The 288,358-nt window shown below is 41.7% G+C and overlaps 4 protein-coding genes across 11 annotated transcripts in view; 3 read left to right on the top strand and 1 right to left on the bottom strand.

The window, feature by feature from the left end:
- Window positions 1-99,456, top strand: part of Bach2 (BACH transcriptional regulator 2) — a 336,474-nt gene extending 237,018 nt beyond the window's left edge. For all 6 annotated transcript variants that reach the window (XM_076924034.1, XM_076924037.1, XM_076924036.1 and 3 more), the window contains 4 exons: window positions 18,479-18,733; window positions 76,261-77,850; window positions 89,001-89,207; window positions 93,223-99,456. In XM_076924034.1, coding sequence (XP_076780149.1) covers window positions 18,479-18,733; window positions 76,261-77,850; window positions 89,001-89,207; window positions 93,223-93,702 — 2,532 coding nt within the window. In that variant the 3' untranslated portion in view covers window positions 93,703-99,456. The remainder of the gene's footprint in view (window positions 1-18,478; window positions 18,734-76,260; window positions 77,851-89,000; window positions 89,208-93,222) is intronic.
- Window positions 99,457-112,760: 13,304 nt separating this feature from the next.
- Gja10 (gap junction protein alpha 10) lies at window positions 112,761-119,698 on the bottom strand. Its single transcript, XM_076924033.1, has 2 exons — window positions 119,618-119,698; window positions 112,761-114,297 (listed from the first exon to the last, which is right to left on the bottom strand). Exon 2 carries the CDS (start codon window positions 114,279-114,281, stop codon window positions 112,761-112,763), a length of 1,521 nt encoding a protein of 506 aa, XP_076780148.1. The 5' UTR covers window positions 114,282-114,297; window positions 119,618-119,698.
- A 9,753-nt stretch (window positions 119,699-129,451) lies between these two features.
- On the top strand, window positions 129,452-165,247 carry Casp8ap2 (caspase 8 associated protein 2). 2 transcript variants are annotated; one of them, XM_076924031.1, is made up of 11 exons: window positions 129,452-129,507; window positions 138,556-138,638; window positions 141,516-141,584; window positions 142,352-142,452; window positions 143,103-143,177; window positions 146,363-146,478; window positions 151,171-153,359; window positions 155,344-158,527; window positions 159,856-159,955; window positions 160,987-161,072; window positions 164,619-165,247. In XM_076924031.1, exons 2-10 carry the CDS (start codon window positions 138,584-138,586, stop codon window positions 161,041-161,043), a joined length of 5,946 nt encoding a protein of 1,981 aa, XP_076780146.1. In that variant the 5' UTR covers window positions 129,452-129,507; window positions 138,556-138,583; the 3' UTR covers window positions 161,044-161,072; window positions 164,619-165,247. The 2 variants fall into 2 exon arrangements, with proteins under 2 accessions (XP_076780146.1, XP_076780147.1); XM_076924032.1 differs by lacking the exon at window positions 129,452-129,507 and adding an exon at window positions 129,524-129,754.
- A 2,652-nt stretch (window positions 165,248-167,899) lies between these two features.
- On the top strand, window positions 167,900-286,833 carry Mdn1 (midasin AAA ATPase 1). 2 transcript variants are annotated; one of them, XM_076924022.1, is made up of 102 exons: window positions 167,900-168,099; window positions 172,953-173,179; window positions 176,242-176,466; window positions 176,940-177,047; window positions 177,127-177,319; window positions 178,677-178,919; window positions 179,146-179,277; window positions 180,531-180,634; window positions 181,332-181,446; window positions 182,693-182,877; window positions 183,822-183,903; window positions 184,509-184,604; window positions 186,362-186,474; window positions 187,636-187,784; window positions 188,394-188,454; window positions 191,554-191,765; window positions 192,683-192,786; window positions 193,693-193,837; window positions 194,347-194,443; window positions 197,233-197,346; window positions 198,709-198,856; window positions 199,532-199,642; window positions 201,871-202,022; window positions 202,917-203,095; window positions 203,582-203,790; window positions 204,558-204,704; window positions 206,385-206,526; window positions 208,038-208,172; window positions 208,251-208,389; window positions 208,906-209,044; window positions 209,253-209,380; window positions 210,578-210,722; window positions 213,033-213,162; window positions 215,813-216,031; window positions 216,639-216,836; window positions 217,630-217,838; window positions 218,518-218,640; window positions 220,180-220,377; window positions 221,649-221,756; window positions 222,091-222,279; window positions 224,095-224,184; window positions 224,270-224,533; window positions 224,678-224,939; window positions 226,741-226,900; window positions 227,570-227,686; window positions 229,724-229,932; window positions 231,168-231,316; window positions 231,633-231,844; window positions 232,280-232,500; window positions 233,770-233,883; window positions 234,338-234,470; window positions 235,348-235,463; window positions 236,577-236,710; window positions 238,155-238,312; window positions 238,477-238,597; window positions 238,841-239,051; window positions 239,330-239,558; window positions 239,891-240,011; window positions 240,606-240,776; window positions 243,140-243,354; window positions 243,706-244,093; window positions 244,763-244,872; window positions 245,527-246,229; window positions 249,034-249,195; window positions 249,331-249,604; window positions 250,172-250,407; window positions 250,815-250,910; window positions 251,390-251,484; window positions 251,728-251,849; window positions 252,189-252,335; window positions 252,855-252,964; window positions 253,490-253,563; window positions 254,101-254,299; window positions 254,892-255,054; window positions 255,927-256,073; window positions 256,834-256,960; window positions 258,057-258,162; window positions 258,764-258,879; window positions 260,019-260,501; window positions 261,164-261,390; window positions 261,813-261,968; window positions 262,113-262,291; window positions 263,159-263,320; window positions 265,456-265,593; window positions 266,906-267,047; window positions 268,380-268,549; window positions 269,035-269,178; window positions 269,711-269,858; window positions 270,848-271,146; window positions 271,407-271,571; window positions 272,819-272,920; window positions 273,909-274,110; window positions 275,462-275,629; window positions 276,020-276,183; window positions 277,010-277,099; window positions 278,122-278,237; window positions 278,844-279,018; window positions 281,598-281,671; window positions 282,194-282,308; window positions 282,975-283,038; window positions 284,808-284,950; window positions 285,552-286,833. In XM_076924022.1, the coding sequence occupies exons 1-102, from the start codon at window positions 167,998-168,000 to the stop codon at window positions 285,738-285,740; spliced, it is 16,752 nt and encodes a 5,583-aa protein (XP_076780137.1). In that variant the 5' UTR covers window positions 167,900-167,997; the 3' UTR covers window positions 285,741-286,833. The 2 variants fall into 2 exon arrangements, with proteins under 2 accessions (XP_076780137.1, XP_076780136.1); XM_076924021.1 differs by having other exon boundaries at window positions 270,845-271,146.
- Window positions 286,834-288,358: the final 1,525 nt, after the last annotated feature.

Raw genomic sequence — 288,358 nt, 5'->3', positions numbered from 1 at the left:
GAATAATAATGTATAATTAAATTTCATTATTCCTATTTTTGTGTTAATGTTTTATGATGTTGTAATTGATAATTAATTGGCCAAAACTCATACAATACTTGGAAGTTTCAGGTGGCTGGAAAATGTTCAGTGTGCTGAGTTCATTAACTAAGCAGTCATCATTCTGTAAAGACCAAGGGGTCTTGTCCGATCTCCATCAGAGAGCTCTTAATAGTGGTGTCTTGATCTTAAGCTTTTCACGGTTTCTTTAAAAAAAAAAAAAGGCAGTAACTGTGAGCATGTACAAATGATGAAGACATCTTGATAGCTTTCAGATTGGGTCAATTTTAAGTAATCAAACATAGGTTGAGAATGTCAGACTAATACAATTGGTAATTTGGTATGCCTCTCTATATATCAGTTTCCATTCTAATTAAACCATCCTTCTCCATATAACTATACCGTGAGGAGAAGTGCCACAGCCGTAGACATAAGAGCTCTTTCCTTCTGTTCTTGGTGAGCATAGCCCATCATGTAGCACACCCTTATAAGGAAAGTCTAGTCTAATCTTTTCCTATTGTTCAAAACACTATATGGCTCTCCTCCTCACAGACACATAGATTTAGAATCTGAGGGGATTATGAACTTCTCCTTGACTGGCATTCTAAGTGAGAATTCCTGGAGTGAGTTTCTTTTAGAATCCTTTGCAACCTAGGTAACCAGGAAAAGCTAAGAATCTAAGAATGCCTTTCGCCCAGCCTGATTTCCTATTGAAAAGATGCATTGTTGGGCATTTTATGTGCTGTGCTCTTTGATTTGATTTTTTAAGAGGCCATGATTCTTTTTGGTTTTCAAAGTATCTGCTTTAGAAACATACAATTTTTCCTCTTAAGCAGGTGAGCCTATTTTTACATTCTGGGGAATTCTGAAACATTGTATTAGAGAATTTGACAGTGCATGCATATTTTTTTTTTTTTGGTCTTTTTCTGAGCAGATTAGAAAGCCATGGCGGGGAGGAGCAAAGGAGGTGGGGGATTGTTTCTGGGATTGCTGTACAAATTCGACTCCACACTCCCAAGAAGATCTCAACTGGATTATTTTTACGTTAGTTGCATTTGGTTCTGATGCCTTACATTCCCGTTTATTCAACAGGAATCTGTCATGAGATCACAGGAAAAACACACTGGCTAGGTGGTCTTTGTGCTTATTGATCTTGGAATGAAGATCAGAAGCAATCCTCAAATCATCTCCCCTCCACAGGTACTCCACAGCTATGTTGATCCCAGGGTATCAGCATTCCATTATGACCCCACTAAGCTTGATCACACTAACCTCCATCTGAGCTCACAGCCGAGGACCTGTGCAACTGTCATCTTCTAAAAGCTGGTGCTGTTAAGGGAAAGCCTCTTGGCAGCCTGAGGTGTACGTCTGTGTTTGTAAACAGGTGAGGTCAGAGTTATCTTTCATATGCAGGAATAAGGAAAGTATTGGCAGAATGGAATAGTTGAACTATATTCTACAAGGATCCACCCTGTGTGCAAACAACGGATAAAATGCTCTGTGGTTCATGAGTAGTTGAGTCCTTCCTTTTATGTGACTTTGTAAGACTTCACAGTAGGAAGAAATCTGGAGTATGCAAGCCAGAGCCTGGAGATGTATAACTCTGTGAGATGCTAGGACAACTCACTGAGCAGCAGTACATAAACAAAGACCTGAAGGTGCTTGGAGACTGAGCAACCACTTTCCATCCCAAGGTAGTCTCTCAGTAGATAAGCATTCTCTTTATGTCACAGATGAGGAGACTCAGAATGTACACAAGCTGCTCCAATGGCCCAGCTCTAGGAGTTCCCACCAGTTTATTTGGGGGAGAGGGGGGAGGGTGGCCACTTTGGATCAACTGCCAATGTGGGTAAAATGCAGGTTTCTAGCCACCGTAGTTACAATGTGTATGTGTAATTTGAGAACTATTGTCATTCAAAGAGACAGGAAATTATCTAGGGAACCTGAGGTGGGAAGGAGGCAGTGCTACAAGTAAGCACTACAGGTTACAAAAGTATAAGCCACAGCTAATCTGGGAATGAAGGGTGGATTTTAAAAGTTGGCACGGTAGAAAACCTAACTTTATTGACTACTTACTAGGTACTGAATGAGTCAACTCATGAACTAATGAACAAATGTACAGTTCTTTGATCCTCAGAACCCTAGCAAACAGACGTTCTTTATCACACCGTTTTTAAAGAGTTGGGGGAAAGAGGCCGAGAAAAGCTAAGGGGCCTGTCTGAGGTTCTGCAGCAAGTGAGAGACAGAACTGAAGTCCGAGCAGTCTGGTTCCAGCCTATGCCCATAACCACTCCGTCCGTCTACAGTGTGCACAAGCTGTACTTAGTGAGTGCTGTACTGCTCCCCAGGTACATGTCCAGGTGCTGTGCATGCTTGTGGTTTAAGTCACTCACTCTGAATGGCATCTGAATGCTGATGAGACACCCTTACCCAGAGTTGCCATGGTTTTCTGAGATGGCAGCCTGAACAGCATTCAGATTCAGGTAGGCGGGCCCCAGGGAAAGCACACACTTCTCTACTCATGAGAGAAGAGTCAGATCTGTATAAATGCAGTGGAGGGAAAGCAGGGGAAGTCTGTCCGGGAGAGGAATATTCAAGGCACGTGCGTGTAACAAATAGGAAGGGGTGAATGTATTAGGAAACGTTATTAGATAAACATCTGTGCAAGTTTCCCAACTGCCAGGCACTCCTTTTAACATCAGAGAGAAGTAGATCAGGAGTAAGTGTCCATAAGAGAAGACTTTCTTGATATAACTGTAGATTTAGTCAGTCGGTGATGAGGTTGGTTCCTGATGTAAGCCAAGTGGTTCATTCTATCCAGAGCGCTCTTAGATCCATTGCCTTCTGTGACCTTCATGGTCCCTGCGGGACGTTGTGGAAGGCAGGCTACAGTGATGTCATGGCCACAGCTGCCAAAAAGCATGGGAGCCCACACTTTGCGCCATCCTTGCAGCCTTGAATGGAAATTAAGCAAATTGGTCTTTACCCAAGTTAAAGAGAAAATGCATGCAAGTGAAACAAACACCGCTCATTCTTCATATGATCCCCATGGACCTCCATATGAGAAGTCTTCCATGTGTACAGAATTACAAATGTATGTATTGTGAAAATAATTGTTTCTCATGATGATAGTTTGGGACTGAAGATGTAGCTGAGTGATGGGGCAGTTGCCTTGCATCGGATCCCAGTACCACAAAGAAAAAAAAAATACTTATTGGAGCACTTACTACAAAAGTAAGTAGCATCCTAAATACTCTATGGTTAGAACAAGTGTTGTGGAAGCTAATTAATGTGCCAACATCTGTCATCTAGGAAGGACACAAGCAGGAATCAAATGGTAACCCTCTGTTTAGCAAATGGGTGCTGTATGGATTCAAGAAATTAAGCTGCCTCTTACTGCCGGCCCACCCAAATGGCTTGGGGTTACTCGTTCCTGACCATTCAGGAAAAGAGTATTTTCTGCTTCTGGAACAGTGCAAATTTTGACTTTTTGTAAAGCATAAGAAAATGGAGCTAGGAAGATGGCTCACTGCTTCAGAGCAGTCATGACTCTTGCAGAGGGTCTTGGGTTTGAGTCCCAGTGCCCACCTCAGGTAGCTCATAAATGGTTGTAACTACAGTTCCAGGGGGATCTGATGACCTCTTTTGTCTCAAAAGTTGCCTCCGTGAGCAAGGTGCACATACATTCATGTAGGCAAACACATAAACATAAATATTTTTAAAGGGTCCTTTCTTTGATACATTTTACCTTACCCAGAAGATACTCTAAGACAAAACCATGTGTGTGGTGTGGCAGGGCAGTTTTATTTAATAGCGTGCTCTGGGTCGTGAAGCATCTGTGTCACGTTTGGTAATAATAATCCCTACTCTAAGATGCTGCCGAGGGTAAGACAGACACCTGGAAAGCTCTACGTGCATGGTTTCCCCCAACCCCCTTTTGCTGACCTCTGCTTTTCCCGTGCTCTCCGAAGAGATTTTCACCTGTGCTAATCTTCTACTTCCGTTTGACCACCTGTACAGTGGCAGATGGTCCATGTCCTTGTATTGATGGATGTGAGATTTAATCAACTTCTGGCTCATCTTTACCTTGGGAGTTTAATCACTTTTAAGTGGAACAGAAAAAGGAAGTAAGGGAGACAGACATCAGTGGAAATCCACAAGCCTTTCTCAGAATACCACCAGAATGAGCTTTGATTAGATGCTGCCTGGTTTGGTATGCTGTGCTTTTATTTCCTTAGTTACCAGGTAAGTCAGGTGCAATCTGAGACTCCTCCATTCTGCTTACATTCCTGCAGAGAAGATGTTTCAGAACAATATATATCCACAAGACCCAACGCACGCGTAGGGCAGTGCAGGGAAACAAGTTCTCATTAGTTCAGAACCTCTTCATGGACCAGAGGGATGGCTCAGCAGGAAACATGCTTGCCTTGCAAGCCTGGGGACCCGTTAAACCCTCAGGTCCCACAAAGGAAGGAAGGAACTGATTCTGGAAGGTTGTCCATTGACTTCCACATGCTTACACACATGCTCACATGCCATACACACTAATAATATTGATCCATTACATCAAAACAAAAAGTGTAAAGACCCTTCTCTGTGAAGGCTGTATTTCTGCAGCCTTTGCAACTGTAACTCTGTTTTTTTGGCCCTATAAGCTATGTGCCCTCTTGGGAGCCTGGGAGAGCATCAGCAGAAATCACAAGAGTGAATTATCACCTTAGTCCCAGACACTCTTTATGTACAGGCAGACCTTTCTCCTTACTGTGTGTCTAGAGATGGCCCAGCACATAAAGGACTTGGCTTCAATGATGCAGTCCCTAGCATCCTAATCATAGTCAGTTGGTAAGTTTTCACATATTAGCACATGTAGGCAATAACTGATCTGTGCTAGCCATGGTGACATTGCTGGTACTGCCTCTGAAATTCGCATGCAAACTCCAGTCTCTTGCCTGATGCCTAAACTTTTGGCACTAATTATCGTAGTCAATCACTTAAAATGGACTCAATAAAAACATTAATTATAGCATCTGTGTGTTCTGCTCTCGACTCTATCCTGTTCTATCCCTTGTTTTCTCTCCTCTTCTTCCGTGTCTGCCTCCCCAACACACCTAAAGCTCTCTTAGGACTGAGTTCGGTTTCTCTCTTCTGTCTTAGTGCTGACAGTCATGATGAAGCTAGAATTAGGCAGGCTTACAGTCCCCTTTTTCCACATTTGACTATCTGTTGTCTTTTCTTAATCTTTGATTCTGTTGTGAGTTTTTTGACTCAGTTCTTTTTTGAGACAGAATAATTTCTGCCAGATTCTGGGAACTCCCCTCCCACCCGATGGAGCCGCCTTGGGGAGGAGAAGCTAGCCGAGCCCCTGTTGAAGTGAGCACTCAGTACAGGTCTGCAGCGCCTTCTATTAAAATGTAAAGTGATCCGTTGAGTCACCCTCCCTCTGGTTTGACTCAGACGCTTTATGGTGCACTTTGCATGTCATTTCTCCGTAATGATTTCCCCATGGAGAAGGGTGTCTGATAGAATCCAGGCAGACTGAAGATTGCTCTGAGTCAAATGGATCTTTTATTCTTTTAGTATTAACCCTTATCTCTCAGTTTCCCATCCTCAAATTTTCCCTGAAGGAACCTTAATGAAGTAAACAGGCTCCACCACCCTCATTTAGCTTCCTAATCGCTGTTCACAGATTCTTCTCACGTTAACAGCGTGAAGCTCTAGGGGAATATTCTGCTGGATACAAGGGGACATTGAGAGAGAATATTTCACACAGATGCCCTGATAAAGAAAAATGCAGAAAAGAGATGACATTTCTCTGTCCTCTAAGAGGCAGCTGCTAATGGGAAGCAGAAATTGAGGTATGAGAAATGAATATAAATGGGGAGGATAGAAAAGTGACACCAGAGACAAACCAAATGTGACAATTTGGAAAAGTGACCAATAGCAGAAAATGGTCTGACCCAGAAGAGTAGATAAGAGTGTCACCTGCACCCTCAGATAGGGGGCTGCCACAAAAGAACAACAAAGGAGACAGACAGACAGACAGACATCAGAGCTGAAGAACAAGGTAGACAGCTGCTTGTCCTGTTGTGTTCCTTCCCAGGTCCATAGCCCTCTACCTCCACTGTCCTCTGTTGCTCATGCCAGCACTATCCCCCAGCCATCACTGACCGAGACCACTCATGTTGGACTTCCTGGCATAAAGACTCTTTCACATGACAGTGTCTATGCCTACATTCATTTGAGAGTAATAGTCTCATCTTACTGTTCAGTTCAGGCTGTGACCTTCTCCCTGCCTCCTAACAGTACCATTTCACCTGGTATCACTAGCAGAGTTGAAGAAGGAAGAGAGCAGCAGCATCCTCTTAGATGATGCCACAGAGACTGCCCTGCCTCCCAGATCATGGATTGAGGTGGGAAGAGAACATGTTCCTCAGTCCCACTGGGCATTGTGCTTTCTAGATGTGAAATTGGCTTCTGATTCATCTTTTCTTTGGACTGGCTTGTTTATAGAGAGGTTCACAACTTCACTGAGAATGTCTTTCTTCCGCTCGCTCCAGATACATAATAGCATTTTCCATCCAACCAGTTACATTGTTTTTGATATATCTAACTTTCTTTTAAGAACTGAGCTTAGAAGTGCTTGTTTCAAGACTTTTTCAAAGCCATTATACTTTTATAGAAACACAGATAATCTAACTAGGAATACTTTGAGTTCACCTAGTTCCTCATGCTACAAATAAGAAAATGGAGCTGCACAAACTGAGCTTTTGTGAGAGAAGAGAGCATGGGATCTCTGAACATAACTTACGGGGGAACAGATGCTGGGGATCCTGTGGACTTCTACTTGGGGAGAGACTTCGTTTTTGTAAAATTCATTGTAGAAACAAAAAAAGGAAGGAAGCTCCATGCTAGTTTGCTCAAATAACAAGCATTTATTTCTCAGTGGTGTGCGTAGGAAATTTGGAATCAGGGTACCAGCAGGTTCTTGAAGGAGCTCTTGCCAGTTTAGACAACCATCATCTGACTGTGTTCTTGTGTGGTAGTAAAGTGAGTGAGAAATCCCTTGTAGTGCCGCTACCCCTGTTCCTGAAGACTCCATCCTCATCAACATGATCTAGTTGCCTCCCAAAGTCCTACCTCTAAGATCATCATGCTGAGAGTTAGGACTTCAATATGTGAATCTATTGGGAATACAGATTGTATTCTCTGTAATACTGTGTATCACTAGGTGTTTAAGATTGGTTTATTTTTAACACAATAATAGAATTATATTGTTATATTTTGTGTATATTATAATTATATATATTATATTATAATTTTTACGTTGCTTCAGTAGCTAACATTCAGTGTTAGGTTTGTGACATTAATCTGCATGCTACATGTGGCTCTAATTCACGGTGATTCCATGATATAAATATGTAAATACTGTACACCTCAGTGCTACTGACAGACATTACATTGTTTCTAGTAGGCAATTGTTATGAGTAATGCTGCCATGAATGTTCTTATACAGTGTTCCACTTAGGAACCTGGGAGAATCTCTACTGTAACCTAGGAATGGCATTGTGGGTAATAACCCATGCATGCCTTCAACTTCACTGACAATGCCAGTTGTTTCCAGAGATACTAAGACAACAGGAATCAACAAGCAGGAACTCCTGCTGTTTCACAGCGTCTTAAACTTACTATTGTCAAACTTTCTACTTCTTTCCTAGCTGGTGGCTATGGACTATCTGTAATTCTTCATTATCTTTAGCTTGATTCATTACAGTCTGCCTTAGCATTGTAGTGTATTTTCCAGATCAGCATCTTTGTCAGGTTCTGCTTCTTCACTCAGATCATTTTACATATGAAAAATCAGAATGAGTTGCCACTTTCTCATTGTATACTTTGGAGTTTAGAACGATTTTTATTTTCATCTACGCAAAAGAACGAATGAAACAACCACCAAAGATACAGATCTTCTCGTGATTGCGCAGTGTTCAAATCTAGGTGGACTTCTCAACTGTGCAATTAAAAAAATAAAAATAAAAACATTGTCACAAAGGTGGTAGTGTATCCAAGTTCCTCCAGAAAGGTCAAGGAAAATGGGCTTTTATACTGAACTAGGGAACCTTTGAGAACTATGAAGGACTTCATGATACAATTGCAATATCTCCAGTCTTAACCAGTCTTAACAGTGCCCTGAAATTTCAGTTCCCTTGGCACTAAGCAGAAGGCAGGCAGATGGGGGCTTTGAGGAAATAAAGCAGAGGAGCATTTTAGCTGTTCCACGCCAGGCCCTCCCTTTAGCTGTCTGAGGCACTAGCAACATTAAGTGACAAGCACTCACTTTTGCATTAGGAAAGACTGAAGTTGAACTGAACTGCTTTCCACTTTCAGTGGGAAGCTCGATATGCTTGGAAAGTATTTCCAGTCCAACAGTAACACCGACGACGCCATTTCAATAGCTCTCTGCACTCGTGAGTCTCTATAGACTTGCTAACTTTCTCCTCTAAAAACTAACTCTTATGGATCCATAGTAAATAACTTTTTAAATGCTTGATAAAAGCAGAAATTCACTCAGCAATTACTAAATAATTTAGCATCGGATTCACAGAAGTATTTACTTAATGCACTGTTTCTGGGAGAGATGTGGAGGAGCACCGAGTGAAATGGTTTATAATTTACTCCTTCTCTTCACCCGCAAGGCACATCATTAATTTTTTTTTCATCCCAAGCATTCTAGACATGACAGGTTGTCTGTAAAATTTAACATTCTACTTTTTTTTTTTTGTGAATTGCAGCTTTTTCGATTTCCCACTGTGGATTTTTTAACTTTGTGAATTACACTTTTAACACAAGAACTGTTAGACACTTCACTATCTGAATATGATTCAGTAATGAATGAAGAGTGGGGAAGCTCATAAGTGAGTCTGCATTCATTAATACGGCATGCTTGACTGAGAAGAGTGTGGCCTCCGTAGCTTCTTTTGAGGGGATGAACTCGCTATGATAATACAGTAGTAATTAGCTTCTCCTGCCGAACCATATGAGGAAATGATTGGGGTGTGTGGTGCACATGTGCAGCTGGGGTTTTTGGCATGCAAGAAGAATGAGATCAGCCAAAACCCAAACCAGAGCCTTTGGAAAGCTTCCTCACAATCTGACTTCAGCTAATGTCTACATACTTTAACACATTGTCTACTGCTCAGAGTAAAGACTGGCTGTCAGACTCCTGCGTGCTATTCTGGGATCCTTGCTCCCGCACTGTGAAGTATTTCCTTCTTGGATCTTGTGATCCCTGCTGATTTGTTGCATTAGGCAGCAAGTGTTGCTTAATTAACATTAGGGACGAGGGTGAAACAGAAAGCAGCCTGCTCAGTGCCACGAGGAAGGGAGAGCACAACGTGGTGATGACGAAGGATGAAAGGGCTGCAGAAACAGGGTCCATTGTGCTGGAAGAGACTTGGAGGGGGGGGTGGATACAGTCAGAGATGTAAAGAAGAAGAGGAAGACAATGGGACAACTATAGCAGAACTATCCAAGAATCAGGTAACAACATCCAGAAAAATCACTAAATAAAGGTCCAGCAATCATTTCATGATAATGGGTTTCAGTGTTTACCGAGTGTGCTGGCTAGCTTTTATGTCAGCCTGACACCGGCTAGAGTCATTTTTGAAAGAAAATACCTCAATTGAGAAAATGTCCCCATCAGACTGCCCTGTGAGCGAGCCTATGAGGCATTTTCTTGATTGATGAGATGTGGGTGGGCCCATCCCTCAGAGGTAGAGAGACCACTGAGTGGGTAATCCTGGGTGCTATAAGAAACCAGGCTTGCAAGCCATGAGGACCAAGCCTGTAAGCAGCTCTCCTTCATGGCCTCTGCTTCAGCTCCTGCTTCCAGGTTCCTGCCCTGACTTTTCTCAGCAATAAACTTTCTTCCTTGAGCTGCTTTGGTCACGGTGTTTTATCTGTGGATGTGGACAAACTGCTTCACTTTCACTTTTTGATCACAAGTCCAGCTGTGAAACCTAAGACAATTGAAACCTAACTAAGACATCTAGCATGTGGAAGACCCTGGGTTCATTTCCCAGAGCCACCCCAAAATAGATTTCAGTTTATACTGTTTGCTGAACAGAATTAATATTATTTAAATGTCTTCAAACCTTACTTGATGGTTTAGCCAGAAGAACAGATATCCTTGTGACTGTGTCTTTTATAACATTCTTTGCCAACTGGGACTCCATATATGGTTGTATCCTTTCTTTTCAAAAGCCAGTTCTCTTAGGAAAAGGCTGGGTCCTCGATACTCTTCCCCTTCCCCCAGCTGTCTGGGAGCTCTGCAGCCTTGCTTGAATCCTGGAATATGGTAATCCATTCTCTGCCTTGTTTTGCCACTATTAATGGCTGCAACTTCCTCTCAGGACATGATTTTGTCCTCCTCCCCAAAGTGATTAGGACCTCAGTCAGGCCTCAGTGGAATCCCAGCTGAATTTCCCAGGTGACATATCTTCAGTTCATATTTGCCTGCTCAGGTGATGTTCCCAGAACAAACCCCCAGGTAAAGGGCTGAAGCCACCAATAGCATTGCTTCTCCTTGTTGCTCCCAGAGGCTCTCTGCACTTGAGTTCCCATTTCCTAAAGGAAACTTTTGTTTCAAGAAAGTTGTTGTCCTCTCTAGGAATTCCTGCATCCTGACAGGGATTCCTAATTTGGGATCTGCAGAGCAGGAGACCAGAGCCCTGCTTTCTCCCCATCCCTGCAGAAACCTCGTATACTGCCTACCTTATTTCGTAGAACCACCTCTTCAGAGACAAGTTTTTATTTGATGCAACTTCTACGACAATTAAACTGCACTCATAAATTGTCTTCAAAGGGCCTAATTAAGATAGTTTCTGTCAACTAGAAGGTAACATCCCACCCTCTAAATCACTTAGGTCTGTTTCCCTCACAGCCTCCTGGGCTGCCATAGGATTTTATAGCTGCAAGATCACAGCTGGACTTGTGATCAAAAAGTGACAAAGTGAAGCAGTTTGTCCACATCCACAGATCGGGTCAGTGCCACGGCTGAAGCAGAGGCCAGTGCTCTCTCCGCCGAACCTCATTTCCATTGCTCTCTGAATTCCTGTCCCTTCCATATTTCACTTCATTTATGGCCTTGACTTCTGTAAAGCAAAACTCTGTCTTGGTGCAGTTACAATGATAATAGATTACCCGTAAGAAAATTTGAAAAATGACATACCCTTTATTAATCCCTTCTTCTGGTGACTTTGGTGTGTGTCAGTCATCCGTTTCCTAAAACATCAGTTGCTCAACCAGGTTTTCAGTGTTGCCTGCTACATACAACCTATGATAATTTTTTAACTCGATGTATTGTGTAGACTAATAGAAAAACCAAAGGTGATAGGACCAAATAATTTGAAGTAATTTGAGGATGGAGAAGTCAGGATTGAGACTATATGGTAGATAAGAAAATTCTGGAAACATTCCAAGGAAATGAAGGCAAATTAGAAGACAATAGAGAAGCTGGATAGGTGGCTCAGCAGCTAAGAGCACTTGCTGCCCTTAAGAGAGGACCTGAGTTTGGGTCCTGGCACCCATAACAGTGGTTCATAACTGCCTGTTACTCTAATTCCAGGAGAGCCAATGCCCTTTCCTGGCCTCTGTAGGTACCTGCATTTCTATACACATAACTACATGTCTTAGTTAGGGTTTCAGTTGATGCAACAGAAACACCATGACCAAAAAGCAAGTTGGGGAGGAAAAGGATTATTTAGTTCACACTTCCACATTATAGTCCATCATCAAAGGAAGTCAGGACAGGAACTCAAATAGGATGGGTACCTGGAGACAGGACCTGATACAGAGACCATGAAGGGGTGCTGCTTACTGGCTTACTGCCTGTGGCTTGCTCAACCTGCTTTCTTATAGAACCCAGAACCACCAGCACAGGAATGACTCCACCACAGTGGAGGATGGGCTGACCCTCCCCCATCAGTTACTAAAGAAAATGCCCTACATCTGGTTCTTATGGAGGCATCTTCTCAATCGAGGTTCTCTCCTTTCAGATGACTCTAGCTTGTGTTGAGTTGACATAAAACTAGCCAGGGCACCATATGCAGACAGACACTCATAAACATAATTTAAAATAAAATAAATCTTTTTCAAAGGTAGAAAAAAAAAAAAACCTACTTGTGTTCTTTACTCAGTAATAAAGAATTTACTAGCAATTTCCAGTGTTAAACAGACACCAAGAGACCTTGATTTCATTCCATGTCTTAGGACTGCTTTTATTGAATTGTGTCAGTTATAATGTTATTTTTTTTTTATTTCAGTGATCGTGGATAAACAACTTTACAAATACTTCATTTGTTTTATTTGAATGCCAGAGAACTAATGTGCTTTCCTCACAAAGACTTTTTGTAATTAGGTTTTGAAACATCCCACTTAGAGCAGAGCACAGTGTACACTATGTTGTTAGCAGTGTGGTAAGTCACTGCTTGTAAAGTACTAGGGAAATTATAGCTAAGAGATGGACTGGGGAGGTCAGGGTGCTTCCCTCGGCCACCCTGGAGAGGACAGACACCTGTAAGTTGTCCTCTGACCTCCAATGTATGCAATGGCACATTCTCACACGCACATGCACACACGCAATAAACAAATGTTTAAAACCTTTTTTAAAACTTAAATTCAGAAAGTTGGCTTCTAGCCAGAATTGAACAATGGGTACTTTATTTACACTTTCACCTAAATAGCTATTAAGATAAAATACATGAACTAAGGCTTTTGAATACATTGAAGGCCTGAGCATATAGCTCAGTTGGCATAGCAAATGGCGTGCAAGTGATAAGACCTGAGTTTGATCTGCAGAACCTTTGTCTACAAGCTCTGTGATGGCTGAAGATGTGGTTCAGCTGGGAAAAGTACTGCTGACTAAGCGTGCACAGAACATTAAGTTTGGTTCCCAGCACTATGTAAGATTAGGTGTGGTATTGCATGCCTGTAATCCAAGCACTTGGCAGGCCAAAGCAGGAGCAAAAGCCTGTTATACAAAAGAGAATTAACAACACAAAAGGCAACCAAGGTAGCATGTGCTTGTAATCTCAGTGCTGGGTATACAGAAACAAGCAAACACTGGGGCTCGCTGGCCTGACAAATCAGTGATCCCTAGGCCAATGAGACACTCTGTGTACACACACACACGTATGACTTCTTAAGAACAACACTTGAGGTTATCTTCTGGCTTCTTCATAAACATGAACACACACACACATGAGCGTGCACACACATATTAATGACATTTCACATTAGATATTAGGTGGCAAAGAATAACAGTTCCCCAAAGACAGTAACCCCAGAACACTGCTTTGAGAATCTCCAGACCATGGAGCAAAAGAAAGCAAGGCATTTTGACTCTAACGTCAAGTGAACAGAGCTCAGCATTTGGATACATGGTTGTAGCCAGACAGAAAACAGAGGAGCAGGGAACAGAGCTGCACAGAGAATCCCAGAGGTTGCAGAAAATTTCCCTTCAGTGTTCTTCAGAGGACTGATGAGCACATGTATGCCAAGAGACATCTCAAGCATCTCCAAGGCTTGCTCAGAACAATCGGAAGGAACTTAGTGTTCAGAAGGTCTGGGATTAATGCCTGTTCTTCATTACCAGACCAGAAGACCCAGATTTAAGCGGACGTGAAGTCCAGTGCTCACAAACATTATTGGTACATAGAGAGGAATAAGGAACCCCAGGCTACATGTTCTTCTTCATACAATCTCGAATGCAGAATCGGAAATGATCAAACTGCTTTCCAGAACCTTATCTCTATCTTGCAACAAAGCTTAGAACTAATCTGTCATAACCGAAAATAGCCATCATCATAAAAATTGAGTCTAAAATGTAACTGACAATGGCCGGCATCCAGCCAAGTGTGTTCATGCGAAGAAAGGATTATAGTGGGGGGATCTGAACCAGAACCCATACACATACCAAATATCATGCAGTAGTGATTGTGATTTTGTTTCATGTTAAGTCAGAAGGTTAAAAATCTTAAGCAGAGACATGAACGATACTGTAAAACACCCATGTTAGACTTTTTTTTTATCAGTCTCTGAGGTCACAATAATGTGATAAAAAATCACATTGCCTTTGAAAAAGATGAATGACAGAGTAGACATTGCAGAAGAAAAGACAGCCAAAATCAAGACCATTCAGGCTGTAATGTAAGAAAAAGAGAAAAAAGAACAGAGCCGTGTTTGAATGTTCAGGGCGGTTTTTAACTGTAGACAATTCCTAATTGACAAGTCTTGGGCCATCCTAAGGAAAAGAGTAAATGAGACAGCAAAAGTATTTAGCAAAAACACTTGAAAAAAAGGATGGCTGCCATGCCGTCAGATGTGAAAGCTGCCACAGACTCAGGACACGGGAAGGAGAGGACAGCAGTGCTCACCACAGTCACACTGCTTAGAAGGGAGATACACAATAGAGAAAGTCTTAAGCAGAGGGGACAGGAAGAACAGAACTAGAGGTGCCAGATCGCTCCCTCTCCTCTCTTCTGCCCTCTCCCCTCCCTTCTCTCTCTCCCTTCTCTCTTCTCCTGGCCACTCCCCTCCTTTCTCTCTGACAGGTTCATGCTGCATAGCCTAGGCTAGCCGCAGGTTTATGGTGTTGCCTTAGCCTCACCAAGGCTGGGATTGGTTCTGAGGACAGGATCTTAATTAAGGCAATGCAAGTGAAAAGATGTGGAATTGATAGAAACTTCACCAGCTCAGGAAGGGCATCCGGAAAACACCTGTGCTACCATCATACACCCTGGTGAAATGCAAAATGTCTTCCGCTTAACATCAGCAAGGCAAGGGTTCTGATTCCTGTCCCCTCCGTTCAGTGTTACACTGGAGGTGCTGGCAACAAAGTCAGGAACAGAAACACACAAAGCATCCAGATTAAAAGGGAGAAATATTTTTATTTACAGACAGCATTATCTTCACTGTAGAAAGTTTTATAGAAGCCTCAACAAAAGGCTATGAGAACTTATAAGCAAGTTAGGCAAGGTTTCAAGACACAAAAATCATTGCACAAAATTGTTCCTTGGCGCTAGGGATGTAACTCAGTAGTAGAATACTTGCCCAGAATTCCAACAGGAGGCCCTGAGTCTGATCTCCAGCACTGGAAAAGAAAGTATATATTAACAATGAATAAACAACAGTTGTTGCTGTAAAATAATATTTAAATGCTTAAGTGTAAATCTGTGAAAATGTATCAATATTCATACAGCACTAAAATTGTATTTTAGTGGATTTTATCAAGTGAAAACTTTGAAAATGCCTCTTAGGAGAAGAAGGCAAGCAATGGACAACTGGAGAAAATATTAACCTGTCACATAAAGCCCTGTTGGAAATATCCATCAGTAGATGCAAATGGCTTAAAACTTGACCTAGATCCATATGGTAAATACAATTCAGCAACAATGTAACAAACTTTGCTTTTTTATTAATTTTTAATTAGCATACAAAATAATGGATTTCTGCCTATGGTATTTACTTTTTTAATATTTTTATTAAATTGATACAATGTATTTTTATCATACTCACTCCCACTCTTACCCCAAACTCCTCCCAGATCTTCCTCCATCCCTACCAAACTAAGTGCCCCCTTTTCCTCTTCTTTTTTATAACTAGCCCATCAGATTCAATTTGTGCTGCACATTTACTCATGCTGTATGGCCATCTACTGGAACTTCCAGTAAACTTACCGGAGGCCACACCCTTAAAGAAAACTGACTTTTTTCCTACCTAAGAAGTGACCAACTGCCCACAGCTCCTTATTTATGGGTGGAGATCCCTTCTCCCTCCATGCTAGAATTTTGACTAGCTTGATCTTGTACAGGCAATTACGGCTGCTGTGAGTTCATTAGTATACCAGTCCTGCCATGTCCAGAAGATACTGTTTTGCTCTGATTCTCCCCAACTCTGTCACTTAGAATCTTTCTGTCCCCCTTCCACCATCATCCCAGGCCTTTCAGGGATGTAACAAAGCTGTCTCACTTGTTCTGAGCACCCCATGACTCTTAAGTCTCTATACTACGACCAGTTGTAATCTTTTGCATTTAGCCACCATTTGCTGCACAAAGAAACTTTTCTGAAGAGGTATGAGAGCTACCCTAGTCTATGCGTAGAGAGATAGATAGACTCAGAAGGCAGTCCAGTTAGCACAGTAATGGTAGTAGGTTCAGTCTGAGGCCTATGAGTTCTTAGCCAGATTTACGGTACCCCGAATCTGTTTCCTCCTGAACAAAAGGACTTCAATTCCATCAGAAGTGGTGGGCTACCCTCATAACCTTTGTGCCACTGTTGCACCCATGAGTGTACCTTGCCATGCCAGTTATTAATGTAATTGACAGGGTTCACAGATTGTTGATGGCATTTTCTTCCAGCCTACCATAGCACCTTCCAGTAACTGTGAATGCTAGCCAGCTGGGAGAAAACCTCCTGGTCAGTACCAATTTGATTTCTTCGTGCCCTGTGACAAAAATCTGCGTGGTATCTTCACAATAAGGCTTTCCCATCAAGTTTTGGTGGGCAGTCAAAGGATTTTTGCCATCAAGTTCTGGTGAGCATTCAAGACCAATAACAATATCCTGTGTTGTTTTAAGGGTGTCTGGGACATCTCTGTTCAAGGTCTTGAGGAGAGGTATCCCACAGATGATACTGGACTTTTTATTTGGCATCTTATGGCTTCTGAGAGGAGCATAGTCTCCTCTGTGGGGTACCTCCAGTTAAACATGTTTTTATACTTAGGAAGCTTATAAAACAGTAGATTTCCAGATGACCTTCAAACATCCTTAGTGTTAGTTATCCCCACCTTGTCTCTCCGCGCACTTTAACCCCCCTCCCTAATACAATGGTATTTTCATTTACGTTGCACATATTTGGTCCTACTGCCTTCACCTGCCCATCTTTCCCCACCACTTGATAATCCTCTTCTGTTTTCATTGTAGGTAGGTAAGTATGTGTGTATTATGTATCATGTGTGTGTGTTTAATTCTAGGTCCTGCCTATGAAAAAAAATGAGATGCTTTATATCTTCCTCTATCATTTTCCTTGTTCTCTTTTAATATAGACCCCTTCTAACTCCGTACTTCCATCTAGATTCTGCATATGAGAGAACACATGCAACATTTGTCTTTCCAAGTCTGAGCAGTTTCACTTTGCAGTCCCACACATCTTCCTGCTAATCATATGACATTCTTCTTTAAAGTTGAATAGCACTCTATTGTGTATGTGCAACACGTTTTCTTTATTAGTCTGCATTGTTGTCCGTATGTTGGCATCTAGGCTCTTCCTACTTCCTGGCTATTTCAATAGTTCTACAGTGAGCACAGATGTGCAAGCCAAGATAGACTTCTTCAGGTGTATGCCCAAGAGTTGTACATCTGGATCATAAGAGTAGTCTGGTTTTAGCTTTTTGATACACCTCTGTGCTAGTTTTCATGATGGCTGTACTAGATTATATTTCATTTTCATGTAACTATAGAAGAGGCAAACATGGTGTCTGAAAGCCAAGCAGTGGATGCAGGGCTACTAAGAGGTATAAGGGCTGCAGCAGACTTTGGATGGTGATGGGATGTTCATCTTGATTGCATTGATGCCTTCCCATCAAAATAACAATTGCATACTCCAAATATTGCAGTATCATGTACTAAAGCTGTTTTCAGAAGCTAGAAGAAAGATGGACTTCCTACTGGGATTTGTGCTGGTAATAAGTATTACTGAAAACCCAGCCTTTGATTCAGTTATAGGCAGTGCATTGTAAAATTACTCCCAGGGTACTTTTTAAAGCAAATAAGTCTTTGTAAAAATATTACTTTAAATATATTTTTCTCGTGGTTCCTATTATTTCCTTAAAGATGCGGCACAATTCCATATCTGAGTCCAGAGTGACCACTGTGTTGTATTGCTCACACTCTACCATGACGGGTAGAGAGATGGAATAGCAGACTACATAGAGTTTAGTGCATTCATTAAATCAGATCTCATGATTAAATATTTAGTCTACTTAACATCCTTGCCAAATTTCAGCTTAGGAACTTGCATGTACTTTGTCAAAACAGCATTTCAAATACTTCAAAATGATTTGTTCCCTTTTAACACAAATCTCAGGTTGTAATTAGACTATACACACAAGCTCCATTTTAGCCTCCTAACGAAATCAAAGCTGCAAAGTCTTAAGGTGCTTCATTAAATGATGCAGGGTCAAGACATGCAGTGAGTGGAAAGGAAGCAATAGGTTGCAGCCTCCCAGACATCCCTGACACTGTTATGGCAACTCAGAATGACTGTGGCCCTTAGCAATCCTACTCCCCTCTGCCAGGCTCATGGCAGGGGAGCCTGGGAGCTGTGGTGGCCTTTTCCCTTTCTCTGTCACTCTAAGGAACACTGACCCAGCCTTTCTTTCTTCCAGGGTTTGAACGGCATGTCTGTGGATGAGAAGCCTGACTCCCCCATGTATGTGTATGAGTCCACAGTCCACTGTGCCAACATCCTCCTGGGCCTCAATGACCAACGGAAGAAGGACATTCTCTGTGACGTGACGCTGATTGTGGAGAGGAAGGAGTTCCGAGCCCACCGGGCTGTGCTGGCCGCATGCAGTGAATACTTCTGGCAAGCACTGGTTGGACAGACAAAAGATGACTTGGTGGTCAGCTTGCCTGAGGAGGTACAGTGATTTGGTGTGTTTGTGGGGTTGTTACAGGAGGTTTATTGACTTTTTTTTAAAGCTGGCAAAGAAGGAGGTAGAAGTTACACATGCAAAGTGCCACATTGATGTCCATGTCACATCACCCACATGTGGGCTTGTAGCATAATTAGTTTCTATTTGATACACTTGAAGCCTTAGAGGCATGAATACAAAGTGAGCATGCTTCTTTAAGGGAACTGAGCCTCACCTGGGGCCCAGGCCTTCAGTTTCTAGTTCACTTAAACTTCGGGTTTTGAATAGTTCAGCCTCAGTCTGATGCAGACCTCTGTGTAGGATTTGAATCACCGCCATGTCTTCTCTCTTTCAAATGGATCATTAGATTTCCCCTAAGAATAAAATAGCGAAAGAATTCACAGGACCTTCCTTCCTTGCTTAGGAGAAAAACAAAGCAACCAGCAATTCTCACCATTACTGCAGTGAGATTCTAAGAAGTGTAAATTTGCTTTTCTCATCAGGATTGAAAATATCCCCTTCTCAGGTTTCTTAACTTGCTTCGGTGAGAACAGTCATTTTGCTACTTTGGGGACATGAATAGGGAGGCGTGTTCTGTGCAGAGATGACAGGTGCTTTGAGAGGCAGGGACCCAGAAGATGGGCTTCACCATGGTGAACCATTTAACTGGTCACTCTTCAAACTGCTTATGATTCCTCAGTCATTCTGAGTCTCCATATTTTCCGAAGAACGGGGTTAATGTGAGCATCCTTGAGCTTTGTGTGCAGTGCAGTCCAACTCTGCGTAACACCAACTTATGATACCACTGCAGAGCCTCCAGCAGCCATTTGCGAGCCGTGTACTGTACAACCCACAGGGGCACAGCTCACGTCCACATCCTTGTGTATGAGACCCTGGTCACCTTTGCAGCTTCTCCACAGCAGTCGTAGGATAAGTCAAAAACGAAATCTGTAAGGAGTTAAAGACTACAACTACCACTAAGTCCTAGGATCACAAACCCAGATGCCTTCAGAGACACAGCAAATAATATTAATGACCCAATAGTTCTTTGTAAAAAGTAGAGGGTGATAGAGTGAGCAGCTATACCCCCTAAACACATTCAAATCTAACCTGAGAGAAACAAAAGGGGCTGCAGATGCAGCTCAGTAATAGAGCACTTGCCTAGCGTGTTCAGTCCCCAGCAATAAAAACAAGACGCATGGGGTAGAAGAGACACCAGATTTCAGTCCCTTGCTAGACAGCAAGGGACTACCCCCCCCACACACACACACACACACCAGATCAGAAGAATAGACTGACCAGCTGATGAACGGCTAAAGTTTGAAACATCTTCACATAGGTTCCCTTTCATAGTCACCTGCTCAGTTCACATGTCCTATACAGCAGCGTGAGAAGAAAAAGAATAAGTCATTCCAAGATTAGGTAACCAAGATCAAGTCAGGGAGCAGATTGTTCAAGCTAGTAACAAGAGAAGCCAGAGCAATGGCAGCTGGGGTGTGGTCCTGAGCAGGGTGGGCATTCCCCATCTGCACTAAATGGAGGCACAGCGATCAGTAAACTGTTCCTGGGATTCGCTAAGGTAATAATGTAAAGCTTCGAGCCCAGCCCGTCCTGCAGCAGGTATTGGTCAGACACATGTCTTTCTTCTCTAGATGGGAACAAAAACATTTTCCTTACTTAGTCCAACTCTAGGATTCTCTGGAAATAGTTACAAGACTTGTAGCTATTCAAAGTAGTCTTGGAGGGGGTGACACGCGTTGTCTACTTGTAATTGTTGTGTCTTTGGGAGCCATTTCATATGTGTATATGTATTACTAATTTCCAAAACTTAGATATTAAAGTATGTACATGAATGAAGTCATACTTTATGTAGTAAGTCTTTCCTCAGGGACTGTGTTAGCCCCGCTTCATACTCCCTAGGATATAAGACCCTAAGCCCAAGCCTGTTCTCAATTATAACAGATTTGGATCCAGGTCTACTTAATCTCTCTGAGTGTACATGCGTGTGTGTGTGTGTGTGTGTGTGTGTGTGTGTGTGTGTGCGCGCACGCGCGCACGTGCATGCATACATGCGTGCATGTGTGTTTTCTGATGGTTTTTTCCCTACACCAGGTTTCTCTGTGTAGCCCTGGCTGTCCTAAATCAGACTGCCCTCAAACTCACAGAGATCTGCCTGCCTCTGCCTCCTAAGTGCTAAGGCTGATTCTTACTTTTATGAATCCCTAAAATTCTAGTGCCCTTAACCTATGTATCAAAATCCAGTAAAATGTAAAGGAAACCAGGGTATAAATCAATGTTACAAAGCCTGAAGTTTCTTCTCAAATCAAACCCTTGATACAAATGCTTCATTCCATGCATTGCTCTTGTCTATACAGAGTAAGAGTACACTGACTGCCATCGTGGACGCCCAGTAAAAGTCTACTTTAATTTTTCAGTCTGGTTATGTTAGTTAAGTGTGAGTTGGCTGTGTATTGGTCTTGTTGCTTCTAGCCCTATAAACTGACTGCTGTTTAGACAGTGCCAGTGTCATCTGCATCTGTGTTATACAGTTTACTGTCACTGGGAAAAATACCTGGGGGGAAAAATAAATAGCAACTACCATCCAGCCCTAAAAAGCCCTGACTCAGGACTGCCAGCAAGTAAGAGCCCTTAACAGTCTCCACACTAGACACACACAGATCATCTATCAATGTGACTGTGCTTTGTGCTGAAAGAGGAGGCAGTGGCTGGTGTTCTGGGCATCTCAGATCAGGTCTCCCACCACTCGTTACACTAAAGAGAGCTCTGCAAACAGCTCCTTAACTGTGCTCATGGAAAACATTTTGGGCTTGGTGCTCACCATCCAGAAGTGGCCTCAAAGTCCTGAAGTTCAGTCCATGGTCTGTGGAGTACAGAGGGTAGGAACGGGCTGCTGTCCTAAGAGGGGCTGTGTGTACAGCGCCCTTTTTCAGAAGTCTGCTGGGTTCCCAGGAAATGGAAATGAGTTGCTGCCTGCTGATAACTCTCTTAATGCCACCACCTTTCTTTGTCTTGTTTCTTCTGTCGTTCTGTCCTTCCAAGCAGTGGGGACAGTTGTGGGTAGAACTGAAGATAGCTTTACAGGTAGCCTGACATTCTTCTCAAAGATTTGTTAATTTTTACCTATGTGTATGTATGTGCATCTGCGTGAGTTTCCATGGACCACATGCTGACACTCACAGACACCAGATGGTGCCGGGCTCCCTATAGCTGTAGTTGTAGGCAGTTGTGAGCCTCCTGTTGAGGGTACTAAGAACTGATCCCAGGTCCTTTGGGAGAGTAGTCAATGCTCTTAACTGCTGAGCCATCTCTCTATATAACTATATGGTTTTAGCTGTTATAAATATTTTAGACTTATGCTAGTCTATTAACTCCTATCCCTCAACAATTTGGGATAATTTTCTCTCAAAAAAGTGGGGTGGATCTGGGCATTGTAGCACACACCTTTAATTTCAACACACTTTAATTTCAGAAAGCAAAGGCAACCAGATCTCTGTGAGTTCAAAGCTAAGACAGATAGGCCTAAATAGTGAGACCCTGTTATCAAAATTTCCCCCTCAAAAGGGTGGTAGATCTGACCCAAAAGAACTATGAGGGGAAAAAGGTGCCTACTGAGTCCTGTCCCCAGGGTATGGTGAGGCTCATTAATGGTGGTGCCACCAAGCACAGAGGCCACAGCAAGATCATGATACCTTCTCTTCCTAAAGCTTTTATAGAACTCTAAAAGCGTAGTTTAGAACCCTCAAAGAAGCAGTAAGACAGCCATGGTTATCTTTGGATGAGCCCTGTCATGTGTAATGCAATGAAAAGTACTTAATGTTAAAAGCACAGGGTGCCTTCAGCCTGCAGCCTGCATGAGCCTACAGAGGAAGAGGATGTTCTCATGGGACACAATAAGAAAGGTGAAGCACTCACCCACCGATGAGCACAGAGCCAGCCCTTCCAGCTCCCCAATTCACCAGCACTCGCCTGAAAACCATAAAGGCAAGTTTAACAGACTGGGAGCCATTGGATGGAGCACAGTCGGGACCTCTGTGCCCTCTGGTGTGACGGCTCAAGCAGTTAACCTCCTTGGACTGTTTCCTCAAACATTTACCCATTTATTAAACAAACATTTATCCAGGACCTATTATGCACCAGGAAGGATCATTCTAAGATCTGGGTAAACGTCACTTACAATCCAGCAGGGAGAAAATTAATAGATATTAAATGTGCCTGTTAGATGCAGAGAAAGTGAAACAGGGGGAGCCATGGAGTGTCCCACCATGGGTATTGAGATCTCAAACTGGAAAGTCAAGAAAGACCTGTTTCAAGGGTGACTTCAGAGAACAGATAGGCAGGAGATAAAGGATCACCCATATTGACAGCTGGAGAGTAAGTGGGCGAGCGAGGGAGTGAGGCAGAGGAGTAACAGGGAAGGGTCCAGTGGCTGAAAGTCCCAAATGCCTGACACAGTACCAGAGGAAGGGTGGGATGACGCCACATTACATTCTTTCAGAGAGGTGATGAGGCCAGACTGTGACCCTGCTAAACACTTGACCTTTGCACAGAATAAACAGAGAAGCCACTGAAGAGTTTCACAAGAGATTATTCTGGTGACTGTGCTGTGTACATAGATGGAGGCCCAAGGGAGAACCAGAGTAGACCCTGGCATAGTTAAGACATAGCATGAGAACCCTGACGATGGCAGGGAGGGATGTCAGGGCCAGATTCTGGTGCTGCTCTGAAGATGGTTGGATGTAAGATGAAAGAGAAAGAAAGAAGAAACAGATAAGTCCAGAGACAATGAAAGGATAGTGGTACCATTAGCTGAGATCAATCAAGACGAGTGAGTACGTTTGTGGGTACAGAGGGCTGATCAGGATTGGGAGTCCTGTGTATATGAATGAAGTTTGAGGTGCCTGTTGACATCCAAGTAGAAGCGTTTAGTTTTATATGCCCATTAAATTCATGAGCAGAATCTAACCGAGAGTTAGGAATTTGAACGTCCGAGGATTGAGGCCATTCCGCAGGTAGATGCCAATGCTGCCTGTGGCTGCACTGAGCACTTGGTAGGCAGATGCAGTAGACTCGGAAAACAGACCTACCTGTGTCCACAGAAAAGAACGCCTCATTTCAGCTGACTGTACAGCCTGCTCTAATTAAAGCAAGCAGTTGGAGAACTGGGCCAGGAGCTGAGGGGGAATAGCTTATCTGTCAGAAAGGGAAAGACTCCAGCAAGCTTGCACACCACGGCCAACAGTGCTAGTGTTTGCCACACCCACTTTCCCTTCCTTTCTCAGACACAGAAAGAAAAGCTATGCTGGTAACCAAGTAAGCCGAGTGGTTAAGTGCAGCCAGTGGTATGATGATGGTCTAACTTGTCATTCCTAGTCTGAGACTGCTAAAAGTAGGTCTGGATCCTTTTTCCCATCAATGAAGCTGCTGTCCAAGAACTTAGTGAAGCTGAAGCCTGAATCCCTGAGTCACTGTTGGAGGATAACCATCTGGCTCAAACCACTATTTTTTTTTTTACAATTTCATATATATATATATATATATATATATATATATATATATATATTCATTCTATTTATATTCAGCTTCCATAACCCTCTTCTCATCCCTCTTCTCTCTGAGCATAAGATGCTACTTACCCACTCCACCCCAGCAGCAATCTTTAAGAGTTTTTATCTCCTTAGGAAGAGCGGGGCCTCATAAAACCTCCTTAAGCCACGAGGAAACATTGGAGGGCCCACCCTTGTGCAGGTCCCCGTTGTATCTCCGTTGTGCCGCCTTGTATCTGGATGGTAATGTCTCTCAACATGCTTCCTCATCATCTATCACTTACATTCTTTCTGCTCCGTCTTCTCCTGGGTTCCTTGAGCCTTGAGGGGTTGGTTTAGGTGTCCTAGGCAATGCACTCATTTGTCACTTAATGCCCAGCACTGTGACCAGATGGGAGTACTGTATTAACAGTTGCCTTCTCAAACAGGAGCCTCTCTGTTTCACTAAAACACATTCTGACATGAGTAAGAAACGGGCTTAATGTGCTAAGCCATTAAAATGGAGTGTTCTAGTTAGGCAAGGTGGAGCAGACCTGTACCCACTTGTAAAAGTGAAGCAGTAGGATCGTTTGAGCCCAGCTAGGAGATAGTAAGAACTCCACGTTCGATTTGTAACTACAATAGAGATAAACAATCCCAATACTCAAGCTAATGGAAAATTTCCAGAAGAGAAAGAAATCTTCATTGATTATGTAGGAAACAAAACGAATGTTCCACAGGAAAGGATGGACTCTACTGACCAAGGGGCAGACTCAACTCTGCCAAGTGTAGCCTTCTCTGAGTGGGGAGGTGGACCTGCGTGATCCATCTGTGAATCTAACCTTATGGTACAGGTTTCTGGTCCTTGAAATTTTCTAGGTTCATGCTGGAGAGAGACAAAAATAGTGTTGCTGGCCAGGAATTCAGGGAGACGCTTGGGAAACAGGAAAAGATTGTGGAACTGGGAGGCAAGCCTATCAGGAAAGGAAAGAACCATAAGACCCCAGAAACGGCACCAGTGCAAGTGTGTGGCTCATTTTTGTCAGCACCCCTAGTTCTAAGAAGATGTCTTACATGTTCACTGGAGACAGAGCAAAGGAGCCTAGAGGAGACTGGGTAGGTACACAATAACCAGAGCATAGGCAGAGTAGGCAGAACATAGATGCAGACAGATCACAACTCCTTAACTGTTTCGGGGTTTATAGTCCTGAGAAAATCATTTCATTTAATGACCTCGATTTCAATATGAGCATGCAGAGAGTAGCAACGCTAGATCCCAGCTTGACAGGCAGGTTGCCTTTCAGATTAATGAAACATGATATGCTCAAGTTCTTGGAAGGCTGGTGCTATAGAAACAGTAGGTGTTATTATTCCCATAAAAGGAAAGAGCAGCCCTCTCTGGTGAAATGGCTCTTAGCACAGAATCCTCATTAAAAGCTGTGGTGCAATTTTCCAGGTTGCATTAGTGAGACTTGGCAGTGGATGAAAAAAAAAAAAAAAAGCAAATAAATAAGTAGGCAAAATATTCCAAGCAACGAGTTACAGGCAAGGGGGAAGTTTCTGAGTGTTAGAATCAAGCAATGGTAATTCTGAAATGCCTGAAGGGAGGATTTATTTATATTAAGGCAAAGGTGACTTCCAGCCCTGAAATTGGTCTCTCTCTCTCTCTCTCTCTCTCTCTCTCTCTCTCTCTCTCTCTCTCTCTTTCTCTGCTGGCAACAACAGGGAGGGAAGGCCAGTGTGGACAGACACAGCAGCAGCTAATTTTGAATGAGACACATAAGCTGTCTTCAAACTTACTGCTTTTTTTTTTTTTTTTTTTTTTTTAATCCTGAGGCTACTGCATCCTATTTAAAGAAAGTTTCAGAAACATGTTCCTCTTTTGGCATGGTGGCAGAACTTGAATATACCAAAAAGCAAGACCCATATAAAGAGTATTTTTAAGTGACCTGATTTCAAAGTCATTTTTAAAGATTCTTTGCATTATACATGTTTATCCTTGATATAAAGTGACCACAGTGATCAGCATTTGATATGGATTTGTAACATGGCCACGGCCTTGAACCATATCGTCGTTCAAATTAAATTTTGTAAAATAATCTGTGTATTAGTTCACTTTTAAACCTCTCTTTATATACGAACAAAATATCCCTTACATTTCTTTCTTTCTCCTATAATGGAGACTCTTAGCTGTTTCAATTAAAGATAATAATAGCCTTTAAGACAAAGTTCAGAGCTATAAAGTTCCTCGCTTGATCAGTAATCATAACTATTATTTTGTCATATTTAATCATAGGACCCAGGCCTCTAACAGAGTATTTAATTAAACTTTTAATTCGTGATAAGAAGTTAAATAGCACTTGAGAGAGTTTTTGAAAAATTATTTCACTTCCCAACCAGATTACAAAAAAAAAAAAAAAAAAAAAAAAAAAAAAAAAAAAAAGGCGTGATCGGGAGATGGTGGCTGGCAGCCAGGGAATTGTAGGTCATGTCAACATGAGCTGGCAATAAGCCACTGTCCAATTAGCGTGGCTTCGTGGCTGCCGACTAATCACTCCTGAGTGGATGGGTGAGTCACTTGTGATGTAGTGGCTCTCTGATCCAGTGCTTGGAATAGCTTTCCTATCCCTCTTACTGCCTGCCCCACCTTGCCAATGGAAGTGCAGGCTGTGTAGGCTAAACGCCAAATGGACAAGAGACTCAGATTATGTATCGTATTTCTCTTTGCTTCCTGAGAGCATGGATTGTAATTAAACCAGGAAAGCATGGTGTGATTTCTTTAAGTGAGTCACAAAAACACAATTTCCACCCCAAACCACTCAGAAGTTGGAGTCCCGGAGACATTGTTGTTCTGTCTTTCCTTTGGCAGTTTTAACATCTGGCACAGGTTCGAGGATATCAATAAAGTTACCTAATAATCTTAATGGATTCACATTCCGCTCAAAACTTGGAATGTCACCAGACTGCTGCAGGTTTTGGCTGTATTGTAAGGAGGTTCACAGTGTTTCTACAAGGTGAACAGTCGTAAATGCAGAAAGCCTTTGAAGGATATCCTCATGGTATGAACACCTGGAATGTTGGTAGGACAGACGTGCTGTGACCCAGGAAATTAATTCGGGGATTTTTAAATAAAATATATCATATCCAAGCATGGAGTGATGAGGGGTTGTCAGGTTAAAAAGAAAGGGATTTCAGTTCTCGGGAGCACAGGAGGAAAACTTATGTGTACGGATTGGTTAGTGCCATCTATTTGAGTTACTTGTTTTAGTTCCTAACCAAATATCCAGACTGTGTAGGCCACATAAAGGATTGGTTTGGTTTGCTTTGAAAGTTGGAGCAATTATGTATTGGCACTCTTGGTTCCCTTTTACCTCAGACGTGATCCTTTTGTCCCCATTAACTTGGTGCACATAGTAAAATTCATCACTTTGCCATAGGCTTCTGAAATTTGTTGAACGTCTCTCTAACTGACATTGGGCCACTTTCAAACTAGTTAGTGATACTGTGTGCTTTACTGACTGAGATGGACTTCCATGCACAGTCTGGGGAAACCTGGGTGTGGAAACATTATTGCATTCAGCACCCTAGGTGGGTCAGAGCCAAGCCTCCAACATGAGCACATTTTTTTTTTTTTTTGACTGACTGGCAGCAAAGAGAAATACTGACAGCTTGCCCAACTGAGCTAGAACGTTGGCCCGAGAATGAAGAGAAATGTTGGGCTGTGGCCATGTTTAGAGAGGTGCCCAAGTTTAGAGAGGATCTGAAAAGGGTGGAGGTCAGTCGCAGGCTTCTAACTCATTAAAGTCGCCTCTCTTAAATTCTATATTTTCTTTATAAAAGATGGTACTGAATGTCACTGCTGTTAGCGTTCCCTTTTTATTTCTAAGCCATCTTTTTGTTCCATTGGTTTGTTACAATTCTTTGTATACAAAACCAAACGATAGATTACACTTTCTAAAAGTGAGAGAGATGACATCATGATGACATCATTCCTGAAAGCAGCATCAGCAGCCAGAGCTAAATGGAGCAGAGCAGATTTCGTATGCACAGTGGCTGCACTTGTGTGACAAGCCATGCTGAGTGGCACAAGACAGAGTGGGTGTATATGGGTCACTTCAGTGAGCTGAAGTAGAGCATGCGCCTAGTAGGCACACAGCCTGAGTTCAGGCCTCAGTGACACTGAAAGGCATGAGTGGTTCTCAAGAGCTCCCTCTCATGTCTTATAAATTATAGTTGTTTTGCTGATTTCTGAAAGAGAAGGGTAGAGAAGGAATATTGTTACAAGGAAAGAAATGAGCTACCAGCTGTCCTCAAGGGCCTCACTGTGTAAAGGTGGACACTGTGTGACCATGTGAAGGGATTTAACATTTGTGCTGTCTGTCATTCCTTCTCACTTAGTTCTTTGGACCATGTGAAGGTGATCTTTGTGTCTCCTGCAAGTAGACCTGCAGACTGAACCATGCCTGAAAACAGGATGACAGAAAGATGACAAGCATATCCTGAAATATTTGAGATGAAGTAGAATCTTATCTTCTAAAATACACACATGCTTGGACTCTTTCCTTTGTTGTGTGTATCCTCTTTATCTCCTTCAGTTGTCTTCAAGTAGAACAAATATTAGGACGCAAAGAATGTGGAGAGAGAGAGAGAAAGTGGAAATCCATGTTTACTCCTGATTTTACTGGAAATGCTTGAGTTTTTCTGTTTAGGATGATGTTGGCGATGTGTTTCCTGTGTATTATATGTATTACGGTGGGACATGTCCCCTGTACCACATTCTCTCTGAGACTTTTACCATGAAGGGGTGTTGGATTTTGCCCAAGGCTTTCTCTGCATCTAATGAGATGATCATGTGGTTTAAGTCCTTTAGTCTGTTTACGAGCTGGATTATGTTAGTTTATTTGCATACTTGAACATCTCTGCATCTCTGGGATGAATGCTACTTGATCATGATTGATGATCTTTTTGATGTGTTCTTGAACTCAGTTCGAAAGTATTTTTTAAGAGTTTTTTCATCTGTGTTCATCAGAGATATTGACCTATAGTTTTCTTCTTTTTTGGAGTTTTGTCAGTTTTGGTATCAGGGGAATGATGGCATTGTAAAAGGAATTTGAGATGTTCCTTCCTTTTCTATCTTATGGAACATTTTAAGGAGTATATGAAGGTCTGGTAGAATTCTCCACTGACTTCCTCTGGGCTTAGAATTGTTTTAGTTGGGAGATTCTTAATTACTTCAATATCATTGAGCATTATGCATCTATTTAAAGCAGTGGTTCTCAACCTTCCTAATGCTTTGTCCTTTTAATACAAGTTCCTTATGTTGGGGTGCCCCAACCTTAAGATTACTTTTTATTACTACTTCATAACTTATATTTTATATAAGTATATATAAGTATAACTTATATACTTCAAAACTTGTATTTTCCAGCTTAATACAAGATAGATTTTTAAAGTATGTTTTTATGATTTTCTGAATTTCTTCCATGTCTGTCATAATGTCTCCCTTTATCCTCTCTGTCTCTCTCTCTCTCTCTCTGTCTCTCTCTCTCTCTCTCTCTCTCTCTCTCTCTCTCTCTCTCTCTCTTTTGGTTTAGCCAGAAGTTTATCAATCTCATTAATCTTTCAAAATACCAACTCTTTGTTTCATTGATTTTTTTTATTGTTTCTTCATTTTTGTATTAATTTCAACCATAATTTTGATTATCTCTTCCTACCTATTCTTTTTTAATGTTGGTTGTTCTTGTTTTTCTAGGGCCTTCAGGTACATCATTAAGGTATTACTTTAAAATCTCTGAATTTTTTTTTCATGTAGGCATGTAGTGCTAAAGTTTTCCCTCTCATTGTGTCCTATAGATTTTGGTACATTTTGTTTTAATTTCATAACTTAAAAATTACAGGAGTGTTTTTTAATTCATTCTTGATTTCCTCCTTCATCCAATTTTGGTTCTGTTTTATGTTGTTCAGTTTCTGTGAATTTGTGTTCTTTCTGATTTCCTTTTGTTACTGATACCTGGCTCTAATCCATGGTGGTCAGATAGAATATAGGGTGTGACTTCAATCTTCTTGAATTTGTTGAGGCTTATTTTGTGTCCTAATATTTGGTCTACTTTGGAGAAAGGCCCATGGGTGCTGAGCAAAACATATTCTGTATGCATTGGGTGGGATGTTCTGTGGGAGTCTGTTAGGCCCATTTGATATGATGTCATTGAACTCTAAAGTCTCTCTAACTTTTTTCCAAATGACCTGTCTACTGATGAGAGTGGCTTATGGAAATCACCCACTATCACTGTGTTGAGGTAGGCCAGTCTTCAATTTTAAGTCTTAAAAGTGTTTCTTTTATGAAACTGGGTGCTCCTGTGTTTGGTACATATGTTTAGGATTTGGATTGGATTTTTCATTTAATGAGTTATTAAATGTCCCTCCTCATCTCTTCTGACTAGTTTTTGGGTTGAATTCAATTTTGTCAGATATTAGAATGGCTACACCCGTTTGCTTCTTGGTTTCATTTGCTTAGAATACCCTTTTCCACCCTTGTTATTCTCAGGTAGTGTCCATTGTGGATCATGAGGTGTGTTTCTTAGAGGCAACTAAAATATGGATCCAGTTTTCTGACCCATTCCGTTAGCTTGTCTCTCTTTATTGGGTAGTTGAAGGCACTAATATTAAGAGTTATTGTTAAACAATGTTAATTAATTCTCAATACAGGCATGAGAAACATATACACACAAATTTTAAAATTCAATACCATTATGGCAAATTATTAGTGAACACTAGTGTAATACCAAGGTGCACATCCTCCCTCTGTCTCCCTTCCTCGCTTCTTCCTTGACCCCTCAGTCACAAGGGAAAAGCCGGAACTGTACACTGAAGCATTAGAGTCAGACGTGATGGTGGTCTGGCTTCTGCTGCCCCACTGACCATCAGGGTTGATTCAGCTGATCTGGCTGGCTAGATGTTGTCCCCCTTTCTGGTCCACATGTGTCCTTCCCAAAGCTGCATACTCATTCTAAGAGGACTCCTTTACCTGATAGAGGACCATTCTTCTGTAAAGGGTTCGTGAGTAGCTGCCCTCCCCTGCTAGAACGTCCAAAGAAGCTCCGAGGACCTGACAGTCTTCATGCTAATCAGACATGGATTGATTTGTGCTTCTTTCCTGGTGGATTAGCTGGTGTCGAGTGTCTTGTGGTACAGATGTCCATGAAATGTGCACCATCTCCAATATATAACTTGATCTCTTAACACCATTAGATGTAATTTCCAATTGAAAGAATATTGAGGATTAGAAGAAGAAACTTAACACCATGAAAAAGCAACAAGACAAATCTAGAGACATTCTACAAAACAAACAGCTAGATCTCCCCAGGAAATGAATGGCCTGGGAATGGGTCCAGCCAGATTAAACAGACTGTAAGGGCCTCAGACAGTAGAGGCAGTAACTCGTGCTGTGGTGACGGCTGGGTTGGACAACACAGTGATAAAAGACTTCATTGGAGAACTGGAAGAACTCAACTATGATCTGCATATTCGATGAGAGGTGATGAAGGGGCGGGTTCATTGAGGAGCAATTACATGTTGCATGTGAGCTCGGTCTGATTAGGAACTAGGGATCTGAGTGTGTGCACGAGTACTTGGTGGAGGGGGGGGGGGATCCAGAAGGGCATGCTGCAGTATAAAGTGCTACGGTGGTGAAATGATGAATGGTGGGAAAACAATGGATGTTTTGATTGTCTGCATTTTCTAACACTCTACCATTCCCACAGTTTATTTGTGTAGTAGTAACACAGGCTAATTAGAAGAAAAAAGAAGACCAGGTGAAGTGTGATTCACTTTATTTGACAGATTCTCAGTGGCAGAGCACTGGAAACAGAAATGTAGCCTGGCTTCCTGTGTGCTTTCAAAGGCTCTCCCGCTCATGGGTTTTGTTTCAAAGGTGTGTGCCACCATCTTTCCTCAATCCTTCTTGCTGCTCAGGGCTCTCAAGGTGCCTAAACACTTAAGCTTTGAATCATAGCTGAATATGCTTGTGTTCGCAGTTTCAGTAGTTAAATGAAAATCGACCCAAGAGGCTAAGCTAAATTTCTTCTGCCCCTGCTGACACGCAGGTGTAAGAGGTGCTGTAGCTCACCTACTACACCAAAGATCTTGGGCTTAATTATTGATCACCTTCTAAACCTGTGGTGATGGCACACAAGTGTGCTACCCAGCCTCTGCATAAGTAGGACAGGAGCATCAGCGGTTCAAGGTCATCCTGGACCTCAGCCAGCACCCAGCTCACCTGTGCTACATAAGACCCTCTCTCAAAACCACTCCCACAGCAGAAGAAGGCAGATCATTGCTCTTTCTTGGTGTACGAGAGGGCTCAGCATCTGTGAGATGTCTTGGTGGATAGACGTGCTTGCTGCCAAGCCTGATGGCTTGAGTTCAGTCCCCGGGTGGAGTAGTTCACCCACGTGGTGAAGACAACTCCTGCAAACTGTCTTCCAATGTACAGACATGAACACAAATAAATAAATGTGAAAAAAAACTTAAATGCAAGACCTTGTTTTCCCTTTAACTTCACCTGCAGCATTGAAACCTTTGCGCCCTTGTATTTCTTCTGAGCTCTCGCTCTATCTTGCTCACGCTTGCTCTCTCTCCCTCTCTCTCTTTCTCTCTCTTCCTCCCTCCATCCCTCCCTCTCTCCCTCTCTCTGTAAATAATGAAGGCTCTGACCCAGGGAAGGAAATCATGGCCTTCAGGCAAAAGGTTTTGTGACTGTGAAGAGGGCAGGAGGGTGTGAGGAGCAACCCCTACCCCCCACTGCCTTCCTGGTATACCCATCCTAAGATTAAAAGAAAGTTCTTTGTGGATATTTTCAAACACACATGAGTATCTGTAAGTGTATACACTTTCAGATGAACCTCCATAGGCTCACTTCAGGCTCTGGATGTGTATGAAACATCTCCAATAGCTGCTGCTTCAAGGACGTGTCAGTTTCTACAGTAATCACTTGAAAGATGGCATTTCCATAAAGAAGCCCCTCCCATCCATAGCTGTGCTTTGTTGAACAAAGATAACATAAAGATGCCACAGGTCGTGGAAGCCTAGACCACAGAGTCCTTGAGGTTCACACACTGCCTTCCTTGTGCCTGATCCAATCTGGGAAGCATTCACTGTGGATCATAGAATCATGAAGGGGGTTTCCTTTCATGTTTCCTCCTTCCTTTTGCAAGAAACAAGGAACAGTAATATGCATTTCCAATATAAAAATGCATTTATGAATATAATCATGCATGTATGTATGGGTTATAAATAGACACTTATATGTGCACAGGCACCTTTTATTAAAAAATAAAATAGCTAGTAGGAAAGGCCACTGCAAAGAGTGATTAGATACAGCGAGCTTGCTGTCACGAGAGAAACTGACTACACCTTTGAATTTGCTGTTGACCTGAACATTTTAAAATACTCTACAAAGTAGAGCCTTTGAAATGCATTTTAACAGTCAATAATCAACAAACCTGAAATTTTAAAACAAATAGAAAAATTGACTCACTTCTTTATTAATTGACAACAGAGAAAGAAAATGGATTAGCTTTTTGAATTCAGAGCTATTAGCATATATCATCTGTGGAGCATTCATTAAGAAAACTAGAATGAACTTTTAAAAATTATCATTGTCACAAAGACAAGATGATGGGAAGTGTCCTAGATTAGAGAAGGCTAGCAAAACCAAATGCAGTGTGTCTTCTGACCTACACTGAGACCCTGGAGGGTGTCCAGACCAGGTAGAAGCCACATGTAAGCTGTCATAGCTTTGACAATGGTTCCAACACTGGTTGTTGGGTTTTTTTTGTTTTGTTTTGTTTTTTTTGATAATGTTCTTGTTCTCAGATGTGTGGCGAAGTATTTGGAGGTAAAATGACATGGTGCAGGATTTTACTCTCAGATGGTTGAGGAAGAAGGGGGTGAGATTTCTACGTGATCTTACATGTATAGATAGATATTTATAAAGAAAGGAGGGCATGAAACTTGGCAAAAATTAGCAATTTTAGCATAAATCCATCTCCTTCCAGAATTCCAGATTCACCTCAGATAAATATAGATGGTGGTGCTTCTCTTTCATCTTTTCTGTGAATTAGAAATTTCCAATTTAACAAAAAAAGAATGGGAAAAACAAATAATGGATTTAGGTTGTGTTTCTTTGCTTGGTTTTTTGTTTGTTTGTTTGTTTGTTTGTTTGTTTTCTATAAAGTGTCCTGTTCTTTCAAGAAGTTTTTACTGAGCCAAGTCATCAACTCATGGCTGTTGCCTCCACTGTTTGAGAAGCTAAGACACAAAGACCTCTTAAGCCTAGGAATTTGAGGTTAGCCTAAGCACCAAAGTGAGATTTCCAGCATGAAGGGGTGAGAGGAAGGCAGGAAGGGGAGGAGAAGGAGAAAGGGAGGGAGGGGAAATGTAAGGAGGGGAGGAGGGAACTGAAAGGGGGGAGAGGTTAACAGAAAAGAGAGGAAGAGAGAAGAGAAATTTCTACTGAGTAGCCGTACCATGCTCAGTTGCGTTTTAAGGCTCAGTATTTAGCCATGGGGAAACACTGTCAACAGCCAGCCTCATGGGCATACATTTAGCATGTAAGACAAATAAGAAACTGTAATAATTTAAATTACAATAAGTGCTAGAAGCAAAATAAAAACAGAATCATGTTGCAGAGAGTAATTGAGGGGGTGTGACATTATCTTGTATATCTAAGGAAAGCAGCCTCTTCAGCATGGGGTTGGGGAAACTGGACAGTGCATGTGTAGAAGAATGGAACCAGATCCCTGTCTCTCATTCTGTACAAAACAAAACACCCTGCAAATCTGCAAGTGGGCCAAAGGCCTTATTACAGTACCTGAAACTCTGAGAGAAAAAAAAAAATAGGGAAAAACCTTCGAAATACAGACATAGACAAGGGCTTTCTGAAAAGGGCCCTAGATGCTCAGAAAACAAGGCCAACAGTGGACAAATGGAACCTCATGAAACTTAAGGGGCTTCTGTGCACTAAGGGAACCAGTTGACTGACTGAAGGACAGTGAATACCTAGAGCATACAAGAACCCAGCCACAAGAAAGCAAATGGCACCACCAATAAATGACCTGGTGAAGGAGTTCTCAAAAGATGAACTACAAATGGCCACTTAAAATGACAAAAATGTTGAAGCTCACTAGCATTAGAGAAAAGCAAATCTAAACTAAGCCAGGATTCCATGTCACCTACTCAGAATGACAGTCATTAAGTAAACAAATGACAGGGACTCTGGTGAGCTCATGAGTAAAGCACTTGCCAAGTCCTATTACTGTTCTGTTGCTGTGCAGAGACATGATGACCGAGGCAGCTTATCAAAGAGAAACATTTAACTGGGGGCTCACATACAGTTTCAGAGAGCTGGTAAATGACCAGCATGGCAGTAGGCAAGCAGACAGGCAGGCAGGCATACAAAGAGAAGGGAGAGGGAAAAGAGAGGGAAAGATGGAGGAGAAAGAGAGAGACTGGGCATGGCATGGGCTTTCTGAAAGTTCAAAGCCCACACCCAGTAACACACCTCCTCCAACAAGGCCATACCTCCTAGCTCATCTTAAACCAACTGGGTTCCAAACATTCAAATAGATGAGCCTTTGACTGGGGGTGGGGATTCTCATTCAAACTATCACAGCATGCAAACATGAAGTCCTAAGTCTGAATCCCCAGAACCCACATAGGTGCATGTGTCTGCAGTCCTAGTGCTCCTACAAGGAGGTAAAAGGCAGTGATGAGAGAATTCCCAGAAGTTTACAGGCAGGCTAACATGGCAGCAAGGAGCAAGAAACTATCTCAAACAAAATAAAAGGCAAGGGCTGACACCCGAGATTCGCCTCTGACCTCCACATATGCAAGGTGAGATGCATGTGCCCATGTGCATGTGCGTACACGCCACACACACACACAGACACACAAGAAGGAAGGAAGGAAGGAAGGAAGGAAGGAAGGAAGGAAGGAAGGAAGGAAGGAAGGAAGGAAGGGGAAGGGAAGGGAGGAAGGAAGGAAGGAAGGAAGGAAGGAAGGAAGGAAGGAAAGAAAGAAAGAAAGAAGGAAGATAGATACATACTACATACTCTTACCCTCTCCTTTAAGTGGAAGCTTTAAATGCAGAGTTTTGCCTGCCAAGGGCCAAGGACAGAATAGGATACAAGTAGTGTCTACTGTGATGGTCCAGGAAAAAGGTAGTTTGCACAAAGGAAGACTGCAAAGAGAGAGAGAAAAGCATCCAGGATAACTGTTGATTAGACAGTAAGATGCTACTTGCCAGTAACCGAGATGGGAAAATCTATACAAGAAGAGGGTGGGCGAAGAGACAGACAGTTGGGTGGACTTTCTGAAAAGGACTCCAGTTGCTTAGGACCTAAGGCCAACAAGTGACAGAGTCGTGGCAACATAAGTGACTCGTGGCAAACAGAAGTGGCAAACTAAGCCATCATCTAGCAGAGGGACCAGGCAGGTCCAGGTTCTGCTGGGTATCTCATAATAGGACAATTAGAGTGCCTTATAAAGATCTTGTCATGGAATTTTTCAGTTTACAAATTAACTCATTGAAAGTTAGTATCCGCCAGCTCAGATGAAAAATGTTGACTTCCAAGCTGCACTGACTTTTGCCTCAGGCTCCTGCTCCCCACACAGAGCTATTGAGGGGCTCGCCCTGATGGGAGTTTGGTGCTGATGGGAGTTTCAGCAGGAGAAAGAGAAGAGTGATACTGAGGATGTGGCCGTGTTCACGGTGACACGTGACACGGAGTTAGTGGGTGCAGCCCTGCAAGGTTCAGCCAGAGTGTAACAGTGGTTCCCAGACATTTTTTTGCCAGTGACCTCTGGCCTGTCACTAAGTTTCACAGGCTGCCTTTCATTTTTTCAAGCCAATTTTCTCTCTATTCTTTGCCCTGAAAATGGCTCCATGAGAGACGTACATTCTAAGCATATTTTGCTCCTCGAGAGCACGCCCCGGCAGCTTTCACACTATTCGTTAGCATTCCTTTCCCTCTCTGCTCACCCTCCAGAATTCCTGCAGTCTGCTCTTAAAATAATGACGACCTATTTATTCAGATCCCTGTTCCCCTCCCCACCCCACCCCCAAAAAAAGAAATGCCGAAGGCTTTTCATGTGAATTCTTCAGGAATAGCTAAAGTTCTTTGGACGGGAGCGTGTGCTTAGAATAGAGACTTGACAACAAGGACCGGTGGGAGTGTTCATGACAGACATGGTGGCCTTTGAACCCTCTAACTGGAGAGCCTTGTTTCTGCAGCTGTGTTTTATTAGGTACAGTGTCAGGCTGCTGCAAGGTTCTAGAAATCTGAACATCTTGAAGTCAAAGTAAAGGCTTCTGAAACCAAGTGTGGTAGTAAACACAAGTAATACCAACACTTAGAAGACTGAAATAGTGGCCTTACAAGTTCTGGCTCAGCTAAAAAGAAGAAGGGCCTTTTGTTGGCGTGGGGGTGTTATTTGTTGTTGTTTGTTGTTGCTGCTGCTGATGATGATGCTGATGCTAATGCTGATGCTGCTGATGCTACTGTTGTTGCTGCTGTTATCTTAGGAAAGCATGATGTCTGGCCATCCCAGCATTTTTCCATGCCCTATCTTACAGAACTGATAGCCAGCCTCAGTACAAATGTGACCACTTATGATCAAAGGCCGGCGTCAAAATAAGGTCCTTCCTCTGCCAACTGAAGTATGAGGCCTTGGCTGATGAAGGCTGCTTCAATTTTGTGTTTGGAGTTTGCATTCAAATCCATACTTTAGACCTGGAAGAACTACCTAGAAATACCAATCCAGGTCAAGCCCAAACTGTTAGCCCAGAACAAATAACTAAACAGAAGCCTAGAGTAGGACACATCCAGAAAGGAGATCTTAGGCTCCAGAAACATTCCTGTAATCGTTACCTCATATAGAGCTATGTTCTCGTAAGCCCTGCCCTTTTTCATTGGAGTTACAGTTAGATCTGGTTTCTTTTCCTGTTGCTACCAAAGATTTCAGTATCGCCTGGCTCCATCCTCAGATGTGTCCAGATTATTGACATGGGTAAGGTGACTGGGTGGTTAAGGTGAAGGACTGCCAAGAGATTATTAAAAAGGAAAGGCTTTGGGCCTTTTCCTCCTATCACTTCAAGGACTATAGAATCTCAGGGTGTGTACAGCATTTACCATATTTTTAAATGGCTCAGTCATTATGTCAAGCCCAGGAAAATACAAGATAGGGCCTGCTGCTAACTACGGCCTGTGTGACTGACTACACTTGCTCACCCAGCAGGTCTAAATAGAAGCTTTGTTCAGGGAGGGAAACTAATGCCTGAAAATAATGCCTTACAAATGTCTTGAGACTGAGACAACTCAGCCTGGGTTATTTGATTTTAAGGCTCTGCAGTCAAACAATTGAATTTCTATCGACTGGCACCGGCCTTTGAAGACTAGGAAATCACTGCTGCCTTCGCTTTCTCCATGCTGCCTGGCCATAGCTCCTGTCAAGGCTCCCTGTGTTCTCTGCAGCTGCATCATTTCTGATCTTAGCAGACTGGTTGGACGGGGACAGCATTCCAGCCTAAAGTAGCTTGGTAGAGGTATCTTTCCTATGCTTGTTGGAAAAATTAGGGAAGTTTGTTTTGTCAGCTCACTAGCTGATATCTTTACCAGTGGTATCCAGAGTAAATGAAAATATTATCAAGTATTCCTTCTTTGGATCCCTTTGTGTGCAAATGGTTTAAGAAGTATTAGGACTACAACTGAGTTCTGATTCTTGAGTAATTGAGCTGAGGAACATTTAAGGAACATTTGAGGGTAAATGTTGAGGGTAACTCAAATTTTATGTTGAGTTAGCAACACAAGATGAACTCCCTAGTTTTGTGTGTGTGGATTTTGTGTTCCTTTTGGCATTTTTTTTTTTTGTCTGATTGGTTTTTTTTGTTGTTGGTGGTGGTTGGTTGGTTCAATTTTTCCCTTTTGTGGTTTTGTTGTTGTTGTTTGAAAGATAGAAAAGAAATATAAAATTGTGTGGGTAGAGAGGTAGAGAAGATTTGGGAGGAGTTGGAGGAGGGAGAAACACCATCAAAATACACTGTATAATACGTTTTAAAGGGGCTGGAGAGATGGCTCAGTGGTTAAAAGCACTGGCTGTTCTTCCAGAAGTCCAGAGTTCAATTCCCAGCAACTACATGGTAGCTCACAACCATCTGTAATGGAATCTGATGCCCTCTTCTGGTGTGTCTGAAGACAGCTACACACATAAATACATCAATAATTCTTTTAAATTTTTTTTAATTTAAAAACTGGAAGGGAATCCTCTGTACATTTAAATAAAATAAATAAGGCATGCCAGGAGCTGCAGCTCCATAGTGGAGTGCCTGCCTAAGGTGTGCAGGGCTCTGGACTTAATCACCTTTACTGCAATGAGAACATGAAGCACATTAGTGAGTGACCTCCCAGCCAGTTTGGAATTGGAATAATGACCTAGGTGACCCTCCAGACCTTGCACCAACTCTTGCAGAAGTGAGTGCTCACCAGCCTTCAAAGAACACCTTCCATCTCCTCTGTCATCACTAGAGATGCCTTCCCTGGTTTGTAGCAGAGAGAGCCTCCTCCATTTTCAGTTGCTCTTATGTTTATGGCCCCTGGGTTTGAAGAGAACGAATCAAACCTCATCTTTGCATCATAGCCCGTTAGATCCCTGAAGAGAGCTTCCATAAATCCCTACCTCTTGGGTCCCTGCCCCAAGGACATGTGGATTCAGTGATTGTCGTGATTCTTGTGAGTCTGGATGGCTCCTCCCATGCAGTTCTGGGACCAAATGCTCTGAGGTCTGAATGTCCCTGTGCTCTGAGTGAGGACCTTGCCTTTCACTCCCCGCCTCAAGTCATGCTTCTCTCAGTGCAGCCTAGGACTGCGATGTGCCTCCTGGAAACTGCCAGAGCTAAGACTCTCCTGCCCTGCCCTTCTATGTCATGTTCTCATCCCACTACAGGATTTTACATCAGTTTTTGTTAAGTTCAGTCTATTCATTTGGCTAATAACATCAGCCTGTGGTCCTCGTTGGGGATCTCCACTCTGCCTGCCTGAGGAGCTCACCCAGTCACGCTAAGCGTGTTTTCTAAGTCCAAGATAGAAGCTAAGCAAAACAAGGTAGACGGGAAATCTGGCTCATAGGGATGACACTCCTCCCAAGTTGGAGTTGACCCCAGTCCACCATCCAGTGGCTGACTGATTCTCCTGTCACTCGGGCCTTGTTCAGCAGGTGTTAGTTGCCAGGCTGGATTCCCAGGGTGCTGTTTCCACTGCATTCTCTCCACTGTACTGCCTCCAAAACCAAAAATGCAGTCATCCGGGCGTGGCTTGTTCCCAGTGGAGCTTGAGTGACGACTTGAGTTCCTACTCGGCTGTCTGGGTTCTGGGCTGTTGACACTAAGCTCCAAAAAGTCAAACACAATCCAGATGAACTTGCTGCTAAAGGCTTGGCTTTTCCCTCATTGAGAGCATCATGAGAATGTTTGGGTGTTGTGTGTACCCAATGGAACGGCAGGAAAAGGCTTCTTCTGTCATGTATGTCACTATAAAAAGTTAAAGACAGCAAAAAGAAACCACTTCATGGAGTCCTGAGGTTAATGCATGGAAAGACTAAAGATAATTTAACAGCATAAATGGAAGCTGTATGTTAGGGCACACTGAATGAAAAATAAATAAATAACTGAGTTTCAGAATCCCACAGAAAGCAAATTGATCAAAAACTTCTCTGTAGGCAGTCCTCCTCAGGCCGGCTGCAGTGCCCTAGGAGAAGCAGCCCTACCCCGGCTCCTTTGTCCTGGAATGGGATCAGCATTCCACAGAAGGAAAGCAGATTGAAAACACACCAGAAATACCCATTCTCATACAACTCCCCCGGTACACAGTCCAGCACCCCACAGGCAGAGAACCAGGGTCTTTTCACCCCCAACATCAGTCTCCCCAACTCTGACCCATCTTCTTTCTTATTCAGGGAATGTTCTGAGAGTCAGCATCCATAGCCTTCATCCCTCGGGCTCCTCTACTGTTTTCAAATAGTCATGCTTTGCTTCTTCAGGTCCCCCTCCAACATCACAAATGACCGAATACTGGAAGACACTGCTGTGAGTTCTTCTTGGCTCTCTTCCTGCCGGCCCCAGTGTCTGCCTGCACATTACAACCATTAACAGCTGTTGAGCGGTCTTTCAACTGCCTGGCTTCTTGCTGAAGTGTTTCAACACTGGTTTTCTAGGGCTTAGCTATACAAAAGGAGGAAGAGAAAAATGGCAAAAGAACTACATAAAATCCCCCATCGTTTCAAGAGTCAGATTTTACTCCCTTTTTTCAAAAATTAAAAAAAAAGGCTGCAGAGATACTGGCAGCTCATCCCTCAGATGACCTCATATGCTGGCCCCAAGGTGGCCCTGGGTTGCTCTCTGGGACTCAGCAGGGACTGATGGATGTTGGATCTCTGTTTATTGCTGATAAGAAAACATTAGCATCCTCCTTTACCTAACTGCTGCCATACAACATCTAGAGCTCTGAACTAGACAGAGGGGACATGGGCTGTTACCACTGAGCCTAGAAGCCAGGGCCCACCCCCTAATGCCACCCACCAACCAGACTCCCATCCACTTCTGCAAGGAAAGGGTCCTTGGGAAGCAGTGGTTTCTCAGTTGGATGCTTCCTTCCAAAACTATGGGACACAGTAGACATTCAGGGAGTCCCCCACTCCTCGTCAGCATTGCTGCATCCACCCTCACTGCCCCAGGAATACTGCAGCAGCAATTGCTAAACTCTCAGCACCTCATGCCCAACGCTCTGCTACCTTTTACTGCTTCTCTCTCCAGAGTGCCCATTCCCTGCTACAGGGGAGTCCTACACATTCCTCTTTTATGATTCACAGGGGAAAGGGAGAAATCCTTCAAACTCAGGGTTCAGTAAGTGCACTTGTCCAGGCTCCTAATCCAAGGATTTCCAAAACATGAATATGATTACCACAATTTCAGTTTGTCTGTAAGGACATTTTTAAAAAGCATTGTGGCCAATCGATGGTGCCACATGTTAATCCCAGCACTTGAGGGGCAGAAGCAGGAGGATCTTTGTGAGTTCAAGGCCAGCTTGGTCTACAGAGCAAGCTCTAGGGTACCCAAGGCTACACAGAGAAACTGTGTCTCTGAAACCCACCCTTCAAGGAAATTATGTTTATTTACACATAACTGAAAACTATATAACTCAAGGCTAAGTGTAGTAGTGCACACCTAAATTCCAGCACTTGGGAGAGTGAGGCAGGAGGATTGCTGTGAGCTCAGAATGAGCCTGGGCTACATAATGAATCCCATCCTGAATCACAGAATAAATGACCCTTTCCCAGAAAACAAAACCAAGCAAGTGTAATTCCTGTGTTAAACCTGAGTTTGCAGCTCTTTTTCCTTGCAAGTTAGATGTTCTCCCACAGAAGGGATAGGGAAGGCAGTGGGGTGTTTGTAGCATGTTTCTGCTGCTCAGGCATAGGGTAGAGAAAGGCAGGACAGGTCAATAGAGCCTGGCCCAAAGAACCTTCAATGCCAGGCTGAGAGATGGGCAGTATTGTAGAGAAGCCTCGAGCTTCTTTAAGGACTAATTGGACAGAAACCATAGAAAGTTCTAGAGGAAAACAAGACAATGGCAGTGATGTCACAGGCATCAAGGAAACCACCATGAAATGACATGTCCAAGAAGAGAAGAACAGAGTTGTCGTTAAAGATGGGAAGGAGATAGAAAAGACCTAAAGTTGATCGTGTGTCTTCAGTCGACCTTCCAGGCTGTGCTCACTGTCCCCCTCTGCTGCAGCTCAGCCCAGAGCGGGAGCCACCTCTGGAAAGATAGGAACACACAGTCCAGGATGGTAGACATCTGCCCATGGAGCTGCCGAGCACTCGAAACACAGCTAGTATGACTGAGAGACCACACTTTTGACACTCATAGCTCGTGACTACCATATCAGACTAGAGTGTGAGCTCAGACTTTATCCCTGATTTGCAGACCATTCGGTCGTAGAGTCTAAAGCAATGCCTAGCACATAGTAGGTACTCAATATTTGTTGCACAAGTAAATTTTAAAAACACTGTGAAATCTAGGCAAGGGTTGAGCCCCATTCCTATCAGTTTATTGTTTTTGCAGAGACGTTTCAAAGGATGAGGAAAAGGGGGTTTCCCAGTCATATGTGGGATATTCCCCGAATGTATAAACCCTCAGAAACCTCGGGCAGACAAAATGAAGCCAAAGGGGATGGATGAAAACTGCAAAATGAAGCCAAAGGGGATGGATGAAAACTGGCTGTGATAGCCAGAGTCTGTTCCGCAGTCCCTGCTTGTCGGGCTCTTCATTTCTGACCTTAAATGCCCGCCCACCCCACCCCCACCCAAACATGCAAGAGGAATAACCAAAACAGGAATACACATTCAGAAGGAATTGGGGGAAGAGAACATGTTAGGACCGCTTCGTTACACCAAACAATGAAAAATTAGAATGTAAACTCAGGTAGACAGGCATTGCACTTGCCAAAATGGCAGCCTCCAAAATGAGACTAAGAATCTTCGTACATCAGTCTCTACTGAGAGAAGCAGTAGAGTAACAGCACAGATAATAGCTCTGCAATCTGCCAGATGATTGTCAGGTACGCATTATAATCTGTACAAGCCAGAGTACATCTAAACATATACCTGAAAAGCCTGGTTATTAAGGTATAATTCTGTTATCTGTCTGAGGCTGGGGGTGGGAAATGGTGCTAGATTCTATCTGCATCCAAACACAGAACCTCACCAGTCTCGGGGGGAAAAAAGGACTTTTTATCTCTTAAAAAGGACAGAAAGAAAAAAAGAAAAGGCCTCTGGGAAATCTGATTCTACCCTCTCCCTGGTCTTAGTGTGTGGGCTCTGTGCTTGCTGCCAGGGGGTCCCGGTGCCTTCCCAGTGATTGCTGAGCTTTGAGAGTCATGGGCTTCCTCTTCCCATCTCCATTAGCCAAGCACCATCTCCCGGTGCGCTACAGTCTCTCCCCGGTGCACTACAGTCCCCTGCTTAACTTCTTACCTGTACTCCCTCTGGTCACCATCTTATACACTGACTCTCCTCCATGAGCTGACTTCCTTAGACTCCCAATTTCCCCTGCAACACCCATCACCCTCCACTGAGAAACTTTCCCATAAGCCATCACTTTCCTTCCAGCCTGGTTCTACACCTTTCTTCATGCCAACAGCAGTGGAGTTGATTACGGGCACTCTGCTTACTAACTGCCCATATGCAGAGCTCTGTCTCACCCTGTCAGGCCAGAGCAGAAAACTCCACTTTATCCCTGTGTGATAACTGTCGCCTGATGCAGGTGACAGGGACTTCAGGAAAGGAAGTGTGGAAGACTCACACTGCTCCCCCAACCTATTTCTTATTCACCTATCTATCTATCTATCTATCTATCTATCTATCTATCTAGATACAGTATTTCTCTTTTTCTTTTATTTTCACTTTTTATTTAGGCTTTGAAATATTTTGATATTTGTGTACCATATGTACACTGGTTATATCCTCTATCCCACCCCCCATTCTAACTCCCCACCTACACATGACACACCAAACCTCATGTTTGTGTTGCTTGTAGCACATGGATGTAGAGTCACAAACTGGAACACAGACAATGTACCAGTGGGCTCTCTGCCCCCATGGAAGCGTGACTTTCCCTTTCCCCAATAGCCATCAACTGCCAAAAGCTCTTTAGCCAAGGCTGGGGCCTTAGGAGCTCCTCTTCCTTCTGTACTGAAATTTTTAACTGGCTAGATCTTGTACAGTCTTAGATAGGTAACCGTAGTTGCTAGGAGCTCCTGTCATTTCCAGGGGACAGCATTTCATATTACCCCTCCTTCTCCTCCAGTTCTTACATTTCTTACAGCTCCTTGTCCACAATGTTCCCAAGGCTTGGGGAAGGAGCGTTGGTTGGCATGCCCCCTTCTACAGTTGAGCACTCGGAGTTGCTACTGGCCTCTTATTAGCCACTACCCACTTGGGTGCGGGAACTTTTTATGTAACCGTGGCTGGCCTCAAACTCACATCCTGCCTCAGTGTCCCCAGTGCTGACCACCACACCCACTCCAACCCATGTTTGTTTGGTTTTTAAAGGAATTAAGAGGAAAAATAATAAACTGCCACTAAGATTGTTTTCTCACTTATAACCACATTTCTTCAACTCTTTCTGGTGCCCCTGTAATTTAATTTAATTTCTTGAGAGTTTAACATAGCCACTGAGGGAAAGCGTCTGGCTGTAAATGCTCCCCATGAATGTTCGTCAGTCAGGGAACTCTTAACACTCATGTGTCACAGTCAGGTTCAGTGCTCTCCCCCCAGCAAGAGCGTGTTTCCTCTCAATGTAAGATGTCGTCTCAACGTGGATCCGGCTGATTACTGTCATATTTAGTCTTAATTGGTTGTCTTTTATCTTGCCTTTTTGTTATAGTCTTCTCTTTCCACGTATCAACAACCAAGCCTAGAACAAATGAGACTGTTTCCATCTTCAAATTTTATTCAGATTAAAATATGTCTTTGCAAACAATACATTAAAAAACAGGCTTCCTCTGAATTCATTCATTGGCTCTAAAACATGCTGAAAGTTGATGGCCATCTACCCCGTCATGTGACACCCGACAGTGATCCAAGCAAAGGGTGAGATCCAGTGAAATGCATACAGTGAAACTGTACAAAGGATACGCAGGATGGGAGTGGTGTACTGTAAGATCTGCTAATTAGAGCAGCAGTGGCCTGGTCCCTGAGGAAACTAAGCCAGGCACCTGCACACAGCACTCGTGAGGGGACACAGCTCCACATTCATCTGTGCATCCAGGTGTGCTTTTCAGTTTTCATTTTAGCCAGGCTGTGGGTGGGGTAGGAAACCTCTGAAATAGTCAGATATAAGAAGATTCCAGTTACGTGACTGTGGGAAGAATCTTCACTTTCTGTCCGAAGTGCCTGAGACTTTCCCGTGATCTCGTGACTTGGGTTTAGACAAATGCAGCCTGTGGTTTTCATGACCTGGTATCTGAGGAATGAAAGGCAGGATGGACAGTATGGATAAATTTCCATTCTGGAAGTCCAAAGTTGGCTGTCTGAACACAGACTGTGTTGTTTTTTTGGGTTTTTTTTTTTTTGTTTTTTTTTCTTAGAGATAGGTTATGAATAATTCTTGGTTTTCAAAATAAGCCCCCAAGTCTTGGCATCAGTGTGGATGGATGGATAGATGGATGGATGGATGGTTGGATGGATGATCAGACAGTTAGTTTTGTCTTCTAGCTTGCAGTAAAGAAATACTTATCACCATGTAAACAGGAGGGAATGGAGTCCATAGTCTGTTGTAGAGTGAAAGGCCACGAAAGTACAAGGGAGAAGTAGATGCTGCCCATGAGAGAATGAGACAACACTCTGAGAGCAAAGTTTAGGTAAGACTTCAACAAAGGAGAAAAGGCTACTTGGGGTCAAGTGCCCTTCACTACTGTAGCGCCCTCTCTGTTCTGTCATTACAGCAGCTATGGCGTTAGCTTACAAGTGAACCATCCACGACTGCCTTGTCTTCCCATATAGACTATTCAGTCACCATGCATGATTTCTCTGTGGTGGCTGCAGTGGTTTCTAGTCAGCCAAACGATTACCTAAAATAAGTAACACGATAGCCATTTGGTTAAAACATCAAATGCGTGGACATTATAGCAGTATTCTAGAGAAAGGAAAAGGTATCATGTACACTAAATGAGAATGAGAGGGGGAAAAAACCAAAACCAGATCACTAAGACTAGAGACCTAGAATGCCGACAACCGGTCGCTGCAAGCTCCAACACGCTTTTGCAGCCACGCTGACTTCTGTGGACATAGTTATTTTGTATGGAGAAATATCTTTGGCATTCTAGGTAAACAGCCTGTCTATTCTGTGTATCAGGGACACGCAAGCTCCCCCTGGGGAGAGATGGGGTATGGGGCAGCAGTGCTTTATCTCTGTAGATTGGTATAAATGAGCTAGGAGAACCCCCACCAACCACCCACCCGGAGTTCACAATTGGAGAACAAAGGGTAGTGGTTCCCAGGAGCTTTCCTGGGCACTCGCCTGCCATTCACTTTCAAGCGAGCTTATTCTCACACTGGGAGTTGTTTCTAAGTCAGGAACAGCGTGTATTTTATAAAAATGTATTCAGTCTCTGGTGCTTTTTCCCTGTGCCACCCACACAAGCATACAGAGAAAAGTCTGCTCACCTTTTTTATTTGCACTACCCTTTTATTCCCTTCCTTCCTCCTATTATAGTCTTATGTTAATACTTTTGTGTTTACATTATGTGTTTTTTAAAGCCATCGCAAATCCGGCCCGTTAATTTAGGTCATAGTGAGGCTTGCTCTGGCGGAGGGTGGATAGCCTTGGGCGCAGCCTGGGCAGCCTTCACTGGTTCAAGGCAGACTTTGCTCTGCAGGCTTCAGTTTCCCCACTATAATTATGAGCAAGAAGCCTATGGTTAATTGCAGTGCATGAATGGGAGATGTTCCCCAACTTATCTGCAGTCATTGCTTGCTGGTGGTTTCTCTGTCGAGGTCTCCATCCATCCGCCTTGCAACCGAGCTTTTGGCAGTGCTGCTGCAGTTGCTGGTGAATCTTTATGATCTGTTGCATGCTGCTCCTGCAGTTTCCTGCCCTGTAATGGTATCAGTTTTCCTGACACAAGGGGCTACAGACTGAAACCCAGGAGCCTGCATTAGCATAAAACGTCCCAATTCTGTCAGTTTGATTAATTTGTCTCTTTGTCTCCACTCTATATGATAAGTGCTATTAATGGCTGCCGCACTTCATATGTCAAAGTCTTTCTTCCTAATGACTTGAAAATGTGGTTTATTTCCCCCCCTTCTGTACTATTTCTCTCATTTAGCATTCCACTCAGTATAGATTTCTGCCATGCTCTTTCATTGTCTTCCCGGCTGCAGAGCTGCAGTGATTACATATGGTGTAGAGTGCGTAGAGATGTGATCCCAGGGGCGGCAGCTGCTGATGCAAGCTGAAAATAGACCCAGCGTATGCTCAGCACTTTTCCCAGAGGCCTTTTATTTATTAGTAACAGCCCTGGTACAGGACAGCTTGGATCCTCATTTAGCGAGATGACTTTTTTTTTTTTTTTTTTTTTTTTTTTTGCCTCTTCAGATACGGCGGTGACTTTGCTCTATTTACCGACACTGCTGTGTAATATTTTTAACCACCTTGTATCTCACCAGCGACTTAGCCTAACGTAAATTGTGATCTAACCTCAATATATAATGAACTCAAGAAAAGACGGGCTCCATTTGAAGTAATGGGAGCCTGACAGCTCTACGGTTTAAATTAAATAACCCTATTTGTAAGACAGCATTTTTACATGCTACACTGCTTTACCATGAGTCTCTCTATTCTTCTTCCGGGGATTCTCACACTCTCTCTAGTACTTGTTCTCTGATGAGGAAAGGGCAAAGGGACTGCATGACAGCCTCAGCACTTTCATAAGAGGGAAGGTGAAGCTGTAGGGGCTGTGCAGAGGTCAGTCACTGGACCTGAACCAGCATCATTAGTGATTGAAATGGGCACTTATCAACCCAAGCCAGCCAATCAGCGTGCTCAGACTCTACTGTGAGCACAGCACATCTGTGATGCAAATGTGACGGCAGAATTTACGTTCGGAGGAGCAGCTGTCCTACACATGTTTGTAAACTCATATGCTTGGAAAACGCTAGTAAAATATATTTTTCACAAGAATTCTTCGTTTGCAATGTCAGTCTTCTCTGTGAGAAACAATCCTTGAGCAGAATAAGGGGCTGGCTCATTTTCTGTGCTATCAGAAAGCGTCGATACAGTAATTCCTTTGTGCATGAGCAACTGTTCTAAGTTGTAAAAGTGAAAAGATATAACATTAAGGTTTACAGACAAATAGTGAACTGAGAGTGTTACTTCTGGACAGGGCCTGTAACATTGAGAAAGCCTTGAGGAAAAGCAGGCTTATAAATAGGAAGCAGACCTCTTTGTGATGAAGAAGTGGAAAATGAAAACCAAAATCCCAAGCGAGTTAATACTGTTTTTTTTTTTTTTTTCTATTTTATGTGATTTTTTTTTTAGCTACGCTAGAGCCAATGGGCAGAGAGCAGGCTGACTCACTGCCTAAATCTGTTCTTACCTGCGGTAGGACCGTGCGTTTATTTCTTTAGTAACAGATTTTATTAATGCCATGATCAAACAGAGCTAAACACACGATTCCCTGCTCGGTTGGCATAAAAAATTAAAATAGTGACTCAGTATAAATAGAATGTGATCATCTCATTTGAGCAGGTGTGGAATCTGTAATGTTGAAAGAACATCATCCATACCATTCACACAAGGATCGAACCAGCAGGTGCTGGACTAGAAGACAAGCCCCCTTTTGCTATCCACACACATGCAGTTACACAAGTGTAAGATTGTAGCACTTTATCTGGTTTATTTCTGGTCTTACACTGGTAATAGCTTAGGCCACTGTAGTGAGAACAGCATCCAGTGCCCTGCTGTGAAGATCCCCTACAAGACAACAAGAATATGTCAGGAAGAGACACAGCGAGGTCCTGGCCTGTGTCTCATGCGCCCCCTCTTACTCTTTATTCTTGCTTTCTTTCTTCACTCTAGTCCTGCTTCACAAAGAGCTCACAACCTTGTTCTCCTGCCTCGTCCCTGTCTGTGACAGTGGCATTGTAGCAGATCTCACTCTCTGCCTGGTGGCCTCAGAACAGTGGGTGATCTTGCTTACTGTAGGAGAAGTGACATTCAGGCATGACAACATGAATTAAGGATGGAATTTACCAATCGACTTTTAATTTCCTAGCTTTTGTGATTCTAAAATAGATTCATCATGTTCTGGCTGGGAGAGAGAGCATGAGCCTTTGTTTACATGTGTATCTGTTGCTAACACTGCGTTGGATCAATTAAATTGGTCTTGTTTTTCTCCTGTAGTATAGACACTGTATTATAAAGAAAAGGCTTTCACGTCTTGTCAGTTTTTTTTTCACTAGGATTTCTGAAAGCTGGTGTTTCTTTCTGCTGTTAGATCTGAAATGGGGATAAAAGCCCTTCGTTTTGATAAGTGGGAGTTTTCCCTCATCTGAAACCTCATTTCCACGACATCTTAAGAGAGAGATCTCCATATGCACAAAGGTAAATGACACAGACTCTGAAGGAGGTTCTCGGAGCCAATTATTTAGCAAGTGGATGCTGAACCAAAGACAGAAGGGAGATGTGTACTTGCAGGCAGGAGCCAAGCCCAGAAAGAAGGAACAAATTAATCTTAACATACGCCTCCTGTACGCCAGGCCAACCGAGAATAGTGTAAGTGAAGTCAGAAAGACTTTGGTAACAAAGGAACAGTAGAAGAATGAGAGACTTGGCTTTTTTTTTAAATAAATAAATAAATAAATAAATAAATACTATGTTTTGCAGAAATATTTTAGTAAAAGAGAGAAAAGGTAAAAAAAAATGTAAGAAAAAATGAAGTTGTAACTGTCTATCATGACAAGGGATGGCAGTTATTAGAAACAGTCTCAGTCCGGTTTAATTCCAGGATAGTTACCAGCAAGTAGAAAATGACCGGCCCTGGTCAGTTTTGTCCCTGTATTCCATTGGCAATCTCTGCCTTTTCAAATTCCTTTGAAAATGTGAAGAAAAAAAAAATCTGCATCTGAAGCTTTGGTTGGCTCTTTGTGTAAGATAAGGTCTGCCTTTCCCCAGAAACATCATCGTAAAGGTGCAAACTATCATAAACTCCTTTTCGGTGGTACCCGGAGCCAGTATTGACTCTGGTCAGAAATCACTGTAAGCTTATCCTGGCTTGCTACAGCTGTGCCTACACTCTGTGTTTTATTACTAACTCTCACAGTAAAACACACATCCACTCTTCCACACTTCAGATTCCAAGTGGAGGAGAGCCACTTGAAGACCGGCTCTCAACTATCACAGGCTGGCACAGTAACGTGTCCCCGAAGTCCTAGCTTCTTGGGAGACAGAGACAGGAAGATCACTTGAATCTAGGAATTTGACAGTAACCTGGGCACCATAGCATGAATGCGTATGCCTGAAAATTACTGAAAATTATTTTTAAACCCCCCCCAAAGTGATGACATTTACATCACTTGGATGCAATTAAGCACTAAGCATTCATTTTTAAGATTTTTATTTTAGTTGTATGCATTCATGTATATGTGTGTGTCCACGTTGTGTATCTGTGTTCATTCATGTATGTGTGTGTGTTCATGTGCATTCCTCTCTCTCTCTCTCTCTCTCTCTCTCTCTCTCTCTCTCTCTCTCTCTCTCTCTCTCTGTGTGTGTGTGTGTGTGTGTGTGTGTGTGTCCATGGAGACCAAGAGAGAAATATGTATGCCCTGCTGCTGGAATTACAGGCAATTGTAAGCTGCCTGGTATGGGTGCTAGGAACTAAACTTGAATCTTCTGTAGGATCCACGCACTCTAACTGTTGAGCCATCTTGACAGTCCCTAAGCATTCCTAAAATACTTTTGGACAAGCTGGTACCCATACACCTCAAGTTTTGGTCCCACCATGTTCCATTAAAAAAAAAAAAAGAGTCACATGTGCTTAGGTAGCTTTATTGGCTAGGTCAGTGATAATATAGTAGTCATAGCAACCTTGACTCAGCACCTTTCAGTTGGCAGCAGGAATGATGTTGCTTGAGAGTACAGCACGGTGCATGGGAAGTAAGGAAGTAAAGTAAGCTTTCCTCCTGTGACATACTGAGAACCACAGAGTCTTAGTCTTAAAGACATGTGACCAAACACTAAGTAAAAAGGCTATTGTTTGTCTTTCATATGTCCAATGTGTCTAATACAGAGATGATGATGGTGGTGATGGTGGTGGTGATGGTGGTGGTGGTGGTGGTGATGATGATGATGATGATGATGATGATGGCAGCCTTTATTGAACGTGCACTTTATTGTGTGTTGATGCTCCTACACATAGTTAGCACATGGACTCTATAGGATTGTGATACTAAATTGTCACATGCCAAATGAGAAAACTGAGGCAGAAAAGGTTCGTTAACTTGCTACAGCGTCAGCTCCTCGACAGAGGACATTGGATATCATCTCAGACAGCCTGGCTCCATGGCCCAGGTTCTGAATCCTCACATCAGAGATGAAAACAGAAATACTCAATAAGAAAATAAAATCGCCTGTGCTTTTAACAGCTGGGGAAATGAAGTCCGGGATCTCCAGCCTGGCAGCTGCACATTTGGAGGCTAGGGGAATGGCATTCCCTGTAGCTCAGGGATTCCAAGAACCACACAGAAGGCATCATGAACCTGAACCAGGGATTTAGTTTTATATAAGGAATAACATGGAAAAAAGTTGAAGCCGGGCAGTGGTGGCGCACACCTTTGATCCCAGCACTTGGGAGGCAGAGGCAGGCGGATTTCTGAGTTTGAGGCCAGCCTGGTCTACAGAGTGAGTTCCAGGACAGGCAGGGCTACACAGAGAAACCCTGTCTCAAAAAAACAAAAAAGAAAAAAAAATGTTGAAGAGGTGCAATTTTCAGCAAGAGAAAACACCTGAAATTGGAATAAATCATCTTTTTTTTTTTTTTTTTTTTTTTTTTTTTTTTTTGGTTTTATCCACTAATGCCTCTCTTCAATTCAAACCACCTCGCTGAAGAGATTTTTGTGTGACTAAGCTTAGATGAACCTACTTTCGTCTGGGTCCTCAGAAGACACCTGAAACCTCAGGAATGTTACAGTAACCATGGTGATAAACAGGACAACCACCTCCAGAGCTACCTGTGTGCTAGTCCCTAAAATGTGGCACCCTGCATGGCTAGGGATCTCCAGCTATTAGGAGAGTGTCCTGAGATGAGCGATTGTCCTGGTTGACCTATTGGATTCAGTATACCTCCCTTGGAGAGGGGGGCATGAGACAGAGTCAGAAAGCCCAGTTTGAAGCTCGAAGTCTACACAGCAGCTGGTGGAAGAATCTTCCAGAGGCAGAGATTGCCCCAGAATTACAAAGATTCACAAATGGGGCCCCAGAGGAGAGCTGCGCCTCCCCTGCCTTTTTCTCAACCCCGAAGATGGCTACCTTTAACATATCATCATCACACTGTGCTAGTTCACCTAAATTCCATTCATCTGTATAATGTTTTAGTTTAAGAACAGGTTCGTGACACATGGCTTTAATCCTATCACCGGGGTGGCAGAGGCGAGTGGATCTCCCTGAGTTTTCGGTCAGCCTGGTTTACATAGCATCCCCGTCCCAGGAGAGCTAGACAATAAAACCCTGTGTCAGAATGAGAGAGAAAGAAAGAGGGAGAGAGAGAGAGAGAGAGAGAGAGAGAGAGAGAGAGAGAGAGAGAGAGAGAGAGACTGAGAATATCATCAAGTTCCATAGAAGCTTTTGTTTCCTTTGTTTTTTACAATTCCTGTATCCAACAGTAACTGTAGCGTAAAATGAATGATGACTGGTCTCAATGACTGGTCCTTCAAGAAATCTGTGGGCTACAGGACTACGCCCTGTCTTCCATCACTTGCCTGCCTTGACTGCGAATCTCTGTCTGTTTCCTGTTATAGCAAGCAACTACATGGTAAAATAGCCTATATGGTTCCCAGCTGGAGCTTGTTTCTATAAGCGTGATGTCCAGGCTGTGACTCGGGTTAATGGGAATCGATGTGGAGTTGTGTTAGCCATCCAAGGTCTTGAACTGACTGACTGGTAGGTTGTTCTTACGATTGCCAACGCTTCCTCCTCATGGCCTCCTTAAGCTCTGTGCTCTTCCAGTGCTGCCTGTGTTCTAGCCACGGTGGGAGCACTCCTGGACATCTGTGACTGGTTTATCCTGGCCTATGCTGGTCCCCAAGTGCAGTCAGTATGATCTCTCCTTAATGCACACCCCCCCCCCCGCGCTTGGCACACTGCAGTGTCTCCCCATGGCCTGCCAACCTCTTCTGTGGTGTTCCAGTCCGGCGTCTGCTCCCACCTCTCCAGTGCATAGCTCCTCCTCCCCTACTGATGATGCTGTCCTGCCCCACAAACCCTGTACCCTAGTCTCTCCTGTGTCTTTGCACATTGCTTTCTGCCAGCACCAACAGCCTATATGTCACTCCCTCGGGGTTAAATGGCCTTCCACCAGCAGCTTTATATCCTGACTACATCCTACCTGCAATTTGCTTGTTATTTCTGCTGACTTGTCCTGGCTTGTTAGTCCAGAACCTCACTAGCCAGGTACTCTTTCCATTGATATCTATCTCTATCTCTATCTCTCTCTCTATCTCTCTCTCTCTCTCTCTGTGTGTGTGTGTGTGTGTGTGTGTGTGCGTGCGCGCGTGTGCTCACTCATGGGTGCATGTGTGTGAGACACACACACACACCGCCCCCCACACACACACACACACACCAAGCATCTAACTTCTTTGGAACCACAGAGGATGGCAGGGATGAATTTGTTAAAGGAAGTTATCTGTATTCTACTTTGTAAAGTTGATCGTCACCAACATTGTCCCCACAAGGGGATACATAGCCTTCCCTGGGTGAGTGACAACTCAGCCTATGAACCTAATCCAGACACATCTTCCTTTGGCACATTCACTCACTGTACCCTGTGGTGACAGTGAGCCAGGAGAACTACAGAGTGTCTGTCTTAAGGTGTTAGAAGTTGGTCAAGTTGGCAACTCATAAAGTTTCCCTCCAGTACAAGCCAGTCAACCATTAAAGAGCAGCATTTCAATAGTCAGCTAAAAGAATATCTGCTAGGTGATGGGCAGACAGCACGCTCAGAATCCCCTCCCCACCTCAGAAAAGTAGCGCATTTGGATCTCACATGTATGTTTGAGGCAGTTTGCCTCTCCAACCTCATCCTCTGACTTTTCCTTGTGACCCAGATATAGGAATATCTTGTGTTCTCTTGCTCCCTCTCCTGGCCTGCCTTTAGCAAGAGCACGCTCTTGGAATTTGCATGGCTGGGTGGTGGGGGCTGAGCAGCTGAACAAAGCCACCATCCAGCTCAGCACCATTTATTAGAAGATCCACCGGGAAACCAGAAACAAAATCTTTTCTTCTCTTTGCAGTGTAGCCTGACTAAGTGAGGAGGGGCGGTTCCGGCACTGGAAAGAAATGAGCCAGGCATCCTTTCTAAGGAATGAAATGCTTCCCAGAAAAGGGGGTGGAGGGGGAGGCATTGCCCCAAAAAGCGCTTGATACTATATTTTTTAAAATGTTTCCCTGAGGACATGTAGAAGCATGTATGAATGTGCTGGTCTATTAATAGTGCTAGTTACGGCATTATCCCATCTAGTGCAGGAATAACCCCTCTGATATCCTATTCCTAATGTGTACCAGACAAAGTCTTGTAATATCTGCCCTATGTCATGGTGAAGAGCAGATTATACCCCTTTCCCACCAAAAGCCAGAGTGTGAGTGCTCTTCAGAGCCTGGCCACATTGTGCTTTCTTTCAGGCATACAGGCCTGGGACAGGACACAGGGCTTTCCCTGGTGATGGCTGGACAGCATTATGTCCCATGCTCTACGTGAGGAAAGTCATGACTTCGCCGGTCTCCCAAAGGCTGACCCTGCTCCCTTCTATCTTGAATAAATGGCTTCTTAGGCACCTCATAATCCTGCCGGCTCATCGTGTGTAGCTTTTCCCCATTAAGACTTCCAAAACGTCTTGCCTGCTAACCACTCTGTCCTTTCTACTTTACTGTAGAAAAACACTTTACTTTTTCATGCTGACCTGGAGTGGCTTACCCAGATCTGAAAAGTACAGTTCAGTTTACACAATTCACTGTCCACACCTCCGCTTTCTCACCAGCTCGCAGGCCGGTGCCCTCCAACCTCAGCTATGACGGAGTGTGTCCTCTCTGAGCACCCATCTGCTCTGCTCTGTGGCTTCATGCGCACTGCCAGGCTTTCCCAAGGTGTCATATCCTTTGTGCTCTGTTGCCCCTTTCAAGACAGAAGGATATTCATTCTGGGTGTTTACAGAAGGTCTTTTCCTAGAAAGCCACGAGGTTATTCTTTTGCATTTACCAAGGTCAGGATCACTGTGTGAGCAGAGCAGTGACTGATGTGTGTTAGTTCTGTGCTCCCTCATCACGCAGCCTGCATCCATTTCAGCTTAACATGTTAGACAACACACACTCCCGCTCTTTCTCTCGTCTATTTTACCAGGAACTTTAACAATGGATAGTGAGCAATTCTATACCTGTTTCATGTGCCGTCTGCACAGTCTAAGTTCCTCCACAATAGAACTGGGGGGTTTTTTTGGGGTTTTTTTTTTTTTTTTTTTTTTTTTTTTTTGCTTCTGTCAAGTTTACATTATGACCCAATATAATAAATGTTCAAGTAATGTTTTGTGCTGGTTAATTAGTAACATCTTATTTATGCAAGTTACCTAATTTATTCAGAATTCATGCACAAAAAATACAAAGTGAGCACTTCCTTATGACCTAGTGGTTTCCCGTCATTTAACCTTTGTCCAATATAGTAGTATTTGATTCAATATGAAAATGTGACCTTTTACTGATGTGTAGTGTTATCTTCTTCTAAAAATTACAGAATCATCTTCAGCGTGCATATTTTTAACAAACTTTTATTATAGTCCGTGCAGAAGGCACATGAAAACTTTACGTTGGAGAACTCATTATCTGGAGAGATATTGTGGAATGTTCAGATGATACGAAAGAACACTGGGAAGCAGCATGTATATGACAGTCTGCAAGCTCCATCTGTTGCCCAGGTCTAAAAAGGAAGGCACCAACTGAATCGATGCCCCCTTTATAGAGGTTTCTCCTGGCCCCTTCATTCCCTACTGATGGAGACCCCATTCTATCCCCTACAGTTTCCATAGGTGCTATTGTCATAGGACTATTGGAGAATTAAAGTCCAGAGTGCACCTAAGCAGTTGGTACAGCTTCAGTAAATGCTAAAAGTCGAAGGCAAGGCTGGATGTGAGAAGACAACTAGAAACAAACACCAAAATGGGAAGGTTGGGGGGATTTTGGAAGTCATGCAAAGAAGGTAGAAAGAAGGGAGCCCCCTCTCAAGCAGACTGTGTCAGGAGCATTCACTCAGAGATTCTCCAGCCTTCCTCTGATTGACACTCCAGAGAGATCATGGAGGTTCAGCTAGAGAGAAGATCAGGCATCAGCAGGAAAGAGCGCACATGAGCAGGGAACCGGCCATGACTTACATTTTCCCTACAGTGGTAACCCAACCTAGAATTGTTAAGCCCTGGTCTTCCACACTGATTCCATTCTGACTACAGAATGAAATAGCAATGCTGTTTCTAGCTTAGTTGAGGTTTTCAAAGCTGTTACACTAAGACTGCTGCTTTTAAAACGTATTGAATGAGCCCGGTAGCTCCTGCTATCCATGAACCAGATGCTTGCTGCAGAAACGTGCATCCTGTCCAGCATGGTGTTCATTGTTCTTCCTTAGGTTCCTGGTTTTCACCTTCAGTAACTACAGTTCCATCAGAATACTGGAACACCCCTGAGTACAGTGGGAACCGCAATCTGCGTCTTTAACAACATGTTCAGAAATGGTTTGAATCACCCAAAGTGAGACCACCTGGTGTTCTTGAGGTTTGACATTTCTAAAAAAAAAAAAAAAAAAAAAAAAAAAAAAAAAAAAAAAAAAAAAAAAAAAAAAGTGTTCATTTTCAGGATATTTGGATATCCTTATTTAAAGTTGGGGTTTTTTTAAAGGTATTTTCCCAGTTGGGAGTTATGAGTAACGTGCTCTTGCATAATAATTCCCAGTATGTCCAAAATAGATGGCCCCAGAGCAACCTCCCAGGTACATTCTGGATGCACCTGTAGTCATTTCCCCTTCTCAGCATCTCTGAAGATACTGTGAAGAGTATGTTTCAGCCCCACAGAAACTGGATATGACAACCACAGTCATTGTTGGAAATGTCTGCCTCTCATGCCTCAGCTCTGCTGCTACCAGAGATGACACAGTTGATAAAAAAACAAGGCCCTGTCTTCATGCCCCAGCAACATGAGGTCCTGAGTTGCTACACTTCCCAGTAAAGACTTTGCCCCAGTTTCTGCTATTGGTATTTGCAAGCTTATCGTCCTGGCATCCCAGAGCCCCCACTCCGTTCTCACACACAAAATGTAGAGCCCAACTAGGCAGAAACGGAGAGGGGTGTCTGGGTGGCAGGCCTGACCTGTGTTCTGATCCAAACATGTGGCTGTTGTGTCATCAGAACTTCTCCAGCCCAGCAAAGTTTTAACCTCTGTCTGCCTGGCCTTTGGCTTTAGGACAACCATTGACTTGTGACTTTACTTAAGTCCTCTCAGAACACAGATGGTGCCTGCACCAGTGTTAACTGCCAATCATTGACATAGACCATGGTGGAAACAGAACAGAAATCAATTCCTTTGGAGAGAAAAAATAATAATAATTTTTATACATGATTTTTTTTTACCAACTTTGTTGTATGGCCTTGTTACAGCCTCAAGTAATGCAATCAGCTTGCCTCTCCTACTTTTATGTGGTGGTCAAAAAAGGACTTAAATGAAGGAAAACAAAGAGTGCTGACTACTACAATCACTGTCTAGGACTCACACCATGCCTTTGTTCTTCCTGCAAGCCCCAACTTGCATTGCAAAGGCAAGGGCTGTGCTTGTCTCTCACCCTTTCAAGCAGATTATCTGCATTCCCTCCTCCTGTTCATGGTCAGTCCTATTTTGCAAACAAAGGGAGAAACTGGAAGAAGATGAGTAGCTTAGGGATACCTTCCCCATTGGACTAGTGATCCTTCCTTGGTGCGCTAAGCCCTTGTGGCTAACTGGAGGAAGGGTGACGTATAAACTCTCTTGCTTCCAGAGGTCAAGAAGGAAAATAAGACTTTTCATAAGAGACATGTGATCTGCCAAATTTTTTACATTTATTTCAGATGAAAAAAATATGACTTCAGTTCTTTCAGGAATCTAGGAAAGACATATGTCTTCAAATATGTGGTGGATAAACATGAGAGGAGTCAGGCTGCTTGCCACAGTAGCCCTTGCTAGAGCGAGCTCAGTTCAATTCAGCCCATTGTTACTGAGAACCTATGATGAATGCTTTACATTGAAAACAGTGAGGAAGAACAGAGATGAGTTTCCTGCTAAATTCATAGATTTAGTGGTGACTGATGCTCACAAGCTTGGCATTGATAGGGACAGACAGTGAATGACCAGAGAAACCCAGGAAGGAGAAAAGGTGGTGATAGTCCTAATTCTCTATCTATGCGTAAAGTAAAAGAATTTTTTAAGTTATGTATTTTGATGTATGCATGTATGTAGGCATGAGTACCTACAGAGACCGTGTGTGTGTGTGTGTGTGTGTGTGTGTGTGTGTGTGTGTGTACAGGTGCCTACAGAGACCAGAGGGTATGGAGTCTCTTAGAGCTGAAGGCTGGGTGCTAGAGACTGAACTCAGGTCCTCTGGAAGATCAGCAAGCACTCAGTCTCTGGGCCATCTCACCAACTCCAACAGGACTAACTTTTAAATTTTGAGTCCAGTGGGGAAGGGGGGTGATCATTGGAAAGAGAAGAGCAGCTTAGTGGATTTGAGGGCTAAGTGAGTCCAGAAACCTGAGGATAAGGGCCTCTGGGGAGCACGAAGAGATGAGAAGGCACAGAGTTAACACAATGTAGTTCATGGTGGGTCACATGGTTGGGTTGATTGTGGGTGTCATGTTCTCGTCCCCATTTACAAAACTAAACCAAAGGAGAGGTATGCTCCTGAATGTCACCTGTATGAACAGCCACCAGAATTCCCTTCAGTCAGTAGAACACTGGAGAACATGGTCATTGGTCCGTGTTGGCATGTGGAAGGGGTTCACTGTATAACTGTATGTACCTCATGATTGAGCCTTTCATCTGTCCATGGACATTTGAGTTGCTTCCACATCTTGGCTTGTGCAGCTAATGTCTCTGCGACATACGTGTGCAGAGTCTGTTCACTGCTCTAGTTTGCCTCTTCTAGATGCTTACCCAGAAGAGTAACTGCTGAATCAGACAGCAGCTCTCCTTGGTTTTCTCTTTATGGGAATTTTCCTGTCACTTTCCTTTTTGGTTCATTTTACAATTTACTGTTTACAAGGATTCAGTTTCTCCATATATTGTCAGCCCATGACTATCAAGAATAGTCATCCTAATGGGTTAATACTTCATATGGTTTTGATTTGCGCCTTTCTAGTGGTTAGTAATGAGCGTTTTCCATATGCTTGTTGGGTATTTGTCTATCTTTGAAGAAGTGCCAATTTGAAGTCTTCATTTTAAATCAGATTACTGAGGGATTGTTGTTGTTGTTGTTGTTGTTGACTTCTAGGAACTCCTTCATAGTGTGAACAACCCCATCTCAGGTAAATGATTTTCATAGATTTTCCCCTACTCTTTACATCAACTTGCACTTTGTCAGTTGTGCGTTTTAATGGACAGTGTTCTTAAGGCAGTCTCCCTTGAATAGGGACTATTTTGCTTTGCTTTCTCTGCTCTGATGTCATGTCCAAGAAATTCTTACCAAACCCAGTGTCCTGAAGGATCCCTTACATATTTAAGTTTTATAGTTTAGGATTCAAGACATTTTGAAAGTGTTTTTAAAGAACATAATGGTATTATACATATATAAGGAAATAAGGTTCTGGAGGGCTAGGAACACCCACAACAAAGTTCAGACAAATAAATATCTTGTTTCTACAAAGAATGGTAATTATTTCTGTTTAATTCAGACTGTGGTGCTTAGAGTAGCAGAGAGTCCAGAATTAACTTCTCATATCTGTTAAGGAAAGTAACCATTAGACCAAAAAGTAAGGGAAGGATACGGCCTAGAAACCCTAGATCCACAGACAATAAGAAAGCTCCTACACCCCCAATCTAGATGAATTAAACACCAAACTACAGAAAGGAACTAGACATGACTGTCTTACAACATGTCTTTGTCTAAATCTTTGAGGAATTATAGAGCCTAGAATATCATCTGAAAACTTGAAATCAGAAATTTTGGTAGTTTTTTAAGGGTGGGGGTGAATCTTCAAAAACCTGTTTCTGTAATAGGAATGTTTCTGGAATATCTAGACAAATGTATCATATACTCTTAGGTCAAAATTTTTCTTGTGAGAGGTTATGATGAGCACATGGTTGAGCAGCAACACACACCGAGAAGCACAAGACTGAGAGATGTTAATTGTGGGTAATAAATCTTCACCCATATTTCTCAAAAAAAAAAAAAAAAAAAAAAAAAAGATTGACAGTGGGCAAGATGCCAGTCTACGCTCTACAGCAGATGGTGGCCATCCTGGCTCAGGCCACAGTTCCTGATAAGAAGACAATGGAGGAGGTAGCAGAAGACTCAGAACTGGGTCAATTTCAGGGGTGGTGTTTCCAGCCTAATGTAAAGGACTCTAATGAGGAACTCTGCCCATCCTCACTGGGGCTGCTCAACGTGTTTAGTATTTTCTGAGCAATGATCAAGTGATTGACAGTTTGAAATGATTAGAGGGGTTGATGGGTAAAAACAGCCCTTGATTCCAGAAAGTTCTAGTCTATGGAGAACACTAGGTTTCTGAGTGGGGAGAAGGTCAGTCAGCATGGAAATGAGATAATTTTTTTAAAAATATCTTTTAAAAAATAGATCCTTGGGGGTGGTTTTTTCAAATGAAACTATAAACCCTCGTGCACGTTTTACTACTTCATTTCCTAGTGAGTGGGAGCTTCTCGTTTTCATTTTACACTGCAAAGTGTAAAATGCTACTATTTTATTTCTATTTTAGGCTGGGTACTTATACTGAAATCGCATTCTAAAAATTGTTCCATGAACTCCCTTGCATAATCGTTCAGAAGGGAGAGCTTCTATTTTCATTGTATGCTGTTAGGGTAAATATGAATATATTTATAGCTGATAAAACTTTTGCTAGTCACTTACTTGGGGAAATGAAACTGTCTTTACCTGAAAGAGAAAATAGCAAGTGCCTTACGTGAGGGGTGAGCTAAGGAGTAAAGTTGCCCAGTTGAGGTGAAGGATCCTCAGCCCAAGACATTGACAGTTGTCAGGAAAGATGACAATGCATGCTTGCTTCCCTAGCCATGAAATGCCCAAAGAAATACAGAAATTGATGAAACCCTGTGATGGTGCTGAGCCAACCAACACTGACAGAGGATGCACTTAAAGCTCCCTCTGGACACCAGCTTTTGCAGGCTGCTTTTCTAACCTGGAGCAAAGCACTGATAACAGACCTCTCTACCAAAACGCCATGTGTTCTTTGACATTGTCTTTGTTACTTTTCCTGCTGCTGTGATATAGCGCCCTGACAAAGGTAGCTCAAGGGAGAAAAAGTTTGATTGATTTGATGCACAGTTCAAAGGTACAGTCCATAATGGCAGAGAGGTCCTGGTAGTCAGGGCCTGAGGATGCAGCTGGTCATGTTGCATCTTCAGTAAAGAACCACAGAGAGGGGAATGCTTGCACTCAGTTCACTTTCCCTTTTTATGCATTTCTGGGCACCCAGCTTATAGAATGGTATTTCTACCTTTAGGGTGGGTCACAACCTAAGAGAATCCTTCACAGGCATGCCCTTGTTTCTTTGGTAATTTTAGATCCTATCAAGTTAATTATAACAAACATCTTCCAGATTCTAAAGTCTGGTGTTGAACTGAACCTGCAGATTTCCTATAGGCTCTCTGGGTGAGAAGAGGGCATCTAACTGTGCTCCCGTAAATAACCCACCCATTCAGCATCCAAGCACACCTATTAAACCCAGTAGGTCCCAGAGAGACATGAAAATGAAAAGGTACTCACTGGAAAGAGGAAGGAAGGGGCTCAGTCAGTTAAGAAGAGGATAAGAAAGGGTAATGAGTATGGATTTGATCAAAACATATGCATGCATGAAATTGTCAAAGAGTAATTCTGTAAAAAAAATTTAAGAGTTTCATTGGGCAAGAGAGAAGCATAGCAGTTACCTCCAGTCTAGGAAACAGGTCCAAAATCTGAATCATGAAAATAACAATAAAACCAAGTATGAAATTTACCCTTGTTCATACCCAAAGAGGTACCACATCCAGTTGGCCAAACATCTTTTAAATAGACCTAAATACAACTGAATGCTGTGGAGAATATAAGGATACTTACAATAACATGTTTCCACATTAAATAAGATTTCTAGTCCATCTCATTTCAGTGTTTTTTAAAAAAGTAAAAAAAAAAAAAAAAAAAAAAAAGAGCTTGGAAGTTGAGCTCTACAGTCAGAAAGCTTAAATTAAGCCATGTGGCCTTAGTAGCAAGGTGACTTTAGTAGTCATGTGACTTTAGTAAGTCCCTGCTGGCCTCAGTCTTCTTACCAGAAAAAATGGAAGATTGAGTCAGGAAAATTGAAAATAATAACAAGGTTTTTTTTTCTTTAAACTGAGGGTCTAAGAAATTGTTTGCACATGTGTTGGAAAATAAGAATAAAAAAGAGAGATTGTTGGTCCAGTTATTATTATTGTTGATTTCCAGTTATGGTGTTGACAGAGGAGATTTCAACACAACCTATGATTGACTGTGTCTACAGTGAAAAGTAGCAAGAAGGGCAAAAATACAAAATACACAGTTTGAGGAGAAAAAGAACACAAGGGAATGAAAAGCATCTACTTCAGAAAGCATCTACCAGTCCTACATCTAGAGGAGAGGAAAGGCACCCATGAGCAGAGATGGGGGGCTCAGGAATAAACCTGGGGGGAAAACAGCTCCCTTCAGACAGCTCATCAGTGAGCTCCTCCAGAACACATCAACAGAGTGAAGGAGAGAACAGGAGACAAGGAACCATGCCTTTCATGCTTCCTTATTGGCAGGATCCAGAAGTCAGGCAGTAAAAAACATGTAATGAACTTATAGTACCCAGCCTTGGCACCATAAAGATAAAAGTTACTTGTGGTGAGAGTCTGTATCAGCTGTTTCCAAGTTCTTGGCTTATTAATCAGAAGTGAAGTAAAGGTCCACAAAAGTTACAGAAGTAGCAAGTTAACTGCAAAAGAACAGATCAGATAGGATGTCCAGAGTGACAGTGGGACTGAAGGGAAAGCTCAGTGGTTAAGAGTACTGGCTTCTCTTCCAGAGACCTGTGTTACCATCCCAGCACCTACATTGTAGCTTATACCTGTTTTTAACATTCCCTTCCCATAATGCACAATTATGCTTAGGCATAAGATTGTAAGTAGAGGTGTCTCCCTAAAAATTCACTTAGAAGATACTGCATACCTTATTGCCCATGCACCCCAAACCAGTTCAGACAAGAACAGCCTCCCTACCTTCATACATGGATATAACTGGACATGTGGTTAGGACACTTTGAATACTAACACTCAGGAGTTGGGGACAGGAAGATCAGGTTATTCTTAGCTACATAGAAAGTTTGAGCCCAGCCTGGGATATATGAGACCTTGTCTTAAAATTAAAATAGTTTAGTTAAGTCTTAGTGGCACACATCTGTAGTCCCAGCTACTTGGGGGGTGGGGATGGGGGGCTAAGACAAATGTATCACTTGAGTCCAGGAATGTGAGGCCAACTCAGGAAGCCAGGCTCCAAGTCAGGCTTTTCTTTAAGTTTCTCATCTCTTTGAGCATAAGATGTGGCTCCAACATTACATTCATTTCCTTGTGTTCTTTTTCTCCTCAAACTGTATATTTTGTATTTTTGCCCTTCTTGCTATTTTTTACTACAGACACAATCAATCATAGGTTGTGTTGAAATCTCTTCTGCCAACACCATTAATCCAAAATTCTTATAATTAGCCTCAGGTAGATTCTTAGGACAGAAATAAAAGGCAGCCACATTCTTTACCAAACTGCCACAAGAATAGTCTCTAGCCTGGTTGCTAATATTGTCTCTGCCACATTGCTCTCAGCATTACTATCTTCCAAGCTCCTATGAGGATGGTCCATTAAGCCCCACTTACAGCATTTAAATGCTTTTCCAGTCTAAAGCCTCAGAATCTTACACATTCCCCAAAACAGTATCACCAGGCTTGTCACAGCAATGCCCTAGTCCCTGGTACCAGTTCTATCTTAGTTATTTTTCTGTTCCTGTGAAAAGAATGACTAAAGCAACTTATTAAAAAAAAAAAAAAAAAAAAAACATTTTAGGGCTTTGCTTACAGTTTCAAAGGGCAAGTCCATGACTATAGCAGCAGGAAGCATGACAGCAGACAGGCAGGCATGATGCTATGGCAGTAGCTGACAGCTTGTATCCTGACCCTCAAGTTAGAATCAGAAAGAAAGAAGAGGGAGAGGGAGAGAAAGAAAAGGTGTGGGCTTTTAAAACCTAAATGCCATCCCCAGACAGAGTTATTAATTTAACAGGCTGACAAGCCAAGGACGGGTAAAATTCTGCATAAAGTCATAAGACAGAATACATTGCTTTTGATAATGCATGTTTCCTGACGGGTGAGGAAGGCATTCTTGTCAGAACGACCTAAGACAGACTCAGTCTTGTTTATGAAATAAAAAAGGGGGAAATGTGGAGAGCTTTTTGGGGCTGCTTGGCAGGAATCTGACATTGGCCAAGGATAAGGAAATGGGCTTCAGGCAGGAATCTGACATTAGTAATTATAGGTGGGAATATAAATCTTAAGCTAGAACAAGGAAGTAGGCTTCAGACATGAAAATGACTTTGGGCTAGGACAGGGAAGAAGGCTCAGATACTTTGGCCATCCTGATAAGCCCTTAGAAATAGTGATCACAGGAGTGTTTATGGAATTTTGTTTATTGCCTTGCTTGTTCTTTGATTATTTGTGTTTATTGTCTTGCTTGTTCCTTGACTTTTTGCATCTATTGTATTGCTAGTTCCTCAACCTAGAACTGACCTTTATATTTGCATGTAATTAAAATGGTATAAAAGCAGATTGGGAAAAAATAAAAACCTAAATGCCAACCACACCTTCTCCAGTAAGGCCACACCTTGTAATTCTTTTGAAAATAGTTCTGCCAATTAGGGACCAAGCATTCATATACAGAAGCCTATGGGGGACATTTTCATTCAAGCCACTATACTTTGCCTAAATTAAACTAAAATGATCAGAAGGTTGATTGCCTTAATAAATTCATTCTGGTAGCAAGGTTAATTAGTCTAACACATACAACCTCAGTGTTTTGTACTTGTATAGCATAATGTGTTAGGGAGAAAATGTGACAAGTATTAACAGAAAATTAAGATTAGGTGTGACAAATGACAGGAAATGTTGTTGAGGCCATAGACGTGTAACTTGGTGCAGCCACCATGGACATCAACATGAACACATCTTTAAAAACCTGAAAAAATAGAACTGCCATATGACCCAGCTAAACCACTCTTGGAATATTCCTTAAAGACAATGTGTCCTGTCATTTTATACCCTACCACATCCATGTTTGTTGCTGCATGAATCACCATAGCAGTGAAATGGAACCAGCCAACATGCCCATCAACAGATGAATGGATAAAGAGGTGGTATATATAAACAATGGAATGTGATGCAGCCATAAAAAAATGAAGTTTACAGGAAAGCAGATAGAACTTGGAATTGTTACAGTAAGGTGACCCAAATTCAGAAATGCAAACACCACATGCTATCTCATTTGCCAAATCTTATTTTAATTGTGTGGGGGGGGGGGGGTAAGTAGATAAGATCATGAAACACGTGTGACATGTAGAAAAGAAAGGCACAAGCAGGAGGGGTATGGGAACAGGAGTGGAAGAAGAGAATTAATTAATAAAGACAAAGGAGGGCTGGTGAGATGGCTCAGTGGTTAAGAGCACTGACTACTCTTTAGAGGTCCTGAGTTCAAATCCCAGCAACCATATGGTGGCTCACAACCATCTATAATGAGATATGATTCCCTCTTAGTGAGTGTCTGAAGACAGCTACAGTGTACTCACATATAATAAATAAATAAACCTTTGGGCTGGAGCAAGCAGTGCTGGAACAAGCAGGAGAAGGGAAGGGGGGGGGGAGAAAAGAAAGAAAGACAAAAGAGTCGGGTATGGTGGTGCATGCCTTTAATCCCAGCACTCCACAGGTTCAGGCAGAAAGGTGTCTATGAGTTCAAGGCCAGCCTAGTCTACAAAGTGTGTTCCATGACAGCCAAGGGCTAACAAAGAAATGCTGTCAGACAGACAGACAGACAGACAGACAGACAGACAGACAAAGGAGCTAGAGAGATGGAACAACAGATAAGAGTCCTGGATGCTCTTCCAGAAGATCCAAATCTGATTCCCAGCACCTGTGCCCGCCCCACATCCCAGTGGATCAGATGCCCTCTTCTGGCCTCCATAGGTATTACAGGTGAATGGAGCGCAAATTTACATGCAGGCAAAATACCCATATTATGTAAAATGAATAAATAAACTTTTAAAAAAGAAAGAATATATGAAGGTATGACAACTAAACCCATTATATACAACTAAACCCATTAGTTTAGGCACTAATGTTTTAATAAAATAAAAAATGATACTATCATTTGTAGAAAATTGATGCGTTATCTCTTTTTGTTTTGTGGTGTCAGGGGTAATTATACATAGTGAGCAAATGCTCTGTCACTGAGCTGAGCCCCAGCCCTGAATGAGTGGTCTTAAAAGAGGAACTTAGTCTGCTTTTAAACTAACGGAAAATAATTAAGATTACACTTCATTTTTCATGATTTTCTAGAGACTTTTTTAAACGTATATACTTCTTTTACATTTTTGTCTAGGCAAGTTAGTTTTAACTGAGTAAATAGGTATTAGAGACAAAAAAAAGTCAAGACAGACATTAGCAATAAACAACCCAGACCACAAAGATGGCAGTTATGCCTGGGGTAAAACAGCTTTTGTCTTGCAGAATAGAAAGTTGTACTATGGCGATAGAAAGTGAGTAGTCACCAGCCTTGCTTTACTTGACAAGGGTTTTGCTAAGAAAATACATCCTACAGGAGTGGTCAGCATCCTGAGTTTAAGAAGTCCAGAAGCATATCTATGCTGTGGATATGGAGTCTGCCCACATCCACAGGAGCATGAGAATCATACTAATGGCCACACCTCCAAAAAAGTGACTCCCCTTTTCCCAGCAGACATCAGTTACCAATGACTCCCCCACTGTGGGTGGAGCCTCATGACCCCTACCTCCATCCATACTAGAATTTCTGACCCACTTGATCTCCTATAGGTCTTGTGTAAATCCACCTTCTGTGAGTTCATGAGTGCAGTGGCCATCTCGTGACCAGAAGACAGCATTTTACAGGATTCCTCACCATTTTTTTCTCCCTCTCCAATGATGCTCGCTGAGCCTTGGGATGGGTTGATGTGAATATCTCGTTGAGGGCTAAGTACTCATACTTACTACAATCAGTTATGAGTCTTTACTTTGCTGCTCACTGATAAAAGATACTTCTCTGACGATAAACATTTAGAAGGCAGTCTGATAATATGTCCACTTAGTAAAACAACAGTAGTAGATTACACACATACACACACACTTATCACAGTCCCAGCAAAGGCTTATGATACCAGACATGAAAAATTATCTCCTATGGAAGACACCTTAAATACAATCTGAAAACAGTTACTTATCCTCATAAATGGGGATCATCGGACCCCCATTTTTACATATGTTTAAGGCCAACTGTGTTTCTTATCATATGCTTCACCAATAGCAAAATGGGTTCCTTGAGAAGAAATGAACTCACCATCCTTCAAATTGCACCAACTCCATGTTCTGTTAGTTGAATTTTTATTAGCCTTTTAGTAGCCTTCCTTTTGTTAACTGAATAGAAATAATAAGTCAGAACCCCAAGGAATAAAGGGTTAAGGGTCAGTATTCTAATATGTCATTGTCAGTGTGTTGGTTCATGTCACTATGAGTTTGGTGGCCTGGTCATACAACTTTGAGAGCTAATATTTACAGGTTGGTGCTACTGCCTCATGTGTACCAATTACTGGCTAAGGTCAGTAGTCAGCAGGATACAGAAAGCAGGAAAATATTAGTTCCTACAACCTTCCTGGTCTCAGTCCCACACAGAACGCCCTATCTGCTCCTAGTACCATCGGCATAGTATGTGCTGTGTATTCCAGGGCCAGATAGCAACGTAGTTAAGCCTGATGAAAAGGTGCTCTTCAAAGGCATCCGTTCAGAGTATGCCATTCAAAGGCAGGCCTGTTATTCCAAGTTCTTCCTAATATTGTACTTACCTAGTACTGTTTACCATGCCTTTAGGACATTCCTAAATGGCCAGTGGGCTTTAACCTAGATATGTCCACTTCCTTCACAGCGATGGCACAGGGCTTATTAACAGCAGTGGAACGGGACTAGTTCTCTATTTCTGACCACTTCGTTCTACTTGATGATCATTACTATTTTAAATATAATTTTATGGGTCATTGGTGTGGTGGATGATTCTCTGCCTCCCTCCCTTTTCCCCCCCATTGTCAGAGACTTGCTCCTTAAGAACAAAGAGTAAATATCAGTGTAGATGTGCTCACAGCTTTATGATGTATGGCTTCACCTTGCTACCTGGATAGTTGCCATCTGATACAATGAATGGATTTAAGTGGTTCCCCAAAAGAGGCAGATTGTGTAGGCATCTTTGGAGACACGGAGGCTAATCCAGTATGTAGACAATCCAGTAATTGCTGGGTTTAGCATTATCCAAAATGTGTGATGGACACTTGGGTGAGTGGGGGGGGTGTAGTATACATTTGGACCTGTTACCATTGTCTGGGGTTTCTCCATTGGCAGTTGTAAATGTGTACATCGTATGAATGCAACCTAGACCCACAGCACAAACAGACTAACAGCATCCTAGTGTCCCAGTGCATGTGTTCCAGGGACCAGCAGACCAGCTGTGTCTTGTCACGCGTATGTCTGGATTTCTCAGCTGACAGCTGTTCACGTACCCTCACGATGGCACTTCTGGAGTTGACTTGCATACACTCTTACTCAGTAATTAACTTTTCATCCTTTGTACCTCCTCTACACATCTCAACTAAAGGTCACAGCCATGTGCTTGTCCATCGCTCTCAGCCCTGAGTGCATCCTGCCTGGGTTTACATCCTGCCTGCTTACCTACTGGATTGTACAACTTTGCATGAGTTCCTTTACCTCCCTGCTTCTCAGTTTCCCTGGGTACGAGGTTTACAAGCCAGCACAGAACTGGTCCATTAGTTGCTTCACAGCAGTGGCTGTGACCCCTTAGACAAAGCCTTGCATATAGGAGTACAGTTGTATGTGGCAAAGCGGGATTCATCTGCATGTGGAAGAAAAGTTAGATGTTGGCTCTTGTGAAATTTTCTGGTGCAGACAGACTTTCCTCTGTCTTGGCCTTGGATTATAATTTATAAGCCAATCTCTGTTCAGTCTTTTTTATTTTAATAGGCACATTAATTTGTATGGCTGTCTCGTGTATAAAATACTGTTTTGAAGCATGGCCACACTTGGATGGATAAGTCAAGCTATCTAACAAATACATTAGTTATCAGACTGTGATAAGAACACGTATGCTTTCTTGTCAGTTTTCAGGAATATTCCATATTGTCACTAACTACTCACTGTGTGGTGGCTCTCAGATGAACTTTTTTTTTAATAGTTGTGGGTTCTTTGACCACCGTGTTCCAATTCCTTATATCCTCCTAGCCTCCTCATCCACATTTTCTTTTCTGTGCCTATGAAATCTATGATTGACTGTACATATGAGTAAACTAATGCAATCATGTCTCTCCATGCCTTCCTTATTTTACTTGTAAAATGTCCTATGTGACCATTTATGTAGTTACAAATAATAGGTTTTGTGCATTTTATGCTATACTGTCTTCAACTGTGTACATAGCCTATGCTTCCTTTATTATAGAGAGTTAGCTACTGAGAATTATGCTGCATTAAGTACATGGGTACAGATATACCATATTTATTTCCTTTGGAAATACGCCCAGCAGTGGGGTTTCGTTTTTAATTTTATAGGGAATTCTCAATGGTTCCTCTTCTCTGCGACCTCACCAACACATACTAAGCTTTACTCTTCTAATAACAGCAATCCTATTGGGTTTTTTATAATTTTTTGAGACAGGCTCTCACTATGTAGCCCTAGCTAGCATAGAGCTCCTTATGGAGACCAAGCTGGCCTCAAGTCACATAGATCTGCCTGCCCCTGGAGTGCTGAGGTTAAAGGTCATAGCTGCCCTCTCATCATTATCTTTCCCATTTGACTCTTAGTAAATGTAGGACTTGCAGATATATTCCCAAATCTCTCTGCACTCCGTAATTTCTTTGCTAAGTAGAACCTGTTTTTATTCTGATATAAGCCCCTTTGTCTAGTTTTGTTTTTGTTTCTTCATACCTCAAAATGAGGTATAAATCCAATATCCAGAACCTTCATAGTCCAGACCAGCATGATGGAATTCCATGCTTACTCCCGTGCTTCCGTTGTACTCTGAGATCCCACGTTTGAGTCTTTCATACACTTTGAGTGGATATTTGTATCTGGAGAGAGACAAGATCTGTTTTCATGCTGTAAAGTCAGACAGTTTTCCCAGTAGCATTTACAGAAGTGATTTCTTTCCCTGTTGTATGTTCTTAGCACCTTTGTCAGACCCACTGTCTGTAAATGTATGGGTTTATTTCTGGGCTCTCTATTCCACTCTCCTGGTCTGGGTTCTATATAATACCATGACAATGCTGCTTGGGTTAATGCAGCTTACGTTATATCTGTAAAGGGGGTAGTACAATGCTTCTTGCTTTGTTACTTTTCTTATAGATTTCTTTAGTTATTTGGGATCTTTTGTGGTTCCATACTGTTGCCCAGGGAGAGACATAAAGCAACATGTAGTCCTCTTCCCAGAGTCCTAATGACCAACTGAAACATGATTCCCCTGAAGTTCCCTCTAAAGAACCAATGAGTTTATGGCTTCCTTACAGAGTATAAGTGAGAGGAGTGAGGGGATCCCCACAAGCTGTACCTGAAAAGCCTTATCCAGCAGTGGTGTGGGCTTCCTGTAGCCCTATCTAGTCTTTCTTGATTGATATATAATAAGTATATATACATGTAGTCAGAGATACAGAGAATATACATGCTTTTTATATAATATATATATATATATATATATATATATATATATATATATATACACTTTCTACTTCTATATATACTATACACACACTCACACAAACACACACTCTAACCCTTCCCCAAAGCCACATGCAGAGTCACCAGATGGGAGGAAGCAGTTGGATGTAGCAAGAATCTCCTTGCTATGCTGGGGTATAAACCACCAACAAGCTTAGCTGAAATGAAATCTTTCAAGGGAACACATCTGAATGCCCCAAGATGGCAGTTGCTTGTCACTCACAACACATTCCAAAAGAAAAATAATAATTAAGAGGCATAGCCAGATTTTAAAAAGCCATCTATTGCCATAGGAGCTCCTTAAAATATATAAATATGCATACATTAAAAGTTTAAATGGAGTTACCCTATGTTCCAGTTAGGTTTCTATTGCTGTGATTAAAACCATGACCAAAAGCAACCTGGTGAGGAAAACCTTACAACTTCCAGGGATTAAGGATCTTCATGGAACATGGGGTGGGAAGAGCCCCCAGGTAATAGATGACTTCAAGGAGATAGTGTTTTCCTGACACAAGAGAGGATATTGCACATATGAACTCACAGCATTTATAACAGCATGAACAAAACCTGGGCAAGATGAAACCAGACAATGTCCAAGAATGGGAGGGGAAGGTGGGCACAAAGTTCTACCTCAGTGAGGAGTAGAACTGTTGGTATTTGATGGCTACTCAGAGAAAGAGAGTTAGGCTTCTTTAATGGTCACTAACAGGTCAGCCATACTTCATAGCAGGCTCTGCATTGAAGGCAACAAAAATTGGACATTGTTGTTGTGGTGGTGGTGGTGGTGGTTGTGGTGGTGGTTGTTATCGTTGTCGTCGTCGTTGTTGTTAGTGGTGGTGATGGTGGAGAAGGAGGAAGTAGTGGTGGTGCAGTTTAAGAGTAGGGTGGAGAAGAACAAGAAATTGAGTCGGTAGAAAGTTAGTAGGGGAGGATCTAGGATAGTAGTCTCAGCCTGTGGGTCACAGTCCTTTTGGGGTCACATATCAGGTATCCTGCATATCAGATATTTACATTACAATTCATACCAACAGCAAAATTACAGTTATGAAGTAGCAATGAAGTAAGGTTATGGATGGGGTCAGCACAATGTGAGGAGCTGAAGGAAAGGGCCGCAGCGTCAGGAAGGTTGAGAAGCACTGCTCTAGGAGGAGTTGGTGGAGGAGGTGAATATGATCAGAATACATTGTATGCAATTCTCAAAGAACTGATAAAAATACTGCTTTTGTAAAAAGAAGCAGAGCCAGGCCATGTTCTGTGACATACTGATATAATTCTAGAACCTGGGAGGCAGAAGCAGAAGAATTAAGAGTTGAAAGACAGCCTGGGCTATATAGTGAGAACACCCATCTTGAAAGAGAGGGAGGGTGAGGGGGAAAGGAAGAGGAAGAGAGAGAGAGAGAGAGAGAGAGAGAGAGAGAGAGAGAGAGAGAGAGAGAGAAGAGAGAAGAGAGAAGAGAGAAGAGAGAAGAGAGAAGAAGAGAGAAGAGAGAAGAGAGAAGAGAGAAGAAGAGAGAAGAGAGAAGAGAGAAGAGAGAAGAAGAGAGAGAATGAGAATGAATATGAGAATATTGCCCAGGCTGACCTCTGTCTAATTTTAAACCCTCTTAGCTCTTCAAGTAACTAGAACTGTAAGGCATATATCACCAAAACTGTAAGGTATTCTTTGACTCCTATAAATAATATTCATATTTCAGTATGGGTTACATTGGATTGCATGTAGATTTGCTTGGACAATAAGAACATCTTAACGATATTAATTCTTCTAGCCCACAAACACATAATATCCTTCTGTTTGTCTATATGTCTCCAATTTCTTTCCTCAATGTTTTATCATTTTTCACTGTAGAGATCTTTAGCATCATTGGTTAGATTTATTTCTACGTGTTTTGTGTCCCTATGGTAAATGGGGTTTCCACTTTAGGACAATTCACTGCTAGTACATAGAAGTGCTGCTCGCTTGTCTGTGTTGATTTTTGTGTCTTATAACTTTATTTTTAGTTCATGATCATAAATGATGGACTCTTCAGGGTTACCTATTGTTAAAAACCATGTCATCTGAAAGTAGTAACCATTTAGCTTCTCCCTTCCTTGCCTTTTATCCAAACCCTTTGTCTTTATTCCAAATCTGCTTGTTACTGATGGCTGAATTCCTCTGAATTCATTATCTGACAGATTATTTCTATTTGCGTTTTTATCAAGTACTTCCACAATATCAAATTTAAGATCCCATTCAGTGGAGAATCCAGGACCTTTGCTCTCTCTGGCTGCAAGAGTTTCGGAGACACAATGGGTTGAATCTTGAGCAGTGGAGACAGGTGTTTTAATGAGCTTGGGCTTCCTGTGCTGCAGGAAGTTTAAGGCATGCAGAAGTCAACCAGTCAGCTTTCCGCTCCGTCTTCCTCCCACTCACTCCCCCGCCGGAACTTTTTGATCACTCCCACTGTAGCTGAAGCAGGCACCCAGGTCTGCTGCTCTTGTTTGATGTGTTCACATGATTTGTAGATCTGTCTCCCTTTCCCCTGGGATCAGCAGCAGCAGTGTTCATAAAGATCTATGGGAAATCGCATAGTATATGCAGGGAAGGAAGCCCACCCTGAGTCCCACAGTTTAGATATTTCAAACTTTAAAAAAAAATAAATAAATAAAAGTGCATCTAGCCATAGGCAACAAACATACTTTTAATTATCTAAGTCGTTGTCATTCTGTGTGCCCGTGTACACATGTGTGTGGAGGCTGTACGTAAGTACCTTCTCATGCAATAAAATACACTGGAGAAGCAGCAAGACAGTAGGCTGAGCTGCAGAAGATTGTAGACATTTACATGGCAAAGCTGCTGCTAATAATTAGGGAAGGAATACCTGTATCCTTTGTACTTGGAGGCTACAGCTATCAAAGTGCCAGCAGACTGTGTAGATCTGTACACTCTCACCCTTACTCTTTCTGAACCAAGAGTTAATTTCTTGTTAACAGTCGTCATCATCTTTGGTGTCATTATAAGAGCAGGTATAGCATGCTGATTAAAAATCCCAAGTAGGCCAGGCACAGTGGTGCATGCCTTTAATCCCAGCACTTGGGAGATAGAGACAGGTGGATCTCTGTTGCGTTTAAGGACAGTCTGGTCTACATAGTGAGTTTCAGGACAGCCAGGGCTACATAATGAGACACTTTTCTCAAAAAAAAAGAAAAAGAAAAAGAAAGAAAGAAAGAAAGAAGAAAAAACAAAAGAAAAAGAAGAGGAGGAAGAGGAGGAGGAAGGGGAGGAGGAGGAGGAGGAAGAGAAGTAGACAATCCCAAATCAAAGCTGTGATGGTTGAGCTGAGCAAAAGAGGGATTTTTCAATGTTTCTTTTAACAGTGTATTAAAAAACCCCACAGACACTGAGTTTTGACAGGGCCTTCCTACCATCTTTGTGGTTGACAAGAAAATGATAATGCTTTCTCTGGCTCGAGAGCTGCAAGAAGATCCACAGCACCCCCTCTTGTGTAGAATGGCTCTCGACAGGACTGACGGGGACAGAAATTAATAGGCTTCCCATTGTTCTCGGCATCTTTGCCAGGATATTTCATTAGTGTGAACAGTGAACCCTTTGTCATCTTGCCTCACCACTTGACCTTGGCGATTCTCAATTCTACTGGTGCCATGAAGGACGGAGGTGGCAGGCACGAGACAGCCACCGGTTATTGGAAGCAGAAGCCTTGCTGACCCAGTATGAGATTAACTGCTCCTTTGCAGTTTTTATTCTAGGGCATTAGCACTGTCTGGTTATCTTGCTTTGGTTGAGAAATTCAGGACAATAGCAGTGCTGATGGTAATGTTGGCAATCTCCCTGTTTGTTTTGCAGGTCACGGCCAGGGGCTTTGGGCCACTGCTACAGTTTGCCTACACTGCCAAGCTGTTACTCAGCAGAGAGAACATCCGTGAGGTCATCCGCTGTGCCGAGTTCCTGCGCATGCACAATCTGGAGGACTCCTGCTTCAGCTTCCTGCAGACTCAGCTCCTGAACAGGGAGGATGGCCTGTTTGTGTGCAGAAAGGACAGTGCGTGCCAGCGCCCCCAAGAGGACCATGGGAACTCTGCCGGAGAAGAGGAGGAAGAAGAAGAGACGATGGACTCAGAGACAGCTAGGATGGCTTGCACCACAGACCAGATGCTCCCAGACCCCATCAGCTTTGAGGCCACTGCCATCCCAGTAGCAGAGAAAGAAGAAGCCTTGCTCCCTGAGTCTGAGGTACCCACAGACACCAAGGAAAACTCAGAAAAGGGTGCACTGACACAATACCCTAGATATAAGAAGTACCAGCTTGCATGTACCAAGAATGTCTACAGTGCACCCTCACACGGTACCTCGGGGTTTGCAAGCACATTCAGTGAAGACAGTCCTGGCAATAGTCTCAAGCCGGGCCTCTCCATGGGACAGATCAAAAGTGAGCCACCCAATGAGGAGACCGAGGAGGAGAGCATCACACTCTGCCTGTCAGGAGATGAAACTGACATCAAAGACAGACCAAGAGATGTCGAGATGGACCGAAAACAGCCTAGCCCTGCCCCTACCCCCGGTACCCCTACTGGAGCCACCTGCCTGGACAGATCCAGGAGTGTGGCCTCGCCTTCCTGTCTGCGGTCTCTATTCGGTATAACAAAAGGTGTGGAGTCAACTGGCCTGCCCAGTACATCTCAGCAACACTTTGTCAGGAGTTCAGCATGCCCTTTTAACAAGAGCATCTCTCAGGGTGACCTTAAAACTGATTACACCCCTTTGGCAGGGAATTACGGACAGCCCCATGTGGGCCAGAAGGATGTATCCAACTTTGCAATGGGGTCGCCACTCAGGGGGCCTGGGCCGGAGACTCTCTGTAAACAGGAGGGAGAGCTGGACCGCAGGAGTGTCATCTTCTCCGCAAGCACGTGTGACCAACCGAACACTCCAGTGCATTCATATTCTGTGGTGAGCAGTTTGGACAAAGACCTTTCGGAGCCGGTGCCAAAAAGTCTATGGGTGGGAGCTGGCCAGTCCCTCCCCAGCTCCCAGGCCTACACCCACAGCGGACTGGTGGCTGACCACTTGCCAGGAAGGATACGGCCCAACACCAGCTGCCCGGTGCCAATCAAAGTCTGTCCTCGCTCACCTCCGCTAGAGACCAGAACCAGGACCTCCAGCTCCTGCTCCTCCTATTCCTATGCAGAGGACGGGAGCGGGGGCTCCCCCTGCAGCCTCCCTCTCTGCGAGTTTTCCTCTTCACCCTGTTCCCAGGGAGCCAGATTCCTTGCCGCGGAACATCAGGAACCAGGCCTGATGGGAGATGGAATGTACAACCAAGTCCGACCCCAAATTAAATGTGAGCAGTCTTACGGAACCAATTCCAGCGACGAATCTGGATCATTCTCGGAAGCAGACAGTGAGTCGTGTCCTGTGCAGGACAGGGGCCAGGAGGTAGGGAATTTACATAAGTTCAAGCGTATGACCTGCTCTCCCAGTCCTTTACCTGAATTTTTTGTCTCCCCAAGCATTACTCTCAGATCATTCTTATATGTTGTCATAGTTAGGGTTTTATTGCTGTGACTAAACACCATGACCAAAAAGCAACTTGAGGAGGAAGGAGTTTGTTTCATTTACACATCCATGTTTCTGTTTATCATCAAAGAAAATCAGGACAGGAAATTCAAACAGGACAGGACCCTGGAGGCAGGAGCTGATGCAGAGCCGTGGAAGGGCGCTGCTGACTGGCTTGCTCCTCCTCGTGGTTTGCTCATCCTGCTTTCTTTTAGAACCCAGGACCACCTCCCTGAGGGTGACACCACCCACAATGGGATGGGCCCTCCTCCATCAATAACTAATTTAAGAAAATACCATCCAGCCAGATCTTCTGGAGGCATTTCCTCAATTAAGGGTCCCTCCTTCCAGATAGCTCTAGTTTGTGTGTCCAGCTGACATGAGACCAGCCAGCCCAGGTGTCAAGTTTAAAGGTGACCATAAATGATCTGGTGACATTTCTTCTGTCTCTTCCTTGGAGGCAGGATGCTGCAGTGTGATTCAGAATCAGCCACTTCAGTCTTAGAAAGCCCTTTATATCTGACCTGGATTCCAGTGCTCAGTGCGCAGGGGCTGGCTGAGTGCAGTGCACACGTAGGGTTCAGATACTTTCGGTCTCCGCCCCTTTTCCTCTGCTGCCGCCACACCCCTCTCTTCCACCTGCTTTGGAAGACCGACCTCGTCTTTGCTCTTTATGCCTTCAGTGCAAAGGAAAATGAAGAAGCTCTTTCAAATTGATTAATTGGGAGTGAGTAGGTCCTCACAAACGTTCTTTTCCTGCATCTTAGAAGTATTTCTTGTCGATAGAAGACTCGGGGGGGGGGGGGGGGACCCTGTGTCTGTCACAGTGCACGACAGAATGCTCATCACCCATCTTAGATGTGGGATCCATCCAGAAGTGCCTTGTTGGCACACAGAACTATGTCAGGGCTTGTTTCTTTCCCAGGGTCCAACAAATGGGAAGAAGACATAGATGTGGTGGTGAGGTTTTGTCCAGCCTGAAAGCATTGTGCTTTGTGGGTAAAAGGCATCTAATGGCCTCATCTGTGGCTCACTGTCTCTGGGAGTGGACGTGGGGACAGCACTGGCTACAGCAGAAGCAAGACTCACATGACTATGAGAAAGAGGAATGGGAGTCCCAGAGGTCCCTAGCTCACTAGTAATTTGAATGTTCCCTAGACAAACCTAAGCATGTCTAGGTCATGACCTGGTACCCACTGCAGCGTCTTACTGACTGACAAAGAACCAGCTCAAAACTGAGACTGTGTCTCACACCCATCTCAGGAGCAGAAGCGAGCAAACCCGGTGGCAGGTCTTGCCCCTGTGTTTGAAGAACACAGAAAAGAGAAACACATGTTGGGAATATGACTTCATGATATGATGCCAGCCTACTAGGACCTGGCTCTGGAAATCCATTTTAAAAATGAAAAGGAGGGGAAGAAAGAGAGGAAGGACAGGAAGGAGGTGGCTGCCCATGAGACCAGCATGCTCAGTGTTGGTCTGCTCTTCAGATATCAACCTCTTACTCAGCAAAGATTAGCTCTACAGATGGCAGTGATGCCTCAAGGGGTAAGGTGAGGTAGCCACAGAGCCGAGTGCGATGTATTCAGCATCCACAAGCTGGTGGGAAGAACACACATGAGCTTCAGCTTCAGACACCAAAAATGAACTCCAGAGTTGCCTCGAGCTAGCTTGCGGACACACCCTGGGTTCACTTCCTCTTCTTTGCTAGTCAGCCTGGTCCCTGCTTTCCTGTTACTGTCTGGCAGAAATAGAGAGACAGGAAAACCCCCTGAAAAGGGTTTAATTTAGGAAATAGAAATTATGAAGGAAATCTGAATGGGCACTGTTCCTATTCGAATATTACCTGTTCAAGTTCGGGATTGGGTTGCTATCAATGCCCAAGACGTGGCAGCCCTGGTCCTAACCTTTAGGAGCAAGGCTTCCTAAAACCAAGGATAGGTGTATGTTCTGTCCTCATGGGTTCTTCCTTCCCACAGCCTTCGTGAGGTCTGCTGCTTGTCCCTAACCGTCCTTAAGTGTGCCTTATGCAGAAAGCTAGTCACTGAGTCGTGCTCATCCCACAGCTGATCTTACCAAGGACTGGTAGAGGAAGCACAGATGCCTGAGTCTTCATTGTGTCTCAAAAAAGAGGTTACGCATCTTAGGAACTGTCAGTTTCAGATACCCAGTGCCCATCCACAAGAGCACACGTCTGTTGTTGTTTGGTTTGGTTTTGTTTTTTTGTTTTATTTTGTTTTCTGATTGGGCTCTATCCATCTCCACCTTAGAACTACAGGGTGAGGATTCAGTCAGGCTGTGTGATAGCCATGAATTGCATTTAATTTTTGTCTTTACTTTTCAAAACGAACGTGTTGTTCATTCATAAGCAGTGAAAGACGCCTTTGCCAAAATTCGATGGCGTTTCATGAGTCACACTTCAACCCTCTTGTTAGCTCGTGTTAGGCAAGAGGGTGATGGCAAAGCTGAAGGGTGTGTGTGTGGTCCCAGTCCCCCAACCTCCCCCCACTCCCCAATAAAGGGATTTATTTTCTCATAACCACCCACACCCTCAGCACAATGACCCCCATGGGAGTCAGTGACTTGCTTCAGGAGTTACTTGGCCTAGGTAGACGGTCTACCCCAAAAGTACACTGAAATCCCATGAGTTTTAACTTGTTTTCTTGAACTGATCCGTTAAAAAACACCAGCATCTATGTAGAATTCTGTGCATAGTGCTCTTAAATGAGGTTTAGGTGTTTTCTTCCAAGTTAAACCAGGAGAGACAACTGAGTCTGGAACAGCCTGGGTCCCCTCTCTGAAGCAGCTACCACCAAAGTGCTGCTGCTTCTGTAAGGAGCCTGGACGTTGGACCAGAAGAGAAACGTTAGCATATCTTACCGTCTGTAGAATCAATCTACCGCCATGTTAAATGACTCTCCTAGTTCATGAAACACGGACTTCCCCCCATCCTTTTCACCTTACCGTAGCTTTGAAAAGGCTTAAATTATTGGGTTGGAAAATTGGCTCAGTAGTTACAAGTGCTGGCTGCCATTTCAGAGGACCCAGGTTCAATTCCCAGCGCCCACACGCATGGGTGGCTCACAGTCTTCTGTAACTCTGGCCTCAGCAAAACGCTGCACATACATGGTGCACAGACCAGACACACAAAGCAGGCAAAACACCTATACACACACACAAAAAAAACAAATTTTAAATGAAATATAATTTCCATACTATAAAATGTACCCTATTAGAATAAAAATCCCAGTGTTTTTAATATTTTCACAGTGTTATGCAGCTGTCTTCAGTTTCTTTGGCTCCAGCATGTCTCCTTTGTCCCAGGAGGAGCCCTGTCCCCAGTAGCAGGCCCTCCTCATGGCTTCTTTCTCTCCATCCCAGGCAACCACTAACCGCCTCTGTCCTGCACTAGATGTTTTGTATAAATGATATTTGAGTTTCTTCTTTTGTATTTCAGATAGGATATTATTTTTAAACTATATCCCTTCCATAGATAACATACACCATTGTGTTTAGCTCCACATTCTGGTTGCCGAGACATTGTGTTAAGCCCTGCAGCATTTTATTGATCTGTCATTGTTTGAGGGGGTTTGGTGGGTTCCACTTTCTGGATGTTTCTGAGGAATGGTGTTATGAACGTTTTCATGCAAGGGTTTTGAGGACAAGCTTCCAGTTCCTTCATTAGGCACCTCTGAGTGGAACTGCTATGTCACATGATGACTCTGTATGTAACCTTTGAGGAACTATTCAGCCACTGGCCAAGGCAGCCCTACCAGTGTTGCATTCCCTCCATCGGGCTAGCTTTTCTTCTCACTGCTAACACTTAACTCTTCTCCGTGTGTCTGTCTAATGGATGTGACATGGCATCTCCTTAGGTTTACAAGTTTGTTTTTAGATTTTGAAAACTGTACAGGAGTCACAATCCTTTTCTGAGCAGTGCATGCCCTAGTAAGGACCCCAAGCGTCTCTATTGTGGGTTTAATAACGAAACACTGGGAAGATGGTTTATTTCCCTATCCAAAGATACTGATTGGTTGGACTTGCTTTGTTGGCATGCTTCATTTGGAGAGGAATAAATATATAAAAGTGCCCAGCTAGAGTGGCATATAGTTTATAATCCCAGCATTTAGGAGGGTCACAAGTTCAAGGCCAGACTGAACTATAAGGACCTGTGTTAAACAAAACAAAATGAAAACAGTTGTGTGTGTGTGTGTGTGTGTAGGGGGGGGAGGAGGGGAACAGGGGAGCAACCAGTGAAATAGTACAGAGAAGCCATGAGTAATTCTCACCAGGGTGATAACTTGGATAGTCTGTTTGGTTGTCTTTTTTCTTCTTCTTTTTTTATTTAAATATATTTTTAAATCATTGTTCTATTATTCTTTGACAATTTCATACACAAATTTAATGTACTTTTAGTTTTTGGGGTTTTTTGTTGTTGTTGTTGTTGTTGTTGTTTTGGTTTGTTTGGTTGGTTTTTTGGTTTTTGGTTTTTTTGTTTTTTGTTTTTTTTGTTTTTTTTTTGTTTTTGTTTTTGTTTTTTTTTTTTTTTTTTTTTTTTGAGGGAGACAAAGTCTCTTTGCATAGCCCTGGCTATTCTATAACTGAATCTATAGACCAGGCTGGCCTCTAACTCACAGAAACCTGCCTATACCTCCCACATGCTGGGATTAGAGGTGCACCACCATACCATAAATTTTTTTTATCATTTTCAACCCCAATTACCATCTCTCAACCCCCTTCCCTCTGAACCCCTTCTTCTTCTCAACTGACTTGATAGCCGTCTGTGCGAGAGTTTTACAATTATTTCTGTAGTTCAGTAAATGAAGCATGTTTTTACAAGTGTCTGTAATTGGTCTGCTTAATAAAAAGATGACTTTGAATGGCAGCATAGGGCTGTATTCATGATTAAAACAGTGTTTTCATGTTGTCTAGAACATGCTCAGTGTTTGGAATTCCTAATGTTAGATGCCTGGAAGAGGAAACCATTTGACACTCACCACACTCACAAGGCAATTCCTTTCTATTACCTGGTTTTATTCTTCATAGCTAGCCCAGAAGCTGCACAGGGCAAGTATTATCTCTGACTCACAGAACCTCAAGAGGTCTGGGACAGAGAGAATGGGTTCCCTGGGACCACAGCGTTAATTCCTTGTGGTCTTAGGAGAGAATCCCAGGTATCCTGGGAATAACAAGCAGAAAGACGGTGGTGCAGAAATATCTCTTGGTCTTGGAGAGCCAGTACATTGCCATGGTCTCCAGGGTACCCACTCAGCCTGGCCCTGTGTACCTATGGCTTCCGCTCATGTCTGATAAGGGCAAAATATAGAAGCAGGAATGGTTTCACAGGCCACTCTTCTTCTGGGACTCCAAGAGAAAACAGATTCTTGTTTTTGGCTTATGCTTCAAAATCTACTTCTTCTCCCTTCTTCAGTAGTCTCTGTCCAGCAAACCAGAGGCAATGGGCAAGCAAAATGTGTGTTTATAAGCTATACAAAATGGGCAGAGTGTCACTGTCACAATTCCATAAAACCTGTGCAGAGCAAATGTGAAGAAATGCACCACAGCAGTATTGGCATTGTTTAAGAGTGGGAACCTTTCCTCTTTTGTCTCAGATTTGAATTCTTTATAGGAAATTAGGTTTTCAATTATATTTTAATGGAAATGGTGAGAATAGCATAGGCTACAGAATATGAGCAGCTGTTAGCAACCAGTTTTCCGTTTGATGCACTGCATCCCAGCCTCCCTGCAGCCTGCCCAGCCTCCCTGGTCCATGCTTTCTCTCTGGCCATGTAGATATGCTGAGACAGCAGATTTAGGTCTCATGCACCGTTCAGAAGGTCCTCTTCCCTTTGCCATCTCTGGGTCAGAGGTCCCTGGTGACACTGCAGGAATCTATTTCACAGACTGCTAAAAAGCTGGGACTCCCACCAAGTCTAAGCTTCCTCTGGGCATTGCTGACAAGCAGTGGAGGTCGCATACTGGGAAATGACCTCTAATCCTGCACTTCCTGTGGGTTCCAGAGGCAGGGAAAGAGCACTTTGTCAAGACTGGTACGACCAACAAGAATATATTATGCAAACCACAGCAGTGGCCTGTAATGCCCTCTTTCATGTTTGGCCTGCTCAGTGGCTATTCCTCAGTCTCCGAGCCTTAACCAAGAGCCAAAGCAGTTCACACCTAAAGAGATTCATCACCTACAAATCCCACAGGCACATCTACTGTGCAACCTCCCTGACCAGAGAGTCCACTGGATGTAACTACAGGCCATTCTGACAGGTGGTGGTGAGGGTTGGCAGAATGTTTCATTGTGTCATATTGTCTATTCTGTGCTGTCTCTGGGAACCTGGAGAGTAAACACCTCTGATGAGAAGTACAGTCTGGAAGGATATGTTATGCAGGAGCATTGACTAAAACATCAAGCCGTATGAGCCTTGTGTAGGTTGTGTTAATCTCTGAGGAAAGGGCAGAGGCGTGAGCCTTCTCAGAGCTGTTCAGCTTTTCAAGGCCCTGTCACATTACCTGGTTTTCAACCCTGTGTGGGGGAACATTTGTGCACACAAAAGCTTGTGAGAATATTCCTCCGCCAAGGCCTGGGGCTGCTTCTCATCTCTAGGAATGCCCCTTGGCTTGGAAACAGCAAAGGGTTGTGGTTAAGCCTCTGTGCCCCTTGCAGAACAAGCCAGGTGCTCCCACCTGCTGGTCAGTGTAAGTTCTTCCTTGCTGTAAGGCTAGCAGATCCACCACAAGAGTGAGGGATCCTTTCCCCCTGACAGAACAGAAAGTGTACGGTTGACTATTTTCTTCTCCACTCACCCTCTTTAGAAACGCAGCCTGATTACAACAGCCCTGATGAAATTTCATGTGGAGTTTGCTTTTGTTCCAAGGACTTTGACACTGCCGTTGTTGATTTTCCCTTTCCCCCTGCCAACCTTCCATCCTACCTACCTGGTCTGTGTTTGCTGTCTAGATGGCTTTAAATACAGTAGCGCTTACTGCGGAAGCCCTTTAGTCTTTCCTTGTGATCTGCACCGTTGCATGTTTTCTTTCTGAAAGTAAGCAAATACAGTCTGGGGCTCAAGTAGCATGGCTCTGCTGTCAGTGAAAATGGAAATCCCCTGAGCCCCAAGAGTGCACAGCTTTTGTGAAGCCCAAATGCTATGTCTCCAGCTGATGACCTCTGTGCTGCTGAGGCACTGTGTAGGATCTGAGTGTCTATTATCCAAAGCTTATAGAAGGGAAGTAAACCGTCCTCTGTATCATTCGAAGCCTAGTAGGAACACAGCCCCACAGGCAAAGGCCTCTCCAAGAGCCTGAAAAGGAGCCATTTGTCCTGGAGGCTCGTGTTCAACACTCAGAGCGGCGCTGAAGCCACAGTGGTATATCGTTTCATGGTCTTGGGTCAGAGTTTTACAGGTGTCATGGAGCCACATTTACCACGTGGGATTCACATCAGCGCACCCTTTGGGCGCCTTCAACAGTGCCACATGGAGTGAGCTTACGGCTAGGAAGTAATCCAACCAAGAATGTTCACCCGGCCCTAGGAAAGGCAAATGATTCTTTAGTGTGCTTGCCCTTGTGCATGGTGATCAACTGGCACAAATACCAGGACTGGGCCTCGTGACTGTCTGATGCAACCGACAAATAATTCCTGAGTTCAGGGTAGACTAGCCATATCCTTGACCTCTTGAAGAACACAGACTCAGCGCCTCTGAATACTAACAGGAAGTTGCTTTCTTCACTAATAAGTCCAGGCCCACATGCTTTTTCTGGTGCCTCTTTTTCCTGAGAGCTCTGTGAGATCAATGGACACATCCTACATGTCTGCCAAGCCTCTTGTGAGGGTTCGTCTGAATTGCAGTGTACTAGAACAACAAAATAAGCTTTGGAGTTTAAGTTTTCATTATTGTAGTCTTTATAAATAACTTGTATAAATTACATTAGAAATATTTTATATATCGGGATAAATGACATGTTCTTAAAATTAAACTCATTGGGATTGTTTTGTTTTGTTTTTACTTTATTTAATGTGGCCGCTGTCAGTTTTTTGGTTTCTTGCAGGGGTGGGTGTTGGTTTGAGTTTTCTTGAAACAAGTTCTCACTATTTAGCCTTGGCTGGGCTCACACTCATAGAGAGCCACCTCCTTCTGATGCAAGTGCTGGGATTAAAGGTGTAACACACCACACCTGACTGACATACACTTGCAAATTTAGCCTACCTGACTGACTTTAGTATTAAAGGTTAGCCTAGCACATGACATTCAGACTTACAGTGCCATCTGCTGGCCAAGCCAAAAAATTGAATATGAGAAAAAAAATGAAGCAATCTGAATTGGTGTAATAGCTTGGGCTGGCCTCTAACTCCACATGCATCTGAGGATGGCCTTAAGCCTCCTGCCTCCACCTCCTCCTGAGTGCTAAGACTGCTGAGGCTGTAGCTTTACAGGAGTTGCAGAAACAGATCTAACTGCAGAAGTTCCCAAACCATCAGCACTGCCTTGGCAAGGGCAGGAAGAAGCTGTTAAAAATCACAGAGCTGAACCGCAAACCCCATAGAGACTGACGAGGCCCTAGAGATAAAGAGCCTGAGTTCGCTCTCACCTTCTGTATCAGACACAAATTAATTATTCTTTTATTTAAAAGAAAAATAGGGTCTCCTGTAGTCCAGGCTGGCCTCAAACTCAATTTGTTGGTTTGTAGGTAAGGATGACCTTGAATTCCTAATTTTTATGCCTCCACTTCTGGGTTTATAGACAAGTACCACTGCCTGCATCAGATCAGATCCATAGTTGCCGTTCTTAGGAAATAATAGATACCAAAATTAAACAACAAAAGACATCCCCAAAGTCATGTCATTCTTTCTTTATTGTTGTGGAGTTTATTTATTTATTTTTTATTTTTATGTGTATGGTTGTTTGCCTGTGTGTCTGTCTGTGTACCAACCATATGTGTATCTGGGGCCAACAGAGGTCAGAAGAGGGTATTGGATTCCCTGAAACTGGAGACACAGATGATTGTGAACTGCCGTGTGTGTGTGTGCGCGTGTGTGTGTGTGTGTGTGTGTGTGTGTGTGTGTGTGTGTGTGTGCTAGAAATCAAATCTGGGTCCTCTGGAAGAACAGTGGGTGCTCTTAACTACCAAGCTGTTTCTCCAGCTCCTGCCATCCTCTCTTTAAAAAATATTTACTATGACTTGTCAAGGACTTAAAAGTAGGAATCGTGCCTAACCCTTAATGGTTTGCAGTAGCAGTAATCTCTCAACAGCTCTTACAATTTCTGTGTGTCAGGAGCTGAGCTGGCCCTTCTGAGCATTTCTGGCTGAAGTCAGGTGTTGGCTGGAGTTACAGTTCTCTGCAGGCCTCAATAGCTTTAAGAATTCACTTCTGGGCTGGCGAGGTGGTTCACTGGATAAAAGGTGCTGGCCACTAAGCATGCAACCTGAGTCTGATTCCCAGGACCTGTCTAGCTAGAGGAGAGAACTAAGCTCAAAATAAATAAATAAAACCTAATAAACAATGAGTGTACTTCCATTCACGGAACTGGCAAGATACTGCTGAGAACTGGAGACGCCAGGTCTGCCCTACCGAGCAGCCAGTGAACCGGGACTAAATAGAAGTCCCAGTGCCCTTCAAGGCTTAGCCTCAAGAACACATAATGCCATCCACTGAGATATGTTTATCAGAACAAAGGAATGTACACCCTGACAGAGGAATAACAGAATTATGCTGTAAAAGGAAACTTAATTTTAAAAAACATATTGACTTAAGTGCCTAGCATAACACTAACCTAAGAATCATACCTTGTTTTGCGTGAGGAAACTGAGGTTCAGAGGGGTGATGTCACCTCCCTGAATTCTCCTGCAGTGTGAGGACTGAAGCCCAGCTCTGACTCCTCCTGTACAGGATGTTGTCATTGTGTTCTGTGTAAGTCAAAAAGTCTCTCGCTGACTAGTGAATCTTTCCAGTGTCTACAAGGTGTGCTGGGCTCCATCTTCCAGGTCTTTATATCAGTCCTTAGAAGATCACGTTGGCCATGTTGGTGAATCCCGGTTGTGTGTCTTGTACATAAACCATAGTCTTCCTTACAAAAGTTCTACAACATTGAAAGAACTAACACAGTTTCCAATATTTTCAATGCCATTTGCTTCAAGAACCTCGGGAATAATAACATTGACATTATAATCTGTGTGTGCTGCTTTGTGTGTTTTGTGGTGTGTGTGTGTGTGTGTGTGTTGAGACAAGGTCTCACTATGTAGGCCAGACTGGCTTCCTACTTACTATGTAGCCCATGCTATGCCCAGACTCGTGGCAATCCTTCTCCTGAATGTTGGGATTAGAGTTATACACCAACAGGCTGGCTTACTTGTGTTTATTTGTACTGTTTGATTTTACGAATATTTCATCTTACTTGTATTTAAAACAAGACAGTATTAGTCACTACTTGCTTTCACTAGTTCCCATATGATTTGCTCATCTTAAAAAGAGGCTTGGAGACTGGAGAGATGGCTCAGCAGTTAAGAGCACTAGCTACTCTTCCAGAGGACTCAAATTCAACTCCCAGCTCCTGCATGACTCACAACCAGCTATATAATTCCCATTAAAAGGGATCCAACGCCATCTTCTGGCCTCCAAGGGCACCACACAAACATCCACATAAAATTAAAAATAAAATGGAAAAACAAACAAGAAAATGTTTGACTGGGCAGGTGGCTCTGTGGTTGACAGTGTGTGCTGCTCCTGCAGAGGACCCAAGTTCAATTCCCAGTACCCTCTGTAGGCATCTCACAATTCCCATAACTCCAGCTCCAGGGCCTCTTATACCTTCTTGTGGCCTCAGTGGGCACCTGCACTTATGTGCGTGCACATATCAACATACGCACATAAACACACACAAAATTTTAAAAATTCATTTATTTAAATTATTTTATTATTAAAATGTATTTATTAAAATTTTATTTTGCAGTTTCGGTGATGTTTCACTTGCCAGAATTTCACTCCAGCTGCTGTAACCCTACTCTGCTGTTCTTGGTTTCAGGTTAAACTTCCTTTTCCTGTGGATCAGATCACAGACCTTCCCAGGAACGACTTCCAGATGATGATTAAAATGCACAAGCTAACCTCAGAACAGTTGGAGTTCATTCACGACATCCGGAGGCGTAGTAAGAACCGCATTGCAGCCCAGCGCTGTCGAAAAAGGAAACTGGACTGTATTCAGAATTTGGAGTGTGAAATACGAAAACTGGTGAGTTGGTGGGCAGGTATTCAGCAACCTCAAGTGACCAAGACTGATGTGAAGTTATATCAGTTACAGCTGGAGAAACAGAGGGATAAGCACCCTTCAGGAAAAAACTTGGGATTATTCCCAACAGGGGTCATAAATTTGCATCTGAAACGTATGTGGATGTACACATATCTCTCAGGTGCCCCGTAGAATTGTATCCTTTTTATTTTTCCATTTGTATATCATAATAGTGGGTGTCTAGTGCATGCATATACAAATCAAGTATTCTTATAAACTAACTACCCACACAACTGGTTTTAATAACTAGCATTCTGGTTTGTGTAATTGCTGTACGCCAGGCAAACATCTAAAACACTATACTGATTTGTTCCTTTGAAAAAGCAAGACAACGCTGTTTATTCTCCAAACCTTAAATAATACACCGTGTGGTTTGTTTTGCTTTCTAACACAATGACCAAAAGTAGCACGAGGTAGGAAAGGTTGCTTTGGCTTATACATCCCAAGCACAGTTCATCATCAGAGGAAGTCAGGGCAGGAGCCAGAGATGCGAGCTGATGCCAAGGCCATGCAAGGACTCTTCTTGCCAGCTTGTTCTCTATGGCTCGCTTGGCCTTCCTTATACACCCTGGGACCACCAACCCAGAGCTGGTACCATACACAGCAGTCTGGGCCCTCCTGCATTAATTACTAATCAATCAAACACCCACAAGGACTTGTCTACAGGCCAGTCTGATGGAAGCAATTACTCTAGCTTTTGTATCAAGTTAAAAAAAAAAAAAAAAAGGCAGCACACTGCATCTCAGTGCTGAACAAGAGTTTCACTCAGTCATTGCACACATCTGTGACCTCGAGATTCACAGGTCTTTGGCTTCAGTTATGGTTTATTATCAGAGTCGTCCTCTGTACACCAGGTCTGCCTCAAATGAATTCCTCTCCCCTGCCTCCAGGTGCTGGAGTTACGGCCACGTGCTACCAGAGGTCCGTGCTCTTAACCAAGATATCACCAATATATTCTTCCTTTTCTAAGAGAAGCCAGAACCATGTCACTTGTGGCCTCTCGTCTCCTTCCCCTGCGAAGCGTACAGAAACACTTTTTAGCTGAGTGGGCCCACAGGGGGGTAGTGCCTAGACAAGGAGCTGTGGCAAAGGGACGGGAAGTTCCTTTCCTAGAACACACTGGCCTTCACTTTTAGACCTCAAGGTTCAGTGGAGAGAGGGCCATGTTTGCTGTGTCTCAGTGGAGGGCACGGCTTGAGTCGTCAGAGCCAACCAGCCTGGTCTACTGCTGCAGAGTTCCCAGCATTCCCTCTTCCGTGATGTCTCCCGCATGCTCGCCACCCTCATTTGCAGATGCACATAATGTATTTCTCTCAAGCTGCGCTTGTACATCTGTTTATTTTTCATTTTTAAAACATGTTTTCTAGCTAAATTTATAAATATTTTAGCAGGTGTCCTTTCCGAATGTAAATCTCTCTCTAACGCACATACCCACGCTGCCTGCCAGATTGCGCTCACGTTAGGCCCTGCGTAGCTCCTGTGTCAGAGACCTGCCTCCTCTCTCCCTCCTCTTCAATTTTACCCCCATCCTTGCCTCGGCTTGCCTACAAGGTTTGCAGAGGGCTGGCTACCACTCTCCCCACGCTGCTTAGACACCCAATCTCTTTGGCTGCTTTGTCGTGAGAGCCTCATGAACCCTCCCCACAGCTCCTCACACAAATTCTGACAATAAAACTTCAGTTACTCTCCTCTCTGAGACTAAACTCATCTCTCAAAGGGTGACAAACTTAAGAAATACAAAAGCCTATGTAGGATTTTGCTTAATGGGAAAAGCATCTTAGAACCGTGGGCTAGTGTGTTAAGGCATAGGCTCCACGTTTCTGTCTCGAGCCCCTCCATCCAGTGCCCAGAGATGGTACCTGCTCCAGATTCAGTGCACGGCTCCCACGGCCCTGCAAAGGATGCGTTGTGTTCAGTCTGTTGTGCTGTATAAGCTGGAGACTATGGTAGTTAGGTCTAATTGTATGAAGTTGCTCGTTTTTTTGTGTGTGTGAATGGACTTTCTTCTTTATAGTCATTTTAGATTTCTAGCAAAATTAAATGAACTATCTAAAGTTCCCAGATATCCCATGCCAAGGACCAGCCTCAGCTTGGAGAGAGGTTCTGAGAGAAGGGGTGTCTGGGAGCTTCGAAAACAAACAACTCAAAAGAAGTCAAATTGTGGGTCAAAGCTGGCGGCCTATCGAGACAGCCCTCCAGCTTGCTTCTCTCTGTTCTGCTTTCTTTCTCTCTGCTCTGCTTTCTCTGGAGATCTCCAGACAGCTCTCTCTATCATATTCTGCTCCTGCTAGTTCTCCAAGCAGCTCTCTCTTGCTATTCTAAAAACTCTCTCTGCATAGCTCATCTTCTGCAGATCATATGCCCAGTCTTTTCTTTTACATAGCAATCCAGTCATTGACTTCAGGTTCCCTTTTGATTATCCAGCATCCCATGACCCCAGCCCCTTAATTTTCAGGAGACAGCAAGCACACATTTTCTTTTAACAGTGCAAAAGAATTCAGAGATCTGCCTGCCTCTGTTAAACGCAGACGTTAAGCTAGCTGTGTGGGACCCTGACCTGAAATTACCTTTTCTGACTCGCCTGGGCCTAACCTTGCTCTGTCCCAGGCTGATCCTGAACTCAGGCATGTCTACCTTTGTATCTCACTGCCTTTGTGTCTTTCTGACAAGCTGGTTCATTGATGCAGCTGCCCTTGTTCCATTAGATTCGTGAAGCTTCTCACAATTCATATTGCATCCTTATTTTTTTTTGCTCAATTGAGAAACTACATTTTTTGAACTCATATGTTTTTGGAGTTCTTTCCCACAGCCTTAAGGGCTGTCCTGAAGGTCCCTTGGTTTAACATTTTTCTGAGACATTAGGCACATCTTCTCCTCCTGGACTCAGATTATCATGGAGTCATTAACATTAACAGGGAGGACATTCTTTGGAGGAGGAACATGAAATATGTACATTATTATACAAACAAGCCTTATGCCCATGGCAGCCATGGACACTCTGGGAGGCAAAGGAGTGTCTGCTGACCCTGTCCCAGGGGCAGGAACCATGCCATTCTGTCTCCACCAAGGCCATGGCAGACCCAGCCGTCCCAGACTCTGGACACTCCTGACAAGAGCGGTACATTTATTATTACAGACAGGCATATGCTGACATTTCATTTTCATCCAACACCCCTGCTTTACCTTAGAGTTCACATTCATTATTGAGTATTGTGTGGATTTTATATGGTTTTATATGGATTATATGGATCAAAGGGTGCTGTCAGTGCTATTGTATACAGGGTAGACTCACTGACCCAAAGCCTACTGTAGTGGCTCAGCCATGCCTGCTTCCCTCAACCCCTGGCAATGCAGACTTTTTTTTTTTAACGTTACTCAGTTTTTTGTCTTTTTCAAAATATCAGCTAGTTGACTTTTACCCCTCAAAAATAATAACCAAGCGGGGGAGGGGGGCGAATCTCTGAGTTCAAGGCCAGCCAGGTCTACAGAGTAACTTCTAGGACATCCAGGGCTATATAGAGAAACCCTGGCTCAAAAAAAAAAAAAAAAAAAAGGAAAGAAAAAGAAGTAACTTAGTGCATTAGGGGAAGATTTTTCAGCTATTGGGTTTGAAATAAAACATTTCCAGTCAGTTCTCTCCAAACCCCAAACTCAGAAAGCAGAGTGTCATTTGACTCTAGAGCTTTGCAGTTGGGGGTACCTTGTTTCCTGGGCCTCAGAGGAAGGGATACCACACTGGGAAAGCTGTGAGTGACAGTGCCCAAGTGGTAAGGTAGGTGCTCGGGGCAGAGTATGTGTGTTAGCACTCCCTGGACAATGTGTCTTTCAACTTTCTAGATTCTGGCGTACTCTTTCCTGAGTTAGGTTACAGTGTAAGATCTCAAAACAAAGGTTTGAGAACCTTCAGAAATGAGGCTTTCACACAGGCTTCATTAAACCGTCTCGTCTTTTCTCACAGGTGTGCGAGAAAGAAAAACTGTTGTCTGAGAGGAATCAACTGAAAGCATGCATGGGGGAGCTACTGGACAACTTCTCCTGCCTCTCACAGGAGGTCTGTCGAGACATCCAGAGTCCAGAGCAGATCCAGGCACTGCACCGGTACTGCCCTGTCCTCATACCCATGGATCTTCCCGGAGCCAGTGTTAACCCTCCTCCTTTGGGGGTTGAGCAGAGCCTTGCACCCTCCCAATGTGCTGTCGGAGGAAGTGTACCCTGCTGCCTGGAGCCAGGGGCAGCTCCCCCTGGGCTCCCCTGGGTGCCCAGCAACACCTCTGAGAATTGTACCTCTGGGAGGAGGTTGGAAGGCAGTGACCCTGGAACCTTCTCAGAAAGAGGACCTCCTCTGGAAGCCAGGAGCCAGTCAGTGACGGTGGACTTCTGCCAGGAAATGACTGAGAAGTGTACAACAGACGAACAGCCCAGGAAAGATTACGCCTAGCCAGCGTGATCAGCTCCGCCCCCCGGATCTTCACACCTCTCTCATCTGGGTGTCCTTCTGCCAGCCAGTGGCGCTGTTCATCTGTGTCTTGAAGAACCAAGAACGAATTTGGTGCACACTACAGCAGTCTTAGCAGCAATACTGTTCTGAAGTATTCCCTCCTCTCTCGTAAGCAGGAGTGCTAGTTACCTTCATAATGGTGCTACCCCTTGCCCTGGCAAGGAAGACAACAGTGCCGACACTGTCTGTCTGTGGGTTAATTGCAAACTTCACAGGGATAGACTCCACCTCTAGGACCCAACCACGGATTTTTTTTCTCAGTGGCCCATGTCACAAACCCTATCTCAGGAATTTCTTCTGAATGTTCAATTTTTTTCATTGAAGACAGCTTCTATACACATCAAAGTTTTATAGCTATACTGTGTACATAGTATATATAATATATATGAGATATATATCCATATGCAAAGGTCCTGCATGCCTCAATTTTCTCATCCTAAAACTGGAAACTTCACTTATCATTTACAAACAGGTTCCAACATTCCTCTTTTTTGTGTCTGATGCCAGAACTGGTTTTGTAACTGTTAACATGGTTAACATGGTTGTTTTTCTTGCTGCACAATTCAGTTTCAATCTGTACTTACTTGCAGACAAAATTCAATGTTGGAAGTTTCTTCTCAAGGCTCAGTCTCAGACCTTTTACTTTTGTTAGTTTGGTTTCGGCACCGCCGAATGGTGTCACGTGAGCATCGTGGGTCTGTTCTTTTCTCCTTGTGTTTCCCCCTTGTCTCTGCGGATACTGTATAGCAATGGTCAACTTTGCCACTTGCACTGAGTTTTGAGTCAAACCTATTTTCTTAAATGAAGTCGTAACTTCAGTATAACTCAAGTATATTGTATATTCTTTGCTTTTAGTTAAAAAGTAAAACATTTTAGCTAATTAAAAAAAGCACTCAGGTGATAATTATGTAGGAAAAAGAAAACAATCTTGCCAAATAATGAACCCATCCTAGGATGTGTAGACAATAATCTGCTTGAATATTTTTGTAGCTCACTCCCTCCCCACCTTTCCCCAAGTACAGCTGAAGTGCAGATAATTCAGAGCTGACACTGGATGTTCAATTCCTACGCTGGGGAAAGAGTTTGGATGACTTGGAGGACTGCATATCAAAAGGACAGGAGCGGCGGTGGTGGGGTTAAAACTCCACAGGCACTGGTGAAGAGAAAGCAAGGGAGAACCGGTTCCTTACCTGGGGTGGAATCCCCTTCATTTCAGCATTTCTTTCTGTCCCCCCTCCGCCCCCCCCCTACACTTGTGCTCAGAAATGTCATGTGGTAGGACCTGCTTCTTTGAAGGGCACAGCTAACCAACCACCCAGCTTTCTGCCCAGGCCTGGCCTCCAGCACATCTTAAGGCCTGAGGGGATTTGAATGGCAGCCCCAGCTTTCAGTGGGAGCCCCCTGGATTAATTGAGCTCACTGAGAGTAGGAAAGAACATGGCAGAATGGCACCTGGGATCCATGGGGACAGAGGCTAAAGCATTCTTCCTTCCTTTCATTCTTCAAATGCCCGCTGTACTCTGAGATTTTGTTCTGCCCTCCCCCCTTCCCCACATCTCTTGTCTGAAAGCTGCTTCATTCAAGGCATTGGACAGATAACCCTAGGAGCCCTCTACCTTCTTCCCAAGCCCTCCACCCCTCACTCCTACCCTCCCTCCCCAGGTAATAACTGCTTTCCTTGCTAAAAAAAAAAAAAAAAAACAAGCTGGTTTGCAAATCTGGAGAGCAGCTTCCTTGGCCCTAGGGTATCCTGGTCCCAAGCCACGTTTACAGGAAGGCATGCCTCGGGAGGAGTCAGCTCCCTCCTCCCGAATGGTCTCTAATCTCCTTTTGCTCAGCAGCCTGGAGAGAACTCCAGCTGTGCAAGATTGTCCAGAAAAGTCTGATGTTGGGATAGGGTAGAGGGTGATGGGGACTAGATGGATGGTTGACCTTGTTTCTTCATCTTGTGCCATTGTTTTTGGACAATATTAAAGCTGCATGTGAAAGGGAAAGAAATGTATGACTAGTAGGCAAACGTGAAACCCTAGTAACATACGTTCTAGTAGTATTAACTTCTTTCTGTACCTGTAGTAGCGCTAAATGGTTAAGTATGTACGGATGCCAGAAGCTGTCGATTCATGCAGTAGAATTTAAGGGGAAATTTACTTCTTTTAAAATAGGTCCATTTTTAAAACCTGCCTCTGGGTTTTGTGTGTGTGTGTGTGTGTGTGTGTGTGTGTGTACAGATTTTGATACAGCTGTGTTGGAGCCGCCATCTTTGTTACACTGTTGGTATTTCCTGGTCTAGTCTAACAGTTCCCAACCCAGGAGGTGTGTCTTCATGAAAAACTGGCAACGCTAGCATTTAGCTCCTTGTGACTCATGGGATGCTCACAGCTACAGATTATGGTGCAGGAGTCAGCAGACAGTATTTCTTTTTTTTTTTTTTTTAACTCTCTCATTGCCTTTTTAAGTGACCTCCTCTAAAGATACAAAAAGGCTTGTTTTCTGCTCAGGCCACCACCGCCAGTGTGGAGAAGGAAGCCTCTCTGCCTGTTTTATGCTGCCCCAGCTCACCTGCAGATGGAAGTCTTGCCACATTCCACAGTTTACCCAATAAGTTACTGTTGCCAGTAGCTCCGACCCGTGGCAGCCAGCCATTTCCCCGGTGGGATCAGCGGTCTCCTCATTTCTCTCTGCCCTAACTCAGCCCTGTCTTTCTCATTTTCTTTTCCTCTTCCTGCACCCAATCTGTGCCATGGGAACTAGTATTTTCCAATGACTCTTAAAACTTCTATTTCTTGGGTTATTTTTAACAAGTTAATTTCATTCAGTACCTACCAGGAACAGCAACTGGCTTTGTGTAATTACTCATGGGACATGTCTGTGTCTTTTACTGTTCCAAACCATTGCTTATCAAAATTGTTTCTGAGTTGATTCAAAGGGAGGGCTCACTGGGGACCAGGATCTAAATTCTTCGAGTGGAATTCAGATGTCCCCCATCTCCTTCCCTGGGATCCCCTACTCAACCTCATCCCCTCTATAGAAAAGAGAAGGGGCAAGGGAAGAGGACAGTGTTTGCATTTTAAGGAGACATTTAGTTGTGTGTTTGAAGGTCTTTTCTTTCAAAGATACAGGACACTCCAATCATAGGGCCAATGTGACAGCTTGGTTGGGTCTCCCAGAGGCTGGGGTCTGAATAGGTCATGGTCCAGGGCTAGTACAGGTGACTCTAAGACTCATAACATCCTATCTAAACCCAGGCCTCTCCCTGGAGCAGCCTCCATCCTCCTGTGTCTCTGAAGAGCCGCCTCCTGCTGGCCCAAGCAGTAGTCAGGTGTGTGCTTTGTTGTGTGTGTTTGTTGTGTCTCTGCCGCTGTCTGGGGGTGCCTTGAATAAAGTCGAACTTCATGACTTACTGATTCTGGAACAAAGCAGTTTCAAAAATCTTTTCCTAACGTTGGCAAAGTTACTAAGCCATCCTGCCACTTCTCTTCCAGGTTCCCTACCAGTGACTCAGGCATCAGGGCTGATGCTGCAGTAGAAAATGTTATTTTTATGTCATACAAGTAATTTATTTACTGTCTTTCTCGAGGTATGCTGCTTTTTAACATGCACTATAATTTTGGATGTAATCCTTGCATTGCTTTTTCCAAGGGAGTTTAAAAACGGCTAGTAACTAGTGTGCTAACTGCCTCTTCTCCTTAAAGGAGCTCCAGAGCAACCACAGCACCGGCATGGAGGTCTGGCTAAAGCTTACACTTTTCTCTTCTTTTACTATATGATTGCCACTGAAGAAGCAAAAGACAAAGCAGACAATGGTTTGAAAGTATAAACCTTTTCAGAAATCGCCCAGTCTTGCCCCAGGAGCTGCTCTGCATCTGGTAGAACATATAGTCCTCCAAAATGAGTCGGTCTGTAAAGCTCCTTAGGGTCTGTATTGCACTGCATATTCCTGCACACTGAAGCCCTGTTTAAAGTAGGAGCTGGTGCTGATGACATCATACTGCTCCGCTAGTGCTTACAGTGTAGGGGGAATCTCAGATCTAGAAGAGAGCAAGAATCAAGGTTTACCCTCAGATCTCTCCCTCTATCCTCCCCCTCCCCACCTCCCTTCCTTCCCCCCCCCCCACACACACCAGACTAAAGAGAAGGATTATTTTAAAAGAATAAAACTCTTTGTTGTATCATTAATATTTACTTGAGGATTTTGTTGCAGATTCCATTTCTGGCAAGTCAGTCCACAATGCCTCGTGGGGTTGGTATTCATAAAGGAAGTCTGTGCATGGAGATATTTTGTGTTCAAAATGTATAATACTGCCCGAGCCATCTCACGACCCAAGTGTCAAAGAGACTGATGCTGTAGCATAGGATATATTTGTGCATAAATAGTGTGTACAAATAGTACTTGTACATTGAAGAGACTCGTCGTAGCAGATCAAAGGTAAATTATTCAAATGATGGTGCAAAAACATTACTTGCAAAGTAATTGTATAGTATTTTCCTACACTCCACCCTGGGAGATCATATTTATAACAAGTGAATTACTAGTGCATTTTAATTGTGATATGAAATGATGCTGCCATTTCGTGGAGAGTATCCCACTTGGTTGCAGAGGCCCAACTTTTATAGCTTTGATTTAATGTTGTGGCATGGTGTGTGCGTTTCTCTCTCAAGCAATGGATGAACTCTTGGCTGTCATTTTCATTCCAGTTTATTGACCTCAGATAAAACAATGGCTATTCATGGAAGTGTATCCAAGACCACTCATTTCAGGTAGACTCACACTCAGTGCCAAACGCTCCCGTGGGAATGAGCAGACACCTGTATCAGGAAAGAGTGAAGGGACTTGTACAAAATAAAAAAAAAAATGGGTTTTCCTAAAGATGGGTGCTAAACTTCTACCAAACATGTCTCTGGGGACAAAGAGTTGGCCTCCACTTGGGTCCTAACAATGTATTTTGGCTGTGGCAACGCTGGGATGCCCATTCACACTCTGACAAAAGAGCCTGGCACTTGTAACGAATTATCAGGAAGATATTGCAGATGCGTTTGGGAGCTTCGGGTACACGTTAGACACGGTGAGCCAGTCAAGGCAAGAGGGCCTGTGAGAATTTGTTCCAGAACCAGTCTGATGCAAGTGCACCTCTAATATATGCCTTACAAACTCCAGAGGCCATATGCAAAACAGGGTCTTCTCAGTGTATGCAAGGGGCTGCGGCCCCTCTTCTCCTCCTCCCCAGCTCGAACAATACGGACAGTTTTCACACATATCTACCTGTATAACCCTCCGTACCTCTCATAACTGGTCAACGACTGTAACAGGTTACATCAGGTGTTTTTCTACATACTTTTTACACAGATTCTATGCGATTAATGTAACTTAATTCAGCGCATCATTTTATCGTACAAGTTCTTACGCTTGGCCTTATTTTTTCCTAAGTGATTGTGGTTTTTTCTTGTGGTTTTTTCTTGTGGTTTTTTTCTTGTAAAGATATTGAGATGGCTGTTGATGCTTATTCTCTGTAACTAAGAATTTTTACCTTTTTGGGAAAAAAGCGTTGCTATGGATTAATGAATTGAGACTTCATTTACTCGTTGTAAATACACTATTGTGCAAAAAAAAAAAAAATCACTCAATTGAATTGCTAGTGTTAACTGAATTTTGTCTAGACGCCATTTCTGTTAATGAAATAAAGACATATCATTCTACATTGTCAAAGCTTCTGATCCCTGTGTTACATTCTGCAGAGCAGACAGCCTCAAGAAATGTGGTGGCCTCCACCGCCTGGCAAAAGATTTATTTATTTATATGAGTACACTATCACTGTCTTCAACACACCAGAAGAGTACGTCGAATCCCATTACAGATGGTATTAACCACCATGTGGTAGCTGGAAATTGAACTCAGGTCCTCTGGAAGAGCAGTCAGTGCTCTGAACCACTGAGCCATCTCTCCAGCTCCTGGAAATAAAGTTCTTTGAAATCCCTTTAGAATTTAGGTCTGACCCAAGACCCTGCCTTTCAGAAAGGATGCATAACCAAGGTTCTAGTTGAGCTTTTTTTTAAACAGCAGCTGGTGGTGGTGTCCTATGAGGGGATGAGCTGCTATAACCCTCCATCACATGAGCCCCTTTGCCTTCCTGTTACAAGTAAGCATGATACAGTCAAGCCCTAGAGAGAAAGAGAAAGCCATACACCTCTATAAACAAGTATCCTTCCCTTCAGTTTCCACTATAGCATTTCACTTCCTGTCCTCATGCACCTCATACTCTGCAGATCCTGATACAAAAGTACTGTGGACCAGCCTGGTCACCCAGGAAGATGCATTGCTTGTTCCCATGGCTAGTTTTGACTCTTACCACCAAAAGACACGTGCCCTCCTGACACCAGTGCAGGGAGTCACTGGACGTACTGTTTCCTCCTACTGGATACTTAATCTTTGTCTTTAATTTTTATTCACGCTGCACAGTGAAAACCCTGTAAAGGAGGTCTCCTAATCAACCTGCTAACAATAGAAAAAGGAATATGGGATGGAAAGTGGTAGGTAAGGTATTGTCAGTGCCTTAGGGTTCCTGCTGTTTTGATCAAACACCATGACCAAAGAAACCTGGGAGGGAGAGGGTTCGTTTTGTTGACACTTCCAATCACAGTCCGTCATCCCAGGAACTCAAGGCGGGAACCTGAAGGCAGCAACTCCTGCAGAAGTAAAGGAGTGCTGCTTCCTGGCTTGCTCCTCATGACTTGCTCAGCCTGCTTCCCTATAGCACTCAGAAGCACCAAGCCCAAGGGTGACACAGCCCACAGTAAGCTGGGCCCCTCCCACATCAATCTTTTATCAAGAAAATATGCCACAAGCTTACCCACAGGCCAATCTGGTAGAGGCATTTTCTCAACTGGGGTTTCCTCTTTCAGTTTGACTCTAGCTTGTGTCAAACTGATGTGAAACTAATCAGCACTGTATCGCTGTATAAACATGTTAGTTCAACCCACACTATGCAGCACACCGTGCATCCGGTATTAAGAGTACATAAACCTTATCCTTAAAGCGTTCCCAAGCTATTGAGCAGGGCTGTATACAAAAAAAATCATCATTTTTTTTTAGGGCTTCTAACTCTCACACAGAACACAGCATGGCTTCCTGAGGGATCCTGGCCTTTAGATAGCTTAGTCTATGTTCGAACCAATTAACATTTCCCCTTGGGGGACCTTTAGCCATGAAAGACATTTCTTAATCTTTTTGAACCCTTTAATCTGATCTAAAAAATGGAGATGAACCATGACTTTACACAGTTATATGAGGGAATACGCCTTGAGGACCAGGAATGGAATATATTCCTTAAAAGATTGGGTGGGCTAGGGAGAATGCTCAGTGGTTTAAAGCACTGGCTGCTTTTTCTAAGGACCCTGGTTCTATTCTTGAATCCATATGGTGACTCACAGCCATCTCTAACTAGAGCCCCAAGTAATCCAACACAGTCTTCAGGCCTCAGGCACTGCATGCATGTGGTGCACAGACATACAGACAGGCAAAACACTCATACCTTCAATCAAAAATAAAAGTTTGGGCTTGGCCCTTTCATCTTTCTGGTCTTCGCTGGCTCTCCTACAAGCTCACTGTCTCTAGAAGCCTAGATCTTGAACCAATGAGATGGCTCTGTGATAAGGGCACCTGCCACCAAAAATGACACCTTGATTTTGATCCCTGGAACTCACATGGTAAAAGGAGAGAACCAATGCTTCCAAGTTGTCCTCTGACCTCCACACAGGTTGCGGCATGTGCACACACATACACACATACAAATACACACATACACACATACACACATAGAGAATTTCTTATGTATTGTATGGCAGCATCACCTGTCAAAAAGCCTATGGCCTGTGGCTTTGGCAGAAAGTAGAGGTCAAATATCTGGGAGGAGAAAGAATTCTGGGATAGAGCCAGAGGTGGGAGAACCGCCCAGGAAGATGTGGGGAGCTGGATGCATGGTACCCAAGCACAGGTAAGCAGCCAGGTGGCGAAATGTAGGTTAAACTAATTGGGTTATTTTAGTTATGATCTAGTCAGAGTAGAGCCGAGCTATATGGCCAAGGCATTTGTAAATATATTTTAGGTCTGAGTCTTATTTAAGAGCATGGGACTGAGAGGAAGAACCAGGGCCTGACTGCAACACACACACACACACACACACACACACATACACACACACACACACACACACACAGGTAATTCTTTTAAAAGACTGGCTCTTTACATTGTACCTCATTTCCACCCCTATTATACTAGATGGAGTCGAAGAGTCTTGCTACTGTTTGAACTAGAACACAGAATAACTGTAGCCAGTGACGGGCTACCCTTTGCAACCTTCCAGAAGCTGCTTAGCCTCTGTCCATAGAATACTTTCTATGGAAAACCCATGCCTGATGGTCACAAAAGTTTTCTGGGACTAGAATGTAACAGAGTGTAGCTGGTACAACACTTCCTTACCATGCACAAAGCCTTGAATTCAATTTCCGTCACTATAATGAAAGAAAAAAAAAAAAAGATGGAGTATTCCAGTTTTCTTTATATTGCTGTGATAAAACACTGACCAAAAGCAACTTGGAAAAGAAGGTTTTTTTTTTTCATCTTAGATTTCTAGGTAATCGTCCATTATTAAGTGAAACCAGAGTAGGATGCAAGGTAGGAAGTGAAGCAGAAATCATGGAGGAATACTATTCACTGGCTCAGTTCTTCTGGCCTGCTCAGCTATCTTCCTTATACAAGCCCGAACCACCTGCCCAGTGGTAACACTGCCCACCGTGGGCTGGACTTTCCAGCATCAGTCAGTAATCAAGAAAATGATCCACAGACTTGCCCAGTCTGATGCACACAATCCCTGAGTGGGGTTCCCTCTTCCCACCTGACTCTAGTTTGTGTCAAGTTTACAAAAACTAACCAGAATAGGAAGGGACAAAGAAGGTTGGCTCCCCGAATGGATGATGCATCTAGCATGCACCTCTCTTACAAACCTGAGTGAAAGTCAATGCGAGGTACAGTGGGGCACGCTTGTACTTGGGAGACTGAGTAGGCGTCTGAGGCTGGCCTGAATGAAGGGTGAGCAGCCAGCCTTAGTGGTAGGTGCCCTCACCTGCTGAGACTCTGTTTCAAGAAACACTGCTTTTAAGGGCTGAAGCAAATAAAAGCGATTTCTGTGCCAATGTGAGGACCAGAGCTAAAATCCCATCACCACATAACCAACATAACAATGTGGTCCCTATGCAAACTGTAACCTCAGCACTGAGAGGGGCAGAGACAGGGGGATCACTGAGGCTTGCTGGCTGCTGACCTACCTGCAAAACACAAGTTCTGAGTTCAGTAAAAGGCCCTGCCTGGAAGGGATGTGGTGGAGAATCATAACAGTGGTATGTATCTACTATGATGGTAAAAGGCCCACTCTGGCCTCTGCACATGTGCACATGCAGATGCCCACCCGCCTACCCCACACACAATTTAAACAGATCACCCAATCATTAAATGGGCAAAGAATTATAAATCAATGACCAATAGATTTGTTTAGAATGTTCAACATCCTTAGGCATTGGGAAAATGGAAATCAGAACTACACTGAGACTTCATCTCACCACAGTCAAGAAAACAAGCAGCAAATGCTGATCACGATGGGCGGAGAACTCTTGAATACTACCAGTGGGAATTTAAATGAGTCAACCCACTGTGGAAATCAGTATGGATGTGCCTCAGAAAACTACTGTAAGATCCACCATGCTGCTTCCAGGTCCTATGTCCAGAGGACCCAAGTCAGAACACCAGAGATACTTGCATATTCATACTTATTTCTGAACACTCTCCACAATACCCAAGATGCACGACAGCCTAGATACCCAACAGAAGAATTGATGCAAAAATGTGGTCTGTGTACACAATGAAGTTTTATTCTGTCATAGGGAACAAAATTATGTTATTTACAGAAAAATGATTAGAGCATTGTTTTAAACAAGATAAGCCAGAGTCAAAAAGAAAAACAAGTACCACGTTTTTGCTCATTTTCAGAATCTAGCGTTAAATACACACATAGAGAGAGAAAGAGAGAGAGAGAGAGAGAGAGAGAGAGAGAGAAGAGGAAGGAGGAGAAAGAGGAGGAGGAGGAGGAGGAAGAGGAGAGAAGGAGGAAGAGAGACCACACACACACAGAGGGGAAGGGAGGAGGGAGAGAGAGAGAGGGAGAGAGGGAGAGACCACACACACACACACACACACACACACACACACGGAGGAGCATATGGTGGAAGAGGAGGACCAGAGGGAGGGAGAGAGGGTGATAGGGAAGCAGGAGGGAGAGGGTAATTGTTGGTGGCTATGAGCTAAGCACTCAATATGTGAAGTTTTATATGAAAATGTCATGTAGAAACTTTTCTTTTGTACTCTCACAAAAAAAAGTTTGTTAAAAACTACAAAATAAACAATAATCTACCCAAACCGATATTAGCAGCTATTTTAACTACAGGATGGAAACAAATGAAGGTGTGGCATGGGGAAGGGTTGACGGGGAAGTCTATGCTGAAATCACTTCCATGAGAAGTAATGAATCCCCAAACCAGATGCCAAGGACCTGTGGTATTTCCAAGTACTCGGGACACTGAGGCAGGGAGACCATTTGAGGCCAAGAGTTGAAGACGAGCCTGGTCAATGCCCTGAAATCATGTTGGAAGGGAGAAAGAAAGGGAAAGAGGGAGGAGAAGGAAGGAAGGAAGGAAGGAAGGAAGGAAGGAAGGAAGGAAGGAAGGAAGGGAAATGAAGGACATGGGTGCTATACTAACTTTTCATTGTTATGACAAAACCCTGATCAAAGCCACTTGGGAGGAAGGGGTTTAGTTTAGCTTACAGGTTACAGTCTGATACATCCCAGGTCCACATGCACAAGAGTGGCTCTCTCCGCAGTGGGCTTGGCCCTCTCATATCATTCATTAATTAAGAAAATCCCCCAAAGATGTGCCTGGGTCAATCTGATGGAGACGGTTTCTCAGTTGAGATTCTTCTCTGATATGTCTATATTTGTGTCAAGTTAACAAAAACTGACAAGATATGAGCATGGTGGTTCATACCATATATCCCAGAATGTTGGAGATTAAAGAGTGAGTTCAAGGCCACCCTGGACTATCTAGAAAGATCCGGGCCAGCCAGGACTATATAGTGAGAACCTGTCTTAAAAACAAACTGCCGGGCGGTCGTGGCGCACACCTTTAATCCCAGCACTTGGGAGGCAGAGGCAGGTGGATTTCTGAGTTCGAGGCCAGCCTGGTCTACAGAGTGAGTTCCAGGACAGCCAGGACTACACAGAGAAACCCTGTCTCGAAAAACCAAAAACAAACAAACAAACAGGGGCTGGAGAGATAGCTCAGCAGTTAAGAGCACTTGCTGCTCTTTCAAATAACCTGTGTTCAATTCCCAGCACCTACATGTGAAGTGGAAACTTAAAAGAGTGTTTTGGAAAGTCAGTTGGATGATGTTTTGCTGGGGCAAACACATGAAGGAACATTTCATTAAAGTGGACACAGGTGTGAAAGGCTAAGGCCGACTCATGAAGAAATGTTTCAGTGAGGCAGACACAGGAGAGAAGATGTTCTGCTAAAGCAAGCACGTAAAAGGACACGTGATGAAAGATTCTTTGCTAAGGACACACATGCACTGGTCCGCCTTACATTGCATAGTTGAGCTGCATTTGTCAGGATGCCACAGAGAGAAATGCACCAAAAACCTTCTGGTGGTGCACTGCAGTTTGTTGTTGCTTCCAAAGACTTGGGCTGATTGGATGCACGTGCTGAGGCAAGGCACGCAGAGGACACGTGATGTCTGGAGGGTATAAATAGGACTCCACGGCGTGACAGAGACAGAGCTTGGCTTGCTGGTACAGCTAGGTGTGCAACGCTTGTGGGTCTCACATCTTCACTGATCTTCTCTTCCCTGAGAAAGGCACAGCTGAGAGCTTCTCTTGGTGTCCCTCCAGGTCCCTCCTGCTGACTCGAGCCAAGGCTGAGGCCTGGCTGTCTCTACTAGGTGTGTCACCGCTGTTGCTAACCAGACTCTACAGAACTGAACTGCTGGTGTATCCGTGAGGGGTTTACGAGTGCATCAAGCTGCTGCCTGCTAACCTGTGAACTGAACTGCTCATTTCCGGATGACACAGATGGGAGTTGCTCCAAAGAACCTTTCTAAACAGGTCCACTTCCCCTGTGTCCTTTCTTTTCTATTACCTCTGGTGGGTGGTGGGTTACAAGGAAGGTTAAAGCATTTAAGAACCATCAATAAAAATAGGATTGAAAAAAATGAAAGTTACACACATGGCAGCTCAAAACTGTCTGTAACTCATACCCGCACACAGACAAAATACCGATGCACATAAAATAAAAATAAGTTATAAACAAGCAAAAACTAACAAGCACAGAATGAAGAAAGTGAAGGAGGAAGGGATAGGAAAACTGTGTGTGGTGAAATACTAAAGATGGGAGGAGAAGAAGAAAGGGAGACTGGGAAGGACGGGGGGGGGGAGGGGAGGGGAGGTGGGGGGCGGGGAGGGAGAGGAGAGGAGAGGCGAGGAGACAGGAGAGGAGAGAGGAGGAGAGAGGAGGAGAGAGGAGGAGACCAGGAGACCAGGCATTTGCAAGGCAGGTACAGGGTTAGTGGAACTTTGTGTGAGCCATGTGCCACATTAACACATTGTGAGCATTTACCTCACCGGATGTTTTAGTTAGGGTTTCTATCACTGTGATAAAACACCATGACCAGCAGGCAGCTTGCAGAAGAAAAGGTTTATTTGGCTTACACTTCCATATGACTATTCATCATGAAGGAAATCAGGACAGGAACTCATAGAGAGCAGGGATCTGGAGGCAGGAGCTGATGCTGATGCAGAGGCCATGGAGGAGTGCTGCTCACTGGCTTACTCCTCGTGACTTGCTCAGCCTGCTTTCTTATAGAACCCAGGACCACCAGCCCAGGATGGTACCACCCACAATGGGATGGACCTTCCCACATCAATCACTACGTAGGAAAATGCCTTCCTTACAGGATTGCCTTCAGCCCGATATAATGGGGGCATTTTCCTAATTGAGGTTCCCAATGACTTTGGCTTGTATCAAGTTAACATAAAACTATCCAGCACACAGCACACGAACGATACAGAGCTTCATGATTCTGAACCAAATTGGTTCTTCTTACTACGTGAAGTCTTTGTTACAGGATATGTGGCCAGTGGTTCATGGCAATCTGGTCATGTGATACAAGATGAAGGAGCTAAATAACTCCTTCTACAACCTACATGCCTCTCTGCACTGTGGGGCCCACCTGCCCTTTGAAGCTCCTCTCCTGGGTGGGTCCTGACCACCGGGAGGGTAAAGACAAGGTAATGCCTCTTGGTAACCCGTGGAAACAGTATTTGGACCACAGTCAACATTTATTATCACTGACAATGAATAGTGTCGGTAGGGGTATGAGCAGATTGTGGGCACATTTGCTCCTGTTTGAGTCATTGCTCAATTTCTACAAACTCATAAGATGAACTGATGTAAGAAATCACATGGGAAGTTTCTCTTTTTTTAGCTTTTATATAATTTTTTAATGTTAACCAAATGTTTTATAAGTATGGTAATGCTCAATATCAATCAGAAGTGTAACCCAATACCCAACCTAGATATATCAACTATCTTTGACTGGCAGAGACATGTGAACATCCACTTCCATGTCCCCCCCTTTCTCTCTCTCATCACCTAGATCCTCCTTCTCCTCCTCCTCTCCTTACTCCTCCTTTTCCTCTCCGTACTCCTCCCACCTTAGCTCCTCCTACATATCACCCTTCCTGTTAAACTAAAACTTTTCTCTCAAAATACAATTAGAGCATAACTATACCAATTTGTGTCAGTAAGGTGCAAGATAGACCTAATACCCAGTTCATCATTTTGTTGAGTAACCAGAGCCTCTGTCATCTCTCCTAACTAAAAGACTTAGTTCTGAACCTGGCTTTTTTTCTTGGCTTTAGAATGAATGTCAGCTGAAAACCATCCTCTCAAATCTTTTCTCACATGAGAAGTTTCTCATCAGCCGTTCCCTTACAAATGTGAAGTATGCTCAAGGCCAGGTTGAGTTCAGAGCCTCCAGCTTACTCTGGATCTGTTAGAAAGACCTCTGCCTGCTGCTGCAGATCTGCTGTTCTCTTTGGGTGTTGTCTTTGTTAGGGTATCTATTGCCATGAAGAGTTGCCATGACCAAGGCAACTCTTATAAAAGAAAACATTTTATTGGGGCTGGCTTACAGTTTAAATACATTATCATCATTGTGGAAAACATGGCAGCATCCAGGCAGAAATGGTGATGGAGAAGGAGCTGAGAGTTCTACATCTTGATCCACAGACAGCAGAAGGGGACTAGGTTCCACACTGGGCAGAGCTTGAGCATAGGAGACCTCAAAGCCTGCCCTCACAGTGACACACTTCCTCCAACAAGGCCACACCTACTCCAACAAGGTCACACCTCCTAATAGTGCCACTCCCTATGGACCAAACATTCAAACACATGAGTCTATGGGGGCCATACCTATTTAAACCACCACGGGTGTCTCACTGGGATGCTGAGATTAGGAAAGGAAAATGGCATTCTAATCCTCAGGGCAGGAACTATGAGCAATTGTCTCTAGAATTTTTCTCTCACAATTCCTCCCCAGTGGGTCTTCAGACCTGCCACAAATGACATGACCAGGCAGAGTTGTAAGAGGCTGCCTCCCGTAAGAGTCTCCAGCAGAGGTGAACCCTGCCTGCCAGTTGTGTTAGTCACTTGCTGTAACTGTAACAAATACCCAAGAGAATTAACTTACAAAGTAGAAATGGTTGCTTTGGCTGGTGGGTTTAGTGGCCTCAGCCCATGGTCAGTTGGACTCATGGCTTTGGGGACTGTGGCTCACCAGCACATTATGGCAGGAGTACATGACAAGACTTACCGTGTAGCAAGTATGCAAAAGAAAAGAGGGGAGCTGAGCTTGGTGGCCATGTATTTAGTCCCAGCAGTGGAGAGGCAAAGGCAAGTAGATCTGTGTGAACTTGAGGGCAGACTGCTCTACAGAGTTCCAGGACAGCCAGGGCTAAGTAGAGAGGGCTCAAAGGAAAAAGGAAGGAGAAAGGGCTGCAGTTTCACATTTCCTTCAAGGGCACATCTCTAGTAACCTAAGAGTTCTCACTAGTACCTCCTAAAGGTTTTACAATCTCCAAGGAAGAATTCTGAAACATTTAACCTGGACCTTGGAAGACACTCCAGATCCAAACACACACCCTGGTGGATAGTGTAGAGTTCTTCCAATTTGAGATGACAAAGGCATCTTGTAGATGGCAACTGCTCTTGGTGCATTATTTTTTCATAATGGATGAAAGTTCTAGAAGCATATTCTGAAAGAGATTTCAAAAATAGACTCAAAAGGGCTTGTGAAATCAATTCTGCCCATCTACTTTGAGCTCTGTGGAAGCTCAAACAGCAGGGATCCAAAGTCTGCTGCACAGAGTAGCTCTGTGCGGTTCCCCAGATGTGTGTCATGAAGATGGTTCTGTCCATTAACTTATTAGGAAAGCTTTGAATCCTACGTGCAACTGCCTCATCGTTTCCCACTGTAGTCTGTCCAAATTCCAGCCCTAAAACAAAGGTCAGCCTTTTCTTAAACCCCATTATGACTGTTCTTCAACAAGCCAGATCTTCACAGGGGAATGTGTCAGGTCTAAAAGAAACTCAGGACAAACGGCTATGTTGCCTGTTAGCCATGCTGGCTTCCAGGCTTTCTAGGTATCACAAATACTGGTTGCTCTTCTGTTTTTCTTACCCCATCCCTACACTAAACTTCTTCAGCTCATGGGTTTCCTTCCCTTTCTCATCTTCTCATTCTGTTGTAACTGTCACGCCAGCTATGTGCTTTCTCACCCCCCCCTTCTATCTTTCCCCACTTGGCCTCCTCTCTCTTGCTCCTGTCTCATAGTCTCCTTAGCCTGTACTCTCTTTGTTGTCCTCTCTCACTCTTCCTGTCTCTCTCCTCTCAAGGCCCAGTTCAGTCTGCAGTCATACTTCCCTCTCTCCACTCTGAACTGTTCTAGATGCATCTGGTGGCACCATCCCAACTCTTCCCCTCAGTCATATCTTGGAGTGGTTATATCCCCAGTTTATACATCTGGTGACAAAACCTCAGTATATACAGAAAGTAATTCAAATATAGAGCGTTCCATTTGGGGCTGGAAAGATGACTCAGTGTAAACGGTACTTGCTGTTCTTGCAGAGGACCAGAATTCAGTTCCCAGCACCTATGATGGGTGGCTCACTAACATCTATAACTACAGCTTAGGGGGAGGAGAAAGTGGAGGAGGGGTCCAGAGCTGTCTTCTGGCCTCTGCAGGATGAACAGGGAACAGCAATGGATCATAGGAGGTTGGGCTTGGGTTGAAGCAGATAGCCTTAAGACAAAATTCAAGCCTATTCACAAGCCAATAAATATAGACTTAGACCTAGCTGTGCCCGGAGAACTGTGAGTCTCCAAACCTAATAGTACCTCCTGGTACAAGTAACTCACTTCCTTTTCCCAAAAATTGACTTTATTATGGACCAATAGCAAGGAATTCCATCCAGACCAGAACCAGGCCCTTGCTAGAGTGGAAGACCTGTCTCCACTTTTTAAAAAGAAATTATCTCCTTTTCCTTCTTTTTCTTTCTCTTCTTCATTAGCAATTGGTAAGTAATAAAATTTTCTAGGCCAAAGGTTTAATAAATCATAACAAATCTCCCTTCAAATGCCCTTGTTAATACTATTGAGGTAGCAGGGCATAGTGGTATAGCCTTTGATCCCCACACTTGGGAGAGAGAAACAAGTGGATTTCTGAGAGTTCAAGGCTAGCCTGGTCTACATATTGAGTTCCAGAAAAGCCAGGGCTTTGTAGAGAAGCCTTGACTTGAGAAGAAGAAAAGAAGCATTGAGGCAAAAGTTCCCTTCTGTGTTGACTAGTTTTATTTCAACTTGACACAAGCCAAAGTCACCTGAGTGGAGGGAACCACAATTAAGAAGATGCCTCCATTAGGTTGGGCTGCCAGCAAGTCTGTAGAGCATTTTCTTAATTAGTGATTGATGTGGAAGGACCCAACCATTGTGAGATGTGAGTTCAACCAAGTGAGCTCAACTCGGGGTCCCCCCAGACTTGGGAGAGTTTCATTTTAGTGGAAACAAAAGCAAACCCTGGCTGTTCAGAGCAATCATTAAAACAAAGAAGTCACCCTTTGTTTCTGAATTACAAAGAAACAAAAATAGTTAGTTGTTCACTGTGCTTTATGAGGACTATGGAAATATTACTCTCGTGGTGAAACAAAATTAAACCAATGCAATGCTAGTCTTAGTCTTTGGGAAATATATCACTAGATATTTGTGTTGCCTTTACTGCCCGAGGTATTAAATCAACAGTGTATGGCCTCCTTAGTTAGATGAGAGCAACTCAAGCTTGCAAATAGTATCTGTTCTAAGTCATTCTCTGTACCTTGATGGATTCAGCTTTCTCTTCGTGTATGTGTGTGAGTGTGTGTTTGTGAGTGTGTGGGGGGACGAGTGTATGTTCATGCACAGCGTGGAGGCTAGAGATTGATATAGACTGTCTTTATCTATCACTCTCCATCTTTTTGTTGAGGCAGGTTCTCTCACCAAACCTAGAGCTCTCTGATTTGGCAGGACTAGCTGGCCAGCAGCTCCCAAAGAGCCTACTGTCTCCGCCTCACCAAAGCTGGGATTGCTCGTGTGTTTTGCCATTACAGCTTTTTATGTGTGTATTAAGGATTGGAACTCTGAGTACTTTACCAACTGACCCATCTTCCCAGCACTCCACTAACACATACATGAGCATATGCACATGCATGCACATACACACACTTTTTATTTTATAGTTGCTTAGTTAGCTGATCTTTGACAGAACCTATCTGGTGATAAGGAAAGACATTAGCTGGTAAAAACAAATCTGATATGGTGTAGCTACTGGTAACCACAGCATATTATGAACACACAGGTAGTCAGGAGAATATTGATTGTTATGTATCCAGTTCCCCAGTAAAACCTGTCTTTAATGAAGGTCATATTAATACTGCATGATTTAATGCTCTTAGAGCCATCTCTTAAGTAATATGCATCATCCTGTCTAAAGGGCACATGGATTGCTACCATAATGCATGTTTTTGCCAAGTGGGCCATCTCTTCAGCTCTGTTTCTGGTCTTCTGTTGGTTCTGTAGTCCCTCACTGCAGGGCCTTCATGTGCATTGCTCTGGCCATCCCTGTCTCTACATCTCTCATCCTACTCTGTATCCTGGCACCCACAGCTAGATAGCCTGGAAGTTAGGGCTTGTGTGTTACCCTGCATTTCTAATGGTACAACCTTTTCCTGTGTGCTGTAGCCCTCACAACTCTGAAGAAACATCTTTCAAAGTGACTTCACCTTTAAGTGTCCCTGAGCCACTATTGTAGAATCACCTGCTCCTTCCTCAGCCATTGGGTCCCTTGGTATTGCCCCTTCCACTAACGCAGAGCTTTCCCCTGCCTCACTTCCACAGCTATGCTTTGAGACTTTGCATGGAAGAGATGGTATTTTTACCGCACCATATATCACTTATAATCATGATTAGTGTAATTTTTCTTTTTAGAGCATATTTATTTTTATTTTATGTGCATTGGTGTTCTGCTTGAGTGCATGTCTATGTGAGGGTGTCAGATCTTAGAATTACAGACAGCTGTGAGCTGCCATATGGATTTGAACCCAGGTCCTCTGGGAGAGCAGTTCAGTTCTCTTTATTAAGCGAGACATCCCTCCAGCCCCATTTTTCTATAAATTTATTTTATTAATTGAATGATTATTATTTATTGTTATTCACTTCAGTTATTTGATATTCAATTATTATTAAGTTTAACTGAATATAATAAATGAATTGAATTTTTCATAAATTAATTTTTCTCTCAACCTCTTTTTTAATACACATATACGTATGTCCCATGTATGATGAAAGGAGAAGAATGAGAAGGTGTGTCACCATGGCTGCTTTTACTTACCATCGAGGCTCTGTGCCCAGCGGTTGACGGCAGAGGTGATGGGCTGTTTTCCCCGTGTGGAAAATTCAAGCAGGAGCTATTCAGAGACCTTGAGCTTCCTGAGTCACTATGTGGTTGTCCCTTTTCTGACAGCAACCTCGATAGAAAGCTGGCCTTGCGACTACCTGGGCCTAATCTGTCTGTCCAAACCCCACTCTCTCTAGCACTGCCATCACTGCCTTGTAAGTGACTCTGACGATCTGTGAGAGGTTTCCCTGAAACTTCTGGGCCCTGGGATCGCTCCCAGGTTTCTAACGCAGATGATGGACAGTGTTGAGAAGCCGTCATTGTACCGAACCAGGACTGAGACATTGCATTCTTGGGGCCAAAGACAGAGTGGCATGATTGCTGTCCGGGGTGCTGAATTCTGGCACTGCGGTCATGTGGACATGGGCTATGGACATGGAGCTGTCCACTGTTGTCAACTTTCTCAGCCCAGTCTCTTTTGCCACAGGAAACATCTACCTCCAGTTGCCTGGGATGTGGAATTTGCCACATACTTTTAGACCTTGGTATATTGACTCGGATGACTTGCTGTTTATTGTTGGCTTGAAGCAGTGAGGTTCTTTCAGGTAAAGAAGAACAAACCATACACTGCTGGGCCCCTGAGTAGTTTGTTGAATGGAATGGAGGGTCTCTCTCACTCTCAGTGTTCCCACTGCTGGATTTGCCATCGAGTGCCCTCATGATTTTCCTGATGCCGAGGTGAAATATCTCCAGGATATTGAGTAACAAGGAGATGGCTGCAATGCTGTGCATGAAGAGCATGAAAATGGTCTTCTCTGTGGGCCTGGATACAAAGCAGTCCACTGCATTGGGGCAAGGGGGCTGGGTGCACTTGTAAACGGGATGCATTTGAAACCCATAGAGAATATATTGGCCTACCATGAACCCCACTTCAAGCACAGATCTGGTCAAGATGTGTAAGACATACGTGCGCAGCAGACATCCTTTCAGAGGGACTTTATGAATCCTCTTCTGCTCCTCGAGTCTCCTCAGCTCCCTCTCTACCCTTTGTTGCTCCTCCAAGTCAAGCTCTGGATTCTCCATCTGGGCTCTGAGGTATAACTTCTTCTTCTGCCTTTGCTTCTCAAAGTCCCTGAGTCTATAAAGTGCATGGCCCATATACACCAAAGAAGGGGAAGACACAAAGATGATCTGCAAAACCCAGAATCTGATCAAAGAGATGGGGAAAGCATCATCATAACAGATATTGTTGCAACCAGGCTGCTGGGTGTTGCAGGCAAAGGAGGACTGTTCGTCATCCCAGACATCCTCAGCAGCAACACCCAGGACCAGCATTCGGAAGATGAAGAGGATAGTCAGCCAGATTTTCCCCACTATAGTGGAGTGGGAATGGACTTCCTCTAGGATGCCACCCAATAAATTCCAATCTCCCATGGTTAGGAATTCACATCTGAAATATACAGACAACAAGGAGGTTAATAAAACTGAGGGATGTCACTTTAAAAGGTGCATGCTCATAAATAGCACAGATCCTTTGCTTAAGTCCACAACACAACTGTGGGGAGCCGACAGAAGGCGGCTATCATCCTTGCAGCCATCTTGAGCCGCCATATACCCTGACAAGAGGCTTGATTACAGTAGCCTACAACAGCTGAGCACACTCTGATAACATCTTGTTTTAGATACCCAGGATTTTCCCTTGGGTGTGTGAGACTTAAAGGTGTGTGACTTAGAGATCAGATTTAGAGACAAGACCTAAGGGCATAATTTAAAGGCGTGACTTAGAGGTGTGGTTTAGAAGTGAGACATATAAAAGGTGAGAGGCAGACAGAAGAAAGTATTACTATTAAGTATTAGGCACAAGACAGTAGGCACTTGAGACAGACAACTTGGATTAGACACTTGGATTAGGCACTTAGCACTTGGAGAAAAAACTTGGAACTGGGAAAGAGACTAGCAACTGGAACTAGGATTAGGTGCTAGGAACTAGGGACTTGGAGAGAAGAGACTGAAGAATAAACGGGATTGAATCACACTCTGGTCTCCATTCTTCGCGTCCGTCCTCACTCTCTCTCTTGCTGAACCCTGACCCTCGGACTGGAGCAGCTTGGGGCAGTGCAGGCTCTAACAATTTAGCCCCCAATGCTTCTGGCAGTGCGGGTTCCAACATTGACAGAGCAGTCCGTGACATTTTGGCCCCCAATGTGGGGCAGCTCTGGCCACAACACACAACAACTCCTGATACAGACTTCATACTTGAAGAAACTGAAGGCCAGGCGGTGGTGGCACACGCCTTTAATCCCAGCACTTGGGAGGCAGAGGCAGGCGGATTTCTGAGTTTGAGGCCAGCCTGGTCTACAGAGTGAGTTCCAGGACAGCCAGGCCTATACAGAGAAACCCTGTCTCGAAAAACAAAAAAAACAAAAAAAACAAAAAAAAAAGAAACTGAAATTTTCCAATTTTGTTCAGTTTCTGAACAAAACACTAACCGCCTATCATCTGACTCAGTTTACTTCTTATCCTTTTCTCTGCCACATGCAGTTAGTTCTCTTTCATGCTAGGATACCCATTAGTTTCTATATTTGTAAAATGTATTCAATGGTCTTGCTTACTTTTCTATTCATTTGAGAGGCCCATTTATCTCACATCTAGAATGATCTTAAGATTCAAATACTCTAGATCTTCTCTACGCAGGCCAACCGCCACTTACTTTCCCCTTTCCTAAGCTTCCACAATCATACATGCAGCATTCAGCCTAGAAGAATTTTATGATGTTTTCATTTTCTGTCTCACTTCCTGAAAAGGTGCACCCCCTGCAAGTAGAGTCTCTCCATGGTATCTGGGTCTACACAGAAAGAATCAATATGTTCCCTTGAGTCTTTCACTGAATTAATTATCAACAGGGAAAACAAAGTAGGGTCTCCTCATATACCACACATGGCTATCATTGTAAGATAAAGTACACATAAAGAGAAATCAACCAAGGAAATCCTTGGAAATTGTTTCAGGTCAAGGTATTGGTAATGTTTAGGCAGACACAAAAACAGTGCCACTAAGACACATCTGGAAAGCAAGTCTTCATGGAATTTTTTCTTGGTTTTTCAAGACAGAGTTTCTCTGCATAACAGCCCCAGCTGTCCTGGAATTCACTTTGTATAGCAGACTGGTCTCAAACTCATAGAGATTTGCCTGCCTCTGTGACCCAAGTGCTAGAATTAAAGGGCTATGCCACCATGTCTTGTGTCTTTATGGAATTCTTGCAAACTTGGAAAAGTTAATATAAACTGTTTCTCTAGAAAGCTTGGAGTCTAGGAAAGAATCAAGGCATAAGTGTCATACACAAGTTACTTTGTTTATCCCAGAAGAATTGTTTTTTGAGGTTCAGTTAGGTCAAAACACTCTTAGGGTTTCTGTGGCTGCTATGAAAACACCACGACCAAGAAGCAAGTTGGGAAGGAAAGGGTTTGTTTACTCAGCTTATACTTCCAGATCATAGCTCATCATTGGAAAATGTCAGGACCGGAACGCAACCAGAAATGGAACCTGGAGGCAGGAGCTGATGCAAAAGCCATGGAGCGTGCTGCTTACTGGCCTGTTATTCATGGCTTGCCCAGCCTGCTTTCTTATAGAACGGAGAACTACCAGCCCTGGAATGAAACCATCCACAGTGGACTGGGCCCTCCCCCATATCAATCACTAACCAAACGCCTTACAACCAAATCTCTTTTTTTTTTGTTTGTTCGTTTGTTTTTGAGACAGGGTTTCTCTGTATAACCTTGGCTATCCTGGAACTCACTCTGTAGACCAGGCTGGCCTTGAACTCAGAAATCCACCTGCCTCTGCCTCCCAAGTGCTGGGATTAAAGGCGTGCACCACCACTGCCTGGCCTTAGAACCAAATCTTATGGAGGAATTTTTACAATTAAGTTTCCCTCCCTTCAGAGAGCTCTAGTTCGTGTGTCAAATTGACACAAGACTAGCCAGCACAGTAGTCTCAAGATTTCTAATATGTGGAGGGCTTTCAGATATGAAAATCATAGGAGAAATAGAATTAACTTAAAGTAGACAATTGTAAGGAACAAACAAAAGAAATGTATTCTAAGTACTACCAATTTACTTTCAGACTCCATTTAGTCATAAGAAGAAACTAAATTCAAGGTCCCAAGCCTTAGGGGAGCTAGGGACTGCCCAATAGCAAAACAGCATGTTGTAAACAGTTGTCTGAATCCACCCATCTCAAGGACAACTTCTCCATCTTGCTGGCAGGATCAAACAAGTTCAAGTTCCCAGGCCTAGGAATGAACATCTATTCCACTTCTCCAAGTGTTTTCTTAAACAAAGTAAAGAATATAGAAATTGCTGTTATCTAAACCAAGGTACATAGATTATCAAAATATATATCCAGTTGCCTGTTATGCCCTAATTGACTATGCACAGCTTGCCCACTCCTTTGCCCCCTTATCATTCTAAAATTCCAGCCCAGGGTCCAGGAGGGAACCTGGCTGCAAAAGCAGAATTAAAGACCCAGAAGCCAGGTGCCCTGGATACAGCCCAGTCTCTAACAGAAACTGCCTTGCTTAACCCAGCTTAACCTGTAATGTCAAACTACAACTGGATAACACAGCAGCTCCCCCTTGCTTTGTGTTCCCATCCTTTAAACATGTGCAATCTCCCTTCTGGGAAGCAGTTTAGATCCTGAACTGGCCACCTCCCTGACCCCTTAGAAAACAAAGCTTTCATTTTCAAGTCTCTGTCTCTGAAGTGAGCTTTCTCAGCTTCCACCCTGAAGTCAGCAACAATGGCATAATTTTTAACTTTTACATTCATTTCTCCAATAATTTCTGAAGTTTCACCTCTACCTAGGCATTATCTCAGAAGCCACAAACTCAACCACAGTCATGGTGTATCTGAGGTGTGGGACACACACACATTGGAGTTTCACCTGAAAACCCAACAGGAGTTGGAAACTCATTATTATTCCTCATGTAAATTAATCCATAGGTCATCATAAGACTTTGAATCTCCAAATAAAATTAAAATGCCATAAATATACACATATATGCATGAGTACGTAAGAGATATATGATATATGATATGAGTATACATATGTGTATATATGAGTGTATATATATGTGCCCATATATATATATACATATATGTATATATATGTGTGTGTGTATATATGTATATTGTGTGTATGAACATGGGAAGGAGTATAGATACAGGAAGAATTATAAGGAAGAAGAGGCAGAAAATAGGTAAAACAGATTTCTAAGAAATTGTGACTGGGGCTGGAAAGATGGCTTTGGTTATGGTTATGATTGGAATGGTTATGATTTCCGCACCCACATGGTAGATCACAAGCATCCATAACTCCAGCTTCAAGAGATCCAACTCTCTCTTCTGACCACTGCATGTACCAAGCATGGAAGCGATGCACAGACATACATCCAAGCAAAACATTAATACGCATAAAATAAACCTTTTTTAATAAAAGAAAATACGATTTTATAAAAACATTTATGTAGACTGTTTCATACATACCTATGAAGAAAATTTTAAATAAAATTGTCTTGGTTAGGGTTTCTATTGCTGCAATAAAACACCATGATCAAAGCACAAGTTGAGGAAAAAAGGTATCATCTGGCTCACACTTCCATTGCCACTGTCCATCATCAAAGGAAGTCAGAACTCAGACAGGGTAGGAACCTGGAGGCAGGAGCTGGTATAGAGGCCATGGAGGGGTGCTGCTTAGTGGCTTTCTTCCCATGCCTTGCTCAGTCTGCTCTCTTATAGAACCCAAGACCACCAGTCCAGTGATGGCCCCACTCATAATAAGCTGTGCCCTCTCCATCCAATCACTAATTAAGAAAATGCCTTACAGGCCTGCCTACAACCTGATCTTATGGAGGGACTCTCTTACTTAAGGTTCCCTTCTCTCAGATGACCCCAGCTTGGGTCAAGTTGACATAAAATTATTCAGCTCAAGAACTGAGAAAGTAGATGTTTCTCATAATTTGAGGATCTTTGTTTTGAGACATAGTCTCACTATACAGCTCAGACCGGCCACAAAAAATCTCTCCAGCCTTAACTTCCCAAGGCTAGGCTTTCAGGCGTGAGCCGCAGCACAAAGCCTACCTCACAAAACTTGGAAAAAATAATGAGGACTTTAAATATTTTTATTCTATATATTCATGAGTTATTTGAAATGTAAAAAAGAGTGTAGAAAAATTTAAATGTATTTATATTAATTTAAATATAATTTAAGATATATATATATCAGTCATTCAAGTAATAATTTCTTAAGCTTGATCCTATCTAAGTCAAGGTGCTTTTTGCATAATTATTCTTCTAAAAATGTATAAAATATTCGGTTTTATTTTTAGTCTCTATTTTGGCATCCTAAAATATATATGCTTAATTTTGTCCCTGTTTATTTTAAGTGTGGAAATTGTTTTTAAATAGCAAAGAAAATTTTTCTGAAGTTCCTAAGAAATCACGATAAACTGACAGCAGTGTGGAAAAACAAGGTCACGTACAAAAGTTGTTCTAAGAAGTTGTTCTAAGTTCCCTAAAAAGAACTTTTTAGTGACTACGGCTGACTACAGACCCTTCAACCATTCGGGCTTGTTTTATTAACAGATGCTAACTTAGCATCTCCCGTTTAATAAGTTAACAGCAGAACTTGATTTTAGATTGTTTCTTTCTATCGCAAGAGGGATCTCTTACACATTTCTCATAATCGGCACAGCCTGCCCATTTATCACTTACCTTACAGTTAGACCAGAAAAGTCCACTTGAATTTGCAGAACCTTCAAGTCGCACCATGTGTGGCTGATTAACAGCACAGCTGCTTCCGCTGCCGATTGCTGGTATAAAGGCTCTGGTCAGGTGGCTGTGGGGCTTTAATTCAAAATGAACACAGCAGTCTCGATCAATGTAGCCTAACCTAGTTGCCACTCCCATCCCCCAGTTATAACTGTCCATTGCTAATTTGCCATTTTCTTGTAGTATTTGTTTAGTTGATACCATGTTAGGACACCTTCTGGTAGAACCCATTTGAAAACAAAGAGTTAAACAATAGTTGTCTCTTTTTGTTTGTGAATAATTTAATTTGAGTTGGGTACATTTCTGTAGTCCATTGATTGATTGCTCTTGAAATCAGCACTCACAGATCAATACACCATGTCCAGTTTCACAAACAGCTGCCTGGGTTGAATCTGGCCTCATCAAATGTTCGCAAAAGAGAGCAGAATGACAGTCAAACCTAACGTGTTCTTGCAAACTATGCCATGCTAAAACAAGAAACATCTCCATAGCAGGATCAACACTTGTACACCAGAGGGGAGCTGAGCCTGTGTGTACACTGCATTCTAGTGAGAGTCCATTAGACTACAATCTATGGCTCAGGAAATACTTTTCTCTATACAGAGAGAACTGGAAAGCTAAGAGTATCCTCAGAACCCATGTCTGGTTTTAGAAGTCAAATAATTTGCAGAAAACCAGGGACTAGTTTCTCTAATTTGTAATTTACAACATCTTTAATAGTCATATTATAAGACTGTATCATCTTACTGTAACATTAAAGGGACTAACAGTACTGTTTAGGTCTCGAAGAAACCTGAGACAAAAGGTTGAGGTACCTATTTAACAGATCAAAGCAGATGCTGGCGACCAGTGAGTAACTATTACACAGTCCCTGTAGTGATCTGAATATGCTTGGCTCAGGAAGTGGCACTATTTGAAGGCGTGGCCTTGTTGGAGTAGGTGTGGCCTGTTAGAGGAAGTGTGTCACTGTGGGGGTGGGCTTTAGACCCTTTTCCTGGCTGCCTGGAAACCAGTCCTCTCATCTTTGAATTGGGAACAAGTTTGATACTGAACTCTTGGTTCCTCCTGTGTCACGCCTTCCTGGGTGCTGCCATGTTCCACCTTGATGATAATGGACTGATCCCCTGAACCTGTAAGCCAGCTCCAATTAAATGTTGTCCTTCTCCAGCTCTTGACCTTGGCTTCCCTCCCATATTAATTGGGGTTCTCTAGAGTAACAAATTTTATAGAATTAATCTATCTATCTCTCTATCTCCACCTACCAACCTACCTATTCATCTATATATTTGTGTGTATATATATATGATATATTCATCTAAATCTATGTCTATATATAGTCATCTATATATCTATATGTATCTACATTCATTTATATGTATCTATATGTCTATCTATAGATATATTTATCTATTTATATAGGGATTACATTTATATGAATATTCAGAGAGACAGAAAGAGAGAAAGAGAGAGAGAGAGAAAGAAAGAAAGAGGGGCTACTGTCTGCAGGCTGCAGTCCAGATAATCCAACAATGGCTGGCTGTGAACAGAAAGTCTAAAAATCCAGCAATTGCTCAGTCCAAAGGCTAGATGTCTTGGATGGTCTTCAGTATATGCTGGTAACTGAAATAAGAAGGTTCTCATGTCAATAAAGGAACGGATGTGCTTGCAAGGCAACAACCAAATGCTTCCTTCTTTTATATCCTTATATAGGCTTCTGGCTGAAGGTGTAGTCCAGTTCTTCCTGCCTCAAGAGCCAGATCAAAGGTCCAGACTAGAAGTGGATTCCCCCACTTCAAACCAAGCAGAAAAATCTCTTATAGGTGTGTTCTCTGGATTTTAATTCATCTCAGATATAGTCAAGTTGGCAACCAAGACTAGCCATCACACCTCTCCCTGACCCCCAGCTTCTCTTCTGCTATAAAACTCAGCCATTTTGAATACATTTTTTTGGCCTCTTGGTCCTGTCTCCTCTCTTAATCCATTTGGTTTCTCCTCTTCCCTTTCTCTTCTCCCCTCTCATGGTCTGGCTTATTCTGCCGGCCACGTTCAGTCTGGACCCTTCCAGATGCCTCTGACTGTGCTCTCCCTCATATCTACAATAAAAACCTTCTCCTCGACCGTACCTAGGAGTGGTCATGTCCTCATTTTCATTCAAATACTAAGACCCAATGGCTCTGAACAATAGCTCTGGGGCATATTTCTGAGCATGGACTTTTCCATGTAAAATGTAGAAGTAAATGTGAAAACACTGATATTTCTTAAGTATATCCTATTTTTAGACAGGTTTTGTTTTGTTTACATAAAAGATGACAATGAAATACAAATGGTAAGGAGTCGAGTTGTTTTTTATTTTTTGAAAATAGTTTTTCACAAAATATAGCCTGATTATGTTTTCCCCTGCTTCTACTCTTTCCAATTTTTCCTGTCTCCCTCCCGTCCAGATCCACTCCCTTTCTGTGTCTCCTTAGGAAAAAAAAAATGGGCTTCTAAGGAATAAATATAATATAATATGGTAAAACAAACAAATCCAAATAGGAAAAAACAAACAAATAGAAAGCAAACAGCCCAAGAAAAGGCACAAGGAGCAGATTTAGAGGCAGACTCATCATCTTATGACAACCTGTGCACGCTGCCTCAGTCTCTGAGTTCATATGTGCACCAATACCGCTGTATTTTGAAAGCTTTGTTTTCTTGATACTGTCCATCCCTTCTGCCTCTCAGACTATTTCTGTCTTCTCTTCTACAGGGTTTTCTGAGCTGTGAGGAGAAGAATTTGATAGAGACATCCCATTTAGGGCTGAGTGTTCCAAGGTCTCTCACTCTCCGCATAGTGTCTGCTTGTAGGTCTCTGTGTTTGTTCCCATCTCTGAGGAGGAAGCTTTGAGGAGTCAAACTTATCTGGCCTCAAGAACAGTCTGACTGTCAGGAGGACTGAGTGAAAACATACTATATATGCGTACACATATTTAAGTAGTTAATTGGTCACTTTCCAAAGAGCCTTTAATACTTAATCATAAAATTTACAAGCAAAATAATGAACTCCATACATTCAGTGAATATATTCAGTATTGAAACATAAAAATTGTGGTGGCACATGCTTTTAAACTCAACAATAGAGCAGCAGATACAGGCCAGACTCTGAGTTTATTGCCAGCCTAGTCTGTATAGTGAGTTCCAGGTCAACTAGAGTGACATAGTGAGACCATAACTTAGTAATAAATAAGTAAATAAATAAAATTGTTCATTCATGCATAAGTTAATTTGCAAAGAGCACAAGAAGCTCCCAGTATGAACAGTCTCAGGGTGAGATCACTGTATCAATAAGGAGGCAGGAAGGGTACTTGTGCAATACAACTCTTGTGTATATATTCAAGAAAATAAATGCTCAAATTAGAAGACAAAATGAAGATTAACTATATATCTGTTTACTTAATTCAAGCTTTTATTATGATCATAAAGCATCATTAAATTTCTTTGACCCTCACAGGTAAATAAATCTGACCAGTTCATCCTTGAAGGCTTTTAGCCATGGAAACAGAACAAAGGCTGACAGGAGACTACATCCTCATAACCTCACAGCAATATTAAGAAATAACATCCTGAGAAGGGTACTGTGCTGGTTTAAATGAGAATGGCCCCCATCAACTCAGATATTTGAATACTTAGTCCCTAGTTACTGGAACTGTTTGGGAAGGATTAGGAGGTGTGGCCTTGGTAGAGAAGATGTATCAGTGGGGTTGGCTTTGAGGTTGGTTTTTTTTTTTTTTTTTTTTTTTTTTTTTTTTTTTTTTTAAGCCACAGCCATTCCCAGTGACTCTGTCTTGTCTCAAGACGTGAACTCTCAGCAACTGCTCCAGAGGCATGCTTGCCCACCTGCTGCCATGCTGTCTGCCATGATGGTCATAGATGTTAAGCCTCTGAAACTAGGAGCCCCAAATAAATTCTTTCTTCTGTAAGTTGCATTGGTCATGGCATCTTATCAAAGCAATAAAAAAGTAACCAAGACAGCTGGTGAAGAGACACTAGCTCTGAGAAGGAGGAGCACAGCTGGATGTAGGGCACTGATGATTGAGAACTACTGCCACAGAGCAGTGCGTTTCAAATTTCCTGCTTCAATTCCACCAAAAGTGGGGCCAAGTCTATGAGAACTTCAGGCAAGCAAGCTCCAGAAAGTGAAAAGGGGGAACAGAAAGATTAGAGACCACATATATCTAAAGATGGGGGCGGGGGAAGGCAAAAGATTAAGAGAGACAGAGAGATTCATCAGTGGGTTAAAGCTCTTGGAGAGGAAGCCTGAGTTTTGATCCCACACATGGTGGAAGGAAAGAACCAGCTCCTGCATCCTCTGACATCTGCACACACTATGGAATAGATGTGCTCGCATCCATATACATAGTGGTAGAGCAGATGCACAGGAAGAAGAAATTTACACAATGTCAAGACAAGGAATGCTTCTAAGCTAGTTCATGGCACCAATATTTGGGTCTGGCTGTGACCTAGTAGTAGAAGGCATGCGTAGGATGTGAGGGTCTGGGTTCAAGGTAAAACGAATAAAAAAATAAAATAAGAAAACCAAGATTTACCCACAACTGAGACAGAAACTCCTTGAGAACAGAAGGGGATGTGTGCTCTCTGTGCACAGCTGTTTAACATTTATGGTGGTGGAAGATGACATTAGAAGATATACAAGATATACAAGTATATCACTGGGTCACGTTAATGTAGTGGAGGGCGGGGACAGCAGTAATAGGAAAGCATAGCTACAAAACTTCTTGCTGACCAAGACTCACGCTTTTCAAAATATTTTTTGCAACAGCATCTCAATTTCAAAATGGTGGTTTGAATAATAATTTTCTCCCATAGTCTCTGGTATTTGAATACCATGGTGTTTGGATAGGTTTGAAAGGTGTGGCCCTGGCGATGGAAGTATATCACTAGGTCAGACATTGAGAGCTGAATGCCTACCCTACTCCCCATTTGCTCACTGTGCTTCACACTTGCCATTGAAGATGTAAGCTCTCAGCTTTGTGAGCCCTCCACCATGTCTGCCTGCTGCCATGCCTCCCAGCCGCAACGGACTTCTATGTCTCTGGAATTGTAAGTCCAAAAACCTCTTCCTTCTATAATTCACTTCCAGCCATAGAGTTTTGTCACAGCAATAGAAAGCTAACACAAAGCATTAGTGTGTTAAGATTTTTAACTTAGGACATGGAACTGTGATTGAGCAGGTAAGAGCACTCAGCAGTTGGCTGAGTTTGGGCTCAGGATTCGGCTCTGGTTTCCAGCACCTACCTTGCAGCTCACGAACGTGCTGAAATTCAGTTTGGGGAAATTAGTCATTTTGGGTCTTCATAGCACTGCACTGAACATGCAGTGCAATTACATGCATGCAAGCAAAACACTTATACACATAAAATAAAAAATAAATACATATTTTTAAAGAGTTTCCATTTGCCAGGCGACGGTGGTGCGTGCCTTTAATCCCAGCACTCAGGAGGCAGAGGCAGGCAGATTTTGGTGAGTTCAAGGCCAGTCTGTTCTACAAAGGGAGTTTCAGGACAGCCAGGGCTATAAAGTGAAACTCTGTTTTGAAAAAAAAAAAATCCAATCTAAGTGCCTCTTGTGATGGCACAACCTCTTATCCCTGCACTCGGGAAGCTAGGGAGCCATGAATCAGCCCAGCTTGGTCTGTGAAGCATGAGTATATCAAAAACATTTCTAACTTAGCAACTTGCAGTCTCAGGGGCAGTAAGACTCCACTGCCCCAGTCTGCACACCAGGGTTCTGCATTCTAGACAGATGCCATGATGCTGAGGGCCTTGGTTGTTACTCATTCACTTTGATCTTTGAGAGACCAAATCTTTTGGGTTCAGACACCATCTTAGAGAACCTGACCTAAGGTTGAACTCAAGTAAACTAACAGGCCAGTACCTAACACCAGTTTCCAGGTTACCCCTGAACAAGACCTATATCTAACACCAGTTTCCAGGCTACCCCCCAACAAAACCTACATCAAGCACCAGTTTCCAAGGTGTTCCCCAACAAATCTGCACCCCCAGCTTACAAGCCCGCCCCTGACACTTCACTTCCTAACAACCACCAATCAGGAGGAAAACAGAAGTTAAGTTTATGGTTTGGCTCCCAGCACAAGCCAATTATGTTAAAGGCCACCGTGGCTCCCCAGTCAGAAGTGTATCAAGCTAAATGCCCCTTTCTTGCCTCTATGAATGCTTGCCTCAAACTAGGCTCAGGGCTCCACCTTCCCGCTGTGTCAGGGTTGGCAGGGAGCCCACGCTCGAGTTTAAATAAAGAGACCCTAATGCAATTACATTGAAATCAGCTTCTTGGTGGTCTTTTGGAGTCCATGAACTTTTCCTGGCACAGCATTGTCCTATGACAGGTGGTCCCTGATTGAGAAGCAGCCTAGGAGGAAGTTGCCGTGGCCCCTGTGTTTCCTGGCCTTAAAAAGTATCCTGAACCTGGAAGAAAGCAGCTCCTTGCAGAAACCCCTCCAGTGGGTTCTAGGGTGTTCAGGTGCAGCCTTAGATTCTCTGTTCCATTGTCCTCAAGGGCTCATCAAACAGTAGCATCCGGAGAAAAGGGAAGAGGAGGCAGAAATTGGAGCTGAAGAGACACTAGACTTGGGACAAAGGGAAACTTGAAGGTTCCACAAATGACAACATACTTGAGGTTACAGAAAGAAGACTCATATTCTCTCAGGATTCATGTTTCCTGGATTTATCCTGAGAGATTCATGGTTGCAGATTTCATGGCTGTGGGATTTACGGCTCCTAGATTCAGGGTTCCTGGATTCATGGTTATAAAATTCATGATTTCCAGACTTATGATGTGTAGATTCATGACTACCAAACTCAGGGTTGCCAAATCCATGGTTTCTAGGTTCACAGTTCCCAGATTCACAGCTGACAGATGTCCTCCAGATGGAGTCTCAGCACCTGGCACTCCTCTCTCTGGATGGAGTTTGATGTTGCCAAGAGGAAGCAGCCAGGCTAGTGCGTGCTGGATTCCAAGCTCCAGAGTCGCTGGGAAGAAGAAAAAAATGAGGAAGGGAGAGAGAGAGAGAGAGAGAGAGAGAGAGAGAGAGAGAGAGAGAGCACTAATACAGAATATTCTCCAAGGATCAGGAGTTGAAGAGCATCTTCAACTACAGACTGGAGAGAAGGGTCAACAATTAAGAGCACTTGGTGCTTTGGTGCAGCGTTTGAGTTCATTTTCCAGCACCCACACGACAGCTAATAACCATCCATAATACCATTTCTGGGGAGTAGGGGAGGAATAACATGCATGCAGGTACATATGCATGTGTGCATGTAGAGGCCAGTGATGGACATTAACTGACTTCTTTGATGGCTCTCGACCTTATACCTTATATATTGAAGCAGAGTCTCTCACTTGAATTCAGAGCTCTAGCTAGCCACCTTGCTCCAGGGATCCCCTGTCTCTTCCTCTTGAGCACTGAAATTTCAGATGAGCCACGATACCCAGCATTTACATGGGTTCTGGAAATCTATATTTTACACTTATATGGAAAGCACTTTACTTGCAAAAGCCATCACCCTAGTCATTATTAAATGAAATAGTCAAATTTATACTTTTATCTAAGGAATATGAATACATTTTTATTTGCATAAGTACTGAGCTGGGTGTAGCTCAGTGGTAGATCACTTGCTTAGCATGTACCATGAACTCATTCTCTACCACTATGAAGTGAAAATACAAGATAGGTATTTAAGAACTAGAAGCTTCACCTCTACTGACTAGTATTCATGGTGATGGAAAGGTGATCATCAATATTATTCAGCTATAGACCCCTCCACTTACAACAAGAATGCCTGTAAAACGTACTTGTATGTTCCCGTGTTTACTTACCTGGCTAAGGTAGAAATGGCCATCAAAAATTAAATTAGGCAAGTTGGAGAGTCCACAGTAAAACTTAAGCTGTAGCAATTTTGAGAGCAATTACACATTTTATACCTTTATCAGAAGCAGAATTTAATGGCAATGGCCAGGATCAATACAGTTGTTGTTGCCAGGATACAATGATGTTTGCAAACTATGAAGGGTACACAAAATTAGTATCTAAGACCGATTGTACTGTCAAGCTTCTTTCCATGTTTCCTTGACTTCTGAGGGACCAGAAGCATTTGGTTTCTCAGGAACTGGAAGGCACATTGTGCTTCACGAGCCATGGACTCTAAACTGAGAAACCTATGATGCATGACTCTCAAGGCATCTAGGCCAGGTCAAGGCCATGAGTCCCTGCACATAAAGGTGCAACAGCGGCATGTATACTATGTATACTATAGGAATAACAAACTACTTTTTGAGTGGATTTAAGGTCTGCTCCATGAGACGGTATCTGATACTGCTCAAATGGCCAAGAACCTGAGACTAGATAGTTCATATGCCTAGGGGGAAAACTACTACTATGATTCTGCTAAGGGCAATAAAATACTCATGATGACATAATGCTATACCTAAATCACTTCATTATTCAAGCCTCATCAGAGAAACTTCTTACAGTAGGAAGCAACTAACAATGGGCAGAGAGTGAATCTTCGGAGCATTTAGCCCTAAATGGGATGTCTTCATCAAACCCTTTGCCTCAAGGATCAGGGATCCATTACCCAAGAGGAGGCAGAGAATCTCTCAACAGCCAGAGGTGGCAGATGACTCCAAGGAACAGTGTCATGCAGACACAACAGTACTAACACATATATGAATCTAGAGACTGATAACCCACATAAGATCTGTTGGGGTTCAAGCCAGCGGAGGTATTTGCAATTGAAACTTGTGCCGGGCGGGCGGTGGTGGCGCACGCCTTTAATCCCAGCACTTGGGAGGCAGAGGCAGGAGGATTTCTGAGTTCGAGGCCAGCCTGGTCTACCGAGTGAGTTCTAGGACAGCCAAAGGCTATACAGAGAAACCCTGTCTCGACCCCCCCCCCCCCCCAAAAAAGAAAGAAACCTGTGGGAGGGAGGGGTTGTGACAGCAGTTTTCCTTAATAGAGCGTCACTGGTGTATTAGCCATATTTTGGGGAAGGCTCCATGTCCAGGAGTAGTTGGCCAATATAAAACGAATTCCATGTTTTTGTGTCTGGGCTTTTTGTTTCGTTTTGTATTGCCTTGGCTTTGTTTGTTTCTTTTGTTTGTTTGTTTGTTTTTTTCAGAGAGAAAGAAAGAACATGAAGTTCGGTGGGTAGGGAGATGGGATCTAAGATGAGTTGGGGTAGGAGAAAAATGATAAAAAAAAAAAACAATTTAGAATTTACTGTATAAAAAATTTGAATTAAAAAAAAACCCTCTTCTATCCCGCTAAATTAGTAATTCTACGCTACGTTCACCATCCAAGATGGCATCTTCAAGGCCAGATCTCAGCGCTGTCTTAGCGCGCAGCTGACACAATCTACAGACTAAAGAACTAAATAATCAAGGCTTCTCCACTGCTCTCAGCCAAAACAGCTAACAGCCTTCACTTTCCCTTTCATTAGCGTCTCCCAGATCCGCCCCACTTCCGCTCTGGTGACGTCTTTTCCGCGGAGAAATCCCGCCCCGTTGTCACTGAGGTCACCGCCCGCCCATTTCCCTTACGAGCCACAGAAGAGTATATCAGAGTTTGGCGCCAACTGGAAATTTTTTTCCGCCTTCAATGGCGGGAACTGGCTGTGTGCGCCGAGACGTGCTTTGCGTCTTATCTAATTGGTTGTCGGCGCTCGGTCCCGCCCTAGCGTCCTTCCTGCGGGCTGGGATTGGTGGAGACGGCAGAGCGCCTGGCGTCGGACAGCGGCCGCTGTGCGGGGCCGGCCGGCCGGGTAAGTTCCTGAGGGCCTGTCGCGGGGCCGCTGGGGAGAGGCAGCGGGGTGCCGCCTGGGATGGCTTGCGCAGTGGGCGAAGGGTTGTGCCTGGCTGGGCCTCAAGGAGCCAGCTGCTGTCCTCGGGGGCCGCCCTTCGGAGCGTCTCGGTGGGCGCCGGGGCGAGCACACGGAGCATCGCCTGGTCTACGGTGCGCCCCTCCCCTCCCCCACCCGTGTCTTCTAGGTCCCTACTTCCGAGCTTTCGGTGAGTGTGGAGAAAGGGCTGTCCCGAGTGTCAGGCGCTCGCCGACGTGGGCGGTTTCCCAAGCTGATACCTTGAGAGAAGAAGTTGTTTGTGTTTGGTCTCAGCAGCGCCTAGAACCATCCCTGACATGGGAGCGAGGATGTGAATGTAGAATTCTCAGGGAGCATTTGTGCTTCAGGATCTTCTTGGCGGTCTTTTCTGGTTTCTCCACACCACCACCACCAAACCTTTTGCTTAAGGCCTTTCTCTTGTGAGCTTCAACTCCTCTTTGGAAGGGAATAGGCCATTAGGCAAGACTTCTTGGCTCTGTTACCATAGCCCAAATTATTTCTTCATAGTATTTCCTGCCATGTTACAGGAGATGCCCAGAGATTTATATTTTAAGGGATGTTTTTGATTTTTGACATCTGACTGGACTTTACCCCAGCTCTCTACTTTCTGTCTGTTGGCTGCAGCAAATTTTCTAATTGTCTCTGTTAGTTTCCTCATCTATATAAATGGGATAAGGAATAATATAGACTTAATGTGATAATTTAGACATAATATAGACGTCAGGACAATTTAAAGTGAATCAGTACTTTAACGCATTTATATCAATACTTGACTCACAGTAAATATATGCTGCTTTTCATGTCTTTCTCATCCTCAGAACCTAGAATGAGATTTGCCTCTTAGCTTTTGGGTGTTTTTTTTTCCCCTCTACAAACGTATAGTTTTCTGTAGTGAAAAATTTGAACTTCATACTGCTTTCAGCAAAGACTAGATGACCCCTGTCTCTGTGTGTTTGCTTATGAATCTGTTGGAGCTGTTTATCCCTCCAGATAAATGGGTATCAAGCTGTAACCTTTTTAAAGAACATTTTTGGTGCTAGGGACTGGCATGTTCAAAGCCTGTGAGGACTGCACACTAGTGAGCAACATTCCTAGCCCAGCAGCTCTTAATTAATCATTAGCTTCTCGTTTTTTAAAACTTGACCTCTGCATGTTTCAAAGATGTACCATTCTCAGTAGTAAACTCAGATGGGAGATGAGAAGAAGCATAGAAAGATATCTATCTTTCATCTATCTATCTATCTATCTATCTATCATCTATCTCTTCTGCTTCTCCCTCCTTTCTTCCCACCCTGGGAGACTCACTGACTTGTAATTCTTTTTTAATGTACCTGTCACCATGATGTGAATGAGTCTCAAATCATAATACCGATCATGTTAACTCACTTTTTTCTTTTAAGAAAAATCTGTTAGGTATCCAACTTTATTTCCAACCCGGTCAGACATTTTCATCTGATTGTTGTACAAGTGATTCACTGGATCTTCTTTATTTCTCCATTACCATTAAAAGAATGCCTTCCACCTTATCAGAGGTAGAAATTTTGGAGTCATCTTTAATTAATTTGGTATTTCATTAGCAAAACAAATGATTATTTTATTACCACTATGCCAGACTGTACTAAGAGCCGATAATGGTGGGGAACCAAACAGATGACCCTTTTCCACCTAGGCCTGTATTGTGGACAGGGTGGATATTTTTTTCCCCAAGTCCCACAGGAATGTAGAGTTGAATTTAAATGTAACTTTATTCACCTGATGTCATTGTCATTTCCAAGACTTACTGCCTCAGTCTGCTAAACTAGGCCTGGTCCTGAGAGCTAGGATTAGACTGCTGTACAGTCTAATCTAGGCCTGGAGTGTTTTCAGCCTCTGAGACTTACTGCTGAATGAACTCACCTTTTCTTATTCTTTCTGAACTTTGGCTGACTTGTTCTGTCTTCCTGTGTCTAACTAGTCCTCTCTCTGCAACCTGTCTCTGTACAAGTGTCCCAGTAAAACTGCTGCTTCTCTTTTCTTTTTTCTCTCTTTGCACTGCTCTCTTAAGTAGCTTTCCTTTTCTCTCTCTTCTTGTGAGAGTTGAGCATATTCTGTTCTGTCAAATCTTTCTCTGATACAGTACTTGGCCACTCAATTAGGCGTCACTTTCAAACATGGGTGCTTCCTTCTACAAACTACCTTCATTGTTTGGAATTAAAGGTGTGTACTGAGGGCATGTATTCCAGCCAGAGGAATTAAGGTGTGTGTGCTAAGGGCTGAGCCACACAATTAGAAACAGGGCTTTTCCGTAAATAACAAGATCCTGGGATTCACAATGTGATAAATATCCTGTAACAGACCGTGAAAAGAAGTCCTATAGGGAAAGGACATGGTGGTATAAGGATATATAACAGTGTGAGGAGAAGTGGCCCACACCCTTGGTCCCAGTACTCAGGAGGCAGAGTCAAGCGGACCTCTGAGTTTGATGACTGCCTTGTGTGCAGATTGAATTCCTGTATGGCCAGGGCTACATGGAGAGCCCTCTCTGAATGCCCTCACCCATATGCTCCCTAAAAAACAAAAAAGAATATATCAGAGGTCCACACCTATTGGGGTGAGAGTAATACCTAGGGGACATTACTTAGGCCAAAATATCAGTTAAATAATGGTAGAGTATTGAGCAGACAGCACTTTTCAGAATTGCTGACTGGGAGAGAACAAGTACGTTGGTAGAGCTACTTGTGTGATCTGCATAGACTGCTGGGGGATGGAGAAGAATCGTGTGTAGAATAACACTGGTTTAGTGGTACAGGTCTGGTATGCAAGGCTTCTGCAGAACTGTTAACAAAGTGTATTCATTGTCCTAAGATCAGCAAGAAGCATCCAAAGGTTGTTAAACACAGCAAGACCATGATCAAATTGCTATTTTGAAGGCAGCTCAGGGTGGGTGGGCTAGTTTAGCTAGTAGAAATGGCTGATGCCAAACCTGACAAGCTGACTGAGGTTGACACACACACAGTAGAAGGAGAAAATAAATTCCCCCAAGTTTTCCTCTGACGTCCATTTGTGTACAAACACAATACATACATACATACATACATACATATAACATAGCATTATAGATTTATTATATATAAAGTTTTATGTTTATCATGCATAATATATATTATGCATGATAAATATAAGGACAACTCAGGTTTTGATATAAAGGAAATTTCAAATCTGAAAGAGTGGACATTTGAATAGGTTTGCATGAAATACAGGTTTCATTTACCATGGAAATCTCTCAGAGCTAGACTTTGTATTTTCTAAGTCCTTGACTCCTTATTTGTCTTGCACAGTTTTCTTATGCCTGTTTTGAGATAGGATCTCACCATTGTTCCTGATTCAGCCTTCCAGCTGCTGAGACTAGATGTGTATGCCACTGTTAGATAGTCTTTTCTGTCTAGTTCCTGGCCACTAGCATCTGCAATGTGAATTTAATTATGTTAGCCTCTGCTTTAGAATTTTAGTGATCCCTCCAGTCGCTACTGAAGATGGTTCAAATATCTTAAACATAAAAATTGTTTCTTGGTTCTCTAAAACCTCACATCCTAATCTTGCTTTCACACATTCTAAACTGTGAACATTCATATCTGGACTTATTTGTGTGTAAGCTCATAGGTAGACTTGGTATAGAATAGATCTGGTGAAATGGTATCAGAAAATAGGTATATAAACAGAATCTTCAGAATTTTAGAATTTGGAAATAGTAAATAATGAAGGTGGCTAGAAAGGTACCAGTTTAAATCAAAATAAGGAATTTGGGCAAAATTCACTAGATGTTGCCAAGTTATGGGAAGGTTTTGAGCAAGGATTGCTACAGGTAGTGCTTCTATAAAAGAATTAGAATTGTTTGTAGCATGTATTTAGCAAACTAGGTAGCAACAATAGGGTCTAAAAGCACATTGAAACAGCCGTGAGTGAGGGCAGGTAGATGGCTGTTACTGAGGTGATGTCAGTAGTCTAGAGTGTGAGTGTTATTCATAAAAATTAAGATGTCAGGTAATCAGATACTGATAGGTAGTATTCTTTTGGTCTGTACTTGGTAAATGTGTAGTTTTGGAGGAATGTATTTGTTTTATTTTTTTGTCATATTACTGACTATGCTCTATATCTTAGTGTAAGCAATTTTTAACTCTCAAATACTCTGTAGAGGCAACAGGGCAGTCTGTTACTCTTACCAGTCTTTTCCTCTTGTATCCTGTGCTCCTCCTACCCCTATCAGCAGTTAATCTAAGGAGAAAGTTTATGTTAGTGTAATTAATTAAAGGTAAGATAGTAATATCTAAATTTATAGCCTTTAGAAATTACTCATATATTTGTAGTTTGTTATTGATGTTGTAATAGCCATAGCTCTGAAATTCTTTATATGGAACTCTTCTGTGGTAGATGAGACTACCTAGGCCATAAGTGAGACCAATGGAGTCATGATAAAAAATAAACTATGAACTATAAACTATGAACTTAAAATGTTTCTGGCTTTTTAAGTCTATTTTTGGGGGGAGGTTACCTTGTTTTTTAGTAAATATTTGTGTTTATATGTATATATTGAGTATATGAAACTCAATCTCTGTCTTTAGGTCATCTGTGGTCTAATCAATATCTATTGGTTACAGTGTTTTTATTTAAATTATTATTATTAAATTATTTAAAATTTAGCTGGGCAGTGGTGGCATATACCTTTAATCCCAACACTCAGGAGGCAGAGTCAGGAGGATCTCAAGTTCTAGGAACGCCTGGTCTACAGAGTGAATTCTAGAACAGCCAGGGCTACATAAAAAAACCATGTCTTGAACACTGCTGCCGCCCTCCCTCCACTCCCCACCCCCAAAAAAGGATTGAGAAATCAGTTCATTATGGCCCTGAAAGATAGCCGTTTTCATACCTGCCATCTGTAAGTTTAGAAGCAAATGTAACAAAAGAGGTTTTAGAGATAAATTTAGGGATTTTGCTTTGAGGCAGTGTCATGTATCCAGGCTGGCCTTGAAGTAGCTGAGCATCTGCCTCTGAGTGCTGGGATTATAGGTAGGCTTTGTGCATGATAGGCAAGCACACTACTGATTGGGCTATATTTCCTCTCATGACTAAGAATTTTGAAGTGGGGAGAATTATCCGGAATTCAAGTGATCACAGAATCTGTCACCCAGGTTCTAATGGAAGAGGAATAGGAAGAGAGGTCTGTTTGATGACACTGGTTTAAAGTATTTTATTATTATTTTGAAACTGTATATGTGGAGGGTAAGAGTATGTGTATGTGAGTGCCTCTGCCTAAGGAGTCTAGAAGAGGGTGTCAGATCCCCTAGAGCTGGAGTTCCAGGGGCTTATGAGCCACTTGTTGTAGGTGCTGGGAACAGAACTCTGGTCCTCTGTAAGAGCAGCAAGTATTTAGATACTGAGCCATCTCTATCCCTAGTAACACTGGTTTAAAGATAGTCTAAGCATCCAAAATAAAAATGATTAATTCTAAGCCTAGAATTACTAAATCAAAAACTTTGAGGAAGGAACCTGTATCGGTCTTGTATTTTAGTTCTTCCAGGTGTTTCTGATGTAGGCTGTCATCTATGAGAGCAAATTAGGTAGCCTGGGGAGATAGCTCAGTTGATAAATTGCTGATTAAACATGTGGATGTACATTCAGATCACAAGAATCCATGTGAACAGCCAGGCATCACATTCCTATAATATTAGTGCTGCCAAGGCCAGCACTGATGGAGACAGGGAGAAACCCTGTCAAAAAAAATATGGTGAAGAGAGGTTAAGAAAGACACCCAACGTGACCCTCTGGTCACACGTGAACGTGCATACATACATGCACTATCCTTACAGGTACACGTATACACTAAAGCAAATTGTAGTAGTTGTTGCTGAATGTAATAAGTTTATTGTGTTGATGGATAAGATTAACTCTTCTGTACACAAAGGTCTTTTCCTCTGTGGTTGCCCTTTAGGATCACCATTTCATGAGGAAACAAAATGATCAAAGAAAGATGCTATGGAGTCATGAGACTGACTTGCTGCCTGCGTTCTAAGAGGGTGACAACATAGAATACTTTAGAAATTGCGCGTACCGCCATTTCTGCTCTGGTGTGATATGTTAAAGTTCTCTTAATTTTTTTCTTTTTGTTTGTTTGCTTTGATTTGGTTTTGGTAGTAAGGATTGAAACCAGAGCATTGTGCTTGCTGAGTATGTTGTACCACCGAGTCACTTTCCCCAACCCCTAATACACACACACACACACACACACACACACACACACACACACACGCGTGCGCTCGCACTCTCAATACAGATACAATTCTTTTAAAAATTTGTAGTTAATTAAATTTTTGGATCCTAATTTAATGGTTAGAGAAGGCAAAATATACTTTTTTGGGATCTTCATTTATTAGGAAATCTAACATGTCTTTAAAATTATTTTTATTACTTTGTATGTATTGGTGTATGTACGGCTGTGCACTGCATGATGTCTGGTGTCCATGGAGGCCAAGAGAGGGTTTTAGACCTCTGAAAGTGGAGTCACAGATGGTTGTGAGCTGCCATATGGGTAGATGTTATCCTGACTGATTTAATGGCTCTGGCTTGTTTATGTTTGTTTAATTTTGCACAGAATGTGAAGAAAACCAGACTTAAGCTCTTGTGAAACAAAGTGACTGTATTGAGGTAAAAGATAGGATGGAGAGAGTAAAGATCTACATGCAAGTTCAGAGTCTCTCTCAGGGTTGCTGCGTGTGGCTGTGCTGTGTGCTTTGGCCAGTGCTATTGTGTGGATTCTTCTGTAAGTGCCCCTCTCCCCTCCCTCCTCTCAGGCGGTGGTCCTCACTGTGTAGCTCTGGCTGACCTGTAACTGACAAAGATCTACCTGCTTCCAAGCCTGGCTTCTCTAGACACATAACACCTTTTTTCTTCATTTGCCTTTCCTTCATTACCACTGAATTTAAACTTTCTAAAAATAATTTTAAAAGCTTATTTATTACTGAACAATGATGGCACATGTCTTTAATCCCAGCATACAGGAAACAGAGGCAGGCAGATATCTGAGTTCCAGGTGACCTGGTCTACAGAGTGAGTTCCAGGACAGCCAGAGCTATACAATAAAAAACTATGTCTTGAAAAAAACAAAGGGGGAAGAGGGGGCTTGCTTTATTTATGTATTTATTTATTTTGTTTGTTTGTTTGTTTATCTTGAGATAGAGTCTTGTTATGTAGCCCAGACTGACCTGGAACTTTCTATGTGGACAAAAATGGCTTCAAACTCTTAATCCTTCTGCCTCTCTGCCTCTCTGCCTCTCTCTGCCTCTCTGCCTCTCTCTGCCTCTCTGCCTCTCTCTGCCTCTCTCTGCCTCTCTCTGCCTCTCTCTGCCTCTCTCTGCCTCTCTGCCTCTCTCTGCCTCTCTCTGCCTCTCTCTGCCTCTCTCTGCCTCTCTGCCTCTCTCTGCCTCTCTCTGCCTCTCTCTGCCTCTCTCTGCCTCTCTGCCTCTCTCTGCCTCTCTCTGCCTCTCTCTGCCTCTCTGCCTCTCTCTCTCCCTTTCTCTCTGCCTCTCTGCCTCTCTGCCTCTCTCTCTCCCTTTCTCTCTGCCTCTCTGTCTCTCTCTGCCTCTCTGCCTCTCTGCCTCTCTGCCTCTGCAGTACTCAAGTTACAGGTTCATGGCATAGGTCTAAATGCAGTGCATACACCTATGTATTGTGGAGTGGTCTTTCTTTGTACCATGTGGGTCCTGGAGGGTTAAATGTAGGTCATGAGGTTTGATAGGAAACATCTTTACTGAGACAACTCACTGGCCTTCTAAAAGCAATTAAAAAAAAAAGTCTGAGTTTGTTTGTTGCTTGATGACTTGAATTCTTGAATTCAGCCCTCAGGACCCACATGGTATAAAGAGAGAATAGACTCATAAAAGCTGTTGTTCGACCTCCGTATCTGTACACCATGGCACATATATACAACTTTCTAATCAATAGATAAAAGTTTTTAAAAAGTACCTTTTGCCCATTTTCCTATGCACATATACATGGGTATTTGTGTCTTTTTAAAAAAATGATATATTCGTATGTGTGTGTGCGTGTGTATGTGCGCTCTGAGTGCAAGCATGTGTGTGCCATATTAATGAGAGCCCATACAGGATAGAACAGCTTGATGGAGTTCATTCTCTCTTGCCTTTACATGGGTTTCCAGGATTGAACTTGAGTCATCAGGCTTATATGACAAGCACTTTACCTGCTGAGAGTCTTTCTAGCTTTGTGTGTTTCTCTCATATTTATTTATTTATATTTGTGGTACTAATTATAATAGAGTCTAATGCTTCACACATGTTTGCAAGTATTCTACTGTTGAGCCATACCTCAGCTTGAATGCATCTTTTTTTTATTTTCAAAGTTTTATTTACTGGTGGTGTGTTTGTGTATATGGTGTTTGTGTGAGGGCAGACGTGCATTTATCATACACTCAGGTTGGTGAGAGGGCAGCTTGCTGGAGTTGGTTTTCTCCTTCCATCATGGATTCTAAGAATCGATGGATCTTAGGCTGTCAGGCTTCTTCCTATGAGCCATGGGGGATAGGATAGCATTTTGTATTTCTTGTTATGTGAATATGTATTTGTTTTTAGTGCTGATGGTTCTTATTTTAGTGCAAAAGTTAATTTGTATTTTGAGATTCTTTTTCCCCCCTGTGATGATGGGGGCCTATTTTATAAAATTAGTGTGATCTACTTTGATCATGGCCTATCTATCTATACTAACGGCTTTCAGAGTGTCATTTTATAGTTTAGACTTTTGCTCAGAAAATGTTAGGCTGGCTTGCATTTATTTATTTATTTATTTATTTATGTCTTTATTTTTAATGTATAGGTCTGTTTATTTTAGAATGAGAATGGAGTTATTCAGTGTGCTCAAATTAGAAGGTTGCTTTGTAAGTTGAAGCTATTCTAATGGTGGGACTCTCTATGCTTAATACCGTAGATGGCACCTATGAAAAGGACATAGGACCATGGCAGCAGATGATGACAATGGTGATGGAACGGGTTTGTTTGATGTCTGTCCTGGTAAGAACTCTCAGTTGTCTCTCTGAATTTTCTTACTCTTTGTTTCGTTCTAAGCTTTGGTGCTGGGAGTTTAGAACCAGGACCTTTCAAATGCTAGGCACACACTCTGTCACAGTGATAGCCCTGACCTCACTTGATCTCAGTTATAAAAGCATTTACTTATTCTTAGGGAAAATGCTCCTCAACTTTTCTTCCTGTACATGAGTGACTTAACATATATGTGGAACATAAAGAGTACTTAGTAAATGTGAACCTTTTTCTTGTTTTTTTGCTTTTTTTTTTAATAAGTGTTTTGCCTGCATGTATGTATATGCATCATGTGCATGTCTGGTGACCAAGGAGGCCAGAGGGTGTTGGATCCCCTGGAACTGGAAATACAGATGATTGCCAACCACTGTGTAGGTGCTGGAAATCAAACCCAGATCATCTCATCTGTAAGAGCAGCCAGTGTTCTTCCCTACTGAGGCATCACCAGTCCCCTATAAGACTTCTAAAGGCTTTCTCCCTCTTTCCCTCTATTTTACAGATTTTATTAAAAAAAAAATATTGAGTAATTTGTACTAATCAGTATAGTTCACAGTTAAGCATATCCAGGGATGATGATGATGATATTATAATTATTATATGTAGCTTTGTGTTTTAGAGTTTTCAGTTGATTCTTTTTGTTTGTTTGGTTGGTTGATTTTGGTTTTCAGGACAGGGTTTCTTGTGTAGACCTGGTTGTCCTGGAACTCACTTTGTAGAACTGGCTGGCCTGAAGCTTGCTGTGTATACCAGGCTAGCCTTCAAGTGCTAGGATTAAAAGTATGCACCACTATGCTCAGGCAATTTGTTCTTTTGTTGTTATTTTGAGACAGGGTCTTGCTATGTAGCTCTGATTGTCCTGAAACTCACTGTGTATACCAACTGCTCCTGAGTGTTGGGATTAAAGGTGTGTGCCACCATGCCTGGCCCCAGTTGGTTCTTTTAATTGTCTGTTTCTCTGATTACATTTGGATTTCATTAGTTACAGTATAACTGATACTGTGTTGGGGACTCAGGATTCTGTTCCCATTCTGTATTTATTTTAAGGGGAATTTGATTTGGCTGACATTTCCCTTGTAGTTGGAGGAACTAACATCTCTGTCTAGGTATTTTAGCTTTTGGTGTCTTTTTGGAGTTTGGAGGTTACACAGCTGTCGGAGGCACAATTTGGGAGTCCTGTCCTTGGCTATCTGAATTTGCTCTTTCATGTGTAGTTGCTATTTCCTGAGAGCCTTTCTTCTGGTTTTCAAGCCTGTAGGGCTAGAAAGGTTGTCTAACCTATTGATGTTTCAACATGATGATGCCACCTACAGATGTGTCAGGCTGCATTCTTGGCTATCCCAGGATGCATGTGACCCATGGGCCTTAGGTTGAACATTCTTGACAGAGATGTGCTTCCGTAGTTACTGCTGTAGAGCTGTAGTACAGATCTTTCTTTGAACAAACAACAGTGATAAAGGGGAGAAGGAGCTTAGATCTATCTTCTTACATTTATCTATCTTATGAGTATTTTGTCTGAATATGTGTCTATGTACCATGTACCTGCCTGGTGTCTGTAGGCTACAAAACAGTATCTAATCCCCTGGTAATAGATTTATAAATGGTTCTAAGCCTCCATGTAGGTGCTGAGAATCAGACCTGGATCCTTTGGGGTTTTTTTGTTTGTTTGTTTGTTTGTTTGGGGGTTTTTTTGTTTTGTTTTTTTTGTTTGTTTGTTTTTTGTTTTTTGTTTTTCCGAGACAGGGTTTCTCTGTGTAGCCCTGGCTGTCCTGGAACTCACTCTGTAAACCAGGCTGGCCTCGAACTCAGAAATCCGCCTGCCTCTACCTCCCAAGTGCTGGGATTAAAGGCGTGCGCCACCACCGCCCGGCACCTGGATCCTTTGGAAGAGCATCTAATTCCTTGGGTAGCTTTAATATTTAGTTTAGCATTTTTAGTGTTATGAAGGTAGAAATTAGTTTATTATTATTGGGATTAAAAAAAACCTCATTACACATTTTTTAAAGATTTGTGTATGTTTGTGCATGTGCTTGCACATGTGCTCCTGAGTGCAGGTGCCCATGAAGGCCTGAAGGTGTTAAATACTATGGAACTAGAGTTATCAGCGGTTGTGACCCATCTGATGTGGGTGCTGGGAACTGAATTTGGATCCTTTGGAAAAGTATGCGTGCTTTTAACTGCTAAGCTTCTCTTTAGCCCCAGCACTGGTAGATTTTTATTTTACAAGAGATTTTTTAAAAAGTTTAATTAGGTGTAAATGAATGTGTTCGTGAAGGTATGTGTATAGATAGTGTGCCGGTACCCACAGAAGTCAGAAAAGGGCATCTGATTCCCTGGTGCTACAGTGGTTGTGAGTCCCCTAACATGGGTGATGGGAACCAAACTCAGTTCCTTTCCAAGCACTCTTAAGAACCATCTCTCCCAACTCCATACATTTTTTGAGTGAATTTTTTAAGTTTGAATTTGAAGTCATCAGTTTATAAATCTCGGCATCAAAATTTTTCTATTGATAAGCACATATAAATCTTGACTTTTTCTCCTCTTCCTCTTTTTTTTTTTTTCTTCTTTTTTGTTTGTTTGTTGTGTGTTTGTTTTTTGAGACAGGTTTCTCTATGTGGCCTTGGCTATCCTAGAAGTAGCTCTTTAGACCAGGCTAGCCTCCGCCTCCCAAGTGCTGGGATTAAAGGTGTGTGCCACCACCACCGCTGCCACCAGGACGCTTGCCTTCATGCTTTAAAGAAGAAATAATATATTCCTTTCCTTGTCCTTCCAAGTAGGAATTAAAACAAACAAACAAACAAAAAACCCCTCAGCCGATAAGCCAGTTTTAACTAGTCTTTGCTATTTTTGCAGCCTCTCCTCTTAAAAATAATGATGAAGGCTCATTGGACATATATGCTGGGTTGGACAGTGCTGTTTCTGGTATGTAAATTTTATTAAAAAAGTCTCATTTTGTTTGGTTGATTTGCTGTATTTGTTTTATTGTTAATGGTGCTTGGTAACTTCACAGCTCGAAATGTCTTTGAAATGGTTCCACTGAGGTAATTACTTTTTGGCTCAAAGCTTGATCAGAACATATTAACACAGAGATTATTAATAATTAATATTATTAATGTTATTAATCTGTGACTCAGGTTTAATTAGGTTTTGTACAAGAATATTTCATACCATTGAAATGGCAGCTGGTGCTATAGGTTATGCATCCCTGTCTATACTATTACAGAAAGACTATTTCTGTGCGTGTCTTCAAATGAATCAGTAAGAAGGACACTGGTGCTGTTGGGTATGCATCTCTGCCTGTGTTTTCACAGAGAGTACTGTCACTGTGTCTTCAAATGCATCAGTAAGAATGATAATGGACTGTCTCACCACCTGTCCATTTAAGAGTTTTTCCACAGTCAGGTATATCAGTGTTTTGTAACAGAGATAATTATCACACTGGATTCATTGGAACAGCTACTTTATACAATGTGACATTCTTGCCATCATCTGTAAATCAGTATAGGCTTTCGGAAATGTTGGTGAGGAGAAATGTAATAACCTTTTGAAGTAGACATAACATCAAGAATCCTAACAAAAAATAATGGTATACATGTAGAAAATAAAAAATAACAAACTGTTCTTTGTACTTATTAAATGTTTTCATAAATCTAATTTACAAGTATTTTAATGTTTTTGTTTGTTTTCAGACAGTACTGCTAGATCCTGTGTGTCATTCAGGAACTGTTTAGATTTGTATGAAGAGATCCTGACTGAAGAAGGAACTGCAAAGGAGGCAACATACAATGATGTATGAGTTGTCTCTTTTATTAACGACATTTATTTGTTTTTGTTGCTCCTGAAGAGATGGCTACAACTTACTATTGAATAGTCTGTGTTTAGGGATGAGTGCTTAAATTAAGAATATTTAAGGCAGTTTCTACCCTTGATTTGTTTTTCCAAGAAATACTTTCTAAATACATGTCTAAATTTAGTTACAATTTTATTTGACTGAACTTAAGTATCTGAATATATATAAAACTATAGTAGACTGTCAGTGAAATAAACATTTTATTTTTTTTCACAATTTATAATAAGGTGTATGTTACATAATGTGTACTGAAACTTACATGCCACAAATTTCTTTTAATTATATTTGAACATAATAAGGTTCAGAGTTACACTGTAAAGCTTATCAAAATATACCATGAATGGGCTGAAATTTAAAAACCAATAATCTAGGCAGGCACAGTGGTACTGGCCTATAATCTCAGTGCTAGGGAGGCTGAGACAGCAATAGTGAAGCAACCTGACCTACATCTGGAGACACTGTCTAGGAAACAATAGCAACAACACAATACAACATAATCTGACTAACCTATGAGTACATTGGACTCCCCCAATTTTAAATGTCATTTAAGCTATGAAAGTACAATAATTTAATCCCTTTGTGTTTTACAGTTGCAGATAGAATATGGGAAATGTCAGCAGCAAATGAAAGATCTGATGAAAAGGTTTAAGGAAATACAGACACAGGTATGGTTATTTCTTCCTCATTAACATTTATGTGTGAGTGGATACACATAGGAGTGAATAGGTCTGTGTGCACTTGATTGCACATGCATCTAGAAGCCAGGGATCATCCTTGGGTGTTGTTCCTCAGGCACCATCTGCTTTGTCTTTTGAGGCATAGTTTCTAACTGGCCTGCACCTCCAAAATAGGCTAGGCTGCATACTAGGCAACCCGCAGGAATCCACCCATCTCCATTTTTCCAGTGCTGAAGTGATTAGCATGTACAACCGAAGATAGCTTTTCGTGTGAGTTCTGAGGAATCAAACTTACATTCTCACACTGTGTGCCTGGCTCTTTACTGAGTTATCTTCCCAGGCGCCCCTTTGTTTTCTATTGCTAAGGCCTGTCCCCCTATCATAGCTGTAGCCATTTTGTTCCATGACTACCAGCTATTTCATATTGTTACTGTAATATGCCTTCCAGTCACTGATGCAGAAAAATAACTTGACTCAGAGAAGTGTCATGCTGACCACATACCTTGTTATGTTATTCTCTGTATGTTATGAGGTTTGTTAATCTTAAGACAGTCTACAACCATAAGCTTCATTTAGAATCCATCAAATTAAAAGTCAATATGAACTGTTACATCTAAAATGCCTTGAGTCAGGGCTGACCACCCTGCAGTACTTCCTGCACTTGCTTATGAGTTCATTGTGTTTTTTGCAGTTTTAGTCTTTATATGTTGACCCTGAGAAATATCCAATGTGCAGCTTTCAGCCCAATTGTGAAACTGTTTTTCTGGTTGATCATTCTTTAGGTGTGTGTTCAATAAACCATTCCTGTCTGATTGAGATCATTGTTTGTGGGGGCAACTCCTGAACCTCAACAATATAAGAACATAAAACTTGGGCTTGATCTCTAAGACAGACAGACATAAGAATCTTTTAAAGCACAGGACCTGTAGTCCAAGCTACTTAAGAGACTAAGATGGGAGGATCACTTAACTGTGGGGTTCAGGGCCAGCTTGGTTAACATAGTAAGAGTACCTCCTTTTATTTATTTATTTTTTTTCCTTTGAGACAGGGTTATTCTGTATAGCCCTGGCTGTCCTGGAACTCCCTCTGTAGACCAGGCTGGCCTCAAACTCAGAGGTTTGCCTGCTTCTGCCTCCACAGTGCTGGGATTAAAGGTGTGCACCACCACTGCCCGGTGAGACTCTCTTTTTAAAAGAAAAAGAAAAGTTATAATTAAAGTTAAAATATTAAAATCTTGGCAGTTTAAAAGTGTAATACTGGGGATAGAGAGATGTTTTAGATGTTAGGAGCATTGGCTGTCCTTCCAGAGGACCCTGGTTCAATTCCCTGTGCCCATGTAGCAGCACATAACTGTTTGTAACTCCAGTTCCAACACCCCTCACACAGACATTGGCAAGCAAAACACCAATGCACATTTAAAAAAAAATCTTAACACTCAGGTTTTGTGCATGTGAAGGTCTACCACTGAAGTGTATGTACCCCCAGCCCTATTTTGGGGAGCATTAGCAATTAAGGTGTTAAAGTATTAGCAGCTTATGAAGTTTTCTTCTGTTTGCTAGGGATTGAACCCAAGGCCTGGGTCTCTATCATGTGAGCTAAGCGTGCAGCATCTGACATTTCTTTGTATATGTAAAAATTCCACTTACTCTTTGACAATTTCTTACATGCATTTGATATGCCGTGGTCATGTCTATACCTCTCTACTTTAAAAAATGTTTTGTGTCATTTTACCATTTTAATTTTTCTTGATTAGTGAAAGGATTATAGAAAAGTTAAAATGACATTGACATAAATGATCTGTTGGATGAATTGATAATTGGGTGGTAAGTTTAGTTTAGGTGGGTGTCTTAAAAGAAGGTAGTTCTCTTTTGTTTGAAATGGTCCTACTGTGCAGTCCTGGCTGGCCTGGACCTTCCTGTGTAGACCACTCTGGCCTTGAATTCAGAAATCTGCCTACCTCTGCCTCCCAAGTGCTTGTACTTGGCATGTGATACCACACACAGCTAAAAGAAGATAGTTTTGATGAACAAAGATTAAAGTTTTGTTTTGTTCTGTTTTTTTTTTTTTTTTTTAGGGAAAAATGGGGATTCACAGTTGTCAGATGGTTCTTTTTGTGATTGTGCTACAAAAATAATGTGACAGTGTTTTGTCTGATTGTTTGTTTGTTTGTTTGTTTTTCGAGACAGGGTTTCTCTGTATAACCTTGGTTGTCCTGGAACTTCACTTTGTAGACCAGGCTGGCTTCGAACTCAGAAATCCAGGTGCCTCTGCCTCCCAAGTGCTAGAATTAAAAGCATGCGCCACCACTGCCCGCCTTTTTGCTCTTGTCTTGTCTTGTCTGTCTGTCTGTCTGTCTGTCTTTCCTTCCTTCCTTCCTTCCTTCCTTCCTTCCTTCCTTCCTTCCTTCCTTCTTTCTTTCTTTCTTGGTTTTTCTTGTCTACTTTTTTGTGAACTTGTTTCTCTTGATTCTCCTTTCCCTGAAAGAACCAGCTCTAGATTCTGTCTTTATTTGAAAACCAACATATCTTTGCGTGTTTAGTTTTTTAAATAGGTAATGCTTAGCATTTCTTAGTGGTTTTTTGTTTTAAGACATGGTCTGACTATGCAGCTCTGACTGGCCTGGAGCTTTCTACATGGATCCGGCTGGCTCTAACTTTCAGAGACTGCCTGCCTCTGCCCACTGAGTGCTGGGCCTGAGGTGTGCACCTCCACGCCTGGCAGGCAGATCATGTCTTAGTTATTGAAACTAAAACTTCAGTATAATGGTACAGGCAGAACTTGTTGTTTGTGTTACTGCTTTTACAATGTTTCTCTGAAGTATGTCCTATCAAGTGGTTCTTTTCTGTCTGGTATTGGTCATTGTCTCAGAATCTCAGCTTCTGCATCTAAGCTGTAGGAAAACTAATTCTTAGAGAGCTGCTTCTCAGAATTACATAAGATAAAATGTATAATGCCTAACATTAGTTAGTATTCAACAATTAGTAGAAAGCTGGGTGTGGTGGCATGTACCAGTAGTCCCCACATTGGAGGCTGAGGCAGGAGGATCAAGTCTATCGTGGATTGTTTAGCCAAGCTTTATCTTTATAAACCTCACAACAACTGGCAACCACAAGTAGTACTATTGAGAGTTGTGTACATTTTGGGTCTGTTAATGTGTCTTATCTGTGTTTTAGAACTTGAACTTAAAAAATGAAAACCAGTCTCTTAAGAAGAATATCTCAGCACTTATCAAAACTGCCAGAGTGGAGATAAACCGTAAGGATGAAGAGATAAATCATCTTCACCAAAGGTGTGTGGATGTCATCTTTTACCAGTCACATAAAATATGGTTTTACTTTCAAAGGACAAAATACATATTTCATTAAAGAGTTATGGTCCTAGTGTAAATGGCAACTAGTCTGCTAATGATTTGTAGTGATATTTATGGTTACTGATGGAACATTGCCACACAATTCCTAAAATAGCTAGTTTTCTAAATCACTGGGGTCTTGCTCTAGTACTGCTTACCAGAGAAAGTCATTGTGCATGTGTTGAGTTCTGCTGGTCACGTCAGAAACTGAGACACCAGGAGAGCAGGGCTGGGGAAGTAGCTCAGTGAAGCATGAGCCCAGAGAGAGAGAGAGAGAGAGAGAGAGAGAGAGAGAGAGAGAGAGAGACAGGGAGAAAGAAGGAGAAAGCAAGCAAGCTAAGCAAGTGAAGGTACTTGGAGCCAAGCCTGCTGACCTGAGATCAACCCTTGGAATCCTGATTCTAGGAGAGAACCAACTCCCACAAGTGTACTGTGACCTCTACACGTGTGCTATGGCATGCTTGCGCTCCCTTCCTTCCCAAATAGGTAAACAAATTAATGCAATTTTTAAATGACAATAAAGGAAAAATATGCACTTACCCTTTTTAATAAATAACTCTCTTAAGTGAATTTTCTTTGTTAATTTTTCTCACTCTTTTTAATTCAGGGTGACATTCTGGTCCAGGGAAGTTTGTATCTATAGCTACCCCATTTTCCCCATAGTCAGAGTGAAAGAATTATTGTTTAAATCTGCTGCTACCATTTCCTCCCTTTCAGTTGTGTTTTGTTTCGCATTTAAGAATAAGATAAAGATTTTGTTTTGTTTTTAAGGATAGGGTATCTAAGGCTCAAAGAGTTTTCTGTTTATCCCCCTGTCTCATCTTGTAGCATCCATCATCGCACCCTGCTTTAAATTCTGTAATGTTTTTTGTTGTAGTTTTGATTTTGAGTGGTGTGGAAATTTGAAAACTGTATATGGGTTATGCAAGTGCTTTACCACTGAGAGCCTTTGGCACTTTTTTGTAAAGAGTGTGTGGAGCTCCATGGTGGAGCTTTGTAAAGAGTGTGTGGAGCTCCATGGTGGAGCTTTCTTTCTATCATGTGGTTTCCAGGTATTAAATTCAGGTCAGCAAGTGCCTTTACCCACTGAACTATCCTGCCAGCCCCCGTTGTACTTACTCTTTTTTTTTTTTTTTTTTTTTTTTTTTTTGGTTTTTTGAGACAGGGTTTCTCTGTGTAGGCCTGGCTGTCACTCCCAAGTGACTCCCATGCCTGCCTCTGCCTCCCAAGTGCTGGGATTATAGGCGTGCGCCACCACCGCCCGGCTGTTGTACTTACTCTTGAGCCAGATCCCACGGTGACTTTTGATCATCAGCCACTGTCATAAGTCTGTCAAATAGTTTCTGACCTTCCATTTAGATTATCTTCATGTGGGTTGTTTCACTCCATTACTCTCCTTTGAAACGATCTCCTCCTATAATTACATTTGTAATGTGGTGCTTTTTAATTATTTTCCTGGGATCCATTTTTCTGTCTTGGCTGTTATTTTGAGTTTTTCAGAGATCAAGCCTTTGTCCTTTTTTCTCTCTCTTTTAGATTTATTTTATTTTATATGTGCTTGCCAGTGTCCATGGAGGTTGGAAAGGGGCATCAGATCCCCTTGGAGTGGGGGTTGTGAGCTGCCCAATCTTGGAACTGGGATTTGAACTCTAGTCCTCAAATAGAGCAGTAGGGTGTTCTTAACCAAGGAGCCATCTCTCCAGTCTCTCTGCTTCATTCTTTTTTTCTTTCAGTTTCTTCATATGAACAATCAATCTCATGCATGCTAGGCCAATTTAATTTGTATTGTGTATACATACTTTATACCCACATGAGTGTCTTTAAAGGGCTTTCAAAATTTATCCAAAATGTTTGACACAAAGCCTTTCCTGTTGTTCTGTAGCTTAGTAGAGAACAATGTCATTTATTCAGTTGGTGTAAGCCAGACTTGTAGGAAGTGGGTGGCATTTAACTTACTGCAGACACTAGAGTACTTGGGAGAAGTTGCTGTTAATAACAACAAGACTCTTAGCACACTATAACACATCATCACTGCCTATGAAGCCTCAATCTCGGCCACTTCTCAAACCCACCACTTGATGCTTATGTCCCTGTGATTTGGCAGTGTATTTATTTCTCTTCATTTATTCACATGCCTACCTCGTCCATGCACACCAGCAATAATCCATTGTGCTATTGTTTCTACATCTGCTTTGCTTTCTTTTGCCTCTGTTTTTTCCTGAAGCAAAAGTCATCTTACCCTCTTCTCTTGATTAAAATGTGTTAGGAGCTTTTGACTATTCTTGGGATGAAAGGTCAAGTATCTTTAACTTGTCCCTCTGGTCCTTTGAGTATAGGCCCAACCATTTCTTAGCCCCGCCTGTGCTTACCTCTGCATGAATACCATGGCTCTGGTTCTTTCAGGTACTCCAAGTTCGGCCTTTCTTCTGCGTGTGTCCTTTCTCTACCTTAATGACTGTCCCTTCATCCTGTGCTTTTGGTATAGCCATCTTGTTGTTTTTGTTGTTGTTGTTTTTAATGTGTATAGGTGTTTTATCTGCATATATGTGTGTACACCGTATGTGTGCCTGGTATTTGCAAAGGCCAGGATAGGGTGTCATATTCCCTTGGGACTGGAGTTACAGTTGGTTGTGATTGTCATCCTCAATCCTGAGGAATTGAGCCCAGATCCTTTAAACGAGTAGTAGCCAGTGTTCTTCACTACTGAGCACCCCGCCAGCCCCTAATTAACCGTCTTTCTGGCTGGAGATACTTATCTGTTCTCTGTGTCCAAGTCAGATTTCTTTTGTGGGTTTATGAACTTGTAGTTCAACTGAATGTGATTCCTTGCCTAGTATCTTCTGCTTTTATTGCAGTATAAGTTTCATGAAGCTGAGATGTGTTTGCTTGGACTCAGCATGTTCTAGTTACTTGCCACAGAATCTGGCATATTGTAGATCACTGTTGAATGTGTAAAGACTACCATTGTATGGACTATTTTGTCTTATTTAGGCTTTTACTAATATAAGTCATTCCCAGTGCACCTTATATTAATCTTGGTTCCTGAATGGAGAAGTTGTTTGGTTTGTTGTTGTTTGTTTGTATGTAGCCTTGACTTGGAATTCTGTTTTCAACCAGATTATTCTGGAATTCACAGAAATCCTCTGCCTCTAATTCCAGAGGGCTGGGATTAAAGACATGTACCACTATACCTAGCTTGAAAAGTTGTGTGCCTGCGTGTGTAACCTTAGTATTAGTTTGTTTAATGTGGCTATGTATTATTTAATAAATATTCTACCAAATATTTACACTGTGAGCTAACTAGTATTATATAGTAACCAATTAGCATTTAGTAGAAATTTAACATTTACTGAAACAAAATTGAAATTTTAAGATATAGCAAAAATAAACAGAAAAATTAAGCACGTGGATACTGGGAAATATACAATGTGAAGGTATATTTAAAGGTAAAACTTGGAAGGCTGGTAAGATGGCTTATCTGATAAAGGTGCTTACAGTCAAGCCAGATGTGTGAATTCATCCCTGAAATCCTCATGGTGCAGAGAACCAACTCCCATATGTTATACACACACACACACACACACACACACACACACACACACACACGAACAAACAAACTCAGAAAAATAAGTAAATATGATTAAAGTAAAACTTTGGTAGTACTTTGTAGACTGTACCAGAAGCTGTGGAAGCTGTGACCTGACACTGTCTTTTAGGAGTTTGTAGGTTGATAACTGGGGTGCATTACACATAGACAGCATGTTTTAGGTAAATGAATTGGACACGTCTTTCATTCTGTACCTTGCCTGTTACTCTTTTTGTTTGTTTGTTTGTTTTTAATGTCTATTGAGGAACAGAAGGTTTTATCTCTTTGCAAAGATTAGTTATATTTTCCTTTTATGGTTACAGCTTTTTGTCACATTTTCTCAGTTGTCTCAGAGGTGTCTTCTAGTAATTGGTTGTTTTTCTGATGCCAGAGATTGAACCCAGGGTCTCATACATGTTAGGCAAAGGCTGTATCATCGAGCTACTACTCTAACCCCTAATTGAGTTGGGATCTGTGTTGGTTCACAATTTATTGTGTTCAAATGAGGTTATATTCTGAGATTCTGTGTGTAAGACTTCAGCGTGTAAACTTACTTGGGGTAGATGGGAACAGTACAATTCATACATAACAGTACATAACAGAATTCATATAAGGTGTATATGTAACATACATAACAGTACATAACAGAATTCATATAAGGTGTATATGTAGGTATGGGTTGTGTATCTCCTAAGTGTGCTGTGCTGACTTGGGAGTTGTGTACCTGTCCTGAGTCCATAGAGAACTGGCAGGTGCTGGGGTAGAGTTTCTTTGAAGCAAAAGCAAATGAGAGAATTCCTTGCATTGAGAATGGGTCTGTTTAGTTGGAAATGTATACATTCTGTGTTTTTAGTCCAGTGTTTCCTGCATGCTAAGTAAATGCTTTCTCACTGAGCTACACCCTAGCCCAAATCACTTGCTCCTACTGGTTTTACCAGTATGTAGGCCCTTAAAGGTATGAAAGGTATGTCATATGTGAGTAAAATCTAGAATGCTATTAAATATCAATTAACATTGCTTTTTTGTTAATTCCTATATCTTAATAGATTGTCTGAGTTTCCACATTTTCGAAATAACCATAAAACTACAAGAACAAAAGATTCACAATCCAAATCTCCCCATTTGGACAATTGTTCAAAGACTGATCACGGAGTTAAAAGTGATGTTCAGAAAGATGTACATCCTAACACTTCACAGCCAAACTTGGAAAAGGAAGGAAAATCACATTCTGAAGCACAGACTTCTTTGCACTTACCTACGGGTATTGAGAAGCATTGTACCAACAATGTCTGGTCACGTTCTCCTTACCAGGTTGGAGAAGGTAACTCAACGGAGGATACTAGGAGAGGAAGGAATGGCGTTAGACATAGCCAATGTAGCAGAGGAACTGATAGAACACAGAAAGACTTGAATAGCAGCTGTAGTGATGGTGAGCCAAGGGACAAAGAGGCTAATTCCAGACTACAAGGAAACCCTGAGAAACATGGAAGCGGTGAAGCCAGGGCTGAGAGCAAAATTTCAGAGATTAAAAGTAGCACTGGTTTGGGATATAAAAGTGAACGCAGTGCCTCTTCTTGGGAAAAAGACACTTCCAGAGAAAGGCCACACACTCGAGTGGAACCTCAAAATGACAAAAATCTAGAGAGACAAAATGAAAGATTACAAAATATGCACAGAAAAGAGCTGCAGTCTCAGGACAAAGCAGAAAGAAAAGGTGATGTGAAGTTTAAACCAGCAGGAGAGGAACATCGGGGAAGAGTGGACCGGGCGTTACCTCCTCATTCCAAGAATGACATGAAATATTACAGCTTCAATAAGTATCATCCAGAAGAGAGAAGGGGAAGGGAAGATTGTAAAAGAGACAGAGGGATGAGCAGTCATGGCTTTCAAGATAGAAGATGTTCATCTTCTCTTTCAAGCAACAGAAATAGCAAGTACTCGCACTCCAAGGAAGTCAGTGTTGCACACCAGTGGGAAAATACACCTTTCAAAGCAGAAAGACATAGAACTGAGGACAGGAGGAAAAGAGAACGAGAAAACAAGGAAGAAAGTAGACATGTGAAAAGTGACAAAAAATCACCTCCAGAACACTTGCAAAGGACCCATAAAGACACTAAGAAAAGCACTGCTGATGGGAAGAGACAGACTGAACCGAAGCACGGTAAAGATGCAGTTTCTAACAACGAGCTTTCTAAAGGGACAGATAATAAAGAATGTGCAATGAAAGTGGAGAATGGGCCAAATGAAGCAAAAGGCAAGGACTTAAAGTTAAGCTTCATGGAAAAACTGAACTTAACTCTTTCTCCTGCTAAAAAGCAGCCTGCTTGTCAAGATAACCCACATCAAATAACTGGTGTTGCCAAGCCCAATGGCATGTGTGACTCACAGTCTTTGGAGAAGACTGAAACAGTGGCATGTCTTCCTTCTGTCAGTGAACATAATAGAGAGGAAAACAAATCAGAGTTACCAGAGCCAAAGGAGGCTCTTTCAGCAACATCTCATCTCAGGATCAGCATTCCAGAAAACAAAATGAAGGAAGAAAATAGGTTGTTATTTAAATCTGTTGAGAATACTGTGCCTTGTGAACTGCTTGCTTGTGGCACAGAAATTTCTTTCCCAGCACCTGTAGAAATTGAAGAAGCAAGATGCTTGTTCCAATCAATGGAAATGGAAGAGACGGGTGGTGGTGCAAGGACAGCTGCTTCTGTGGTGATGCATGTATTACCAGAACATGCTTCTGAAGACTTCAGCCAAGAATTGGCCACCAAAAGACATGATGATATAAATTCTTGTGATATTTCTGAAGGTGTAAAAACAAAGGTGGTTCTTTCACCAAAAGCAGCTGCAGCCAGTGAGAGACATCTGGAGCCTTTGGTTGAAGAATCTAGCATTTCACTAGTAAACTGTTCAGGGGACAATAATCCTAAACTTGAGTCTTCTCTCGAAGAGAGACCTATGGTTGAGAATAAATCTTGTTCTTTGGGGCCTTGTTTACCTAAAGAGACGTTTGTACCTTCACCACAGAAGACTGAGTTGATTGACCACAAAATAGAAACTGGAGAATCAAACTCAGTATATCAAGATGATGATAACTCAGTTTTGAGTATTGACTTTAATAATCTGAGACCTATTCCAGAACCCATCAGCCCTCTGAATAGTCCAGTGAGACCAGTATCCAAAGTTCTTAGCATGGAGAGCTCATGTGCAATTCCACTGTATGATAGCAGTCATAAAGGTAATAGTTTATGTTATCTTCTATAAGTTGTCCTTTTGTTACCTATATAAACAAAATAAGTGCTTTGAGGAATTACAAAATTATTCATTTACATCGTGTGTATATGTGATGTGTGCACTGAGGAATGCTTGTGGAAGGAAACCAGAAGACAGTCATGGAGTTGGTACTCTAGTACACCTTTACATGGGGTCTAGGGATTGAATTCAGGCCAGTAGCCTCTTTGTGGCAAGCTCCTTTACTTAGTCTTCCCTGATTTTTAGATTTATTTTATGTGTATGTATAAATGCCTGTGTGTGTGTCTGTCAATCAAGTGTGTGCCTGGTCCCCCTGGGGCCCAGAGGAAGGCACTGGATCTCCTGGAACTGGAATTAGAGGAAGATGTGAGTTGTCATAGAAGTGCTGAGAAGTAAATCCTGGTCTTCTGGAGCATTAAGTGCCCCTAACCACAAAGCTACCTCTCCAGCTTCTGAACCATCTTTTTTGATATAAAAAAATTCAGATATTAACTAGAAGTAGACTTTGAGCCTTTAATCTAAGTTTAAACAACTTAATTTTTTTATATAACATGTTTTGATCCTGTGTTCTACTCCCTAACTCTTTAGGTCTTCCTCACATCACCCACCCAACTTTATACTTTTCTTTTTACAAAACCCCCTACAAAACTGCAAAAACACAATTTTTTTAAAAAAAGTAACAAAAAAAAAATCATAAAACAAATTGAAACAAAAAGCTTCCCCCATACACCCCCGACTCCCCCCTCCCCCCCCCCAAAAAAAAAAAAAGCCAAAGAGTTTGTCTTGTGTTAGCCAACTACTTCTGGACATGGTCCCTGCCCTGGAGTATGGTTGATATACCAGTGAACTTCACTAAAGAAAATTGATTTCCCCTTGTCAATGCATATCAATTACAAATAGCTTGATGGATGACTCTATCTTCCAGATACATTTTATAGACATTTCTTAGTTGTTGCTGGGAATTGAGCTCACGGCCTCTTGTGCTAGATATGCATTTCTTCCGAGCTCTACCCCAGCTCTGTAATGTGTAAAGGTTTTTTATTACATGTATACATGTTGGTAGTGTCCAAATGTACACATGTTCATATTTATATGCATTAGTGTGGAGGCCAGAGGCTGATGTGGTATGTCTTTCTCAATCTTTCTCTTCTCTTACTATATCTGATCAAACCCAGAGCTCAACAATTTGGCTAGTCTAGCTGAGTGAATTGCCAGAGATCCCTATCTCTGCCTCCCATACACTGAAATTGTGGATGGGTTACCACCCCTTTGTGTCAGTGCTGGGGATGGAACTCCAGTCCTTACATTTGAGTGGTAAGCACTTTATTCACTAAGCCATTTCTCTAACCCCTCTTTACTCCTCTCGACAAGTTTTTTTCTATCTAGCCTAGGTTGGCCTTAGCTTCCTAGGTGTTAAAATTGAAAGGGGAGTGATTGGACAAATTATTTCAAATCATCTTTATTTCACACATTACATACATACATACATACGTACATATGTACATATGAACATATATACATAATTCATTTATATTGTGGTTGAATATTAGGCCCAGGGCCTTGAGTATTGAAAGCCTGTATTCTACTAATACTGAGCTATAGTCTTAGATTTCATTCTTCAGAAGCAGTCATCAAATGGCGTAGGAGAGGTGATGCTGGTAAAATGAAATAAAAATTATGCAGTTAGCTGACCTTTTGAGACTTTTATTTTCTCAATGCTAAGAATCAACTTCAGAACTTCAGTACACACTAGGCAAGTGCTCTATCGCTGAATCACAGCCCTGGCACCTTTTGCATTCTTTGTAAGACAAGAAATAAAGGTCAGTGGACATGATTTAAGTATTAAATCACTAACATTTTGCCTTAAAAGGGGGAAGGTTATTAAAATAATATTTTGTTGTGTTTAGGATGCAAATGTCAAATGACTAAGACTCAGTGATCATGTGATTTTAATATATTCTTCTCCACAGATGAGTTTCCATCCAATTCAACTCTTTCTACCTTCAAGAGTCAGTCTGATATAAATAAGGAAAATGAAAAACCAGTTCTCAAATCTGACAAATGTTCAGAAGCAGATTCTTGTAAGAATTTGTCTTTAGATGAATTAGAAGAAGGTGAAATTAGAAGTGATGATGAAGAATCTGTAGCACAAAAACGCTTAGAAAACAGTGCAAGACCTAGAGCTTCTACTGAAGTGCAGCCAGGTAAAAGCAGCCCAGGAGGCAGGAGGAGTACTGCGCATGTGCATAAGGACAACGGGAGGACCGTTGTAAAACTCCCTCGGGACAAAATCACATGGAGTAAAAGATCAAATGAATCGAGACCCTCAAACACCGAAAGGAAAAGTAAAACAATGAGCATCTCCAGCTTGGAAAAAATACTTCCACTTATTCTTGCACCCTCCTCCGTGTGGGAGGTTATGCATATGTTACGGTTGCTAGGAAAACATGTAAGGAAAAATTATATGAAATTCAAGATAAAATTTTCATTGACACAATTTCATAGAATTATTGAATCCGCAATTTTGAGTTTCACATCACTAATTAAAAACCTTGATTTGTCTAAGATCTGTAAGTCAGTAAGTACTTTACAGAAGAGTCTTTGTGAAGTTATAGAATCTAACCTTAAACAAGTGAAAAAGAATGGCATAGTTGACCGCTTATTTGAGCAGCAACAAACAGATATGAAAAAAAAATTGTGGAAGTTTGTAGATGAACAACTTGATTATTTGTTTGAAAAGCTTAAGAAAATCCTACTAAAGTTTTGTGATTCTGTAAACTTGGAAAATGACAATAGTGAAGGAAAACTTGGAAAAAAATATAAAGAGAGAAGCCAACATTCGAATTGCCAGAAGAAAAAAATGGACAACAAAGAAATACGGAGAGAAAAAGTGCTAAAGTCAGAAAATACTGTGAACTTTAAATCTTCACTGGGATGTGAAAAATTTGAAGAAAAACATCAAGACCAAAATAAAACCAATACTAGTACAGTAAAGTATGATGGAAAAAGAGCTTTTAGCACGTGCACTGATAATACAAAAAGCTCTGAATGTAAAGAGCAGTTTCTGGAAGTGAACTGCCCGAGCACCTCCAGGCCAGGAAAAAACGAAGGAAATACTGAGGAGGAGACACAGGCGGCACAGCATGCAGGCGCTAAGTCAGAGCGGAGCTTTGAGATCCTTACTGAGCAACAGGCATCCAGCCTTACTTTTAACTTAGTGAGTGATGCACAGATGGGTGAAATATTTAAAAGTTTGCTACAAGGTTCTGATCTGTTGGACACAAGTGGCACTGAAAAAGCAGAGTGGGAATTAAAGACTCCAGAGAAACAGCTGCTAGAGAGCCTCAAGTGTGAATCTGCACCAGCTTGTACAACAGAAGAGCTAGTTTCAGAGGGGGCTTCTCTTTGTCCAAAAGTGATCAGTGATGATAATTGGTCTTTATTATCATCTGAAAAGGGTCCATCTCTATCTTCAGGGCTTTCACTGCCAGTTCATCCTGATGTGTTAGATGAAAATTGTATGTTTGAGGTGTCTTCTAACCTTGCTTTAGGTAAAGATAATGTGTACAGCTCAGAGAAGAGTAAGCCCTGCATCTCTTCCATACTCTTAGAAGATCTTGCAGTCTCTTTAACAGTACCCTCACCTCTGAAGTCAGATGGCCATTTGAGTTTTTTAAAGCCTGAAGTTTTGTCAACTTCAACTCCTGAAGAGGTTATTAGTGCACATTTTAGTGAGGATGCTTTGCTTGAGGAGGAGGATGCATCTGAACAGGACATTCATCTAGCTCTGGAGTCTGATAACTCAAGCAGTAAGTCAAGCTGTTCATCATGGACAAGCAGGTCTGTTGCTTCAGGCTTTCAGTATCATCCTAATCTTCCCATGCATGCTGTCATAATGGAAAAGTCCAATGATCATTTCATCGTGAAAATACGGCGTGCAACACCCTCTACCTCCCCTGGCCTTAAACATAGTATGGTAGCTGAGGAGTCATTGACATCTTTGTCTAGAACTGGAAATGAAGCTGATGTGGCAACAGAGAAAGAACCTATCCTGTTTCAGAGTACAGTTTTAAAACCTGTCAAGGACTTGGAAAATTCTGACAAAAATATTGATAAAAGCAAACCAACTCATGAAGAACAGAACTCTATAATACAAACACAGGTTCCAGATATATATGAATTTCTTAAAGATACCTCAAATAAGGTGGTTCATTGTGATCAAGTGGTTGACGATTCTTTCAAATTGCATCAAGTGTGGGAACCAAAAGTTTCTGAGAACCTTCAAGAATTGTCTTCAGTGGAAAAAATCTCAGACTCTGTTGATAATCATCTTCCACACATAGATCTAACAAAAGATCCAGCCACTGAGACTAAAAGCTTGGGGGAGCTGATGGAACCTGATACACACATAGATCTAACAAAAGATCCAGCCACTGAGACTAAAAGCTTGGGGGAGCTGATGGAAGTAACAGTTTTAAATATTGATCACTTGGAATGTTCTAAAACCAACTTAGATCAAGATGCAGAGATAACAGGTAGTTCTTTACAGCCTGATACTATAGATGCTTTTATTGATTTGACACATGATGCCTCAAGTGAGAGTAAAAACGAAGGTAGTGAACCTGTGTTAGCTGTTGAAGGTATGGGATGCCAGGTAATATGTATAGATGAGGATAACCACAAAGAAGCAAAAATGGGAAGGGCAAACAGTCCTTTAGAATGTATTGTTGAAGAAACTTGTATTGATTTGACCTCAGAGTCTCCTGGCTCCTGTGAAATCAAGAGACATCCTTTAAAATCAGAGCCTCCATCAAAGTTGGATTGTTTAGAGTTGCCTGAAACTCTGGGTAATGGTCACAAGAAGAGAAAAAACAGTCCTGGTGTGAATCACTCTTCTCAGAAAAAACAAAGGAAGGACATAGATTTAAGTAGTGAAAAGACCCAGAGACTTAGTCCTAATTCTGATAGAAATGGTGATGCTCACAGAAAGCAAGGCAGCAAGAAAAGGGAACCTGCAGTAAATGACTCGTACGTGTCGTCAGAGGGCAACCCAGAGGTGAAGGGTTCAACAGCAGCACTTGCTACTTTTCCAGCAAGCCTTTCTGCAAAAAATGTTATCAAAAAGAAGGGAGAAATTATAGTTTCATGGACAAGGTAAGACTCTTCTGAAATGTTTTAAATCAGAAAAAGATGAGAAGCGGGCAGTCTAATCCAACATTTCCTCAGAATTCTATTGCATCCTAAATAAGAGACACAATGGATTGATTGCTTTAGTAATGGCCAAAGTGGGGCTGGAGAGATGGTTCAGTGGTTAAGAACACTTGCTCTTGTGTAGAACAGGACTTTGATTCCTAGTGCCCACACCAGCTGGCTCACAACTCCAGGTCCAGTAGAACCAATGTCTCTGGCTTCTGAGAACATTTGAACTTCTTTTCGATTTCTCCCCCCAACCCCACCCCACCTCCCACACACAATTTAAAAAAGAATTGGCTAAAGTTAGTTGGTGGTGGGTTTTCTTGTTTTGTTTTTTAGTACAATCTATCTATGGTATAGAATAGTCTAGAATTACAGCTTTTATTCAGTGGTGTGAATGACTGGTCTTAATCAAGCTATTTATTATTATTTATTTGGTTTTGAGATATGATTTCAGTGTGTAGCCCTGACTAGAACTCACAGATCCAGTTGCCTCTGCTTCCTGAGTGCTGTGATTAAAGGTGTGGGCTACCACATGCTGGCTGGTTTGCTTTGAGAGTTGGTCTCACTGTATCATATGCTGGCCTCACATTCAGAATCTCCCTACCTCCGCTTAAATCTTCACACTGGGTTGCATTACTTTTACTTGGCTTTTTCTTTTTTTCTTTTTAAGAAAAAACTTTCATTTGGGAAGAGATCCTTATAAATGCAGTAGTTTAGTAGGAATGTGCATAATTGGTGTTTCTGACCTTTCTCATAAATAGAATGCACTTTTAGTTTTATGTGAAGTTTTAAAGAAAAGTAGATTTTGCCAGGTGCATGGTTGCAGATCTTTAATCCTAGCACTCAGGTGTAAAGTCTTAGTCTACATAGAAAATTTTAGGGCTACATAGAGAAGACCCTGTCTCACAAAAGAAAGGAGGGAAGGAAGAAAAGAAAGGGAAGAAAGGAAAGAAAAGAAAGAAAGAAGTGTATCTTCTCTGTAGAAAAGTAGGCTGGGTAGAAGCATGGTGGAGGCAGAAGTTCTCTGACACAGTCACCAAGACCTAGCTCATTTCTTGACTTGACCTAAAGAGCAAGGAGGAGGGGAGATTAAAAATTATTTGGTATCTTTACTATAGAAAATTTGGGAAAATATGGGTCACTGATAGCGCTGTTGGTTCTGGCATACATTTACATTTACTATACGTTTTACTGAAAGTGGTATACCTGTTAAAAGACAAGAAAGCAGTGGAAGTTATCACCTTTTTATATCAACATAAAGCTAAATACCAATCTTTCCTCCTCAGAAACGATGACCGGGAAATTTTACTGGAATGTCAGAAAAGAATGCCGTCCCTGAAAACATTTACTTATTTAGCTGTCAAGCTGAATAAAAATCCAAATCAGGTAATTACCCAGTTTTTATATTTTTATTAGATCACAGATGATTGCTGCCTAATTTACTTAGATTTATTGATTTACTTAGTTTTATGCTGGGGATTGAACCCTGAGCCACAGGCATTGCCACCATTGATCTTGATTTTGATCACTATACCTGAGTGCTGGGATTGAAGATGTGCAAAATCCATGCCTGACAAAATCGACTTTTCTTTAAAAGTTCATATAAAACTCAAAAGTATATTCTATTTATGAAACGGTTTAAAAACGTCAGTTATATCCCCAGCCCCATGTTTAATTTTTAAGCTACCAAAAGATGTCTGTTGGCTAACTTGCTTAAAAATACTGCTTCCTGTAGTAGTATTTAGTTTTGTGATTGTATAAGAAATGACAAAAATGATCCTGATCCCCCATTCATTTTTATTCATATTTCATTTTTATTCATTCATATTTCATTTCAAGGAACTTGATAGTGGTGTTTCCTTATTAATTAAATAAGATTTTGTATTGAGAATTAAAAGGAGTGTGCCTGAGAGAGTGTGTGTGTGTGTGAGAGAGAGAGTGTGTGTGTGTGTGTGGTGTGTGTGTGTGTGTGTGGTGTGTGTGTGGTGTGTGTGTGTGTGTGTGTGTGTGTGTGTGTGTGTGTGGTGTGTGTGTGTGGTGTGTGTGTGTGTGTGTGGTGTGTGTGGTGTGTGTGGTGTGTGTGTGTGTGTGTATAAAGACTAACTCTGACGAGCCTTGAATAGCCCTTGAATTTACTTCGGAGCCAAAGATAACCTTGAGTTTTAGATCCTTCTATCTCCCTCAAGATACCAGGGATTACAGACATGCACAACCATGCCTAGTCTATGTGGTACTAGGATTAAACTCCAGCCTTGTACATGCTAGGCACCACTCTGTCAAATGAGATATGTCCTCAACCCCAAAGATGTTTTATTTTACTTCTTTAGCATTTAAGATAGTTCTGTTTGTATATGTTTTATGAAAGTATTCATCAAAATCTTAAAAATGAATGTATTTGTAATCTTTTTATTTTTTAGGTTTCAGAGAGGTTCCAGCAGCTGAAAAAGCTCTTTGAGAAGTCAAAATGTAGGTAGTAGTGGGTCCATCACAGGAGGCTGATGACGTAAGTACTAGGTCCTGCCCTTGTACATGTAACAGCCTTCGTCATTAGAGATCACAGTAGTGGTGTGAAGATGATTACAGTAGCTAATGTCTCCTTATCTGCAGGGCTTTGTAGTGAGCACCAGTGAAGATCAGATGAGTAGGGCTGGCCCCTCAGCTTAGCTGTTATGGATAAGTCATTAATTGCTGAAATCCATTATAATAACTAATGAGTTATCAGGAGTGCTGGAGATCAATCTCAGTGCCTTGTGCTTACTAGGCAACTATTCTACCACTAAACTATACCCCATCACAAGACATTTTTTATAGACAAAGAATAAAAAACAGCAATGTTTTATAACCACTGGGATTATTATGTAATCTGGTCTCCACCCCCAAACCCCGCTCCCCCAGGGTCTCACTATGTAGCACCATCTGCCCTGGGTCTAGCTGTGCAGACCAGCCATCCTGTCCTTGAACACAAGAGCTTTGCCTGCTTCCAGTTCCTGAGTTGGGGATTAAAGATGTGTGACACCATGTCCGGCCTCACTTTTTTTTTTCTTCTTAAATGTATGTTTTGCCTAAGTGTGTGTATATGTACCGTGTGTATGCCTGGAGCTCGAGGAGGCCAGAAGAGGGTGTTAAATTCCCTAGAACTGGAGATGTGATCTACCTTGTTGGTTCTAGAAATCTAATCTGTGTCTTATAAAAGAGCAAAAAAATGTTTTTGTTTTTTGGGGTTTTTTTGTTTGTTTGTTTTTGTTGTTGTTGGGTTTTTTTTTTTTTTTTTTTTTTTTTTAGACAAGCTCTCTCTTTGTAGCCCTGCTGTCCTGGAACTCACTATGTAGACCAGGCTGGCCCGCATCTCACTGAGATTCTCTATACTCTTGGAGAACTGGGAGTAAGGGTGTATACCAGCACCTCTGATGCAGCAAATACCCACTTTAACCACTCAGCCAGCTCTCCAGCTCTCAAGCCTCACATATTTCTTTTTAAATATAGAAAATGTGTTCCTAGACATCTATTGTCATCTACATACATGACAAGATTAACTTTAATAAACTGTTGTAGTGTTAGGAGTCATGTTTCCTTGGTTTCTTTAGTTTAAGCTATGTAATGTGGGTTAATTAAAGCAATGACATTTAAATTATCAGCAATTTTTTTTCTGCAACATCTCAGATAGTTAAGTATTTTGTGTTTTGTGGGGTTGGTTTGTTTGTTTAGATTCATTTTATTTTAATTATATGTATGCTTGTGTGTCTGTGTTGGGGTTTGCACATGAGTGCTAGTGTCCTTGGAGGCCAGAAATTTCGTAATCACCTGGAGTCAGAGTTATAGGTGCTTTTAAGCCACTCAGTGTTGGTGCTAGGAAATGAACTTGAGTCCTCTGCCAGAGCAGTAAATGCTCTTAACTAGTGAGCCATCTCTCTAGTTTTTATAGAAGGAAAAGAACTATTATAGTATTTAATGTATCATTGTATTTTTTCACTTTGTCATCAAAATAATTGAATGCAAACATCAAATTTTAAAACTTGACGTGGTGACACATCCATGTGATGCCTGCACTTGGGAAGCTGAAGCAGGAGGATCTGCTCAAGTTTGAGGCCCCCTTGAACTTCATAGTTCAAGGCTCGTTTGGGCTATAGTGTAAGACTCTGTCTCAAAGAAACAAAACAAAATTACCTCAAACAAAATTTAATTTTTAATTAAGCTTGATTTAAGTCTAAATGGGAATTTTATTGGGTGCTTTTAAGATGGCTCAGTAGATAAAGGCACTTGCTGCCAGGCCTGATGACCTGAGTTTGATCCCCAGAGCCCACTTGGCAGAAAGAGAAAACTAACTCCTACACATTGTTCTCTGAGCCTGACTGTGCTGTGGTACACATTCTCCCACTGCCTGCTCACAATAAATACATGCAGCGAGTTTAAGAAAGAAGTCATATTTGAATATTGGTCTTATATGAAGGGCTCTAAATATTTTTGAGTTATTAGTCTCCATTTCTAGCTTATTATTTTTGAGTTACTAATCATCTAGTCCCTATGTCTTATTCATGTCCTTGTAAAGCAATTGATTTGCCAGTGAGATCTTCAAAAGATACTTAGTAGTTTATTGTAAAATTTAATTTCTATTGGTATAATTCAGAATATAAGACTTAAAAATAATAAACAATTTGAAGGACTAACTTACTCTGAAGAACTTTTAAACAGTAGTATAAGTAATGCAGTGAATGGCTTTTTTATCTTTAAGAAATGAACCTCAGGGACTGAAGAGATGGCTCAGCGGTTAAGAGCACTGGTTGCTCTTTCAAAGGACCCGGGTTCAAATTCCAGCACTTACAGGGCAGTGCATAACTGTCTGTAATTCTAGTTCTGTGGGGAATCTGACACCCTCACACAGACATATGTAGAGGCAGAACACAACACCAATGTAAATAAAGTTGATTTTTTTCAAAAAGGAATTAACCTCAGCTGGGCTTGTACTGCTTATCTTTAACACCAATACTCAGGATCTTTTGAATCCAGGCCAGCCAGAGTTGCATGATGAGATCCTCTCTAAAAGAAATAGAAAGAAAGAAAGAAAGAAAGAAAGAAAGAAAGAAAGAAAGAAAGAAGGGAGGGAGGGAGGGAGGGAGGGAGGGAGGGAGGGAGGGAGGGAGGGAGGGAGGGAAGGAAGGAAGGAAGGAAGGAAGGAAGGAAGGAAGGAAGGAAGGAAAGAACTACATCTTATAGCACATGCTGTAGTCCCAACACTCTGGGAAATCAGAGGTAGGAAGGTTAGGTGATAGATTTAGCTACATAACAAGTTTAAGGCCAACCTGTATGTGCTACAGAAGACTTATCTCCAGAAAGTTCAAAAACAAACAAACAAAAGGAAACCTATCTATCTATTTTAGGTTAGTGTTCTTTGAAAATATGATTCCTATTCTCTGTGAAGAGAATGTAAATTTGGGGAATGATTTACTTGAAGGGCCACATAGGAACATCTAATATCCCAGCACTCAGAAGGCAGAGACAGTAGGATGGCTACAAATTTGAGGCCAGCCTGGTTTATGTGATGAATTCCAGGCCAGCATAGGCCAGAACCCTGACTCAAAAAGGAAATATATATATAATTTATTATATATTTATATTAAATATTATAATTTTTATATATGTATTTTTTTCCTTTAGTCACTCCCCTGGCCAGCTTAATAGCACATATTGTGGGTTATTTCATTTTTAGCTATGTCTGATTTCCACTCCCCTTCTAACCCATACCATTACAGCTTCATTTAATTCTTGGGGGCAAAACCCGGTATATTAGTAATTAGCAAATTGATTCTGTATAAACCAGTGTTACAAGTTTAGCTGATTTAGAAGGTAACAGGATGAAAGTTGGTGTGTGTCAGAAACCCCCAGGCATGGTAGCACACACCTTTGCCCCCAACAGCACTTTGGAGGCAAATGTGTGAATTTGAGGCCAGCCTGGTCTACAAAATGAGTTCCAGGACAGCCAGTGCTGTTGCACAGAGAAACCCTGTCTCAAAAAAAATTACAATTATAATATCAGTATTTTCTTCCATTACAGATGAGTTGCTGGATTTCATGGTGCCTCACTGATAATTCTTCTACACAGAAGCTTCGATTCCTCGTGTTTTAAATGGGGAACTAGGTGGAGGTTTTGTCTCCGTTTTGACGACTAGATGATCATCTATGTTTTTTTGTTTGTTTGTTTGTTTCTTTTTACTTTTCTGGTCATTGTGCTTGGCTTATTCAGATCAACAGTCTGATTCACTTACCAATTATTGGTCAGAATATTTATTTTTAATCATTAAAAGTTGTTATCAAATGAAAGAATAAAAGCAACCTTGATGTAATACTGAAACCTTAGTTTTGATATTGGATGAAATAACTTCTTTAGATTTTAAAAAACAATTTTGTAGCATTTTAAATGTAATGACTATTTAGTTCACCTTTCTATTCATTTTTGTTTTTATAATTGCCTCATTTTGGAAAATTGTGAAATAATTTAAATAGTATATTTGTATATATATATAATTATTATGATGTAAAATATTATAAGTGTATGTGTCTGTGTGCATGTATGCACATGAATGGTTTTGCTAGCCAAGGAATTTTTTTATCTATAAAATATTTTGTATAAACTTTCAGTTAGTCATGTATAATAAAAACATGTAAAGTCCTGTTTTATTTTTATTAGTATGCTTCTTTTATTGTGTTTAGATGATTTCTAAAGAGGTAATATTTCAAGGGAGAGTGGGGAACTCTTTAAAGTATTTCAAGATGAGAGTGTAACCAGCTCAGGTACTAAGGGTGGCTTCATTAAATTCTGTTGCCATTGCCTGCTCTCTCACACCATGTTTTGATATAGTGAACCCTGCCTCTTCTGCAGATATCTTCACAAATACAACTAAGTCATCACAAAAAGTAATGATTTAGAGAAAACTAGTCTAAGTATTGATTCAGCCTGGATACTTCTTTCTAGTCTCATGAAAGTACTGGGTTATAATCTGGTCCCTAGACTTCAAACCGGAGGTCTGGCTTTGTATCATCTTCCAGGTACTGTGTCATCCCTACCACTAGGTAAATGAATTTACAGAGTAAAATGATGAGAAAGATGTTACTGGTTCAAAAGAAAACAAACCAGACTAATGAAGACCTTTGGAATTTAGATGAAGGTAATAAGCATTGAAAGAAAAGATTTTAAAGCAAGAATGATACATAGGATAATCCTACATTTAAAGTATTTTTAAAATGGGGGCTGGAGAGACAAGAGAGTTAAAAGCTTGTCTTAGAGTTACTATTATCAGACATCATGGCCAGAGCAAACTGGGGAGGAAAGGGTTATTTCACTCAAAGCCATCATCAAAAGCAGGTAGGGCAGGAACTAAAACTGCATTAGCAGAAGCTAATGCAGAGGTCATGAAGACTACTGGTTTGTTCCTCATGTCTTCTTCAGTCTGGTTTGGGCTGGAATCATAATTGGCTGGGCCCACCAATATCAGTCACTAATTTTAAAAATGTACAGGTTTATTAACAGCCCAATTACGAGGCAATTTCTCAATTCAGGTTCCTTCCTCTCAGCTATTTTAGCATGTTTCAAGTTGACCTAAAACTAGCCAGACCACTGCTCTTGAAGAGGACCCAGGTATGGGTTTCAGAAAGTAGATGGTTGCTTAGGAACCAAGCAGTGGTGTTGCATGCTTTTAATCCCATTACCTGGGAGGCAGAGCCAGTGCAAATCTCTGAGTTGAAGGACAGTCTGGTCTACAGAGTTAGTTTCAAGACAGCAAGGCTACACAAAGAAACCCTGTCTCAAGAATCCAAAAGACCAAAAACATGGCTACTTGTGATTGCCTGTAATTGCAGTTCCAGGGGATCTAGGCCTCTTTCTGGTATCTATGGGACTGTGCATGCACGTGGTGCACCTAAAAATGCAGGTCCACACATCTACATTGTGATGGACACTTTGAATTCTAGTATTTGGGAGGCAAAGGCAGTCTAAATTTGGGCCCAATGTCTTGTATATATCAGGTTCCAGGACAGTCAGGGATATATAGTGAGATGATGTCTCAAAAAAAAAAAAAAAAAAAAAATATATATATATATATATATATATATATATATATATATATATATATATATATATATCAATCATTGGCTGCTGCTTTGGGGTTTGAACGCCTTTCTGGGTGTCCATTGCTAGTGCCACAACTGGAAGAAGTGTCCCTTCTCTATATCTACTTATGTTCTTTGTGTGGGTTTTAGAGATTGAAATCAGTTTGCCAAATCTGTGGGAAAGCATCTTTTACCTGCTGAGCCATCTAGACGGTTCTTCCTGCCACACACACAGACACACACAAAAAGCCAGGCATTAAAGCCAAACTTTTAATCGCACTCCTGGGGAGGCAGAGGCAGGCAGGCACATCTCTTGAGTTCAGAGGCCAGCTTGGTCTACAGAGCGAGTAACAGGACAGCCAGGGCTACAAAGAAACCCTCTTTCGAAAAACTAGTTGTGTGTGTGTATTGTACGCTACACGTGCAACATATATATACATGCCACAGAGGCCAGAAGAGGGCGTTTTATCTCTTGGAGATGGAGTTACAGATGATTGTAAGCTGCACTATGTTGGTATTGGGCTTCTTTACTATAAATGCCCTCTCAATATGTTTTGACATCATTATAGGTTTGTTTGTGACTTTCATATTAACAATTGTAATTTTGAAAGTAAAGAAACAAACAAACTGCACTCTACAGTTTTTTCCTGAACCATTATTACTACTGGGTGTGTGTGGGGGGGGTGTGTGTGGGGGGTGTGTGTGTGTGGTGTGAGTGTGAAGACCCACATGTGGCATGGTGAACAAGTAGACGTTACAAATCAACTCTGGGGGTTGGTATATGAAACTCTGGGTATCAGGCTTGCATCACAAGAGCTTTTAGCCAACTAAGCCATCTCACCGGCCCCTACTCTCCTTTTTAATTAGGCAATTATTTCCTTTATTTGTAAGACTACATCAAGGGCCAGTTTCTCACAATGTCACTTTTCTATGGGCAACAATCTTGGACAGTGAATGCACTTATCGTTCACATAGGACCTGTGTTGATACAGAGTAAGTCACTGTGCGCTTAGGTCTCACGCGCCTGCAGCTTCTCTTTTGGGGACGTCTGTTTCATTCACCGTAGGAGGACTCCCGCCCCCGCACCCCAACACCAGTCAGCCGGCAACCTTCAAAAGCTATTTCCGCTCCCCTTCCTATTTGTAGTGGCGAGGCAGTGACGTATTTCCGCTGATGTGGGCGTGGCAGTGGCCGCGCCGCCGCTGGCTGATGACGCAAATGTAGACTCCTTCACCACGTGTGTGTCCGCTTGCCGGCTCTAGCAGGTCTCCTTGCCGTTGTGGGTTTTCCGTGGTCACCCCACGGCCCTGTGGCCGCGGCCGGAGGCTATGGAACACCTTTCTGTGGAGCTGGTAGCCGGGCCGCTGCGCCTAATCGCCACCAAGAACGAGAAGAGCAGCGGCGAGCTGAACAGGTTCCTGGCCAAGTCGGTGAGCATGGGAGAAGGGAGGCGGGCCCGGGTCGGTGGGCACGGAATCCCGAGAAAGGGCCTTTGTTTTTCGGGGTCAGTTTCCGTTTCCTCGCCCCCTGCCCGGCGCTCAGGTGGTGGTGGAGAGCATGCCCTTACGGAATAAAAGCAGTTGACTTTTCTGCGAGGCTGCTTCTGTCCTCCTCTCCACCCCCGAAAACACGTGCATTGCCTAAGCCAACACTTATCTTCCCCACCCCTCGTTTGCTTGCAGGTATGTTTTTCTTTTTTACTTTGTTCCTTCTGTTTGGCTCATTGACGAACATCGGTAGTATTTCTTCTGGGTGTCTCAATACACCACTGAGGAGACAAAAAAATCTTGTCTCTACACCAGGGGAGTTCGGATCTCCTTCGGAGTCGGTTCATAACAAACAACTGAAGGTCAACACAAGACAGTTAACATTAGGAATTGAGAGGTGAAAGATATATAGATATACATATATGTCTATATATCTATCTCCAAATAGGTCTTGCGTTTTAAAGAGCCTTTCCTTATTGACTACTGCCTGAGTTGAACATCCTTACTAGACAACTTTTCACTCTGTGTTTTAATTTCCTTTTAAATTTCCCTACCTGCTCTGTCTGTAAGCTTGAGTCCAGAGAAACGTGCTTTTAATTTTGTAAAATTCATTCGGTCAGGAGCGCATTAAGTACATATACACTCCAGTTGTAATCAACATCAGTGTATCATATCCATCGGTTGTCAACCTGTGGGTCACCATAGACGGTCAGAAGACACGTATTTACATTACAATTCATAAGAGTAGCGAAACTACAGCTTTGCAAAAACAAAACTACAGTTGCAACGAAAATAATTTTATGATTTGGGGTTACCACAAAATGAGGAACTCTATCAAAGGGTTGTAGCATTAGGAAAGTTGGGAATCACTGGTGTAGACTACAGAACCTGAGCCATTTGGAGCATCATAGAATTCGCCTGAGAAAATTCTGAGAGTTTTTTCTGAGGTGTTGAACCTATGTTCTGTCACTGAGCCAAAAGGTGTTGGGGGCCGACTTTTAGCAGAAAGCGGCTATCAGCTTTGCAGCCATCTTGAGCCATATACCCTGACATGAGACTTGGATTACAATAGCCTACAACAGCTGAGCACACTCTGATAATCTTGGTTTAGATACCTTCCGTGTGTGAGATTAAAGGTGCGTGAGATTAAAGGTGTGTAACTTAAGAGTATGACTTTGAAGTGTAGAGATCAGATTTAGAGACAAGACCTAAGGACATGATTAAAGGTGTGACCAAAAGTCAAGTGGCTTAGAAGTGAGACATATAAAAGGCAGAGGCAGACGGTAGAGAATCAGACACTTCAGAGAGTACAACTTGGAGTACAACTTGGAGTAGGAATTAGGCATCAGGTAGCAGGCACTTGGAAGAGAACTTGGAAGAAGTAACTTGGAACTTGGAGGCACTAGGGACTAGGAACTAGGGACTAGGAACTTAGGACTTGGGACTTGGAGAGAAGAAGAGAGACTGAAGAATAAATGGGATTGAATCACACTCTGTCTGGTCTCCATTCTTGGAGTCCGTCCTCACTCTCTCTCTTGCTGAACCCCGACCCGTGGACCGGAGCGGCAGCTTGGGCCGAGTTACAGTGGCTGCCAAACTCGAGGCAACCCGGGCCTCAACATTTTGCTCGGGCCGGGACACTCTGCCTCCCAAGTACTGGGGCTAAAGGTGTGCGCCACCACTGCCCGGCCCATCTCCTGGATTTCTGGCCAGTGGCTCCCTTATCAAAGTGGCTGTAGGTGGACTCAGCATGAGTAGGCAGTCTAGAGAGAAAACAGTCTTGGTGGATTGTGTGAAAGAAAGGGACAATTGGTTTAGATGCACTGACCTTGTGAAAGGCTCTTGGATTATGGATTGTTTGGATAGGATTGTGTCTTGTTTAGAGCGTAGATAGTCTAGAGGTCTTGTAGTGGGAGAGCATTTGCTTAGTGGACAGGACCTCCTAGGGTCAACTCTTAGCATCTAAGGGGATTCATGTTTATGTTTTGGGTGTGGGGTTGTAGTATTTGGGGGGGGGGTGTAATATTTTAGGGACACTAACACATACATATAAGAACCATACATCGTAAATTCTGAAAATAGTGTACTAATGCCACAAAACTAGAACACTTCCTTGCCTTAAGGAGTTGAATTCTAGCCAGGCTCAGGAATCTTTCAGATTTGTCTGTTTCTCTGTTGGATAATAGCTTACATATTTTCATCCACGGTCATTTATGTTTATACTGTAGTTATTTTTGTTTTGAATTTGGCAGTCCCAGTGCTGAGAGTACAGGTACATACTGCCATGTTCATATGCACCCCTAGTTTTGGAAACAAAATACTTCATTACAGAGTAATACAGATGGGAAAATATTGCCTCACCTTGGAATTTGAGATCTGAAGAAAGAAGTTTTTTAGGAGTGTTTTCTTTTTTTTCTCCAGTGACTATATCCTGGATTCCAAGAACTGGGTGCCAGCTGTTGGTGGGAGGGTTGGGTGCATCATTCTGGGTATTGAATTCAGGGCCTCACATTGTACCACTGAGTGAGTTTGTTTTTTCAGGCAGCATCTCTCGACTCTTCCCGTATCAGTTAACATAACCAAGGTAATCCCTCACTGGCACTCTGAGAGGCTAACCTTGTAGACACAAGTATGCTCAAAAGATGAGTCTAGATTTGGTAGTTTGACCATACTAACCATCCTTCACAAAAGTAAAAAAAAGATCATTAAAGTCTTAATTCAGCGTGGCTTATATTTTGTGAAAGGATGGAGAAATGGCATTGGTGATTCTGACAGAAACTGAGATTGGAGTGGTGTAGCTGAAAGCCCGGGAACATGCAGGATTGATAGCCACTGCCAGAAGCTATGGAGAGCAATGCTCTTGTAAACTTTTGGGGGGAAATGTGTCCCTGCCACCACCTTGACTTCAGACTCCAGAAATAAATGAGACAGTACTATTTGTTATTTTAAACACTAGAAAACTAATTTATTTTTCATAAAGATTCGTTTTAAGAGCTTTTTTTCTTTAAGTCCCTCCAACCAAGATCACCAGCATATACTCTTTGGCTTACAATGGGATATATGTGATATTCCCATTGTAAGCTAAAAATAGTCAAAATAAAAGGATATATTTAATCTGCCAGATAATCTGAGTTTACTGGAAACACACTCAGAGCATTTATTCACTAATAGATGGATGAAATTATCCAGCATAAATCCTTAGAATAGTGTTGAAAGTAAAGAACAGTATTTTATGGATATACTTTACAGCATTATAAATACTAAAAGCTTGTTAATCAAACCATTGCAACTTTTATATCCTTTTATATATCCTATGTATCTAGGCTGAAAAGAAATATATGATTTATTTGTTTCTGGTACTGGGAATTAAGCCCATCCTCATGTGTGATAGGCCAAGTGTCTACCACTGGGCATGCCTCTAAATATATAGCTTTTTAGTGCTGTAAGGTATGTATGTATGTACGTATGTATGTATGTATGTATGTATTCTTTTGATTAGCCCCATTCTCTTACATAACTAGAAAAAGATTAGATAAAATTAGTAAGATTATTCTAAATACAGTATTTACTGGAGCTTAGACATCACTCCCTGACAACAGAAGCTGGGCTTACTATATGTACGTATGATAACATTACTTGGTGGTGCAGGGCTGGATGCGGTGGTGAAAAATTTAGGATTGCTTCGAGTTTATGGCCAGCTTGGGATACATACCTCAAACCAAACAAAACCTAACAAACAAAAATCCCCAGAGTGGACTCCCTTTTTTGATTCAGGGTCTTGTTATGTAGCCATGTAGCCCAGGGTGACCTCAAACTATAGATCTTCCATCTCAGACTCCTGAGTGCCAGGACACAGGTGTGTGACATCATACCCCTCTTTAAAATGGTCTCTGAGGAACACTTGCATATAGTAAAAAAGTGCAGTTACCTCTCTATGTCCTGGCCAAGTCTGTTAAATTTCTTTCCCTTTGAGTGGTAGTTGTGGAGACTGTTGTTTGCTGTCTTAGATGACGTTTCTGTTGCTGTGATAAAATACTATGACCAACAGCAATTTGAGAAGGATGAAGTCATGCTTTGGGTCAGAGGGAAAACCTTTGGCAACGTAAATGTAATGTTCCACAGTGCTGAATAGCAAGTTGTGCTAACTGGTCTACATAGTAGCAGTGTGACAACTAACCCCCCTCCCTTCTCAATTGTCTTTTGTTTGCTTATGGATTTTTTGAGACCACAGACTAGAATTTTGTGGTTTACCTTCTCGTGTTTCTTTAGGTGTGGTTGTTCATTTTTGCTAAATTTTAGGTTGTTTTTATCTCTAGAAATTAATTTTATCTTTATTGGTTTTGTGAATTGAGCACAGAGCCCACTGCATGCTAGGTACCAACTCTGTAACTGAGCTGTATTTGTGCTGCACCCAGGCCTTACCTTCAGATGTAATTCTTAAAGATGTGTTCCTTCATGTCTGGAAGTAACCACACAATTAATGTTTTCATTTATGAGGAGCAAAGGAGGTGAGAACACTGGACAGTGTTAAGGCCCTGCAACATTTACTGTTGAGTTGAAGTTGCATATCATTTAAAATAGAATCCCAAGTATTGGTTTTCTTGTGTATAACCTCTGTAGACTGGAGCTTTCAGTAATAAACTCTAATCTTTTATTGTAACAAAACCATAATTTGTTGTATTATAAAGTCACTTAAGAAATTGAGAAATTAGTGTTTTGATTCTAAACTAGTGTTCTGATCTTTCTGGTACTAAAAAATATGGTTTACATAGACATTTGTCTTGCTTCTCACTCAGGTATGGACACCTCAAGATCGCCAGTGCATCCTGAATGCCTTGGCACAGTTGCTCCTAGATAAAGATTATACCCTTTTGCTTGGTCGCCAGTTGCGCCCTATCCTTTTGGATTTGCTGGAAAGAAATGCTAAAGCCATTAAAACTGGAGGCCAAGTTAACCACGATCTGCATGAACGGCTCAGTGTGTCAATGAGCAAACTCATTGGTAGCCATCCTGACGTTCTTCCGTGAGTAGCCATTTGATTCATATTTCTCTGTAAGATGATGACCTCTTTTCTCAAGTCTAGTGGGGTGGCTCTTGCTGTAACCAAAGCACTTGGGAGGTTGAGGTGAAAGGCTTCTGAGCTTGTGGCCAGCCTCCAGTATTACCTCCAGCAATACCCCTGTATTTTTTTTTAAAGAGTCTTTAAAAAATTTTATTTATTTATATATTTTTTAATGTAGGAGTCATGCCAGAACAAGGCATCAGCGCCCTTTAGAGATGGTCATGATCCACCATGTGGTTGCTGGGAATTGAACTCAGAACCTCTGGAAGAGCAGCCAGTGCTCTTAAATGCTGAACCATCTCTTTAGACCCAGTTTTTGTTGTTTTGCTATGTTTTAAGTTTTGTTGCTTTTGTTGTTTTACATTCATTTATTCATAGAGGATGGCATAGAGGTCAGAGAACAGATTGGGGCAGTTCTCTCCTTCCACCATGTGTTTCCTGGAAGTTGAATTCATGTGTTCAGGCTTGTTGGCAAATACTTAACCCCTGAGCCATCTTCTCACCAACTTTTACTGGTTATCTAGTCTGACCTCAATCTGGTCCTTTCCTAGTGTATCAAGTACTGGGTCTACAGGTATGTACCAGTATTCCTGGCTTAGCTGTCATGACATGTTTGAGAGAACAGCCGTGATGTCCCAGTCTTCTCAGAATCTGGCAAGATGTGCCGATGAGGTAGATCTGAAGCGATATGCTATTGGAGAAGCAGAAGGAAGCCGCCTTAGAATTATGGCAACTTGGAAGTCTCATCTCTAGAGAATGTGTTAGGACTATGTTAGAGATTCGTTAAGCTAATGAGTTAATTTTCTGTTTTTCCACCAGCATCAAATTTGTCTTATTTTGTTGTTGTTTGGTTTTGGCCTCAAACTCCACCAGCCTCCACTGCCCTAGTGCTAATATTAAAGGCTAAAGGCATGTGCCATCCAACTCTCTCAGCCACCCCTGGTACATCCTCTTCTCTGCTTCCCGTCTTAGTCTTCTGTTTTTGTTTTTTTATTTGTTTGTTTTTGTAATCTATTAAATTCAATTAGTACAACCTGTTGTAATGCTGAGTGATCTTTTGGCTTAGTACTGTCCAGGTAAATTCATGACAGCAATAGCAATGGCATGTCCAGAAAGCAGCATTACATAGCACCCTTCCATTTTCTGGTTCAAAGAAAAGGTTGCTTATCTGACACTAATGTGAAAACTCGTGCCCAGGGCTCTTACCTCTCTTATGCTATGGCTTTTCTTTCAGTCATGGGTATATTTTAGCGATGTTCATAGCAGTCCATCATTAGAGAGCACCCCAGATCCTTCAAGATTCCAGAATGGACACAAAAAGCATGTTTAACAGTATAATAGGGACTCCAAATAATTAAAAATTTATGCTTGGGGATATGAATAGTTTGGGTCCCCAAGGCCAGAGGAGGCGTGTCTTTCAGAACTAAGATTTCTGTAAATTGTAGTGGTGCTGCAAGTAAGACAGAAAATGAGGACACCCCCACCCCCAGCTCTGGTTTAAACTGTGAATTAACTCATTTGATCTTAAGCAACAAATCTAAAACCCCTGGTAACATTTTCTCACACATATTTATTTTGTGAACATATTAGTGATTGTGTACACTCATGTATTAATGGATGTACAATTAAAAAAATGACTGCCTAGTTCGTATATATAGATAAAAGCAATTCATGTTATATGCAACTATCAACACAGTCACTTTAGAGTTTTTGTGTGTTTTTTTTTTCTCTTGTGTTTTGATGCTGGCAATTTAACTTGAGGCCCTGTGCATGCTAGGTAAGTGTTCTGACACTTTAGTCTTCTCTAGTCCTTTAAATCTATTTACAAAATTGCTGACTTTGAACTTAATGATTTTCTTTCCTTAACCTCTGAAGTTCTGGGAGTATAAGACACCTGATACTAATTCTTTGAATCCTCTCTCTTCTTCCCCCACACAAATCTGAAAGTTTGCAATTTTGTTGCTGTCCTTGGAAAACCAGCTTTTAGTTACATTGGCTTTTATTATTGAACTCAGGTTTGTTTTTTGTTTTTTTTTTTTTTCCCTGTCAATGTGGTGTTTACTTTCTTCTAATTTGAGATTTCATTTAAGATAAAACTTAAGTTTTGTTAGGTTGCAGTTTTAGTTTGCTGTTTAATTTGTTTTTAAATGCATTCACGTGTGTGTGTGTGTGTGTGTGTGTGTGTGTGTGTGTGCGTGTGTGCGCGCGCGCGCTGGAGGAGGAGGAGAGATGTGTGATGTGGGGGTTGCATGTATGTGTGCCCATGTGTCTGTACCCGTATTTCTCATAGACTTTTCCCATAGACAAGTGTATCTGCAGAAACCATTTCAGCAGAGTGGAGCCCCAGCATGTCTCCCATAACCTCTCACTATGGAAATTAGTCTGGCCCTGTCCTCTTCTATACTGTATTTCCTTTTATTTTTTTTTTCTTTTTTCGAGACAGGGTTTCTCTATGTAGCCCTGGCTGTCCTGGAACTCACTCTGTAGACCAGGCTGGCCTTGAACTCAGAAATCCCCCTGCCTCTGCCTCCCAAGTGCTGGGATTAAAGGCATGTGCCACCACCGCCTGGCTCCTCTTCTGTTTCTGTATGCAGTTCTCTTACTCAACAGCATGTCAGGAAGAATTATAACATGGTTTTTGTATCTCTAGGTAGTAACTATGTTCCTCATAGTGAGAATTCAGTAATTGTTCATTGAGTACATTTAGTAATTACCACTCAGTGTGCACTGCTTTGTGCGTAAAGCCTTTGGTGATTTGCAGGTTCTCAACTGGTATCTCATGCCAGGGCCTGAGTTCTCAACTTGAAATGGTTTCCATCTTTAGGATTGTATAGCTTCAGCATTGTTCTCCCCACATTCTAAAGTACCAAAAATCCTGTTAAGTTCTGCATTCCTGTCCCTGAGGATAGTTGGGCACTTGGCTGCTGCTACAGCCAATGAAGATGTTCATTTCCAGTCTTGAGTACAGATGGGCACTTGACTGCTCATACTAATGAATGTTGATACTGTCTTCCCTCCTGAAGGTTTGCTCTGCGATATTTCAAGGACACCTATCCAGTGTTTCAGAGACTCTTCCTTGAGAGTTCTGATGCAAACCCAGTGCGCTATGGACGCAGACGGATGAAGCTCCGGGACCTGATGGAAGCAGCCCATATATTTCTGCAGCACAGGCAGCCTGTTTTTCGGGAGCTCTGGGACTGGAGTGTGTGTGTACCTCTCCTCAGGAGCCATGATGCTTTGGTGCGCTGGTACGTGGCTTAGTTTGTGCTAACTTAGGGATGGGAGTAAGGAAGACAAAAGCCCTTTAGATATGGGTGTTGGGCTTATGGTGTTGGCTGTATGTTTGTTGGATCCTGGGAATTGCAGTTATGGATGGTTGTGATCTGTCATATGGATGTTTGGAATTGACTCCAGTCCTTTGGAAGAGCAGTCAATGCTCTCAACTGCTGATCCATTTCTCCAGCCCTAGATCTTTTTGGTCTGTTTTGTTCTTACCCCCTTTTCTTAATCAGCCAGTTTTGCTTTAGAAAAAGATTATGCACATGGAGTGTCACCCTTCTTTGTGTTTCACCAAAGGAATTCATTGTGTTTCCTTTGTAGTTTATACTCATAAGTGTGTGTTGTGATGGTTAACATTTTATTTTCTAGTGTTTAGCTGATAAGTACGTTTTTTAATCAACTGGAGGTCAGGAGAATTGATATTCTTCTTTTCTTTCCTCAGGTATACAGCTAACTGTCTTGCTTTGGTGACCTGTATGAATGAAGAACACAAGTTATCCTTCCTAAGGAAGATTTTCAGTAGTGATGAGTTGGTGCATTTCAGGTTGAGGTAAGTAGGGACCTACTTGGAGGTCCTGCTGTGTCTTTTCTGTGGCAATTCATGGACCTTTTTTTTTTTTTTTTTGTAGGTTGTTAGAAGAGGCTCAGCTACAGGATTTGGAGAAGGCCTTGGTTTTAGCCAACCCTGAAGCCTCCCTTTGGCATAAGGGAAAGGAACCGCAGTTCATTCATGGACACCTAGTTTCAGCTGACCTCTCTTCCAGTGTGGCAGCTGTCTGTGGTGTGGTGCTACCTAAGCAGTCCCCCAGTCCTGGAGAGCAGGTATTGTGGCCTCACTAGAGGCTGTGTTCCATAAACCATGACTGCAGTTTCTTTGGTCAGCATCCACAAATCATGTGTGATCCACATTGAGTTTGCTAAAGTGATGTTCCGTTTTAGAAGTGTTTAATGAGAAATGAAGATAAATTTGTCTCTGAGTTTGTCCTGGGTATTCTCTTCATCTCTTTTAAATCTGAAAGTAGAAATATAATGTCACCTGTGTGATGCTTTGAACTTAAGCAAAATTTGAAGGTGGTCATAGTTACATAGGCAGGCCTATGGTCTCAGGAATAATAAAGAACAAGACAGTAAGCCAGGGCTGATGGTGAAAGAGAATTAAAGACTGAGGCTATAGCTCAGTACAAAAGCACATACATTGGCTATGCTAGGATCACTTGACAAAAGACTGCAGTTCTTCCTGTACCTGAAAACATCAGATGCATTGAAACGTATTCTTTCTATGCCCAGATTTTCCCAGCTATCTCACAGGCTGTGCACTCGTTAGTATGTGTGTGTTCTACTTCTGTGCAAGAGGTGCATGCTTAACATATAACTAGACTGCTAGTTCCTGCACTGTTGATCTTTAAAGTTTTTACAAATTTTCTTTTTAATTTTTATGTGTAGCTGTGTGTACCTAATTGTGTGTTTTGTGCATCACATGAGTGCAGAAGCCCTTAGAGTTTAGAGTTTGTGTTGAATATCCTGGAACTGTAGTTATAACCCTTGCACTGCTAATGTTAAGTATAAAATGTTAGCATATGGAAAGTGGAATGAAAATAAAAAGCCAATAAAAAGGCTCTTACATTTATTTAGAAATTGTCCTTGGATTGGAGAGATAACTCCAGTATTAAGAGCAGTTAGTAGGCCAAGTATGGTGGTCTTTACTCCTAGCACTCAGAAAGCAGGGGCAGCCTTTATGCTTGAGGTCAGCCAGGGCTACAGAGTGAGACCCTGTCTCAAACGAACAAAGAGCATTTACTGCTCTTCCAGAGGAACCACACGCAGTTCAGTTTCCAGCATCTACAGCAGACAGCACACAAAACTGTGAGTGATGCCAGTTCCAGGGAATCTGATGCCCTCTTCTAGACTCCATAGGCAGCAAGTACACATGTGGTGTGCAGACATACATATACAGAATGCCTGTACCCATAAAATGATCTAAGTTTTTAAAAAATAGAAAGGGTACCTCACACTTTTGCTCTATACAAAAATAATTTTTAAAACATGAAGAGCTTATCCTTCTGAGTTTGGCCCACACACTTGTTATAATGTAAGGTCAGTGGAAGCATTGTTGAAGAAACTAACTGTCATTTGGGGGAAGGGCTGTCTTAATAATCTTTCCATTTCTCACTTTTCTTAGGCAAGTGACAGGAGTTCTTCACGGGAACAGGAGCTGGCTCTTAAGTCCTTTGTTTTGGTTGAGTCTGTGTGCAAAAATCTTCAGACACTAGCTGTTGCAGTGGCTTCTCAGAATGCTGTGTTGTTGGAAGGACCAATAGGAAGTGGCAAAACTTCCTTAGTTGAATATTTAGCTGCAGTGACTGGTAGAACGAAACCTCCTCAGCTTCTCAAAGTCCAGCTTGGAGATCAGACAGACAGCAAGGTAATTAAGATGTGCCAAGTGTTGCTGGGTTGGCTTGTTTGCAGATATCAGCATTCTAATGTTTTTGCTAAGGGAACATAGAAATAGTTATTGCCCTTGCTTCTGACTTATGCAGCAAGCTTTGTAAACCTCACACGCCTCCTTTTCTCGTTACAGTTTCGTACATCTTTTCAAAGGAAATAGCCTTGCTATCTCAGGTGTTTGATTTCTCTACCTCTTCCCACAGATGCTACTGGGCATGTATCGTTGTACAGATGTCCCTGGAGAGTTTGTATGGCAACCTGGCACCCTGACTCAGGCGGCCACAAAAGGTCACTGGATCCTTCTGGAGGATATTGACTACGCTCCCTTGGATGTGGTATGTCATGAAGCCTTTACTCTGCACACTTTGTCTTGGAAGAGCAGTTTGTCCACAGTGCCTGGGGATAGTTTTGTGTTCTGAGTTTTATATGATACATTGTAAGAAGCTCATTCATAGTTACCTGCGTAATCAGACTTGAGAACTTGGGTTCTTCACTTGTCTTCTGTCTCATAGAGTATTTATTGAATGTTTCGTGCTATTTTTTGTAGTGATTGAGTACAGTGAGCTGTCTTACTGCCTTACTGCCTGGTAGGAAAAGTTAGAGATGCATTGGGAACTTTGAGATGAACTTTCCAGGTGTGGCAGCTATAGACTAGGATGACAAATGGTTGGTTGTTTTTTTGTTTTTTTTTTGTTTGTTTGTTTGTTTGTTTGTTTTCGAGACAGGGTTTCTCTGTGTGGCCTTGGCTGTCCTAGATAGAACTCACTCTGTAGACCAGGCTGGCCTAAAAAATCTGCCTGCCTCTGCCTCTCAAGTGCTGAGATTAAAGGCGTGCGCCACCACTGCCCAGCTGTAAATGGTTTTTTGAGATGCTTTTTATTAAACAGCTGTGAAATTTTATATATATATACATATATATGTATATATATGTATATATATATATAAAATCTCCCCATCCCATGTTGATCTTGGGATGACATTGCTCTTGCATCTGCAGTGATTATAGGAACATGTCACACAGTGGCCTGTTTTGGGTTTCAGAAAGATTACTTCTGCAGTAAAGTAGCAGTTTCTGTTTCCTCTGAAATTCTTAAATTATGACCAAAAAGATGTTCTAAGGTTAAGGTGTCTCTACATAGGTTCTGTAATGTGAATCTTCACATTAAGTGCATATTGAATTGTACATACTGGAGAAGACAAATAATGGTTATGTGTTGGGAGAGGCATTTCTCTTCTACCGAATCTAGCTGGTTCTGGCCATTCTTTATGATTTAGTGAATCTTTTTATGTTTGGAACAGGTTCAGTGAATTAAGCTTATCATGCTGTTTGTTCATTTGCATCTCTTGATTTTAAAAGTCCCAAGTCCTATTTCCATCCTACTGTCTTGCGTTTTTCTGGCCTACAGTAGCACTCAGTGAATAGTGAGTAAATAAGGTGTTGTACTAGAGTGCAGCTTCAAAAACACAGATGCACTTGATTGCAGTTTGCACTGTAAAACTGGATTGTTTTCTTTAGGGATATGTCCATCATTTGGAGACAGGTGGTGTTCTGTCCCAATAGCTTTATCAATGCCGTTTTGTGACTTAGGTTTCTGTGTTGATCCCTCTACTGGAAAATGGAGAACTTCTGATTCCTGGCCAAGGTGACTGCTTGAAAGTAGCTCCTACATTTCAGTTGTTTGCAACCAGAAGGTATGTGTGACTCTTTCTGTCCCAATTCTCAAACCATTTTTGGTTTTTGTTTTGCTGAAGCCGGTTATACTTTACAGAAACATCTTATCATTGATATCTGAATACACCATGACATTATTCCAGTGATTTAAAAACAATTTGATAAAAAGTCTATCAGTCTCTTTTTTAAAAAAGATTGTGGGTCAAGTATCATCCATTAAATTTTCACCTGCCCTAATTTACCTGTATCTAACAGTAAAATGGCAGCTTTTATTTATGAATAAGGAATTGCATAGCAGTCACTCTGTGATTTCACTTACCGTGGTTTTAGTTGCTCAGTCAGTAGAATTTGAAATTTTTAATGGAAAATTATAGAAATAAAAATAAACTTTTATAATGTTCTAATTGATTGTTTTAGAGTTTCATAGACTTGTTGTAGAGACTTGCTGCATAACAAGCTGTTATCAAACTCAATAAGCTTTGGTTTCTCCAAGGAGTGGGGATATTATACTTTATTCTTGTTTGTTATCTCTTGTTTTGCCTAATTAATAAAACTTAACCATTGGTATTTATGTGTAGATTTTGTACTGTCTGGTTTCAGTCATCCATCATAGATTTTTAGAGGACTGCCCTTCATATGAAGCAGGTTGACTGTAACTCAGCATAAAATCTGAACCTTTTATGTGCCACTGTTTGAATTCTCTCCTTTACAATGCAGGCTCTTGAGCTGTGGAGGAAGTTGGTACCGACCACTGAATAGTCATGCTACTATGCTAGACAAATACTGGACCAAAATTCACCTACATAATCTGGACAAGAAAGACCTGAATGAGGTATGCAGCTTTGGATAACAAGAGTACTTTTCATTTCTATTTTTCATCATGAAAATTCCAGAAGCTCCACTTAGGTAGAAATACAGAAGCATGCCTAAATGAAATGGATTGGAAGCCTAGTTCAGAAAGAGATGCCATCGCTCTGAACTAGAGCTGCTGCACTTTAAAGCAGAATGGTGATCTCAGCACACCTAACATTTGTTTAACCCTCACTCTTTTTTTTTTTTTTTCTCATGGATTTTTTTTTTTTTTTTGAGACAGAATTTCTCTTTGTAGACCTGGCTGTCTTAAAATTCACTCTGTATACCAGGCTGGTCTTGAATTCACAGATATTCACCTGTCTCTGCCTCCCAAACACTGGGATTAAAGGTGTGTGTCACCACTGCTCTGCCATTTTCTCAAACTTTGTGTCCCAATTATATCTTGAGTAGGGCCTGTATTCTCTGCTGGCAGTGTCTGCTCAGCCACCTGTGACTGACAGGCTCCTTTTCTACTCTTGAAATCTTCCTTGTCTCCCAAGTATCCCTGACCATATTGTTGTTCATTTGCCAAGGTGATACCCTCCTCAGACAAGACAGATGAACTTAGGGTTCCTGTTTTATGTTAATTTGCCTGTCAAACAGAAGTGAGTAAGCACATTTTATAAAAGTGTTGGCTTGAGTATGTGATGCTCTCCACTGCAGTGCTGTGTACCTGTTGGAATGATTAGCACTGGACCTGGGGCTTCAAAATTCTACTTTTATCTTTCAGAATTTAACTGCTTTTTATCAGTGACTCTTCTTTTGTGCTCTGCTTTAATTTTCTTTCCTATACACCTTTTTATTTATTTAGGGTTACATAGTGAAACTTACACAAAGTAGTTCTTAAGAAATTATTTAGTGAATGAATTCCTTGTACTTGGGTACCTATGGGTTGTTATTCGAGTATCTTTGTTTTGTTTTCTAAACTATTGTAGATGGCAAGTTTGTCAACAGTATGAGGAGGGGGATAAGTCATGGAATTTAAGTATGGTGAATGGGTGGGAGCAAAGGGAGAGTACAAAGTCCTGTGCTTGGTAAAGATTTCAAATTGAACAAGAACTCTCTGGTTGACTAGTGTCAGTAGTTGGTGTATATTTCCCCATCCCTGTGCTAGGGCTGGGACTCAGGTCCTTGGCCAGATTAGGACAGCGTTCTTCTGCTAAGTTGCTAAGATACTTTTAAGAGTCTCTCTAGCTGTTAAATTTTTTTTTCTCTCCCTGAGTCAGGTTCTTCAGAGCAGATACCCAAGCCTCTTAGCTGCAACTGATCACTTACTTGACATTTATATGGAGCTTACTGGAGAAAAACATTGCTGTCCAAGTGTTGGCTACGACAAGGCACCACAGGAAGTTTCAGAAGCTGAGAGAGAAAATAGAAGAGTGGTCCTTGAGGGAAGAGAATTATCTTTGAGGTACTAGACTACACATTGCTTTCAGTTGATATTTTAAAACTGCCTTTGCTAGAAAGTTCGTAGTTAGAAGCACATGGTCTCGACGGGTCAGGTTACGGATTAAGCATGTGGGTTGCATGGGAGATCAGATCCCTTTGGGAAAGATAGGATGAGGGTACCTCGAATGTTGTAATTCTAGCATCCTAAGTGTCTACGGCAGGAAGATCCTCCAGGCCTGGCCTGGCTATGGACCCAAACTGGGATACAGAGCCTGCATAGCTCAAAACCAAAGCTTTAAAAATTAAATTAAATAGTTGCTTGGTTGCTTATTTGTTTGTTCATTTGTATTTTTATATGGTAGGGGTGGGGATTGAGACTGAGTCTGTGTAGCCCCAGCTGTCTTGGAACTCTATGTAGACTAGGCTTGCCTCTAACTTAATACAACCTGCAGCTGCCTCCCAAATGTTGGGATTACAAATATGTGTCACCATACCTGGCCTTTCTTAAATCCTTTCTGGATTTGCTCTATAAAATGAGGTCTATGGCCAGGCGTTGGTGGCACACGCCTTTAATCCCAGCACTTGGGAGGCAGAGGCAGGTGGATTTCTGAGTTCGAGGCCAGCCTGGTCTACAGAGTGAGTTCCAGGACAGCCAGGGCTACACGGAGAAACCCTGTCTCGAAAAATCAAAACCAAAAAAAAAAAAAAAAAAAAAAAAAAAAAAAAAAATGAGGTCTATGTCTCAGCTCTCCATTCTCGGTAGGGATTAGGAATGAGTGGGTCCCCTGAGTTTAGTCTCTTTCTTGTTACCTTTTCTGGTGTGGGTTGGGAAGACATTGGTATGGTTATAGTACTTTTTTCTTCACATTGGTAGAAAAAAAGGGGAGACTTAGTCATCACATAATCTTAGATTTACGAGGGCTAAATCGATTGTCATCTTTAGCCTGTGTTTTGTTTCTTTTTAAGGGATCTGCTGAATTGGTGTAATAGAGTTGCTCATGGCTTTGACAGTACATCTTCAACAGCATTGTTGAATGTTTTTCAGGAGGTAAGATGATGTTGGTGTCTTCAGTGGCTGCCAGCTTCTCTAGCTACTGTTACCCTCTTGCTACATAAAACTGAGCTGCCTTCAAGCTAATCAGATATGCTTTCATCTTTTGGCAGTTGTGATGTATGCATCTATGAATATTTCTATACAAGTACTTTAGTAGTAAATAAACAGTATTTATGTTGAAAATAGGAAAGGATTTGTATTGGTTTCTTCCATCATGATGGGAAAATTATGATGGCAGGAGCTTTTAGTTGCGCGAATGCACCGACAGTCGGGAAGCAGAATATAATGATATTCTATAATTTAACTAATGAATTACTAATGAATTACTGAAAAGATTTTAAGTGTGTGTGTGTGTGTGTGTGTGTGTCTGTCTGTCTGTCTGTCTGTCTGTCTGTGGGTTCCTAGATATGAATGTAGATGCCCATAAAGGTCAGAAGATGGCATTGAATGCTCTGGCACTAGAGTTACAGACAGTTGAGAGCTGTCCAACATTTAGTGCTAGGAACTGAATTTGGGTCCTCTGTTAGAGCAGTGCATGCTATTAAGCCTTCCTTCTTGCCCAGTGTACTACTCTTGTTTCCCCTTGGTTGTTTTAATAGGCTATGGACTGTTTCACCGCCATGCTTTCTGAGCAGACAAAAAAACTGAAAATGGCAGAAATTATTGGAAGCAAACTGAACATTTCTAAGAAAAAGGTATGTGCCTTCATGTTGAAAGAAGGCTAGGCTGCTTATTTCTCTTTAATCATTAATGGTCCGTTACTCCCTGTCAGGGATAGTACATTCTTAAAGTGACTTTATTCCTGTCGTCCGTGTATCGTATAGACCTTGTTTTCTAGCATTTCAGTGAGCATCTCCTTTTCAGAGTAGAAATACTCTCATGAACATTGTAGTCTACTTCAGTGTACACATTTTTTTCTAAGTGTTTTAGTTTTATGTGTTTATTATTTTCTATGCAGTGCCTCACTGTGTAGCTCTTTCTGGCCTGGAACACATGATCTACCTGCGTCTGCTCCAGAGTACTGAGATTAAAGACTTGTGCCACAACCCTAGCTTATCGTTTTCATTAACAATGAAAAGAATTATTTCAGTGAATGGAACTAAGTAGGTTCATTAGGTTCAACACTGAGATTGTAGGGAGATCTTACCTTTTATTGTTTAAATCAAGATGTGTGTTTTTGATGAGTGAAAATTGTAACCCAGTGATACTATGTGTGCTCAACATTCATGAGATCCTGGATTTGATGTACAGAGGGGAGATATATGTACAGTTTTTAAAGTGGAAAGCCTTTGAGCAGTGGTATTGGTGGTGGTGAACCCTGAAGAAAGGCTGAGTTAATTGAGGCCTTCTTACTTGAAATATTAGACCAGTAATTGTGATAGTAAAGTTGTTTGTTAAACTTTTGCAGTAGTAGGGATGGTTTGGGCTCAGACTGTAGTCCTGAAAACAGCTGGTGTGTTCCTCACAATAAGCAAAGGATGTTAAATACCACTGTGATTGGCTTCGATGAGTCAATGTTCCCTTTACTGATTCAGAGGTGAGGGCTCCCTTTAAACATTTTGCCCATTTATTTTAGTCTCAAACCTGAGCTTTTATCTGTGTTCTTTGTGAGTGAGAAAGTAAGAGATGAATGGCTACTCTTTAGACTTCTGCTGACGTCTGCTTCAGGTTTTCTTTCTCTAGAGACAGACCATGGAGTCTTACTTGATTATTAGGAACACAAAGCTGCCAAAAACACAGTTAAAGAACAATTGACTTTTTATGTTAGGAAAGGATTTGTTTTCTTCTAAGCGCTTGGTAAATGTCAGTGTGTTCACTTTTATCTAGGCAGTAGATGAGTGAAGGATACTGTTAGAGTTTCTTTCCTGTTGCTATGATAGAATCCCCTACCAAAGTTACTTAGGGAATGGGTTTATTTTGGTCACAGTTCGAAGTGAAAGCCCCATCACTGCAGGAAAATCGCAGAGGTGGGAGCTTGAGAGAGCTGGCCAGATTTTATCTACAGTCAGCGGACAGAAAGCAAGGAATGCTCTAGTGCTGGTGCTCAGCTTGCCTGCCTTCCTTTCTACAGTTCAGGGCACCTGCCCAGAGTCAAGGTGGATCTTCCCCCATCAGTCAGCATCCTCATGACAGTCCTGCCTAGGCATGGCCCAGAGACTATGTCTTCTGGGTAATAGTGAATTCAAACTGACAGTTAACACTAGCTGTCTTTGGTACCACTCCTTGGATGTGTGTGAAGTGTTAAGCATTTAAAACACTTGGAAAGTAAAATAAGAACACAGAAACCCTTGATATAATGCTAACTTGGGTGTCTTGGAAGTAGACACTATTTTCATGGTAGAGTGTTGGTGAGAAGGGTTCATTTAGATACTTTGGCTAAAGAAATGTTTATTTTTAACTTAATTGATTTAGGTAGATTTTTAACTTAATTGAAATCTTTCTTTCTCAACAGGCTGAATTTTTCTGTAAACTTTATAAACCAGAAATTGTCATTAACGAGCTAGATGTCCAAGTAGGTCGGGTGCGGCTTTTGCGGAAACAAAGTGAAGTTGTTCACATACAGAAGTAAGTAGAGTTCACTGGCTGCAGATTGTGTCTGAACAGAGCATGCCTGGGCTGGACCTCAAGTTTGGTGCACATTGGAGGAACAGTAATTTTCCAAAATAGGTTCTAGGAACGAGATATTGATGGCTTTTAGCAGCTTGGAGCTGATAGAGGTCCTTGATCTGACTTTATTCCAATTTACTTAGTGAAATACTCTCAAGTGTGTATCAGGCTGCCCTAGCATGTAAATTACTTGATGGCTAGGATCATATAAAATTATGGCTAGGATCATATAGAATTCTAAATAATGTATATAGGAAATGTGGTTTTGGCATCTCATGGTGTTTGAGTTACAATCAATCATACCAGCCAGTGAAGTGAAGCAAGCATACACCCCCGCCTACCTCCCTACCTATCTGAAGACAAGTCATAGTCACAGGTTCTGTTTAGACTCAATTTTGGGGGAAGACATTTTAACACATAATTATATACTTTAAATACTTCTTTAAATACTTCAAGATGTGTGTGTATCTGTATGATGTTTATGTGTTTATATGTATGGTTGTATGTGCTATGTCATGCGATGTAAACATCACAGGGCAACTATGGTTGTCAGGCTTTTGTCATGGGTGATGAGCGCCTTTACCTGCTGAGCCATTTTCCAGTCCCCATGTAAATGAGAAATTGAAGCTGATACAGATGAAATGAGTTGTTCAGGAATATGCTATACAGGTCTTGTCGTACATTTTGTGTTTCCAGAACATAGCATCTTAACCACAGGTGTTATCTTGATATATGTGACACTTAACAGCTGAATGGATGTTCAGTATTTGTAGAGCACAGAAAATTTGTAGCCTGTGTGTTCTAAGAATATGTTACAATATGAAGATAATTACTCTGGGTTATTTTCTCATTTTTCTTTGGATTTGGTATATATATATATATATATATATATATATATATATATAACACTAAGAAAAGCTTGAAGCCTAGATGTTTGTTTTTCTCTTTTATTCTTCTTCTGGGACTTGGTACAAAACTATACCTCTGAGCTACATTCATAGTTAGTAAGTTTGAAGCAGGATGTTAGTAGATTTTCTGGGCTGCCCTAATTCCTATCATTCTGCCCAAGCCATCATGCCTGCCCTAACTGGCTTGTAAATCCCCCTTTTCTTTTCCTAGAGAGAAGCACACTTTTGCTGCTACCCGCCCATCCTCTGTTCTTCTTGAGCAGCTCGCAGTGTGCGTCAGTCAAGGGGAACCTGTATTGTTAGTGGGAGAGACAGGAACTGGTAAAACCTCCGCTGTCCAGCACTTGGCTCACGCCACAGGTAATCTTGTGCTAAATTAAGTTTATTAGACAACTTTTAAAAATGTCTTACTTCTTTTGATGGCCAAATAATAATATGTACTTTGGATATTTATTTAGTCCTAATTTATAGGCATCAACTTATTGACGGATCTTTTTATTTATTATTATTATTTTTTTTTATTTTCAATACAATCTCACTATGTAGATCTGGCTATCCTGGATCTCACTATGTAGACCAGACTAGCCTTGAATTCATAGAGATCTTTCTGCCTCTGCCTCTGTCTGCACTGCCACCACCCGACTGAAGAATCTTTTTATTGGTTACAATTTTTAGATGTTAAGGAATTCTAAGGCTTTTGAAATAAATAGAGGAGGTCAAAGAAAACACATGTGTGGAAACTTGCCTTGCCTTCTTAAGGAACACATTGTGATTTTCCAGTGAGCTTTTGTTTGGTTGTTTATGTTTTTTGAAACAAGTTCTGCTTGTATTTCTAGCTGTTCTGGAACTTGCTTTTCAGACCAGGCTAGACTGTAACTCATAGAGGTCTGCTTGGGATTAAAGACATGCACCATCAAAGCCTGACACCTTTAAATGTTTGAAATAACTCTTTTCCTTTGTTTCTTAAAGGCCAGTATCTGAGAGTTGTCAATATGAACCAACAAAGTGACACTGCCGACTTGCTTGGAGGGTAAGTGTGATTCAGACACTATTAAAATTTTATGTTGTGTTTACTGCTAGAGTTGGGAAATGCTGTTTGCTTGTCAAATCTATTCTGATTGGACATTATGCAAAGACCTATTCCCCTTCTCCCATCGCAGTATAGTTTGTTCTTCTAAATAGTAAATCTAAGGATATTAAAGTTTAAAATGGCATCATTCCATATATAGTCAGTTTCCCTGGAAATAACCTCTAGTTACAGATTGGCATTAATTTTTTACAGTCTCTACATACACACAAAGATAGGCATGGATATGTATTGTTTCATAACAAATGAAATTATGCTCTGTATATATGTCATACATACTGCTTTTCTTTTCTTCTAGCATAGCCCAGGTTTGCCTCCTGGTTATGAACCTGGTGATCCTTCTGCCTCAGCCTTCTTGGATAACATTACAAGAGAATGGCAAGACTCTTACGTTTGTGCTTAATTAAATTTCATGTTCATCTGAGCTGTGTCTCATTTACATTAAGTTTCTGTGCACACGCACACACACATCTTTATATTATTTGGGAGGAGAGAAAACCAATTTCCAGGAGGGTGATGAGCACATAAAGGCAGTGCGCCCTCAAGAGGGAAGTGACTAGCACAAAGCAGTGAAACACAAAGCACATGCCCATTTATCACTGAGACTTGGGAATCATTTATAATTCAAGTAACTAAAGAGGGAAAGTTTCTTTTTGGAGAATGAAGAAAAGACTGAAGAAAATTAAACATAGATAAAATGGCCACTCTTTAAGTTCTTTGCAATGCTCAAACCATTCTTAAAAGAAATAACACTGAAAAGGGATGAGTGAATGCTGAGTTCACTCAGCCCAGTCGTAAATGAAGATGTAGTGTTTCTTTCTGCATCATTCATTCTTATAATTTAGCATGAACTGTTTTCTGTCTTCTTTTTCCGTTGTTTCATACATCAGTGTGCAAAGTCTTTTTTCCTTTGTTGTAGCTATTTTAAGATGAGTTCTTAAATGTAGCCCCAGTTTATGTCGTATGTAGTTGGTATCTTTGATAGGGGCAGATGTTTTGGTCCCATATTCTGTTTGGCAGAAATTTTTTGAAGTTGCCCCTAAAATACCATTTCCAAAAGATACATTGAGTACTTTGTTGTACAGTTGTAGGTCTGTTTCCGTATTCCTCCTTTAGCTGCATTCCTTTGAGTATCTGTGCTGCATTCAATGAATTGCTTCTCTTTTCTAAGATGTATATATAGTTTTTCTTTTATTTTGGGGAGTGGAGTGAGGGACTTGCTGAAGGTGATCTTCAGGCTTAGGGTAGTAAGTGCCCTTGAGCTACACTTGTCGTGTTTCCTTTCCTTCATCAGTTGATGTCTGCAGAGCCTTAACTGAGCTTCTGGTACTAAGCTCAGCCTTTAACAAGCCTTTTTTTTTTTTTTTTTTTTTTTTTTTTTCCCAGGAAATGAACTCATTTGAAACACTGAAACACTGAATTAATCTTTTATAGCTTCTATAGATGGACAGTAGCAGAGGCAGTTTTTAGTAATAATTACAGTGACTAAGTCTGTGCAGTCCTTATGTCCCACTCTTTGAGTCCTTTATCTGTGCAGCTTCCCTAACAAGCCTGGTGCACAGACTCCTCACCATGCACTTGAGAGAACTGTGAGCGCTGGAGTGGTGCTGTCCTTGTTTGAGGTAGTAGCTGGGCCAGAATTGAAAGGTGGTCTTGTCTTGATGTTCTGTGTTCTCAACTAGTATAGTGCTGCCTTAGTTTGGGCCAACCCCTAGTTCTTTTGACCAGCACCGTTCTTTAGATGGCATACTTTTTCTTTAGTCTCTTTGGTCTGGCCAGTGCTTGGTCTTGTCACCTGGCTTCTTCTGACTTCCTAAATCTTTTTCCTTCTCATAGTTATAACAGTAGTCCTGCTCAAGCAGTGGGTGTCAGCCTTCCTAATGCTGTGATCCTTTAATACAGTTCCTCATGGTTTGGTGACCCCCAAACATAAAGTTATTTCATTTCTACTTCATTACTGTAATTTTGTTTCTATTATGAATTTTAATTTTTGTTATGAATTGTAATGTAAATAACTGATGTTACTCACAAATTGAGAACAGCTGCTTTACAATCTTAGCAGATCACATCACTGTCTTCCTCAAATTTTCTACTCCTCAGAACATCTAGAACATATCAGCTATATTTTTGCCAGCAAGGCATTCATAATGAACTCTGGCACTTCTCCAACATCTCCCTGGTGGAGCTGAGTGAGCTTCTGCCACAGTTTCTTTTCTTTTTTATTCAGCTGAAACCTGTGTTGACTTAAATGTTCTCAGGCATTAGGTTCAACCACATATTAATTATGCATTATCTTTGAGTAGCATCATCTGCATCTCACAGACATGTACTTACTTCACTTCCTTGTTTAAGTCTCTTTCAAATGTCCCTTCTTGAGGAAATCTTCTATTGCTGCTGTATACATTGCCAGTGCCCCTATTGCTGAACCTTTACCACAATTAGTATAATTCATAATACCTACACCACTGTCTGATGGTTTATAGAAATGTGTTCTGTGTTATCTCTGATTGGGTTATAAACTACCTAAGGCCAGGACCTGTGGGTGTTGCTGATTCACAGCTTAGCACTGAAATATGTTCCATACATTTTTTTTTTTTTGAAAAGATGAGGGTAAAAACTGCTTGTCAATGTGATAGTGAGAGGAAACTTGAAGTTCTTTCTTTTATTCACCATTCTTTGCAAAGTGCTTCTCTGATCAAAGCTGAGAGTCGCTTTCCCTGAGTCACTAGGCCTCCATCTTCCACTCATAGAAACTTCTTGAAACATGGTTTCTTCCATATGTGTTTATTTAAATGTGAGTAATAGTAAAATAGATGACATTATCTTTTGCTGGCCATTAGAAATTTCAAACTTTTCTTAGTGCTTAAAATGTTTACTCTTCATCATAGACATGTCACACACTTGAAGTGTGAAAGTAGATCACAGCTAAACACTGACAAGGTCCTCGGTGCTGTTAGTCATATCTCTGACTTTGATTAGTTTGTATTGTGTTTCCTGCTTTCTGTTTCAAGAATTTGTAAAATTTTCATTTTCCCCCCCCAGGTTCAAACCAGTGGACCATAAGCTTATTTGGTTGCCCTTACGAGAGACATTTGAGGAACTATTTGTCCAGACGTTTTCCAAAAAACAAAACTTTACCTTTTTGGGACACATTCAGACCTGCTATAGGCAGAAACGATGGCATGATCTCCTCAAACTAATGCAACACGTACAGAAGTCAGCTATTACCAAAGAAGGAAAGGAGAGCCAGCCGGGTAAGGGTCTTTTGAAAGACATGAGACGGATTCAGTAAGTAATAAGATCAAAGTTGAACTTTGTAGTTCTTCAGGCAAAGATGACTAGTTTCGAGGTGTTCCTGCTGCCATGCTTGTAGACACAGTTCATTCAGGTGGCTGGATGGTGCTGGTGTACTGCCTGGTAATTAGGATGACACAAGTGTTTGATAGTTGTCTTCACTTTGCTTCCTCGCCTATGAAATGGTAATATGAGTTCCTTCAAAGTTCTTCTAAGGGGAAATACATTACATAGTGTGTGTACATGTGAGCTAATGGTGACTGGCACATAGGTATTGTGTAGGTGTTTGGACTTAGTCCTTTACACTTTTGTCTATGATGCTTAACACTCTTGTTTCACAAGTCTTAAGGTTTTGTTTGAGAGTCGTACTGCATCCATATAGCATATTTACAACCTTTTATATCACTCAACCAAACTATGTGACAATTCTAAGGGAGGAAGATGTATTTGGTTTGTGCTTTAACGTTAACTTCAGTCTGTCAAGCTGAGGAGCTGTGGCAGCAGCAAGCAGGAGCAACCTCACCTGTGGTGATGGGAAGATACAGTGATAGTTGCTTATATCAGAGTAACCCTGAAGCAGAGAGCAGCTGGGAGCCACTTCTCTCTTTGTACCTGTGGGTTTAGGGATGGAACTCAGGTTGTCAGGCTTGATGACCTTTGTTCATTGAGGGGTCTTGTCTTCTATAAAGGGCAACTTCAGGGGATTCTGACACTTCTGGTCTTGGGGTGCCCACACTGATACAGTATTAAGAAAAACAAAACTAAATTTAAAAAAATAGTTCCTCTACACAGGGAACATGCATGTGCCTATGGGGAACATTTCAGATAGAAACCATTCCCCTTCAAATGGTAAGGTCATGTCTTTATTCTTTCCTAGGGCTGCTTCTAAAGGAGAAATGGGAATCATTTGGCCTTAGACTCAGCCACGCCCAGCAACAAATGAAAATGACTGAAAATGCCCTTTTGTTTGCCTTTGTGGAGGTATTTATCATTTAGGTTAATGGATGTTGGTTTGATAGAGAACAGTCTATGGAAGGTTATTATTTTGTGTTTGCCTGCTGTGTAAGACAGAAAATACTTAATAGACCACACTGTAAGGAGAAGGTGGGGAGCAGTGTTCTTCCCGGTGTGTAAGGGTTTCAGTGAGCACCAGGGATATGTACTGAGGAGAGAGTGCTCTGTCACTTCTCCTTTGTATAATGGACCAAGTACAGGCACCAGCATAGTTTTCAGTGTGAACGTCTGCATTTGGATGTGAATTGCGTGTGATCCAGTCAGTGCCTAGTTTGATTCCAGGCCATGGTCCTCTACTATTTGCTGTGAGAAAGTACCATCTTGATTAAATTTAGCATCAGTGATACAGAGCTGAATAAAGATTCATTTTGATATTCTTAAATATACACTGTGATAGGCTATGAATTACAAATAGTATATTGATTTGAAAAATTTGGGGTCTTGGTATGATTTTTTTCAGGTGCTTTTTTGTTTGTTTGGTTTGACAGGGACTAGCTATGTATCCTTGGCTGACCTGAAACTCAGATCTGGAATCAAAGGGGTTTTTTTCCCCACTCCTAACCCCACCCCACCTTTGGTGCTTGGATGCTTTTCATCATCTGAATTTGTTTTATGTTTATTTGTTCATCCATCCATATAACTCATTTATATTGTCTTACCTTGTAGGCTTAAAGATATTTTCTTGACCATTTTGAACATGTACAGAGTTTATGTATCCTCATACTGCCAACTGTCTGTAGTCATTTGTCACTTAAAGTATTGGCTTATTGTGGGAACAATATACCCTAGCCTCTCTTCTTAACCTTACTTGTGTAACTGCTTTTGCTAACTGAGCCTTTTTTTCAATAAAGTCTTTAATATATTGTCTTCCAGGGTACCTTAGCTCAGGCTATAAAGAAAGGAGAATGGGTCTTACTGGATGAGATTAACTTGGCTGCTCCTGAAACCCTGGAATGTCTGAGTGGCTTACTTGAAGGATCTTCTGGCTCTCTGGTCTTGCTTGACCGAGGAGACACAGGTAGCATTTAATCTCCTTAGGATTTGACTTGTCACTAAGTCTTGGTCAGTTAAAGATGAGATTATTTTAGACCCATACTGCATGGGTCTTCCAATGGGATTTATTATTTAGGTAATAAGTTCTTAGGGGAATATATTGAAATATAAGTAGGAGCTATGGGGAATGTAAAGAAAAATAAGGTAATTTGTTAAAGCATTTAAGTTGTAGATATGCAGACACTGTCCAAATAAATATGATATCGGTCTTAGGTAATAATAAATCATTAAAAGTGAACAAACACACCAAAAAGACTTGAATGTCAGCATGAAGTTAAGCTGTGAGAAAGTGTGTGTGTGTGTGTGTATTGCTGTCTGTCTGTCTGAAAAGTGATCCATTGAGGATTCATAAAAGGCATGAGTGATGGAACAGGTCCTCGTGCTCTGTGAGTTTAAATTGTCTTTCCCTGGAGTCCTCTAGCAGATCACTTGATTGCTAAAAGTTGTTGAAATTTTCGAATTTTCTCTTAACAGAGCCACTGGTTCGGCACCCTGATTTTCGTTTATTTGCATGTATGAATCCAGCTACTGATGTGGGCAAAAGAAATCTCCCACCAGGAATAAGAAACAGGTAAGAACTTTGTTTTCTTTATTGGTAATATTAACATAACCAAACTTCAGACAGTGGTTAAATTATTGATATCTGATAGAGGAATCTTGGTTTCCTTGTTATTTCTCTTTTTCATAGATTGTAGGCATGTAAGAAAGTCTAGAACACTGGAGAACCATTCTCTATTGTTGTTTATCATTTATGCTGTTTCTCTGATTTGATCCTAGGCTGGGTATGTAGTTCTTTGGTGGTTACTGTGATACTTAGTAGGTCTTGTTGAACACAGTACATCTTTTAGCTCCTAGGGAAAATTCATTTGTAGTTAAGTGCTTAGTTTTGGTACTCCATATATGTAATACTGGAGAATAAAATATAGTGTCAGTAATATTTATGTTGTTTCAAGTTTGGAAAGAGTCACTAAATCAATTAGGGGCCAGTAAAATGGCTTTGAGAGTAAAAGCACTTGTTGCCAAGCATGAGAACCTGAGTTCAATCCCTAGAAACTATGTTTTGGAAGGAGAAACCTAACTCCTCCAAGCTGTCCCTTGACTGTATAGCAGTAATGTGTGACATAGCAGTGTGACATCATTGTCCACACATTATGTACACTCCACAAATACATGTAATATTTTAGAAAGCCTGTTAAATCTACCATTTACGTTATTAAAAATAATGGAAATATTATAGTTTTTTAGAAATTATATTAAGGTATATATTTTTTCTCTACCATTTTAGTTTTTATTATGTGAGAGAGAGAAAGTAGTTGTATAGGTGTGTGTATGTGTGTGTGTAGGTTGTTGTTGTTTATCTCGAGACAAGATCTCACTGTAACCCTGGTTATATTGGAACTTGATATGTAGACCAAGCTGGCCTTGAACTCAAAAGATCCACCTATTTATCTTTATCCTTAAACCTAGAAGTAGGGTTTTGTTTTTAAATCAAATTGAGCACCCCAGTGTTTGGTACTTCCTTCCAGTTATAATAGGATAGTAATACCTTCTTAGTTAATTTTTGCCTTGATTAGAATGAAATGTCTCTCTTTATCACTTCTGATTTGTTTTAGTTTGTTTGATTCTATTTTGTCAGGTATCAGAATAGTGATGCCTGCTTGATTACAGGTCCCATTTGATTGGAACACTTTTGTCTACATTTTACTCTTTAAAACTAAGGTGTGCTTATAGACAGCAGATAGACAAGTGTTCTTTTTAGATTCATTCAGTCAGCTCACATGTATCTTTTGATAGGAGAATTGAGGCCACTGAAGTTAGTATTGAAGTATGTGTGTAAGTTGTCGTCATGGTGTTGCTGGGTTTGGTGGTGGAGCTGCTGTTCTTTGTGGTGTTGTGTACTTTAATGGTGACAGCAGCCTCCCAGCTCTTGGCTCACCATCAACTGTGTTCTCACCTGCGCTCATTCCTCTCAGCAGCCCAAGTTCTGCTTCCTGTGTTCCTTGGGTTTAGGCTTTAGATGTAAGTGTTTATACCCTAGAAAGGGTTTCTTTCTCTTTTGATTATGGCAGTTGTTTTATCTTGGTGTTTTTCTCTGGGTTGGCCATCATAGTCTTTTATGACTTGGAATGCATTGCTCCAGGCTGTTCAAACTTTCCAATGAGAAATCAGCTGTTATTTTGATGGGTTTTCTTTTATAAATGATTTGACTTGCACCTTTTTTCTCTTGTAGCTTTCAATACTGTTTCTTTGTTGTATATGCTTAATGTTTTAACTATTATATGCTGTGGGGATTTTATTTCCTGCTTGTCTATTTGGTGTTCTGTGTGCTTCTTGTATTTGTATAGTTATATCTTTCTTCAGTTTAGGTATATTTTCTTCTATTACCTTGTTGAAAATATGATATGCCATGGATTGGGATTATTTCTCATTATGGAAATAATTTCAAGGTTTGATTTTTTTTTTTTCATGGTGTTCCACATTTTCTGTTTCTTTCCTGTGTTCCTAAAAATGTTTTACAGCCCTCTGCTTTAAAGATCTTTGAATCCTAATAAGTCATCTGCTTGATTCTACTCTTCGGACTTTTTTGAGGGGCTTTCTAGCGAGGCTACTGGGGGTGCTTTGGTTTTTTTTTTTTTTTTTTTTTTTCGATTCCTCCTCAGTATATCTTGTGATTGAATTTTGTTCTCAAGTCCTATATTGTCTTCATCATTTCCGTTGGCCTTCTGTTTCTGTCACTCAGGACTTTGTCCTCCTTCTATTTTTTTCTCAAGACAGTGTCTTGGCTGTCTCTTATGTTGTTATTTTTGTGGTGAGATGTAGACATGTTGTTAGTTCTGTGTCTGATATAGACAGAAGAGAGAATGTATGAGTGTGTTGGACATAGAGCTCACAAATGACTCTGGAAGAACAAAGCCAGGTGTACATAGGAGACTAGGCTGGTATACAGGGTGTGTTTCTTGGTCCAATCCTGTAGTGTGGGGTTATGTCTGGCTGGGTGTATAGGTTAGATATGACATGGGAGAAACCTGGTGCTACCCTACAGGTTGACTACAAAAGAAACTCACCAGGCTAGACCCTAGTCTTCAGCTTTCCTAATGCTAGGACCCTTTGATACAGTTACCCATGTTGTAGTAACCCCAACCATAAAATTATTTTCATTGCTACTTCATAACTAGAATTCTGCTACTGTTGCGAATCATAATATAAATATAAATGTCTGTGTTTTATGCTTGTCTTAGGCAACCCTTGAAAGGTTTGTTCTCCCAAAGGGGACATGCCCTACAGATTGAGAATTGCTACCATAGAGAATGATGTGCGACATGCTAATTTCTTATAAATGATTAATAATTTTTTTTACAGGTTCACGGAACTTTATGTAGAAGAATTAGAAAGTAAAGAAGACTTACAAATTCTTATTGTGGATTATCTGAAAGGACTGAGTGTGAGCAAGAACACTGTGCAAGGAATTGTAAAGTAGGTCGTCCTTTGCTTGTCTTTATACAGTACATCTGGACATATAAGACCCATTCATTCCATGCAGATACACATTTTCATGATTTGTTTGTGTGTGAAGAAAACTAGTAGAAGGATTTGCTTTCACATGGAAACCTTATGTGAATACTCTCGAATTTTCCTAAAGAAACTACTTACACCACTAAGAAAATATGAAAATAAATGGGTGCTGTTCTCTCAATTACTTCTGTATATTCACAGCTTAGTATTTGAATTCCTAAATAGTAAATTGTTCTTTTATTTATCTTTTGCTTTGTTTCTTTCCTACTTAAAATTTACATAGTAGCTAAGCAGAAACCTAAAAGGAGTTAGTTTGCTATTGTAAATTGAATTAGGTTTAGAATTAAGAGATTTGCATGTGTAAGCTATCAAACTGTGGTATGGGTTGGTATTTCATGTCTGTTTCTCATGTATTGCAGACCATATAGAAAGACCATAGTGTTTTATACAGTCTAAGGTGTCATGTTGACCCACGAAGGTGGAAACTATTAGGTCATTTTGAGCAAATCACTCTCCTCCTGAAGGGAAGGGGTTGAAATAGGGTATTAGCCATTCTCTTAGAATTTTATGGCTTGTTCCCTACCCTACCCCTGAACCTTTGATTGTGCTGGATATCTGACCCAGAGTCTTACATGTGCTGAACATGCACTCTGTAGCCTCGACTGACATTTGTTTAAAGAACAAATGTCCTGTACTTCTGTTGTGCAGGGGCTTGGGTTTTATCTGTGATTCGTGTTTGGCTGCATGTGGGCATGCAGCTGATGACCAGTCACAACACTTCACAGTGTAGAGGTCATGTGAAGGACATTAGTGTTAACAGTGTATGTCAGTAGACGTCATGTCTCTCTGTAACAGTTCAACATTACTGAAGGTAGATAGAGCTGTGTTCTTTCAAATTTCATGAATTCTGTTTCCTATGTGTAGTTCTTTATTTGCCCCTCAGGTAAAGCCTGTTCTGACACACTTATAAATCAGCCTTTTCCTACTAAGTTGCTGACTTATTACTTTGCCCACAAGACACAAGTTTCTCACTTAGCTCCATTGGTTCCTTTTGGCCAGTGAAGTAGGATGTTGCATTTCCTGATTTCTCAAAGATACTCATTAAGGTGTTTAAAAGATAAACTTTAGGTTATGTGATCTCTTTGAGTTCAAGGCCAGCCAGCCTGATCTAAAGAGGTAGTTCTAGGACAGCCAAAGCTACAGAGAAACCTTGTCTCAAAAAGAGAAAAAAGGAAAATAGCCTTTGGAGTTTCAATAGAATTAGAAACAGCAGAAAAATAATTACTATTTAATAAAACTGCCAAAACTTCATCCTCTTTGTAGCTTCTACATTGCTTTACGGAAAGAGTCTGGGACCAAATTGGTAGATGGAACTGGCCACAGGCCTCACTACAGCCTTCGAACCCTCTGCAGAGCTTTACGGTTTGCAGCTTCCAACCCATGTGGCAGCATCCAGCGCTCACTCTATGAGGTGTTTTTACTGTCTGACTTAAAAGCTGGGTAGACGGGCTCACCATGAGTGGGAGGGAGTAGGTTTGCAGGTGCCACATAGGCCAGTGCTTGCCAGGAGACCTTGTCTCTTAACACTTCAGACAAGAGCTGCCCTTCTCTTTTCTCTTCCACTTTACGACTTGTGAAAGTTATTCTTGGGGAGCTGGAGAGATGGCTCAGCAGTTAAGAGCACTGACTGCACTGCCAGAGGTCCTGATTTCAATTCCCAGCAACCACATGGTGGCTCACAGCCATTTATAAAAGGATCTCTTCTGGTGTGTCTGAAGACAGCAACAGTATACTCACATGCATAAAACAAATCTTTTAAAAGAAAAAAAACAAACCTTAAAAAATAAATTAAAAATTATTTAAAAAAAAAAAAAAAAAGATTATTCTGGGGAAGCTGGTGCTGGCACACACTTTTAGTCCCAGCAGAGACAGGCAGATCTCTGAGATTGAAGCTAACCTGGACTACATAGCAAGTTCCAGGACAGCCAGGGCTACACAGAGAAACCCTGTCTCAAAAACAAACAAAAAAAAAGTTGTTCTGGGATATAGTACCCCAGGAGGCTAAATTTTATTTCTGAAATCATTTAGGCTGTTATAGGAGTCTCTAGAAGGCTAGGCTGTTCATCCGTTTGTGTTTTCTCTCTAGGGCTTCTGTTTGGGTTTCCTAACCCAGCTTGACCGGGCGTCACACCCAGTAGTTCAGAAACTCATCTGCCAACACATTATTTCAGGCAATGTCAAAAGTCTGCTGAAACAGGTTTGTTCTTCAACTTTCAAGTTGTTTAGTATAAAAACCAAAAAAAGCCAAAAAACAAAAATGCTGAATTATCACAATTTTAGCTGTTTGAGGAAAGCATTTTTTTTTTTTTTTAATCCCATGTGTTTGTGTCTGGAAGGTGGAGGCCAGAAAAGGGGATTGGATTTCTTAGAACTGGGGTTAGTGAGGGCTCTGAACCACCCCATAGGTGCTAAGAATAGAAGAATCGAACCTAAGTCCTAGAAGAGAAGCAAGTATTTTTAATCCCCAAGCCATCTTCCCAGGTCTTTGTTGCAAAAAATTTAAAAAAGACTACAGATGTGTATTATTACCATTCCACACGTAGTAGGACCTAGGGGAATGGACCCTAAAAATGAGGTGGATTAAAAGTCTCATGCAGTAGCCAACTTTATTCAGAGAATCAGGCAGTTTATACTTTGAGAGCTGAAAAGAGTCACCTAAGCATAAGCCATATGTGCAAAACCATGTTTTTCCATAGAGCCATATAAACAAATAAAAATATCCAGTTATAATGAGTAATTTGATCTAAATTCACTCTGATCTGCTACACCTGGAAGGAGCATGAAAACACATTCCTAGGGCAATTCCATGTTTTGAAGAAACTGAAGTTATAAGACTCTTATTTTCTTGGAGTTTTCTCATAAACACTCAAAATTCTTTTCACATGACTCCATTCTTAGACCACATTCCAACAGTGTATGTATAAGATGGTAAAAATTTCAGTTAATTTTGCTCACAATTTAAATTCTATATATAACCATTTCCAAAAAAAGTATCAATGTATGTATTTTATAAATATGTTTAAATTCTAGTGAGCTTGTTGATTCATTGAAGTAAATTCTGATACATATTTTGTGTAAGTGAGGCCATTACGTAAGGATAGTACCATGTAGCTTTCCTGGTTGGAATCAGGGAACTGCTGAGATCAAACTTAGCATCTCAATCTTGGTAGGCAAGTACTTTACCATTGAGCTATATTTCCACCCCTAACTTTCCTTGAAAACAAAAACTAGTTAATGAACTTTGAGTGTGTGAGTGCAGATATTCAAGAGCCACAGTGTGCATGCTGAGTTCATGGGACAACTTTCAGCACTCGGTCCTCCTCCTGAGCTGAGTCAGGGTGACACTATTTCTGCTTTGGTGGTGACTATTCCAGACTAGTTGTCTTGTGTGCTTCTGGCTGATTCTCCTGCCAGCACCTCTCATTCCTGTAAGTGTTATAGCATTACAGATGATAAAATACCATGTCTTAATTAAGATTTCTATTGTTTTGATAAGCACTATAACAAAAAGCAAATTGGGGAGGAAAGGTATTTTTCAGATTGTATTTTATAGCTGAAGCAGACAGAGGCTATGGAGGAATGCTGCTTACTGCCTTGCTCCTCATGGCTTACTCAGTCTGCTTTCTTAACACTGTCTGGGACCACCTGCCTATGGATAGCATCACTCACAGTGGGCTAGCATCACTCACAGTGGGCTAGCATGTCTTCCCACTCTAATCATCAAACAAGACAATGCACTACAGTCTCAATTGAGGTCCCTTCTTTCAATTATCTCTGGCTTGTGTAAAGTTAATATATAAACAACTAGCATGGGCTGGAGACATGGCTCAGTGGTTAAGAGCACTGACTGCTCTTCCAGAGGTCCTGAGTTCAATTCCCAGCACCCACATGGTGGCTCACAGCCTTCTGTAATGGGACCCAATGTCCTCACAGCAACAGTGTACTCATATACATAACATAAATAAATCTTAAAAAAAAAAAAAAGAAAGAACCAGCACACTCATCAGTATGATCAGTTTCTATAGAGGGTCAGTTTGTGTCCTCCAGGTCTTCCAGAATCTACTAGTGTAAAACCTCTTCCTTCATTATAGAACTAAACCAGTTTTGAGGAAAATGATAGGTATTTTTGATTTAGAAAAAATCAAATTGAGCATTTTGCTAGGTGAGGGAGCTAAATCATAATATGTGGAATTTTATTTTGATCTCTGTATTTTTTTTCCCTAAACCTTTCTACTCTCATTTAATTTTAGAACCAATATGAAAAAAAATTCTTGTAATTCCTGGAAGTAATTTTGTGGGTTTTGGGTTTTGGGCAAAGTAGTGTTCTTGATAAGGACGTAATTTTCTACTTTACTCTCCTCTGAAAGAATGCCAAAGTTGGCATAGGACTCTGGTGATCTCTGAAAGTCTTTTTTTTCTTTTTAGCCTATTCCAGAACCCAAAGGAGGCCGCCTTATTCAGGTTGAAGGCTACTGGATTTCAGTTGGAGACAAGGAGCCTAAAATAGATGAAACATATGTCTTGACATCTTCTGTTAAGCTGAACCTAAGGGACATTGCCCGAGTGGTCTCTGCAGGGTATGTATGGGTTTTTGCTCCTGGTGCTGTGAAGTTTCTGTAAGAGGCATGGTGGTTACTTAGCCCGATTTCTTAAATATATAGACAGAGCTTCACTGGTACTTACTGGCTAACTGAAATACTGCTTTCATAAAACCTGTGATGTATTTCTACTTGTGTGATTGCTGAGAAAGGTATAAAAATATTAGTTACTTGGACCATTTTTAAAGTTGTCTGTGTTTGTGGAGATGTGGATGAGTGGTTGAGTGGGCTTCCGCTCTTTCATAGTCTGGTTCCCAGCACCCATGTCTAGTAGCGTACAACTGCCTGAAAGTGCTTCACAGGATCCAAAATCAGTTCTGGACGTGCGTGCACACGCATGTGTGCGCAAACAAGCAAACCAAAAAAAAAAAAAAATTCAAAAATAAAAATTGAAAGTAAAATTGCTTTGTAATCTCTTAACATTTCTTATTGTTGGGTAAGTGACTAGCAGCAGTTAACTCCACTTTGTCTTACAAGTCCTGCAAGAGATGTTGGAATTGCATCTCAAGGCTGGGCATGGGACAGAAGCCACCCTGCCTCTAACCCCAGCTTTGGAAGGAGATTCTTGACTGATTTATTCAGAGTTGAAGTTATCTCAAGTAACATTCGGGATTTGCATCGTAGTTCTCAAAACGATAAGTTCAGCCAGGTGTGGTGGTGCATTCCTTTATTTCTAGCATGATTTAGCAGAGACACACAGATCTCTGAGTTCAAGGCCTGGTCTACATAACAGGTTTCGAGCCAGCCAGAGCTACTACATAGTGAAACCCTATCTCAACAGAATCATAGAACCTTCTTGATGCATGGGTATCTAAAAGTATTCTAGCTTCCTTCTCTCTTTTTATAATTGCTCTGTTGGATGACATTTTACAGAACCTATCCAGTGCTGATCCAGGGAGAAACATCAGTTGGTAAAACAAGTCTGATACGGTGGCTGGCTGCTGCTACTGGCAACCACTGTGTGCGAATCAACAATCACGAACACACAGATATTCAGGAATACATTGGTTGTTACACGTCTGACACCTCCGGGAAGCTTGTCTTTAATGAAGGTAGTGTTACTGCATTGCTTGGATGTATACTTTTAGACCCATTTCTTCTTATAATCTTTTTTAATTGAGGCACATGAGTTATATCATAATAGCAGAGAGTTAAGGATAATTCCTAGAGCACTGGAATTTCTGTGTTGGGCTAACCTTGAACAAGACAAAGTATAGAGATCAAAGAATAGGGTAAAGAGGAGAGATTAGAATAGATAATGAGAATTTGCTGATTGTATATAGTTAGATGTCAAAGAGAAAATTTAGCATTGAGCATGAGGTATTTATTAGCCTTGGCTTCTCCCATGGTTAGGAAAAGGCCATGTCAGTTAAAAGTCTTCTTGGTTCGTTAGTATCACAGATTGAGGGTCACAACTAACTTCAGAGTAATTTGCTTGGAGTTGTAGCTATCAAGTAGGACTTTTGTTTGTACAGACATATTTTAAGGCCTTGGGAGTCATCCATTATATTTTGGTAATTCTTGTCATTTCCTCCTAGGTGTTCTTATTGATGCCATGAGAAAGGGCTACTGGATTGTCTTAGATGAATTAAATTTGGCACCTACTGATGTATTAGAGGCACTCAATAGACTGTTGGATGATAACCGTGAATTGCTCATAACTGAAACACAGGAAATTGTGAGGGCACACCCACGCTTCATGCTTTTTGCCACCCAAAATCCTCCAGGACTTTATGGAGGCAGAAAGGTATGTAACACTCTTATTCAAAATCTGTTCATTACCATGTGAAATGGTAAACTCTTTGTTAGGAATAAGACCTTTTGGTTTCTGGTGAAGGGTTTGGATTTTTGTGGTGAATAGCAAGACTTGCTATTTGTAAATCAAAATAATATGTGCATTTATTTATTTATTTATTTATTTATTTATTTATTTATTTATTTTTTCGAGACAGGGTTTCTCTGTGTAACCCTGGCTGTCCTGGAACTCACTCTGTAGACCAGGCTGGCCTCAAACTCAGAAATCCACCTGCCTCTGCCTCCCAAGTGCTGGGATTAAAGGCATGCGCCACCACCGCCCAGCTAATTTGTGCATTTTAAAAATAAGATTTTAATTAAAATGATTACATCACTTCATTTCCTCTTGCCAACCCCTTCCATGTTTCTCCTTCTAATCCTTTCCATGTCTGCCTCCCATAATTCCCTCTCAATTTCATAATTATGGTTACATATATAGATGCATTATGGATAGATTAGTAGATAGACGGATGCACATGCATCTGTATTATAAATCTGCTAAGTCTGCTTTTTATCTTGACATGAGAGAGAAGAGAGGAGAGAGAGAGAGAGAGAGAGAGAGAGAGAGAGAGAGAGAGAGAGAGAGAAAGAGAGAAAGAGAGAAAGAGAGATTGAGATTGATGGATAACCACTTTGTATTGGATGTCCAGTCGTGTGCCCGTTGTTAGAGTAAGGCTTCTTCTATACACATATACATGTCTTATGTTGTACATTCCCTAGGTGCTGTCTAGAGCCTTCAGGAATCGATTTGTGGAATTACACTTTGATGAGCTGCCCAGTTCTGAGTTGGAAACAATTTTGCACAAGCGATGTAGCTTACCACCTTCTTATTGCAGTAAACTGGTTAAAGTCATGTTGGACCTTCAGGTATTTCATATCTTTATCTGAGCTTAAATTTAGTTGGAGTATATTAGTTAGCATTGGTATCACAATTTGATAGTTTTCTCAAGCAGAAGTATGTCCGCCCATTAAGTTTTAGAGAGTAAGGCTTTTGTTTGCTTGGTGAGTTTGTTTTAATGGGGGAGATCTTGTTTCTAAAATATATCTGGTAATATCCATTTTTTGTGTGTTTTCATTGTAAATTTTTATGATATTTACTCTATGTGATGATAGTTGTGTATAAATAATATACACAATATGCCTGTCTACATTTATCATTTTTGGCAAAAGCAAACTACTTATTTTTTTGACATTGTATTATGTTGCCTCAAGTAGCCTAGAAGTTGTGACTTTCTTGGGATTTTTTTTTGGTGTTGTTTTGTTTGGTTGTGTTATTTTGGTTTTTTGCTTATTTTCTTTATAATAAAGATGTAAGCCAATGGGTAAAAACACTTGCAAGCCTGAAGATCTGAGTTAGACCCCAGAACACAGATACAGCAAGGAGAAAACCGACCTTTGGAAATTGTTCTCCTATATTTGTGCCTGTGTACTTAGACGCAATAAAATCCGGAGATGACGTTGGTTTCATCCATGACATGACACTTGAGGGGAGTGGTGGTCATGATTATCTTTCTTCATGGTTCTCCTTTGTTAACTCTAAACCTGCAGTTGGTTTCTCCCACACCAAGGCTGGTGATAGGTTGATGGCATGGCACACACTAAATGAAGAGTCTACCAACCCCTAAGCTGTGCCATTGTTAAAAGTGTTCTTCATCAGAAATTAATTAAATTGGGTTCCAGAAAACTATTGATACTCCTGCTCCTGACTTCATGTGGGTTTTCTGTTTGTGCTGTATAACCCATTGAGTACATTCAGTGCTGTCTGCAGGAGTATAGGCAACTTAGCAGTGGCTATCCTGAAGAGAAATGACTCCTTCTGCAGCCAGGAATTGCCAATAGTGCATCGGCTTCATTTAGGTGGGGCTTCATGAGCCCCTCCTTTATCCATGTTTGCATTTCCATGTGTTTCATCTTGTGCAGGTCTTAATGCAGGTAACTCAATATGTGAGTTCAGCCATGTCAGATGACAGCATTTCCAGTGCTCTTCCCTATCCTCCAGCTGTTGGAGTTTCTCCCTCTTCCATGATGTTTCCTAAGCCTCACTGAAGTTGATATGAATGTCCCATTTGGGGCTGAACATTTATAGTCGTGTTAAACAGTTATTAAGTCTTTTGCTTTTTATTGTACTGAATAGAAATGTTTTATATATATATATATGTGTGTGTGTGTGTGTGTGTGTGTGTGTGTATGTATGTATATGATATATAAAAACATTTTTATGTTTTATATATACATAAATATATGTATGTAAATATATATAAATATATTTATGTATATATATAAAACATGTTCCAGTATGTCATTCCCCTAATTTTCTTCCTATTTGGATTATTCTCTTTTTTTCTGTATAGGAGATGGGATTTACTTATTTTCTATAAGTGTACATTACTTTGAACATTTTTTTTCCAGACAATTGTAGATGATTTGTATTTCTGGGGAGTTAAATATGATAAAATGAGTTTGTTAACGAATTTTTATAAGATATATGTAACGTATGTTTCTATTCAGTACAGTAAGAAACAGTTATTTATTTTTATACTTTACTAGTCCTACCGTAGACGTTCTTCGGTGTTTGCTGGAAAGCAGGGGTTTATTGCCCTTCGAGATCTGTTCCGATGGGCTGAAAGATACAGAATGGCTGAGCAGACTGAAAAGGAATATGATTGGCTACAACATTTAGCCAATGATGGTATGTTTTAATACATAAAATTATTAGATGTGTTATTAAAACAAATGCTTTCTAAGTTATGTGTGGTATGTTCATTCTCTTGTTTGTTCTAGAAGTAGCCTCTCTCCCTCAGCTTTAATTGCTCTTGTGAACAGTTAGCAGTCTGGCAGACCTCTGCTTCCTTGTGGTTCTCTTGGTTTTGGCTGGCTCTTGCTTTTTCAGCTTTGGCTATTCTGTAAGTCATGAATCTCTTGCCACCACCTGTGAGTGCTGGCATTATAGAATTGACCACTTGCCCTTAACCCAGTCTCATAGACCCTTTGCAGGAGTTATACAGGAGCTTGGTACTTTCTTACTTTCAATGTGGTGACCAAAGATAGTTCAAACACTGATCTGGTTATTTTAGTTTAATGCATGGAAAGAATTTAAATGCTATTTGCATTTAAATCAGTATGTGGGGGGGGTGGAATTATGAAAGCATTTTGTACTCGTCCAGTTTAAAAAGTACCAACAAGTCATTATATAGCCCTTTTAAAATAAGTAGCTTAATCAAATTGGCCGGTGACTTGTTTTTCTTCTCTAATGGTTTTTCTTCTATGATGGTTTGCTTGGGGATTAGTGATTAGTCCTGTCACTAAAGAGTGAAGGGACAGGATCCCAACTCAGGGATGATGGTTCTTTAGTAGGTTAGTTCTGGCCACTTGTCTCCAAGCACCCTAATGGAAAAATGATGAAGTTGGAAAAGTATCTATTCTGTATAGCCATGATCAGAAGACAAGGCTGGGACTGGGTGGGCATGGGACAAAAGTACATAGTCTAATATCTGCAGTCTTCTCCTAGGAGCTAACCAGATTTTGGAGGACAAGAAGTAAGTATAGTTAAGCAATGTTAGTCTGTGGCCTGGTTGATCTTTTTCTTAGAGTTGAACACATAGTATGTCCTGTCAGCTGTAAGAAAGTCTCTGTTACCTGAGGGTGCTTTTGAATCTTATCATAAGATATTTACCCATCATAAGGATTGGGACTTTCTATGTAGCCCAGGCTAACCTTAAAGTCATAAGTCTGCCTTGCCTTTCAAAAGATTATAGGCTTGTGCTACCTGTACTACACTTTTTTCCTCTCTTGTATGTACAGGTAACCATTCTTCTATCTTGTCCGTGAGCTTTACCTACATGGAATCCTACAGTGTATACACTTTGGGTTTTGACTTTCATTTAGTTATGTTATCGTCTGTAGAGGAACCAAATTCTCTATTTCCTTAAGATGACACAGTGACTCATACAGTGATGGCACAGTTGGCTCTCTCTTACCATAGTGATTTGGATCATTTATTTGGGCTGTTAAGGAAGTATGTGACAATCACATTGTTAGGGCATGTGGCTCTTGCTTGTGGTTGGCTCTAGCATGTGGCTCTCCTTGATTCCCAGGGTTCTTTAGATTCCTGATCTAGTGGCAGCAGTGGGTAACAGTTACTCTGTGTCTCAACGTACTTTAGTACCAGATGCTTAATTGTCCCTTTATTTCAACCTTCAGGCTTCATGCTTCTGGCAGGCAGAGTCAGGAAGCAGGAGGAAGTTGATGTGATTCAACAAGTCCTTGAAAAACATTTCAAGAAAAAATTGTGTCCTCAGTCTCTTTTCTCGAAAGAAAATGTTGTAAAATTACTGGGTGAGTAGTACCAAACATCATAGGAACATGAATCATGTTGTGCTCGTTAGAGCCTACAGTGTTATTCTGCTTTGATAGGTAAATCATCTACCCAGACAAGTGTGTTGGAGTCTAAGTTCAGCCATGTAGTGTGGACTGAAGGCATGCGGAGACTGGCAGTGCTGGTTGGCAGGGCGCTGGAATTTGGTGAACCCGTGCTGCTGGTTGGAGACACTGGGTAAAGCTCTGAAACCATAGCTCATTGAGAAGTCCCAGTTTACTCTCAGTGGGATCAGGTTACATCTGCAGGGATGGGTGAAGCACTTAAAGGAGTTTCTCTTCTCTTCTTTTATTTTGCTGTTCTCTCTCTCCCATTCTCATTCCCTCTCTCCCTTCTTTTCTTTCCAAGCAAAAATCTGTTATTTCTTTACCTTGATACTAAAAAGTTACTCATTAGGTGTGGAGAGGAGCTGCTAGCGTCTCTTGGAGAAGTCATAACAATGATTTCTTCCTCCCTGTTGATTGCTGTTGGAAGAATTAAAAGATGAAATGTGTGTAGTTGGTGGCCTTTTGTACAAAGGATTTGAGAGGTGGTGCTGTTCTGCAGAGGAACATATAAACCTGAGATGCAGGGTCCTGAGTTGGTGGGGCTTGTAATGAGGTCTCAGTGTGGCTCACCTCTTGCTGATACAATGTCTATAACTATGCATTTGGAATACGTGCTACTGCTTAATCTAGTGTATATTTCTAATAGGTGTGGGAAAACTACCATCTGCCAAATGTTTTCAGCCTTGGCAAATCAGAAACTCTACTCAGTCAACTGCCATTTAAACATGGAGACATCAGACTTCCTGGGTGGCTTAAGACCAGTAAGACAAAAGCCGAATGACAAGGTTTGTTTAGTAGTGAGTGTTGATATGTTAAAGAAATGCGGTTTGCTATCTAGTTCAGATTAGTGTGTGTGCATATTTCATAGGCCTAGACGTATCTCCATATTTTTGTCCCTTTCCTAGACCCTTGCTTCTTGAGGATTATGAGTTTCACCTCAGACATCTAGTTCTGTGTGTATTGAATTCCCTCTGCTTCTTTTCCAAATCATAGGAAGAACTGGACACAAGACTCTTCGAGTGGCATGATGGACCCCTGGTTCTGGCCATGAAGGAAGACAGCTTTTTCCTCTTAGATGAGATCTCGTTGGCTGATGACTCTGTCCTAGAAAGACTGAACAGGTAACATAACGGGGCTTGTCTTTACTAATAAATTATTGGCCTGGTTATGGCCTCACGTGTTTATCAATACCCCATGTTTGGTGCATAGGAAATGAGAGAATGTCAAAGGAATTGCTGTGCTTTGTGGCTTTAGGTCTCAGGTGGTTTTGTTTGTTTTATTTTTTTCACTTTTTCAATAATCAGAAACAATTGATATGGGGTGATAGAGCTGAAAGGAAATGAACTTGAGTTAAAATGATTTTTTTAAACAAATTATATGCTTATACTTTATTACTTAATATTTTTAAATGAAACTAGAATTAAAATTCTAAATTTGCTAACTTTAAGGCATTTCCACAAGCTCAAAACAAATATTAGTTCTGATATAGTGACACCCATTTTTCTGTCTTATTGAGGAATTGTGTGTTAAAAATATGCCTTGTTTATAACTACAGTTTATCCTTTAGTGAGCTTCCTGAGATTTTTTCAGCCACCACATGCCATGTAGAAGGCTCTTTCCTGTGACACTGACTCTGGATTGTGTCCACTACTCCAGGCAGCCACTGCTTAGCATTTTGTCTATAGCTTTATCTTTTCTGAGTCTCCATATGAATGTTTTATTCTCTTACTGCCTGTTGTATCTGACTGTGCTCCTGCCTGTGAACATGACATGTATGGAAGCTGGAGCTCAGCATTTGGGTGTCTTCCTCAGATGTTCTTCACTTTATTCTTTTAGACAGTCTGTCTTTGAACCTGGAGCTCACCAATTTGACTATTCTATGCCAGCCAAGTCCCACAAACCCAAACTCAGTTGCTCATGTTTGTACAGTAAGCCCTGTATCAACTGTGCTATCTCCCTACCCTGTTGAAGTAAAAACTGGAAGTCTGGATGTTACTGCCCTTGGTCTGGCACCAGTCCTCTTGCCTCAGTTCCCAGTGTGAGCCACCGTACCCACACAGCACTGTGATGATGGTACAGTGTATGTCATGTGTGTGCAGCACTGGGCTGGGGTACTTTGTTCACACCTTCACTGTTTGTTGGTATTTTTGTTATTTCCACTTTGGTGGTATTATAAGTGGTGTAACAGTGAACTACTCCTGCCATGATACTGAATTACTAGGGCAGTGTTTAAAAAGAAATTGTAAGAATGTTAATATCCACGAAATATAATACATATCTGCCTTTCCTAATTTTTCTTCCCCATATTTTTTTTTTAGTGTCCTTGAGGTAGAAAAATCTTTGGTATTGGCCGAGAAGGGCAGCCCAGAAAATAAGGACAGTGAGGTAGAGGTCCTGACTGCTGGGAAGCATTTCCGGATCTTAGCAACCATGAACCCCGGGGGTGACTTTGGTAAAAAAGAGGTACAGTAATTCCTGGAAAAGAATTTTGGTTTACTTTTTTTTTTCTTCTCAGAAATGGCCATCCATAAATGTAGTATGTTGTAATACATTTGAATTGTATTGTGGTTAATAGTTTAGTGATAGATTATAAACCCATAAAGTATATCTATAATTATTATTATTGAAAAAACATGGACATTTGTATCTTTGACTTTTCATTCTGTCTACCCAAGATGTCACAAATCCCTGATTTGTTCCTGTGAGTTGCACCCATTCTGTTTGATACTAAGTTATTCTGGCTCATACCTTGCTTTCAGACTCTTAATCTTCGTGTGTGTTTGTGTTTGAGACAAAGTGTCTGTGTAACCAAACCTCCTAGGAATGCAAGTGTGTGGCAACATGCCCAGATAGAACCTTACTTTCTTAAATGCTAGAGTGGTCTTATTAGTGATTTCAAGGTGTAAGTAGATACCAATTTTAGCTGTGGTGGAGCATGCTGGAATCCCAGCATTGGGAAGATAGAAGCAGAAGGCCTACAGTAGTCTTGAAGCTAACATGGTCATACAGTTTTGTAGCTGGAACATGTTTATTTTCTTATGAGTTAATGTGCATCACCATCATTGTGAGTCAAGTTCCTTCCTTCAAAAGGTTGAGCTTCTAATCAGGCAAGAACCATTAATCCTGTGGTTTGCAAAAGCTCAGGGAGCCATTTGATGGGAAGGGCAGCATTGTGTGCCTGGTCAGGGATGACAAAAGGAAAAAGGAATGACTGCTTAATGAAACAGTTACAACTCTTTACTAACTTGTTGGAAGCCTAAAACGTGAACATGTTCTTTTCTCCTTAGCTTAGAGAAAAAAAGTCACTGTACTTTAGAGATTCTTTTCAAGATTGTTTACATTCAGTCATACACATAATGAAGACACACGTGGTATACATACCACAAATAAACATTTTAAGTGAAAATAACAATGTTTTATAGCTAAGCACACTTAGACCATTCTTACAAGTGCTCAATTAAGAACCCTAAGACTCAGCATTGAATCACTACCCTGCTAGACCAGCATCACTACTGTCCTGTAGCATGTATATTATATCATGAATGTTGAGCTCAGATTCTTAAACTGTAGCTTGTCACCACATAAAGAATTGTGTCAGTGAATGTGGAGATCATAAAAAATTTGACAACATAAAAGGTTTCTGAATATGTAAAGACCAAAAATGAATTCAAAATCAATGCATTATAATCCAAAATATTCTTGCCTCATGCCACTTTGCTGAAGTCTTTGTTCTGAACACATGACATACATGCTTTGTCCTATGAGTATCACTCCTTCACATAGTGAGTGTCAGTGAACACTGCCTGAAACACCTCTGCTCACATTTAAGACCATTGTGTGCTGTAAACTACCCTGTCAGCTTTTACTGCCTGTGCAAATTGTGGGAATCTTCCTCCCCCCCCAAAAAAAAAAAACTGGCTTAATTATGGAAAATAAGGCATTATAATATTTTATATTTTATAACAACCCCATCCACATGCACATACACGAAATAACAGCACAAACATTGTTTGTGTTAGCTCGACTGCCAGGTTAGCTTGCAGTAATATAAAGTGGTTATCTTTTACATAAGAGAAAGCTACCTCTTTCTTTTTGCTATCTAGTAAAGGGAGTTAAGCTTCTAGATGAGGAAGTACTACAGGAATTGGTCATCCTGAAAGGCGGTGTGTATATGAGAAACAGGAGCCGAGGTGAGCTGCTCCTGGGTATAGACATTGTTCCTACTGTCTTAGGAATATGCTAGGTAGATGATAGTAATTAAGAAGTTGATGACAAATAATGATGCCCCTATAGCACTGGAAACCTGTGTTATTAGTGGTTCTGATGACATAGGACAATAGAATGTAGATAGTACAGAAGCTGTAGGACAGCAGGAGCTAAACAAGTCTTTGCCGTGTATGAGATGAAATTCACATGTCACCTTGGAGCCATGTAAATGACATGTTCTTTTTGCTCAAGATAGTACTTCTCCAGGGGAAGATAGTTGTGTAACTGGATAGAAAGTAAAGGGAAGAATCTCGGCTTAAGAGGTAGTAGCCACATTTGACCAGTCCTGGAATCCTGTGTGTTGTTGCTACTACTTCCTCCCTGAGGTCCTGATGCTCTGCATAACAGCAGTAAACAGACCATGCAACGTCTGTGAGGATCCTAGTCTTCAGTAAATTGTATCTGCTAACAGAGAAAATAAATAAGCAAGATATCTAGTGTTTGTTGGAGTCACTGTGAACGTTCCTTTCAGGTTTTAATTCACATTTGTCATTGTGTTTCTTATAGCTGTCTCCTGCCTTACGAAACCGATTTACAGAAATATGGTGCCCTCAAAGCACAAGGCGTGAGGACTTAATTCAAATAATAAATCATAATCTTCGTCCAGGATTGTCTCTAGCCAGAGTGGGTCATAAAGGTGAGTCAGTGGGTGGTGCTGGTGGATATGGTTGGAAGGGCTGTTGTTTTCGGAGTAATAAATCTTTTATAGAAAAGCAATTGTATGTATAGTCAATGTGTAATAAAAATGAAAGAGAGAGAAATAGAAGCCAAGTAGATCTGTGGGAAATAACAGCTTTCGCCTCTTATCTTCTGAAAGTAACTTTTCACATTTTTTTCCTCTTTCTATTTTTATAGGTTGGTTGTATATGTATGCGTGTGCATATTTACATGTTTGTGGAGACAGACTAGAGTCAGGAACTGTCTTTTGTTCTATCTGACTCATCGAGGCAAGGTCTTTTAGTCAAGTCCATAACACACCAATATGGTTATTGCTAGCCAGCTTGCTGTAGAGAATCTCCTTGATCGTCTGAGACTGGGATTATAGACAGGACAGCATGCCTACCCAGCATTTTCATGAATGCCAGGGATTTAAACATCAGTCCTTAGCTCTGGGTGGCAAGCACTTAAACCTCTGAGCAAAATCCCTAAGCCTTTTAACTTACAACTTTGTGTTTCATAAGTAAATCTTTTACTCTTTTCTGCTTTCAAATTTCCATTTTACTATAAAACACCTTCAAGCAAAAGGAAATCAGAATAATATTTTAAAACTCCTTTTTCTTTTTTTTAAAGATTTATTTATTTATTTATTGTGTATGAGTACACTGTAACTGTCTTCAGACACACCAGAAGAGAGCACCAGGACCCATTTACAGACGGTCGTGAGCCACCATATGTTTGCTAGGAATTGAACTCCGGACATCTGCAATAGCAGTCAGTGCTCTTTAAATGCTGAGCCACCTCTCCAGCCCTGGTTTTCAAGACAACCCTTGTTGTTCGAGAACTCACTCTGTAGACACGATGGCCTTGAACTCAATGAAGTTGCCAATTCTTAAGACATCAAGTCTGACCATTTTTTGAAACTTTGTATTGGTTTGATAATACAGGTTTTAATTGTGGACACCAAGTGGACTAAATTGGACTCTAGATTTGGTTATACATACATACATAGATACATACATAGATACATACATACATACATAGATACATACATAGATACATACATAGATACATACATACATACATACATACATACATACAGTTCTTTGCATATCTATTTTCTTAATAATAGAGAAAGGAAAGATTTGTGCTTCTCTGGGATTGTGATCTATGGACATGTTGTTTTGCTTTTAAAATATATCCTGAAAGATGGTTCTGGAAACTAGGCAGGGTGTGTGTGTATCACCTCCACATACAAGTCTCACCTTGCTGTTTTAGGAGAAACTGGCACTGTAGTGATCCAACAGAGGTGTGCTTTTTTTTAAAGACTAGAGCCATGGAGCATGGAGAGAGTAAGGCAGACATGCACAATTCCATCTGTCAGTGGATCAGAGAGATACAGTGTAAAATCCTTGGCTTCCAGGCCAACTTCACACTTGTGATCCTTCTGCCTCAGTCTTTGAAACACTAGAAATAAGATCATTTTACAATATTCCTGGATTATTCCCCATTTTCAAATGTTTACTGTTCGTTGCAGAAGTTTTATAAAGAGCTCTCTACATTTCATTCACAGGGCTTTGGATCTTTAAATATGCACTGTGTAAGGATGTTTTTTGTTTTCAATTATTTTATGATACAAAATTTTTTATAAGTACAGCCATTCAGTTCTTGAGACAGTTTTATGTGAAGCCTTACTCCATTTGCCAAATGGATTAATACCTAGATTAGAAGCATGCAGAGATAAATGAAAGAACTGAACTAATGCCATCAAAAAGGTAGCATTACCCATTACACCAGAAAGAATACTGACAAATTCTCTTAGGTCACGGTGAGCTTTATGAATTGGAAATATATGTAACTCCTGCCATAGTTTGCTCTTTATTACTGTGATAAACACTATAATGAGAATCAACTTGAGGAAGAAGAACCTTATTTGGCTCATACCTCTATACTGCAATGCATCACGTAGACAAGCCAGGCAGGAACTCAAGAAAGGAACTTTGAGGTGGGAACTGATGCAGAGGACATAGGGGAATATAGCGGAACACTGCCTACTGGTTTGTTCCTTCTGGCTTATTCAGCCTACAGTCTTACACACTCGAGGGATGGCATAACCCACACTGGGCTGGCCTGGGCCCATAAATCAAGAAAATGATTAGTAGACTTGCCTACAGGCCAACCTGATAGAGACAGTTGAGACTCCCTTTTTAAAAATGACTCCAACTTATGTTGAGTTGAGGAGAGAAAAGTGGGGTGGGAAGGACTCAACCAGAAAATCCCAACTATCAAACATGGGAGCTAGCATCAGTACAGAAGGCAGATCAGTTGTTTTCTCAAGCAATTCCTTTTTTTCTTAGGTCAGGAATGATTATTTACAATAAAAAAATCAATGCTGAAGTTGTTTGTTTTCTTAATGTTACTGTAGAGTAACTTCACACTTACCTGTTTTAGGGTGAGTGTGGCTTGTCATCTAGGTTGTCCTGCGCTTAGCATGTAATAAAAACTACTGAGTCTCTTCCTTTGCAAACAAAGCTTTGATGCACATTCACAACATTTTTTATGTAACTAAGAAGCAAAAAGACCTTGCCTCCTCACTGTTCTATAGAAGTTTCTTGTTGCTTTATTTTAAGGAGCTGACATAGCTGAGGTGATGCTGGATTTTATTACCTGGCTGATCCACCAGGAGTTTGGACGAAAGTGTGTGGTCAGTATCAGAGATATTCTGTCTTGGGTTAACTTCATGAACTCAATGGCGGAGGAAGCTGCTATGAAAAGGCTAGAGACCATCTCTACTGTGACGTCTTTTGTCCATGCCGCATGCCTGGTGTACATAGATGGAATAGGTTCTGGTATGTTTTCTCTTGGGGACAGTAGGCTTGACAGATAGAGGAGAGTTGGGAAAGGAAGCAGAACTAGATCATATATTTTCAGAATTATTTTAAGTGTGTACTTCCCACACTCCTCATACATGAAAAAGTTGGTAGATAAGTCCTAAATAAAGGGATCAGCCAGTGAGATAGCTCAGGGTGGAAAGGCATTTGTCACCAGGATTGATACTGTGAGTTTGAGCCCTGAATCCCACACTATAGGAGGAAAGAACTGTCTTCCACAAGTTGTCCTCTGGCCTCCATTCCTGGCTGGGGCACATGAGTACAACCTCCTGCCCCACACTAAACACACACATAGTAAGTAAAGAAAGGAGCTGAGTCTTCAGATCAGCTTGTGCTGGGTCAACAGCAGTTCATCCCTGAAGACAATGCTATTTGGTGGTGGATAAATTGGAGAGACTGTTGGATGTGCATTCTTCCCCATCTTCCTCAGGGATGTTTTACAGTGTAAGCTGTATGGAGCCTGTAGTTCTGCTGAGGCCCTTTTCCTCAGTAAAGGTTTGAGCTCTCACTAATCACAGTGGGTTTGATGGTGCTAACTCCCTCATGACCTGATTCTTCTTTGTAGGGGTAACTTCCTCTGGATTTGGTACAGCCCTCTTGGCTCGTGAAGAATGTCTGAAATTCCTAATTAAGAAACTTTCCAAGATAGTCCGACTGACAGAACATCAGAAAGATGAGTTGAAGATTTATGATAGACTCAAACATAAAGAATTCACTAGCTTAAATGACCTTTGGGGAGTTCATCCATTCTTTATACCAAGAGGTAATAGTAGTTTATAATAAATAGTATTCCCCTCCTCTAGCTTATAAAACTATTTCTGTTATGACTTAGTTTTGTATGTGGTACTCAGGATTATTTTTCTCAAAAATCCACTAAAGCTAGCAAGCCCATAAACAAGCCCTGATGTTTTATAATGGATGTTAACTATAAATCCTGTTATATTTTTTACAAAAACAGGTTTGTGGACCCTTAAGAGCTGGTAGTTTTTCTGTCTTCCTCTCAGTGTCAGCTGCTGTATGTATGTGTGTGTGTATATTGGCTGGCAGTTGGAGAAACTCAGAAAATGTCTGTTTATTTAGTTAGGTTGATGAATTAGTGGTTGAATGATGAATGAGGTATAAGAGACAGATTTCACTTTTGATCCTGGCTCTCCTGATCATTAAATTGCTTCTGCCAAATATTTGTTAATTTGTGGTGCTAGGATTGACCCAGGGCCTCTGGCTTGATTGCACACCTTCTACAGCGCTCTTACATCTTATGACTTCTGTCAGGGTCATCTGTTGTCTCGCACCCTCTTCTCTGAGCCCATGAAACATGGAGAAGAGCAGTGACGCTCATAAACATGGATTCTACTAAGGTTGTGTCTGCAGATAGACCTATATTTGTGGTGGTGTGTACTAGGCACAATTGAGAAAAATATGTTATGGGCTTCAAAATTCCTGTAAGGCATTTTATAGATCCAAAAGCCGCAGAGTTCTGAAAGGGGATAAATGTGTTCATTCCAGTAGTCGTCAGCTGATGGTGACTCACCTGACTCTGCTCTTCTTTACTCAAGGACCTGTCCTGAATGGGCACAGTATTGCTGACTATGCACTCAGTGCAGGGACCACAGCTATGAATGCCCAGAGGCTCTTAAGAGCTGCTAAACTGAACAAACCCATTCTTCTGGAGGGCTCACCTGGTGTTGGCAAAACAAGTTTGGTGGCTGCATTAGCAAAGGCTTCAGGAAATACCCTGGTTCGAATCAACTTGTCAGAGCAGACGGTAAGCTTAGGTATCCTAAAATGAGATGAAGAAAGGAAAGATTGTCTGTATACCCTTAGAGTTTCCTGATGAGAAATCAGGATTCTCAGCACCAAAAGCATGTCATGTGGTGACATCACAGAAGCATCCAAACTAAGTCTTCTGCATTTTTCATAGGTGGCACCTGCAATATTCTTCCTTTCATTTAGATGTTTTAATTCTAATTTTCTTTTCACAAAGGACTACTCATTTTGGTGTATAATGTATCATTTTTATGTATTTTTTCTTTCTCAGAAACCTTAAAGTAACTTTTTCAAAAAGTCTCCTTAAGTGTGAGACAGAAATGAATGATGATCGGGGAGTGAGGCCTGGGCTTTGTTCTTTGTCAGTGTTTATGTCGGAGCTCACCAGTTAGTCTCCCAAAAGACTGATAATCTGAGCATCAACTAAAGGAGATTGCTAGTTCTTACCAGAACTTTGAGGAGCATGCTCGTGCTCCTGCTAAAGACTGTCAGGAGCAGTTGGGACATCTGGATTTAATTTCCATCACTCCAGGAAAAATGAGGGGCAGGAGTATTGTATGAAGTCTACCCAGTTATTTATCTTTTCATATTTAGGGTTTTGGGTTTCAGGAGATTTGGCTGTCACTGGTGTTTGGTTGGTTGGTTGGTTTTTGGTAATGATGTGGCCTTTGTTACAGGACATAACTGATCTGTTTGGAGCGGATCTGCCTGTTGAGGGTGGCAAAGGTGGAGAGTTTGCCTGGTGTGATGGCCCCTTGCTGGCAGCTTTGAAAGCAGGCCATTGGGTTGTGTTGGATGAGGTGAGCATCAGTGCCAAAATGGGATCACAGGTCGGTGAGAAGGCAGCTGTGAGAGCAGGCGTGTTAGAGGAAGAGCTTGTGGCAAGGACAGACAAGACTAATAAAAGGGTCTTTCGTTTCATATCCAGTCAGAGATTTCACTTGGCAGGGTGCATACAGAAGGCTACTTCATGTTGTATTCCCTAGTCCACTGGCATCCCTTCACCTGAATCTATTTCAGATTGAATTTTCACCAGAGAAAAACTATACCTTGGGGCTGGAGAGATGGCTCAATCATTAAATGCACTGGCTGCTCTTCCAGAGGTCTTGAGTTCATTTCCAAGTGATCTAATTAATTCAGAAAGTGTCTGGAAGGATCACAACAATGAAAGTGCTGAGCAGAAGAAATGATGTGGGTGACAGCTTTACTGACACAGACCCCTCCCCTGGTGCTGGATGACATAGAGGGTTCTATGAGAATCAGCCAATGGAGTTGCTACCTACTGCTCAGAGTAGATAGCATGGAGTGATAGATACCCCTGGTTCTAGTGGGGGCCAAGTCACAGTATCTATTACACAGCAAAAGAGAACGCTTAGCTTTGCGTTAAAGCCCACAGTGGCAGTATTTGAGCTCGCATCCAGGGATTGCACGTCATTCTGGGCTTGAATATGCACTTACAGCAACTGTCTTGGGGAAATTAAGAATTAACTCAGATGATTGCATTTTGCTGACTTACAATCTTCCAGTTGCTTTTTTCAGTGTATCTAAAGAGCATTAACCTCTCATATCCATGAGCTCCGGGCCAGTTTAGTTAGCTCTTCTCATTCATTATGTCCTTGATCACTAAGCTATTGGTGAAAGTTAACTGGTATTTGCACATGTTATAAGAGAGGCCAATGTAAGTTACTTACCATGACTGACTGTGGGCAAAGATTTTTAAAGCTCTTTAAAAAAATTTAGTCTATAGTTTTCCTTATCTTACTTAAAAATTTATACAACGGGTTGGATAGATGGTTGGTTGGTTGGTTGGTTGGTTATGAACACATCTTGCTCTTTCAGAGTACTGCTGTTCAGTTTCCAGTCTTCATATTAGTGGTTCACAGCCATCTATAACTTCATTTCCAAGGGATCTGAGAGCTTCTGACTTCAACAGGCACCAGGCACACATGTGGCTTACATGCTTATGTACATACATACATACATACATACTAGTAAAACACTAACCTATATAAAATAAAATAGATAAATCTAAAAAAGGACAGCCATATTCAAGCCCTAATTGATGAATATTAATAAAATTTTATTTATGTATAATTTAAATTTGTATATAAAATAGTTTATATAGACTCTGAACCTCTTGCAATATATAAGAAATAAAATAAGTAATAATAATAATAAGTCAGAGTTTCTGACTTTAAGAAAACCTATTTTACTTTATTACCCATAGTTATTTTCTTGGTGTTTTTTTTGTTGTTGTTGTTGTTGTTGTTGCTGTTGTTGTTGTTGTTGTTGTACAGTGAAATAATGAAATGAATATTTGTGCTTTCTCTCCCAAATAGCTGAACCTGGCTTCTCAGTCCGTACTGGAAGGACTCAATGCTTGTTTTGATCATCGAGGAGAGATCTATGTACCAGAGCTAGGCATGAGCTTTCAAGTTCAGCATGAGAAGACCAGGATTTTTGGTTGTCAAAACCCCTTTAGACAAGGAGGTGGGAGAAAGGGCTTGCCTAAGTCTTTCCTTAACAGATTCACTCAGGTAAGATTCCTGCTGCTCCAGAAACCAAGGTCACTATTAGTATGCCCACTGTGTACATGATAGACGGCCTGCTAAATGGTCTCCTGAAAAGAAGTCCTCCTTCCCTGTCTTTATCCTGTTTCTGCTATAACCTGGAGATCTTGGTGTCATTTAGAAGACAGATTACTGCCCTCTGAAGAACTTCATTAATATACTCTGGCGTAGAGGCTGGTCATTAATGAATTCAAGTGACCCTCTGTTACAAAATTTTTTACAAGTTTTATAATGAAAGTAATGTATTTCAGCTTTTAGAATGTGAGAATAGAAAGCTGGTGGGGACACACACCTTTAATCTCCACACTCAGGAAGCAAAGGCAGGTTGACCTCTTTGGAGTTCCAGGATGCCCAGAGCTTACATAGTGAGACCCTATCTCAAAAAAAAAAAAAAAAAAAAAAAAAAACCAGGAACTGCTATTAATAAAAAGTACTGTATCCCTCCATCTATTATTAACAAAATCAAAAATATGTTAAATCTTTATTCATTTTTACAAAGGGATGTGTATATACACATGCTTATTTAAGTTGGTATTTTTCATTTTGACTTAGAATTTTGAAATGCCTGTAGCTGTTAGCTCTAATATCCCTGTTCACTGATGATTGACAATATTCTGAGTGTTATTTAATAATGTTTATTGTGCTGGTGAAGTGGCTCACCAGTTAAGAGCTGGCTGCTCTTGGAGGGGACCCTGGTTTGATTCCCAGCACAGTTGTTCATGCTCACAACCGTCTGTAACTCCCATCCCAGGGGATCTGACAGCCTTTCTGACCTCATTGGGTATCAGATACACATGTGATATACATACATACAAATATACATACATACACACATACATACACACACATACATACGTACGGTCAAAACACATGAAATAGTAAAGTAGTTTTTTAAAATGTTTATTATTAAAATTGTTTAAATACTGGAAAGTGTGGTGAATTTGATAGTGACCGTGTTCTTACTGTCCATCTGAATCTGAAGGTTATTTAAGAGTACTTGTAGGAAATTGTTGAAAACAATGGAGTTTAAAAGTGAAAATTGCACATTGCCTCTTTAACTTATTAGATATAGCTTGAAAGCCAAGCCTGTTAAATGTATTTTGAAAATTTTATAAGTCTTCATTGTCACAAATTTCTAAAACTCAATTATTGGTGTAGAAACGGCACATAGAGTGGTCGGGTTTTCTAGTATTTTTTAGAGAAAAGCATTAATGTTGTGTCATGTTTGGATTTTATAGGTGTTTGTGGATCCCCTTACAGTAGTTGACATGGAGTTCATTGCCAGTACTTTGTTCCCAGCCATTGACAAACATATTGTTAAGAAAATGGTAGCTTTCAATAACCATGTAAGTACCAATTTGTATTTTTCTGGCTCTTTGGAACCAGCATTTCTTCAATACAAGACTCTTCCAAATTACCAGTCTAACAAAAGAAAGTTGCAGATTTCGGTCCACATGTACTAGGATGTTGGCTACCCTTTGGTAGCTATATCCTTTGTGTATTGTAGGGCATAGCATTAATGCTTGCAGGGTCTTCTTGGCATTTGGAGGTTTAGGTTAAAAGGAGCTGTTTGAATAAAACCTATTAATTTCCATTATAGATCCCATATGTAATATATTGTTAGTACAAAGTACACTTCCTGATAGGATATGCTTTTCAATAAGAATGTTTTATTTTTAGATTGATCACGAAGTGACTGTTGAGAAGAAATGGGGACAAAAAGGGGGGCCCTGGGAATTCAACCTCCGAGACCTTTTCCGCTGGTGTCAGTTGATGCTGGTTGACCAATCTCCTGGCTGCTATGATCCTGGTCAGCATGTGTTTCTTGTTTATGGTGAAAGAATGAGAACCAGGGAGGACAAAGAGAAAGTGAGTCTCATACTTCATTTATCTTTCTCTGTAGAAAGCAATTCCCTCTTCATAGATCAACAATCATCTCACAAGAATACCAACACTCTTGGAAATTCTGAAGTTGCTAGAATGGATGAAGCACCCTCCTATCCTAGCAGAGTTTTGAATCTAGACAATTTGCTTTTGTGTCTATAATTCCCCATAGGCACAAACCTTAGACCAGAATTGCTAGAACTTCCTTGGTTTTAATGTATTTTATCTAGAAAGTATAGGTAGATATAAAAGAGAAGATAATTTGAGTCTAAATGCGGTAAGGTTACGTACGTATTTGTAAAAAGGACATGATAACTAGAGTTTGTAGCTTATAGAGTTATGTCATGTGTGTTTATGTTTTTTAAGGGACTTCTCTGTGTTGCCCAAGGCTGATCAAAAATGTCTGGATTCATATAATCTTTCCACTTTGGCCTCTTTTGCATGTTCCACCATACTTTGTTCTTCCAAATTTGAGTTTGTAGACTTAAAGACTTACTCATTAAATCTCAAAACAGATGTGAGTAGGAAGCTTCATCCTGACCTTTTGAAAGAGTAGCCATGTGTCACAGAGTCTTGTTGGTGGCATTAGCTCTTGATAGGGTGAGCCTGCTTAGGTGCTTTGCCGGCTCTTTTGTTCTACCAAATCTCACCAATTAAAATTGTGAGTGGGAGAGATGGTTCAGTGGCTAAGAGTGCTTTGAGTGATAGTGAGTTTTTTATGTTGTCGTCTTCAGAACATTAAGGAAGAGGTAAGCTTTGGTGTGAGCTATTGCCCAAGCTCCTGTAGCTGGAAACATGTGACAGAATACTTTGTCCATGCCTCTTAAGATTTCACTTACACCATTCTACAGTGATTGGGCTTTCCTTAACTTTTATTTTCTTACTTTTATATACAATTATAAGAATATGCTTTATTTATTATAAGAATGCTTTTCAACATGATACAGTTTTGGGAGTGATTCTAACTTTTCCTCTTTATGTGTGCTACTTAGTATTTTAATACCCCCTACCCATCTCCCACCAACAGTCCCTACCTGTTTCTAATGCAGTTCTCTGGCTGCTGCATTTTTCCTCATAATCTTCAGGTTAGCACTAATATTTTTATGACATAGAAGCAAATGTTTTATCTTGAGATTTGCCATAGTGCCCGTAACTTCATTTTAATTTATAGTATAATTTTTACTGTAATTACAAGTAATTTGATGTCATGTAGCTACTATATAATTTTAATTTTATGTGTATGGATGCTTTGCTTGCATATATATCTACATTATGTGCATGCCTGGTGCCCACCAAGGCCAGAAGAGGGCATTGGATTCCCTGTAACTGAAGGTTCAGTTATGAGCCGCCCTGTGGGCACTGTAACTCAAACTGGGGTCTTCTTGAAGAGCAGCCAGTGTTCTTAACCACTGAGCCATCTTATTCAGCCACGTTGCTCTGTTCTTGAGCTCAAGTTACTTTTGTTGTTAATATAGTGTATGCTTTTTGTTTTGGGTCACTCAGTCTTGATGTACCTGAGGCTATACTAGTACTATTTAGCTCAGACTTGCCATTTAACCTGTGTTCTTCCTGCCTTACCCTTCCAATACTGTGATTATAGGTATATGCTACAATGCCCAGCCTTACCCTCTGACGTTTCTAAGAGAACACTAAAGGAATAGGAAACATTTGCTAGTTTTGTCTTAAGTGTAGTAACTTGTTGCTCTGCTTGTTCTCTAGGACCATCCATTTCAGCATCGTGTAAGAATTTATAATGATTTATAAGATGATTTATATTCTCAATGCATTATCTTCCTTTAGGTTATCACTGTGTTTAAGGATGTGTTTGCTTCCAATTCCATGCCATACATAGGAACTAGACTATTTCATATCACTCCCTATGATGTTCAGGTAAACAGACTGGAATAATCCTTTTCCCTATGACAATTTTCCATGGCTTCTATGTCACTACATATGACTTCTATGTTTTCTTCAGATTGGCTACTCGGTCCTTTCTCGCAGCAGCTATGTTCCTCACCCATCCCGCCGGCCCCTGTCACTCCTACACCAATCATTCCAGTCTCTGGAACCCATCATGAAGTGTGTGCAGATGAGTTGGATGGTCATCCTTGTGGGGCCAGCCTCTGTGGGCAAGACCAGCCTGGTCCAGCTTCTTGCACACCTTACTGGCCATACCTTAAAGATCATGGCTATGAATAGTGCAATGGATACTACTGAGCTTCTGGGCGGATTTGAGCAGGTACCTTGGTATACTTTTACATTGACAGGTGTAACATAATAAACTTGTGGTCTGCCTATAGGGGCTTTTGTATTGGTGGTGACTACTTGCAGCAGTATCCTCTCACCCTGGCCAATGGCTTTTGATGTGCTTTGGAAATTTCAGGTTGATATTATCCGACCTTGGAGGCTACTACTTGAGAAGGTAGAGCGTACTGTCAGGGTCCTGCTAAGGGATAGTCTTCTTATCAGTGCTGATGACACAGAAGTAGTGTTGCGAGCCTGGAGCCATTTCCTTCTGACATATAAACCTAAATGTCTTGGTGAAGATGGTAAAGGTGTCACCATAGAGATTGTCAACAAACTGGAAGCAGTATTGCTGCTTATGCAACGGCTCAATAATAAAATTAACTCATACTCCAAAGCAGGTATGTGTATATGATGTGTGTGTGTCATACACTCAAACATTACCATACTGTTGTATTTATAGGAATATATTAATGGATGTCACATCATATTTTTAATATATGTAGTGATTACTCCTCAAAACTAGAAGGTTTACTTCTAAAGTAAAATGCTGAGAAATGGGATTTCAGATTGATGCCACTGAAAAAGCAAATACTAAAATGCCTGGTTACTAAGCTCTGTTCCTCATTGTGTGTCTATCCAGCTACAAGCCAGTCTGTTATCTGACCAGCAAGTGGTTTTTGTTTTCTTTTAATTCATTTCCTCTCAAAGTGAGCATTTTCATCTTTCTTGTAAATTTGATAGAATGTTAGACATTGTTTTTAAGTTGTGAAGCACTGCATTATATCATATTATTGATATGTTATATTTGGACTTTTCTTGATAGGCAATAGGTTCCCTATGGATTATTTTAATCTTAAGATAATTTTTAAGCTTTTCAGGACTGGAGAGGAGGAACATTTTCTCTTGTGGCATGCCCCTAAAGCATCTCATTTGCTGAGGGTTCTCTTTGGCTGGTGGTAACTGAAAAGAGTCCCAGGGTTGCTCCAGCCCTGTAATTGCTGCTTCATCTTTGGGCAGATGACTTTATGGATATGCAGGGTTACTTAGCCACAAGCACATTGGCCCTTTGCTTTGCGTCCTCTCAGAAGCCCCTCCTTTCAAGTATTCTGCTGCTCTGTCTAGTTGCCCCCCCTGTCTTGCTTCAGTGAGACACCTGTCTTCTTTGGTTTCCCACCCCTTTTCTATACTCTCTACAAAAGCCTTCATCTTGGTTTTTCCCTCCCTGCTCTCAGGTACAATGCTGTGCTGCCTTGTGTTCTCTCCTGTTTTCTCCTCAGTTTTCAAGTTAAAAATGGGAACTTAAGCATACTCTCATGTGTAGATGAATTATTTATTCTAGTTGGTGCATATAAAAGAGACCCAGTCCTGGTATTTTATTTATAAGCTGTAAGCGTAGATTGGGCAGGTAGTGAACTGTTCTAGCTTACATCCCAGCCATATGTCCCTTGTTACTTGTTTAGGCCTTACCTGGGTTATTTCTGGTCCATCAGCCTGCACTTAGAGCCCATTTCTCCTATCCATGTGCTCATGGTCCATCTCCATTCATGGTGGTCTCCTCTCTCTACTTTTCCTTCTCCTATGGTCACTCCTGAGACTCCTTACTCAGTTCTGAGCACTCCCCCCTTCCCCACCGCCTGATCACAGCCTCTAGCCTTTTATTAACCAATCAACTTTAAGTTGGGGAGCCAGGTTTACATAGCATCACTTGGTATACATGAGGTGCTTGTTGGTCAGGGACAGCTCCTGTCCAACCCCCAATACTAATGGCTCAGCAAGAATCCAATAATACAAAATAATTTCTAACAAAAGACCATTTGAAGAATTCTAGATAAGGGCTGTCATTATTAGACTATAAAGTATTTATGTAATACATATATAGATAGGTGGATGGATAGATTTTAGTGGCAGTAATTCTGCTATGCCAGTTTATAGCTCTTTAATATAAAATTATGATGGGTAAGAGACTTTATTTTTTCAGACATTTGAAAAATTGAAACACACTGAAATTATTCATCAGAGTTAACTTCAAGTATGTAGCTATTAAATTGTAGTTTTTGAAAGTGTTTGTAATAAACATAATTTTATTAGCTGTGTTTAAACAAGTGTTGGGATTTGTTTGGGGTTTTCCTGGGTAGGAGGCTGAAGTGCCTTGCTTTAACATTGAGTACTGGATGCTTATTCTTGTCTGTAACATTATAGACTTTGCCAAACTTGTCGAAGATTTCCGGGCTTTCGGGGCAAAGCTTCTGCAGTCAGCCAGTGGCCGGAGTCATGGCAGCTTTGAGTGGGTTGACAGCATGTTAGTTCAGGCCCTAAAGTCTGGTGATTGGCTTCTGATGGACAATGTGAATTTCTGCAAGTAAGAACTATTTGTACAATCATGAGTGGGTGTGACTGGAACTTGGCTTGTGTTTGTTAATTGTAAAGACTCACACTGAGGCTCTGTATTTTTAACCTGTTAGCTGTCTCACTAGCATTGCATCTCCAGCCATTCTTAGACTATCATGTAGTGAAGTCTGAGTTGGTCATTGGATTGCTTCCTATTAACATCATCAATCTCTTGTTAAGGCCATTTTAAATGCAAGAGCTAATACAGGCAAACATCAGTAAATACATATGACTAATGACCACAATCCATATTACTTTCTATCCCACTATGAGAAAATGGACAAGTAGAAAATTGCTAAAATAAGAAACTATTTTTAAGTGGTGGCTTCTGCTCTTGGAACTTTTTTCTGGATGTTTTTTGTTTGAAATCCAGTTACTTTCAAGTATATTGGTAATTTTGAGAAGAGGGACCTATGTGTTGCTTTTCCATATTTCATGGAATGTGTGTACTTTTTATCAAACTATGTGCCTTTGAGAGTGGGAATGAGAAAAGGGAGTTGACTCTTGGAAGAAATCACAGTCTCTAAAAGAATGATCTCTCGAAGGGACATGTGGGTCCAAATTCAAGTGTGGACTTGTGCAAGAATAGTAGAGTGAAGGCAACATGTCGGCCTGAATACCATTTGAATTCTCTCTGCAGTCCATCAGTGCTGGATCGTCTGAATGCCTTACTCGAACCTGGTGGTGTGCTCACAATTAACGAGAGAGGAATGGTAGATGGATCCACTTGCACAGTGACACCAAATCCCAATTTCAGGTACTCCTGTCTTTTACATTAATAAAGAATTTGGTGGCTTCAGAAACAAAGGCAGACATCAAATAGAGCCTCTCTGTACACTGTGCACCATGTTCTAAGAAGGCCACTTGATCGTTCTGTTAAAGAGAATGTATTGAGGGCCAGTTGTTTGCCAGGTACTTACTAGGCTTTGAGGTCAGTAGACTACAAAAGGAAGTGAGGTCCTTCTCTAAGGTTAACTAACAGTAAGGCATAGAAGGTAGGAAGTCAGTACAGTTCTTTGCTGGTAGCCTAGGGAGAAGGGGGGGTGGTCATATGGGTGGGTCCTGTGAGTTGAGGGAAAGAGACAAGGATGGTATCTCTGGTTTGGGCTGGAGTAATTACGCAAATGAGAGGCTGTAATTGAGAAGGGGTATACTGGCAAAGGAGAAAGTTTGGTATGGGACAGCCAGCCATAAATCTGTTCTTTTGTTTCTAACATAAGTAGAGATGTCAGATAGCTAAATGAAGATGTGGAGTGACATTGATGAAGAGAAATTGTCTGTTACAGAAAAGTTGTGCAAGCTAGATTTATGTCAGCTTGATACAAACTAGAGTTGTTTTAAAAAAGGCAACCTCCACTGAAAAACAAATCCCCACTAGATTGTCCTATGGGCAAGTCTGTAGTATATTTTCTTGATTGTTGATGTAGGAAGGTCCAACTCACTGGGCCTTGCTACTCCTGGTCAAGTGGTGTTGCAGCCCGTACTGCCCGTTCCGGTCCGAGGGTCAGGGTCTAGCGAGAGAGAGAGAGAGAGAGAGAGAGAGAGAGAGAGAGAGAGAGAGAGAGAGAGAGAGAGAGGATAAAGGGGAAGAGACGCAAAGAATGGAGACAAGACAGAGATTCTGATCAAGTCTCGTTTATTGAAGGGAATTCTGAGCTATTTATAGGCTTTTGCCACGTGCCTTGTAGGCGCGTGGATACCACGTGCCTTGCAGGTGTTGATATGACGTAAGCCTTACAGGCGTCTATAGCGTGGACAGCACGTGCACCGCAATGCCTTGCAGGCGTGGATAGCACGTGCGCCTTATAAGCATGTATGGCGTGGATAGCACGTGGACAGCACGTGAACTGCATGCCTTGCAGGCGTGACTACCACGTGCACCTTGCAGCTGGGGGCAGTAAACAGCAACACAAAATATGTGGGATATCAGAGTGTGCTTCAGCTGTTGTAGGCTATTGAAAACCAAATCTTTCGTCAGGGTATATGGTTCCAGATGGCTGCAAAGTTGATCTAGCCGCTTTCTGCTAAAGTCGGCTCCCAACAAAGTGGTCCTGGATACTGTAAATTAGCCAGGCTGAAACAAGCCAGTAAGCTGCAGTCCACCATGCTTGTGCCAATAACTCCTGCCTCTAGATCCCTGGCTGGCTTCAGTTCCTCCCTGACTTCCTTAGATGATGGGTTGTGATGTGGACCTGTGAGTTGACATAATCTCTCATGCTGTTTTGTCACAGAAGTAGAAAACCTCACCAAGACTGGAGTTTACTGATCTCCTGTCTGTCTATGTGGGTAGATAAGAATAATAAATAGGCTTGGCCTGAGTTGGGGAGGATCTGAAAGTAAGACTTTGTAAGTTCGTGGCATAGCTCCTTAGGAAAGCCAGGATATGAGGGTGGAGAAATGTCTCAGTGGTTGCAGCTCCTGCAGAAGTTTGGGGTTTGGTTACCAACACCCATATTGGGTACCTCATAACTATTTAAACTCTAACTTCAGGGGATCTGGCACCCTCTGTAAGCACCCACACACAGTTGTGTAAACAGACTCAAATACATACACAGAGATAAAAACAAATTTTAAAAGCAAAAGTAGGTTTAGAGAAACTGATTGACTGGTATTGACATGTATTAAAAAAGAGGTACAGGTATCACACGGTGAGATGGAGTTCGTATCTTCCATGAATTCCTTGTAGGTGAGGGACATATAATTTGCCCATAACAATTGGGCTAGAGGCCTTTGGTTGCTCTGAGGTTTGATTTTTCTCTCTCATCAATTTCCCTTATAATTTCCTCTTTATTAGGCTTTTTCTCTCCATGGATCCTGTTCATGGAGAAATTTCCCGAGCTATGAGGAACCGTGGACTTGAAATCTACATTTCAGGAGAAGAGGATGAGGGCATCCCAGATACCCTGGATTTAAAAGTTGTGCTGCACAGCCTTGGATTGGTGGGGGACAGTGTGTGTGACATCCTCTTGGCTCTGCACACAGGAGTCCAGAGCCTTGTTAGAGGTGAGGATCTTGATTTCAGGGCCTCTGCAGTTTTTAGTCCAGTAGCAATTCAGGTTGTTCCATGCAGTCCTAGATTGCTCTCATTTGGTGTACATTGAAATAAAAGAGATCAGGGTCACATGTTTAAAATGTGAAATTCAGATACTTCAAGAATGGAGTTCTCATCTGGGAGAAGTGTAGCCATCAGTGTGTTAAGCTCCATAGGGAACTATGAGATCACTCACCAGTTACAGGCACATGCTCTTCCAAAAATTGGCATTTTATTCCCAGCATTCCTGTCAATGGGCTCACCATTTCAGCTCCAGGGAATCTGACACCGTCTCCTGAAACTTGGACACCCATATTTGAAGCACAGATTCACACATACACACATAATTAAGATAATAGTGGATATGTGCTCCTGCAGCAGGGACCGTTTGCTGAGTACTTCTGCCTTTTCATATCTCTTGGGTGACCATTTGCCCTTATGAAGGAGAAATAAGGTAGAAACTTTGAATTGAAGCAGCTCTAATTTCTGTCATTTCTTTTCTTTATGTTAAAAGGATGAGTAGTGATAAATGAAATACCATTTACCAAATAACTGCTCTGTGCTGGGTACATGCTTGTCTGTTCTGCAAGCATGTATTCCTGTCCTAGATGAGGCCTAGTGAGTTGATAAAGTGTCAGAATTAGTTAATATTGACAGCAGTTGTGACTTCGTAGACCTGTGGTTCCCCCATGGTCCTTTATAGGTCATACTCATTGCCGTCCTTGGTGTATGTCAGCTTGAGATTAAAGATACATGTGACACTTGTGAAAGAGTTCTCAGATTCACTGCAGGATGCCAGGGAATAAGAGAGAAGGTGGATGGGGCAAGTGGTAGTAATGTTCTTCAACATCTGTTGTGCCCTTAGGAGACCCTAGATGTAAAACAAATACATGGTTAAGAGTCAGTGTACAGAAGATTAATGTAAAGGCATATTTATCAGAACATATTTGGTTTGTTTGGGTTTTTGTTGTTATTGTTGTTTAAATATTTTTACTTACATACATTAGTGTTCTGCTTCCATGTATTTCTGTTTTAGGGTGTCAGATCAGACAGACTGCCATGTGGGTGCTGGGAATTGAACCCAGGTCCTTTTGAAAGTGTTCTTAACTGCAGAGCTATCTGTCCAGCCCCATATTTGTCGGTTTTTTTTTTTATCAAAGGTTTTAGAAAGCCATTGGTCATTTATGACAATGTTTTATCTTTATAGGTTCTCCAACATCATCTGTCTCCACTCTCAGTCACACAGCCATACTCATTGTTCAGTACCTACAGCGTGGTCTGAGCTTACACAAAGCCTTTTTTGAAGCATGCTGGGAAGTTTATGTGTGTTCTCAGCATTCAGCAGCAAATCAGAAGGTACTGTGAATGTTTCATACCACTATCCAAGTTGTAACACTGAGGTAGAGGAAATTATTTCTGTGGATAGCAACTTTTAAGAGAGTTGACTTCTGTTTTATTCCAGTTAAAGATCTAGTATCTGTGTGCATTCCTGGAATTAATTTAAATGTAAATGTTCTTTTCCTGAAACATTGGCAAAACAATTTAACTATTGTAGAGTGTGTCTGAGAAGTGTTTACAAGTGAACCCTAGATTCCTTCAAATATTTGTCTGTTGATAATTTTGATGACAGTACTTTGTCAGTGCCCTTGACTCTGTGCTTCTCATTTTACAGCTTGTGCAGGCTTTGCTGGAAAGTCATACTTCATCTCTGCAAGCTAGGGAAACTTGGGGACACTCCATTATTGCCACAGGGCTGTGGCCAGATTCTCTGCCTTCAGCTCTCTTTACAACAGAAGACTCTCGACTCTCTGTCGTCAGGAGTGACGGGCAAATCCTAGCATACTGCCTCAACAGGATGAGCCTGAAGACTAGCAGCTGGACAAGGTCAGCAGAATCTTCAGTGTGTTCTCTTGGATAGATTTTGGTTTTGCCAAGAACGGCGAGCACAGTGTAGCCCACCCAGCATTTGTGGCTACTTACTGTCTAGCCATCCCATTTTTACTGTTTGTTATCAGTCCCATGCATTTACAAGTCCTGTGCAGAAGTAGATCCTTCTAGACTGGTGAGCCAGATGTTATGGCTATAGCTGATATATGCTCACAGAAGGCAGTCCGAATGAGTTCAGGCCTTGGTCGTGCTGAGAATGTTCCTGTCAGCCACACTCCATCCCTCAGTATGGGTTAGGGGTCTTTTGTCTTTGGTATTTGTAAACCAACTATCACTGTTTTGGGGGGTTTTGTTGTTGTTGTTTTATTTTATTTTGAAATGTCATGTAAAAGACAGTTCTAATTCTACCTTTTCTTGTTCTGTGAGTTCTAGGAGTCAGCCTCTTACTTTACAAGACTTAAAGAACATTATGCAGACTTGTAGCCCTGAGAACCTGACGTTCAATGCAGTGGAAGTAGATACTTGCTGGATCGATGAACCAGAGGTTTTAGCCATGGCTGTTAAATTGCTCATAGAAAGAGCAACCAATCAGGATTGGATGCTCAGAGTTAAGTGGCTTTGTCACTTAGCCAAGAACATACCACAGGGGCTCGGTAAGTAGCAAAGCTTGTACAGGTGAGAGGGGTTACATATGTTTCCCTTGTTTCAAGAGCCTTGGCAGACATGTTAGTTTGTGACTACTACACTGTTGAAAGTATGACTGAGAAACAGCAAAAAAAAAAAAAAAAAAAAAAAAAAAAAAAAAAGTGTGACACTGCATTGTTTATATAGCTGCTAAATTAGGGAGATGTCTACCTCTGTGTATCAAGAGAAATGCCTCAATATTTCAGGACTGTCCTTTTCAGTTCAGGAGGAAAAGGTATTGCATCATGTCACTTTTTAAATTTGTTATTTAGATTTTTTTTCTGAGAATAGTGTTGTTTTTGATAATTTATTTACCCTAAAGGTTCTTAAGATTCTATTTTTTGTTTGTTTGAGACAGGGTCTCACTATGTAGCTCTGGCTGGCCTAAGAACTCACAAAGGTCTACGAGCCTCTGCCTTCCAAGTGCTGAGATTAAAAGCTTCTACCACTGTGCTCAGCCCCAAGCCTGTGCTTAATTTGTTATTTATTCAAAGGAGGAAAACAAAAGTAGTAGTGAAAACTCCTACATTGTAAATTATAGGACATCAGATTTGTTGGTAATGGGTAATTCACAAGTCTTAGACATAGAAGTGGGAACTCAGGAATTACTTGTAATGGAAGCAACAGGGAGACAGCAGGAGGCTTGGGAATTGTTGGACAGTGTAACCTAATTGGTAAATTCCAGACAAATAAGAGATTTATCTCAAAGGAGTTAGAAGGTTCTAAGCACCCAAGATTGTCCAACATCTTTCCTGTACACATACCTATTTAAAAATGTCAACCCAGGCAGTGGTGAGTAAACACCTTTATTCTGAGCACTTGAGAGGCAGAGCTAGGCAGATCTCTGTGAGTTTGAGGCCACTGTAGTCTACCAAAAGAGTTCCAGAATAGCCAGGGCTAAAAAGGAAAACCCTATCTCAAAAACAATAAAGTCTACCTTAGTAACTTAATATATATGAACTCTTGTGCTTCCTGAAAACTTACAGATAAGCCACTGCATACATACATACAGAGGGAATTTGTGATGTTTTTCTTTAGATTGTTTTATATGATTGTCACTAGACAGAGATAGTAACATAGATGAATAGAACATAAAGTCTTGAGAGTCGAGTAACTTGTAAACCAGTGCTTTATTTGCCCTAGCCCCAGTTCAGTCTTTCTCATGACTCTTGCACTATTGCACAAAGTTCATTTGGACAGCACAGCCTTGGACCTTAACAATGTCTCTCCTTCTACAGAGTCAGTGCGGATTCATCTGGAAGCCAGTGCCACTGCTCTTAGGAAATTTTACTCAACTTCTCTCTCAGCTGGAGTCAGTAATGTCTTAAAACTATTACAGACGAATATAAGAGGTATTTACCTACTGGTTCCTTCCTGAAAACTTCAGGGAACTGTCCACAGCTCCCTCTGTTACCATGGCTCCAAAGATGTGATGTGGCAGATGAGAAGTAGTCTAAGACTGCCTCGCTGGCCCTCAGCTCTTAGAGAGTCACTGATCGAAATGAGAAACATTACCATTTAGATTCTCTCTCTCTTCTAATTTGAAGATTCTTTTGTTTACTGATAATTAGAGTTTTCAGCATAAAATATTTCACTTGAAAGGAAAGTATACAGGATATATTTACTTTAGATAATACAAAGCCTTAATGAAAAGAGTTAGCCTTTAGTGTTTCTTGTTTTGATAATTAATTGTTTAATTCATTTGAAAGCTGGAATCACATGTTCACACGGACAGGAAATAGTAAAAATACTCAACTAAGGCCAGGCATGTTAATTATATAATTCTTTTCTTTTTCTTTAAACTAGATGACTTTGTGATCCCCTTGGACCCTCGGTGGAATATGCAAGCTCTGGATATCATTAGAAATTCATTAGATTTTGATCCACAGTCAGACCAGGCTGAACAGCTCTTTGCTCTCTTGGAATCAGTTGCAAACAGGTGGGTGGCTCTAGACACTTTTTCTAATGGCCTTTGCCATTGTGTGTCAGAAACAGGTTATGTATGTAGGCTTTAATTTTATGAAACAAACATTAGGTGTTACACGTCATCGTATTCACTCAGCATTGGTGGTAGACAGTTGTGTTTCTGCCAATCAGTCCCTGCAGCCTCCCATTACCTTCTCATCATCTCAGATATGTCGGCTTTAGTTTTCATCCTCAGATATGGCAGACAGGCACAACTCCTGCAACTTAAGTAAACACACCTATAAATAGTCTAGTACATTTTCCCTCATTTTTTATTTCATTTTTCTTTTTGCCAGGCAACATTTTGGTTTTGGTTTGTTTTTAACCAATAATTGGTCATTAGTGTAATATTTTTTAAATAAATGTATAATCAAAGTACAGTATGTATTACCTAAAGGTGTGCTAAGAATGAACATGTGATTTTGATGAATTTGCATGACTACGAATATGTCCTAGTACTCTAGGGACCATCCTACTTTATGCTCACTAATGCAGTGACAGCTGCTATGTAGAGCTCAGGTTACTGTCAGATTATGGCAAAACAATAGAGTGGGATCCCGTCGTCTTCTTGATGCCAGTGTTTACCAACCACATGTATTCTTTGAACTCTTCTCTCCAGTCCAGAGTTTGCAGAGACAGAAGAGAAATGGGCTAGATGTAGGGATTGATGTTGCCAGGTTCCAAGTATTTCTTTACTGTGGTTATGGGTCAGTGAGAGGATGCTTACCTAGTGTGCTCACTTGCCCGAGTTCGGTTACGGTATCACTTGCTCCCACCCTCAAAACCAACTTTGTTACTTCAAAAGAGGTTCTATTAACCAGTAAGAAACTATATTTTGGATCTCGTTGTAGGACAATTATTTATCTTGACCGAGAAAAGAGGATTTTCACTGAAGCAAATTTGGTATCTGTTGGTAGTAAGAAGTTAAGAAGCAGTGTTTTGAGGATGTCTTTTGAATTTCACAAAGGTAAAAAACATTTTTCCTTTTGTAGTCTAGTTATGGTGTTGCAAGCACTAGGAGACATTCTCAGCAGCTGCTGCTTTTAGATTCCCTTTGGTTTGTTGACCTGATATGAAATATACTCAGTATTGATTTACCAAACGCTATGCCAAGTGCTCAGCTAAATGCTCTTGCTGCATTCTCAAAATAACAATTCTCATATATTGGGAACAGAGAAGTTCAAGGTCACATGTATAGCAAGTTGCAGAACTAGTAGTTCAAAAGCAGGTTGCTTGGCTCAGATAATGTCTGTCCATAGGCATGTGGCTGTATGGGAATCAGCAATTCTCTATTCCTACATATTGTTAATCAAAGACATACAATGTAGGAAAAAAATCAAAACTATATGAAAGAATAAATGTTTTAAAAGCTAATTTTTGTCAGCTTTGACACAAACTAGAGTCATTTGAAAGGAAACCCAAATTAAGAAAATGTTGCCCCAGAAGGGCCCAAGGGCAAGCCTGTGGGGCATTTTCTCAGTGGACTGTGAACTGAGCATTGTAAGCTAAATAAACAATTCCTGTCAGTCCTGGTATTTTATCTGAGCAGTAGATGGCCTAAGACACCGTCCACATTCATGTGCTCTGGTCCAGTGTTTTCTGTTTGGTTAATTTTTTTTTAATTATGTATATGTACATACATTTATACATGTGTAGGTTTTGCTTGCATACATGTGTATGTATCACATGCCTTCCGAATGCTCTTGGCTGTCAGAAGACAGTATCAGAGCCCTTGGTATCAACTGCCATGTGGCTGCTAGGTCCTTTGAAAGAAGAGCAAGTGCTCTTAACTGCTGAACCATCTCTCCAGCCCCAGTTTTTTATATTTAAATATGGATATAAAATATATAACTTTGCTTTATAGCTTGCATTTTCCACTAGGACATTATTAACATCCATAGGTATTACTAAACCTTATCTGCAAAATTTTATAATACATGCAAAATATGCTTTTGATTTTGAGCTTTCTAATAAACCTTTATACTAGAGATGAAAATAAAAACTAGATTATAATTTATTTTGAAAATGATTTAAAGATTAACTCATGGGATGTAATTGTTTTATTTGTGTCTACTTTAAGATCCAGAGAACTATCATAGCCCGCCCCATGAAATTGTGGCCAATCTTGCTGCTTTTTTTGAGTTGATTGATAGCCTAATCCTGCTCTGGGTACAGTCTCCCCAAGGGGTGGTTCCTGATGCCCACGTCAATAAGGTGAGGCAATGCTTTGACCATCAGTGTTTTTATTTAGAGTACATTTCAGTGTGCATATGCTTGTAAAACCAATACAGAAGTCAAGATAGTAAGATACTTATTCTCATCCCTAAAAGTTTCCTTGTGTCCTTTTGTGTTTCTTTCCTCTTCTTAACCCATCTGTAATCATGTAGCCATTGAACCGAAATGTATATTATAGATCTCTGATCTGATTAGTTAATTTAGAGATGTGTTTTAGTTACTGTTGTATTACTGTGACAGATAGGATGACCAGTGCAACTTTTAAAAGATAGCATTTAATTGGGGGTTGCCTACAGTTTCAGAGGATTGGTCCATGACTATCAAGTGGAAAGCATGGCAGCAGGCAGCCAGGCCTGGCAGTGCAGCAGTAGTTGAAAGTTTACATCTTAGCCATTGAGTAGAAGGCAGAAAACGAATGAGACTGAGCCTGGCTTGAGTGTTTGAAACCTCAAAGCCCACCCCCAGTTTCTCCAACAAGACTACACCTATTCCCTCCTAAATAGTCCCCCATTGGAGACCAAACATTCAAATATATGTCCCTATGGAACCATTCTCATTAGAACTAACACGACTTAAAGCCATGTAGTTTCACGTATTAGTACTTTGTTCATTTTTATGGCTGAGTAATACTCTCTTCCAGCAATGTTCTACAATTTATCCCTTTGTCTCTTAGTGTGCATTTTAATTTTACAATTATATGTTAATTTACCCAAAGTTTCTTATAGATCATCATTTTTACATATGGGTTAAATAACATTTTAATTCCAGTTTATTCTTGTAAATCTAGTAAAACTTTTTAGCCATAGAACCCCTTTCCCATAAAGGCTATCAAAAACCACAGAAAGGTTTTGTTTGTATGGTTGTATTCTGTCAATATTAAGGACCACTTAGGAACTGACATATAGAATATCAAATACAGTCTGTTCACATGAATGATATATTTTTCCAGACTGAAGGGAAGAGCTACTGTAACTAATAACTACTCTTAACTAAGAGCTTCAAAGACAAAGACTGGGTCTCAGGTCTCCTCCTGCTTGTTAGTCTTGTGAAGTGCGACTGGCCTCTTACAGCTCAGGAGGTTGGAAAGGAAATAATACTACTTACAACAGGAATGTTCTGGTGGCTCTTCATAACCCTGACAGGGATTTGGATAGACTGTGAAGCACCTTTACTTTGTCTGCCTAGAAGTATTCCAGTTTAGCTTTATACTAATGTTAGGCTCTGTTGGGTTTTACTTCAGTCAGACTGGTAGTGGATTGTCTTTGGTTTTTGAGATAAGGTCTCACTTTGTAGCCCAAGCTAGCCTTAAACTCATTCACAATCCTCCTGCTCTCCCAAGTGCTGAGATTACTGGTTTGCAGCACCACTCCCAACATGTTGTATGTCTTTTACAAGCAATAGTCATGGTTTATTTTGTTTTAAGATCTTAGGTTCTGTGCAGTGGCGGGACCGGTTTTGGACTGTGGCTGATACAGTGACAGTAGATGCTTCAGGTCTGGCTTTGCTTGCCCTCCACTGGCACTGGGTTTCCAAACATTTGATCCATCAGATTCCCCGACTCCTCATGAATCATGAAGACAAGTAAGACCCTATTTCAAGCAGTGATGCTAAAAGATAAGAGAATTTTGAATTGAAAACCATTTCCTCTTGCTTGGTGTACTTCTTTGACTTTCCTAAACACATTAAAATACAAAAGTGTAGACTCCTCTTTACAACCCAGCATTTCCTCCCCCTTTTTTTTCAAGATACTATAAAGAGGTGCAGATGGTCTCTGAGCACATCCACAGTTGTCTGGGCAGCCCTGCTGGCAGCTTTGCTGGTGTGAAGAAGCTGCAGGCGTTTCTTGGACGACCATTCCCTTTTAAGGTATGCCTAGAAACAATGTGATCATGTTTCTCCTAAACCTGAAAGCTCAAGTGGACTTGCTTTTGCTCCAAAGCTAAACATTTATTTCATAAGAAAGTACTACCTTGTATTCACTTGATGCTGGGTAAAGCTTTATTACCTTAAAGTCTACCAAAGCACCTGGAGTAGACAAATTCTGTGTCTAGGCTACTGAAACGAACTGTCTTTCAACACTTGAGTCGGCTCTTTTTGGTTTTATTTTAGGACAAGCTGGTAGTAGACTGGTTTTTACAGCTGCAAGCCCTTAACAGAGCCCTTGCTATTGGAGAACAGCTGCCTGTCTTTGGGGAGTGTGGGTGGCAAGAAGACATTAATCGTCTCCAAGTGGTTGCATCTGAATGGAATTTGAAGAAAAGTCTCCTACAGGCCTGGGAATTGATCCTCAGAGCCAACATTCTGGAAGACGTCAATTTAGGTAATATTTTCTGGTATTTGATTTGCTGAGTTTCTTCTTCCCTGTTGCTCATAAAGTTTGCCCATTGGACTCAACTTAAAAAGTATCAGTCACGTACAGCATTAGATGTGTAGAAGTTAATATGATTGGACTTGGGGAAACTCGAAATTTGGGTTGAACAGCCAGCTGATGAACTTGGGTTAATAGCAGGTACAGCCATGCTGCCAGATATTGGGAATCTAGACCTTGGACTTAAGACTACACTATTCTAATACATGTCTTTCTGATTGGAATTGAAGATGAATTGAAGAATCTTGTGAACACTCAGTGTTCAGAACTAAAAGCCAGAGGACTTTCACGTGGCTTTCTGGAGAAGGCGCATGAAGCTTCTTCCTCATCCCAACCAGACCGTGGCTCTTTAGTTCACCTCACCAGGCGTGTTCAGCTGTGGCCTGTGACTGAGTACCTGGCTATGCTGTGGCAGTATAGAGTGACAGCTGATTTTATAGCACAGGCTTGTCTGAGAAGGTAAACGCTTTTTTCTTTTTTTCTTTTTTTTTTTTTTTTTTCTGTTACTCTCTTGAGGGGGACAGATTCTCTTTTTGTATTATCTTGTGAATAATTATCTCGTGTATTATCTTGTGGATTATCTTGTGTTGAGGAGTGATTGCTGAGGCTCAGGGAAGTTACTGCCATTTTGGTAAGACAGATCTTTTCCTTGGATTGCTTTGGAGTCCATGGAGTCAGTGAGGTGTTTCCCAGGACTGTAGGCTGTGTGCTCCACCTTCTCTCTAAAGGCAGTTCTTTAGGAGTTGTTGACGGTTCACACTCCATCCTCTTCCTGTTTGTTTTTGGAATAGGTCAAGCAAACATCAACAGATGGATGAGGAGATAAGTCATCACATCACATTTTGTCTTAAGCACACACCAATTGCACCTCAGAAGCTTTGGAATCTTTGGTCTTTACTGCATATTCAGAAGGTAAAAACCAAAATCAAGAGAGAAATAAGCCTCCTTCTGTCTTGGTTATCTTTGTCTTAGATTTCTGCTGGACATTGTACTTTCAGAGTTCCACATTGTGAACTTGAATTTTCAACTTCTGCAGTTAACAAAGGTTTTATATAACACATATTACAGAATTATCCATTTGGTTTCCAATAAATGACATAAAAGTATTGACTGCTTAAAAATTCCCATTTGGCTAAAAATATCATGTTTTTTTACTCCCATGTTTAATGTGAATTATGGTAAAATGTGGTTAATATAATTCCTTTAGAACAACCTTCAATTTTTTTTGAGGAGGGGATCATGTTTTGTGTATTTCCTTTGCTGATTTCACAGTTGTGTGAGTTATTTTCCTTTCTGCACAAGCTTATCAAACATCTTGTCTTAGTTTATAAAACTAAACACCCTACATAACTTTACCAAGATAATTGAGGGGTGTTGAAAATAGGAAGTTTAGGATTAGTCCGTTTAACCACTATTAGGTATTGTTGGGTATTGCATGGCAGACTTGATAACTCTGCTTGATGGAAGCTTTCTCAAATATTCTTTTACCTAACTCTTAATCTCTAGTTGTCTGCTCAAGAAGTTTCTTGTTTATGGTCGGAGTTATTTACATCTACATTTGGGTCTTCTTGGAGCAGTCCAGTCACCACAGATCCAGAGTGCTGGCTGACATGGAGTCCTCTGCCTGGTGCACAGCCGCGGGGAGTGCCCAGGTCCCGCTGGGACTCCACACTGAAGGTTTGTTGGCATAAAAATCGTACAAATACCTGTTCTTTTTGTGTGCCAGTTGGCTTACATAGGTGATTGTGATACTTTGTTTTCTGGGGGAATATTAAGTATACTGTCCAAATCATGAATGATTTGTGTAATTTTGAGTTAAAATCACAAAAGTTTTGCTGTGTATAGTAGTACATGCCTGTAGTCTGAGCAATCAGGAAACCAAAGCAAGAGAATGGTACATTCAAAACTAGCCTGCCTGTGTAACAAATGTCATAATACACCAAAGTCTCTAATTCATTCCTAATCATAAAATAGTCAAAACTACAAAGAAGTATATATATATATATATATATATATATATATATATATATATATAATGCATCCTTGCATTTACTTATATTTCTAAGAACTTTTTTTCATAAGTATGGCATGAAAATGTATCCAGCTTACTCTTCCTTTTATTTCAGCATTGTAAAGTTTATTTATGTATTTTCTTTTTTACTTTTTTGGTTTTTGAAGGTAGGGTTTCACTATATAACCTTGCCTGGCCTGGAGGTCACTGTGCAGACTCTGAGCTCTCTCTCCAGCCCTATTTACTTACTTTCTAGTTAGGAAACGCTGCATTTTCTTACTCCTCTGTACCTTCTTATTTAAAATAGAAAAGCTGCGTTGATTCTGGGTAAATTAATATTTATCTGGATATTACCATAAGTAAGTTATTAGAATTAGTATTTTAACACTTAATCAGAAGAGCCACAAATTATAAAAATAAATACACACATAAAATTAAGATATATATGGTGTATATATTTAATAGTTCCTAAAGCAGAGTGTCCTGCTTTCTACTTTTTTAAGTATGCAAGGAATTAGTGATGACAGAAATCCTGAAGTCCATGGTTAGTTTTAGTGTCTTTTCCATTGTTGTGAGGAAATACCTTTACAGAAGCAAAACAAAAGAAGAAAACATTCTTTTAGCTCCCTGTTCCTGGTGCCAGTCTGTTAGGCAGAGGGAGGTCATGCTCAGCTTGTTCTCCATTTTACACAGTGCAGGATCCCCTGCCCATAATCCAGATGGCTCATTAACACAGTCCGAGTGGTTTCCCACAGGCATGCCCAAAGGCTATTCTCCCAGGTGATTCCAGATTCCCTTTAGTCGACAGTTGACTTTGAACAGAACTGACATTATTCTAGTACAGAAAGGTTTGAGACTCAGTCTGTCTGAGGACCCATTTTCCATATGCTTACTATGTAGGTATTGCCAACGTGTCTAATCATTGCTAGCACTTGATTATAACTTGTATTTTCTTTGGTAATGCTTAAAAAGATTATATTTTTTCAAGTGTTATCATTTACACCTAACCCACCATGGTGCTGGGAATCAAACTCAGGGCCTTGTATGTGCTGGGTACCTTGAGTCACACCTCCAGCCCTTAGCCAGTCATTTCATTCTCCTGACTTTAAGTCTTGTTTGTTTTCTTCTTTTTACTTTTTATTCAAAAAAAAAAATTTCCCCCCATATAGTATATTCTGATCATGATTTCCCTCCCTCATCTCATACCAGGTCCTTCCACCCTTCAAACTCCATGCCTTCTTTCTCTTCGAAGATCTTTTTATGGTTATGAGCAGTAATAGTTTCCCAGTATGACTGATCTGTGTTTCTAATTTTCTATGGTCTATAAGGTTTGTTTTGTGACACTCAGTTTTATGATTTCAGGTATTCCAATTTCTTCTAGTTTTCTGTGTTTTGTATTAAACTCTTAAAAATTCTTTCGGCAGTTGTAGGGTGAAAATAATTTCCCCATATTTTCTCCAGTGTCTTCATTTTATATTTATGTTAATTTTATCTGTATATCTTTTTATTTATTTGCTATGTATGTATATGTTTGTATGAGTTTACATGTACCATATGAGGAAGTCAGAGAGCATCTGGAAGCTGCCTGTTATGGGTGCTAGACTGAGCCATCTCTCCAGCCCCCTTATTAGTATATCTTGTTTTCTGTGGTAGGGAAGCAGGTTTTTTCCTCTTAGGCTATAAATGATGGATCCTGTCCATTCTTGTTTGAAGTGCCATCTTTATTATATACCTTATTTCTATAGATGTTCACAGCACTATTTTTATGTGTTCAGTATTTTTGTTGTAACTGGGGCCACTTCATACTATTTACAAAACCTCTCTCCAAGTTTCTGATGATAAACCTTGCAGATTCCCAAGAGTTGTGTGGCATGTACTCTTGCTTTCTCTCTTGGATTGACCATCTGACCCTTGCTATGTGTAATTATCTCTGTGTCTTACATTGACAGTTTTGTGCCTTTCTCTCATTTATCTCCTGTGTCTTCTGTCTGCTCTCATCTGTGAGTTACTTGGTTCTCTTGTTGCTCAGGGCCCTGGCAGCCTCTGCAGAGCTGTGTTTTCCAAGTGCTGCTTTGGTGTGCTAACAGACAGCAGCAGAGCAAGCTCCTGGGATGTGAGTGGCCTGCCCCTCCTGTCTTCCTCACATGTCACTCTGGGAGAGTGGGTTGAGAGAGCCCAGCAGCTCCAGGACATCAGTTCATTGCTATGGACCAACATGGCTGTGCCTTCAGTAGCTGAATTCAGGTATTTCTCACCCTGGAATAGTCTAATGCTGTTGTCTGCTTTCCATCATGTGTAGCAAGGGCTCATTCGGAACTTCCTTCTAAGTCACAAATACCTGATTCTGGTGAGTGAAGGTAAGAGTAGTTTTTTTACAGATCAGCTTGCTTAGCAATCCATAACAGGCTGCTCTGAGTTTGATTCCTGTATTTTAAGAATATGTGAGTCAACGGGTAATACATAGAAAATCATGCAAGATTACATGAAAAATTACCTCAACAGTTTAGGGTTAGTATTTCCTGAATTGATAGTATGTATTCAGGGAGGTTGTTTGATTCACTGTGCCTCTCTAAGTGCTGTGTCATGTCCCCACAGACACACAGATTCTCGGCTCCAGGGGCTGGTCCTGTGCCGGTACCTGCTAGGTCTCACGGAGCTTCTTCCTGCACCCCAGCGGCAGGAGTACATGCAGAACTGTGAACATCTGCTGCTTGGGAACAGTCAGGCCTTCCACCATGTGGACCAGACTCTGGGGAATATAGGTGGTCAAGAGGCACTTCCCAAAGAACTACTCTGTCTCCTGCTCACCTCTTTGCACTACTTTATTGGTGATGGGGAGAGTAAGCAGAACCTTCCTGAAGCAGCCCATCGTGGGAGGCTCTGGGTGAGCCTTGGCTTACTCCAGATTCAGACTTGGCTTCCTTGGGCCCGATTTGACCCTGCAGTGAAGAATGCATATAAGCTCAAATATGCCCAAGAGGAGGTAAGAGGCAGGTGTAGAGCCCAAGCTCCTTCCCTGGCTTGCTGAGCTTGGTTGTAGTTTAATTCTTTGTTCCCTGTAAGGCTACTTAGGGGCTGAGAGGTCTTCTGAGTCTTGTTTTTTTTTTGGGGGGGGGGTTTGTTTGGTTATTTTATTTGTTTATTTTAGACATGATTTCTCTGTGTGTCTCAGAACTCATCTTGTAGACCAGGCTAGCCTCGAACTCACAGAGATATTTCCCTCTGCCTCCTGAGTACTGTAGTGAGTGGGAGCATCACCACACCCAGCCTCTCATGAGTCTTAGAACGACTACATTTTCCTCTAAGATTTCTGACTCGATTTAGCAGGGAGAAAGTAGGCATTGTCAGAGAAATAGTAGAATTATGTCCCAAGACCCTAGAGATTGTGATGTAATTCAGATTATATGGGACTCTCTGCTTTGAACCTCCATAGCTGATATAGGGTGAAAAATGCACTGCTGTTTGTAGACAAGAATTTAGTGGCATGAGGAAAGTAGTTTCTTTTGGCTGACAGCTCTGAAGTGAGTGGTCCAAGTCTTTGCGTCATTCAGATTCTATCCATCTTACTGCTCTAACGGTACTCAGAACATTGTCTTCATGTGCATGGTCATGGCTCTTACCACAGAAGACCTTTTATTCCTTTTTCCAATAGTTATGCCAGCTGCAATGTGAGCTGAAGACCCGGAACCTGTTGTCCCACCTACAAACTGGAAGAGACCTGGAAGATGACATAATTACCAGCCACTCTCATCCACACATCAAGTAAAGCAGCAAAGTTTGTGTTGAGGGGCGGGTAACTGGCTCCTTGTTTTTTAGAAAAGACAGTATGAGATTGACGGTTGTACTGTGATTATGTTAGTGTGCTAGTGATGCATATCTCAGAACTACATGAGCCCAGATCCTTCACTGTTGTCACAAAATATGTATATTCAAAAAGAAGAAAAAGACGCAGGAGGCTGGACTAAAGAGACAGCTTGGTGATTTTGTTTTAAATGTGTACCTGCTCCGGCAGAGGACCTAAGTTGGATTCACATCACTCATATCGAGATGCTCATAGCCAGCTGTAGCTCCAGGGTATCTTGATGCCTCTGGCCTCTGGCCTCTGGCCTCTGGCCTCAACAGGAACCCTCACTTTAATCACAGCACATGGGAGTCAGAGGCAGGTGGATCTCTGTGTTTTAGGCCAGCATGGTCTAGAATGAGTTCCAGGACTAACAAGGGTATATGATAAGATGCATCTAAAGTACGTATCAAGCAAGTGTGGTAATCAATGAATGCTCTAAAGATATTACTCATTTCTGTTATCATTGCCAGTGTTGCCCTACAGTTTTCCTTAGCAAATAACTTTTTTCATTCTCTTTTCTGGATTCACTGCTTTTTTAACGGCATTTGTATGTTGTGTTAATTTGCCTTCAGGTTACTTCTCCAAAGGATCAGTCAGCTGGAGAATTTAGTCCACAGCCTGTCCAAGAAACAGGCCTTCAGACCCCACCTTCCCAGTTATGAGACCTTGGTGCAAGAGATCCACCACTATGTCACAAGCATCGCCAAGGTCACTGCTGTTCAAGACCTGCTTGTGCGGCTTCTTCAGGCCCTCCATGCAGATGGACCAAAGTCTGCTCAAGTACTCCAGAACCTTCTAAAGGAGGAGGCCTCTTGGCAGCAGTCACATCACCAGTTTAGGAAGCGATTAGTAGAAGAGTATGCCTTGTATCCAGACATTGTGACCCCATTACAGGCATCCATCTTGCAGTTGCAGCATGGCATGAGGCTAGTGGCGTCTGAAGTCCATGCCTCCCTCCACAGTAGTGTGGTCTGTGCAGAGAATCTGGGGGCCCTGGCCATGGCTGTGCTAGCTTTCCCGTCTGTGGGCCCCAGCTTCCCTACCTACCAAGCTCATGCAGATGCTTTGTGCTCAGTGAATTCTTTGGAAGCTCTGCGTGGTCTTGGGAAACTGGTCATCAAGCGTGCGACAAGAAAGGAAGAAGGCAAGAGCCAGCAACCTTACCCTACCCGGGAGCAGTTACTGATGAATGCTCTCCTTTACCTGCGCTCCCATGTGCTGTGCAAAGGGGAGCTAGACCAGAGGGCCCTTCTGCTCTTCAGACATCTGTGTCAAGTAAGCCGGTCCCTGAGAGGTCTGCCTGTCCTCTGTCCTGAGGGAGCTGCCATGGTAGACTGTGGTTGGGAAAATGGGTATTCACTTGTCTGATGCTGTCTCTTCTTTTTGTTGACTACAGAATGTGTAGGGGTGGAGTATGCTGTTTGGTTGTTTTTGAGGCAGGGTCTTACTATATCTCTGGCTACCCTAGCACTCATTATGTAGCCTAGGCCAGCCTCAAATTTATGACACTTATCCTGGCTTACCATCTTAAATTACAGGATTTAGATTATAGGTGTGTGCTAGCATAGCATTCATGGCTAAGTCCCCTCAATCTTTTTTTTTTTTTTTTTTTTTTTTTTTGTTTTTTTTGTTTTTGGGTTTTTTTTTTTTTTGTTTTTCGAGACAGGTAGCTCTGGCTGTCCTGGAACTCACTCAGTAGACCAGGCTGGCCTCAAACTCAGGAATCCACCTGCCTCTGCCTCCCAAGTGCTAGGATTAAAGGCATGTGCCACCACCGCCCGGCCCCCTCAATCTTTTAAAACATTAACTAGGCCCTCCTTTGTGGTACATATTACATGTATTTTTTTTTTTTTTTCATTTGAAATAATATGCCTCAGGTTTGCTGATTTTTTTTTTTTTCTCCGTTTGTAGGAACAGCTTGCTAAAACATAATATTCTAGCATTAGTGACTCAGTACTCAGAAACAAAAAGAATATGATGGTCAGGGTCAATTCTGGGCTGTCCATGGAACTTGACTGCCTTCATATTGCTAGAGCTATAAGACTCACAGCAAGACACTGAGTTCATCTGCTTAATTTCAAACTTAATAGCATTTGATGGTCATTCCTGCTCACTGTATTATTTATTCATCATGTATTTTGTTGCTAATTTTCTACTGTATGTTTATGCTATTAAGTTACTTAACATATTTAAGGGTTTGGGTTTTTTTACTATTTTGAAGGGGAAAACAATGTATCCCATAGTAAGTAGTCTTACATATTTGGGTAACCTAGAGACCAGGATTATAGGACAAAGATTAAACTATGTTGGAAGTATAGCTTAGTGGGCAGAGTGCTGACCCAGTACCCCATAGGACCTGAGTTTGATTCTTTAGCACCCCCTAAACCAGAATGCTTACGTACAGGCATGTCATCCCAATAGGATGATCATTCCAGACTTCAGCCAGTTCCTTGCTTACCTGGCTATATGAGACCTTGTCACAAATCCCAGTAAGTTTTTACTCTATCTTTAAAACATTAATAAACTGCAGGTATGGCTTAACTGTTCTTTAGAAGACCTTGATTTGGTTCCCACAAACCACATGGCCTCTTTCAATGCCTGTAATTCTGGTTCCAGGGGATCCAGTGCCCTCTCTTGGCCTCCCAAGGGCACAAGGCATGCACATGGTACACTTACATGAATACAGGCCAAACACTCAAACACATCAAAACTGAATCTTTTAAAAATTTAAAATGTTTAAACCTACTTCTTAGACATTTAACTTAAATATGTTTCTTTAATGATAAATGCTATTTCCTCAACCCTTAAAGAATACATGGTGGTAGCCAGGCGGTGGTGGTGCACGCCTTTAATCCCAGCACTTGGGAGGCAGAGGCAGGCGGATTTCTGAGTTCGAGGCCAGCCTGGTCTACAGAGTGAGTTCTAGGACAGCCAGGGCTACACAGAGAAACACTGTCTCAAAAAACCAAAAAAAAAAAAAAAAAGCATGGTGGCATTGGGCAGTGGTGGCACATGCCTTTCTTTAATCCTAGCACTTGGGAGACAGAGGCAGGTGGATCTCTGTGAGTTCAAGACCAGCCTGGTCTACAGAGAGAGTTGTAGGACAGCCAGGGCTACAAAGAGAGATCCTGACTTGGGGGGGGGGGGGGGCACTAATGAAAATAGTTGGTGGCAGTTGTTAATTCTAGCACTAACAAGAGGTAGGAAGATCGGGGGAAATTCAAGTCCAGTTGTAGCTACATGCGGAGTTTGAGGATAGCCTGAGATATATGAGACTATTTTTTAAAATAAAACAAAAGTGGGTGTTAGAAAGATGGTTCACAGACTGAGAGCACTGGTCACTCTTCCAAAGAACCTAAGTTTAATTGCCAGCACCTTCGTGGTGGCTTACAGCTATGCTCAACTCTAGTTCCAGGTGCCCTTCTCCATCTTTTGGGCCTTGTTGAGCACCAGGTACACCCAGTGCATGGGTATGTAGACAAGCAGGCAAAAACAAACAAACATACACATATACATACATGTTCAATTTTTAATTTAAAAATACTTACATAAGGAAACCAAACAACAACGAAAAACCACGTTTGATAGTGTGTTGGTGTCCATCATTTACTACATTTTTGTTGTTGTTGGAGACAAGATTTCACTGTGTGGCTCTAGCCAGTCTGGAACTCACTATGAAGATTCCTCTTGTTTCTGCCTGTTGTTATTTATAGTTTTTGCCCCTCTAAGGGCATCCAAGAAGTGTCTATCTAGCATAGTCCAATGTTGAACTCTAAGCTAACCTGCCAAAGTGCCACTAAATGAGTGCATTCTTGAACTCCCTTGAACAAAAGGGGCACTAGGATTAGCTGTGCTGTAGCAGACTTATAGACCTTTGAGATTATGACAATACAGAAAGAAGCCAGGAAACAAACAGCCTGAAAGAAAGCTCGTTTGCCCTCTGCTCCATGGGATTTTATTTCTAGGCTGTTGACTTTTGTTTGAGGGCCCATGGAACTTTTATATTTGTGAGAAACTAAGATTAAGTCTCGATTACCTTCTTATGAATGCTTCATCTTTCTGCCCATATAACTTTTCAGGAGATCATCAATGAGTGGGATGAGCAGGAGCGCATCGCTCAAGAGAAGGCAGAGCAAGAGAGCAGCCTGTACAGATTCCGGAGCAGGAGCTGCAGGACAGCCCTGAGTGAGGAGGAAGAGGAGGAACTGGAGCTTAGGAGACTCTTCCCACTGCATGAAAAGGTAGCAAGATAAGCTCCGAGGCTTCGGTGGCATTCAGTGTTTAAGTCATAATGTCGCTGTTCTCTTGACAGTATATTCTCCTCCTCTTCATTTTCTACTGACTGTAACCAGATGAATTGTCTTATTGTTGTTTAGGACTTTGCAGATATTTTGATGGAACCAACACTAGAAGAGAAAAGGAAAGCTTCGGATGGGAGAGAAGAGGAAGCAGCCACAGACCCAACTCTTCTGTCCCAGAGTTCAATGCAGGCAGTGATGCTGATACACCAGCAGTTGTGCCTCAGCTTTGCACGGTCCCTTTGGTACCAACAGACTGTGCCACCACATGAAGCAAAGCACTACCTCAGCCTGTTTCTTTCTTGCTATCAGACTGGAGCATCTCTGCTGACACACTTCTACCCTCTGATGGGTATGGAAGTTCTCCATAATACTCTGGAGAGGTCGAAATGAGGAGATGATAATGCTATTCCAGAACAATTAAAATAACAAAATTCGCAGTTTCTTTTCGTTCCTAATTCCTGTAGCTTGAAAATTGAAGAAATAGATTAAAAAGTCTGCAGTAATGCAAATTTTCATTAACTTCCTATGAGAAAGGATGTAGACTTGGTGTCTGTGGAAGTTTTCCTTGAATTGTTTCCACTTTGCCTATTCATGCTTTCCTAACAGATTCATGAGGATGTTGATGAGGGTTCCTTTATTTTTTTCTGGTGCTGGGAATACAAACGTCATGCCTCACATACCAAGATACGTTCCTTGCCTCTAATTTGGTATCTTTTTTTTTTTTTTTAAATACTCAGCACTTCTGAGACTCATAGAATCTGGTTAATACCAGTTGGTTGCATGAAGTTTCCCATATGGTCTCATCAGTTACTTTATTGGAAAGAGGCTTTAGTCTCAATTAGCCCATTGTTTCTTTGTAACTTACTGTTAAACTGTCTTTCTGGGTTCACTGACTTTGCCACAATCTTGTTCACAGGAGTTGAGCTGAATGACCAGCTCTTGGGAAGTCAGCTTTTGGCCTGCACTCTCTCCTCTAACACTCTCTGTGGGGAAGCTACCTCAGACCTGATGATGAAACCTGATGGGCCCTATGATTTCTACCAGCACCCCAATGTGGCAGAAGCACGGCAGTGCCAGCCTGTGCTTCAAGGCTTTTCAGAAGCTGTCCATCAGCTGCTCCAGGACTGGCCAGAGCACCCTGTGCTTCAACAGGTAGTGTAGCCAGCTAGGAAGGAGGCAATTCCCCAAGGATGCAAGTTTTCCCAGAGGATGTTGTCTCAAACTGTCTCCAGAAATGTTGACTTGTACATTTATACATAAAAACAAAGGCTTACCTCTAACCCAATGAGGTTTTCCCTACATGCAGGGTGAGCATGCCAGTTTTAGCAAATTTTATAATAACTCAATATAAAGAATAATGAAATTGTCAGAATCAGTCCTATTTCCAGACTAAGGCAACTTACAGAAGGCTTCCCTCACTCAGGTTCCATGACCCCATAAGCTTTCTTCCACAGGTTTTTGTGTTTGTGAAACATAGATTAAAACTTCCTGCTGGGAAGTTTTACATTGTCTCTACAGTCACTGATAACTCTACTGAAATACCCAAACTTTTTTTTAAGCTGCTGGTTGTGATGGACAGAATTCGTGGTTTCCCACTTTCCAGTCCCATCTCCAAGCTCCTGAATGGCTTAGAGATCCTGCTGGCAAAGGCACAGGTAAGATGATTCCTACTTTTCCTTGTTTAGTTTTTGTTATTTGGACAAGATTTCTCTGTTGATATCCATCCATGTTAGAACAGAAAGGTAGAATTTGGTTTAAGGAATTAAGAAAAAAGATTTAAGATTCTTGGTCGTTCTGAGTTGGGGTGAGGTCAGTGCTTGTGAGCTAGTCTGCTGGTGATAGAGTGAGCAGCTATTTGGAGGGTGGGCCTATTGACCAGGACCCAGGAGCTCAGCAGGAATTCTGACAGTCACAAACTCTGTGGTTGTTTTGCTTTTGTTGTTTTTGTTTATTTGTTTGTTTGCCTGCCTCTAACTTTGCCTCTACTGGTGTTTTATCATATGACCATTTATTTAATTGATAAAGTTCTTATGGGACCAATAATCTTCTCTCAAGGAAAGTCCAAGATGTTACTTAGTCACAAGAAGTGACTAAGGTGTTGGATGATAGTGACGAATGGTCACTGTCTCTTTAGGATTGGGAGGAGAATGCAAGTCGAGCGTTGTCTCTCCGGAAACATCTTGATCTAGTCAGTCAGATGATCATCCGGTGGCGTAAGCTGGAGCTGAAGTAAGTGCCCTCTCTCCTGCCTACCCCTGGGTTTATGTCTGTAACTCGGCAGCTGCAGCATGTGCTTTAACTGTGGAGTTTAAAGCAAGCACTGAACAGGCTATACAGTCTTATAGTGTTATTTAAATAGTTAGACCTTCTGAGGCAGCAAATCAGTTGTGAATCTATGATTTCAAATGGATTTACCTAAATGTCTCTACTGCCTTTTTTTTTTTTTTTTTTTAACCCATCCCTTATGGTCAGCTGCTGGTCAATGAGTTTGGATAATACCATGAGACGCCATACTGAGAAATCCACCAAGCACTGGTTTTCTATCTATCAGATGCTGGAGAAGCACATGCAGGAACGCACAGAGGAGCAGGAAGGTAAGGCAGGTCTAGAGAGCCATCCATATCATAAAGCTATTCCAGTCTATATATCCAGAAAGTAACTCAGTGGACATTGTCTTGGTGTAAGTGGTAGTTAATATCAAAAGCTGCTTCATAGTAATGTTTTATAACTTGCTGTGAGTGCATTTAATACATAACTTACATACAGGTTTATGTGGAAGTCAATTTCTGTAAGCATAATTTTGCTTCAGTTTGATGGGGTAGCTACCTACTGGGCCTTCCTTCATTGATGTTTGTTTGGTGCCCTGCATGCATTTTAGAGATGGGAAGGATGGTTGAAAGTACATGTGTGGTTTGCTCTTTGTATCTCTTAAGATGACAAGCAGATGACTCTGATGTTGCTGGTGAGCACATTACAAGCATTTATTGAAGGATCTTCGCTGGGAGAATTCCATGTACGACTCCAGATGTTGCTGGTTTTCCATTGTCATGTCTTACTGATGCCACAAGTTGAAGGAAAAGGTGAGGAATTTTTCCTTGTTTGTGATGCACTATTTATTGTGAGACACTGCCTCACTGTGAAGCTCTGACTTGCCAGGAGCTTGCTGCATAAGGATAAGCTCCATGTAAAAACTGCTTTCAGTTTCCATCCCAGCAGGTTTGCAATTAAGCCATCACTATAAATTAAGTGTATATTGTACGTGAATGAGCAGTTGAGGTGGATATTTTAATATGCCATTTTTTTAATATAAGCATAGTATCTACTGATTTTACGAGTTTTTGACAGAGTTTTTAAGGATTGGTCTCTGTCAGTGTATCATCTGTAAGAAAAAAATGGCAGTAAGTCTGCTAGAAGCTGAAATGAACATAGGTCAGCCTAACAACCTGCATTTCTGAGGGGTGCTAAGCTCAGACAGGTTTTTAGCAAACCTGACTGGAATGTGCCATAACTTTGTGGCATGGGTAGTAAGAAAGGCTCAGGCTAGCACAGGAGCGAGTACAGCGCATGTAGCATGTTGGTTTCTTTTTCCTTTCTTCCAGATTCACTTTGCAGTGTTCTGTGGAATCTGTACCATTATTACAAGCAGTTTCTTGACCCCGTCCAAGCTAAAATTGTGGAACTTCGATCCCCCATAGAAAAAGAGCTTAAAGTAAGATGAATAATTGCCATAATTACCCTTTATAGTTCTGTTCTTTGATCCTTCTAATGGTGAGGTAAGAGACAGAGGGAGGCTGTAGACATTTACTGAAGAGCCACCGCAGGAAAGGCTGTGCTCTGCTGGCCTTTCCCGCGTTCTCTGTCTACCTCAGAAGTGTGCTATAACATCTGGAGCGTGTGCCATGGAGTGCCTTAGGGCAAGGAGAAGCCTCTGTTCTTAATATTTTAGTGATAAGTAGAGTTCAAGAACCTGAGGAACATGTTTCTAACGTGAGGAACATAACTTTGCTTTTTAAGCTGGAGTGCTTATCAAATGAGTTGTTGATGGTAGTGTCACCCTTTTTGATTGATTTGAAGCACATAACATGGTTCCCCTTTTATTCTTGTACATATTCCCTGATACATGGTCCTGTATTTAGGAAGGGATGGCCTTGGACCTCTGACAAATAGATACTGTAGGAACAAAGGGGGATGCAAGCTTTGTAAAGCCATCTCCTGGACTTCCTTTACCTTTCAGGAATTTGTGAAGATATCAAAGTGGAATGATGTCAGCTTCTGGTCCATTAAACAGTCTGTGGAAAAGACACATAGGTAATCTTTCTTGTAAGCCTGGGAGTAACCTTTAAAAACCACAGTTGAATGGTAAGACTACAAGACTACCTTGTTTCCATGACCAGACCTATACTACTCTCATGCTACCACAAACTCTCCTTGCAAGGAAAGAGTATGCCTTGTGCCTGCCTGAGGGGCTGGTCTTCCACCTCCCACTACCTGTTTACCTGAGCAAAGCAACCCTGTTGTGGCTGGCTTCACTTTTCTCTTGTAGAAAAGGTGGGGTGATGGTATTTGGTGTATTTTTTCTCCTAAAAGTCCAAAATGATTGTGGATACCTAAAAAGATCAGTGTAGCTATAACTATAAAAAATAAGGGTGGGCCAACCTGGTCTACAGAGTGAGTTCCAGGACAGCCAGAGACACACAGAGAAACCCTGTCTCGAGGAAAAAAAAAAAAGGGGGGGGGGTGTATGTGTGTTTGTGTGTACTCGTGTGCCCACATTATAATTTTTTTTTTCAAACTCTCTTAAAATGATGTGTTTTTAACCTTACACCTATTATTCCATGAGATCAGGACCCTTTTTAAATTCATGAAGAAGTTTGAAGCTGTGCTGAACGAACCCTGTCAGTCGTGTCTGGTAGAGAGCAACAAGGAAGAACAGCCTGATTGTTTCCCAAAGCCAACAGAGGATGCTACAATGGAGATATCGCCCATTCAGGGTCTGAACAATGCACTGAGGGAGACCCTGTTAGCACAGCCAATAGCATGGCAGGTACTAGCTTGTGGGGTGGTGCACATTTAATCCCAACCACTCGAGCTAGATATATCATGTTAAGGGGTGCACTGGGAACTAGCTAAGAAATACGTTTTCCTTATTTGGATCCATATAGCATTTGGTTGTCTGCCTCACTATGCTACAGAACTAGGCAGAAACCATGGTTTTGGGACAGCCAGGTGGCTCACAGGTAAACTGATTGCTGTGTACTCCTGATGACCTGACTTTGAAATCTCAAACACCACATAAAGGGTAAAAGGAAAGAATCAACTGCAGTCTTACTATTCATTCTATGTTGTTAGGTTCAAACTTCATGGCTTGCTAGGTCAGCCACATACAAAGAAATAATTCGGGTTTCTCTGTCTTCTGAGTGCTAGATTAAAGGCATGTGCCATCACTGGCCATAATTCAGGTTTCTAAACATCCATATATATGTGCTTATTTCTACTCCTGAGATGATGATAATGATTTTATAATTGCTGTGTGAGAAAGGAGAAAGATGGGAAAAGTTGACTTAAATTTAGTGTTTATTGGTTTAAAAGTGTTACTCAGATTCTTGGCAGTAAAATTAACCTGTACTGTCTCAAAGCCTTCAGGTACAGAACAGTGCCAGGATGCTGGTCTTTCATCTGTGGAGGGAGAACTTCTGCGTCGTTTGCCACGACTCTCAAAACGAATGAGGAAAATATGCCTGTTATTTATGAAGGAGAGCCCCCTGCCTCACCTAGTGGAAAGCCTCGACCAGTTCACTGGTGAGTGTTAACAGCCAAGGTAAAAGTGGGATTTGCTCTGTTCCCCATGGCTTATGATGGCTGAGAATGTAGGACCTGTGTCATTTTTGACATCTTATACAGTATTTAAACAACTATGCTAAAAATCAATGCCTGCTAATAACACAGTGTCATAAATTCATCCCTGTCCTTACAAGTAGGTTGCCTTTGATCTTGGATGGTTTGTGTGTCTTTCTCTGTTGTCCAGGTTGGCCTCAAACTATGAGATTTCAGTGACTTCCTGCCTCGCATTTACATGGAATTTCCAGGGCATCCAACACCTTCCTCTGGCCTGCAGGCACCAGACACACAAATGGTTCACAGATGTGTGCAGGCAAACACTTACATAAAATTAAAAGTCTTTTTAAAACAAAAGTTAGTTAGTCGGAAGCCAGGTATGGGAAGGCACATTTAGAGATCAGAACTAGGTGATTCATGAGTTCAAGGCCAACTACATACCAAAAGTGGGGGAAAGATTTGAACTAGAACTGCAGATAAGTGCTTCTGAAGGTAGTATAGATTAAAAGAGAATTAGCAAATACTAGCTATAGGGAAGGAACAGGATACAATTACCAGAAATTCCCCTCAGGTGATTAAAGTTCATGCTATAATAAACCACACAGTTGGTACTCATTCAATAGGTTTTTGTTTGGTTGGTTTGGTTTGGTTTATTTTCAAGAGATAATAAGAGACACATTACTTTACCATTTTCATGCATTTTACAAGTGTAGCTCAAACACAGTTCAGTGTACATTTGTCAGATGTGAGGGACTGTTGAGAGTTCAAGTAAAAGACAACATGGAACAAATATGCACATGTTTGTAAGGCCTTGGAATCTTACTTTTTCCCTATAGGTGGAGTGATTTCTTCTGTAAATGAGCTGCAGAGCTTAAAGGTGGATCCCTCTGCTGAGAAGGAAAAGCAGCGCTCAGAAGCCAAGCACATTCTCATGCAGAAGCATCGAGCTTTATCAGACCTCTTTAAGCACCTTGCAAAAATTGGTAAGGGTTGCTCCTGAAACACTGTAAAATATAATCAATGTTTTTTTTTTCAAAGCTTTAATATGTGTGTGTTCACATGTGACATGTGAGGGTGCTCATGGGCCCCAGAAAAGAAAGTCTCTTCCCCTGGAGTTGGAGTTACAGGCAGTTGTGGACTGCTATCGAGAGAGATGCTAGGAGCCGAACTGAGCCATCAGGAGGAGCAGCAAGTGCTCTCAACACTGAGCCAGCATCTCCATGCTGGTAACATGAGCAAGCCGCTTGTGGGAAATTCTGAAACCGTGTAAAGCAGAGTACTAGGCAGAGTTGTGAAATCTCATTCTGAAACTGCAGGCACACATAGGAAAATCCTGCAGGGAGCTGCTACTGACTGTACAATGAGCTACAATGAACATTCTCAGGGTTGTGCTGAGGTATCTCAGAATTGATATTTCCTGCTTTCAGCAGTATCTTATACTCTGCTGTCATAGAACCACATCAGGATCACTTGAAATTGGGGTTGAGATGCAGGGACTGACTCTGCTTTAGCTGGTGCATTTCTTCATTGCTGCATAGTTCAAGCGGGCCTCACACTCATGATCCTTTTTCACCTCCCCCGTGTTGAATATAGGCATGAACTGTCTTCCCTGGCTACCTAAGCCTGTATTTCTGACAGGTTTCTGGAGATATGTCACAAACTGAACTTTAACTAGAAGAGGTGTTAGGGGCATAGCTTTTTCTCACTGAGTTTCTTTGCTTTAATGAGTGCTGTTGATTTCAGGTCTGTCGTATCGAAAAGGTCTTGCCTGGGCTCGTTCAAAAAGTCCTCAGGAGTTGCTCCACCTTCACCCGTTAGATCTCCAGAGCGCACTGTCCATAGTCAGCAGCACTCGGGAGGCCGATTCTAGGTTGGTTTGTTTTTGAATTGTACGTCGAGGAAGTCACTAAACTTCCAAGAGAGTTAGAAATTACAAAAAGATCTGGCACTTAATAGACTAAGTATTCATTTTCTTCTACCTTTCCTTCCTGTGCTTGCTGCCCTGCTCTGTTGGTTCACGGTGCTAAGTGTGTTCATCACTGCTGTGCCTTCTTGCTCTGCTCCTTTGGCTCCCCGAGCTCTGCTTACTTGACTTGAACTTATAACTGGGACTCAATCTCTAGCTCTCTCTCACTCTTTCTCAGTTTTTCAAGACAGAAAATCTCCCTGTAACTCTGGCTTATCCTGGATCTTGCTCTATAGACCAGGCTGGCTCAAACCCAGAGATCTGCCCGCCTCTGCCTCCCAAGTGCTGGGATTAAAAATGTGCCCACCACTGGGAATCTCTTTATGGCCATATTTCTTTGCTATCTCTTGTATGTGTAAGTTCTAAAATATTCAATTACAAAACTGATTACCTTTGAAACAGGGCTGCCTGTTCTCTGATTTATGTAGAAGTTTCTGCAAGGGATCTGGATTTGTTGTAATCATTACTTTGGGATTTTAAATTCAAGTCAAAACAGCATTGTAAATGGGGAAGTTGTATAGCAGCTTTCTAATTTTTGAGGACAATTTGCCAAATGACTTGCATTCCTGTTTGGTCTCCATGTGGCTGTGATTGGGTTGTGCCTCTTTTTGATGGGACACATGCTTTTTGGTTTACCTTTATCAGCTTAGCACCTGTGTGGCCCCATGTTAAGCTGTCTGTCTGTGCCTTTTGCCATTTTGTGCATGTATGTCCCTCGTTTTTCGTTACCTGATCAGCCCCTGTTCATAGCAGGGTTACAAGCTTTACCTTCCACCACCAAATCCATTTATTTATAAAGGGTTCACTGGAGAAAACTGACCATTGCTTCTGCTTTGATGCTGGTAATACTTCCAGTGCTAAGTATCCTGCTCAGATAGACCGATTTCAACGGTTGATTCTGGGTTACACCTAAACATTCTCACAAGTCTTGAGTCCTTGGGATCTTCAGTGAGTAGTTGTTGTGGTGTTAATGCAATAAGTTGCTTGATTTCTTTCCTAGGCTCCTCACAGAAATTTCGTCTTTGTGGGATGGGTGCCAGAAGTATTTTTATCGCTCTCTTGCACGGCACACCAGGCTTACTGCAGCACTAGCAACTCCTGTCAAGGTAGACTGACACGGGCTGGGGAAAGCATCTGTTCTGTTCATCCATGCATCAGCCTTACCAGGCATTAACAAGCTTGTTAAATTTAAATCAGTGTAAGTTAGTGTGGATCCCAGAACATCTCCCAAGTCCCGTTAAATTTGCCAAGAGGATCACTTTACTCCTGTGAGTTGAGAACAGACCACCCTTGTCCATTTTTTGGTGTTATACATCATTCTTCCTCAAGAGTGTCAGTGATCTCTAGAAGCTAGTCTGAAAGCCACTGCTCACCCCTACTATATATGATAAGTTAACCTCTATTTCAACAAATAGCTTTTAGGGACTAGAGATACAGTTCAGTGGTTAAAAGGACCCAGGTTCAGTTCCCAGAGCCCACATAGTGCCTCTCATTACTGTCTGTAACTCCAGTTCCTCAAGGGCACCAGACATATATGTGATGCATGTACATACATGCAGGCAAAACACTTAAACACATTAAAAAAAAAAAACATTTTTTTTTTTTTAAAGAAAGAAAAAGTTTCCTGGTGGAGCTTCTAGTGCATGTGTTGGGAGGGCGAGGCTGTCAGCAGTGCCTTCGGCATGCTTTTTCTCTTCTTCCTGCCAGGAAATCGGCATGGCTAATGTTGACAGGTGTAAAGGTTTCTCAGCACACTTGATGAAGCTGCTCATCCGACAGCGTCGCTCTCTGACCACACTGACTGAGCAGTGGATCATCCTCAGGTATGCTCTGGCAAGGAGGGTTGAAGCAAATTAGGAAGATCTGTGCAGGTCAGCCACGAGTTGCTTTACATGCTGAGAGGGAGACCCTCCACTCCCTAAAGTGGATTTGAGCCCAAAGAGGCAGACAGTTTCTCTTGGCCCTACTGCTTCCTTTTGATGGCAGGCCATGGCACTACTGGCAAAAACCAGTCTGTGGACTGAGTTCAGGGCTGAGCCAAAATAGTAAAAAGAGTATGTAAACTGGGTCTGAAATGAGAACTTTACTGGTAGTCAGGGGTGTGTTCTTGGTCAGAGGGCTCCCTGGTCTTTGAGACTGGAGTTGAGTCGGCTTCTCTCAGGCTTTTAGACTTCCCCAGGGCAGTTTGCTCCTCAGTAGAAGAGAGAGATAATAATTAAGAGATGGGGAGAGTTAGGAAGGTTGTTAGCATCTGTTGAGTGGATTCTTAGCTTTTATTCAGTTTGGCTTCTATTTCTGCTCAACTCATTGGGGTTCATTTAGCAAAACAGTACATTTGCAAGGTAGCTTAGTTGAGATCACTGCAGTGCTATGACTGTTCACTGTCTGGCAGAGGGCTAGAATCGTCCTTTGATAATGGCATGAGTTTTGAGACCTTTTCTGAAAGACTGAAGAATGTATTTAATTTAACAGGGCATTTTAATACAGATTTTTTTGCCTGTTTTTTTTTTAATTAAAGATTTATTTATGTATATGAGTACACTGTCACTCTGTTCAGACACACCAGAAGACTGTATCAGATCCCATTACAGATGGTTATGAGCCATCATGTGACTGCTGGGAATTGAACTCAGGTCCTTTAGAAGAGCAGTCAGTGCTCTTAACTGCTGAGCCATCTCTCCAGCTCTTACCTATTTTCTTAACCTCTGCAAAGAACATACCTAGGGAACTGTGGCCTGCATGCGTGGGTGGGTGGATGCATGGGTGTGTGTGTGTAGATGCTTGTGTGCTTAAACCTGGTCCCCTGCTGGTGAGCCCTGTCCCACGGAGCTACATTCCCAGCCTCTTATTTTCATGAAAAACTATACTTGTTCAGAAGCATACAAACAAATTTTTTCTTTACAAACAACCTGGTGACATGAATAAAGATGCCATTGTCTTTTCTCCACATTTTTCTACACAGGAACCTCCTCAGCTGTGTACAAGAGATTCACAGCAGACTGACTGGGCCCCCTGTCTATCCTGTGGCCTTCCCACCTCAGGACAGTATACAGCAGTGGACAGAGCGACTGCAGCACCTGGCCATGCAAAGTCAGATCCTCCTGGAGCAGTTCTCCTGGCTCTTCCAGTGCTGTCCCAGTGCAGGGCAGACTGAGGGCCACGGTGACACTCCAGTTCAGGAACACCCTTCTGCCTCTCATCTGGAAAAAATTAATATCAAAGGGCCAGTAGCTGGGGTAATGCCAGACTTGTCTCCCTCTGATCTGAGCTACCCATCCCCAGTACCTAGAAGTCAGCTGCCTTCTGGTTGCCGGATGAGGAGACAAGATCCGCTTTGGCAACAGTCAACTGCAGGGTTGACAGAGATGTTGAAAACTATTAAAACGATGAAAGCCGGTGTTGACAAAATTAGGCAGCAGTCTTGTGAGACCCTCTTTCATACATGGTAAGTGTGCCTGTCTTGACCATTTCTTGCTTGTACAGGCTTGGGCTAAAATCACGCAAAGAATTGTTTGTTCCTGTCACTCAGCAAACCTGTATGGTGCTTTGACATATATCTAACTATAAACCTTGAGACAGCCGGGCGGTGGTGGCGCACGCCTTTAATCCCAGCACTTGGGAGGCAGAGGCAGGTGGATTTCTGAGTTTGAGGCCAGCCTGGTCTACAGAGTGAGTTCCAGGACAGCCAGGACTACACAGAGAAACCCTGTCTTGGAAAAAAACAAAAAAAAACAAAAAAAAACAAAAAAAAAAACTAAAAGAAATAGGTAGATTCCTAGATGCTTATACCTACTAAAATAAAACCAAGATGATAAACAATACAATTAGACCCACTACAGCAATAAGGTTGAAACAGTAAATTAAAAATATCCCAACTAAAAGTCTAGGCCCAGATGGTTAATTGGTAAATTTTAGTAGACCTTCAAAGAAGACTTAACACTAATGCCCATCATCACATCATTAAATAGAAAAGAAGGAAGGCTTTCAAACTCTTTTTACAAAGAGAGTATCACCCTGATACTCAAATCAGAGGAAAATAAACTAAAAGAAAGTTAGAGGAAGAGGGGAGTGAGTGTGGCTTTCAACATTGTGATATTTCTGTTGCAGGGAAGATTTTGAAGTTTGCTCTTCTGGGCTGAATTGCCTGTCCCAAGTGTCAGCACATTTGCAAGGCCTAGCGTCCTTGTTCGTTCTTCCAGGGATAGAGGTTGAACAAACAGACTCACAAATGGCATTAGTTGAAAGCCTGGACTATCTAAGAGGAGAAGTCAGTAAAGCCATAGATGACTTCACTGCCTGGAAAGCACGTCTGTTCATTGCACACAAGCAAGGAGGTGAGGACATAGAAGTAAGGTGGTGGAATATCAAATGCAGTCTGTCCTGTTGGAGGTGTGTGCCCTGGAGGAGCGGAGGCTCGCTTGTCCATGACAGTTCCCTTGGCTCAAATGCCTGAGGCCAGTATGTTAAATAAGCCATTGTTGGTACACACTACTGTAACTATTGTTGGTTTTTTATTGTTTTTTTTTTTTTTTTTTTGTAATAGTGATTATAAAATGATAAGCTCTTAAGTTTATGCAGGCAAGGAAGCTGCTGTTTTTGTCCTTGGATCCAGCACAGGTTGTAATAGTGGCTAGCAAATAATAGAGCACTTTTCTTAAACAGTCATTTGAAAAGTAACACATGAGTATTACTCATGATTCAAGAGACACCACAGGGAGTGAGTGCTGCCTTTGCTATGTACTGTGTTGCTTACTAGGAAACCAGACGTTGGAGGAAAGCTTTGTTGAAGACTTTTCAGAGCAAGTAGAAACTGCCATCCGGGCCATTCTCTGCACCATACAGAACTTGGCAGAAAGAAACAATAAAAAAGCAGAAGACAGTGCTGCTGACAGGAGAGTGCAAGAAGAGGATGGTATGTCTGAAAGTTGTGCAAACTTCAGTTGTTCTAACTTGTATAATTAATAGTTGAGCTCGTTGGCTAACTAAAGACAGATGTTAGATGTAGGCTGCATGAGTGGAGATCTGCAGAAGTTAGTTTTGCTGCTTGTGTGTTTAGGGGGAAAAGAAGAGGCAAGTTTTAAGAGCCTGCAGCCAGGACATCTAACAAAACTCTTAGAGGACGACTTGTGGGCCAGTGTGAGTACTTTACATGTCCAGAAGGTCATCTCTTCTGTCTCCGAGCTGTTGGAGAGGCTCAAGTCGTGCAGTGAGGATGGAAACACAACCAAGCACAAGGTAACCATGGTTCTTGGCAGAGTGAGTGCTCTTCAGGGTGGATGATGATAACGTGTCCTTCACCTGGCTCCAGTGGGGAGAGAAGACTCCCTCGAAGATCCCGGTGCCGACTAGCTCACTGGATCTACTCATTGATAAGCTCGGAAAAGGCTGAGCATTTGCTCTCTGATAGGTGCAAAAGAACTGGCCATTCAGCGTACCCACTGTGTTGGGCTCAGTTTGTGTCTCCATGACATGCTCCTCGGTGTGAGCTCTGTCAGTAAGAAGCAGTAGTCACGTGATTAGCCCAGAGAAGCAGCTCTTTTTGTTTCACTGCATCTAGTGCCACATTTGGTATATTTGTAGAATTTATTTATAAGTACTTTTTTTTTTTTTTAATGGTGGGCTGAAGAGATAGCTAACTGGTTAAGAGTGTATACAGCTCTTCTACAGGACATGAGTTTGATTCCCAGTATCCATGCTAGGAGGTGGTACTAATAATGCTGGGTATCACTGCTCAGACTTGTTATCCCAGCACTTGGGAGACTGAATCTGAGCCAACCAGGGCTACTAGGTGAGTTCAGGACAGCCTGAGCACACAGTAAGATCCCGCCTCAAGAGTGATAGTAGCAGTGATGATGATGATGATGATGATGATGATGGTACTGTTAACTACTAAATGACTGGCTGGGAAGTACAGTGTATGTTGATGGATATACATAAGGAAAAGTCTGAGCTAGGAGACGGGGTTAAAACACATGCTACTCACCATGCTGACTCTTAGCACATTCCTAAGTCAAGCACCATGCCACCGTCTAGTCTAAAGCATCCCATCTCTCCAGAGAGAGTGCCTCTTAAGCACTGTGATCGGCCATTTGTTTGTCCCAGGTCTTCACCCAGTCCTGTGGCTTGCTAGTGCGCCTGATACCCATGCTCTGCGGCTTCTCAGACCTTATCCTCTTCTTCCTGACCGTATCGCTGACAACTCACCGGAGCACTGCAAAGCTGCTCTCTGTACTTGCCCAGACCTTCACAGAGCTCGCTCAGAAGGTAAGGATTTCTGGTGTGGAATGCCATGGAACAGCACACACAGACATTTCACATCTTTCAAGCTTGCTGGGCTTTTATGATAGACTCAGAAATAGCAGGAGATGGTCTGCTCCTTGTGAGTTTAGGATTTAGTCTGGAACCTGATTGCCAAGCATGTTTCTAGTACAATCTTAAAACTAGCAAATCCCCATCTTGATGAAAGGGTCTATCTAAAGACTCCTGCCTTCTCTTTAAGTCAGCCTTTCTCCCTGTGTACTTGATTATACTTAATACTAGATTATGATTAAATGATAAAAGGGCTTTTGGTGCTAAAGAGGATAATGTTGTTCTTTCATTGAGATACATACACTACTGCGAAAAGCAGCCGGCTTGTAGACCTGCCTTTGATTCCGAGTTGGTGAAATCTAGCAGGCATGGTGCGATGTAAAAAGTACAGATCTTGGACTCAAGTTTGACACTTTCCCAAATAGATCTGACCCTGCTTATTAGTATTCTTATGAGCACCACCATCAAATGACTTGAAAAGGTTTTCTTTGATTTCTTCTTTCGTATTCCGAGATCTTTGTCAACTAAGTACAATATAAATGAGGTAGGAGATTAAAAACAGGAGTCTGACTTGTAAACACTTAAAAATTCTTAAGTCTTAGAGTTAGAAAGTGGGAAGCTATCCAGAGGTCTCATATCCCGAGAGTGATGGCTTAGTCTTCATGTTTGCCCCTGTCTTCTTTCTTGTTACTTCTTGAAGAAAACTATGCAAAAGATCATGAAAGCATAGTGTACAGTGGTGGAGGTGCCTTGGTGTTCATCTCTGTGTCTGCCAGCAGGCCTTGACCTGAGCTTTATAGCAGCATGGTAGTGTAGTGCTGTCCACACTAGAGCTACTGTAGTGATAGGCTCTGCCAAGGCTATCTGAATCTCACTCTGGTTTGGACTCATTCATCTGCCTATATCTGAACACACCTCTTCAAATAAGTCTTGGCAGAATACTGAGAATACTTGCCACCAAGCCTGACAACCTAACTTCAGTTCTTGAAACCCTTGTGGTAGAAGGGGAAAACCAACTCTTACATATTTTCTCACTCATGCATCATGGCATTTGCACAACTACCTTTACATACTTACGTACGTATATGAATGTTAGAAGATAATGATAATGTAGCTCAGTAGGAAAGTACCTGAGCATTTCCAGTTAGCTTCCTAAAGATGGACAGGACTTGAACGTGAGTGCTAAGTGTTACTCTAAGTCGTCCAGCCTTTCTGAGTAGTCCTGCGCTTTAGGGTGGGTATGACATAGGACTTCAGTAGTAGGTTTGGGTTTTAATTAATTAATGACTGGAGACATGGCTCAGCAGTTAAGAGCACTGGCTGCTCTTCCAGAGGTCTTGAGTTCAATTCCTGGCAACTACATGGTGGCTCACATCACAACCATCTGTAATGGGATCCGATGCCATCTTCTGTTGTGAATAAACACAGCTCCAGTGTACTCATATTCATAAAATAAGCAAATAAATTAGTCTTTTTTTTTTTTCTTTTTCTTTTTTTTTTTTTTTTTTTTAAGCACCAAGTTCCTAGAATGCTGCTTCACTGTAGCAGAGTCACAGTATTGTTTGTTAATCTTGGACCTCTGATAAGTGGTAGCTTCATTTTTTAGTACATTTCCATCCTTGGACTGACCAATAGCATGTTTTCTGTTAAATAAAATTTCTTACTAAGAGCCATTACTTTTAGTATTTGTTTTCAAGTATTTTAGTATTTTTAGTATTATTTTTAGTAATATTTTTAGTATTATTTTAGTATTTGTTTTCAATTCATTTCTTTCCAAATGAATCAGTTTTGTTACTTGTGATTGTAACTGAGCCTGTCTCCTCTGCCATCTCCTCAGTGGATGGGTTTGGCTTCTGTTCAGTGGCTTCCTTCTAAGTAATCATTCTAACTGTTCTTCTGATATATTTCATTCTTATTTCTGTCTTGGCAATCTAGCACTACTGTGTGCCAGAGACATCTACAAAGTTAGAATCTTAGAATCTCAAGCTATGAAACTGTCTGGTCCTTGCCAGTTCTGAGAGGGAAAGAATGTCAAGAACCTGCCGCATTCCCAGCAGGATTATAACATTTGCTGTCTCTTCCCTCTCAAGGGGTTTTGTTTACCTAAAGAATTGATGGAAGATTCAGCAGGAGAGGGAGCAACACAGTTCCATGACTACGAGGGAGGTGGGATCGGAGATGGCGAGGGCATGAAGGATGTGAGTGACCGGATAGAAAATGAGGAACAGGTGGGTTCACACAGCTTGTGAAAGCTGATTCTGTAGTGTTTATCAAACTTGTCAGCAGGCCAACAGCATCGTGCTGATCTATAGAGTCCTAGAGATGCTGGAGCTTGAGGAGGTCTCTACATCAAAACCTAACTCCAGCTCAGCCATTTGTTATGATTATAGTCTTGGAAAGAGTGACCTTTACAGTTTGATTTTAAATAGGGATTTGCTGATGGTTTCTGAAGAGTATTTTGGGGCCTATGATAATTGGTTTTGTTTTGTTTAATTTTAAATTACATTTTATTTTTATTTTGTGCAGGAGTGGGATAAGGAATACATATGTAAGAGGTCAGGGGACAAGTTGTGGAGTTGTCAGTGTACTTGTCTCAAAACAAACAGTTAATACCAATCCAACTTATTTTTCTTCGAAGAAAAAACTGGAAGGAAATTTTTAATAAAAATAAACTGATGCTGGTGTTTATGTGATGACTTTGTACTTTCTATTGTTATTTCAAATTTTCTATATTTCTCTAATATACATAGTCATAGAGTATTTCTCTAAATTAAAATTGAGAAAGTAATAGAAAAGTACAGTCCATTGCAAAGATAAAGTAGGATACAATGTTACTAAATTTTGGCTTAAAGGTTTTTTTCTTCATATATATGGAGGTTTTGTCTCATGTATGTCTGTACAAAGAGAAAAGATTCAGATAATAAGACTGGTACATGGGGGAGTGCTGAGTCAGCATGCTCTTAGGTAGCCCAGGCTAACCTCAAATTTGAAATCTTCCCAAGTTCAGTGATTAACAAGTGCATGCTACCACACCTTGTTAGATTTTTTTTTTTTCTTTCTTTCTCTTTTTTCGACAAAGTGTCTCTATGTAGCCTTGGCTGGACTGGAATTCTTGCTGTATAGACCAGGCTAGCTTCAAACTCAGTACAGTTCCCCCTGTAACTCTGTCTTGGAAAGTGCTGTGATTAAAGACTTGCATCATCACTCCTGTCAAGAATTCATATTCTTTACAAATATCTCTGGAATACTGATTTGAGGGTTGGTTGGGTTGTTTGTTTGTTTTATGATGGTGGTAGTGTTCTTACAATTCTCATGAAGAAAGCCAAATAATATTCTATATTTTCTGAAATCAATAAAATAAAACTTTACTCCAGAAATGTGAAGCAAGCCTTCATAAATTAGTGCATGTGGCCATCATTATCAGGTTTCTAGTTTGTTTTTTCTCTCCTGCTGCCGAGTACTTTCACACTGTTAACCTTGGCGTGTATGTTATAGAATTGAAGCATAGATGAAGCAGTGCTCTTGCATTTTTTCCCAAAGGTAGAAGATACATTTCAGAAGGGTCAAGAGAAGGACGAAGAGGAGGACCTTGACTCAAAACCTGATTCTAAAGCTGAGGATAACGCCATTGAGATGTCAGAAGACTTCGACGGGAAGATGCATGATGGCGAGGTTGAACAAGGTACGAGATGTGTCCTCATCCTGCTCTCTAGAGACTTAAGTATTGGTACAGACACTTGTGGGACCTTAGTGCACAGCTCACACAGCTGCAGATGTCACCGTGGCCCTTCCAAGGCAGTGATTTACAAGTCCAGTGGTTCTCCTTTGAGTGAGCCACAACCTTGGTTTTCTTGAATGTAGTGGCTCAGTGGTCTGCAGAGAAATCCAAAAGACGACCCTAACAGCTTGGCTCTATGTTGGTAGAGGTTTTTTATTGCTGTTGGGTTGGGGATTTTTGGGTTTTTTTGTTGTTGTTGTTGTTTGTTTTGTTTCTGACTTTTTCCTTAATTGTAAAAACATTATGGAGCTGGGGGAAAGCTGTGAGTAAAAGCACCCACCGTGGAAGCATGAATGCCTGGGTTCAGAGCCTCAAACTCCGATGAGCTCTGTAACCCAGCTGCCCTAGGGACACATGGGAGACACTAACAGGAAAAACTCCAGAAGCTAGCAGGCAAACTAGAGTTACACAGTAACAGAAGAACAGACCCTGTCTCATGAAGTGAAAAACAAAAGCTGACACCTATGGTTTTCCTGACCATACACCTACACTCATAAATGTGCACACATACACACAAGTAACAAAATAAAAAAATAATATATGTTTCTTACTAAACTGTTAAGAACAAAACATATTTGTGGCATATAGACACCTACATAGACCATACTCAGTTCTGTAGTTCACTTTTTGTTTTGTTTTTAACATTTTATGCACATGCCTCATTATAAGCATATGACAATATTATTTTTATAGCATATTATTACCTGGCATGTTGTGCATTAATTCAGCACTTACTCTAATTACTGGCACAACAGAGACTTTTAACTTGAAATATAGTGTTTTATTTTAAGCAGTGGTCTTCTAGAAATGAGTGCTAATTTACAGTACAAGAAATGCATGAGTTTTTGCCAGTGAAGCTTGAGAGTATACCCGTCTCCAAAAGACAAGATGACCAAAGATGAAGGAAAGAAATTTTCCATTAACTGTACATTTGATGCATAGTGAAGTAGTATTCAAAGAATATTCAAAGAAAAGAACAGGGAATGCAGTTGTCTGTCACTTCAAAGATCTGAACTGCAACTAAACCTAATTGCGGGTCCTAGTGTCTTCCCCAGCATCAAAACCAGACAGTCCTTTTTCCTTCAAATGATTTGCAAAGCCTGGTAGAAATACTTGGCATCTGCCCTCGGTGTTGATCCTAATGACACTTTTCTGGGAAGTTTCTTTACCTTTACACATACAGACCTGGATTGGTGGGTTGTCTTGCCTAACTAAATGTCGCATGCTCCCTTTCAGAAGAGGATGATGAGAAGTCTGACAGTGAAGATGGAGACCTGGATAAGCAAATGGGCAATCTCAATGGTGAGGAAGCTGACAAACTAGATGAGAGGCTTTGGGGAGATGATGAGGAAGAAGATGAAGACGATGATAGTAAAGCTGAAGAGACAGGACCAGGAATGGACGAGGTAATGAAGAGCCCTGATCCCAAAGTTCCCAGGCCCTGACTGAGGAGCTACTCTTGCCAGGCCCTGCTTTCTCCTGCTTTTCCTTTTCTTTGTTTTTCTTCTCTTTTTTTTTTCTCTCTTACCTCATATTCAGAGTGTATGGTAGGGTGACCTAAGTCCTCCCATGAGTCGCTGTGTTGTGGAGGAGGGAACATCCATGCCAAGCCAATTCTTCCCATGCAGCTGCATCCCCAGCTCCGAGTTGAAACTAACAGGGTGGGGCAGACATGCAGAAGCAGAATATGATGTCTGTCCGTCAGACCCACTCTCTGCCCTGTTCTTGCTGTTCTTGGGGCAGACCAAAGTGGTTATCTCCATATCAGAAATAGTAGTACCCTGTCTGCCAGTGATCTGTACAGCTTGGGCCTAACAGCAGACGTCATCTGGATCTGAGGGCTACAAAACTGTCTCCTGGATGAACTGTCTTTATTTCTTTATTCATTTAGGAAGATTCTGAACTTGTTGCTAAAGATGACAACTTGGATGCTGGAAATTTGAACAAAAATAAAAAACATCACGATGAGAAGGAAGACTCAGAACCTGAAGATATTGAACAGGGCCAAGAGAAAATTAATGAACAGATTGATGAGGTGATGAATCTTTGGTGGTGTTTCATCTCCTGACTACAGACCATAGTCCTGAATATCTTAAGACATTGTTTTCCTTCCTATTCATCAGTTCCTTTCCCCTATTTTATTGAAGAGTGCATCAGAGCCAAGCATGGTAGAATGCACTTTTGTAATTTTAGCATTCAAGATGATGAGGCAGGAGGATCGTGAGTTTTCATCCAGCCTGGACTACATGGTTGGGGAAGGGGCTCATAACATTTTGTTAATGAATCTTAACTATTAGTTTCTGCTAATACACTATTTGGCTTAACTATGTTTTAGAAGCTAAGATCTGTGGTCCTTTATTTCTTTTTGTAAGTTTTGGGTTTTAACATTAAGTAGCAGAGTGCCTATTGCCCTTAGAGTCTATACAGAAAATGATATTTGAAGTTCTAACATGAAAGACTGAAAAAATACTATTAATCACTAAAATGTAAGAGTGATGTTAAGAAAGAAATCATAGCCTTTGGTTTTACAAGGTTTTTGCTCTCCCTGTTCTCTTGTTATCCCAAAGAGGGAGTATGATGAGAATGAGGTAGACCCTTATCATGGCAATCAAGAAAAGCTGCCAGAACCCGAGGCCTTGGACCTTCCAGATGACTTGAAACTTGACAATGAGGACAAAAGTGGTGGCGAGGACACAGACAATGAGGAAGCAGAAGGTACAGTCCATCTTTCCAGATGCCCATAGCTAGAGGTCATTGGCAGTGGGTGCATGGCAAGGCCGGAGATACTGTTTTGCTAACTCCATTCCAGTTTGAGTAAACCTCCAGCACATAGGCCAGCCTGCCTCTCCTGTTGCATGGTAAAGGACTGATGCTGTTTTATAATGTACAGCTCTTTCTCCAAAGCCTTTACCGTGTTCCCACCTGGCAAGACGGATGTGCACACCAGGCAGTCTTGATCTATCAGGGCTCTTACACAGCTCTTCTAGAGAAAGAATGGCTTTAGCTAGTCGTGATAATGGAGAATGAGAGCAAAGAATCCCAAGAAAGTCACACATACTGTGACAGTAACCTAGAGCCTCTGCTACCCATCTCATCCCTAGGGAGTCCTCTGGGAATAATAGGAAGCTCTGGTTGAAGAACCTGAGGCTGATTGGCCTCACAGAAAGATGCTGGATAGCGTCACTGGTTTGACTGAGTTAGTCTTGGAAAGCTAATTTTAATTATGTATAATTTTTAGATATATGTTGAGACAAAAAAAAAAAAAATAAGTTAACAAAGAATGATCTAAGACCATGAATATAAAAATCTTAGTTTGGGAATCTGACTTTAACCCAAGCATACATAAAACTAAGATTAAAACTGCTAAAAATTGGATATAGTATCCAATTTTCCTTAAAATACCTATTTTATTTAGGCTCAATTAGATTAGTATGTATGAGCCAAAGAACAATTATGTTACTGGCTAATAGCTTTCTGAAATGTCCAAAGTATAGGGATACCCTTGTAATGAATAAACTTTGGATCCTCGCAGAGGTAACTCAGTCACTGAAGTGCTTGCTTTGCAAGCATGAGAACCTTGAGTTAAACCTCAGCATCCACTATATCTGTCCCCTTACCTCGTGCATGCTCAAATAAAACATTTATGTAGCCACCTTCCCGATTAAGAAATCAAGAGTTTTAAAAATGGTTGTTTTGATCAGAAGAGAATCCTTTGGAGATCAAAGAAAAAACAGTAGATATGGAAGAAGCAGACCATGAAACTGAGGAGCCCGAGGCTGGTCAGAATGAAGGGGAAAGTCCACATGAGCCTGAGGAAGGCCCCAGTGAAGTCGAAGAGAATATGGATACAGGAGCTGGTGACCAGGACAAAGATGCATCCAGCCATACAGAGGAGCATGCTGAGGAGGAAGAGGAAGAGGAGGAGAAAGAGGAAGACAGGGCTGCCCCTGACGGAGGTGGAGAGAGTGCTGTCAGCCCTACTGACCAAGATCTCCAGCTCCAGGTATTATGGGATGTAGAGCTTTTTTTGTATTAAAAGACAATAGGAAAAACACTTCATGCCAGCAGAATCTTTTGTAAGGTATTTCCTCACCACTACAGAGTTTTGTGCCCTAACCAGTCTCCCCCATACACAGTCCTTCTTCCTCCCACACCCCTTAGCAAGAAGTGGGATGGGCACCTTCTTCCTAGTAGGCACCTAGTAGGCACCTAGTAGGCACCCTTGTGTTCCTCCACCACAGCATGTTTTGTTTTTCCATGCAGAAGGAGGAAGAGGAAGGGGAGAAGTCTGATGCTGAAGAGCCAGTGCCAGAGGCCACAGAGAGAAAAGAACATGAGTCCTGTGGGCAGACTGGAGTGGACAGTGTGCAGAGCGCACAGGCTGTGGAACTAGCTGGGGCTGCACCGGAGAAGGAGCAGGGCAAAGAGGTGATGGATCGCCATTGCCTCTGTCTGTCTGAAATCATGTTCTCTTCAACGTGTGTCTGTCTGTCTGTCTGTCTGTCTGTCTGTCTGTCTGTCTCTCTCTCTCTCTCTCTCTGTGTGTGTGTGTGTGTGTGTGTGTGTGTGTGTGTGTGTGTGTGTGTGTGTGTGTGTTTGATGTGTAAAGGATCATCTCCCACTCTTGGAGAGAATGGTTGTTTGCCTCTTTGTATATGCTTTTTAAAAACCAGTTAATTAAGAATGTGTGCTGTAGACTGAGTGATATCCTTACTTAGAAATAGTTACTGGAGCGAACCGGTGGGGGTGCAGGGGGCGCAGGGGCTAAGGCGGCCGCCTGCAGAGGGCATGGGCCCTCTGTTTTCTCTCGCTCGCTCGGTCTGTGTCTCTCTGTCTCTGTCTCTCTCTCGCTCTCTCTCTCTCTCTCTGCGTCCGGGTGTTCGAATCCCACTTGTGTCCTGTGCATCTCCGCCTGAGTCTCACGGGGAAAAAAAAAGAAATAGTTACTGAATTTAAAGTTCTGTGGAAGCATCAGGTTTGTGTTATTTTTCAAAAAAACTTCCAAGCAAAGAAAGGTCAAATTTGAGCTTCCTTGACAACCCTATACCTCTGATGGTGTTTGACTTTTCCCTACTATTTGCTGGGCTTCTAAATGTTCAAATTTCACAAAGAGACTGCTTTTCTCTTGGCCTAGTGGTGATATGTTCTAATGGCAGCACTTCAGGCTGTGGGAAGACAGGACATCACTGACATGCTCCTTCCCTGCTCTGAGCCCAGTCACTCACCAGCAGTAGCTGTATTTCTTAAATCTTTCCAACACTATTCATTGCGCATTTTCTTTACTCAACAGTCTTCCATAATAACTCTAAAAAATAAATGTTGCTGTTCTGTTTTCTCCATTTGATATTTGAGGAAAGTAAACCTCAGTAAAGTCAAGTGACCCCTCTGGGTGCACAGCTAGCTGATGATTGGGCCTGTTCTGTTTGCCTGTCAGAATAAGACCCATGTTTCCTTAGACAAGGAACTAATCAGAGCAAAGCCAGGGCCCCAGGACTGTGTTGGTGTTGTGCTGCTGTGTGCCAGCAGGGGCTTTGTTATCACTGGGATTCTGTAGCAGGCAGGACTACAGGGAGTTAGCCCACTGAAATTAGAACACTGAGAGAGGTTGGAACCAGGGCAACACAGCAGCCATGGCTATAATTCTCTCTCCTCCTTTTCTGGTTTGAATTTCTTAGGAACATGGCAGTGGAGCTGCGGATGCAGACCAAGCAGAAGGCCATGAATCCAACTTGATTGCGCGTTTGTCCTCCCAGCAGCAGACCGACAGAAGTACTCAGGTCTCTGACGCTCTGATTACATTCACATGAAGGCAGGCAGAAAAAGATGCTGTGAATGAAGTGATTATAAACAGCAAATGAAAGGGCTGGAATGACACCTCAGTTGTTAGGGCACTTACTGCATTTGCAGAGGACCTAGATAGATGGCAGTTCATAACTGTAACTCCAGTTCCAGGAGACCTAATTCCTCTTCTGAACCCCACAAGCTCTGCATGCACATGTGCGCACACGCACATGCCTCCGTGTATCTGTCTCCCTCTCCCTCTCCCTCTCCCCCTCTCCCCCTCTCCCCCTCTCCCCCCTCTCCCCCTCCCCATCCCCCCTCCCCCTCCCTCTCCCTCTCCCAACAACAACAAATGGCAGCCTTTCCAGCCTTGGCTGATAAGTGACAGGCTTAGAAAGAAGAGCCCCAACCAGAAGGTTTTCCCTGCTCTGTGCTGTGTGCTGCCATCCAGCACCAGCTAACCAGGCTTACTCTTTATATTGTCCATTACCTTTCAAACTGAAGTGTTTGAGGTGTATTTATGCTTTCGAAATTGCTATTCTCAAAAAGCAAACAAAACACTCCCCTAAAAGCCTACTTACTGTTTTCCCAAACCTCCAAAGGGACTTTCCCAGAACAGGTGAATGCCATCAGTATCACATATACATATGTATGTTTCTTTGCTTTGTTGACTTTATTAATTTATATCATAGATCTAGTCATGGTGGCATATACCTTTTATCCCAGCATTTGGAAGGCAGAAGCAAGGAGGGTCAGGAGTTGAAAGCTTATCTTAGCTACATAGCAAATTCAAGACTAGTCGGAGCTGAGAGAGGAGGGGGCAGGGAGTGTTATCATAGAAATTATGTAAACATATAATAGCCCATTCTTTTAATAACTGTATTGAATCCCACTGTTGTATGGCTATCCCTGGGAATGAGCATTGGTTGTTTTGATGTTTCACTGTTGCAAATAAGGCTCTGAAGAGCTCCTTAATTCCTGCAGAGTTTTAAGAGGAGACCTGGGCAGGCTGACAATGAACGCTCCATTGGTGACCACAATGAGCGTGTGCGTAAGAGGCTGAGGACTGTGGACACAGACAGAAAGACTGAACAGGAGCCAGCCCAGCCCCAGGCTCAGGTGGAAGATGCAGACACGTTTGAACATATTAAACAAGGCAGTGAAGCATACGACGCACAAACCTATGGTATGGTGGTAGAAGTACTTCTTTTTCTCACCAAGCATTTCTCTGAGGTTGTGCCACATGACTGTACAAAGTAGAGAGGGAGAAATAGCTCTTTTCTCTCAGTACAGTATTTTTATAAGGCAGAAATACAACTTGTTTCTGGTACTAAAGTAAAGCCAGTGTAAATGCTGTAAATGCTCAGGGCTCTTGGGGTGCGCTCTCTATCATCATAGACGGCTGGCCACATGCTGTAAACTGGGTGCTGACCTTCAGTTTCTTGGTATTGAACATTCTTGAATTCCTTGAACAGTGAGCAGCCATAACAGAAATGGGGAGGGTGAGGTCAGTGGCCAGTCATCACACTGCCCTTATCTTGGCACTCCTGTCTTCCTGAAGTACACTGCTAGGATAATGTGTACCTCTGAGCACAGGACGGAGATGATGACAGTGCTTGTTTCTCTGTGTGTTTCCAACACGGAAGAGAAAGTCCATCAGTGTAAATATACTTGGTCCAGATCCTCCCTCGGGCTGGAGCATGGGCTTGTTCCTTCCTCATATTAGGCCGTGTGTCATTGCTTCTAATAAGGCAAGACCTCATTCTGGGTCCCTATGAACTTGTGACACTGAGTGACTTGAAGGTGATGGGCAGTGGATGGTGAATGGATCCTGAGTTCTGGTTGTTAATTCAGTTGATAAGAATGCTTGCCTAGCATGCACAAAGCCCTGGATTTGATTCCTGCCACTACATAAAGCTAAGTATGGTGCTTGTGATCCCAGCACTCCAGAGGATTAGAAGTTCAAGGTTATCCTTGACTACATAGCAGGTTTGTGGCCAGTCTATATATGAAATCCTTTGTCTGGGAGACAAAGACACACACAGAATTATGCCTTGGCAAGAGTATACTCTTAGCTTTTGCATCAGAGATATGGTTATAGATTTTCTCAAATCTCTGAGAACTATGAGGTCTTTAAGTTGAACTTGTCTAAGATTAAAATGCTGAGACTTCTTTCCCTCATTTTATATCTAGTTTTTCTATTCACAAATTACTCCAAGCATGGTTCTTAGTAGCTACTTCAAGTCACATATCCACACTCATTCTCTCTTCCGTTTGCCTCAGTAAAAACCCACATAAATGCCAGTTTCTCTTTCCATGTGTGGTACATACTATCTTTATAACTTCTCTAGAAGCATGTCTGTCAGTAGACCAGCAGGAGGTATTTAGGCCAGCAAGTGTCTGGGCCCCGTGGTTGGTCAGTGGAAAACCAGCTTTAGGAAAATCTTGAACGGAGGAAATGATGGAGATGATAATCCATTCAGCATCACCTTTCTCTGCCGCAGAGTTAAGCTTTGCCCTCTGTGCTCTGTTGGCAGATGTGGCCAGTAGTGAACAGCAGCAGACTGCAGAGGCCTTGGGACAGGATCAGGAGGAGGAGGAGACAGAAGATATCCTCATGGATACAGAGGAGGAGCTGATCAGGGCAGAGGACACAGAGCAGCTGAAGCCAGAGGCAGTCAAGTCAGACGCCGATGCAGTCTCTGGTGAGTTTTTAGTGAGCAGACGTGTGCTTTCTGTCCTCTTGGACGTTGTCAGGTCTGCTCTCTGCTCCTTCCTAGTCTAATGTCTGGCTTAGGTGAATAATTCACCTATCATGATCTCTGAAAGGAGACTCTTGAAGATCAGTCATCAAAGGGAAACAATTTCTGACAAATTCACATCTGTCTCTTTAAAATATATTTGGAAAAGCAGAATAGTATGAGATAATTATAGAGATTCCTTTATTACATAAAGTTTAAGCATAGAGTAAAGAAAATGAAGAAATGTAGCAGAGAGACACATGTGGAAATTGTTAGTTGAGTTGAGGTTTGATTTGTTGTTAGAACAGGCACTAGTACCACATGATAATGAGACTTGTCTTTCTATGAAAATAGGCTCTAGTGAGATGGAGGTGGATATGCAAACACTTAAAACAAAAGAAGACCAAGACCCAAGAACAACCACACCTCACCAGGAGACAGAGAATGAGAGGCCAGAAAGAAGCCGAGACTCAACTATTCATACGCTTCATCAATTCCTTGTGGATTCAGTTTTCCAAGTACTGAACTCCTAGCTTGCTGTGTTAACTTTTAGTTTAACTTTTATGGGATAGCTCATTTGGAATATCAAGTCTTACCAAAATTTTTAAGAGTACTTTTGGTGTAATATAATCTTTGAGCAAAAGGCATATCCTTTGTTAACTACAAATTGTGCCCAGACTTACCCATTATGGTGGCACTAGTTCTTGGCATTGCCTCTTAAGCATTGGCATTTGAACCTAGGCCACCACTTATGTACAATTGACAATTTATGATAGTTAAGTAATAATGTTTTACTTTGGGGGGTGGGTGCAAAGGGGGTCAGTGAGGTTTGTTGTGTGTGTACGTGTGGAAGCCAGAGGGCGAGTTCTGGTATCAGCATGCCTGGCTTTTGTTGCATGGGTTCTGAGGCTAGAATTTGGGTCACACTTGTAAGATATGCACTTACTAACTTAACCATCTTTTCAACAAGAGGAGCCTTATAACTGAGCCTTGCCCCATACTAATTGGACTTTGTAGAGATAGAGGCTTATCAAGAAGAAACTCCTGAGGGTTTCCTCTGTTGTCCTCTGGTCTCCTATATGTGCGTCTGTATACACACACACACAAAAAAAAGAGATTTGGTTTGCTTTTGTTTGACTAGGCTATATTTATAAGTGACAAAAAGGTCCATTCATCTATTTGATCTTGAAAACAAGAAATGGGATTATCTGATTGCACCCTTAAATTTGTTTGAGTTGTGAGTTCAGGCATACAACCACAACAAGGTTACACCACAAGAGGACAGTCAGTGATAAGTCATTGATTCCAACCTGGGCCACTACTTACATAGCTTTTCCTTCTTAGCCCTTTTTAAAAGATATCAGTGAGCTGAGACAAGAGATGGAAAGGCAGCTGGAGACGTGGCAGGCGCATGACTACGGGAATGCAGAAGAAGTAAGTCAGAGTTGTTGGGGTTTGTTCTTTTTTTCCACAAAACAGCTTGCCTATTTTTTGTTTTTTGGTTTGTTTTTTTTTTTTTTTCTGGGTTTTTTTGTTTGTTTGTTTGTTTTGGTTTTGGTTTTTTCAACCTGGCTGTCCTGGAACTCACTCTAGACCAGGCTGGCCTTGAACTCAGAAATCCGCCTGCCTCTGCCTCCCAAGTGCTGGGATTAAAGGCGTGCACCACCACCACCCGGCGCCTGTTTTCTTAAAGACATAACTCAGTAGGTTCTCAGCTCTAGTTACCTTTGTAAAAGGCCAGTGGAGACAGTACTGAGAAGCTGCCTTGAATGGTCCTCGGGTTCTTGTTGGCTATGTGGAGTTTATTTCATTTTAATGATTTAACCTCTAAATATATTGTGTATTACATGCCTATATTCTGTGTTTATTATCGTTCTCCCCACCACACATGTGTTACGTGCTCTGCTGCAGTCAGTATGAAGCCTTCCTCTGTGTGGGTAGATCTGTGCTGTTGAGAGGAATTCGTGTACACTGTCACTCTCCCTTGCCCAGAGTCCACATACCCATGCCATGCTGCTGTGCAAAACATCAGGTCCAGTTCTTAAACTGACAGGAGCAAACTGTTGAGCTGTTGAGCGATTTGTGACTTCCATTGTTAATTGCGGATTTCACTTTTTGTTTGTTTGTTTGTTTTTTGTTTTTCGAGACAGGGTTTCTCTATAGCCCTGGCTGTCCTGGAACGCTCTCTGTAGACCAGGCTGGCCTCGAACTCAGAAATCTGCCTGCCTCTGCCTTCCAAGTGCTGGGATTAAAGATGTGCGCCACCACTGCCCGGCAGATTTCACTTTTCTTACCCCCTGTGGAACTGTATGTTATGGGATTTGGGGACCAGTGGGTTTTATTTAGTTGGATTGCTACTTGCTGAGAAAAGCTTTAAAGTGCTTTTGCTGAGAAGGCATGTGCAAGTTCTTTTCTGCTTCAGCATTCTAATAGTAATTTCTATTTTGCTGTCCTAGGAGAAGGCGGCAGCTGAGATGTGGCAGAATTACCTACTCTTAACTGCATCTCTCTCACAACAGCTGTGTGAGCAGCTTCGTCTCCTCCTAGAACCTACACAGGCAGCCAAACTAAGGTACGTCTTCCCTGCTTGAAACTCTTAGAGGTCAGGGCCAACCAGTTGAGTTTACACTCAGCACTAGGCATTTATAGTGTTGGCTTCTGGGTTGCTGTTTCTGCTCTCTGGGCACTATTGTAGTGTCTGCTACTGTCCCCCATTAGCTGTAAATAGGAACCGTGTGTGTGTGATGAGGAAATACATACATGAAGGCATCTTACATTCTGCTATTCGAGAAACAGCCATAGATGTGGTGCTATTTACTGTGCGTTAGGTGTGTTACTCAGCTAGGATCAGAACTGCAAAGATTTGGTCAAAGTCGTGGTTTAGAACAGAAAAGGGAAGCATATGAGGCTTTGTATTTAATACAGAAAAAATTACTCTCTAATTCTGCAAGTATGTTTTAGCTATTCTAGAAAAGCTTAGTTATTACAGTCAGAGCCGAGGCTGGCGCTCCGGCTGGCAGTTAGAAGGGGCTACTTGCAGTCTGCATTGGATGTCAACATTTTGCCAAGAATAGTTACCTGACACTGTGACTTTTTTAAGTTTTTAATGATGTGATTTTGTCTTAAATTCTGAAACATAAGCCTGTGTTCCTCTTTGCCCCCATTGGCTCCTGTACAGAGGAGACTATCGAACAGGGAAGCGGCTGAACATGCGGAAGATCATTCCCTACATTGCCAGTCAGTTTCGAAAAGACAGGATTTGGCTTCGTAGGACGAAGCCCAGTAAACGCCAGTATCAGATTTGTCTAGCTATTGATGACTCCTCGAGCATGGTAGACAACCACAGCAAACAGGTAAGGGGAGGAAGCAGCAGGCTCAGGCCTCAGGCTGCCTAAGGAGACTCAGTATAGCTGGCAGGACGGACACCATGACTCCATCTTGAAAGGGGTGTGTGAGATTGCACATCGAGGGATTTCTGAAACTGTTTGGTTTCTAAGGGGTGACTGTTTGGCATAAGCCAGCCGCTGACCTAAGATAGTGATGCTCTCCTAGAAGAAGCCCTCTGAGTCCAGTCCACATCCCATCTCCCATAACTGTGGGCACTTTATTATCAGGTCCACTATCTTTTTTTTTTTTTTTTAAGAGGATTATAACAGTACCTTAGTGATGAAGACTAAATTAAATGATGTATATATAAAATACCTCGCTTAATGTTTTTTTAGCCAATTTTTTCTAAAACTGCTGTCATTTATGCAGGTGGTAATAAGAATTTTCTCTTAATTTTCTCAAAGTTTGCTCTCACTCGCTTAATCTCTCAATCTCTTGCCTCCAGCTCCTCTGTCCCCTCCCCCTCCCCCTTCCCTTCCCCTCTCTCCATGTGGTCATGGCGGCCTCTGTTTCTCTACTCCTCTACTTCTCTACTCTCTTGTCTGCCTCTACTACCCTCCTGGGTCTCCTCCCCATGCCCTGAATAAACTCTATTCTATACTAAAAAAAAAAAATTCTCAAAATTTGTCATGCTCTTCATATGTGGGCAGTATGTTGGGTTAATTTACTGATAGATGATAAAAGAATTGTTTAAATCAATTCTGGCCCAGAAATTGAAAAAAAAATTAAAACTAAAGAGGGATTTGTTTTTAAAACCATGTTTGGGGTTTGGAGTTTGGGGTTGTTTGTTTTTCATTGTGTTCATTCCCTGGTCCTTTATACAGACAGCCTGATAATACTCATAGACTTGTCTAAAGACAGATGTTTGATCAGAGGAATGAAAAAAAAAAACTAAGAAAATTATTTCATTTACAAAGGCTAATTAGCGATCTTGTCCTGTTTTTTATTTGTCGTGTCTCTAAAGTTCTGTTTCTTTGTAAAACTTTTGAAGTAAGTGCTTTGACTTTTGAATCTCTTTGGATTTGCTGCAGATGAAGATAGTGAACTGTTTCATGTTAAAATTGGCCGTGGGTTAACTACCCTTAGTAGCTATTGCACATCCCAAGTCGAAGATGAGACACGTTTGTGTTGCACTGGTGTGGAAGTGTGACAGTTGTGTGCTCTCCAGCAGGTGTGCAGAGGCCTGCATTCAGCCCTGGCTCCCCACAGCTTAGCTGATGGCTCTACAGCGGGAACGAGATGGGGCCACAGAGATGCCTCTCGGTCCCTGGTTATCAGTCACTCCTTACCCTGAAATTCAGGGCCCACAAATTGGCAGCCTTGTTTCCTCCCATCAGAGCATGCCAATAACCATTTGTAAATGAATAACAATTTTCTTCTTACGCTTTATTTCATGGTGAGCTAGATTTTTCTTTACATGGACAGGAATGTTATTTTCAAAATATGAGTAATTATCTTTCAAGGGATTTCAGGTTGTCTACCTGACTTGATAACTTACAATTGCTTTGGGCCTAACTTTAAGCTTCATGGGGTCTTTGAGTAGTGAATCACAAAAAATTAAAATTTAAAAAAAAAAAAGACCATACAGGCTCATATGGTCCCCTTCCACCCCTTCCACTCGAGGAAAGAAAAAAATTGGGAGCTTTTCAGAATACTTAGAAAAATTCTAGATCTCTCCCTTTTTGGTTTTCTGTTTTTGTTTTTTTGTTTTTTGTTTTTTTGTTTTTTGTTGTTTTTTTTTTTTTTTTTTTTTTTTTTTTTGTTTTTGTTTTTGTTTTGTTTTTGGAGACAGGGTTTCTCTGTGTAGCCCTGGCTGTCCTGGAACTCACTCTGTAGACCAGGCTGGCCTCGAACTCAGAAAATCCCCCTGCTTCTGCCTCCCAAGTGCTGGGATTAAAGGTGTGCACCACCACCGCCCAGCCAGTTTTCCATTTTTTAAAACTCACTCTTCCCCAACACTCGTAAGATGTACTGTTACAATCTAGGGTCTTAATAGATTTGTTTTCTCTGCCAGTTAAAGAATTAAAAGGCAGGAGAAATCTCAAGCATTGCAGACAAAATCAACAGTTGTAGGAAGGCATTTACTGGGGAAGGAAACATTCGCACAGTAGACACAGAGAAAGGGTCTCTGCAAAGTCGACTGGAGACTCGGAAATTGGAATAATTCTGGTAATGTGTAACTCAGTTCTCTAGTCTGACTCTACCACATGAGTTCAAACTCTTAGCTTTAGTTACATATAAAGGATTTTATGTAGGCTCTGCTGTGGAAAGAAAGGAAAGTTTTCATTTCTGGAACGTATTTCTCAGTACCGCTGTTGTCACAGAGCATGGAGAGCAAACCATTCCTATTGGTGTATTACACTCGGGTTTAAGCAGCTAAACTCAGGAGAGGGTCCAAGGGGACCCCAGCCTGAGTTGGTTGTATGTCATTTTGGTACTATTGGTCACCTGTTGGCCATACAAAAAATAATGTTTTCTGTGAAGTCTTGAAGCAAACTGATTTAGGGTAATTTTGATGTCTTAAACTCTTCTTTTGTCTTCATAGCTGGCATTTGAGTCATTGGCTGTGATTGGTAATGCTCTAACCCTCCTAGAAGTGGGTCAGATTGCAGTGTGCAGGTAATGCTGCCTTTTACAAGTTTGTTCTGTTTTGTTTGTTTTTGCTGTGGTTTTTACTTGATATGTGTGGGTGTTTTGCCTTTGTGTATGTCTGTGTACCACGTGCATTCAATACCCATGGAAGCTAAAAGAGGCATTAGACCCTGGAACTGGAATTATAGATAGTGTGAGCCATCAGTGAGTGGGTGATAGGATCCAATCCTGGGTTCTCTAGATGAGGTGCTCTTAGCTCCTGAAGTTGTCTCTCCATACCCTAATACTGCCTTTGGGTTTTGTTTGATTGTTTTGTTTCTTCAGACAGCGTTCATCTGTGTAACCTTGGCTGTCATGTAGATCAGGCTGGCCTCCAACTCAGAGATCTGCCTGCCTCTGCCTCCCAAGTCCTGGGGTTAAAGAGATGGGTCACCACCGCCCAGCTCTAATGTTGCCTTCTCATCACAGTAGGGAAGTCCTCTTCCCAACCTTTAGTGTTTTGATCACATGACTGAAGAAATCATATTGTGTCTGATTTTGCTTTCCAAGCTTTGGAGAGTCAGTCAAGCTGTTGCACCCATTCCACGAGCAGTTTAATGATTCTTCAGGGTCTCATATTCTACGGCTCTGCAAATTCCAACAGAGGAAGACTAAGATTGCTCAGGTATACCGGTGAAGTTAAGATTTGTTTTGCCAAATTCTAAAGCTGATAGTAAGAGACATTAATTTTTAGAACCTCTTGGGCACGTTCTGGAATTAAGACAGGCAGCATGACAATACACAGTAGTAACTTCAGCCTGTATGTTACTAGAACAGTTTCCTTGGCATCCCTTAACGAAGGTGTGACTCTTTTTTCTCAGTCCTCAAAGATCATTGACTTTAGCACAGTTGAGCAGTTTAAAACTTTGAAAAACAAAGTTACCTCCTGGTATCGTATTGGTCAGGTGGGTTTGGGCCTAGTCTCTCATTAAGCCTAGAGTCAAAACCTTGGGAGGTGAAGCTAGAGATCTCTGTAGAAGATGCAACAACAGCCTCTCTGCTCTTAGTTCTTGCTATTTTGCGCAACAGGTTTGTTAACTTGAAAGAACTGTTGTTCTTGAATTAACTGTCGTTCATGGCTGGTCATATAATTGTCTTTTCTTCCTTTGGCGTGTTTGTAGAACACTGATAGAGCCACTAGCCAGTGACAGTCCTGTCTGTACTTAAGCATGTCAGTGTTCAGTGGTGAATGCTTCACTGTAGGAAGACAGAAGTCAGGAGCCATGGGAATTTCTGTCATTTTGAAAGGGGAGCTTAAGTAATTGTAGTAATTTGTGTTGATTCTGTTTAGTTTCTAGAATCTGTAGCCAAAATGTTTGCAGCTGCCCAGAAGCTATCCCAGAATGTCAGTCCAGGTGAGCTGCTTGCAGTTTCTTTTGTCTCTCTGTGCTATTTTTTGTTTTTAATTTGTGAATGACTGCATTCATGTTCACGTGTGTGGAAGCCTGGGGTGCAGATGCACGTGTGTGGAAGCCTGGGGTGCAGATGCATGTATGTGGAAGCCTGGGGGTGCAGATGCACGTGTGTGGAAGCCTGGGGTGCAGATGCACGTGTGTGGAAGCCTGGGGGGTGCAGATGCATGTGTGTGGAAGCCTGGGGTGCAGATGCATGTATGTGGAAGCCTGGGGGTGCAGATGCACGTATGTGGAAGCCTGGGGTGCAGATGCACGTGTGTGGAAGCCTAGGGGTGCAGATGCACGTATGTGGAAGCCTGGGGTGCAGATGCACGTGTGTGGAAGCCTGGGGTGCAGATGCATGTATGTGGAAGCCTGGGGTGCAGATGCACATGTGTGGAAGCCTGGGGGTGCAGATGCACGTGTGTGGAAGCCTGGGGTGTAGATGCACGTGTGTGGAAGCCTAGGGGTGCAGATGCACGTGTGTGGAAGCCTGGGGGTGCAGATGCACGTGTGTGGAAGCCTGGGGTGTAGATGCACATGTGTGGAAGCCTGGGGTGTAGATGCACATGTGTGGAAGCCTGGAGGTGCAGATGCACGTATGTGGAAGCCTGGGGGTGCAGATGCATGTATGTGGAAGCCTGGGGTGCAGATGCATGTGTGTGGAAGCCTGGGGGTGCAGATGCACGTGTGTGGAAGCCTGGGGTGACTTGGGAAGTCCTCCTTGATCACTCACCTTTGTTTGTTTGTTCACTTATCTTTGAGAAAGGGTCTTTCACTGAACCAGGAGCTCACAGCTAGGCTGGCCATCAAACCCCAGATTTCCTTCTGTCTCCCACTCTCCAACACTGGGATTACAGGCATGCATTGTCACCCTTGACCTTTATGTGGGCGCTGGCAATCCTGAGTCAGGTCCTCCTACTTGTGTAGGAAGCATTTTACCAGATGAGCCATCTTCTGAGTCCCTCTAACCCCCATCACCTTTTAACAATATTCTCTATAGGAAAAAAACAAAAAGATGAAGTTCTGTCATTGATGGAATTCTTTATTTATTATTATGCTGAAATTTATGATGCTGAACTCATTTTTAGGGCTTATAATTGATAATCACTAGTTACAAATTAGAACATATTTATATGATTAAGTTCAGAGTTGGATGGGAATAAGGTGTATGGAATTAAGCGTAAAGTTCACACTTGTAGAACATAATCCAAAAATGAGTTAATGTAATTATGATTGCTTTAATCGGGCTTGAAATATGACAGTTATCTAGCCCTGATTCTGTCATGAGAAGAGGGAAAGGGAAGGAAATTAGGGACATAGAATTGTCCCTGGATAGAAATGTTTGGAAGACATAGTTGTAGGTTACTAATTGGGTCACTTCTGGTGGCCAGTTCATCTCTGTGGCTGCTGGAAAAGCATGTGGGTCATGGAACAACTGCTTCTGTCATTAAGTCTCAAGGAATGAACTGAGCCTGTCAATAAATAGCAAGCGCCTTTCTGTGCTGAGCCTTCTTTGGCCCACATGCTTTGCCTTCAATGGAGTTGATCTAAACTTGACCTTCTGTCTGCTGTGCTGACCAATTGAGTGTCTTGTCTCTCTCTCCTGTTTTTGTGCAGAATGTGGTAATTCCAGGGATCTGCTTGTCTTTAGGAAGCCCACAGTTGGTTTCCAATTGTTAACATGGGTTTTCCCTTTTCCCTTCTCCTGTAATGCACGGCTTCCACAGAGACTGCCCAGCTGCTCCTCATAGTTTCTGATGGACGAGGCCTTTTCCTGGAAGGCAAAGACAGAGTCCTAGCAGCAGTCCAGGCTGCCCAGAATGCCAACATCTTCGTTATTTTTGTTGTGTTGGATGATCCCAATTCACGGGTGAGTGAGCAAGTGCCAAAGGCTACCATTCTGCAGAAAGGGACCCCTCGAACTTGTTCAGAAGTGTAGCTGCAGCTCTGTCCTGGGGTACTGGTGCTCAGGGCCATCCCTTCACTACGCGCCACACAACCCTGCAAGGTGAAGAACATTCTTTCCAACACAGAAAGAATCATGAGTAGGAGGGCAGAGATTCACAGATGCAAAAAGCCCTTCTCTGGAGGATAGTTTTCCTCTATTTGAAAAGAATAGTGGTTGTCAAAGTGGGCCCTGAGCTCCTTTAAATAGAGACCAGCCTTTCCCATACCATCCTAGCAGCTGGCAAACTCAGGGTCTGAGGAAGCATATAGCTGCAGGTTGCACTGATCCTGACTGGCAGGGTAAGTGGGTATTTCTCCATACAAAATAGAGACACTGTTACAGGGAAAGCAGTTACTTATTTGTTGTTCTTCTTTGAACTTCTCTGTGACAGAAATAGCTGTCTTCTTCATAAACATTTAGAAGTCCCTCTTATGTCAGCTTTTCTTGTCAACTAACAAGGTCACCAATGAACTAGTCAAGGATCTATTTATTTATTTTCTTTCAAAATGTCTTTTGGTAACAGGATTCTATCTTGGACATTAAAGTACCAATATTTAAAGGACCAGGAGAGATGCCCGAAATCCGCTCCTACATGGAAGAGTTCCCGTTTCCATTCTACATCATTCTCCGGGACGTGAACGCACTTCCTGAGACTCTCAGTGATGCCCTCAGGCAGTGGTTTGAGCTGGTGACTGCATCTGACCATTCCTAGACCAGAACAGTCTGTAGTGAGGCTGCCTGCGGGATCACAGCAGCTCCCCCTGCAGCTCTCTCTTACACAACTGTTTGTGAACTCAGTGCTCTGATACTCCTTTGACTTGGATCTGTATCTAACAGTTATAAAAACATTTATTGCATACATTTGTATTTCCAACATAGAAGAGCTTAGTGCAAGCTCTTAGACTCCCTGCTGTACTGGGCACAGAAAGCTCACAAGTGGTAGTGGGGCTCATGACCAGGGACCAGGTAGAGATCACGCTGCCCCTTCTCTAGAGCTCAGCCACTTGCTTTCCTCTGCTCAACACCTTGAGGAAATGAATCCAGGAACACGGGCTGCATTTTGCCAGCCCTTTGGACAGAGTACTAAAGGGGACTGCACTCTGGTCCCTGCCTTAAGCTCTACATAAGTCACTTATGTCTTACCCTGCTTAGAAAGCAGGAGACTTAGATGGTGTGTTCTCATAAAGCAGTCAGCAAAGGGGATGGATGGTAGAGCTGTACAAAATGAAGCCCCTTTTGTGCCCTTCCCAGTGGCTGCCTCAGGAGACTATGCAATAGTGGACAGGTGATTCTCCCTTACTTCATTTTCAGGCTGCCACAGTCCCTGCTGTAATTTATTTCTTCAGCCATCCTTCCCCCAATACTAAGAGGGAAATTTATTCCTCATACTGCTTTCAAGCTACCCTAAACCAGTGTCATCGTGGAAAAGGAATAAAAGGATGCTGCATCCACAAGAACTCAACAGCTCCATCCTCCTCTCACCCACACAACACAGTAGTGTTAGGTTTGGTTCCCTTGGGGCTGGGGGTAGTTTTACTTGGCCAGAAAGCAGTGTTTGAATACTTGAAATCATGTGTTGTATTCTATTTAAATGTTGTTTGTAAACATTGTGCTATACATCTGTCTCCATGTCTGTTTGCAGATGACACTGTGAAGTGTGCCACCCTTATTTGGTGGTCATCAAAGGCAGATTGCTTATTGTTTAACCAAGTGTCCTAAAGCATGTACTTAAAGTTATATTATTTTTTATTCGAAAATGCTATGCAGCTTATATTCTGAAAACTATTAAATAATTGTTGAGTTCATCTTTTTTTAAAATTTATGTATGTGAATACACTGTAGCTGTCTTCAGACACACTAGAAGAGGGTACCAGACTCCGTTACAGATGGTTGTGAGCCACCATGTGGTTGCTGGGAATTGAACTCAGGACCTCTGGAAGAACAGTCAGTGCTCTTATCCACTGAGCCATCTCTCCAGCCCACCTTTGATCATTCTTAATGGAGTCTGAAAAATATGACAGGATTGAAAGAGTGTGCTTCGGATTAAGCCTCTCTGCTAATCAGACCATGCTAGCACACAGACTTATAGTTCAGTATGGTAAAGGTTTATGCCTTACTGGGAGTTCTGTGATCCGTGAGTTGCAGCACACAGGCTTTGCAGCAAGGGAAATGGGGTAAGTTGCCAGAACCACATGGAGTGTTTAAAGAGTCTGTCTGTGACATAATTCTTTACTCAGGTTGCATTGACTACAGTTGCAGTCAGCATGTGCCTGAGAAAGGGCCTCCCAGGCCATGTACTTAGGATCATTTCTGTGCCCGTAGGGTAGTGCCTGGGACTCAGGGCAGAATTCTTATGAACATGTGCCATTTCAACTTTGGTTGTCCCGGGAAAGGGGAATGATGGGCTTTTTGCCCCCACTGCCTATCTGCAGCTACCCAGCCTGGCCAGATAGCTGAGCCCTCATAGTTAAGCACTATCTGTAGGCTGTCGTCATGATCTTATGCAGATAACTTTCCCATAACCACAACCTCAAAATTATCTAATCAAAAAAGCCTGTGAAGCTGAGTGTGTGTAGTGGTGTCATACACACTTAATCCCAGCACTTGAGAGGCAGAGGCAGTCGGATTTCTGAGTTCGAGGCCAGCCTGGTCTACCGAGTGAGTTCCAGGACAGCCACGGCTATACAAAGAAACCCTGTCTCGAAAAACCAAAAAAAAAAAAAAAGAGAGACAGAGTCAGGTGGATCTCACGTGTTCCAGGACTACCTAATCTCAGAAGACGGTAAAAGTGTATGAAGGTACAGCAAGGCTGATGATCTGTGGTGTTTTCAAGTAGTCATAGGTCACACAGCAGCAAGACAGTGTCATTGTGTAAGTACAGTGTGTGATGCTTAAACAACTATGAGGTTACTCACTATACTCTTAGGAGACACCACCAAGTATTAGTCCATCAGTCCTCCGGTGATCACTGATAGTGTCTGACTTGGGTAATGGACTTCAAATATACTAGTAGTTTTTGACACAGTATATTTGAAATAATATACTAATTCAGATACACCAAATTTGAATGGTTTATTCACATATACCATTTCTCAGCATTGCCTGCCTGCCTGCCTGTGTACCATTGCATAACCTGACTTGGTGAGGTTTCACCCATGTGTCTCCTTTATACCTCCATCAAAATCCTAAGCAGCCATCTACCTAGCAGAAGTGTCTGACACCCATCTTCCTTTCTTTGCCTCTGATTGGACTGCAGCTGCAGCTCTTAATTTCCAGCCTGACATCTCAATTGTCTTTGCCTATTCTACTTCATGTTACTTGTGGTATCCA

Source organism: Arvicanthis niloticus, chromosome 25, assembly GCF_011762505.2.
Source record: "Arvicanthis niloticus isolate mArvNil1 chromosome 25, mArvNil1.pat.X, whole genome shotgun sequence".
Taxonomy (NCBI): Eukaryota; Metazoa; Chordata; class Mammalia; order Rodentia; family Muridae; genus Arvicanthis; species Arvicanthis niloticus.
Note: the sequence above shows the minus strand (reverse complement) of the source record. Positions and strands in the feature narration are given on the sequence as shown.

Excerpts from the sequence above, each read along its gene's own strand:
- Gja10 (XM_076924033.1), bottom strand. The coding sequence starts at position 114,281 with ATGGGAGATTGGAATTTATTGGGTGGCATCCTAGAGGAAGTCCATTCC.
- Casp8ap2 (XM_076924031.1), top strand. The coding sequence starts at position 138,584 with ATGGCAGCAGATGATGACAATGGTGATGGAACGGGTTTGTTTGATGTC. Across the intron at positions 142,453-143,102 it reads AGGAGGCAACATACAATGAT|TTGCAGATAGAATATGGGAA; the intron begins GTATGAGTTGTC and ends TGTGTTTTACAG. Across the intron at positions 146,479-151,170 it reads ATAAATCATCTTCACCAAAG|ATTGTCTGAGTTTCCACATT; the intron begins GTGTGTGGATGT and ends ATATCTTAATAG.
- Mdn1 (XM_076924021.1), top strand. The coding sequence starts at position 167,998 with ATGGAACACCTTTCTGTGGAGCTGGTAGCCGGGCCGCTGCGCCTAATC. Across the intron at positions 168,100-172,952 it reads ACAGGTTCCTGGCCAAGTCG|GTATGGACACCTCAAGATCG; the intron begins GTGAGCATGGGA and ends CTTCTCACTCAG. Across the intron at positions 197,347-198,708 it reads ACTGTGCAAGGAATTGTAAA|CTTCTACATTGCTTTACGGA; the intron begins GTAGGTCGTCCT and ends TCCTCTTTGTAG.